Source organism: Catharus ustulatus, chromosome 6, assembly GCF_009819885.2.
Source record: "Catharus ustulatus isolate bCatUst1 chromosome 6, bCatUst1.pri.v2, whole genome shotgun sequence".
Taxonomy (NCBI): domain Eukaryota; kingdom Metazoa; phylum Chordata; class Aves; order Passeriformes; family Turdidae; genus Catharus; species Catharus ustulatus.
In genome coordinates this window covers 17,835,979-18,124,336 of record NC_046226.1, presented here as the reverse complement: position 1 = coordinate 18,124,336, position 288,358 = coordinate 17,835,979, and the positions used below count along the sequence as shown (strand labels likewise).

At 42.1% G+C, this 288,358-nt stretch overlaps 1 protein-coding gene and 1 non-coding gene across 8 annotated transcripts; both read right to left on the bottom strand.

Annotated features, from left to right (window-relative positions):
- Nucleotides 1–41,664: 41,664 nt before the first annotated feature.
- TRNAT-UGU lies at nucleotides 41,665–41,737 on the bottom strand. Its single transcript has one exon. It is a non-coding gene; the product is annotated as a tRNA-Thr (tRNA).
- Nucleotides 41,738–74,240: 32,503 nt separating this feature from the next.
- On the bottom strand, nucleotides 74,241–282,553 carry FOXN3 (forkhead box N3). 7 transcript variants are annotated; one of them, XM_033062310.1, is made up of 9 exons: nucleotides 282,491–282,553; nucleotides 245,212–245,336; nucleotides 207,860–208,416; nucleotides 179,611–179,747; nucleotides 149,274–149,338; nucleotides 102,604–102,669; nucleotides 91,621–91,729; nucleotides 84,164–84,187; nucleotides 74,241–81,609 (listed from the first exon to the last, which is right to left on the bottom strand). In XM_033062310.1, the coding sequence occupies exons 3-9, from the start codon at nucleotides 208,400–208,402 to the stop codon at nucleotides 81,060–81,062; spliced, it is 1,494 nt and encodes a 497-aa protein (XP_032918201.1). In that variant the 5' UTR covers nucleotides 208,403–208,416; nucleotides 245,212–245,336; nucleotides 282,491–282,553; the 3' UTR covers nucleotides 74,241–81,059. The 7 variants fall into 7 exon arrangements, with proteins under 7 accessions (XP_032918201.1, XP_032918203.1, XP_032918200.1 ...); XM_033062312.1 differs by lacking the exon at nucleotides 245,212–245,336 and having other exon boundaries at nucleotides 282,491–282,550; XM_033062309.2 differs by lacking the exons at nucleotides 245,212–245,336; nucleotides 282,491–282,553 and adding an exon at nucleotides 210,967–211,081.
- Nucleotides 282,554–288,358: the final 5,805 nt, after the last annotated feature.

The window sequence follows — 288,358 nt, the reverse complement described above, 5'->3', positions numbered from 1 at the left end:
GAGAGACCTCATGGATCATCACAAGTGAAGCACAAGGCAGTCAGAGCTGCCGTGAACAATCACATATCTTTCTTCTTCATTCCTAGTCTGTGGATCTCTAGGGAACATGAGATAGGAATCCTAGTGTATTCAGTTGCATTTTGTGCATGAAAATCCCAAAGGAGCCATCTGGTACAACAGAGTTAGGAGATAGAAACTCTTGCTCTTTGGGTGTGTCTTGCACATGCATTGCTTTTGAACTAGGACTGCAGAACAAGCACCTCTAACATGCTTGAAAAGTGAAATCATTAAAATATGGAATGATGTCCTATTTACACATTACCACTTCCTTCAGCATAGCAACCTGGAGTACAGTTTAATTCTGGAGAGGACAGAATACCTGGACTTCCACCTTTTGGGGATGTTGATCCTCTGCTCCACCACAGCCGCTTTGTTTACGCAGTATCTCATCGGCATTGAACAACTTCATTGTCCCACTGCAATGGGACTTCATAAATATTTTCAGCAACCATCCACATACCTTCAGTACCATTAATAAAACCAATATCTGAGAAAAAATTTACTTCTAGCTGCTTCTTGGCAGAAGGAGGAGCATGCTGGGTAGCATTCAGAGCATGAATGCAGTGTAGTCACGTTCCAAATGCAACCACATGCATCCCAACAAGCTCAAAGTGTAGTGCAGTTTTCATTCTTTTTGGCTTAGACACACTTTTTGCACACGCAGAAAAAGCCTCTCTCATGCCCAAACACAGATGAGAAAAAGAGCAAATTCTGCTTAGATGAAGTGCATTGACATGATGAACTCATTGCTGTCAGCCCTGTAACTCTGGGGACTGGGGGGGATTCCTCACTTGCACTTTTTTGTCTAGAATTTACTAGTCATTCTTAGCACTTTACACAGTTCAGAGACTCAGCAAATTTCACAAGATATCAGCTCCAGAGCAGCTAGAAGGAAATCCACCCACAAAACTCAGGCCAAACATCTCTCCTAGCTGACGAGATGCATTAAATTCTTCTGAAACCCCAGAGGCCAGAGTAGGAGGACATCAAAGCGGACAGTGCTGCTTCAGTACTGACACAACAGCACAAGCCCTGATGCAAAGCTCATCAAATCAACTCAAGCAAAATACATATCTCTTTACAGAAGGTGCAAGGTCTATCCCACATTCTGAAGATCAGTCCCTGTCTGCAGACACGTCAGAAATTGTGCCTATTTACTTAGGCAGAAGAATGACTGTGGAATCACTGGAACACAGCATTACTACTGATAAATATAAAAATAATTTTCGTCCCATATATGTCATTGCTAAAAAAATGTATCCCTGTTATTTCCTTTAATGCCATCTTGCAGATGGACACACATGATATTTCTTCTCTTGGACTGTGTTGCAAGGTCAGGGAAATCACCAAACACAAGGAGGTCAGGACACGACACTTTTCTTGATTTCCTGCTCAGAAGAAAGCTCTAGGGCATCTAAGAGCTCCTGCTCCTTCTAAGCTTTTGCTACTCTTGTCAGATAGTCTAAAAAAACTCTTTGTAACTTTGAATTATGATCATCAAGAAAAAAGAACTGCCTAAAGCTGCAGCTTTATGATGATGGGTATGGGTGCTGTACTGAAGTGCTTTCCACACGCTTCAAGAAATACACTTAAATCCACATTTTCTTTTGGGCCGGGTATAAAGGACATTCAATATTTATTGCTGGAACTTCCATCTACATCAGTGCCTTTTCCCACCACAGCATCGTGCTTCAAATGTGCTGCAAAGGGAAGAAGCTTTTGAGTAGCAGCCATGAGCTGCCCAACACATGCAAATTACTGTGCATGTTTCATAGAGCCAGAATGAGAAAGACACTTGCTCTGCAACTTCAAACTTCAGGAAAACGGTTTAAAATTTTCTGCTGATAAAGAAATCCTCTGTGAAGTATATGTGAAATCTGGTATGGTTTCTTCAGGTTAGCCCATCGTGCTCAGTGTCCATTTAGAGCACAAAAAACAGCAGTCCCCACTGCCAACCTCTTCACCTGGAGGGCTGAAAGATGACTGCAGCCAGCTACTAGTGCAGTTACAGTAAATTCACGAATACAAGCCGCACTGATTATAAGCCGCATCTCTGGGTCTTGGCAAACATTTCGGTTTTTGTCCATAGATAAGCCGCACCCGAATATAAGCCGCTTTGTCGTTCGCAGCGAGGACCTGCGTGCAATTAGTAACAGAACCGCGGGAGGGCGGGGTTTACTGGCTGAGCTAAGGCTGTGCAGGCTCGGCCCGCTAGGGGCCGCTGACAGGGCCAGGTGGCCCAGCCTGGTGCTGCCGCTCGGGGCCGGCCGCCGCTGCCCCTGGGCTCGGTCACCCCGGGTCGGCGCTGCCCCGCGGTGGGAGGCAGGGACGGAGCTTCCCCCGCTCCTACGGCAGCGGCGGCGGGCGGGGACGGAGCTTTCCCGCGCCCGTGGCGCCGGCGGCGGGCAGGGACGGCGTTTCCCCGCTCCTGCCGCGGCGGCGGCGGGCGGGGACAAAGCACCCCGTCAGCTCCCCGAGCCGCGGCAATGGCGGCGCGCGCTTCCCCCCCCTCCCCGGGCCACGGCAATGGCTGCGCGGGGCTCCCGTCGGCTCCCCGAGCCGCAGCAATGGCGGCGCCGGCTTCTCCCCCCCTCCCCGGGCCACGGCAATGGCGGCGCGGGCTTCCCCCCCCCTCCCCGGGCCGCAGCAATGGCGGCGCCGGCTTCCTCCCCCCTCCCCGGGCCGCGGCAATGGCGGCGCGGGCTTCCCCCCCCCTCCCCGGGCCGCAGTAGGGGCGGCCCGGGTCCCCCCTCTCCTCCCCGGGCCGCAGCAATGGCGGCGCCGGGCCCCCCCCCGTCTCTCCCCTGGGCTGTGGCAGAGGAGGAAAGAGAGCTCTCCCGCCTCTCTCCCCGCCCCCCGTGCTGCCTACAGGGAGCCAGGCTCCACCTGCGGCGCAACAAAGTAGCGATTTGTAACAATCGCAAAATGCCGACTTTGCAGCTGCTCGGCTCAGCACTCTGGCAGGCACTTCTGAGGTTGTATTAGCCGCTCCTGATTATTAGCCGCATTTCCGGTTTAGGAGCAAAATCTTAGTCAAATTGGTGCGGCTTGTATTCGTGAAATTACTGTAATTTCTTTCTTCTTCATTCTTTCATGGATAGTTTCCCTTAAAATAGCACAGGGAGGATTTTACAATTGATCATCCTCATGAGACAGTCTCTGAAATAGGAACAATATTTTTCTTAAAGTGATTGTATAACATTGTCATGACTTGAATATTTTTGACAGTGAAATAAGCTTACCTAATAAAGTGGGTGCTGTGTTGACTCTTCTTTTCTCCTTTCCTTGAAGGCAGGAGTGTGCACAGTACAGAGAAAAGGTATTTTCTCCTCTTCTTGGTTTTCAGAAACACAATGCTTAAAAGGACCTATCCACTCATGTTGTCTTGTTTGCCTCATCCTACAGATAACTATGACATACCAGCTTATTCAGTGTTGCAAGGATGGTAGGCAAAGCAAGATCAGAGAAATTAGTTCAGCCTCTTCAGTTTCCAGGATGAAGTCTGATACCTGGTAGATTTCATCCATTGCCATCAGAACTCACACATAGTAACACGCATGACAAACAGAGATTTATTGGGGCATTAGAGTTCCTGGGCAATGCCCATGGCCATCAAAATATGCCAAAAAGCACTAACCACCAAGCCTCTATGCTGTTTAGTTAGCTCTCTATCCTGGAACAAGGGTACTGAACATGAAAACCTCAGTTAATGCCAGTTTTTCCCTAGCTTATTTCCCTATCTATTTGACAAGTCATTTTGATGTCATCTAGTCAAGTAGCAGCCAGTAATAACTGACTTTGAAGAACTTAGACACATGGCCTAGCTTTCATAATCCTACCATAGCTTCTGATTTGCTGAAGGAAGCTTATGCAGGGGTGGTTTCATGCATACTTTTAAATATTCTAAACATTTTTACCGATGATTCATCCCATTTGCCTTGGAAAAGTTGTGGGGTTTTTTGCCAGAGGGCATGGTTTTAGGTTTGTTGCATTATTCATCCATAAAGTCAGTTCACAGTGCTTCCAGCCAGGTAAGTAAAGTGTAAGAACTAACTGGCATATGAACCATAATGCTTAAGCAGGATCATTTCAGCATGTGAAGGTTGAGACATGACATAAGCAGTACATAGTATGTCTGAGTGTTCCTTACTTACAAGGACTTGAATGACACTCTCAGCATATCCCATCTCTAAAGAAAAAAAAGAAAATTTTTTGTTTGTCTAGAATTAATTCCCTGACCTGTCATTCAGTAACTATTCTTATTTCCATGATACTTCAGCATGACAAACACACTAGAAAATGTGATTTTTGAGGTGTACAGCTCTGGTTGGATGATAAGCACTGAATAAGAACTTTCAAAAAATAAGAGAGAAAGAGACAAAGGTTTGGTCCAGGCACCTAAGAGGACGTGCATCTTCATGAAATATAAAATTAGTATTTGGATTTTCCAGCTGATCTGTTGCAATCAGAGTTTATATTTCCCCTAGAAATCCAGATGAGGAATTGAGTCAATTCAGACCACTCCAAAGAATGAAAATTATACAGGGTGATATTAAATTTTCTTTCTCTCCGTGGTACCTTAAAAAGTGTTGCTCCCTGAAGGAAACAAGGGAGAAGTATCAGTCCTGTTTGAGTGAGAGGTCAACAGTCCTGCTGTTGCTGGACAGTACCATGGCAGGAGAGTAAGTCCTACAGACTCAGGGTCAGGAAAAATACACAGGGTCAGGAACAACACAGACCTGTAACCTTCCTAATTTCTTGACTCACCCCTACAATTTCAGGTGTGGTTCAATAGGACTGCTTTCCTTGTCCTTAATATCTCAGAATAATTTCACAAGATGCCCCTACAAAGCTTCTTCGATTTTTCTTTTACCATACCTTCATCATGGCCCACCCCTCACAGTCTGTAGCATGAATAGCACTTCTCCACGTACATGCACTTACAATGTGCTCCAGCTCTAGAGCTCAAAGAACATATTGCTTGATCCTATACTCCTTCCTCTTGCTTTAGTAGAAAATGTGGATAATTAAGAAGAAAATATTAAAAAGAGCAGTAGTGAAAACAGGGGAATCTGTGTTTGACCTCTAGCCCAGCTGGTGAGACTGGAGTGCAGCCAATGTTATCCGGAAATCCTGAGGAAATCTGCTGGCAAACAACCAGGAATGGTCACCCTGAGAGGACACATTCAGGAGCACATCTAGACATGGTGACTCGGAAACATTGATATGTTCTACATGGTTCTTATTTCTTTCATTTTCTTGTCATCATAATGGCAAGGGAAAGGGGCATGGCTGCTCAGAGGGAAAGACTAGTTTAGCAGCACAAGGCAGAAAATCAGAGAAACACACAAGGGTTTGCTTTTGAAGACACCTCAAAAATTTTCTAGTTCCGACCCCCCTGCCATGGGCAGGGACATCTTCCACTAAACCAGGTTGCTCCAAGTCCCATTTAACCTGGCCTTGAACACTTGCAGTGTTGGGGCACCCACAACTTCTCTGGGCAACCTGTGGCAGTGCCACACCACTCTCACAGTAGAGAATTTCTTCCTAATATCTTGCCTTAATCTGCCATTTTTCAGTTTAAAGCCATTACCCCTTATCCCTACATGCCCTTGTAAAAAAACCCTCTCCATCTGTCTTCCAGGCCTCTTTAGGTACTGGATGATGCTATAAAGTGTGCCCACAACCTTCACTTCTCCAGGCTGAAAAATCCCAGCTGTCAGTCTGCCTCCAAAGGAGAGGTGCTCGAGACCCCTGATGATCTCTGTGATCCTCCTCTGGACTTACTCCAACAGGACCAAATGCTTCCCATGTTGGGAGTCCCAAAGTGGGATACAGTACTCTACTCAGGAGCTCCCCAGAGTGGAATACAGGGGGACAATAACTTACATTGACCTGCTGGCCATGCTGCTTTTGATGTAGCCCAGGATGTGGTTGGCTTTCTGCCAACCACAAGGATTAGAACAAGGATCAGAAGTGTTCTGACCCACACAACCGTTTTGCAAACTAACAGCCACAACTAAACCTGGAGTTTCCATGCCCTCACTTATAGCTCCTGAATCTCTAACACAGGACAACACTTTAATGCTAATAGGGTACGTCAGACTCCACTTTAAAATTGCTGGAAATGTCAAAATAGAAGACTAAGTGTGTCTTTCTCTTTGGACTTATGCAAATGAGCAAGTTTCATGGCCCTTTTGCTCCTCAGTTTCTCTCCTATCAGAGTAACTGGCAAAAGCAGCCTACCTTGAAGGTATTTTATGAAGATTCAACACTTCCTTTTCTTAAAGCAATTTGAAATCCTGTGCTCTCAGATACTAACAAGCCCTCATATACGATAATATACTTGATTTTAAATCAGAAGACAATTTATGCCTTTTCAGAACTCTCATAGCAACACGATTCATTAGAATAGCTAATAAATGACATGCATTTTTTACTGTTCAAAATTTCTGAAGTACTTTTTTTCCTTGTTTACATGAAGATATGTAGTGAAATAGTCAATAACTGTTACTGCATCCTCATTTTCAATTTATGATAGTGGTGTAGAAGACTGCCAGGAATAGAAATTCATAATCATTAAAAATTTTGAGACAAATAAGCCTTAAATACTTTTCTCAGATTTTCCCAGCTGCTACAATGGGCATTCTCCAGTGCTTTCCCAAGAGTGTGTCTTGCCTATCAGAGAGCACAGATTTTCCAACATCAGGAACTTTACAGTTCATTGGGGAGGAAACAAGAGGTGAACCTGAAGTGGCATCACTTTATACATTGCACAGGGTGTTGAAAATTATTAATCATGGTCAAATTGCCCTAAACTTGGAGAATGAGTCATAAGGTATTGCTACATCTCTCCTCCAAATTAATTTAAATATGGTGGGGGTGTTCAACATCAGAAGAAATCACACCTATAGCTTTTCAAAATCTAGAAACCCTTACAGATGGACAAACACCACAGTGCACCTCACAACTGAACTTCTGCCCTTGCAGGCTTAGCTTTCTGATGACTTATTTTGACCTCTAGCAATTTTTCACCACTGAAGTATAAAACCTAGGAAGAGCTGGCAGAACCTTCCCTATGCAGCAGCAGCACAAACACTGTCAATAATTCATTTATAAGGGCTCCCCTTCCTCTGCCCTTCTATTACCTCCCCTATGGAAACTGAGCTGATGAGTTCATTTGCCCTTTTTTGCACCTTTTTTTCCAGGTTTGAGGCACAGACCAGCAGGGAAGAGGGCTGACAAGCAGGCATGTGGTTCTGAGCTGCTATGCCTGAGGACTGGGAAACTTGGGAGAGCTGGAGGGGGACTGTGATTGTCTCCTTACTTGAAGCTGTTCTTAAAGAATATCATTCAGTGAAGTATACAATTTTTGAGAATTCCTCTGAGACCTGAATTTTGGTTATGGCTATAGGCAATGCATTTTCACTGTTCCTTGCCCTGTCCCAAGGATGCTGAAATATTAGCACATCACCGAAAAATTCTATTAGCAAACCATCCCTGAGAAGCACAGTAGAGAAAGAAAAGATGCTCTTGGTTTGTGTCTGTCACTACTGTGACCTTGGGATGTGGGGCTGTCAAGATGGTCCATCCCATGTTAGGTAAACTACAGTAGAGCTGTCTTCTGCAGCACAGAGAGGGCAATGCCAGCAAGGCAAGGTGGATGATAAATTATATGAAGAATCTACTCTACCTCTGCAAATGTCCCCATGTTTCCCCTTCCTGTGCTCCCAGGACATTGCTTGTCATTCAGAGCATTGGTCAAGAGAGTAATTTGTCTGATGAAGGGGATTTTTTTATAAGAAAAGTTAGACTGCAGTTTTTTTATAGCTGTTTTACAGACATGAAGGAGCCTGAGGCATAAAGTGTCTGTCATGCAACTAAGATAAAAAGAACAAATTAGAAATATGGGGGGGCGGGGGGAAGGAAAAAAAAAAAAAAGACAAGACTTCTGTGTCTTTGTGGACCCCTGAAGTCAGAAGTTCTTTACTTCTGTTTAACAGAAGAGACAAATGATGACTCATTATTTCTTTCTGCCATCTTAGAACAGAGAAGACATTTTGGTTTCCTTATATATATACCAGTAACTTCCTATACCTAGACAGCACCTGAAATTGAATTATACGAAAAGAATTATTGCTGAAATGGCAAGACAATTAACGAGTGCAGGTAAGATAGCAAAGACAGAAAAGGAGCTCGCCTAAGAAACCAGTGCTTTATTGTCAGCTCCTTCTTGTTGAGGAGCCTTAGGGCTCGCTGAGGCTTGAAAGACAGTCTGCTGAGATGAGCATGTGATAATATCTCCTCTGAGGAAAGCTCTCCCTGTTCAGAAGTACAGCAGGGTTATCCAGGAACAGCAGTTTCCTCTAGCCCCCAGCCTACACCCTCTGCATTGTTAATATGGCCAAGAGCAATACATGCACCACTTGACAAGACAGAGAGATTATTTAATTATTTATGCACAGTTACATCCTATAGACATCAGTACTGCATTTAGGTACAGCCTTCTTACATATCAGCACCTTGAAGATGTACTTATTGCCTTTGATTCATGATACAGACACTTAATAAGCAAAAACCCCAAATCCATCAAGCTAGCAAAAAAAAAAAAAAAAAAAAAGTCCTCATTGGCTCCTGTGCAGTTCAACAACACAGACACTCAATGGCAGTTGTTTGTAGTGATTTACTCCACCTCTCATCTAAAACCTTCATCACAAATGCTGTTCCATAGTGAGTATGAATGTTTCCTTCATTCTTGGTGTGTCTCACAGTGTGGTAATTCTCACAGAAGACAAAGAATTTCCAGTGAAACCAGATATTTTTCATCTAAAGCAGACAGAGAAACAGAAGCTGATGAGAAACTGCATAATTTCAGTGAAATAAACCCTCTGTCAAATCAGACAAATAAAGCAGAAGTTGCAAAGCCATTAGCAATACTGGATTTTGTGCAGATTTCTAGCTAACCCCAAAACATTTTGCTTACTGCAGTTGTAGCTCTTATTAGGAAAGGGTCATGTTTCATACTCCATAAATATTCTTGTTTCAATGGTCTTGGTTATTTATCACTATGAGAATTGATGAGCTTTAAATATAAATACTAGCAATTAGTCAATGAGCAGGTACTTCTAATTAAGGCTACTGAGTCAAAGGTCTTTTGGGGAAATTGCATAAACACCGAACATACATGGACATGATAGATAATTCTATAGAAAGCATACACTTTCTATGCAAATATCACACTTTTCTGCTACACCACATTTAAGCTCCATGTGGTGGAATCCATGACTCAAATTCTCCCTACTGTCTGAAGTCTCATTCCTCAGAACATTTCCCTATGTTGTTCCTTTTTAACTCTAACCATAGAGGAAGGGCAGAAATATTTCCACTTAAGCTTTTTATTATTGTTTTGGTAAGCCATAATTAGGCTGTCACTCATTCAGATCCATCTGGCAATCTGAATATCTGTGTTCATTATGGGAAGGAGTGATTATGACTTGTTCCAAATAACTGCTGTTTGAATTAACTGAGATGACAGATAAATGCAGATTTCCTCTGCTTCAGAGGCCTTAGGGGAGGTTCAGAGTGCAGAGGCTGTTTTTGGAGATACTTCCTCTACACTTAGCAGAGAAGGCACAGTCCTCTAATTGGTGCATTCCACAAATACTTGCTGCTAATTCAGTATCAACTGTATCTACACTAGTCTTGAAGTTCAGATCAGGAGGGAACTTTGGAAGGGAACTCTTAGTAATGCTCGCTTTACTGTGGTTTTGGTCACACCAGAAATTTATCTTGGCACATACAACATGGAATCTGGAAGATCAGTGGATGAATCACCAACACGAACTCAGCTCTCAAGACTGATCTAGAAACAAACTGCAATGCAATCCCCTGAAAGGTGTGTAGTGTGGACAGCTGATCCACAGCACCAGCGGTTTTGCTCTCAGCTTCCATTCTCATCACACTCCACTATTTGGTAAGAAAATCATTCTTTAAAATGCTAGGTTACTGTCATTTGAAAAAGCATTCTCAGAAAAAGCACTAGATAAATCTGTCAGCTCATGTGCTTACCCACACCTGATTCCTTCTGCAGTGAGTACAAAGATAATTTGTAGCTATGAAAGTCTAAGCTATCACCAAATATACTAGAGGGAGTTTATAATTTTTAAAACACTTTTCCCTTATATTCTCCCTAATAGAAGAGACAAAACATTAAACAGAACATAATATGAAGGTTATTTGAAAACAAAAGGTTCATATAGATTTCTTCACCAGGCATGCTGTTTGAGTAAATTATCAGTTCTCATTTTGAGTAAAGCCTGGCCAACATGATTTCCCAGCAACTATACTGTATTATGCCCTGATTCACAGGATGATAATTATTATGAAGAACCTGCAGTATTCAATGGGTTTTGTTGCTCACCATCACACACAACGCCAATAGCTGAATCAGTAACAGAGTGGAGAGATTTTGACAAAAGTTCTTGATTGCTTTACCCATAAATGTTATTTTTTAAAGTCACCAGCTAATGAAAAGAAAACCAAAACCCCAAAAATCTCCCAAACCCCATGCTTTAAAACCTTTGCTCAAATTATTCAGCAATTAGTGAGGGAAAGAAGAGAACTGATCACATTCAGGCTCAAATCACTCTCTGACCTGTTACTTTTCTTCCCATATCCTATAGAATCGTATGAGTATCTAGCAGGATTCACCTTCCTCTCTGCCATCACTACACTTTCATTCCAGATGGCTGCTCTGGCTCCAGTCTTGTAGCATATATTGCTTGACAGAGCTCCTGGCCTCCACAGCACAGACAATGTAGCGCTGGGAATGAAGCAAGGTGGGTGACTTCCTCCATTTTCCCAAGGGAAAAAAAAAAATCTTCATTTTAGTAGGTTTTATCAAAGGACTCATTTTATCAAAAGCGCTTTCTAACCTGAACAAGTTCAAAGACACCGTTTGAAGACACTGCTGTGTCACTATCAATTACCTGTGAAGCTCCACTAGGACAGGAGAAGTGCCTGAGGTGCCAAAAGTGGATAGGTTTGTTATGATCTCCCATTACCTCATTACAGTGAATTAATAAAACAATAAATTGAACCAAGCAGGCTGCTATGTCAGTAACTGGTCTTGATACACCCTTCTTTTAAACAGGAACATTTAATAACAGGGATTGCAGAATGGTGAGAAATGTTGCTCTCAATTCAGTATCACATGGCACTAAATTTTCCACACAGATATCTGGGCACAATTCTCTTGCTACCCAGAACCCAAACATGGCCCCATAAAACTCAAGAGGCAATTTACGGGAATACAAGGAAAGTATTTCAGGTTTACTGATTGCTTTCTCTCTCTTTGCTTTGTTGTTTCCCTCCCTTGCCTTCTTTCCCCACGAAGAGCTTTGATCCAGCTGCAGAAAGACAAGTGGTTACCTTGGGAAGTGTGTACATTTGGGAGGTTTTGTCCATGCAATGTCAAGCACTGCTGCAGGAGCTGCTGCGACACTGAGCTACTGCAACCTCTGATCACTGGGCTTGAAAAACTCAACCCCACACTCCAGTGGAGAGATAATTTGTGTCATTTAAACTACCTCATCCTTCACTGCTTACACTGCAGAGACTGAGATAAGAGTTTCCATGGTGCAGAGCAGCTCTGCGCATGGCTCAGGGAAATCAGAAACACCCCCTCTTTTCCCTGTTGGGTAAGTCCCACTCTGCAGCTCTACCTGCTGATCCATTAGAATGCTGCCTCAGATCTTCAGAGATTACTTTTAAGGTGCATATCGTTTTTCTTTTTGCAGAGCAGAAGGATGTGGGTTTAATACAGAACTTAGGATAAGTATATTGTAATTAGAACAGTGAATTATGCTGATGGGGAAAGTGACAATGATGGGGGGAAAATGGACAGACAATGTTTATATCAATGGAAAACTTTCCTGTCAGCCAACATGACATGCTCCCAAGACTGGAGGGGAACCAAAGGGAAATATGAGCTTCCCGATCAGCACAACCTCTCAACCTCTCTTTCCATAAGCTCTTAGCACCAATTTCTGGACTGTTTACCCAGGGACCAAACAGAAGAAGAGAAACAGACCCAAAATGCCAGTGAATCATTGCAACCCATTTTTGATACTACAGAAAAATGCAATTAAAAACCAAAACCCCATAGTTTGATCAAATGAGCATGAGCAAATATTTTTTGTTCACTGTAGCAAACAAATGGAATGATACTTCACAAAATCAACTACTGAAACACATCTGTTGCTTTGATTCTGCCCGAGAATACTTGGACAGCTCTCTGTGAAGACCTGAATGTTGCAGAACATTTCCATAGGTTTATGAAGAGATACCATGGAGATAAAAAGGAAATCCTCTAGTAAGAAACCTTGGAGGACAAGGCTGCTGTGCTCCTTTAGTATCAGTCTGTTTGAAAAAGGAACTTAAGGAACTGAACAGTGCATTAGGCTGACTGTGCCCAAGAGAGCCAGACTGTAGATGAACATGCTTTTTCCTAGACCTGTTCTGTGCACTGTTAGTGTACCAAGTGGTAAATCAGGGTCCTGCCTATGTTACATCCATGACACCATCACTGCTTGAGAACATGCTCCTCTAGGAGATTTTTTTTTCAGAATTTCCAGCAAAGAAGCAGCTTCAAGACATTAAAGTCCATCAGTGTACAAGGGAGAAATCATTGCACATGAGGACATTTTGCTGTGAATCATGCTCTTTGTGTGGGAGAGATAGAGATTAAAGAAAGGTTTGAGGCATTTTTCTCCACAGCATTGCACCTGGCAAATTTCCAGAGAGAAATAAACCATGAGATATAGGAGACAGACTGAAAGCTTCTCAAAGACAAAAATGAAAAGTTACATTCTGCTCCATTTAAAAAAATGACACCATATTTGAAGAAAGGCAGAATATACATCTAGTCAGAATGAAGTTAGGACCTGTCTAAAGGATAAATTTCTCTCGTAGATTTTATGGCTTTGTACTGCTATCACCACATTTCATCTTCAGCATAAACATAGAAAATACAACCTTTCATACCAGGCCTAAAAAAGATCCAAGGTTTTTGAGCAATTCTTTTCTAGTAATCTATATTACAGTATCTGCAGATTTTAAACACTGTCCACTAGACACAGTTTCACAAAATGTTCTTTTTTTCAGACAGATTAATACTTTAGCTGCCTCACAAAATCTTCTCTTTTAGGATTTCTAGTGGAAAGATTTCCTTTTTTATCACAATGATGTCACAGATTAGTGAGGGTGGCTACTTCCTCCCACCCCCATTATCCAAGATTTTGTTATATGTGTTTAGTTTCATTTTTCATCCTCCGCTTTCAAAATTAACTCAGCTGTGGATGAAGACATATCCTATTAGCTCTATCCCTTTGGGGAATGCCTAAAACAGCTGCAGCTGCCATTTCATTTCTCCTTAATACCCTTGTGTCCTAGAATACAAATAAAACAAATGTTGGTATCCTGTCCCCTGCACACCCCACATCATATTTTTTTAAACATACTGCACAGCTACACAAAATGTCCCTGATAAGACATTGTTAGTCACTTGCAATGAAGCTGTTAGAATAACAGTTTGTGCCTCCATAATTCATCCTGGAATAATGCAATTCCACACTGAATACTGATAAACGATCCAAGATCTCATAAGCCTTCTTAACTCTGAACAGTGAAATATGAAAATACTGCAGAAACCATGGCAGCTGACAGGTAAAGTCATTAGAAAAATGTATGCAAATCCAGCAGCAAATGACACTGCATAAAGTAAAGGAGTTTATAGCTAATGACTTGTACTGATGCAGAGTCCCATATTTTGAAAAGAAAATGTCTAACATTAACATAGATGACAAGTAAAACATAATATATTTAGATTTGGATATCTTTTGTCCTGCACTGGACTCAAATTTGGGAGATAGACTTAAAAACCTAATAAAAGCAGTCTTGCTTGTACTTACACTTTGACATGCCAGTTTATGTATTTAAAATTCAGCTAAGGATAAGAATGCAGCATACCACCAGCACTGAACTTCCATCTGCAAGATACCTTTACTGACTGAGACAAGGCTGGGTCTTGTTCCTGTGCAGTGAAGTAGCAATATAAAATTTGGAGTCTCTGGCTGATATTGTCTCAGATTTGCTACTTCTCTCCCCTCCCTAGCAACGGTACACTACACCAGAAAAGGAGCTGATGGTAACCAGTAAACTACCAGGGAATGTAAGGGCACACTCCATGAAGGAGTTTAGACACATGCCTGCAAGAACTGAGTTCAGTGAGCTACATTTCCTCTGCTGCAAATAGGGATACAGACTGGGAGTGAAGACTGGGGTTCACAACCAAGCACTCCTGAAGGGAAAGGATGATGAGGAAGAACAGCCAAGTCCAGCTGAGAGGACAGATCTTGAACCACATCCCCCCTAAGAATGCACAGAACCATCCATCCCTTAGCATGGCTGTGCAAGGGTTGCATTTCTATAGCACCTTCAGCCCAAGTGCAATGAATGTCGAGGAATTTATTTTTGTAATATTGAAATAAAGGAAATCTATCATTTGCAAACTACAGCTAAGGACACCCAGACAAGGAAAAGTGCTGTTCTAAAGTGTGTCCTAAAGTGAACATACTTAGCCTGTGGCAAAACCAGGAGCAGGGGCAGTTTCAAAGTTTCAGCAAATACATAGTTCCTACTGCAAAGCATGGAACAGTGACATAAAAAGGAGAGAAGCACAGGTCTATCAACTATCCTTCTACTAAAAGTGAGTCATATTTGTAATACATGGAACTTCCAGATCAAAAATCTAGCCTCTTTCAAGTGCTTTGAAACTATAGCACTGATTGTAATACTCTTTCTCCAATTTTATCTGTACTTTCCTTGAACCTTTTGATTTTAAGGGTATACAAGACAGCTTTAGTAGGAAACTACTATAAATCAACACTATGAATAATATAAAGTCCATTCAAAACTGCAAAGTTAGATTCCATGAAGGTTTCTTTCTTTCTTTCATTCAAGTGATTTATACCTTGCAAACTGGTGTAAGTGGCAGCATTAGCAGCAAACTCAAACATAGGTACCTCACCAAACCTGTACAGATTACCTGAGGACAGTTCATGTTTTCAGCCATTCCCTAGACTCCCTCTACATGCCCATGGCTAGTTTTGGCCAGATTTCTGTGGCTACATCCACAGCACAGGGAGGGTGATGCTGGTGATGATACAAGATCATCTAGCCATGGAGCCAAACTGTAAGAATCATATTCCACCCTCAAGAAAGCACCTCAAATCCCAGATTCAGGAACTGGGTAATTGTTTACTCAAAGTGAAACAGGTCAGTCAGAGGCTTACCTGAACAGAGAGGAGGAAAACCAGAAAACACAGGTTTGATTCTGCTGAAAAGGGCAGAACGGAATCTGAGTTTCCAGTATCTTGGCAGAAAATACTCACCACCACAGTTACTGGCTTCAAGGCTTCTGTCTCCCATATGGTGTTTCATCACCTTTTTCAGTCAAGTATATCCACAAAGTGTATTTTATTGAAGATTCAGTGGAACACCCCATGTGGAAATACATCTGCAATTTCAATGTGAAACAATTCCATTTCAAAATGTCATAGTCTTATTTGTTTGATCCATTTTCATGGATTTATTTGGTGATTGAGAAGTAAATAATCACTTGGTCATTCATAATGTAATAAACCTTCAAATAAACCGCAAAGCTTTCTTAAAAAGGAATTTTGGAAGAAGAATAAATAGGCAGATAAACCAGAACTGTTATGTCTTTATCTTATAGAATATACCAGACACCTGAAAATGTAGACCAGAGGAAGAAAATTATCCTTTTCAGCAACTGCTTTGAAGGATATTCTTTCTAATCTGCAAATGAAGGAGCTGTATTGTCCCTTGGGCTTGCACAATTCTTCTGGGTATCATAATAACAGATCAGTCTCAGAAACATAACCTTCAATTTTGCATTAAATGAGGATATGGCATCATTTCCACTCTTGGTTGTACTGATAGCATCCATCCATAATCAGTGAAGTGATTCCCAAAAAGAACAGAAGGCAGAGAGCTTGCAATGAGAAACATGCAGAAAACACAGATAAAAACAAGAAATGGATGGGCAATGTGTGTGGTGAAATATGCTTGGGTCTCAAGCAATGATGTATCATGTACTTGAGAAATGACATATGGCACTTGCCTACAACCCTGGCTGGCTAAACACTCAGTGCAATGTGGATTATACATAATTGCTTCACACCACTGAAAAGCCCCTTCTGCACATAATAAACATATTCATATTAGCTTCTTACTAATGAGACAGGAGACAGTGATGAGAAAAAATAATTTCAGAGAGGAGTACCATGGGTTGCAGTGCAACTAGTGCAACATTTCATGCAATATATTACATTGTTTGTCTACATAGCGTATCTTGAGATGTGTCCAAATAACAGCTTCTAGTTTCATGCTCTCCATATAAATAGGTATTATTAAATAAACAAAAATCCCTTCTATAGATTGTGCAGGACCAAATGATTGTTAAAATATTTCTTACTGGATACAAGGCAAGACCCCATAGTGCCTGTGCAGGCCCCAGAACAGGCTTCCTCAAATTTTCCTCAGTGTGAAAAGAAGAAAACAGCTCAGTATAGCTATCTTATCAATTTAAACCAGAGTCACTGCAGTAAAAAAAAAAAAAAAAGAAAAAAAGGAAAAAAGAAAAACCCTGTTGGTCCCTACTGCTTACTAATTTTTATTTCATTTTCCAAAGTAATCTATTCAGAGCTACTTATTCTGCAGAGGGCTGAAGCCATCTGCCAGCCTTGAGCTCCAGTCAGAGGACACCTATCCATATCTCCTCAGCTAATTATGGGTCAGGCACACTCGAACTCCATTTATGTTAAATGCTTCTATCCAGGGCATGCTCATCATGTGCTAAGTTTCAAAGATTTCCTTCAATGGCTTTGGGGGACATTGTGGAGCTCCAGCAGCAGAAGGATGCATGCTCTCAGCTCTGCTTGTTTACTGAAAAACATTTCCATCATCTCCTCCCAACACCACCACTTCCTCACCTATAATTATGCTATTCAGTTCTTACTATAAAGTGCTAGAATTATAGAAACAGCTCATTTGAAATGTGCAGACTGTTTGCTTGTAAAACATTTGGCTCTGCCCTTGCAGGAATAAAGCTGCTTTATGCTCTAAATAAGGAGTAGGTTGCAATGCCACATGGCTGCTCATTATCACTACATGAATCTAGCTGTAATAAAATGCACATGCCTCATGAGTTAACTCCTAAATGGATTGGGCTGAGATTCCCTGACACTTCCATTTCTACAGCTCAGCATGTGTTTGTGAGACATGCAACAAGGTGGCAGGAGGTGTAGGACAGATGTCTGCCACTTGTCAAAAGCGACCAGTGGCAGGAAGGTCACTGCATTTTCATCCAAACATCTTCAACTGCTTTCATTAACTGCATCCTCTGACATTCATTATATATTCACTTGCAGCCTTTTCTGCTTGTCTGCTGTTCCTGATATACATCTGGGTGTTGTCAGGGTCCATAAATCTGTCTGAGTACTGCCAACTGTTACCCATACGAATTCCAAAAACCAACATCACTAGATGTAGATGCATCAGAAAAATAATCTTATTTCCAGAAAAGTCTATCTAATTTCTGTTATGGATATCAAGGGGAACAAATTGCCTGGAGAACCCAGTAACAATTTTGTAAATATGCATGCATTTGATGCCACTCTTTTTTTAAAGGAAGTCTCGGTTCCTTACTGCCATCTTATTGTGACTTTAAAAAAACCCAAAGAGACGATTGGAAATTTTTTTACATCTTTGACATATAGGGTAGCTATGATTGAATTCTTACTGCTTAATAGGAAAACCATTAATTACTTTAATCACATTCGGCAGACAAAGAAACTGAGGTGCAAAACCGGCCAACTTTATCATGTGTATTTAACTTTTTTAATTCCTCAAGATTTGCTCATTACACTCTTAAGACCTTAGTCCTTTGTTAAATTTTACATTATTTTTTCTTTCAACACCTTCAGAAATATTTTGAGGTTTTTTAATTAGTTCTTGCACAGAAATAATCTCACAAATGCACCGTGCATCTGCATCTGATTAATCCATTTCCCAAATGTCCATGAGCAGCAGGCACTGAACAAGAGATGATAAATAAAACTTTCCATCGATGGACCAAATTTAGTTGATTAAAATACTTTACAAATAGGGACAAGTGAAATGTTCCTCTTTTTAGAGATGGAGAAACTAAGGCACAAAAAGATTAAAAAAATCAGACAAACAAACAGAAAAATGTGGATAAAAGCCCAGATTTCCTGATTTTCATCCCATTAGTCATTCAATACACTAAGTCAGAACAGCCAGACAGAATTCTGATCTGGTTCTTAAATCATAGGCAGAAGCATTTGAAATTTTCAGGCGTTTTTAATAAATTTGAATAAAAATGTAGCATAAGAAATCTACCTTTTCTAGTGATACACCTAATACTGCTCTCAGTTACAGATCACACTTGTGAATTTCTATCACTATTATGTCAAATGAACAAACAGTGAGAGGGCCATTTTAAGCAGTGTGAGGCTTTTAAATCATGATTTACCTCTTTATTCTTCATGGTCCCAAATTAATAATCTCAGTATTGAGAAATGTGGGCAAATGCTTAATCAGCTGCATGTATAACACTGCAGATGCAGTGTGCACATGTGTGCATACACAGACACAAAGCTGAGACCTATGCCAGTTTCCAGATGAAGAACTATCACTTTGACAAACTCACACTCATAGAGAAGTTGGACATGTCCTGGATGCTTTCAGGTGTCTGAGATCAATAAATACATTAACCAGGTCTTTACAATGCCATTTTGATTTTTTTTTTTCCCACTGAATGGTGAACAAAACAGATGGGTCAGGCAAGTGAGCGACTGCTGCTGGTTCTGTCTTTACTTGTCCCTGAAAGACCCAACTACCTGAATTTCTGTGCAGGACTGTGAGAAATGGGGATGGTTCCTTCTGTGTGGGAAGGACTTATTGGTCCCAGTTTGTATCAGACCAGCAGATGTTTGACTGCTTTTTTACAGTAATTCTGTGCACCTCTGCCATTTTCAGAAACAGAATATAATAGACAAGACAACACTGAGAGTTTTTAATCACGGACACTCCAAATGTCCATCTTTTAAGGGGATTAATGATATTCACAAAGCCTACTTGCTGTATCTTGCACATAGGCACTGCATATTCTAAAATCTTGGCTAAAGGGTAATAAACATAGGAAATCTAAGAAGCCTTTTTTCATGCTTGCCTGTTATTGCAAGTGCATATAAAATTTTATTTCTTTATGGCCAATTAATATGCAAGCAGCAGCTGAATGTGAGTCCTATTCATCCCTTCTAACACTACATTTGGTTTTATAGCTGTATGAAAAACTGCTGTATTTTTTAACTTCTGTTAACCTAACACAACTCTCTCACATTGAGAAAAATTCTAGGAAATAGATAGGTCTCAATCACTGATAAAATGGGATAAAATGTCACCAAAAAAGTTGCAAAAAAGACCAAGAGAATCAGTAACTCCAGCTGTTCCCTTGCTGTCAGCAGGAGCCTGACATGTCTCACTCCAGGATGCCCTTAGGGATTAAAAATTCAAACTTTTGTGGATGCCATAAACTAAGGAAAAACTTAAAGATCACTGAAGTAAAAAATACATGGAGAAATGGTCTGGGTTGGGGGTTTTAAAATAAGACATTGATATATTTTATACAGATATGCAAATTAAGATTGGAACCAGCCCCACAGGACAGTTTTTTCATCCTGCAGGGAGATCTCTCTGCATGTGACGAGTGACAGAGTATTTCCAAATGTGCTTTATGCTGACCTTTCTGGAAAAAAGAAATACCCAGGTGCATTTCAGATTTTTTTAAGAGAACCCAGTGTGAGCTGGAAGTGGGGCTGACAGCAGCCAGTGGGGTGCAGCCATAGCTGACATCTCCCTGGGGTGTGGGGTGTGCTGGGGCAGCAGGGCAGAGCCTGGCAGCCTGGGCTGATCCCACTGCCCCAGACAGAGGCAGGACTCCAGGGACACCAGGACACCTGGCTCAGCAGAGCAGGGCTGTGGCACCACTGGGACAGGGGCAGATGGCCCCAGGGGGCTGAGAGTGGGATGAATGAAACCCTGAATTGAGTAGACTGGGGCCTGTAAGACCTATTAATGCCCAGACAAAGAGCTCCTCATCCATGTTTGCCTGCTGCTAAATTCAGCAGTCCACATTTGGGAGTAGGAAATGCAGAGCAGTGCGTGCTTTACTGAGAGTTCAGACACTGGGACCCTGAATCTGGGTCAATCAGAGCTCCATCCAACCCTTTCCTGTATCAGGCAAACATCAGGCAGTTCAAGTTCAAATAAAACAAAATATCATTTGGTAACAACAAAAGCAACTGAGTTGGGATCTCAACAAGGTCACTGAAATAATCACAATAAGACTGGGGTGGATACTAGAGCAGCAGTTATCACATAATGTCTATTAAATACATTGGTGCCTTCCTCACAGCAAGGAGATTTCGACCCCCCCATGACCCTCATCCAAGGCCAAGACAAACCCACCATAGTGGATAGTTTAAAACTCTTTAACTTTAAAAATTAATGAACCACCTACTCTTTCACAACTGTAATTTTTTCCCACACACTGCTTATTCATAAACTATGTATCTAATCCTGGCTCTTCACTTCCTATTTACTCCAGTGAACAGATCCTCTGTTCTGCACAGGCAGTCCTGTCACCACGCTTTAAGTCTGGCCACATGTGCAAAAACCTTTGTTCAAAAATTATGTAAAGTTAGTGGGGTAGAAGGAAATGTTATCATTATCTTTTGCTCCAGAGGATGTGAGAATATAAATAAATCCAGACACTGCAAAAGCTTTGCTTCAAGCCAGGCAATTAAAGTATTTCAGATTCCCACAAGTCTATTTAAAGCAACTTAAATCTTCTTGATGGCCAGCAGTTCACTCCAGCTTAGCTGCTTGCTAAACTTCCTTAACACACTGCCCAAAGTGCACCAGAAAACGCTCCAGCTCCTGATGCACATTAATACAGATGAGACACTGGGTTATGGATATGTCTTCAGAAAATGTCCTAGACTACTTTTGTCTACTTTAAAAATACACAAGTTGCCTTGTGCTGTTTAGTGCTTTTCCACAGGCTCATATACTTCAGCCTTCACTCATATTGGTAAGACTTCCACACTCAGAGCAGCAGCAGGTCAGAAGTTGGTTTTGAACAGCTTGTGGAACTTTGGAACAATTTAATTCTCTCAGTCAATAAGTACTTCCCAGCATTTGCTGACAATATTGAAAATAACAGCTCTACCACAGCTGGATTGGCCAGGAGATGTGCAGGCTCTTTGGGAGATTATACAGGGCTTTCACTGTCTGAGTGCCTGAAGCTGCTCACAGCCACTGAGAAGCTCAGCTTACCCTCTGCCAAGGAAGAAGCCAAGAGCTAGTAAGGAAGGGAATAGAGGATAGAAAGGAAAAACATTGTTTGTCACATCTGTTTAGACATACCTTAAAAAAACAGTAGAGAAAATATTAGTATCTTGCACTTCACAGCACATTTCTCCCACCACTCCATCCCACCAGAATACAATACAGACTATGATCAGCCACAAGAAAAAAGAAAAATACGAGAGTCATTTATCTTTTGGGGCAAACCTAAGGAAAAGAAATATTATCTTAAATTCAAAAAACCCAGACACATTGCCTCAAGAAGCCTGGTCAATAATTTGTTTGAAGATCTCCTGCATGCAGTTTTAGTAGAGCCTGGAGAAGTAGGGGAATGCAGGAGGAGGAACAACAGTGTTAGAAACTGAAGAGGTACAAACTGATATCACCCTAGGAAAAGCCTAGAAATTCTAGAAATAAAATTTTGTCACAAGGTACTATTGTACTAAGCTCAAACTAAGAGAAAAGACTAATTCAGAGAAATATTATTTTGTCAATGTTTTTTGTAAATAATCATAACTGCATCAGACATGACAGACTCCAGTAAGTTACAAAAATAGTTATAATGTTTGAGAGCTTTACACTCCCAAAGGATTTCAGTGCACTCCATAAATTCACAAGTAACTTAATCTAACTAGTATGATGTTGCCACAGAGATGAAAAGCAACATCCCATTCAAGAGCTCACACTGCCACTCCACAGGGCATTACATGGTAGAGAAAACAACTTTGTGATCCATTGAATGTGGGAAGCGCAGACAAGCAGGATGGAATCACAGGAATTAGAAACGGGCTCATGCATCAAACTAATGCTCTGCTCTTAGGGAAGCAGAGGTAGTCTTCATCTGGTGCCTGTCACTACTGACCTCAATATTCTAGTGTCTTGTGGAGTATATTCTCCAGTATTCTGGTCAACTGGTACTACACTGATGAGAAAAAAGCTGCAACATTAGTAAAGTTTCAGCAGTGTCCTACATTTTTTTAACTGCATCTTAATCAAAAGCTAATCATACCTGACCTTGTTTGCCTAGTGATATCTAACAAGAATCCAGACCCAGCAAGCATGTTTCACCTAATTCATGCTGAAGAGGGTAGGAAAAGCAAGTAAACAATTGTAACTTTAGTACAGATAGTGTAGGCTTTTTCTACTGATTTCCAAAAGAAAAAAAAAATTTGATTCCATTTTCAAATATTAAAGTGTGAAAGAAAAAATAGTGGAGAGTAACATTTTCCCACAACAAATTAGACAAAGGTATTAGGTACTATTACTACCTTGAACATATCAAGATGTCAGGTACTAACTGTCCCTACTGGGGGAGATTTTTTAGCATTTCCTTTGTGGGGTGGAATGCTGGGCCTTTAACAGTGAAAATAATGATTAGACCTTTTCCCCCAGCTCTATGTTTTTGTTTAAGAGGAGTCAAGCTCTTCTTGTGGTGCCAAGCAACAGGACAAAAGGCAGCAGCAGAAACTGATGCACAAGATGTTCCACCTGAACCTGAGGAAGAACTTTGCTGTGAAAGTGACTGAGCACTGGAACAGGCTGCCCAGAGAGGCTGTGGAGTGCCCCCCACTGCAGATATTCCAGAACAGTCTGGATGCAATCCTGTGCCATGTACTCTGGGATGAGCCTGCTTGAGCAAGGAAGCTGGACCAGACCTTTCAACCCCACCCGTTCTGTGATATGTTGAAAACACGCAACAAAAAATACCAAAGTGTTTTAAAGCAAAACAAAAGCAAGCCCTTTCACTTGCTTCTCATAATTTCCTCGATATTTTAAATTAAAAACCAGGAAATGCACAGTATAGTAAAAAATTAATTTCTAACCTATAAACAAGATTTCTTCCTTGTTTTTGCATTTGTGTGAAAAATAATATTTTCAATATTTTCTACTTTCTTATTTCCTATATCTTTAAATGCTTTGTTAAAATTGTTTCAAACTTGTGTTGCAAAGAAAATCTAAAGAACTTTTTTTTTTAATTTATACTCTCATAATTTTTCTTCCTTCCTTTTAACTGGCAGTTCTTACCAGCTTTTATTACAAATAAAAAAGAGCTAAAAACTCAGAGAGAGGCTTTGTGGTGAAAAGTCTGACACTGCTTTCTAAAATGATCAAGGCTAATCATCTAACAGCTACAAACTGGAAAAAGAAAAACAAACCAGCCCTAGAGATTCTAAAGCAAGGGAAAGCCAACCAAGCCAGATAATCCTAAAAGATTTTGTTCTTTCAAGCAGCAAAATCCATTTGAAGTATTCTTATTTCTTTCCCTGTGAAACTTATTGATATCTAAGGAGTTTATATTCAAATCATGACAGATATTTTTGAGGTCAGTCACTATTTCTTGTTCCTTTCCCTTTGCACAGCAATGAATCAAGTTGAGAAGCAGCAATGGGCATCAGAGTCAAAATTCATTACATGGACATTTTCAAGTACAAGCAGAGTTTGAAATTTGTGAACAAGGAAATAGTGCATATAATACTGAGAACATCTCAGTCATACAGTTAAGTATCTATAGGTTTAACAGAACAGTTATGGTTTCATTATGTACCACTTGCACAGCCTGGGGGACCTTATTTTGAGGAGCTCTATCCATGACAAGTAATACAGATCTATGAAGAACTGATGGCTCCAGTCAGGAAGAGTCAGAATGCACAGTGTTCATGTTTCCTGCAGCTGATTTTCAATGGCCAGTGGAGACCCATACTCCAAGGTTTTTATTAGAAATATTATTATGTGGCATATTCTATACATTGTATTTAACCACGCCTAAACCCTTTGCCTTCACTTTGCTAATCTCCAGTTACAGTCCAGGGATACCAGAGTACCATCACAATTAGTTCAAAGTGCCCACTTGGAGAGTGGAGACTGCTTGGAGTCAGGGAAGAGCATTTTGGTACCAGCACAATGCAGCCTTTGGCAGAGGCACTTGAAAAATTTGACAGCATTGCACTAAACTGTATTCACAGCCATAGCTAATCTCTCCTAGAAAATTATCAAGCATAACTAAGAGCAAAGTCAATAATCTACAAAATCAGAAACTTAACAAGAGCAATGGAACCTTGTATTACTTAAATCAAGACTGTGATATACTCACAGAGCCAGATTACTCTGACCAGCTTCAGCATAAGCTCTAGATACTGACCTAGAACAAAACTCAGGCATAATGAATGCTTTCAGTAGTGTAGTATCTTCCAAGTTTATGCAATCATCCTTCTCATTTCATTCAATACCTTACTCTCTATGCTCACACTTTTCTCATGTTAATCCCCAATTTAGCTTTGCTTCCACAAAGTGTAACCCTGGAAATCAGACAGAAACTTTCTGCATGCAACCTGTGTATTTTTCTTACGCACTTACAGTGTAATACCTTTCATATCTAATTTTTTTTTTATACCTAGTATTTTAACACATGGTAGGGTTGGGGTGCAGTAGAATAAAAAAAAGACCAACCACTCCGAGGTACCTCAGAAAAGTAAGTACACTACAGTCAGAGAAATGCAAAAGGCTTCAAATTTCTTCCTGTACTTATCTTTTATTTGATCTTTCAATCTTTTCTGATTATCTGCAAGATTTTTTTTCAATTCAGATGCCAACAGTACTAAGAAACTCATCTGAATCACATCTGAACTAAACTATTAGGCAGTCTGATATTTTCAGCTGCTTTGAGCAGTGAGCTGACACAGCTGGTTTAAAGTTCAGAGTTAAGACACACCACATCATGAGCTGTGTCAGATGTCAGTCTGTCTCACATGCATCCAAAAGCTGAGTGCCTGAATAAAAACCAAATGCCCTCAGAAGTGACTGTATCTATCATAACACGAGTCACAGAATCACAGAATCATCTGGACTGGAAGAGACCTCCAAGACCATGGAGTCCAACATCAACCCAACATCACCATCACCACACCCAAGCCATGATCCCAACTGTCCAACTGTTAAGCTATCAACATCAAGTGGTAAGTGCAGGCAGCAAATTTTTGCCATTGGGAACGAACTCCTGGGTACCTGCTCCTGGGTACTCTATTGGGTACCTGCTCCTGAAGCTCCAGGAGCTGCTGAGCTCGCTCCTCCTCAGAGCTGTCTGATGAGCCATCGTTATCAGAGGAGTTGTCACTGCTGTGTCACTGGATGAAGGGTGGCCACCTTGATGGGAGATGGGACCACCACAGCAGAAGAGGCAGGAACCACAGGTTCCTCCAGCTCATCCAGCATCTTAGCAAAGCACATCTCAAACACATCCTGTCCTGAAATACCTGTTAGAATTACAGGAAGCTGTGTACCATCACCTCATCAAGCTGACTGAGAACAGCTCTTCTGTATTTTCAGAGATAAAAGCCACAGCATTAGTAGAATTGAGAATTAGTAGAATTGAACATCAGTAACATTAACACTTACTGCTCACATCTCAGTCATACAAGTATTTCCAGTTGTTAAGTTAGGTTCATTTTAGCTACATCATATATTCTCTGTGGAGAATACTGTGTGTTTTGGAAGTATTTATTTTTTATCAAACAACTGATTCTCTGTGAGAAAAATATCGTTTTCTTTCTGTCAGTCATACAGTGTTCTCCTGACAGTCTGAGCTGTCTGTATAAACCAATATACTTGGTCTGACTTTATCAACTCTCCATATGGCTATAAGCTTACTTAGGTTTGTTACTCTATACTTCTGATTACATCAGAAGAGCTCAGCATTTGGCTCACATACTGTGTACAGCCTGAAAGGAGAACTAAGCCATTGGAGCCTGCTCAGAGTGCACTGGTCTCCATTGCCAGAGCTTTCCAGAGTGCACTGCCCTGGGCCTTTAACACCATTCTGCCCTGCCAAGCTGCACAGCAAAAGTGCCCATATATATTTCATTTTCTTCTGTCGCTGCCTGGACTGGGGCAGCATCAGCAGAGTTGGTGGCATTCACCTCCCCCCAGTCACCAAAATGAGCCATAGGATCTGCTCTTCCAAGAAGACTGGATCCAGCTGGATCACATAATTCATTTAGAAGAGATGAGAGCTGCACCTCGGTGTCTGCTGTGAAATCTGAGAAAACTGATGGACTATTGGTGACAGCATAATGCTGCCCTAGCAGGAAAATGAAGACAGCCTGCCAAACTCCACTGATTTGCTAATGGTGCTTATCTGCTGTAACCATCCGGAGAATTGGAAGTGGCAGAGTGGCGAGAAGAAAATCCTCAGGGAAATCAGTCTTAGACAAACTTCTGGAATTAGCCAAAGGAGTAGGAGGGCTCTAATTTGTTAAATACTATAATTAGAGTTAAAAGTTCTCTTAAATGAGACAGCAAAACTTAGAGGTGATTTTTGCAGGTTTTGGTCATGGGATATCTTTAGAGCTGTCCATCTCAGGAACTATATCTACTGGCAAAATGGTTTGAATTTAGAAGAGCTTTTATAAAGATGCTCAAAATCTAATGAAACTTCCAATTAATCAGAATATTTATGAAGATGAGGGTAGAGATGTTCTGTGGGAGGATGACATTAACCTAACTGGGGAGTCAGCGCAGCTCTCAGGGCTGAGGACAGCTCCACACATACCCAAGGGAAAGCAAATAAGCAAACACTGCCATGCCAAAGTAAGATACTGGGTCCCTTGTGGGTCAGAGCCTGCAACTGCTTCATCACAAGCAGTTAAGTTCAGAAGTACAAAGAACCTCCAGAATAGCAATCTAACACAGATTATAACGTGTTAGTTATAGTCTATCCAAATTAAGAAATAAAGAATATCAGGAAAAAATTCCACAGATAATTAAAAGTAAAAATCATCTGATTTTACATCTACTGGTCCTAAACTCTACTCCTTCCAAAAAGGCATCTTCCACTATTTTGACAGCTGTCATTGTCTGATTTGTTCTTAGTTGGACTTTCTCAAGTAAAAAAAATTCACCACCTTAGCTAGAAACAAAATATCCAAGTTGTCCAGAAAGATGGTACACTGTTCACATATAAACCTGGCCTGGAAGATTATCAGAGATAACTAGGGCATACAGAAGAGGTTTTACAGTTATGCCATGTGGTACCACAGTCCTAATGATCTGCATTCCCCATGGAAATGCCTTAGGGCAGAATGGTTGTTCCTTGATATGGATCTCCCACACGCAATTTTATCCTGCAGAAGACAAGAAGGGCTTTCTCTGCCAGATATCTGCTGTCAGTAAGTTCTTCAATAGCATTGTTGTAATGGAGCATTATCTGATGTTCTGGTCATGTTAGATATATTCAGGCTGTTTTTATTTCCTCTTTCCCCTGTTCCTGCGGATGTTGTACATTTTTGAAGCACTGGTATTAAAATAGCAGCCGGCTGCAAAAAGTTTGATGAAATCTTATTTTAGTCCTGTATGCAGTCTGTCAAAATCCACATTCTTCTGAAACTGGATAGATTTGCTACAATTTCTGTGTTATAAAATAAAACTGGAAAAAAAGGCTCAGACAATGTTGAAGTACTCTTTTGCCATTTTTGGAATAGAATATAGCAGTGTTCTATATTGAAAGGATCACAGATTATTCCTCTGCAGAGGGGACATAAGATATATTGTAAATGCTCTGTATCAAGAACACCAATAGCTTACTAAGGATCTGAAAATTAAAAATTAACTGTTTAAAAATGGAAACACAAATGCTCACTGAACATAAAGTGATTTGCAGATAACATCAGAAAATCTGAGGCATAAAATGAGACGTAACCAGCAAAAGACATAAAAGAAAGCAAGAAAAGCTTTTATAAATACAGTCAGGATAAAAGACCAAGAACATTTCTGGTCTTAAGCAGGAATAGTGAAAAATTTATGAAGGAATGTAAAAGGACAAAGTGTTCAGTGTCTGAGCCTTCATAAAAAGAGTATCTGTGATCAGATTCTTAACATATTTCAGTGATGTGGAACACCAGCTAGAATTAGGAGAGAACAGATAGCAGATGTTTAGTTGCAACATGTGTGCATGATAATGGAGCCTGCTGAAATCCACCTTGGAAGATTAAGAAATAATTTAAACAATCTGAACTACTTTGAGAGTACACAGAGGACTGATCAAAATTACTATAGTGCCCTCCCACAGAAAAGGAAAAAGGAAAGATGGAAAATTGTAGGCTAGTCAGTCCTAGTTCAATACCTGAAATGATACCATAACAAAATGTGAAACAATCTGTGTATAAGCATCTAGAGACATAAACATGGTAAGAAACAGCCAGCTTTTATTTCTCAAAATAAAGTGTGTTAAACCAAGCTGAGTTCTTTCCAAGTGAATAACTTGGCTTTTCAGAGTAATTTGCCTTCTTGGGTGGAAGAAGGTAAGTAGAGAAAATGGATGTTCAGTTTATTGAAGTTGTGGCAGTCTCAGACAATCTCCTCCACAAACTCAGGGAATATGGCTTTTATTACATCACCATAAAACAAGCCCACCAGCTGTGGAAAATACCTGCTTCAAGAATAGTCAATATTATTCTCAATTCCAGTTTGAAATGCTGAAATCCTCCTTGTTCTCAGCACACCTGTAATGGGACGGGGTGATTTCCAGTGTGTCAGACCTTATCTGAGTTTATCACCGCACAAACCGAGGCAGCCCAAGGCAGAGGGATCATCTGGAAGGAAGCAGACATCTCTGCAGGGAGCAGCCACTCAGCCAGTTCTCTGCCTGTGCAGGTCACTGGTGCTGTCAGGCCAGAGTGAAGCAGCCAAGTCTGTCTCCCAGTGACCTGACTGTCAATGCAATTAGCAGTTTTATTCCATCCAAACTAAACTATTCCTAGGAAACAGTGATTGGTATTGTGCTCCATTGCTGTGGCATCTGCCCATGCCTGAGTTTCTCTTTCCTGGTACCCTTTGGCCTGAAGATCCTTTGACTCTGGGAGGTGGAAAAATGCTTCTTTCAGAGGGTACCTCAAAAAGGCATCTTCTTCAACAGATCAGTAGAAAGGATGGACACAAATACCTGTCTCCTGTCCTTGAGGTACAGCAAACAAATTCAGTCTGGTTGTACCAGCCCTGTGATGAATGTCTGGTAACAGTCCCAGATGGCAGAGGCACATGGGTAAGTTCACCCAGTTGGTCTTTACAGTTTAGAATTTGAAGTAGAATTTGCGATTTTACCAAAATATTCACCAGTTCACAGATTGTACAGTAATACATTTATACAAATCCACAGTGACTGAGTTGATACTTTCAGATCATTAACTACAAGTCCAAAATTTTGATATCTATGAAATTACTATAAAATGGATAACTTGGGAAGAATGAAGGGATTTTTAAATACACAACATGCATTATTTTGCACATATATATTTGTTTAAAAAGACACGTACATTTGTTTACACAGGATATCAGTAAGTTACTTATTGTATTCCTAGGTTAGTGATCTTTCTCAACTGACATACATGAACTGAGCAATTATCTAAGCAATTGAGGCATACATGCAGTCCCCTATAGTAACTTCAGCTGACAGGCTGCCATAGTTAATTGGATCACATTGGATTGGCTCACATGTGCCTAAGCCCTGTATTACATCTGGATATAGTTTGCTCTATTTTTATGTATTTTTCTTAGACTTTTGGAAGGCTTTTTATTACTATACAGTAATAGTTTTTTTAGTAATAAAAGCAGTTAAGACTGTTTCTTTTCTCCTCTTTAAAAACAAGAGATCAAATTGTAGCTTCTAGTCTTACCATGAAGTAAAACGACATCTTTAATAACAAATATTCTGTGACTAAAATGCTTCCTTTTCTATCAGCTTTCTTATGGGTCATTTTCTTTCAATAAGCAAGGTCAGGGACAGCTACCAGACTATGCAAGAGTCATCTCTCCCTCAGGAGGGTTTTAAATTATAACTTACCTTATCAGTTCTAACTTCAAGTAGAAACTGATCTACAGGTTCTGCCTGAGGCCTTTGTGGAGTCACAGAAATTAGGTTATTAGCAAGAGTCACCTAAGGGCTTGCCTACAGGGGACACTCCAAAAAGGGGCAAGATTTCATTCAAAAGCAAACAACATGAAGGAAGTATGCCTGTAATTAACAACCAGTTAAGACAAAAGTGTCATGGTAGATACTTTCCTCTAGTCCTGTGTGCAGTTTTGGGCACCACAATGTAAGAAGGATATAGAGGTACTGGAAGGCATCCGAAGGAGGGCAGTGAGGATGATGAAGGGCCTCGAGGGAAAGCCATGGGAAGAGCATTTGAGGTCACTTGGTCTGTTCAGCCTGGAGGAGACTGAGGGGAGATCCCATCGCAGTCTAGAACTTCCTCCGGGGGGGAAAATGAGGGGCAGGCACTGATCTGTTCTCTGTGGTGGTGACCAGAGAAGGACTCAAGTAAACAGCAGGGAACTGAGCTGGGGGAAGTTTATGTTGGATATCAGGAAAAAGTGTTTCACCCAGAGCAAGGTTGGGCACTGGAACAGGATCCCCAGAGTAGTGGTCACAGCCCCAAGCCTGACAGAGCCCAAGAAGAATTTGGAGAATGCTCTCAGGCACATGGTGTGACTCTTGGGGTGTTCTCTGCTGGGCCAGGAGTTAGACTTGATGGTCCTGATGGGTCTCTTCCAACTCAGCATATTCTGATTCTAAGATTCCAAGCTCCCATGCCAAAGAGTAAGTATTCTATCATCTTTGGCTTCTTAGACTCCTGCTCTCAGCTTGATAAGGGTGAAAAGCAGGGAAAGGAGGAATCTTCATGGGTCCAAACTACAGTCAACATTCACTACATTTGAGTCAATAGCAAGATATTGTACCAAACTTGCTTCTGCATCCCTCATCAAAGCAGTACCACCTACATTACCAAAACAACTTAACATAAAATATAATTGGCTCTGTGGGGCTCAGAGGGGAAGAAAGTAATGACAGAAGTCTAAAATTTCTATGCCAGGTTATTGTCCAGGTTATTCTTAGATAGAAAGGAACTGCACCAGAAAAGGCAGTAGCTCAGCAGAAGGATATTAGAAAGCAGTCAAGAGGTCAGGGGGAAAGGGAAAAATAAACTTCTGCTTTTGTCCACTTCTAGAAATTTAAAGAAATCTTCTCTGGAGTCTTCTCCCTCATTTGTTGATAGCAATGGCAGAAGTGCTAATGCAAAAACAGCTTGTGAGTGCTTGTGCCACAGGCTAAGTTGATAAAGGTGACAGGTAGCTTTTTTCCACTGTGCTATGTACTGACTGAATGTCAAGGCAACAGAGAGATGCAGCCCCTGAGGCACTACAGAGCTCACTGCTGATGACACCCCTGCTGAGACCTCATTAGGGAAGACATGCAGCTCAGAAGTGTATTAGTGTGAATGAGGTCTGGATGTAATAGATTCATCAGTCATTCCTCTCTAGCACTTTCTCTTTGTCCGCCCAACCTCCGTTGCCTCCTGTGACTGGCTAAAATTACAAAGAACTCTTTCATCAACTGTAGGGCAAGAGGACTCTGGTCTACTCTTTACAATACTGCAAGGTCCTGGCATCTGCCAATTTGTATAGAGTAAGCTACTCTAGAATTTAAGTTTGAAATGCAGGCTATGTATGCTAGGAGTTTAATTCTAGTAACCTCAAGGACAGTGTTTTGAATAGTTTTCAAACTAATTAGTTGACTGACTTTTTAAAGCTTAACTGATTTTATGACCACAGATAATAATCTGGAACAATCACTGTAATTAGATCCTTCTGTAATTTTTCAATAGGTAAGCCTTATCAAGGTAATTGATCTGATCTTTGCATTAGGTGGCACCTTGTATTGTTATTGGAAGCCTCAGGGGGAAAAAAAATTGTTTGGGCAAACACACCGCAAGGTTTTGTTTTCCCACTTTTCTTACTATCACTCTTTCCTATCACAAAATTCTTTGGTGCTAGCTCTGATATATCAGAAACTGCATGCTTCCTTCGGGACAAAATCTATTGGCTAGCATTAGAAAACATGATTTCACATTGTAGGATCAGGAAACAGAGGGAAATAAATGTTCTAAGGGATATTGGGGTGGGTTCTTTTGGGCACACCTAAGGAGTAGAGGAAGTTAAGATGCAATATTAAGTGAAGCAGGAACGATTGTGCATGAAAAGGTAATGAATTAATTAAGAAACATAAAATAATGTTGCTTTAAAAAAAAAACAAAAAACAACAGTTTCACTAGTTAAATTATTTTTACTTGAGATCTTTAGGAATCCAAACAATTTTAGAAATCATCTGCAGCTTTGACAAAATCACATCTTAGAAATTCAGGGCAAGTGATAACCAAAGATGAGCACTCTGTGTAAAACAGAAATTTGTCACTTTCCACTCTGATGTCACAAGCTAAAAAGCAGTAACTTTTAATTTACCCTTAAAGATCAATCTTGTGTAGAACTACGGTGGAATCACAGTGTAATTCCTGCTCTTAGTCTTGCACGTCACTGACATTTGGTGTCAGTGCAGTTCTATCCATACAACATTTACATGTGCACTAAGGGACTTGCAACCACTGAGAGCTAAATGCAGAAGTCCTTACTTAGCACCTAGTCAGCCTTTCCTCAGGATGATGTTGGTGAAGTTCTGAGGTATGTATGAGTAAAATGTTGACTGAGCATGCTGCCACAGAGCATGAAGTTAAATGAATTGTCATGGCCTTCATTTGAATGAAATTAACCAAGAGGCACAGCTGAACAAAATAGATCTCTAATCCTAGTTACTAAGTTCCACTGGACTTTAATTTTACTACACTCTAATTCAACTACCATTACATAACTGATGTTGGCATCATTTTGACTGAAGAAAATATTGCATCATTTTTATGAGACAAAACAATAGAGACAATAATCTTATTTTAGGATTTTATTTCTAATTTACATTCTGTAATTTGCCATGGTGGGCAAATGAAAGTTTGGGGATTACGGATAGCAAGAGACTATATCTGGTTTAGGAATGTTTATTAAAATACAGCCTTAGTGAATCGTTCAGCCGAGCACTGAGGATTAAGCACACTACTCAGCCTGAATCCACATCATCTGCAAATCTGATATTTATAGTGGTCTCTGTATTACCCAGACCTTTAGCAAACTATTTTTAGGGGCTAATTGTCCAGCTACATTACAACTTTACCTAGTTTCTTTTTCTTAGCCAAAAGGAAATTGAAACCCTGAAGAAGTACAAAAGCCAACCTGAATATTAAATGGCATTGGAAATGCTGGAATAGTGGAATATAAATGTCTTGAAGAAAAAAGAAAACTGAAAAATCATCACAGGAAAATATGTCTACTTTGGGGGGAGTGCATTTTAAAAAAATCATACTTGTCTGTGAGAGTGTGTTGAAAAAGCATATCTAACAGATTTTGTGGTGGGATAAAGCAACAAAGAGGTATAAATTAAAGACTGGCTTTTAAAAAGCAGATTAGAACAGTAAGAGATAAATGCAAATGAAGGGTCAAAGCAGCATGAAGCCAAGAGAGTAAGGATGTATGGAAAGCCCAGGGCAGGATGGAAGAATGAATAAAAGACATGCTGGATCAGAGGTTTTCAGCTGTTACATCAGCATCACTGAGGGCTGGATGAGATACAGGCTTCTGTCAGTAGTGGTTTAGGAGTATTAGGTTTGCCTGAACCAGTCTGACATTTCCTCAGATGTGTTTATCAACTCTCGCTGAGGGCAGCTGGCCCCTGGCACTTTGCAGCTCTGAGGGGAGGAGCAAGAATTGATTCTTCATGATTGATGCTACTGTGCTTGAATGCAGTCACTAATTCCTCTGCACAGCTGCACAGCAAGCTTCCCCCACCCCTGAAGCACAGCTGGAACACAGCCTGTCCATGCTCTGTGAGGCTCTGTACTGTAAAATCCTCAGTTCAGGAGGGACACCTGTAATGCTCAGCCCTCTGCTGCTTCACCAAGTGCCTGGAGGGGACTTGAACAGACAGGTGGTTATGCTAAGCAAGCTATGCAGAATGGGGCAGAGAGATGAAAATCACATTGAAAACTAGGCATTAAAAATCCCTGATTCTAATGTCAAGGGTTTATCTCCCCACTTTCTATCAGGTCCAGACTTGGCCCCGTGTTGAGGTTTCTTCTCTGCTGCTCAGAACTTGGAATGTGGGCTATTTGTGTTAGCACTGTAGTGATAATAATCTCACAGGCAACATTTTGAAAAGCTTCACAGGCTGAGAGAGTTGGGGTTATCCAGCCTGCAGAAAATAACGCTGTGGGGACACCTTATTGTACCTTTCAGTACCTAAATGTTCTTACAAGAAGGTTGGAGAGGGACTTTTTACAGGACAAGGGGTAATGGCTTTAAGCTAAGAGGGTTTTGTTTAGATTAAATATTAGGAAGAAATTCTTTCCTGTGACAATGACAAGAGGCTGGCAAAGATTACCCAGCGAAGCTGTGGATGCCTCACACCTGGAAGTGTTCAAGGTGAGGTTTGATGGGGCTGAGAGCAAGTTGGTCTAGTGAAAGGTGTCTTTGCCCATGCAAGGGGGCTGGAATTAGAGGATCTTTAAGGGCCACTCCAACCCGAGCCATTTTATGATTCTATGGTTCACTGAACTAATTGGCTGAGTGACATTTTTAAGCTAAACAAGCAACAGTGGTGTTCAGCATGTCCCAGCTACCAAACTGCCTCCAGTTATATCTCTGTTGCTGTGATTGCTCAGGACTCAAGCCTTCTATCAAACATTAACTCCTTTAGCATCAACAAGGTCCACATTTTCCACGGCTCAAATCTGGAACAAGTAAACCACTTCAGCAAGTGGGAAGCATGAGTCCACAAGGACCAGCTTGGGCTCAGAGGCTGCACATTGGACTCACTGAACTCAAACTTCCATAAAATAGCCATAAGTTACAGTTGGATCAAAGCTGACAGGGTTAGATTAGCTGGAAAAAAGCAGTCCGTGGTGCTGGACACTGACTCAGATGTCAAGCTCCCAAACTCCAGATTGCTGCATTTCCCAGATATTGGTACCTGACGTGAACAAGTTAAAGCTCACTTTAATGGTATTTCACCATTTCTGAGAATCACATGGATAGCAACAGAAAAGCCTGATTTTTTTAAAAAAAGCAGACACATTTATCCTCCAACTACACAGAGAAGGCAGCAAAGACACACTGCTCAGGCCAGCATTCAACAGAAATGTCTTCAAGGAGCAACCAGATGACTTTAAAACAGTCATGACAGCATTTTTCAGTTCTGTTCCTGCTGACCTGCCGGTAAGGAGCCTGCAGTTATTAAGCAGTTAATTATAACATCTGAAAAAGCTTTTTATTTCCCCCAATAAATCCAGACTAGCAGTTTAAAAAAAATCTAGTAGACTCAAACAGCCCTTTTTTTGCAAGGTGAAGTCTGCTGGCACACACACATCTGATCACCCTGGAGATCTGCTGCATGTGCATTGTGAGTGCCATTTGTAAAGTGTAAAACTGAATAAGGACTATTATTCATTGAAAGAAGACCAAAATATACCAGTATTTCTATCGGCTTCACAGAACAATGGATCTGCAGAGCCCAGGAAATGCATTAAATTTAAGGGAAAATACAAAAATAATAGGAAAACTCCCATATGTTCAAAACATGGAAGAAGCTGGGAAAGCTTTCTCAAATTCTTCTTAGCAGCCTGCTGGTTGAAGGGTTTGTTACTAAAGGTTCTCTGTACCATAAAGCAAAACTCTTTCTTAACTCACTAAAAATATTTAGTTTAACTGAGTAATGATTAAAAAGCAGTGAAGAAGCTACACTACAAATAACACCCAGAATGATAGCTGGATGCAAATACTATTGTTTATTTGCAAATCAAATACTTTAAAAAACCACCCTTAATCCTCTTGCCTTGAGGACTCTTCAGAATGATGTGGTCATATAATTGCATAGTTCAATTGTATTAGTTTTCAATTATGTGTTTTTTCAATCAAACAAAATATTAGCATATTGGTAGAGACGTGTCTCTGTACAGCTGTTACATGCAGTGCGAAAGAATCATGCTTGTGGTTTTTCTCTGTACTAATTTCTATTAGAAATAGCTTTTGGTATGGATTAAGGTGCTTTCTGTGGCAGGAATGAATAGATGTTTCATAACCTCTTGTCAGGAGGGAACGAACATATTGTGACTGTGCCTGTTTACATGTGCAGGCACCATGGTCATTAACAAATCTCACAAACACAGCAGGGGATTGCAAGCAACAGCATTCTTGTCCAAAATAGTTTGTAACTTGGTGACCAGCAGGAAGAAGTCCTGTGTTTATCTTCAGAAGGAAAAAATATGCTTTACTTATGAGAAGCCTGTGTACTGGGTCTGCCTGAGAGGTAATCAGATATACGCAGATTGGCAGTCAGACACACGGTAGTCAGACACAGGTAGTGTTCTGACAGCTTTGTTGGCAGCACAGCAGCCTCTGCTTTGAACAGAAGTTGACACAATTGGTATCAGCCTTATTTTACAGTAAAGATTCTCCATTTACAATCTCTGAACTAATATTAAGGTAAGCTGAAACTGGATGCATTTAGAGAAACAGTCCAAGAGAAGAAGGCAAGAGAGCTGAATTATCTGTTCTTTTTTCTTAATACTTTAGAGCTCTAAATTTTAGCTAAACTTCAACTTGCCCCTAAGAATAATCTTACTTGCATGCTAATTTTCTTGTCACCTGAAAGCCAGAAATATTGTAATAATCTGAAGAGTCCATTAAGTTTAGTGAGGTCAGGACTTTTTTTTGCCTATACATAACATACATAGATTCTAAATGAACAGTGCATCATCCTTTATAAACTCAATCCCTCTTGCTCTTTTTCAGACATTCTCAAGTCATAATAAATTACACAGACACACAAGATTCTACTGCTGTATGCATTTCTTTATATTCAGACCTATTGTATCATGCCTACATTCTCTACTGCCAGAACCTGGTGTTTCCATCATTACATTATAAACCGCATGGAAAAAGGCCATGTTTTATCTTAATACAACATCTCTCTAGTGAAGTGCACCATCAAGACAAACTCAAATACTAAAGTATAAGCAAGGTTAGTATCACATATTGTGCAGTTAGTTAAATATCTTGGGGAGTGGCAACAAGACATTTCTGTTTGCTTTTCTTCTGTTCTTCAATGGTTAGGAAAGACTTCCTGAAAATACAGAAAACACTATTTTTCTTTAAAACACAACAGTCACTTCCCTGGCAAAGAGTGAACGGTTTAATTCATCTGCATATTATCATTACCACAGAGGCCCACATAATTTTTAAGCATCCTTCTTCATGTGCTAACGCTGCAGTAAATAACGTCTGTACTAGAAGCCAGGTGGGTTCATTAGTTGTCTCTCCATCCATAGCTAACAGGCTCAGAAATGCAGTCTCTTGCCAAGAATACCAGTAAGCACAGATTTATTTAATGTTACTCCCCTGTGAAGATGGCCTTACATCATCATTCAAAGTCCTATTGCATTTAGCTCCCACTTAATCCGGGGATGCATTTGGCCTGAGTCTCATCTTGAACAGCACAATTTTAGCTACTTCCTTTTAAAAGGGAGAAATTCCTTGTCAGACAAGGAGGGAAAGGCTCAAGGAGAAAAACAGCTCAGTCTGGAGGTCAGGGTATACCATACTGGATCAATATTGTACTTGGTGTTTGTGGTGTGCAGGCTTCTTTCTATTGACCTTCAAACAACTCTTGCAAATTTGTTAATGCCACCCTATGAAAGGAGCTCCACACAAAGTAACAGGGCTGTTAAATCTGTAAAGATGGGAGGTCAGGCATCAAAGTGTGGAACATCATGGAAGAGCCTGACTAGGAGCAGGATAGCTTGTGTTGTTTTAGCAATTAGAAGAACACAAGTAAAAGAGCAATGTCTAACTAAACATTGTATCTTTAGAAGACAAACACATTTTTCCTTTTGGTGTTACTGTTAACACCTTGGGTTAGTGGAAATAAGCATTTTTTACAGTTAATCGATGACTTTCTTCATGTTTGTATTTGCATTAGGTCAGAAAAAACCCTGAACTTTCATTTTGGCTTTACCTCACTGGCACAAATCCAAATTCTGACATCAAACTAAAGCACTTGCAGAAAATACAGACACATTAGTGGGAATTTCTTCAGTTCTTTTCTGGAAAAACAAATAGAAATATTCTTTACTAAATTCAGATTTAGAAGGTGCTTGAAGTTGGTTATGAGAGAGGTTGTTTGGGGTCTTTAGAAATTCGTGTTGTTTTGGCAGCATCTGCACAATATTAAAGTATGTGGAATATTGAAAGTGTTTATATTTCATTGTACGTCATTTTGACAAAACCAGTTTCACAGCCATTGACTTTGTTTCCCTATTCTCATTGTCAAAAATGATATCACACTGCAGTAAAATATGCTTACATATATCCATTTTTTAATGTATCTGGAAAGAAAAGTAGTAGACTCATGAAGCAAACACTCTCTTCATGTCTAAGGCCTCCTGCAGTTGAACTGAGCAGATGGGTATAAATTTCCTGGAAAAAACAAAACAAGGAGAAATATGTGTGTTGAGTTCAGAATGCCTCGCAGCAATGGCAAGGTATCTGTCTTTCCAGACAGTGTGGTAATTCTCAGGGGCTCAGCTAGCAGTCCAAAATGGAAACACAATTAATACTATCCAGGTTCCTCACCACAGCTTGGAGAAACAAACTGTACAGACATCTTCTAATGACAGCACTGATGACTGCATCACTGGACCTAGCGAAGGTCACCTCATTTTTGAGCAAACCTTTGACATATTTCTCACTTTGAGTAGAACCAGCTTAATTTATAGCTAGGTATAGCTTCAGTAGCAATAAAGCTTCATTTGTAGCTAGAACTGAAGTGTAGTTGACACCACATGTACAGGATGAAGGAAATTTTGGGGTCATTCCTTGGTTGGGATCAGGTAATGGTATATAGGTGTCCCTTGGAGGATGGAAAAGGTAGGGAAGATCAGCTCGGAGGAAGGCCGGGGTGTATCTCCTGTGTTCCACTCATGCCCGTGGATGCCTGGGGGCAGGAGAGGTGGCACCGATGGCTCTTGCCATGGGCAGCACCGCCAGGTCCCAGGGGAAGGCTGGGGCGGAGAGCCGCGGGTCCGCTCTGCGGTGCGCACGGGGCAGCACAGCTACCGCCAGGACTCTGAAATCCGCTATAGGGCGTGTTTACATGTGAAGAAACATCTTTAGAAATGAAAGTTCGATCGCACCCGAGAAAACTTGCGGCGGCCGCGTCAGGCTGCGCCCAAGCCCCAGGGCTGCCCAGCACTGCGGGCCGCGGGCAGCGCTCCATCCGCAGCCGTGCCCGGGCCGGGCCAGGAGCGCTCCGCCCGCTCGGAGGAGCCGACTGCCCTCCTTCCTCCCTTCCTCCCTTCCTAGGAGCTGGCTCTCCCCCTGCAGGCCTCCGGCCGCATCGGCCGCGCTCCGCCGCTTATGTAACGCGGGGCCCGGCAGCGCCCGGGGCTCCGCGGGGCAGCGCTGCCACGGGGCTCAGCCTCACCTTGCAGCGCACACCGAGCATTCCGGAGAGCTCCCGCGGCAGCTCCAGCGAACGGGAACAGCTGGGCCCTGCCCGCCTGGTGCTTCGCGGGCGTGGGGAGCTCTGCAGCCGAGCACTGGTGCAGGCTCTTCCCTCCCTCGGCCGAGCCCTGCAGCTGTGCCGGCCCAGCGCTCGAGGAGCTCCTTCGTGTTCGTTCTGGAGGATCTGCGACACACGAAGCAGTCCGAGCAGCCTCCTGAGGTACCCGTGTGACTTCTGCCGGCCATCGGTACCGACCCGGGGATCTGCTAGGGCCCTGCTTGGTCCGGGGAGACCCAGCTCCCTCCTAAGGGATCAACGGTGTACCCAGCCTCGACCAGACCCCCGGAGAAACAGATCCTGGGTTGGGGCACCACCTCCATGGATCTGTCGCAAGGGCTGTGGGAAGACTGCTGAACCAAGGCATTGTGTAGGATGGTAGGTGGTAAAACTGAGATTAGATCAGGCACTGTTTTCCCAGATGGGGTGGGGAGGCAGCGTAGCAAACAAGGAGTCATTCCGTGGAAACTCTTATGTGTAAGTGTCCCAAAGCACTACAAATTCGAACGTATGCCTCGTGGCATAGCAGAACCTCGGTCAGAAGGGAGAAACAGCCTGTCAGCCCCTTGCTCCTCTCACCACGGCAATGGCAACGTATCCAGCCGCATGCATCCTATCCTCACGGCTTTGATCTCCGCTCGGCAGAGGAAGGAGGCTGGAGAGAAGCTGTGACATGAGCTGAGAGGGTGTAACACGGGCTGCAGTGCTGCGAGGCAGCCATGCTGCCTGGGCGCCCGTGGGCGCGCTGAGGCGCAGCCTGCGGCAGCTGCCGGGCTTCAGCGGCCGAGGAGCCCCGCACGGGCCGAGCGAGCCCCGCATGAGCTGAGTGAGCCCCGCACGGGCCGAGCGAGCCCCGCATGAGCTGAGTGAGCCCCGCAGGGGCCGGGCCCGCGCCTTGCCCCCACCCCACCGCAGTGCGTGTGTTAATTGCCCTCTCTGAGGGCGGTAACGATTGCTGTCGTGCTTGCGGTGCTGCAAACCCAACACTCTGTTGACGAGGTATCTGAAAAAAACCCAAACGCGTATCTTTGACGTGTCGTGCTCAAGGCGATTTGTGTGGAGCTTTCTAGCTCTTTCTGTAACCTAAAAGAGGAAAAAAAGGGGCCAAAGAATTATTGCACCTCCGCTGTCCGGCCTCCAGCACAGAAATAAACCCAACAGCCTGGCTTGCCTGACAAGCTGTGAAGATTCAGATAATCCTGTCCAGCTTATTCTCCACTCAGGGGCAATTTGTTCCTTTTAAACCTCTAACAACATTTTGCCAAAGCTGCCATCAGGGAAATTGTGACATGAGCTGTGCAAATGTTTACTCAGCCATTCCCACGCTGCTTCCCAAAGAGGTTATTGTTGCCCCCCCACTCCCCTGCCGGCACGAAACACAGCCATGAGTTAATTTGGCCACCGCTAGTAACGTTAACATGTAGGTTTTACAGAACGCGTTTGTTCCCCAAGCGTTTCCTTTAACAGGAAGGCCCGGAGTATGCACGCATGCTCTAGTTCGCCACCCCAAAAATACCCACAATCAGGCTCGTTACTCATGGGTACAGTCAAAAGCCGCGCCACTCTAAAAAAAATAAAACAAAACCCAGAGGCCCCAGCGAGGATCGAACTCGCGACCCCTGGTTTACAAGACCAGTGCTCTAACCACTGAGCTATGGAGCCGCCGCTCAAGGTTTGTCCCGGCTGTCTGTAACGACCGGTCCCGGCGCTCCCCGCCGCCCCCTGCCGGGCGCCCTGGGCCCCGCGCCGCCGGCCCCGCCCTCCGCTGCTCCCCAGGGCCCGCCCCGCACAGCGGCCTCGCCGCCGCCGGGGGGAGCCCGCGGCGCGCCGGGAGCCGCTCATGGCCCGCCGAGACACGGCCGGAACTGGCCGGGAGCCCGCCCTGTCTGTGCCTTCTGCCCGCCCGCTGCCCTGTCTGTGCCCTGTGCCCGTGCCCGCTGCCCTGTCTGTGCCCTGTGCCCGTGCCCGCTGCCCTGTCTGTGCCCTGTGCCCGCCCCCGCCCCCGCCCTGTCCCGCTTCAGGCCTGCCAGCACGGGGTGCCGCTCCCGGCGCTCCCAGGCGGCCGCCCCCGCTTGCCTGTGAGAGCCCGGGCCGCAGGAGGGTCCCTGCCCTGCTGCGATAGCAGGAAATAAAGCTGCTGGAATGAGCACGTCCAGCCGAGCCACCAAAGGCACCTGAGGAGAAATACGGGGTGCGAAAGTCTGACATACAGCTTGATCTGTACTGGCTAGGAGTGAAAAATTCTTGTAATAAAGGGTGTTTTTTTCCTGCAGAGGTTGGGTGTTCTTGGGAAGTTTGAGCAAGGCTGCTGCGGGGCCTCTGAGCATCACTGGTTGAGTGACCCCTTGCAGCGCTGAGCATGGACCCTAGAGACGATTTCTAGGTAGTTCTCTCACCTGGTGCCTGCAGACCAACTTGAACAGAGGTTAAGGAGCTCGGAAGCTTCAGCGGACGGCTAAAAGGTGGAAGGCAGCCATGCTCTTGGACCCGTCTAAGTGCACTGCTGGTGCGCAGTGCTGGTGCTGGGTGTCATCACTGCTAACATGCCCATCTATGAACTTGGAAAGATCAATGAAATCCCTACTAGAGACTATCATGCAAGCAAGTGCATCAATGCACAGAAGTCCAGAACATATTTAAACATTATTTTTAGATAGCCCCAAACACCCAAAAAACCCAAAACCAAACCAAAAATATCCTTTATGGAAACTTGTTACATGTTACCATACAGTTCTCTTAAACCTCTGTTGTGTTCTTCTGCTACCTCCTATCACTGCTAAGGCTGAACAGCCAGAAAATATTTCAGAAAGGTTTTTTAAGTCCTGAAGGGGATGGACCTTTCACCACCAGGGCAAGAGCTGCCAGACATTCCAGCTATAGTTCAAAGGGACTCTCTTTGAACAAGAACAATTGTACTGGGTTTAGCATTTAAAACCCTTGCATCCTTAAGACACACAGGCCTCAAGAACTAATGGGCATTCCATTCATTCAGTTAACCTGGGAAAACGAGACTGCACTGAGAAGAAAGCAATGCAGAACACAGCTCCTTTAGGAGCTGAGGCACAGAAAGACAGGACTGCACAAAACCTGCATGAGAGCTGTCAGCACAGCTGAGGCAGTTGACACTTACCTTCTCACTTCATCAGGCTCTGACCCCTGGAGTCAAGGATGTTCATCTTCCCTCAAACACCAAAAGAAATGCACCAGTTGTGATCCTTGAGGAGAGCAAAATTGGAAGTGACAGCACATACCAATGGGAGGAGTAGGGTGTTTTCTGTATTCTTCAGAGGGAGCGTTATCTAAAAACCCCATAATTATAATTAAAAATAAATTCTTATTCCTCTTGTAGTCATCTTAAATGACTGAATGTAAAGGTTTGAAATACTGGCTTTTTCTGTTTGTTATTGTTTTGTTCTAGGCTCATTTACATCAATGAAACAAGACTGACTGGTTTTCATTTGATCTTGGAAGACAGGGCACAAAACCCCTGTAGCAGTAATACTGTCTTTATTAAATAGTTATTTAGTCCAAAATGAGTGACAAGGTCAGAGGTATCAATTCAAGATAAGAGAGTGGACCCAGTTCTCAAAGTGGAGGCAATTGTGCTTTAAAATTTTCATGCACTTGGCACTTTGCTCCTATGTTCATATCACTTTAGAGAATGTACAGATCATCTCTAAAACTCTTCTGATTACTATGGAAATAAGAATCAACAAATAAACCAATAAATCATTTACATACCTACCAGTACTCTTCATTCCCTCTACACTGCTATATTTTATCTCTCACACCCCATCTTTCAAACACACTTTCAGAGTCAAACCAATACCTACTTGGCAGAATTTTTTAAAACACATATTCTTATATCACCTCAATATTACTAAGTAGCTCATCTTTTTATAACTGAAGGCGATTCTTTGCATATGAAGTCTAAAAATGCTGTCCAACTTAAAGCTACCAGAATCTGTTATTGCAGTAATCACTCCCTCACTAAGTCTGTACATCAGTGCCTGAAGTGGGAAGCCCTCCCTTTCTTCAGTGCATTAGTATTGACAAAGCTAGTCCTTCAAATACATTTTTAATAACCTTTTTATATGGTGCAATATCACTGAAAGTTCACTGCATTTATTTTTGTCAGTTCAGAGTGATGGGATTTTATATGAAAGGATTGAAAAGATTTTTCTGTTAGTGCTCTTCATTTTAAAGGCTGCAAAGCATTAATGCTATGAACGTTAATATTTTGGCCTGATACATAATCTGCCTCTGCACATATTGCAGCTGGGCTAATGGGAGAAACCAGAAAAGTAGCTTTGGGGATCAGGAGCACAGCCAAATTGCAGAGATCTCCTCTATGGTTGATGATTTCCATTTCTTTTTTGATTTTTTTAATGTCACTGTACCAGAACAGTGGTATAGGCTGCCTTTCCATGTTATTGGAGACATCAAAGGCAGGTACTGAGGACTTGTCTCTTTACTGCTTTCCACCATTTTCAGCACTGATTGTCCCACCTAATGAGTCCAACATGCTGCAAAAATTGCGTCCCTGTGCATGAGCGGCATACTAGCCCTTATTGTGTCGGGTGTGCCACTGTGCAGCTTTCCAGCTCTTGGAAGCTTTGAGCCTGGGTCTAGTCACACCTAACACAGCAGCCACGGTGGGGCACAGGCTGCTCCTGCTCCTGAGCTCACCAAGGCTTGGGCTGGGAACACAGCACGAGGCTGTGGGTGGAGGCAGCAGTGTGTGACAGTGCATTCCCCCAGTACATTGCACCCACAGAAAGTGAGGTACCAAAGCAGAAGGGTCCTGCTGGAGCCTGCTGCAGATGTCTGACCAATGAGTTTCCTGGCACAAATCCAAAGGGATGAGTTTGCAGGATCAGCATGTGAGGCTCCAGAGATCTGCCCCAATCCATTGCCTACATTCCCCACCAAAGCAAGGGAAGAACCAGCTCTTAAGTGGTAAGTTGGGTGGTTGCATCTTGTGTGCACTTACTGGGGCTGGCACTGACTGGGAATCTTTTGGCAGTTGGAACAGGTGAGCCAAAGAATAAAATTATTTGCCCTGCACACGGCTTACCAATTTGATCACTTGGTCAGGGGTGGGGTCCTTGGAAGAGGACATGCCTCTTCTGAAGTAAATCAACAGAAGACTTTAACATTATCCAGTGTCTTTCAAGAACATGAAATTCATTTTCCAGCTGTCACTCACAATTAATCATTTATTCATGCAAGGGGGTAAAATTTAATTCCCTTATTTCACACAGCTAAAAAGTTCACTCTGCAAATCTGTTTTTAGAGGAGAGAAGGAAATTCCTGAGAGCAGACCAAGACTGCTTCCTGCAAAAAGAGACTGCAACAGTCTCTGCTTCTCATTGCAATAAAAAAGTATCCTTTGCATTTCCAATGTTTAATTTTTCCTGTATTCACTTCCATTATTGGTTTATCTTTCCATCAAGGGGGGTAGGCCAGGAGGAAGGCTCAACAGAGAGCTCTATTGTGTGTATGAAATAATACTGTAGCAAATGAAAACACCAAAGCAAGCTTCTTTTTTTTTTTTAATAGACAAGCTGATAGGAAAGGACTTTCCTATGGGACAGAGCCAGGGGGAGTGGAATTCATTTGAGATTTTCCACACCATTTCATAGCTATCCAGTTAAGAACAGGCATCAAGCTACAGCAAGGGTCACCAGGTAATTTTCCTTGACACAAAGTGCATGCTTCTCATTCCATTAAACCACGTCAAGGTAATGCAGTGAATATTATACTGATTTGCCAAACTGCATTAACCACAGTGCTTTCTCTCCAAGACTTTAGGATGATACCTCTTGGAGGAATAGTTCCATGAGGGTTTTGGGAAATACGACCAAGTATTTGCATCTTTGCAAAAGTTGGAATCCTTCAGCCTTCTTGAAGTGGGAAATATGAACAATATTCATACACACCCTAATATTCCTATAAAATATCATAGTAGATATTCAAAAGGGACAATAACAGGTTATTAAATGAAATTCAGCATCTTACCAACAATAAGTAGGATTGGAGTTTCCTAAAAATGCTAAAAACATCAAAATCTTGAGTATGATCTCAGACAATCCTGGGTGTATAATCAGTGCAGGGATCTTGTCTATAATTTTACACAGTGCAATGTTGTAAGGAGTAGCAACAACTCACTCTGACATTCCTGTGTAAACAACATTGGGCATTATTGGAAGACCAGGAAAATATGACAATCTCTTTCAGAGCCCCAAGAACAAAGGCCCATTTCAGTTTATACGGAATTTCAATGTAGTCAGTATATTTCCTGGCAAGCTGTGTCATAGCTACAAATTCCTCAGTTATTTTCACTATTTGGAGCAGAGGAATTATCACATCTTCTATTCCTTTGTTTGATTTCAGCTGAATCCCTGGAAAGCTGTGTGTCACACTTCTCTACCTACATTTTATGTTGACATCCTCTTGTGAAAAATGACAGGTGTGATGGACAGATTTTGCTGGCTAGCACAAGACTTCTTTTTATATGTAATAAAAGTTCTTCTTCGTTCCTATGTGCACTGCTTTTATGTAGCTAATTAGAGCCCTGGGGCTATTCTAGTTGAAACCTAGGAGCTCTATATCCCAGTAACAGACTCTGTATTAATACCACCATATTGTCCTGCTAAAACCTCTCAGTTTTAGGTGGGAAAAGAATTCAAGTGTTCACTTGGGCCAGTCCTGCTTGCTTGCTGTCAATTGCAGCATCTATTGCATCACCAGCAGTATTAAAACTGCAGTATCTGCTGCACCAGCTCATTTCAGAATTGGTGCAGAAGTGATGATCACCAAGCTGTGGGAGTGATGACCATCATCTCCAGGTCAAGCTGCATCTGAACCTCAGCCTGACTCTCAACATTCTACATCCTGTGACCAGGAACCTCAGTCCTATATTTGTGAGCCACTGAAAAAATCAAGCAGGATCAAGCAGTAAAATCACAGCCCAACTTCAGTGAAATCTGCAGAAGGAAATATTTTTTTTCTTTTGGTTCTTAGAAATGACACACCTGCACATGCCAGTGTAACTTTCTTTTTGTTCATGTAATTTTTAAAACATGTTCTCATTATACCATTTTCCTGGTTTATATCACACTGGTACTACTGAACCTTGAAATGTAATTCTTTGGGAACCATTAGCAGTGATATGCTTGCTCTTTTTATATATTACATTATTATTGTTATTTATTTACACTAATGACACAAAGAATTCTTCACTAATATCACGATGACTCCATTCTCTGGAAGAAAAGAATACCTGACAGAAGTCATCATCATAGCTCCTGGCAGTATCTTGGTTGTGACTTATTAAGGACTATTCTGTCAAAAAGCCAAGTTTCTTTTCTTTGAAAGAAAGCCTAAAGAATTCATTTAAAATGACAGAATAAAGTGGCTTGGAGGAGCTAACAAGCATAGTACAGTAAATAAAATCAGTCTGTGTTTAATATAGTAAATACCCCTGGCTGAAATTCATATTTTAGAATACATTTATTATAAGAATCTACTTAGATAATGAAAGTAAATCTAAAAATCTAATATAATTTTCATCATTTATGCAGTTTGCTTGCTTTTTACATTTAATTCTTCTTAGATAATGAAAACAGACTCTTTTTTCTCCTTGACAGTATCATATTTCTGATTGTCAGACACTTGTCAAGGCTGCAGTGACTGGGTTTCAGACACCTCAGGAGAAATGGTGAAATTATGTTTACAGCAAAGGGGTGAGCAGGGGAATTCTGGAAAACACACGTGTATAGTTTGGTCAGATCAGAGCCTGCCCCCACAGTTAGTCAGCAAACAGCAAATACCAGCCCATGCTGCAGAGGACTGGGTCACACAGTGACTCTTCAAAAGTCAGTGCAAGTCCCACCAGAAAGTGCTCCCATAAACCATTCCCTTCCCATGCTCAGCAGCCAGGAGCCAGAACTTGGGTTTGGTTTGGTTCCAGGAGCACCTGGGCTTTGCTCAGGTTCCAGGCTCACACTAGACACAGGGAGCTGAACTGCCACTTCGGGTCCCAGCAAGAGAGGTTCAATTGGTTCGCCTCAGGGACTGGTTCTACCTTGTTTAATACCATAAGTGAAGTCACATCTGAAGTATGAGAAAGGAATCCCAGCTGTAAGGAGTTTTTTCAAAAGTGTTTTAAGACCTAGCTCCAAACAGCAGGATGTGGGCTACTGTCAGAATTGAGAGATCTGCATACCTGTTACAATTTGGGCAGTAGGTCTTGGAGAAAAGTTGTGCCTGCCTCTCATTTTCACCGTTTCTGTTAACTGGAGTAAATTTCAATCCAAAATAGTCTGTCTTTCAGTAAAACACAGCTGGAGACGTTATCTCACTAATGGGCTGATGCTGGATGCAACATCCCTGAGTCTCAGGAAGGTCTGGATTTGAATTCTCTGGTTTGGGTACAATCTCATTTTTGAACTCTAAATCCCTGATATCTTCCAATGAGATAAAAATCCAACTCAGTAGAACTCATTTTCAGGTTCTACAGTTACTGCAGTCAGGGACACGAGGGATTACACCTAAGATGATCTTTGAGTTTATGATTCTTTCCCTTGAAGTTGCTTAAGGTTGTAACAGGGGGGGTTTATTATGGTTTAATATTAAACATCCTCATTTAGCTAATGCTATTAGAAGAACCTGATTTCTTGCAAATTCTTATACACTAGGGGGTGCAAACATCCTTTTAATGAATCCAGAAATAAATGGTCTCATCAATACCAGCAAAGAAAGTGCCTGGTCCTGTACTGAAGCTTGCGTGGAAAATATCTAATGTTTCAAGTCACATTTGACTCATACAAATGAATAAATAAAAGCACTGCTTTCAGCAACAGCTTTTTAATGTTTTCTGGGTTTATATGTGGAACAGAGAAGATGCTAACGTAGGAGTTACATAACAGGAGAATTCAGATCCAGCCTGCTTTGCATGCCATTGCCGGCAGCTTTCTCGTGTCCTGTGGTGACTCAGACTCTGCCGTAAGCTTCGCGGAGGGACAGTCTCAACTTTTTACCCCACATTTTCATATCATTATGTGACAAGTTAGTTTTCTGACTCAGGCACTGGCTGCAGTCTGTCTTTCAAAGCACTTACCCTTCTGTTGTTACACCAAGATCTGTCTCTTGCAAGTCATGGTGTGAGGCACAGTGGGCTGAGCAAGGCAATGTTGTTTCACCTGCATGGAACAAAGTGCTGATTTTCTCAGCTTGTGCCCACAGAGCATTTAAGCTTTTACTTAACAGGAAACAGTGGTGGTTCTGATGAATGCGATGGGATTGCTGACAGGCATTAAGTGTTAATCCTATGTTTATGTACCAGTAAAAGCAATGGAGCAGTGTTGAGTACCAGTACAGGTTTCCAGCTTCAGCATCACTCACTCTTCAGTCCCTCTACTTATGCATTGTTACTTACTCATACATCTTTACTTTCACACAGGGAACACAGCATCTGAGGAGGTATCATCCACTTATAATGATGCATTCTTCTTTTAGGTCACAGAAATAATTCTGCAGCTACAAAGCAGTGCTTATGAATGCAGGAGCCTCTTGTGCAACATTTCTTCCTCTGCATTTATTAATTTGGCCATTCCTTATCTCAGTAAGGCATGATCAGAGGCCCCAAAGTCCCTTCTCCTAAATAATGTACAGAAATTACTAAAATCTGAACTCATAAATTAAGCTTGGAAAAAAAATCCCATGCACATCTGTTTTGCCTAGATTCTGTTTTTCCAAATGTATATGGGGTTTGCAGATGTCTTTGCATCTCAGACACAAGTACCATCTTGTGGTTGATGGAACTCTATCTAAATATCTCAAATTCTGCCTTACCACTTGATACCATTCACACTATCAGCTTTTATTTCTGCAGAGTGTTTCATATTACCTTATTTTTCCTGTGTTGCCTTCATCACTGCATCAAAACAAAACAAGAGGATTAAAGCAGGTCAATGCATTATGTTTTTTTTTTTTTTTCTAAGGGAGAGCAGACCATTCCAAACACCATTAAGACAGAATCCTGATTGAATCTGGTGCAGCCAGATTAAATGCATGTTAATAGAGAAGGACAATTATTGTTGACTTCCTAATGCAAACAAGAACTTCAGACACTGATTTCTATCAGCCCATTAGAGCTGGCTGAATTCTACACACTGTTTTAACAGTTGCTTAGCAATGGCAAATAAGCTGTTCTGTTTCTTATCACTAGCAGTATAGTTAGAACAATACCTATTATTGAACTGAATAGGTATGAAATTAGTTTATACTGTTCCTCTTTTTGAGATGGCACTTGGCAGCAAAGTGAATTGTTTAGGCTGCAGGCAGAAGCAGCAATTCCTTTCCTGGAGCTAAAATGGAGATAAAATGAAACTGAGGCTTTGCAATGGTTATTTATCTGAAAGCAACATCAAAAAAACTCTGCTTGTGTATATGTTTGTGTGTGCAGGAAGGAAGAGGTTTTCCTTCCAGTGAATTTCCAAGGTTGTGACAACACTAACGACTAGAGCCTATTGAAAAGGCAAATACAGTAATACCACGCTGCAGTATCACTTCCTCCCTCCTTCCTCCATGGGTATCTCTGATGAAGTTCCTCAGCTCTGATCTGGGGAAACATACTGAAGGTAAAGCTACCAAAGCCGAGATCCAGAAGGATACTTTAGGCACTTGCATTTACTGTTGCAACTCTTTTAAGTGTGCACCTTCCTCAGTGGAGTCCCTGCAGCCACAGAATTCAACATCTGTGGCAACATTCTCACCTTGCATGCAGGGTTTGTGGTCACCACAACAGGGAAGGCTTAGCAGAGCAGTATTTTGATTCTGGTGCTGCAAGGTCTTAGTTATGTCCTTCAAGTTAGGATTTATGCTCACAGCTCCTGCCTCCCACTGGAATACCCCAATAACATGGCTGTAGTCTACTTTGAGGTAGATGCTTTACACTACAAACTCTTAGATAAGGGATCTGCGTCCAAACAAAATTTTCCGATTTTAGGCCAGCTTGTCATCCTCCAAGTCTGATGCAATGAAGTATTAATTATTTTAAGTGCCTTGAGTAATTTCAACAAGAAAATTGAAGAATGCTTCTGTTTTGCAGTAGACTCGTTTTGCAGTAGACTCGTTTTGTAGCTGGTGCTTTGGAGCAGCAAAAAGTTTGGGTTTGAATATCTGTCTGAGGAAATAATTCAACTTTTGGATTCCCTGACAGAACCCCTAAGCTACTGCAGAGATAACATGCCACTGCTTACTCTTTCTCCAGCTGCATTTCATAGAAATCAACAGCAGCTGCTGTTGAACCCACATAGCTGGTTCTTAGGTCACTTACCAGGTTTAACCAGGACAGGCTTACAAAAGAATCTCTGTTTCTGAAACCTGAATGTAACACAGTGTAAACCCGTGTTTGTGATCTTCGGTACCCAGCTTCTGAAGCTTCTCAGTACTGAAGCACTTCTGTGCACCATCAAAGGTAGGAATTAGGCACCTTTGAGATGCTGTGCACAGAGTGGAGCAACACACTTTGGGCTCCTGGCACTCCACTGGCAGCACTGCAAGGAGACCAAGAGGCAAAGTGATTCTCAGATTGTTGGATGCAAATGTACACAGGATGACAGGACATGTACCAGTTGAATTTAAAGAGCAGCTGAATACAGGTTTTGAATCACACAATGGTTGAAGTTTGGAGCAGCCTCTTGACATAACCTAGTCCAACCCCTCTGCTCAAGCAAGGTCACCTGGAACCAGTTGCCCAGGACTGTGTCCAGCTGGGTTTCAAAGATCTCCATAAATGGAGTCTCATCACCTCTCTGGGCAATCTTTGCCACTGTTAACCACCCTCACAAAAAAAAAAAAAAAAAAAAAAAAAAAAAAAAAGTCTCCTGTTCTGTCACTGAGCACTAGTGAGAATAGTCTGGCTCTCTTGTCTTCATTCCTTTTCAGTAGTTGTTTATATGCACTGGTAAGATCACAGAATCACGGACTGAGTCAGGTTGAAGGGATCGCAGTGGGGTCATTTGGTCCAGCCTCCCTGCTCAAGCAGGGTTACCCTAGAGAACAACATTGCACAGAATTGTTTCCAAATGGATTCCCCCTGAGCCTCTCTCTTGACAGTTCTAGCTGTCCCAGCCTTCCTTCTTAGGGAAGGTGCTCCAGTCCCCGAGTCATCCCCATGGTCCTTGGCTGGGCTCACAGTAAGTCCATGTCTGTCGTACACAGCAGCCCAGAACTGGACACAATTCTGAACACATCATGCAGGCAAATCCAGTTACTCTCCAGACCTGAACCTTCACATTCATTTACTTTTCCAGTCCTCAGTCCCTCGGTACAGCTTTCAGCAAGTTTGCAAAGTGCAGCTTTTGCACACCTTTCCATCAGAAGTAGGTGTGAAGCTATCAGGTTCATTATGCCAACAAGCATTCACAATCTGATTCCTGCAATGCAAATTGATCTCATGTTCTGTGCAAGGAGCTTTGTTACCAACCTCACTGCCTTCTGAAAGGTGCCAAATGCTCCTGTGTGCTTCATGGGAAAAACCCCATATTAATTTATTGCTGGAGCTACTGGGTTCTTGTAATGCCTACAGTATTAATTAGTCATTTACACTGATTCAAATTAGCCCAGTTAATATTTTTACTAATAATTTGATTGCTATAACCAGACACAGCAAGAGCAGGTTAACCTGAGCTTGAAGCTGGACTCAGAGATGAAAGGTTTGATCATTCATTCTTACCTGAATTCCTGTCCTGCAGCTAAATAACTACTTTTGGATAACTAAATGAAAAAATTAAATTCTCAAGAAGAAATATGAAATGGAGTGGAACTGCAAAATTTCTTATTAAAGGTGTAAAGGACTCCTCATGGGAGAGCCTCAGCCAGGAAGATGGGCAGGCTGAAAAATGGCTTGGTTTGCCGAGTCACCGAGCAGCCGGGTAGCAGAGGGAGCAGTCCTGGGACAGAGTCACGTCCCCACTTCTCCTGGTGTTGAGGGGGACGTGAAAGCAGGGCTGCCTGTTGGCAGTGTGCAGAGGTGTCCCTGGGACCTGGAACAGCAGCGAGGCTGCCAGTCAGTGTGAAAGCTGAGCTGGCCAGCAATGAGCTGGAGGAGAGAGCACCTGCCAGTCAGACCTTCTTGAAACGAGGGCATCATAAGCATTTCCACCCCAGCCTGATGCACATACCCTCAGCTGGCCCCTGCACAGTTTCAGTGGTATTAACATTAAACCTCTATGGTGTAGGCTTGCACAACCTGGAGTTGAAAAAGTGCTGAGAGCGGAAATGATCAGGAGAACTGTCACCAAAGTATTTTTTTAAAATACTATAGGATTGTAGGCAAACAAGATTCTCCCAATCACATTTAAATCAGTAACAATTTTAAAAATTATTTGTTTGGATTTTTGTTTTTTTTGGTGGGGGAGGGTTCTGTTTTAAAATAATGCCACTGCAAGGAATCTCAATGTACCACAGAATTTGCCATGGTGCATTGCAGAAGCCAGGTGAGGCTAGCTCAAGTTCAGTCCTGGCTATAAATATAATTTGAAAAAACAAAAAAAGCCAGTTCAGTGCCAGCATCTGATATTAACGAGAAACTCTATCAGAACAAATCTCTGGAACAAGATAAAAAGACATCACATATTTGGGTTCAGGTGTGCACAAGGCTGTAAATTTTATTTCTCTGGTTCTAATATCATGACTGCAGCGTAAAGAGACACTTGGGTAGACACAGTCCTTGGCACACCATAGTTACAGGTTACACTTTGGAAATACTGAAATGACTGAACTGGTGTGTGAGCCCTGTAGCAAGCCATCATTTGTGATTGCCTTGAAACAGCTCTCAGAACAGCAAGGCAGAGTCTAGCTGGTGTGAAAGTGCTGCAGGGGGATCACAGTTTTCTCTCATGGGGAAGCCTGTGTGTGCCATAAAATGAGGTGTGGGCTTCCCAGTGGTGAAGAGTGATGGTATTTGTGATGGATGCAATAAAGAGATGATATCTCAGGATGTTTGAGCGTGACTGTGACTATAACTAAACACTGGGGCTTTGGACCCATCACAAAATCTTGCAGGTGAAAGCGCTGGGTCTCCCACCTAAGCCTACAAATGAATCTGTCCCTAAATGCCAACAGATGCTTCAACTCCACTTCTCACCTTCTGTTGTGAAAAATCTTCACCAGAGCTGTAATCTCAATAATCCTCACTCTTGAGGCTTGCAAACTAGATTATGGCTTTAAAGCACCAGCCTTCCTAGTATTTCTCTCAAATCCTACACCATCTCTGTTGTTGTCTCACATCCCTGAAGAGATTAACAGCGTTTCCAAGGTTTCAAATATGGATATTTCTTTCCAGAACTGTCTAGCATGAACAATGCTGTTTTCATTTAAATAGTTCTACCCACATCCCTCTGTTTTTAAAGCCATGACAATTGCTGTCATACCACAACTATCTAATGGCAGGAGCTGGAGCTCTGGGCCTAACAGCTGTCATCTGCTGACACCCAACTGAAAATTTCAATGAGGTCCCCTCACTTACAGCAGCCAAATTTCTGGCACACAGAAATTGTGTGTCTCAGATCCAGAGTAGAATCCTATTCATGTATACTCAGTATAGGACATGGATTTTAAAACCAAACCAAGCCAAAAAACCCCCCCCCCAAAAAACCCCCAAAAAACCACCCCAGCATGGAACCCCGCCCAAACTAAAGCAAATTTTGCACTCCATTTTCCTGAACTGGGTTTCACCCTGAGGATTTTTCTGCCTATTCTCACCCCTAAAGTTGTCTGCTAATATTTCACATTTTATAATAGCTTTTATTAATGTTTTTAAATATTACCTTCTTTTTCGTGAGCCTTAAACTAAAATTTCTGAAGGAGGAGGAGGGTTTGCATCACTCACCAGCACAGAGTGAATAGGAATCTCATATAACTTTCAACAGAGAATGAACTGCAAGGGTTTTCAATACTTTTGCCATGGTATAGCTCTAGCCTGCAATTTGGACCCATCTCCTGCATTATGCTACTGTTTGGTGCTGGAATTTGAGGTTAAAAAAAAAAAAAACCAGAAGAAAAAGCTGTCTATATGCAAACTACTGTCATTCCACTAACAGATATTTTTCTCCTTTAATGTGTTATGTATAGTTTGCTCAGGTGTTAATTAAAACAACAGCATGAGCTTACAGTTAAGTTTTATGGTTTTTTTTTAAAAAGATGAGATTGTCTCTTTGCATCTATTCTGCTATTACCATGCACTGTTAACAGGAGGGGTTTTTCTTTCCTCATTGCAAGAGAAGTATTACACACAACTATGAAGTTTAAGTTCTTATCAGAAAGCAAAACTAAGCATCAAAATTTCTTAACAACTAAGCCCCATATATACCATGATTACAAGCTATAATACTGTTTCCCAGACTCTGATATCTAAGCCTGGCCTTATCCAACCTCCCCATCAATCACTGCACACTACTCTTTGGTATCATGTCATCATATTTCCATAATCATTAATCATGTTACCCAATAAATCCTTGGGCAATTATTTAAGCTGCTCTCTTAGCAGCTGTCCACTTCACATATTGCCACCTTAGCTGCTCATTTACCAGCATGCCTTTGATCTGGGAACTGTTCAATCAGATCAATAACATGCAAGGAAAATGCAAATGGTTTGAAACAAGAGGAATTCTTTCATGTGGAATATTCACATTTGAAACAAGCCTTTCAACTCTGCAGCTGAAACTTTCCTTTATAGTGATAAAGTTCTTTATAACGATTTAACAAATTACAGCTAGGTAATGGCAAAGCATATTGCATTTAGCAGCAGAACAAGTGGTAGGTGTGAGGAGGAGCTGGGAGCTCCCAGTCACACATGCACTGGCAAGCTCTCCTGCTTCCCAGTAACCCAGGAGATGCCAGACTATTCCCCATGGGAGACAGATGAAGTGAGAGACAAAGGCCATTTGCACATTCAGGTCTGTGGGAAACTGCCTTGTTTATCCCTGTGCCTTTCCAGTGGTCTCAGACCTGCCTTCCCCATCCTTTTGTGGCTCTCTGCATACTCCTTCCCATCAAGCTCTCCTGCTCTCTTTCCCACCCTTTCCAGTTCTCCTGTGCATTATATGAGGGGGCTACTGACTTTGGGGGATCATTTTTGTTGGTCAGGCTTTGATGATAAGTTTTCTCATGTATGAGAAGACCTCTGGCTTCAGGCAGATGTACAGCTCCCATCTGTCTGTCAAGAAGATTCATGAGGAACAGGCAAGATTACTAAGTACAGTTTACTATCTGCAATGACTAAATGCCAAATGCAGATATAAATTGTAGTGCACTTGGAAAGCTGATTAATTAAAAAACCCTAACGCCACTGACAAATGCTCAAGTTTCAAATGTTTCTTTATCAGAATCATCTGACTGTTCCTAGACTGAGAGCAGATTATCATCAAGTAATTTTCAGTCTTCTATAGTGAAGCTTTCTTAAGCATTTTATTATTTTGAAACAAATCTTTTTCTGCAGCCCTGTTTTCAAATGGTACCCACTCTTAGTCACAATTTAGCATGGTGGTGTATAAATTTTCCCTCTAAAGAAGATAAAAAGGGAGAAAGAAAAAGTGATATACATCTTTAGGAATTGTTATATTCCATGCTTTGTTTATTGTAGTGAGGGCTGGTGAGAAATGATGCCACATGGCTCTGTAGTTCATCATTTTACAACAAACCTGCACTGATCCCATTTGTACTGCAATCCCACCTCCAGGCCCCCAGCGGGGCAGCCCGTGTGCTAAATGCTGTACACATCTATTGACTGACAGGCCATTCTTCAAAGACCTTATGAGCTAGAGACAAGACATTCCTTTTGATCAGAGAGGTCCCCTTTCTTCAAACAGATGAACAGCAGATTTTGTTTCCATGACACTTGTAGGCACAGATGGGCTGGGGGAGCAGAAGGAGGACAATTTCAATAATGCTGTAGGTAGAGGATAAATAAAGAAGTCTGCCTTCATGAGACACAGGAAGGATACAGTGGAGACCACTGGAAGATTCTGGAAATAGGCAGAAGCAGTTTTCCTATGATATATATGGAGAACACATTTTGGTGGCACAGCAGTAAGGCTTTGCTTGCTTTCATTCAGGATAACTTATTTGCCTCTTGCCTCTCTTTAATTCCCAGGTTCCTGCTGATAAATATGTGATATGTGTAGAGAGATGCAGGAGTGAATACACAATGTATGAGCAGGTGTTGGAGTAGAACTCATTCTTTTAAAATAAATTGTTACTAGGTTATGACAACAACTGTTATGAAAATATTTATCTGCATAACATCTGCATTGACCAGGTAACATAAGGATGTAATATTTATTCTTAATTTCAACACTTTATTAGGAAAGGTAGGTCGAATCTGATGCAATTTGGTGTTTTCCTCCTGACAAGGTGTATCATAACCTACTCTAGAAAGAATGGAAGAATTTGGAAGGCTGTCTAAATTATTTTGTTTAATTTTTACATCCAGTGAAAATCCAGGTCACCTGCCATTCACAGCAATGTGAACACTGTTATTCAGTTAAAAACGGGTAATACAACCTGCAAACAGAATGTTACGGAATGGTTAAGCAAGTGACAAAGAGGTGAGCTGAAAATTGAGTCATGTAACTGGACAGTCCATTGGGGGTTATGTTTCAGATTTTCTGTTGCTCACATCTTCAAGTACAGCTCTGTGCTGAGAAAACCATTCTTATTCCAAGCTTTTGCTCTTGAGAAACACACAAGAAATCTGTAGGCATAAGAAGATGCACAGTCTATAATAGCAGGTCATGTTATGAGCCAGCATAATAAATGGCATAGTTCCTTTGGCTTTGGCAGCTTCCAGGAAGCTTCTGTAACTTCGTGTGAGGAATGAGATTTTCTACTACCTAGACACTCTCCATTGCCTGTTTGTGAACAGTGCAGGGTACAGCCAAGTTATGAGATCTAATAACAAATTATAATGCAGAATTTTGGAGAAAGAAGCTGGCTGACCACAACTAGGAAGTAATTTAGGTATTTAAACGTGTCTGGTGCCACTTTAAAATCCTTTTGGATTTTGCAAGATAATGATCAATATGACTCAGGTGATCTAAACCCTTCTCGAAAGGAAAGAAGGAAAGGTCTCAGCTCATTTAACTACAGCAGCACTCAGTACCTGGTACTGGAAATCCAAACCCCACTGTTGACCTCTCATGCAGAAGAAAGAAGACGGTTCCTGAGTGCTCAGAAGCAGCAAAAGCAAACAGAAGTGGTGGAAATTATATGTAGAAGAAATATTTAACTTGAAAAAATGAAGATTGGGAGTGGAGGAAATAAGAGAGCTGGCTTGGGGGAGGAAGGAATAGCATGAGGCAGATGTTCCCTTTCTGGTATGTATAATGCTACCACTACAAAACCTGCTCGTGAGAGGGACACAGCCTGGCACTGACAGGGAGCTGCTTGTACTGCTGCTGCTGATAGCAGAGGTTAGCAAATCGAGGGTGGTGAGGGGCACACTGTAAGGAAATGAAGCAGCAGCAGGGAATGAGATATGGCTGGAGAATGAAAAATAAGAGGTTTTAGTCCATTCCATTCCGTTAAGATTGCAGTGGGAGCATGGGGTTTTCTGATGATATAAGCCAGTACTCAACAATCTGCTCTGATGGACACCAGCCCCCACACCAGAGGAAAAACCCCAGGCTGACCTTCCCACTGTTTGTTCCTACAATTCCTATTCTTTCTATCCATTCACTTCATTACTTTCCAGGCAGGTGACAGCAGAATGAAGGTGGATGACACTTCTTGAAATAATTTTTAAACTGAGATTTCCTCCTTTAATTTTTTTGGATTTGTTGTAAGGATTGGGATTTATTAATGGATTTAGACAGAGATGCTCCAATACCATACTACAAGACCTCAGTGATCAGTACAAATGGCTTAAAGATTCACTAAGAAGGAAGACAGCCAAACCAAACATGCTAATAAAAGCAAGCATCAAACATCACCTGAGACTTATGCCAGAATTCCAGCTGTATCAGCACTATGGTCTTCAAAGGCTACTGCAATATCCAAAATGCCTTAAAAATCTTTTGACTTTGTTATTCTTAAAATTAGCGAATCTCTTGTACTGCTGTCTATGAGTGAGAAATCGTAAGCCAGTTTGATCAGGGTGATCAGATACAATAATTAACAATTTTACCACAGTATGTCAGAGATTTAGAAATCAGAGTGAAATCCTGATCCTAGTGAAACCGATATTCTCAGGGACTTAAGACGTCAGCTCCTCACTCTCTAAATTTTGTATAATCTGGATAGATAATTTTTAATATGACTGCATAAATCATGTTACTGGATTGGTCTCATAGCAAAAAGTATTTATATTAATAGCTGTTTCAAGAGCATGCCACAAGTAAGTGCTCCAAAGGACACACACAATTGTTCTGCAAGAGAAAAGCTATTATAATGACCCATTTTCCATCAAGCAGTTGTAGAATATTTTAACCCCTTTCTGTTTGTTTATTTTGCATGTATTTTTTTCCCGAATTTATTCAAAACCAATCCCAGAACTTCAGTAATGTACAGTTAATTGCTGTGACTGAGTTTTTTAACCTGGTGAGAAGCTTTCAAAAAGCTGGTCTCTACCAGTGATCCCACTAGGATGAGCATCTCTGTTGATACTCTGCCCTCTGGGATGATTCAGGATTGCACTTGTATTCCAGATTTTTCTCACTGGCTTATCCTCTTTTAAATTCTTCTGAGGTGGCTCACCCAGATGCTCACTTCCTACTTGTTGTTCTCTGTTGCCTGTAATAAAATGAGTTTATTTCTTAAGAACTGTCTTTCACTATGGAATATTAATGTTTCTTCTTCTGGCACTGCTGGTTCTAAGCAATAAACAAAAGCTGCCACCCAAAACAAGAGTAAAGAGCAACAGGGAAGTAAAAGGGCACAGCTATGAGAAACTAGCCAGAATAAATCCTTCTGGAAATGTCCTAATAACAGTTACACATAGCTCCCACCAGGAAAAAAACTAAGGCAGGCAGCAATGCACTCTTAGAGCTTGAATGCAAGCAGACAGAAAAGCTGCAGTGTGAATGCAGACCAACTGACAAGACATAAAACTGCTTTAGAAATAAATTCCAGCAGCGAAGGTCTACCAGCAGGGAAAGATCATTTGTAAGGTTTAGTTAGAACAAGGCAAGAGTAAACACTGTGTGCATTCCCCTGGTTTTCTGAGACAGAAGAGGTTTTCCTCAGGCCACCAACTCCTGCTTTGGGAAACACAGGTGAAATATTTCAGAAACTCTATCTAAACACATGTAGTGAAGGATGTAGAAAGTAATACTATGATATATTGAGTCAAATGTGGGTCATAACAAGGAAGTTTAATCATCTTCCTCAATAACAGGGAAGTTTAATCATTTTCCTCAGCAATGATATATATATAAATAAGCAAATAAAAGGGATCTTGGAGAGATCACACATGTTAAGGACTGCAAGAACAAACTGGTTTCTTTAGTTTAACTAGCCAAGCAAATAGATGGGGCTCTACTTCTACGGTTTTCTTTATATTCTGCTACCAATTTTTATTAGAATTAGAAACCCTCTTCTTCAAAAGACATCTGTTTTGGAAAAGGGTGTCCCTTCTTCCCCACCACAGTTTCTGCATACCCAGGGACAAGGCCTCTCCACATTTACCTGCTATGAGCAGGTTTTGTTGCACAGGAGTTTGCCAGCTTTCTCTTTGGACAGTACCCTCCCACCTTCCTGCAGTTCTACATGGAAAGAGATGGGGTTGGGTTGCATCAGGATACCTTTTATCCCCGTGTAACCCAGACTGTCCTGCTTATAGACACTCTCTTCCATGAAATAAAAGTAATTTAATTGAGGGTTATTTAAGAGGATTAGGGAAACAGGGAAATTAAAAAAAATCAAGAAATAGTCTGGGGAAAGCATCTGACTTGGAGCAGTGCAGAGGTGGTGGCTGGCACAGGGACACTTAGGACATGTGCCACAGAGGATATCCATCTTCAGCCAGGATCCAGTGCAGTCTTCCATGGAGACTCAGTGTTAGAGAAAGAGGCCAAGGCTGCCTTTTCCATACACAGGCACTGGAGTCAGAGCAGAAAATGAACCATTCTGTGCCGTGTGGCAACTTTTTTCACTCTGCAGACCTGCGCTCTTGGTGTTCCTCCTACAGAAATCCACTCTGTGCCAGAAGAAAAGGGACCTGTTCAACCTCCTGGCTCTGTGGTGTTGTACAGGGGAGAAATCCTTTCCCTCCTAATTAATTTCTCAGATCCTAGTGAGGACTACATTCCAGCATCAAGACCAGCAGAAAAATCTAAAATCTCTCATGACACAAAGAGAGGAAAGACTTTCCCAAACACAAGGGCTTATCATGCCATTTACTCACTCACTCCAAACAACTTTTAAAAATCCCTTGTGCAAAATTAAGAACCAGACAAGTAGAAAGACTTTTGGATTTTTCTTTTCCCACTGTATAGTCAGAGAAATAAAAGAGGATATTCGTGAACAGCCACCATGAGCCTGCAGTCTGATAAACAACAATAACCTTTTTCTTGACACTAATTCCTTTATTATATTTTTAGAAAAATTTAAAAGCCACTTATTTTTGAAAAGTGTGATTTCAGGAAAAAGTATAATTTTCACATTTCCTCTGATGTGTTATATGCCCTGCTGTGTTATGACATTTCAAGTTTCATCAAGTCACATTAATTTACATTCTTACATGTTTTCTCAGTGGAACCTGCTCTTTGGGTCTATTTTCATTTATTACTTGATCACTTTAATGTATTTGTTTTACTGAATACTTGGGCCATATTAACTGATCTTTCCATACCCCATGCTTGCAATTCATTAGCAATCATTTCTCTTCTCTGCACGAAGAAAGAAAAAAAGGAATGAGAGAGAGAAAATGAGAGAAAGACAAAAGACTTGGAAAGAAAGCAAACAGCAGTTTAGTACACAGCCTGGGATGCAGCTTGCTCTGTTGCTTTGGTTATGAGGAAATTTTATCTGGTGTTACTGACATAAATGAGCCACACAATAAAATAGATCCTGTACAATAAATGTAGCTAATTGGTTGCAAGCTGCCCATTATTTAAACCTCCTCAACTTTGGTAAATGTGTTCAAAGCAGTAAATCTGTGTTAGAGGTTTGTTTTGGTACTAAGTGGATTGTTGGATGCTATCACGCAAAAAGCCAACCCATTGTCCAGTCTTGTGCAATGATCATGTGAGGGAGAGCTGGGCATCAAGTCCCATTTATGGGCTAATTCCTTGCAGCAATATTTTGGTGGCCTGTGCCTCGAGCTTGAGATAATGCCTAAATTCCCAAATTAGAGCCCTCTAGGTTCAGTTTGTTTAGAGTGGACAACAGAGCTGATGTACAATATTACCACTCTTTGCCTCTTGGAATAGATAATTTGAGATAATTCTGAAATGATGAGACATTAAATGAGGGAATCAGCCCATTTTTCCACCCTTTCCCTGTATTTATTAATGACTGAATGAACCATGGTGTTTATTCCCACTCTTGCTACCCTCTGCTTGCAAGTGGCACATGAATACAAAATGAGAAATCATATTCGGAAAACTTTGCAACTTCTGAGTAAATTCCCATTCCTTCCTTAACATTAGGATACTTGATGGCACCATGAACATCAGGAAAAACGTCCTGCTCAGGCAGCTGCTAATCCCCCACCCCAGAAACCAGCAGCAAGAGTTTTGATGGCTGTGCAAGGTGTGTCTTTCTAAGCCAGACACAGTGAGAGCTGAAAGCCTCAGGCATCAGGCAGAAGGGAGCACCCTGCACCTAAAGAAATCACATTACCTGCAGCTCTCCACCAGTGAGGAGTCACATGGAGATCCAATCTGACCATGATAATCCATCCCCTTTGCTGATAATACACTCCCTCGACCTACCCCGTATTGAGATCTTGCTGTAACTCCGACTTTGAGTTTGCAGCAACAGCATGACACAGGGAAGTGGAACATTCAGCAATTTAGCAGGTTGTATCTTATATTCCCCCATCTAGATCCCAGTGGATACACACCTACCCCTCCCACACCTACCCCTAGCAGTGGAGACATTGCGTAGAGCTGTTGACTAATCTAAAGCTACATAGTTCCATCTCCTGCTTAAAAACAGCTCTGCTAGTGGAAGAACAAGGGTGGCGGGAGGAATTGCCCCTATAGAGACATTTCTGGCTTTTTGGTTTCTTGTCATTAAGCTGTTTGTAGTAATCAGGCCAGGCACTACTTTAGTAACAGTTGGGTTTCATTTTAAACCTCTTCTCCACCCTTTGATAACTCTGGGGGAGCTACCATGAAGGTCAAACACAGCAAAACTCCAAGGGCAGAGGAGAGACTCCCAAATATGACCAAAGCCTCTGAGAGCCCAGCTCATCCATTGTGATGTCCTCATGTCCCTGGGTGAGTGGGAGCATGGTACTAAAGCCTCCTGTAGAGGGTTGAATGGAGCAGCCTCACGTGCCAAAGCATTGGGAAGAGGGGGCAAGGCAGACAGATCCCAGGCTATTTGTCATTGATGGTAAATGACTGGTGCCAGCAGCAGAGTGATCAGCACAGCCCGGGGAAAGCAGCACAGATATGACAGCGTGCCTGTTATCCAGTGCACACTGGTGACAGGATGGAATGTAATCTGTGTGTTTATGTTCAGAGATTAGAGACAACAACTGCTCCAACAGGACGTGCTGTCCTGCGATGGGAATAGAGAAGGATGCTTACGTAAAATGGCCTGGCAGCAGTGCACAGGAGGGACAGGCACACTCATTTCCTACTGGTGCAGCAAGGAAAGGGATTACTGCTGAGGGGGGAGGGAGGCATGAACAGGGGGAGAGAAATTAGGAGTCCAGATGTCTACTCTGTATATAGGATTTCTGGGGGTTTTGGAAATAAAATAGAAATAAACCGTACCATAGATGCAGATACATGGGCAAGGAATCCACACTTACTCAAGACTGAGGTTGTTTTATGTGACCTTAAGAAAAACTAATCAACTGGACTGAGTCTCCTCACTCTTCTTCAGCACCTGTGAACCTGAGAGAATGGATTTTGCAGAGCTAAAATCAGTCCCTCCTTTTCACTAGGATGCAGCTGTCTAAATGTCTTGGTCCCTCCTAAGAGGTCTGAGAATAGAGTGGGAGAACTGTAAGGGAGCAGGGGCTGGTGTGATCCACTCATTCCTGGCTTTGGCAGCTACATTTCATATTAACCCTGCTCAGAAAACAGTGGTCATGAAGTAATTCAACCCATTCTGGAACCTCGCTGCAAAACTGAGCAAGTTTAGATTGGTCACAATACAGTCAGTCAGAATTTAAATAAAGTATTGTAAATTGTATTTAGGCTTAATGAGGGCTGAGAGAAGGAATGCCAAAATGCCAGAGGCTGCCTTACCTTTCCCCTTGGAGGCATATGATTCCTGACACTAGCAGACGAAAAGAAATAAATAGTTTAGAAGCTCTGATGCCTTCCAAACACCAGGTGCAGCACTATCAGTGCAGCACCATCTTATCTAGACTACAATTGACCTTTTAGCTTCTTTTTTCCCCTGTCTTTTCTCATAGGAGACACCAGTCATTGCTGTCATGATAAAAATAGAAAAGTGCCATCTGTGTGTGCCTAAAGGTTTATGAAATGAGAGAATAAGAAACTAAACCAAGTGTCTCTCCTTGCTATCACTTCCCAGCTCCCCTCTTGAACAACTTTCTGTATCCTTTAAGACGCTGTCCAGCTGATGCTGAGCAGCAAAGTGAGAGCCTGTCACAAGGAAATATGCACAGGAAAATGTGCCAAATTTTTCTGTTTTACTTACTGCCAGTTGACAGCAGGACAGAAAGTCATCCCTAGCCAGCCAGGAAAGTTACTTTTTAAGTGATGTGCATACATGGTATGTAGAGACTGAGATCAATGGAGGACAGTAGAAATTTAAATTGACAGTACACTAATAATTGTTGACATTAACTAATCAGATAAAAATTTTAAAGTTCACACTGTGAACACTGATATTTTCTGTGTGAAGACAGTTTGAACTGATATTTTTTTCTATTAATAAGTGTTTGAAAGGGTGGTAAAAGAAATTATTACTGTAGTAATCAGAGCTCTCTGTGTGAAATCGCTTCATAGTCTTTGAGATTCACAAAGCTGGAGACAGTCTTTATTCAAAATAGTATGAGCCTTTACCTGACTACCTAATGAAAACATAAAAGTTATTATTGCTTTAAATAATCTTTTTATTTATTCACCATTATGCTGTTTTCATTATAATCTCGGGGAAACAGGCAGGGCCCAGGGTCCAGCCTCTGAAGAAATTTTGGGAGTTATCTAGAAAGGGCTGTCTGGCACCCTCCACTGATGAACAATAACTGCCCTGTGGCCCAGGCAGTGCTCTGCCAGGGTGAACCTACCCAGAGATTATGCCAGGCCATGGGCAACAGGAACACAGGATGCCAGCCCTGTTATTTCCAATAAAATGCCACTGGTTTATATGCCTGCCACCCAGAGGGACCCTGCATCAGCACTGGAGTAGGTGCAGTTACGTTTGTTCCAGCACATTTCACTTCTCACTAACGCCAGCCAAACCCAGGCTGATTTAATGGCATATTTAGACTGCAGCCCACACCAGATTAGACACTTCCCTGTGGTCTGCAGTCATCACTAGCCTGCATGGAGAAGCCCTGCTGGTTCTCACAAATATGAGAATGTTAATTCCTAAAGATGAGAATGTTCTTAGCATCACAGGGTCATTTAGGCTGGAAAAGACCCTTAGGATCATTGAGGCAGCTGTTAACATGACCAGGCCTTCAGCACATACCCCATTTATGGCTTTACCTTATGAGCAAGAGTTCAAGTTTAGGGAATATTATCAGAACCATGATTGCAACCTCTACCATTATAATCTATAGGGTTTCTGAGAGCATTAGAACATCCAGGATAAATTAATTCAGTGTAAGTAAAAGCTTTGAAGTTAGGAGCATCACCAGGGTTTTGAAGCTCAAGCCCTATTTAGTTTACTTGATTAAAGTAGGTCCAAAGCTTCACCAATCAATGTATTTTGCTTAGGAGTAGTGCTGATACACAAACATATTTAATGGGATCTGCAGTACCCCACCCAGAAAATGTTTCATTAAAGCAAAATGAGAAAACGTGCATGGGAGGAGAGGGGCAAAATCATTGCCATGTGTTTGTGAGTGCCTGTGAAGATTATTTGCAGCCATGGTACAGAATAACCTGCATAAAGGAAAGGGGAGCAGAGAATTGACAAGAAAATTACAGGCTTGGAAAAGAAGTAACTGAATCTTCTATTAGTTTAAAATTGCAAAAAATGACCAAATATCAGAATAGACATACCTGCAGCCATGCATTATTAAAGGGACAGCCCTGCTCTTTGGCCACTTTCAATTTGTCCTGCAGTCTCCAGTGGGACCAGGACCATTAGTCTGGTTACCTGGCAGGCATCATCTCTGGCAAGATTCCAGAGATGTGGCAATGCCACAGCATTGTATCTGTGGGCTAATATTGACAACATGACAATTATTTGTACTAAAATCAAGAAAACTTAACCCTGACCAGTAGGTTATAGTTGACAAAAGCCAAAAATACAATCAGCTCACGATTTTTTCTCACCTGAGAAAATGAACATGCAACAAATAAAACAGGTAAAGAGGAAGAGCACAGGTTCAGTTCTGCTCCTCTTGCTTCACCTCCCAAGTTAGTTACACACCTCCAGGGCTAAGGGTTGCCAAACACGGCTGCCAGACCAGCACCAGGGAGTGGGAACTGGCTGCTGCTTGTATCCCAATGGAAAACATAATCCATCTAGATTTCTAATAGGACTTGATTAGACATCTAGAGCAACTTTTCTGCAGTAGTAACTTTCATGAATTAGTTATATTTTTCAGCCTACTGACCAGATCAGACAAGCAAATCGTGTGCTACCTTCACAGCACAGCCTGGCCCCAACCCTGTGCCATGCAGCCAAGCTGCTCCCCAAGAGCCAGGGAGCTCTCCAGCCCCACAGTAACTGAGCAGGCTGAGCAAGGCAAACCTGCAGACAGTAGCCAGATTCTACCCAGAATTCAGATCTTATCAGGCAACGCTGTGCTTATAAGGCAGCTCCACAATCTTGCTGGGAAGTCAATCAGTAGATCAGAGCAAAGTTCAGTAAGGTAACCAGGGCTGGATACAGCACAGTAATTACTGGGCAGGTCCCCAGTGACAAGGCAGGTCTGTGGTCAAGCTGGCAAGCTGCTCAGGGGCCGGATCAACAGAATCCTTGGACAGGCACAGGCACAGCTCTGCCTGAGCTAGAGACTGATACTTCTGTAGCATCGCTCAGACACAGAATGACAGCCCAGGGCTAGGCTGAAATGGGGCTCCTGAGTCCACAGGCAGGTGTGCAGGTGCAGACCCCAGATGAGGCTGGTCAGGCACATTAAAGTGCCCTGACATTAATGTGATAGTGCAAGACAAACATTTGTATTTTTATTTCAGCAAAAACTTCAGTTTGGAACTGGTGTTTGTCCATGCCATGAAAATAAACATGTGCCAGAAAGCTACAAAGAGAATGAAATGAGTATGCCAGGAGACTTTTATGCTTGAAAAGGATTTTGCCCCGAAGTATCCGCTCCTGCACAGCTGGGATGTGCTGATGTCTCTCCTGGGTTGCTCCTTTGGCACCAACCACCTTGGGTACCCGCAGCCAGGAGTCCCACCAAGCAGTCTCTTGTCCTCCCCACAGCTTGAATGGCATTGGCTCTGACAGGCTGAAGGTTTTACTCATCAGTTTCACCATCTGTCCACACTCCTCTGACATGGAACTAACTTCCATATCCAGATTCTAGATTACAGAGTTCCAGTGCAAGAGAAAACACAAGCCTTTATTGCCAGAGGCGACTAAAACTCAGCCAGGTGAGCTGTGTATTTTTTAAATAAATGACTATTTTACAATAAATCCACATAGCATTTGCTTTTGTGACAACCAGAGAGTGAGACAAAAATTTGCAGATTCAAAGTTCAGATTGAAAGGTAGATGGGAAGTGGATGTCTTGGAGAATTTAGGGATTGGGAATGGGGTCTTTTTCATGAGTTCATACAGCAGCAGCAGACTGAGATGAAACCTAGCAATCTGATAAGATTCACTGGTAAGGAGATGAAAACCAAACACTCTGGCCCACATAAAAAAGTTGTCAGTGCAAGACCCTCTCAGCTTATTATCCTGTCCTTTGGCTCCCCTTTTGCACCCCTGCTGCAGCTCCACCTCTGTTAAACTCCCTGTGCAGGTATAAACTGAGCCTTTGCCCCAGAATTCTGGTGGTTGCTTGCAAGAAAAATTTCTGTCTTTGTGACAAAGCCTTTCCCTTTGGCAGCCTGAGTTGTGCTGAGGGTCCAGACTTTTTCTCCCTCCTAACCCTAACCTCAGCATTAGGAGTGGGCTAAGTCTTCTCTGGCAAACCCTGGCTCTGCCCCAGTGAGCAAAACTTCTGCAGGGCTAATCCTTCTGGCAACCCACCTTTCCTTTGGCAGCCACTGTCAAGCTTTTCACTTTGTCTCAAAACCTGTGTGTTAAAGTAACATATCTTCTGTCTAAAATGAAATATGTTTGTCTTTTTATTTTTATACACATCAGACAGTTGTCCTCATAGTGAGCTCTCATGTATTTTAGTGGCATTCACAGTCTGCATGAATAAACAACTGGAGGCATTTGAAGGGGTACAAGCTATGTCTGCCTTTGTCTGCCAAATAATCTTTTCTTCTGTCCCTGAATCCTGAACAAGAAATTATTATAATTCTACCTCGCAAACACAGCCAGGCACAAGTTATTACTTAGCTCTTTCAAGATGAATTGTTGAAAATAAAGAATTTTTAAAATCTCACAGCTTTTGAAAATAATTGATCATTTTTTTTGTGGTCCCTGGTACTTAGCCCTCACACAGGCCACCCAAAGAGGCTACAACACCCGGCTGGCTGCTCGTGGCTCCCCAGCCATGCCCAGCTGTGCATCCTCAGCAGTGACTTGTCCTGCAGACCCAGTCCCTGTGCAGTCCCTGCGGCCACTGTGAGCACCCCTGTCCGTGGAGATGAAATTACCAGCACGATGGAGGTGGCTGATTTGCTTCCAGTAAGATACATTGTCACAGACTATTAATTTTACTGAGCCTCATTGGAAGGGAGTGGTAAAGCAGCAGGGCAAGCAAACAGCTCCTGTCAGTGTGGGAGTACTAAATGCCCAAACCATCAGGCTTCTAGTTCACCACATCTCAGCAGCCTTCCATCTCACATTTGTTTACTCCTCAGTTTGCTAAAGCAAACACAATGCCTGTGTAAGGTGAGAGCTGTTTCAGAGATCAGGTTCTGATGGGTTAAGTCAGTGGAGTCTGTTTCTAATAGTTGTTTTTGAAACAGAGATAATAAAAATGAAAGGACCTTAGTACCCAGATTTTGTGTTTAGGGCAGCCAGTCTGCCAACACCTAGGATTGCCCAAAATGAAGCAAAGCAGGATTGAGAGGAAGAAGAAAGGAGGATGGAGACATGACTTCTCAGCTGGAGAGATACATCCTAATGGTACCTGGGAATTGATTGGTAATTCTCTCCAAGCCATTCAAGTCCTCCATCCATCCCACAGAGGTAATGACCTTTAGCCTGAGGTTCAGCAAAGCCCCCCAGGCAGTTTTTTAGTGTCATTTCAGCTTGGTACCTGGGTGCAGGAGTCACACAGGGCAGCTGGGTGGGCACATGGTGAGGAGCAGACACAGTGCTGGGACAGCAGGAGCTGTGGCACAGAACAGGCAACCACAATGCTCTGGAGTGGGCAGAATACTTTAAAAGGTGCTGAGAGAGAAGCCCCTCATAAAGGAAAAAGTGTGAACAAGGTCACACTGACTTCCTATATCAGATGCTGAGCACTTGCTTCTCACAGTGATTCTCCCCTGTCCTTCTCCTATGTACAACTCCTTTATGCCTCAGGTAGCACCAGGAGCCTTGCATTCTGTCATCTCTTTCTCAGCAGAGAGAAGGAGCTTTCCTTTCCTTGCATTAGCTTTTCTTTCCTTGACCTTTTTTTCCCTGTCCCCCACCCTGCTTGCAAAACCCAAAATGGCTGACTGAATGCTGTTTGCAGCCTTGTAGACAATATTCCCCAAATCCATTCATTTTGGCGTGGTGGATCACCCACCAGATCTCACTGCAGCATGGCTCCTCACTGCTGTGCCAGGAGCAGACAGCAGGCACTGCCCACAGGGGCAGGAGCTGTGGCTCTGATGGATGATCTGCTTCATACAGTGGTGTAACAGGCAAAGCCAGTTGTATTTGATTACACCCCAGGTAGCGTGGCTTTCGAAACTGAGATGGTGAATGAACCAGGTTGGAATAAGCAAGTGTATTAATTATTAATTAGTATGCCGATAGCTGAATAAAGCTATTTTTAAAATCACTGAAGAGCACTGCACTTTACTATGATTGCAGAGATTATGTAAGAAGATGATTAAAACCAGGTCCCTGCATCACAGACTGATCCGTGTTCTAGAAATGAAAAAACAAAGCTGCAAAGGAATGAGAGGAGACTGTACTATTTTAAAAGGTTCTCTGCCTGCCCTAATTAAGGGTGAAGGAGCCATAGCATCAATATTTTCAGTGTCATTCTAACTCATCCTACTTTTTCTATCATATTTTGCCAATAAGCCATTCATTTTTTAAGACTGGGTTTGTACATATGGAAATGTCAGCTCAGGAGGGATCTGCTGCATCATCCCACAACACGAAGCCATTTTACAGGGTGTCCCTTATGCACGGTTTTTGGCTCCTGTGGTGCACCTGGAGTGTCTTCCTCCTATTTGTTGATGTACTACCACTCATTAAAAAAAGCAGGAAAAGCAAAATGTGGGCATTACCTTTGTGTATTGTCTAACAGATTTGGAGCAGACAGATAAGGAGAGGTTGTGTCTCATCAGCAGGAAGATGCTGCATTTTAGGACCAAGCTACCAAAAATATGCTGCTGTTTGCAATGACAGTTATTTGGGAAAAGCCACTAGAAACTGATTGTCATTAAATACCTGGAGAGAACATTGCTTATGATGATAAGCAGAGATTTTAAAATTTTGTTTACAGTCTCCTGCACTGTAATGCTCAGATTGCTGTATACACACAATCATTATTTGATTCCTTACACCACAGTGAATAGCAGCTCTGCTGATCAAATATAAAGTGGCAACCAATCCTAATGCAAATAGAAATATAAACAAACCCTGCAGATTTATAGCCAATAAAAATTATGTCAAACAGTGTAAGATGAAAAGCAGAGGGTATGCTTGTTATTAAGTCTGACAGATGTTTGCTGTAGAGTGTTTCCATAAAGTTTCCCACCATTGTTAATCATCTGTACTTTATGAAGTTTAAAAACCCCTTTAATTATCTTACAGGGATTGAATGTGTCCACTCAAAGAATTGTACTGTGTTAAAGTTGAAGATTTATTCCTTTATAGTATTTCTTTAAGAAGCAGACATCACGGAATCAACTGTTACTTCATTTCCTGGCATAACACAGGATCTGGAGCACACAGAACAAAGCCTTTTGTCATTATTTACATTCTCTTATTTCTTTCTAGGCAAATTCTCCAGCAACCTGGTGTGCATTATGCCAACAGAAGGGTCTAAGCCACCTCTTCACAGGGGAGTCTGTAGTACCAGATGCTGTTGTGTGAAGACAGGAATTTAACATGGAGGCCATACCAACGTGGGCATTTTGTGCGTAACCATTTTGTGCAGACACCCATCAGGTACCTGCCCTTGCCAGCAAGGAGGGTGAGCTGGGGGCCCATGTTTTCCCTCGAGTGCCCTGAGCTCGGTTTCCCTTGTTTATTCGGGTCCCTGGGGCTGGCACCACTGGCCAGCAGCTGCTGAATTTCAGTGAGAACGCAGAGATGTCTGGGTGGGGTCATGTCTTAGAGCCAAAGTCACTCTGGAAAGCAGCCGGCCTGTGCTGCCCAGGCTGTTTGCACTTCTGTAGCCAAAATTTGCAGAGTAAAAGCTCATAGGTCTCATGGCCCACATCACACACTTACACAGCCCCTTCTATTTCTACGTGGTGAGGAGGGGCAGGAGCCCTGCCATCGCATTCTGCCGAGGGACTGCTAAAGGGAAGACCTGTAAAGGCTGGGAGGACAAGAGGCAGCTGGGTGCCCCTGCCAAGGGTGGGCACCTTAGCCATGAGGGTTGTTCTGCCCATGCAGCCCCTGTGTTCCTCAGGGCAGGGCAGGCCCTGAGCAGGCTGAACACCACGAGAGCTGAGGTGCTGAGGCACCGAGGTGCTGCAGTGGCCGGGGGAGATGAGCTTTCAGCACAGCGGTGGCAGTATCACCCATGTGACAGCTGCCCAGGAGTGCGTCACAGCTGGTTTTGGCCCACTGAGAGCTGAGGTCAACGAAAAGGGGAATCAAGCCACTGGGTGCCACTGCTGCAGACAGTCAGAGGGGTGGGGAGTGCTCCTCCTTGGATGGATTTTACAAAGGATTCCACGCCAGAGCAGGAATTCCTGGAGTGGCTGCAGGCAGTGCATGCTGGAGCAGGGACATCCCTGAAGAAAGAGCAGCAGGAAGACCTGCTACATAAATCACCTTGCCTCCCCATACTGCCCAAGGGCTTAACAGAGGCATTTTGACAAATCGAGCACAATCCATGGTGCAAATAAGCGTGTTGAGAGGAGGTAGAACAGGTGTTTATATAGTGTTTGATTGTTTAAATTGCAGTTGCACAAGAAGTTGGTAGCACAGCTGGCATTCAGCACATCTCTTACAGCATGAGCTAAATGGCTTAAGACCCTTCTGCAATGCCCTATGCCGAAACAAACCCATGACCAGGCTCTTAGCAAGCTTTCTGGATTGTACATAAAGGCTAAAACGTGTTCTGTGGAGACTGCAGCTCTCCTTGCTCCTCTATGCACATCACTATGGATCCATCCGCTGACTGCTAGCGTGATCCCTGCCTAACTGGCAGCAGGTAGGAGGGGGATCCATTAGAGGAAATGGTTCAGAGCACAGTTAAGAGGTTTTTGCCTTCTCATCAGTCAACTCTCATCTTGTCTCCTTGGCCAAGTTTTTTCTCTCCTTGTTCAATTGCAGCAGCAGTGGGCAGTGAGGATTGATTACAAACTCTTCCAGGCAATGCATGGACGTAGCGAATGCCTGCACAGATACCGAGCTTGGCCACTTTACCCTTTTTTGTCTCTATGTCAGAGATTTGTTTCTTCTGTTCCACTTTCTCCTGGGACGTTCACATCCATCTTGTCCCTCAGAAGCCCAGCACAGTAGGCTCTCATACCAACCACTCTGGATGGCATCAAGGGAGGGGACACTCAGGTCAGCTGAGTTCCAGCTTCAGCAGCCATACATTCTCATTACTTGGCCAAGAAACCACCCTCTCTGCTTCAGCAGTGTTTCAAACCAGCTATGAGAAAGTTTGATGGAAAACTGAGAGGCTTGCTTTCTTCTCAGTCCTTTGCAAAGTTCACCTATAGATATTTAGGGCTGTTAACAGAACCTTTTCAAAATCACAGGGCCCGAGGAATGCTGTGACTCACAAGATTGTACTATTCAGTTTAATTGAAGAAAGCTATTAAACTGTTACAATTTTTTAATACTCTTTAGTATTCATTTTCTGAAGAGAATCCTTCTGCACCGTTTTCTTCAACTCTAGACTTAGATGGGAAGACTGATGCATAGATTACAAAGGTATGTTTTTCAAGATGTTATATATATGCCATTAGACATTTATTACTTCATCTCTTCTGATTATAGTTGCTAACTAAGAAAAACCCCAAACCCCAAATCAAAACAAAAAACAATTCCCAATGAAATCAGCTTTGGTTTTGGGCTGCAAAACTGATGAAAAGGGAAGATCAGACCCTAACTTAATTAGTTTTAGTATGTTTGGCCATTTGCACATGACAACAAATTAACATGAGCTGGTATCTACAGCACTGAAGATACAGGTAACATCCCACAAGGGCAAGAACTATTCAATAATGAAGGAATCAATTAGTTAAAAAAAACCTTTAAACAAAACAACCACTATTGTTCCATCATAATATGTGGGCATATTCTGAAACCAATATTCACACAAATACAATAGTTCAATTGATGCAACTCAGTAATTTTTATTGCAACTGGAAGACAATACATCACAGAAACTTTATGGTAGGTTTTGGGAAAGTGTTATTTACAATAATAATTGATGAAATAGTTTGTCTTTGGCAATATGATTACACATCAAGAAAATGTAAAATGCAAGTATGCCTCTAAATCAACAATTTCATATTTCCTAAAGATCAGCTGATTGCACTTGCCTTCGGACTGCTCATTTAGGTAAACACAAATACAACTTAACATCACTGTTCATTCCCCGTCACAGTTCGTATTTTAATATTGATGAAATTGGCAGTTTCAGACGCCAAGTACAGGAAAAAAAATTGGCTTATCACTGTACTAAATTAACTTATTGGCCAGTTAAGGTCCTGTGACCCTTAAGCATTGATACTAAATCTCTTGGTCTTTTGATTGCTTTATCACTTTTTCTGTAAAACAAAATACTTCAGAAATTACAGATCAGAGTATAAAAAAAATGTACAAGTTCATAATGCTTTTCATACACACACACAAATCATTCCCCCCAACATTTTACATCATGGCAGTTTTAAGTAGTGAGTGTGAATGATGCAGGCATGGAACTGGTTATCAAATACAGGTATGACTTTCAATTGCTGTCCCACACACATACTCAGGAAATGTACAATGCTCTACTAACTTAAAAATGTACTCAAGTTCAATGTCATCCAAACAAAAAAAGAAGGTCTTGGGATTTCAGGCCAGAGTAAACAGATGAAAAAGATTCCCATTTCTAGATTGTCAGCTATTCCAGAGTCCAGCATGTAGTTTTAGTATTCAGTAAAATCCCTTCTAGCAATAAAGGCCAGCACAAGTTGTCATTTATCCCTTAAACCCTTGCATGATGAGCTCTTGTAACTGCTGGCCTGATCCAAAGCCTCATGAAATCCACTGAAAATAAAGAAGTGAAACAAAACGCCCTTCCACTGATTGTGAAAGGATGTTACATCAGGCTGATATTCCCCTCTTTGTAAAAGGAAATGTGATACAGTAGAAAAACCATTATATAGCTTCAGATAAATATACCTTCTTTTCAATGCTAAAACAAAATCCAAACTCCCCAAACCAGGAAAGGCTATTTATTAGAACAACTCAAAAGTGACCTTTAAATAATTTCAGGTTTTAAATGTATACCAGCAAAATACAGCACCATAGACACATTAGGTTGAGACTTTTTTTTTTTTGGTCAGTGAAGCTAGTACTTGTTTGCTGAACTGTGGAAGAATTATAAGGTCATGTACATGATCAAAGATAAAGCAACCCAGCTGACAAGTCTCTGCTTAATTCAAGAATAACCAGTACTAAAAATAAAAAAGCAAAAAATAAAAATCCCTAATAAACCACCATCAATTAATACTTTCTAAATAAAAGGGGATTAACAGATGAATTTACAAATGTATGCAGATTTATACAGAACACCGAATGTTGTGTGTAAATCCTTATAAACTTCATTTCAAAACAGAAACACACAAAATGTATAGTTTGACTTACACATCCCATTTCAAAGGAAAAGAGACATCATTACAACTTGGTAACTGTGCTAATTGCAATATAAATCAAACAGAAATTCAGAGTTTGGCAGGTAACTAAGAAGAGGGTTATCATTTAGGTTATATAGCAAAGTGTTGATGTATATTACATAGAGTAGTATAAATAATAAAAAAGTATTATTTAAATTAGATCACAGTGCTGCATTATGTGCATAACAGTGTTTGATATATTACTGGAGGGCTGTGAAGAACACTACTAAAACTTAACTGGTCAGACAGTCAACACTGATACTCTTTACAATCAGGAGGATGTATGGTTCAAATGCTCTTTTGGTGGCAAAGTTAAGAAAATGTTTCAAAATATTTCCTATAAAATATGCCAATGAGCTATTCAGGCAGTAGCGATGTGCCCAAATGAGCTGGGCTTGCATTCTCCAGGAAGTGAAGTAAACTGCATTGGAAATGCATTTTCTCAGTAGTCTGATCCTGGAGCACAGGAATAAGGTTTTCAAAAATGCCTAGGGTTGGATTAAAACAAAAATTGTAGTACCAATAATAATAATAATGGTAAAGGCTTCTAGGAGCACTTGGATGTCTATAGCTCCACTGACTGTAAAGGAGACCAGACACTTTCAAGTTCTTGAAAACCTCAGATTGTGTACTCTCAGACCCACAGTACAATTCCTGGGGTGTCCTGTGCAGGGCCAGGAGCTGGATGGGTCCCTTCCATCTCAGCATATTTTATGATTCTATAATCTATATTTTAGATGGATTGGGACGGAAGCCAAAATCTCAGTGAAAATGAATTACCACTACTAAGAAACCAGGACAAAGTGCTGTTTTGGCAATTTTATCCATGGTGTCATTTGGTGTACAATTTAGGATTTAATTCTCTGCTAAAGCATATTGACTTCACTCCAGTGAAGAATGCAGCCTCCAGCTTTTTTCTCTTATCTTTTCCACAGGTAGACAGTAATTCAGCTGAACACTGGGAGCCAATATGCATGCCCTTTGGGATTCCCTTCTCCCATTAAGGTAGGAGAGGAACCAGAAGATGAACCTCAACTTAATTGCTGGAGAGAAGAGAACAGCCTCAGGACAGTTCCCTAGTCCTACAGGGCACACCTCCTCGCTCCCACATTTGGCTTTTCAGCTGTAAAGCCCTGTGATCTTTGTAGAACTACTGCCAGTTTTGCCAGGAGAAGATCAAAAGCAGACTGCTTTCAGAAACAGCTATGGGGTGATACATTGAAGCTGTTCAAGAACTTTACTTGCATTTTTAAATGCAAGCAGAATCTGCACCAAAATGCAGTAGGACATCCAACTGCTTGCAGAATGCAAGCACGATCAGCAGATTTCACCTCCCTGGAGATGCTGGTGAAATCTGCTTATGGCATTAGCTCTGGCCTGCAAGAGCTTCTTGCTGCAAAAGGCATATTCCAAAGGAACTCGCCATGAAGTCCAGCAACCCTTACAATTCATGCCTACATGAAACTCGCCACTGAACACTTGCTGACCTCACCCCCACCTGTCTTGGAGAAATGCTAATTTGGCAATACTTACAGAGTGAGAAGAAGAGAAAGTTAGAGATTTGACAACTTCTCACCCCAAAATGGCTTAGAAGGAAAGCAAACAAGCAAAACCACACCACCTCCTATCTGGCAAGTGAGAGAGTTTGTAATACAGTGCAATTACCAGTCCGTTTTGACATCATTCAGTTGAAGTAAAGACAACTCGATTAAAAGCTGACATCGTATTTCTTGGAAAACAAATCAATTTCAGTTCTTACACAAAAAAAGGAGAACTTCTCTGATGGAGTAGAACCAGTTCTGACAAAGTTGCCATTGTCAGTCAGGCACAAATATGGTTTAAAAGGTGACTCCCAAATACTTTATACAATCCAAATTATGTACTTCTCATCAACAGTCAGAGTAAGCATCAATAAGGACAAGTTTTTAAACACCAGAAAAAATCCATTGATGGCAGCCCAAACTGCTGGTTCCTGACATAACTTTGTAAAAGCCTACCCAAGTATACCTTCCTAGCAGATCAGACTAGGAGAAACAAATTTTACATGAAAATAGATGCTTGCCAACATTTTAGGTTTACCAGCAAGTATATAGAGGACTTGTTGAAGTCTTAGATAGGTTTTTTATATATATATCTATATATATTTCAGTATAAAGATAACCTGCCTAATTAGATATTTATGCAAAATGACTGTTTTCTAAGATGAGTAATACTAGTGGTAATTATATATTTAGCCACCAAGAGTCCACATTAATGAATGGTACTTGTTCAGCAGATACTGATCTCATTTGCACTGACACACTGCAATCAGAGAAGTTGCTCTGGAATTAGTGTTGTGGACAAAATCTGGCCACTGGCACACAAAACACGTTGCTTTCCCTAGAGGACAGAGATGGCTGAGCCATGGTTTGTAATTTCTGCCACTAGATTTTTCAATGCTGTTTTTTGGTAAATACTAAGCCACTCCCAAGCTGATACAACTATGCATTACTGAGCAAAGGTGGTGGCAAAGTGATACTGTAGTATCTATTTCAAATGACTCCCGTAAGTCTTTAAAAGATGAAGACCAAGTTCTCTTGTGCAGGTTGTATGGTTCACAGCCTACATACTTTGGCTGTAGAGAGAGCATGTTCCTGGGAAGAAGCAGATTGTCCCAGTCTGATCAGACAAGGGAAATGTTATGGCTCATTCATCTCTGTGCTACCTGGCCAAGGGACTGGTCCTTCCTGTTTTCTCCAATGTTATCTAAAGGGCTGCAGGCAGCCAACAAAAGTTAGTATCTATGTACTCCTGACTTAACTAGTGCTGGAAATCAACCCTGCATGCAAACTGAGAGGAACAAGGCTATTGCTTGTACTATCCATGGCTCTCTCTTTTCTTATCTCCAAAGCTGGCAGCTGTGCTGAGCTCTGGCAGCTGTCAAGCAGCTCCTGGATCCCAGGACATGCTGAGCTGCCCTGTTCTTTACAAAATGCTTGCGGAGCACAGGACCAGATCCAGACCAGCCTGTCCTTCAGTCCTTCCACCTCCTAACTGAGCACACACCACAGGCATCTCCAAATACAACTTTTAGCTCACTGCACTAAGTAGGAAGTCAAACCCTTCTCTAACTCACTCTTCATAAACTAGATCCATCTTGGTGAAACTGCTGCCTGAAACAGCTGTTAGTGATAAATCTAAACCTATACTCTTTAAGAAACCAACCATTTTGTTCTCTTAAGTGGTTGGTTTCTGGGATTTTCTTTTTGCCTCTAGGATATTCTAGAATTTTTCATGCCAAATGCCAAGAATCCAGGTGAGAGAGACTGTTTTGTTTATTTCACAGCTTCTCTCTGCTGTAGTGGTTTTCAGTCTCATAGTCATCCTTACCAGGAGAGTAGCACTGTACCTGAATCATACTCTCTGTAACACTGGTTTCTATCTGGACACCTCCATAAGGCTCTTAACTAACTTCAAATTTTCATGGCAAATTAGCAAAGCTATTTTCTTGTCTACTTATTCCTGAATCAAATCAGAGAGTTTCCTCAATTAACCTCCCATTATTCTCTTGATTCTGTCATACACACTCACTACTAAATTTGCCCTCAGATTATTGCGTCATGTTACACATGTACAGACGAAGAAAAGACACACTTTTTTCTTTTTTTTTTTTTTTTCTTTTTTTAAACAGAAGTAGGGAGAGGGGGGCTGAATGTGCAGACAAGGCAGTATAATTCAACCATCCAAGCCCTACCAGAGCATGAAGATTTTATTTTTTAATATTGCAGAGTAAGTTCCCCAACAGTCAGTGTTTGTCCCTGAAGAAGGTTAAACCTTAAACACCTGCTTCAAAAAAACCCCAACAATAACAAAAAGAAACAAAACAAAAACAAAACAAAACAAAACAAAAATAAAACCCCCAAAAAACAAACTCTAAGCCTAAGGGCTTAAAAATTAGAGGCATAGCCTTTTTCTCTATTTTCTATATTTATATGAAAATAATTCATGCTTCATGCTAAATACATTATTTACCTTACAAGAACTTTGTCATCTTTGAATAAAAAAAATTGTTTGCTTTTTGTTTTCCCCCCTTCCCTAAAGAATCCATGCAATGTGGATCAAATTTCTTCTGCTGGCTATGCTGGTTGAATCTGGAAATTTGTTGTCATTTTTGCACAGATGAATCCTGACTGATGGTCACTGCACACTCATTTCTGAGGGCAGTGTAGGAGCTCTTTTGTTGAACTTCGGAATTTTACTGTTCACCAATATGCCTTCCTTCTATTTTTAAATACTACTAATGGCAGGTTTTGTAGCTTCATTTCCCCTGTTAGATCAAGGATGTGATCCACAGAAAAAGATTCTGACATACATTGTATCTACTGTAATTTCTTAGACTTGATTACTTTTCACTCAGGCAGTTTAGAAGACATAGTTTGTTTTTCCCTATTACTATTATTTTTTGCACGCAGTGCCAATCTTCAGGCTTATGGCTTTTTGAACATTCTTTCAATTTAATATAGAAGACAGAATTCAATGGTTAACAATGCTACTAATAGTCATCCCCTCCCATTTCACTGTTCCACTGAAACCCATTGCATACATAGTTTAAATTTTCTCAAATTGAAGCGTTATCAGTCTTCACCTTATGAGCCACATAGGATACGTAACACACTAGAAGTGCATTACTGCTTGCACAGTTGCCATCAGTGGCTGTCTAAAGACTTGTATGGCACAACATCTGCAAGTGCCACTAAATAGTTCTTGGTTGAGAAGTACGTGCCTCCTCTTTCCCACAAATTTCTTTATTCACATTCACTTCTAACCCAATTGTAAGGCCATTAAAAAAATTCTTAAGGGCCAGGCCTGAATGAATACTAAATTATGCCCAGTTCTTCTACTATAAGAGGGATTTCCACGTGCCCAATTTTACTCCCATCACATTAATGTTGGTATCACTGCGTATTCAACCACGTATTTTTGACAAGCTGGAGAAAGCAATGGTGATTTTGGCTTTTCTTTTTCGTTAATTTTTTGTCTTCAGGTAATGAAAAGCTTTTGTAAATTAGCTGAGTGTCAGTATGAGTTCTATGGCTTCAATCTCCTTTAAAAATAAAAATCTTAAGGGTCAAAAAAACAAACAAAAAAAATAACCCAAAGAAACAAAACAAAAAGAAATAGAAGAAAAACAAAAAAGGAAAAAATTGCTGATATTGCCACAAATCATTAGAATTCACCTGACGTGCTGAAACAAAACTTTGTAAGTTCAAACAAATCATTGATTTGTTCTAATTTTTTGTGGTTTCCTTTTGCTCTTTCTGCCCCTTTGCCGTCCGATTGGTGATGTTGTTCAAACAGGATCGAATTCCTGCTAAATGCAGGAGTGATCCTGCTGCTTCTTTCATTTCCTCATCGTCACTTTCAGGGGGCTTTTCTGTACGTCTCTTTTTAAGAGGCAGTGTGTCACTTGGTACTTTTTTCGCCTTCATTAAATGTTGCCTTTTCTTGTGCTGGGATGCATATCCACTGTCAGCTAAAGAATCCTTGGTCTCCTTCCGACTTTGCTTTTTGTCCTCCTCTTCAGTTTCACTATGGCTCTCATGGCTCTGGAAGCTAACTTCACTTCCTTCACTGCTGTCTTGGCTACCTTTAGTTGCAAATTCATACTGGTCGTCAGCAGAGGAAGAGGAAACAGAGTCACTAGCAGGTGATGTGCTCCTGTGGTTGGAAGATTTGGCACTGCTGTAGTTGTGATCCTCCTTTGGGTCACCGCTAACAACTGGAGAGCCGCAGGACTGTTCGCTTTCCGTCCGCATCCGGCAGTTTGTTATTCCATTCCTGTAAAAACAAATCCAAGCAGTCTTAGAAGCTACAGAGGTGTGACCCTGCTTCAAAGCAAAAGATGATAAAGCCAACTGAAAGATAAATTGAAATTACAATCTGAAACTATGACTATCAAAGTAATGTCCATGCAAACTGGTTTCAAAGCCTAATTGCTCGTGAATTGGACTTGACATACGAACAAGCCAAAAGATGCAAAATAGCACAAGAAGCAGGAACAAGTAGGGGATGGTTACAAATAAACTGTGTGTTAAACAGTATTGATTTAAATTTCAATGAATAGTTTACACTTCCAAAAATTAAAAAGAAAAACCCCCAACATTATTTTATCTCCTGGGTAAATAAACTCTGATAAGTTGCATAGTCTCTCTTTCATATAAAGGGATACTACTAAAAACATGGGAAGAGACACTTGCTTTCTGGGGCAGTTCCTTGCCTCCTTTGAAAGACACTTTCCAACTCTATTTCCAACTCGCATTCCAAGTGCAGGAGATGTTTCACCTGGCAGTAACACAACTTCTATTTATGATTCTTTCCAAGAGAAGGAGCAACCAAGTCCAGTCACAGTTCTGATCCTGATCGGTTAATAAATAACCTTAAAAGCAATACAATCTTAAGCCACTAGCTTCCAAGAAAATATTAGAATGTGCTCAAAAACAAGCAGTAGAAAAAATAAATCTGGATTTGCTCTAGAAGCTGTCATTTCCTCCTCTGGTTTTATGGCACCCTGTGCAGTAGGAACTACTGCAGCATGATATATTTAAAAATGAACAGGCTTTTTTTCTGGAGTGAAAAGTATTAGAGCATTGCCACTGACTTTAAAAAAGAGAACACAATGCTTACAATAGTATTAAAGAAGGCACTAATTCTCTGCAATGCTTAACTCCTGCTAAAAAGGAGGAGAGTAGGATGCTTGTCATTGAGTAAAGCCATCATCACTGCCACCTGCCAGTTGACCTCTCTGTCAGTGAAAAAAATCCAACAAAAAAGCAAGGCTGTTTAAATCTTCACACGATAAACTGATTTAAAGCCTACTTTTGCCATCTTTGTGCTACCATTGGAGGGTTTTTACACATTTGAACATATATGTTTCTTAAGAGGAATGGCACAGGCCAGAGTATTACTACTCTTCTACTTTAAAAAATGGTAAAGTAGGTTTCAGGCAACAGACCTCATGTATGGTTTCCTTACACAAGAAACAGCAGAGTATTACATATTTCTGAAAGGCAAGTTTGAAAGGTGGGAAAAATAAGAGTGGTATGCAATTCCACAGTTCCTGTTCATCTAAATGCCACTGTCTGCAAGAGCTCGCTGAGATAAGAAACCCCTTTGCATTTATGAATCAGTGACAGGACAGTGCTAGAAGGCAGCAAATTCATCGGTCATCCCAAATGTTATTTACAGTGCTTTCAAAGAAATGTATAGACTAGAAGGCACACTTATTAGCAAAGAAAGCCCCTTGCCAACCTCTTTTGCTCAGTAAAATTACTTTCACCTGTATTTCTGAGTAGATGTATGATCCATAAATTCCATATAGAACCCAGAAGGAATACACAAAGCTCCTTCAATTATTAACAACTAAGTGCAATGTCATTCATGATTGTGCAGCAAGCCAGCTGCATTTACTCTGTGATGGCTTGCAACTGCAGGGGTTGTCATTAGAGGATGCCAAATGCTTAGAAGAAGAAATCATCCATACTAAGCTAGTTATAAGGTGAATTTATAACCAAGTCCTTAAGATCAGCCATTACAAGGAAGCATGTGATGAATTTTAAGTGACAGATTTTTCATTTTTAGGGTAAATTTACATTTAAAGATGTTAAAAATTATCATAAATTAGCATAAAATTAAAGTTATTTGATTTTACTAGGCAGCTAAAAGTCAGAGCAATATGGCTCACTAAAAATCACACGCTACTAATTTTCCATTAAAAAATAACAATCATTTCTTGCTCCAAGGAAACAAATACAGGACAGAATAGGTGGGAACTCAAATGAGATTCCTACTGACTGCAAGTGAACAAGGCTTCTAACGGATGCGATTTAAACCAAGATGCCCATTTTTGTGCTATTTAGATCTACTCTTGTTAGTTTGTATCGAGAGGCTTTCAATAAAAGGAAGGCCACAGCTCCCTCGAGCAGTGCAACAACCTGCCAAAGAAATATCCCTGATCTGCCCTGCTCTTGAGTCTCTAGTGTTGCTTTACATAGAGGGGTTATAATTTAGATTCAAAAGCTCTGTGCAAGGGACTTACTCCAGATCCCAATTCCTCCAAATCAGCATAAAAATAGAATGAAATGCCCAGGGAGTACAGAGGAATGTCCCAGGGGAGGGTGTACTATGGGGCTAGAATCCCACGGTGAGTGTCTGCAAACAGAGATGCTGGTAAAGAAAAACAGTTCACAAAGAGGTGCAAAAAAGGAATTGCTTTAAAAAAAAAGGGGGGAGAAAAGGAAATACCAATACACTTCAGAAGAAAGGCTTCTATGGTGGAACTGGTCAGGAAATGGATAGGATTTGCATCTCAGAAAAATCTTTGGGTTTCACTTACATTTTGAAAGATTTCCAACCAGTTCTGCTTGAGGAAATACAAAAGGAAGAGAAAGCAGGTCAAAGAGAGAATTAGCAAAGGATATTTGCAGAAAAGTAAAAAGTTATAGTGCTTTAGGATATTCACAACATCAAAAGTCATGTACCCTGGAAGTAAATTAATCTGATCTGTATCTTAATACGCAATGGCTCAAACATTAGATGAATTACTTATAACTGATATTAGTAGATTAGTAAGAGCTGAATGAACTAACATCTAAACAATTCATATTCCACACATGCTTCTGAGACATCTAAACTCTACACTGCTCTTACACAATCATATATTCATTATGAAATGAATCTGCGATCTACTTAGTTCAATCTAGACCATCTGTGAACAGAACTCCCCTGGGTTTCAGGACACAGATTTTGGCTAGCTCAATTTATTTTTGCTCACAGCTCTGGTTGTAACTCTCACTTTGTTACTGAAACAATAATAGATTAACAAGCACTTGCTCTGATGTTGAGTATTTTTAAATTACAGAGGGGAAGAAAAGGTATTTAAGAATTCTGTGCTTACTATAACAATGAGGAGGAATTTATTTTCAGTAATACCTCACCTCCTTCCCTTTTTTTGTTCAGAACTTTATTTCAAAATTTCCAGAAACTGACATAATTTCATGTTTTAAAGCAGTGTCTTGCTCTTTCCGGAAAGTCAATGGGACAGTCTCTAGAGCTTTTCATCCCACTGACAGGGACTATCTTATTTGCTTGAGGGAACTGAGCCTAAAGCAATGTGCACAGATTCTTTTTAGAATATTTCCAATTAGTTGTAGCACAGTGACAGTCACTACTCAAGCAGTGCAGACTTAAGTTTGGACTTCTGAAAGTCTGACTTCACTCCCACTGTTAACAGATGTGAATTCTGCTACCAGTGTCATCAGAAGCCAGACGGGACTCCCAGCAGCTGGGTCTCAAGTCAGAGGAAATAATATCCTTTGCACAGTGTGAGTGCCTCTGCCTTTCAAAGAGGTCTTCCTCGGGAGGAGACAAAAGTCTGTCATTTTACCAAGTACAGGCATATCTTCCTTGAGTTTCTCTTCTAGCTTGAAAGAAAGATAGGTAATCACATTCTGTTTGCAAAATGGCAAAGGTTTTGCCAAAAAATACTTACTGCATTTCACACTTGAGACAGATATATTCCTTTGATGAACAAAGAAAACCTATGTGGAGTTTAAATATCACCTTAATCTACCTCTGATCCTTCTGGATGACAGGTACTGTGTACCCACAGATGACAGTTTTTGTATGTAACTCAAAACACACAGTTAGAAGATACAAAGAAAACAGTACAGGTAAGCTGGGTTTGTAGATTTTGACATGTCCCAGGTTTGCTTAAAAAAACCCACTTTTTTATTTCAAAGGGAAATTCGGTTTAGTCACAACTTTTGGCAACATCTAGTTGAACTGCTTCTTAAAACCACTACAGACCAGCAGACAGAAGGATGAGGAAGCATAAGAAAAGTAAGTGGTGCTCACTTGCTCTACGATGAGATTCTGTCAGGGGTTACTGAGTTAAAAGTCAAGAGTGAGTTGCTCGCAATAGTGACAGAAGCTCTTATAAAGGTACTTCAGAGAAAAGTTGTATGCAAAGGACCACAGTAAATACAATTCATGAACTGCCAGCAGTATCAGCAGCAGATCTGAAATCAAGACAAATGGAGCTCTGTGCATTTTGCAAAGAAAGAATAATCAAGTTAGTCAGCATTATTGTCCTTTATTTACTAAAGAATTCCTTTGGCTCCCAAGGGATAAATCATGCTGCCTGTTACAGCTGCAGACAGAAATGCAACAGGGATGATCTGGGGTTTGTTAAGCTGATCATGCCAGTGGTAAGCACTATGAAGATACAATTAAGAATTTACGGAAGGAAATACCTACCAATTCCTTTATCTAAGAAAAAAAAGTAATTCACACAGAATGTAAGTGAATGACAATAATTCTACTTATGCTTTGACATCTACTCTGCACATGCTTCTTATGTTTGTTTTATTTAATCACTGCTTGAATGGCTGCTTCAAGGGAGGAAAACGGAAGCAAAAATAAAGTCAGCATGAGAAATAAAGTTACAATAATAAAAGCTATGCCCAACGAATAATCTGGTAATTGCCCTATAAAGTGCAAATATTTCTAAATAATTATTTTCTATCTTCAGATAAGGTTAAACACAAAACTCATTCTTATCATGCCCCAGTGATCAGGAGCTGCATAAGGAACTGTGGCATTAACAGCAGAAGAACAGGTATTTTAAAATCTACTCATGATGAAGTAGGTAGGGTTTGTTAGTGTTGCATTTTCAGGTGTTTTTTTTGCTTTTTGTGATAGTTTTTTGTTGATTTCTTTTTATTCCTCACAATCAAGGAAGCTCTGCCAGTGCATGTGCACTTGCTTTCCCTATTAAGAAGAAAAATTTTATCTTGGAAACTTGAATAGAAGTATTTTTTTACTGAGGGAAATTCTTTGGGAAGCCTGTTTGCAATTTACAGGTAATTGTGATGTTCCTTGAGAATGTCTGTGTTTAACCCCAGCCAGCAACTATGCAGCTGCCTGCTCTTCCCTGCTCCAGGTGGGATTGTGAGGAGAACTGGAAAAAGGTAACCATGAGTTGAGATACGAACACTTTGAAATAAAGTAAATAATAACAAAACCAGTAACAACAATGATGATGAAGATGACGACAAGAGAGGTAACAAAAAGGGGAATAAAACACAAGAAAGACAAGGGATGTACAACACAACTTCTCCCAACTCAACCCATCCCTCAGGAGTGATCAGCTCCTCCCTGCCAACTCTCCAGATTATGCTCTGTGGTATGGAATATCCCTTTGGCCAGTTCAGGTCATCTGCCCTGCCCCTGCTCCCTCTCAGCCTCTTGTGCACCAGCTCACTGGCAGACCATGGGAAACTGGAAAGTCCTTGACTTGGGACAAGTTCTGCTCAGCAACTAAACCATCAGCATATTATCAACATTATTCTTACACGAAAGTCAACACACAGCTCTGTACTGGCTATTAGGAAAATTAACTCCATCCCAGACAAAACTGAGACAGAGAAAGTACAAATATTTGGTGAAGAAGAATTGGATGTAATTTCCCAGTAATTTTTATTTTTAACCTGCAGTAATTTAAAACCCAAGGTATTTCTAACAAACAGTACCAAAAGTAATCAAACCTATTACCTAGGCATATGCAGCATAAAAAGATTTTTTTTTTTTAAATTACCGAGGATATTTTGTAAAATATCTTCTGCAAAATAACCTGAACCAAATTACAAGGCCTATGCTAAACAGCTAGTAAGGTTCTCTGTGGGGTGAATTTCCATCAACCTCTCCTCAGTGGATCTGTCCACATTAGGCAGACGAGAGGCTTAGGCTTAGTATTTCTACTGCAGGGCAGCAGAACTTGGACATAGTCACAAACCACCCACACACTATGGATAACTGGAGAAAATCACAATCATGGTGAAACTGACGTTACATAATCTCAAATGTTAGATCTACTTCCAAGCTTGTGCTCTTCCCAATGGTTGATGTAACAGGTAATACCTGACTCCTGTGGAAGGTGATTATATGCGGTAAGATCTTTGTGCACCTTGTCAAGACACGTGAATGTCACGTGCATTGACCACTCTGACAAATGCTGTTCCTACCAAAGCAATGCAGAAGTCCTCCTAGGAAAACATTTAAAAGATATTTTCCAATGGATGATGATAGGAAGAGCAAGAGCTCACTTTCACAACCAGCTCCTTGCTGCACGTAAGGAACTACTGGCTTTGCTTACTTTCACTGAATACCTCTGTCAGTCAGTATTTTCTTTTCTACATATCCAGACTATCACTGCATTTGCTTTCAGATTCTCTCAGGGAACTATATAGGGATATGGTCTGCCAAAAATATCCCCAAAATACGATGGATCTTATGCTAGACATGCTACACACTGTGCAGCTTTGAAGCGTTATTTTTCCCTGCTGTTTTTGGGTGGGTCTTAGACTTGTCAGCCACTACATGGAAAATGGGGATGGTAAACAAGCTAAAAGTGGTGTGAATAAAGTAAATAAAAAGCTACTGTCAAAACACATCCAATTACGCTCTGCTGTGGAGATTTAACACCAGAGGATGATTTTCAAAGTAAAAATAGTGTGGGATGCCTTTCCATTTGTAGATTAGTCTGGAATGAAAGGTCTATTTGTGCAATTTAAGCCAAATGCACTACAAAATAATGATAATCTCATCAACTGCAATTCTTTATTCATGGAAAGTCATATTTGTTAAATAATTTTCAGGAGGGTTTCTTAACCCAAAGTACTTAATTCAATTGTACTTCATTTTATATATAAAATATAAAGTAATTACATGTAATTACAAGGGAAGAGCAACACATTGATACCTTGTGCATGAACAAAATAGGCCAATGCATTCAGTCACACTATTGAAGATTAACAGAACAGTAAACTTTTCTATTTATGGGAGTTAACACAATCAGAAATCAAGGATTTCAGCTTCTTAGTCCAATGCTGTAGTTTTGGCCTCCTTTCTGAATAACAGATTAGTCAAAACACCCCATCTAATTACAACTGTAAATTTAACCCAAGACCAAACATTTTGTTACTGTGTTTTGGCACTAATGGCACTGCACAATAGGACAACATACTGCAAGTTATTTGCACCAGCTTGGGGGACAACTAAACCAAAGACCATTAAGATATTGAGGAAATAGGACACAAAATGAAATAAACAGCTCAGACAGCAAGGAAATGCCAACAGAAGACCAGCATCTTACAGCACCTGTGATTTCTACATATGGTAACTAAAGAAAAACAGTTAAGAGGTTTAATTTATTATGCAACTATATGCTACCAAAAAAATGCCAATGGTCCCCTATGAGAATGAAAAAAGCTACCATTTCAGGTGGCTTTAGGCCTTTCATTTACAGCATCAAAGGACCACTTCTCACGAAAACAAACATTTGATTTAAAAAATCTTAGAAAGAAGCTATCTGGCTTCTCAATATGTAGGCAGAAGCACACAATTTCAGCAGAAAACTTAACAGGAGACTGCACCACCTCCCATGACTGCCCAGACCTCTCTCCTGGTAAAAACTAGTGGAGAAAATCAACCTCCCTGCACCTAAACAGATCCGAAAACATTCCCTGTCAGCCTGACTGGACCATCATCCTCTGTGCAGGAATGACAGCTCAATCTGAGCAATCCACCTACTCCTAAATTGCAAAATAAGGCTGCATGGATGCTGTGGTAAATTTCCCCTGCTGCACATTATAAGCAGAAGTTATTCTCATGAGACGCCATGAAAGCTCAACATGACAGGTCCTATTTAGTCTTGTGTATTTGAGGAGAGGGGTTGGTACCAAGAAACAGCGTTATTTTAACAGGAATTGATAACAGAAGTATCCACTTTTAAGAGGACCAGATTATGTTCTATGAGGCACTGTGAATCCAGATTGATCTTCTTCCTAAAGAAATTCTGAATCGTATTATCCCTGAGGGAAACAAGACAAAACTGCCTGCTGAACTTGCTCTGTTGAAGAGAGTCCCCTAACTTCTCAAAAGCTTTCAAAGCCTCCTGTCTGTGCTTCCCTCTGCCTTTCAAGAATTAAAAGAGGGGATATTGCAGGAGATTTTAAATATGAGCAGACATTATGCACATCAGGAATATATTCATAGCAAGCTATTTCTAATACTGCCTAAGGCTGGAGAAGAGAACAAAAAGAATCAGAAATGTCTGCATTGACTAATTATAAATGCTTTTCTGTGAGATAGAGTAAAAAGAACATAAGCAAGGGAGGGGTAAATCCCTAATTTCCCATCTCTTCATTAACAGGTAGCTGGTAAAGATCCTGTTCCCTACCCGCTGGGAAAAAAACATGAGAAATAGTCCTTTGAAAACACGTAAAATTTAACTATATACAACTTTACAGCACAGCAATTTGAGGATGCCTACACAGAACTAAGTTTTCAAGGGCCTGGAAGTAAAACAGTTCTATCTCTTCTGTGAGTCAATTCTGATTATGAAACAGTCAAAGCAGGAAATACAGATACAGCTCCAGAGAGAATATTGAGACCACTATGCACTCTCTTTAGCTTGAAAACCTCATAAAAATTACATATAATTAATGATCCGGTAGTCCCATGGCTGTGCAATCCCCACTGGAGCAGAATACAAGTCCTGGGTAAAGCTAGTGGCAAAGCTGGTGGAGAGAGCTGACCCCTGCTGCTAGCAAGGCCAAGCTGTGGTAAAGAGGGATGGACGGGAACTCTGCAGAATTCTGGAGGATGACCCTTGGGGCTGCATCCCTTCAGTGTAGCAAATGGGAATAACAGCTGAAGAACTTGCTCATCAAAAAACATGGATTTTATTTCAATTAGTATCTTCCTCTCTATGCATTTTAAGCATCAAGAGTACATGAATGTCATAGGCTCTCTCTGTCTTTCTCTCCATCTGCTGGATGGAAATACTTCACCCAAAGGGCAAGACACTGATTCTGAAAAAGGATAAAAAATAAAAAACCCCCATGTAAAAAGTAATGGAATAAGACCTACCAAGATACTTTAAGGGCATTGCAGCCCTTTCCTGAGAAAAGAGAGTGCAATTGGAACAGCGCAGTACAGTGAGGTCAGCACTAATTATGAAACCCCACCCAGAATACCCAACTGCCTGAGCTGAAATAGCTTTTGCAGATACTGAGAGTTCTGAAAGAGGAGGGCAATGGCAGTACACTTGACCAAATTAATCTCTGTCATGACTGACTGAAAATGGAGCTACACCCTAGGCAAACTGTTCTTCCACCAATAAAGTAGCACTCCTCTAAGCAAAACAAACCACTGAACCACAGTTCCTACTGCCATCACTAGATGTCTCTTACTGCCCTGCTTCCTGATAGTTGAGTATCTAAACCAACATTTTACCCTTGAATGTTTCAGTATAACCTTGAAATAAAACTGAAAGAAACTGCCTCACAAAGACCTAAGTTAATAACAAAATGATAGCTGTATGTTCAAATAGCTTTCAGGATTTGCTTTAATATTATTGATACTCTTCTCTCTGGTATTTAATCCAGGCAAAAGTCTTTAAGAAAAGGGAGAGAGGGGAGGAGTAGGAAAAAGCATTTGCACTTAGAAAAACAGGCCACTATAGGAGGTTTTCCCCACAAACTGTCTGCAATTTGCTCATGAAAATAAAACTGCTTTTCACAAACCACCGTGCAACATACAGATATGTCATGACTAGTTTGCAAAAGATGATACCCCAAGAATTTTAGGTGGCAGAATTTTATTTCATTTAGAACCCCAGAAGCATTGGCAAGCAGCAAAATACCTGTTTACCAGAGCTTACACATACTTTTACATTTTCTGCAAAATACTAACTTATTTCACACAGATCGCACAATGATCCACTCTTACCTTACTGCGACAGCCATGCTCCCTATAGGGTTGATTGGCAATGGCCTGGCTCCAGGAAATATTCCTCTACTCAGTACTCGAGCTCCATTTTGTATCACTCCCGAAGGAACTAAAAACAAAACAAAACATAGAATGTTTTTTCTTCTAAAGGAAAAGTTGGAAAACTACAGGAGCAACATGTGGAACTTAAGCTCTTCAATGTACTGAGAAACCATGAGAGAGGCTCGTGTAGTACACTGCTTACCTTGGACATCTCAGCCTCGAGTCTTCCGAGTGCCATTCTATTTCCAAAGCTATTTTCATGGCAAACAACGATAACATGGCTTGCCAAAGCCACTGCCTGACCTAGCTGCTGTAGATCATTCCTTGTACAAATGAATCACCTTTGTTTTGCTGTTCTGTGGCAAATGCATGTTCTTAGAGTGAACACCAGCTATAAGCACAGATTTAACTATTTTGTCTACAAAAAGAAACAATGACCCCTTACAGAACATAAGTGCATCATGGCAAGATCACAGCTGACAGCTTTTTATCATCCCAGTTTAGTTTCTGAGGAGCAATATCTTGGCCCCCTATCTCTGCAAAACAAAATATGAACTACAAATATGTATTTGTCAGGAAGAGAAAGAGAAGAGGCTAAAAAGGCATTATCTCCATAGCACTAATTAGGCCCTGTCTCTGGCCATCAATGACCCTGCCACGCAGCCTGGTAGCAGCCCTGTGCCCCTGCACATGGTCAGGTCACAGCCAGCCTCTCTCAGCCATCATAGGCTGATGCCACTGACACCAAACTTGTAGGTACTGACCACTACAAGACAGGACATTTCACTGGGCCAATCATCTTGGTTCTACATTAAAAACCGCAGCTCTGGCCAACAAGATTTTAATCTACAACTTGTTTTCTACCCAGGTATGTTTCTGTACACTGCTCAACTCAGGACAGACAGCTGAACAAGTAGCAGAGAAGCACTACCCAGGCACCACCAAAACAAGGGGAGGCTCAGGATTCTCCTCCTTCACTGTAAGACGCAGGAGTACCAAACACAATTCTTGGCCTAGGCCTTTACCAAGGACCTACTTGCATAGAATGGCATTTGTTTGCACTGCTATTATGTCCCTTCAGGCTGGAACAGTAACCTTGTTACAGCCTCCACCTGAACTCACTTCTTGAACATCCACAGTCAGCCAGTTCACACACATCCTATTTACTATAAGTCATCACTCATACCATAACTTCCCCCCACAGGGTATGTCCAGAAAGAGAATGATGATCATTATTCTTTTTATATATTTTAAAACATACATGTATTATATAAACACATATAAGATAAATGTAAACTGTATTACTTTACATACACCCACAGAATTTATTTTTGAACAAATTACACAGAGACTAGAAAAATTATTCAGAATCAACACATATACTTTACATGCCCAACTTTAAATACTCACACTCCAAAATACTATTCTGAGTCAGAGGAGTATAGGCTCAGAAGTATGTTAGTTCTAAGCTGTTGAGGTACACTTCAACTTCCTGCAAACATCAAGCCAGATCAACACCTCCCCTCCTGCTGTCCTGGTGCTCACCTTATTACACTCCAGACCACACATATTACTTCTGGGAAAACAATCTTCTTCCTCCTGCTTGTGACAGCACATCACTTCCCTGATCAAATCCTGTCACTGTGTTACACCCACTCTTGCTTTTGAGCACCTTTGAAGAACAGGTCAGTTATATTTAGGTGCTTAAGTACAGCCTCAAATGGCTAAAATTACAGAACCTAGTTTATAACAACTTAGGTCAGCTTTCAATGACCAGAATAATTTTAAAATTGCATGTTGCTATTTATACCTCACTACTCTCTAAATTTTTTCCTTCATTGCTAGTTTATGAGGAATCAATCAGACCTCTTTTACTCAGGGGACATTCTAAGGCTTTTGCTGCTCTGATGTTCTGGTTTGTAGATACTGTAGAGGAACATTATCATGTTAAAACTCAAAAAGCTGCATTTCTTATTGTATTTGTTTCAACAGTATGACTTTGAGATGGTTGAAACACCAGTGTCATGAAAGAAAAGCAGTCTGCTCAAGGATATGGCTAACCTAAAATGCAAAGGTAACAGGTAAATTCAAAGCAACAGATAAACTGAATACTGAAAGACCAATAAAAAGACGTAATTTCCATTGGGCATGGTTATTCCCACAAACTTTTAAGAGGGACAGATTTTATACTGTGTTACATGGTATGGCTTCTCTATGTTTACGAAGTCCCATCAAAAAAAAAGAACCAGGAGTTTTGACTGAGAAAGATCTGTGAATTTTCTCCTTACTATGATACAAACCATAGTTTTATACTGAAATGAAACATTTATGCATATATACAGAACATTACTTAGCTATGGATACTATCAAAATATACATTGTCAAATTTCAAAGCAAACATACTGAAAGTGCTACTGCAAAAAGAGAGCCACAGGCTCCTCGATGCCCAAACTCTTCTTGTCAGTTACCTAATTATCCCAGTCTGCTGGCAGAGTTAACTGATGCTTATTTTATTCCTTTTCTTCTCCAACTCTCTCCCTTATTGACAACTACCATTGCCTCTTTAGAACAACCTGTTTGTTTCCCCACCAATTCTCAAAATTAGCTTCTGTCTTTCCTTCTTTATCTCTTCAGAGTTTCCTTTTTTCCCTGAACTCCTACATATGTATCTATACCTATATCTATATCAATTACACTGCCAAGTCTCACAACTTAGGATTTCTATACACTGACACCCTTGCTGGAACCCATTCTTCCTTTGCAGGTTTGTCTGTCACAGAGTGCTACCCAGGAAGCTTTACATTTAAAACACTGCCACATAAACACACACACACTCACACACTCACACACACTCTCTCCTTCTTTTTCTCCACACATTTCCTTCAAGAAGTTACAAATGTTTGTAAACATAGAAAACACAAAAGTTTGCTGTCTTATAAAAATACCCCTAAGAGACAACTTGGTCTCTCTTGTCCTGCCTATGAAATTCACCTCAATCATGGCCAGTCTGTGCCTCATGCCACCATTCACTGAAAGTCTTCAATAAGACTATCAGGCCTTAACCATGATTCTGTGATTCTAACTTTTCTCTAAAATATATCACAGCTCTGTATAATGAATTCATCACTCAGAATTCAATAACTATTTCAGCTTGCAACAGCACTGTTATTACTACTGATTTTTGGGTTTTTTTCCTCAGTCTCTGAATTATATTTCAGCAAAAGCACTACATCACTCAGTCAGACAAACAGAAAGGCTGTATGCAAGGGATCACTGAAGAAGGACACTGGACTATTTAGTGTATCCTTTCAGGAAATATATGGAACCAAAAAGAAAAAAAACCCCAACATCTCAACTTGCTGGCAAATCAGCTTTTGTTGCACTCTAAACCTAAAATGAAAAGCAGGATTAAAATATCTCAGTAGTAAAAGTTTCTAGTTATCCACATGACCAATGTGCCACAGTAAGATTGATCTTCCTTGCTCATTCATCTCTACTTAGAGCCTTTAAAGCATCAAAACCGATCCTTGCAAAAAATAGTATCAATTACTTAATTTTAAAAGGATTACATACATAAACTGCTATTACACTGTCCCTGGTACCCACAGTCTTCCAGTCTTTGTGCAGACTGTATGATAGCTACTTATATTCAAGGAATTATTTCTACATCTTGGTGCTTTTGAAGGGTTGTGGATTATTTACTGGAAATTATGTGGTGTTTTTATTCCAAAGATATATTTACGCCATACAAGCTTTAATTATGTTTCAAACCCATCCTTTGAGGTGAGATACCTATATTTTAGATTGAAGACTCAAAGTGTGGAGGTAAGATAATTTGCTCCAAGCCGTATCATCAATCAGTGCCAATCTGGACTAACACCTTATAGTCCTGACCTCTCTCTTCTAATGCTTCTTTAACCAACAGTACAGGCAGGTTACAGGTTCCCAATTCCTAGGCAGAACTGTGAAATGTAATTTACACCTTTTCTGCTCAAGTGCCGAAAGCCGTTTATGTCTGAGAAACTCAGCTCAAGAAAACAATGCAAGAAAACCTGTGCATCTCTTTGATGAAGGTTTCCTTTTCCACAAAATGTTCCCACTGAAATACAAAGAGTCTGAAATGACAAAATCATTATTCACCTTTCAACTTTCACCACTGCTATGTTTTCAAGGGTCTACTCTGCTCTCAGGAAACTTAAACCCAGGAAGCACATTAATTGAAGTAAACTGTCTACCGAGAATCTGCCCCTAATCTGCTGCATGAATGCAGAAATTAGTTTGGATCTCATGCTGCTGTGGTGGAATTTCACAACCTGAGTAGACTCAGCCAGCTGAGTCTCCACTGGCTAACTCTGGAGAGCAAAGCAATGCATCCAATGTCAAAAATCAAGACTACACCTCTGAAATTCTCCAGAGGGGGGAAAAACTTCCTTTTGTAGTGAAATTTCATGCTATAGTTTAACAGACAATGAAGTGAATGACATTTAGGAGGACATATCATAATCTGAATCCATCAAGGCACTATGTTCACACAGTGTTAAAAGAATCCAACAGAAGCCCTTCAAAAATCTAGGGTTGTTCTGTAGCCTGTACTCAGGGTCTGTTGGTGGGAAGTAAGTACAGGGTTACATGATCACAGCCAGTGCAGGACTATTTTAATCCAGAGCACGCTTTTGTGTGTACATTAGCTGAGTAGACTATTCCAACTATGGACATCTTTCATCACATCTCTCAACAGACTGCACACCCCTGATCTCTTACTTGCAAGTGTGTGCAGGTGAATCAAGTCCCGTGCTGGTTCAGATAACCACCTCATCCAAGATCTTACAACAGTGCCAGAAAACCTGTCAGACTGGCTCCTTCCCTGAAGATTTGATTGTCAAACAAACAATTTAGCAATCTGGTAAAACTGAAGTGCAAAAGAAGGAGGAAGCAATGGACAGTGCCCAGACACACTGACACCCCAACAGCTCACTAGAAGAGGAAACTAACTTCTTGGTTAAACATTGGCATGGGAAAGATAAATGAAGTATAATCAAGGAGTGAGATTTGTTGTCAATCACAATGAATTGAGTAAAAAACATTTTCTTTGTGTGATCTCAGAAACAAACATACACTTAATTAAACTGTCAAGCTCAAGGTAGCCAATACTTAGCAAGGAAGAATGAATCGTATTTACTGATGAATGTTAAAGAAGTGGAATGTGTGAGAGTATCCTGTAGGGATAGACTGGTTCTTTGCTTCTTCTGTCATCATATGGCACATGCATCGATCTCAGGGCTCTCTCCCCTGACCCAGCTTTTGCAGCACAGAAGAAATCATTATAGACAAGAGGTACTGAGTTTCAGCTAGTATCTGTCAGCTTCAGCTCTTTTCTGCCAAGCTTTCCCTCAGCACAGTGTTTAGTACAATTCTTTATATCAGGCTACAAGAACTGAAAGTAGGAAATTGTTGATGATGTATAGTGGATGGGACATTAGAAATTGCCAAAAGCAAATGTTTTCTGCCAAATGTGTAACTTTATTCAGCTATCTTATCCCAGGCACACTTTTGATGACATCTACCCAACTTGTATCTTACTGCTCAAAGACAATTTAATAGCTCTTAAATTCAATACTCTTGTAGCCCTTACAAACTGCGAATCTAGGATGCAACCAACAAGCCATTTATTCTAAACAAAAATTAAGGTGGGGGAGACAAATGTATCCCGATAATTCTATCACACTCATATTTTTTCTAAAAATATTATGAGGAGTACAGAGAAAGAAGTAGAAAGTATTTAATAAAAGTAAGCCTTCTTTCCAAATTTATTTCATCCCTTTAATGTCTTAATATTAAACACCAGAGTAAAACAAACCAAAACAAAATCCCAACCAAAACTCAGCAACAGAAAGTTTAAACATTATGAAAATACATTTTCCTAGTTTTTTGCTTTGATACAAAATTGTCAGCAAAAATAGCTTCATGAAACATTTTACTCTCAATGACTTATCATTTTCTGACACTCAAAGTTAGGCTGGAAGCTGTCTCAGTTATAAGTGACTTGCCCATAAGCGGTACAAATAGAACATTACAGCTATCAAGTTTCATGTACAATAAAAATGTCCCAACAAGACAGCATGTTCTATTTTATCCTATTTGGAGAATTTCTGACTGTCATTAAAGCAATTTTTTTTGGTCTTGATTCCTGTATATGTATCTTGTTCATACACTATGTACATGCATTAGTTTAAAAAGCAAATTTCATTGGGATACAATTTTAGAAGTGTAGTGATAAAGTTTATCTCTTTAGAGAATTACTACTCCACCTAAATATCTTTGAAAACGAAGATTAGTAAAGACTTCCAAATCAGTGACACTGGTTTCAACCCTGGAAAACCTATTTTTTAAGAAGCACCCAGCAAAACTCCATGCTCATATCTTCCTAAACATCTCTACCAGAGTACTTCAGTCTCCTATCAGGAACCACCCACACAACCAGTGCTGCTAAGTTTTCTGAAGGCCACCCTTTTCTAGTCAACCCAACCAAGTGAGTAGTGATGAGCAGTACTAAAACCAGAAGATGGATGTCAGAGCTGGGAAGACTCTCAGTTTCCTGGTTTCTACCCAAAACCTTTCTGTGAGCACTGTTTAATAGCTGTTTGCAGAGCAAAACTTTAAGCTGAGCAATGTACTTGCATTTGTGTGCAATTCACAAATTAATTACACAGCAACAGGCAAAGGACTATGCATGAATGTGAAGCTATGTGTAATAGCACCAAGAAGCTTTTTGAATTAAATCATATTTCCAGGATAATCCCTCTGACCACAGCACTGCTCACTAGCAGTAGCAGCCATACACTAACACAGTTCCTTCTTTACTCGTACCTCCAGAAAAGCAAGTGGCTCAAAGTTCAGAATGACCTCACCAATTAAGAAGGTGTTGCTACTTACACGCTTTCAGTGACTTGAATCTCAGGAATTCAAATCCACTGCAAAAGCACTAAAACCTATCTCCATTTTAATCATGGCAAAACATCATGGTTTGTCAAGACTCAATGACATGCCCAGGATGCCACACTCTTACGAACAGGGAATACTATGCTGGAATGGCAGGTAGTAATACTCACTTTCAAGATATTGGTAAGAATTGAAGTTTGTACAAAAAAGCAAGTGAAGAAAACTAACTCATGGACTTCACTGATTTAGTACCCACGAATTCTAAACTGAGCTCTACCATTTGTTCACCATCGTGCTTCCTTCTGTCCTCTCTCTAAATTAGATTCACACGACGGAAACAGGTCCATAATTGCAACTTGCCCAAGATGGCCCAGACTACTCAGTGCCTTGCAGGTCAAGATACAGTTTTCAATGCAAGTTGAATATTTTGGAACTAATATTCATGAACTGACTACTAATAAGTATCCCAAGTATTTGTAACTTGTGATAGCTGCTTCTAAAGGAAACAGGTGTTTCAATTGCTGTTTCTTTTCAAACACAAACCTATAAAACCTGATGAAACACAAGGACTTCAATAAACTGACACAAAAAGTATTAAATCTATGTTCCTACATGCCCTCTCTTAGCAAATCACAGTATCTTGCATGCTTTAACTCCTGGTGACTTGTACATAGCTGGCTACTTTGAAATTTCTGCCTTTAGTTACAATCAATTAAGTATTTGTGAATATACTGACAAGTCTTAATAATTGAGAAAATTATTTATGATGTTAACACTCTTACTATAATTGCATATTCCTAACCTTCAGCAGAAATGTGAACAATCAGTTTTATGAGTCCATACAGTAAAACCTACACAAACACAAAATAATCCTAAATACAGTATTTTACTCTTTTACTATGCCTTTTTGTTTTTCTGAATGAAAACTAAAGGATGATGAAATTGGGGTAAACGGTAAGCAACATTTGTCAGACACCATTTCAAGATTTCATATAAAAACAAAAGCTGATTTCAGAATTTGTTTGTGATTGTTAGCACTGTTTCACAAATAGGTATGGAATTTTAAATGGTCATTTAAAACTGCAAAGCTAATTAATTAATCTCTCACAGGAAGCAGGAATAGTTTACCCTGGCTTTTCTAATACCACTGAGATGGGATTCCCTTCTGACAGACCATATTAACAGTATACATTTCAATAAGACTTGGACTAATTGCTGGAGCTAACTTCAATCTAAAGATGCTTTTAGTACCCATGCTGCCTAGATGAACATAGATTTTTACACCACTTAGAGAAGCAGCTTTTAATCCAAGATGTCTTCAAATTCAAAAGCCAATGCATGTAACCATCCATAGAAAATGAATGCATATTCGGTCACAGTCTGCCTTGCAGGTATCCACTTGTCACTACAATGGTTAAATGTCTGTAGGACAGGCAAAGCTCTTAATGGACCAGAGTTTTGAGCTCTCTGAGTTGTAAAGTCCTTATAAGGTGAAATGACCTCAGGTTCTGCCTCCAGCTGACTCTTTGCTGTGTCAGTAAGTGGCATGTTCAGAGTCAGACTCTCAGACCAAAAGAGGGTTTCATACAGGCATTAAAACCTGTGGCCAAACTATGGACTCTGTCCTTCACTCTCCAAATCTTGTCTTCAGAAGATAGGGCATTTTGCAGCCCTTGTGCACATACATGACACCACAGTCTGATAACAGGAACAGAACTCTCAGTGTTCAACAGAGTAAATGGTATCAGCACATTTACTGCCCTGGTAATTCCCAGTTTGATTTACAGACCACTGCAGCCACTGACAGAACAGAGATTGAACTGCTGCACAACATTGCAGTGAAACTTTTATAGCCAACCTGCGTTTTATTTAAAAACTAATTTTAAGTGTGATTGTTTTTCATGCAATTGTTTCTTTAAGTAGAGCAACAATTAATTTGCTTTAAGATGCCTAAGATTTTCCTAACATGGCACATAAGTGAGACCCAACTGCAACTGATAGGACAGGCTGCTTTACTTCTTTAAGGTATCCATTCACACATCTGCCAAAATACTTCTCCTTTGTAATTTAGAGAGCCTCTGAGGTTACAATAAAAACTTCTAGCCTTTTCTCCTGGCAATTCTATCAGTGTCTAGAAAGATCCAGGAACTTCTGAGCAGACTCTGCATTTGAGTTTAAGGACACAGAGGAAGGTCTTGTTACTTGTGGATATCAAGGAGGGAGCACTGTCAGTGTGGAGCCATCTTTTTGCTTCCATCTCCCTGTCACTTTTGACATCCTTACAACAAGAGATCATGGTGAAGGTGACACAGGATGGCAAGATATGCCAAACTCATAGGAGGCTAGAATTTCCTTCCTCAGAGTGACCTCTACAACATGAAACAGCAGTAAGCCAAAACTATCCAACTGTAATGTCTACGAAATGGCAGTGCACAAGTCTTCAAACCACTTGCACTGCAATGACGGCAAACACATCCACATGACAAAAAGTTGCAGCATATCTAATACATGTTTAGTACTATGGATCTCCTCCTGTTCTTTTCTGCAGTCCCCTCCCATTCTCCAGTGCCTCCAGAAGTTCATATTACTCTGTGTTTTCTCCATCCTTTTCCATGCACTACTAGTCATGGACTACTCATGTCCACTTCCCTCTCCCACATACCATTTTACCCCTGCACTTTGATTCTATACCAATTCCTTTCCCCTTCTTTTCCATCTCACAAATCTGGCTTCTTTAAATCTGTAGTCCTTTGGAAACCGTATTATTTTAATCTTCCCACTATGTCCAAGCATAACCTCCTCTTCCCAATAAATTCTGTACTTTTTCTTACCTACACACAGCAGGGATTACTTGCCCTTTAACCATACATAGTTCCTGAAAGCTGCTTAAGAGAGGAGGCAAGGACCACTCTTCTCTTTCTAGAATAGCTTCTTGGTACATCATGCTCTCCTGAGAGAAGCTTCTCAAGAAGCATTGCTCTGGCAGGGTCACAAAGCAGGCTGACAATAGCCTTCCTCAGCTGCATGGGAAATGCTTTGATGGTAATTGACTCTCTTCCCCAGGCAGAGTAACAAAGTGCAAATCAAGGCTTCCCCTGGAATTTGGAGTTGGTTGCCCAGGCTAGAACAATAGCAGTGATGCTAGACAGTCTTGGTAATGGTTTCCATTTTAACTTCTGCCTTCATTTTTTTAGAGTTGCCTGTCACTTGGCATTACTACCACACTTGCTGACCAGTGATGTGTTTGTTTTCTTGTATTCCCTGTTTTTCTGCAGCTGTATTCCACTATGGATTCCTATAACATCATCACTGCAAACTCTGGGGCAGGATGGTTCCTGCAGTATTTGCACTGCCCAGTACAGTGGGGGTCTGGGCCTCTTCAGTGCTCTGTTAATACACAGCATTAAAACCTTAGGTCTGGTCACAAAACAGGGAGGACAGTATTGGCAGGAAACGAGACCTCTCCTTGCTTCTTGTCGCCTGTGTACCACCTTGCATCAGTCAGAACAAAAAAAAAGCAAAATGGGCAGGATGTGTGCAAGGAAGGAGCTGAAACAGTGCCCAAGTGAATGGAAAGCATCCAGATGGCTGTGGTAACTTACACGATAGGAGTCAAATCAAAACAAACTGAAAACAGAACCATATGCCATGTACTCTTCACTCTCTTGCTCTCTTTCTCTCTCTCCCTGCCTTTCTCCTGGCTGTTGCCCCAGGTCTTTCTATGAGTATAGATAATAGTATGTTACTCATTAAAGTGTATGTCATGAATAACAATAACCTCTCTTTTACATTAGAGATCACGGATTAATATTATTCATGTAACAAAGAATGTAATATGAACCACAAAATTATACTCATGTAAGGTCAAGGAAGTTCAAGGGTCTACAAGGGAAGTTATATTTCTTTATTACATCCTTTTTATCTGGTATGCTGTATACTTATAAAAGAGAATATTAATTTTATACGTCTATGTTGCTATATGCTATAGAAATATCTACTCACAACCTGCTTGTATCTCAGGGGGAGTATTCAAAAGCATCATGGCAGTGGCAGCATCAATGTCAGGATCTGGAAAAATCAACCAATAAATACATTACTTACACTGGGCTAATCTTCTCACCCCCATTGCTAAACTACAGGTTTCATCACGTCTCCAAGTGAAAAGGTATGAGAGTTCACTACTCAGAGGGCTCGGTGACCTTGCATTAAATTTATCCCCAAACTTGCATGTGATCCCATTGTAACTATTAAACAGAGCGGTGATCTATGTCACCAAGCCACACTTGTGCTTGTGTGTGCATGATACCTTTGCTGTTAGCCTCACCAATTCCCTGCTTAATTCTGTAGAGAGTAGTTAGATTTCATTACAAAGGATCTGTGAAAGCAGGTGCAACATCACAATTTTGAAGTAACAGAGAGGGATGAGCCGACAGCTGAGGAGTGGGAAAGCACAAGGAATACCTGAGCAAGTACAGAAGGAGACACTTGGTCATTTCTATTTGTCAAGGAAGATTTCAAAGTTGAAAAAAGTGTTGGAAGATAAACTGCTGCAATTAAGAAACAAAAAAAAAGGAAACTAACATTTAATTGAAGCATCAACTTATTTGCATCCTTGACCATTGTCATTTTAATATAAGCAAAAATTATCAGCTGTCTGCTGTTGTTCTTAAATTGGTTTCAGAATCCATCATGAACAGTCAACTGACAGATGGCAAGTTACAGAGACAGAACAAAATATGATCCTTTTATAACTATATTCACTTGCTTCACATACAACAGCTCGGCTGCTATGGAAATGCAGGTATCTATGACAACAGTAAACAACCCCACAACGGCCACTGAATAAGCTGAAAAGAACATCTGCCCCAGCAAAGCGTCCCAGCTGCCCTGGGGCACAACTTGCTAATCGTGCAGTGATGCTGTGTGACAGAGAAAGCCGCCTATGCCATGTCCAAATAAATGAAGTGTGCAATTGAAGCAGACATAAAAAAGTACACCCTGGCTGACTGCTGCCTCTGTGCTGCTAAACTGAATGACTAATGAGTATGCATTTGTTGTTTGGGCTTTTTTCAGCTTGTCGGTATTTATACCAAATTACATACCAAAAAAATTAATTTACTACTGATAGCTTCACGGCACTTTATTTTGGTTATTATGACAAAAAATTACTTACCGCTGTTAAAAATATCTGTATTTTTGATCTTTATATATTTCAAATCTATTCCCAGTAATGTGATGTGGTATAAAGCCCTGTAATTTACTAACAATACAAGTGACGTAGACAGGATTTCAAAATCTGCTTAAGCCAAACAGGAATTCACTTGACTGCAGAATTAAAAAACGACTTTTTATTAGTCTAAGTATGTACTACTTTTCTGTGAATAGCTGCAAACACTCTTCTAAAAGCTACTACTCTATCATTTAATTGCTAAAACAGGAAACAGAGAAAAAGTATAGTGGGTGTCAAACTGAAGCTGAAGCAGCAGAAGCAGGCTTAGTATAAAAGGTGCCTGTGTCTTCTGGACAGGTCAACATTCTCCAAAGAAAAAGCAGTGTTACCAACTTATGTTCATCTTCAAGTCTGAAGATACCCCAAAAGCAGCATTCCTGCTGTAATTATGTATGCTGAAAATGCCATTTCCCAACAGTTTCATTCCCAAATATGTGCCATGTTGCAAGATTGGATCCACACACCACACAGCAAGGGCGTGCTTTCAAACTAAAGACAAATAATCCATCTGATGTTAAAAAGCAAGACAAAAGAGCAAAAAAGCCTGAGAAATAAAAACAAACCAGAATTCTTCCCTCTTTTTCATAAAATAAAATCAGGAGATTGTTAGAAGCTGAATTCAGTGTATCGTAATCCATATAGACAACTTCAGCATTGGTTTATTGGCTGTTCCTAAATTTCATTTTGTTTTAGTTCAGTGGATGACACTGTAGCATAATGCGAATTTTGCTGCTGAAAGAATAAAAGAACACTACTAGGAAAAGCACATTTCCTGATGCCTTTGGGTTTTGTTTGTGTAACAAACTCTGTGATTTAAGATAAAATTGATGCAACCAGTTTCTGTTGAAAGGTGTGTTCTTAGCCTTTGGACCACTAACAGTACCACAATGTTTCTGCAATGACGTCAGACATGAGCACAAGCTGCCCACGACACAGAACGGCATCTGCAGCAGCTGTCTCCCGAAGAATAGCCATGTCTCAAGCTCACCCATGCCTGCCATGGTGCCTAGCTCTCTTTCTGTTGGTATATTCTTGAAGAAACCAGACAGCTATTCCATAATGCCTTGGCAGAGGTAAGAGAGCTTAGAGGCATGCATGAATGGTGGTGTCAGTAGGATCCAGGAAAATGTGCTTTGGGTTTTCCTACTGCAAGGAAAAAAGAAAAAGGAGCGACTGGTGCACAAGTGAGACAAGGGCCGAGGGCCAGCTGTCTGAGCCCACACAAAGAGGCAGATTGAAAAGCCGGTACATTCTTTCTCAGCCAAATTTTCGTCAATTTGGAGGCATTCTCATGAGCAGTGTGTCAAGAAGAGCCAAGAAGTAGCCATGAGGAGCAGCACCGAAGGCATGGGACTGAAGGGCACCTTTGATGGGACTGGCACTTCTGGCTTTGCTGGGCACTGGTCCCCACCAGTGCCCCCACGCTGGTGGCCCTTTCCCCACTGCTGTCCTTCTGAAGCCTCTTCCATGTGGATGCTCTCATTTGTAGTTGTAAGGCCTGACCTTGTTTACTGCTGCATCTCCACCAGCTGGTAACTGGATCTTGTCCCTTCTACCTGGCCTGTGTTCGTGAAGCTGTGGACTTTAGAACTGAGATCTCTGCCCTACCCGAAGTCTGTGAGCAACACAAAGGTTGCTGAAGTTATTAACAGTGGGTGGTTAGTGAAACCTGATTGCAGGAACATCTTTCCCTAGGAAACCAGGTTAAAAATAACTACATACAGATTTTGGGATATAGAAAATTAAGTATTTAAATGAATGCATTCTGGTTGCTCTTTTTGCTAATTCAAGTAAATGGTGAAATGACTGCATACATGAACTGTTAATTCTTTGTCAGTGGAAAGCAGATGTCCAGCCTTTCCTGTGAAAGAGGGAAGGAATAATGAAGAAAAGGAAGGATTGCAGGTATTGTACAAAGGAGTACGTCAAAGTCTCAAACAGGCAACACTGGAGAGTGGTAAGAAAATAATGACAAAAATTGCCAGCAGGCACAGTTCTTCCTAACAAACACCCTGCAGTCTAGCTGTATGTTTGGTGCTTCATGCTACAGTCTGAAGTTTCAGTGCTTGGCCCCTCATGGGTCCATCACACGGTACCAGAAAGGACCTAGGAGAAACCTTAAGCATTCACAAGATCTTGTAAGGTATGAAAGGCATCAAGGGGCTGGAACTCTACTACAACTGTAGTACCTCCCCTTGCAGTGTGAGCCTGCTGGTGTCTTGGCCAGCATTGCTCTTAAATGCAAAACTTCTTTTCATTAAGATGATACCAACCGTGGTATGAACCTCACGACAATTCTGCTTGCTGCATTTTAGGTTCACGCCCCTTGTCAGCAGAGTCTTCTACAGTAAACACCAAATTTGTAAACAGCACCTAGCTCTTTCAGTGAAAAAATAACCTACAATTTATCACTCTGTGGAATTACACCTATGCATATTGTCAAGACATACTGTGAGCAGAATTTTGCTTTGCATGTTACCTATACAGATCAGAATCTGTCTTGCACAGACATGTGAAATGGCGAAATGGTAAGCATGAAATATTTAGCATGACATTACATACAAGCAATGCAGAGGACAGCCCTCAGGTAGCAGACTTTTTATTCTAGAATTCACAAAAAATAATTAAATAATAATCAGTCTGAGAAAGCCCGATGTGACAGCTGTTCTTTTCTACGTTGTGATCTCTGATCAGAGGTCATTTTATAGAGAAAGCGATTTATAATAATTCATATTATTTTGATATTATTTTAAACTTCAATCTGGTTTCATCAAACCCTTCAAATCCATCTCCTTCCAATTAAATAAAAATTAGGATAATATAGTGCCCTATTGGTTGTGCAAAAGGATATTTATCTTTACAGCCATACTATAAGGTTTTAAAGAAAATAGCAGCTAAAGCAGTTCAAAGCAACTATGGCCTGAATTTTCCAGCACAGATGCCTAGAGAGAGGCACTTAAGATGCATATTTAGGTATTAATAAAATGTTACAGCCAACTGACGTAAAAAACGTAGTTAGTAAATAAACTGCACCATCTGTACACTACAACCATAGCTATGTTATCACATCAGGAAGGAATTTATAAGATCTTCTTTTAATTTAAAGTTACTACATCTAAAATAGAACTATTTTTGCAAAGTATTTTACTTTACCATTGAGTATGCTAGTTTTTGGCCCATTCTACTTCTGCCTCAGCATCCTCCACTGCTTTCTCCCATTTATATAGTCCTAGTGTAGATAGAATGCCTAAAATCTAGAGCCACTGTACTCAAAAGGCAGAAGTACAGATTATCCCTTGTCTAGAGTCTTTTAATTCCCTCCATGCCTCACTTCCTACCATACCCCATTCCTAATCTGTTTTCGTTATTTGATTATTTGATATTTTCAATTTTCATCAGTAGTAAAATGGTTCAAAAGCAACATTGTCTTCCATCTTTTACCTTCAGGCTTATTAAATTGCAACAGAGCAAATAGTAGCTTGCCCCTGTTCAACCTGTCTGTTAACAGATGTGCATTTTCCCTTCCCACATCATGATGGTTAACCTTGGTATCAGTCAGGTCAAAACCACAGAGAATAATGAACAGAGTGGAGGCCTTTTTTCCCCATTTGCTTTTTTTTCTTTTCTATTTTTAATTTATTTTGCCTAATGATGGAATAAGAATATAGCTGTTAAAATAAAGTTGCAATGTGCAAGACAAAGAAATACCTGAAGAGAATTGTAAGTACTGTAACTCTGTCAAACTCCTTGGTGTGGGATGCCACTGAGTCCACTTCTGAAATATTTAAATAAGGTTGAGAAGTTCTCTTAAAATAAACAGAATACTTGTGGAAGCGTAAAGTAAACCAGTAGGATTCAGAACCAATATCTTGGGAAGAAACAAGAAATTATATTTATATCTCAACAAGAGTGCACAAAAGACCAAGCATGAGAATTCTGGAAGTTATACAATAGAGGCCAGCAGGAAGCAATTTCATTAGCAATGCCAAGTCACAGTGGAGCATCTCCCACTCCTTTAAATAGATTTAGTATGAGACACAAAAGAAGAAAGCACAGGTCTAAATGAACTAATAATTTTTCCTATTTAAGTTCATTTCCAGCACTGCCAAGTAAGCCATGGCACAAGTATCATAACAAAACTAATTTCAAAAAATACAGAATATTTCTACCAGAAACCATCTTCCTGCTCCTCTACTTTGTTACACTTGTATTGTCATGAAGCAACACATACGATTTCCATTCTCTAACAATTTTTCATCTGAAAAATTTTATCAGTTGAAAAACTGTAAACCAAGTACACAGTTACAACGTATTCTTGTTAAAAATACTAGTGTTAATAAAAAGAATGATACTAGAAAGAGTTACAGTAGGTCTTATACATGCACTAACTCTAAGAGGTTCATCTACCATTCAGAAAGCTGTGGGAAACCAAAGCATCCTAATTTTTCATCTCAAGAATAAAGATTAAGATCATTTAACTGTTAAAAGACAGACTCGCAATACTGATAGTCATTTTACCAGTGCAAAATAAAAATATTTTAAGAGACACCTGAATAAAGAGAGATGAGATACACATCTTACACATAAAGATAATGCATTATAACACATACTCTCCTTAAAAGCAGGGTGGAGATTTCTGCTTTGGTTTTGTTCCTTTAGTTTAAAACTGTTTTTTCATTTTGATGCACATTACTGGCAAGATCAACTTTCAGTGCAGAAGGATGTGAAAATAAAAATTACTACTCACTAAGGCAACAGTGAAGTTTTTGACTCCATCCAGCCTGTGCGGCTTGGAGTACTGAACAGAGAACAACAGCTAGAGAAAACACTGGCCAGTGAGCTAGTACAGAAGAGAGAAACAATTTGCTGTTGCATCATGTACTTACCTAGTTTTTGATCAGGAATTTCAACCATCTTCTTAACTGATTGCTGCAGCCTCAGTTTCTACAGTGGAAGGCGTGATTGTGAGGGCTGTAACTCCTTGCAGTCTTACAGGTTGAATTTTTTTTTTTTTGACTGAAGAATACACATACACATAAACACACATGCTCTTTGAACCCAGTTATGCAGATGTGTGTTATCTCTGGGACATCGAGGTCATCATTGCTCAAGCTTTCGTAATGTCTCTGATGCTAACAATAGGTTTCCCTTCCAGCAAAGTAGGAGGATGGCTGGCAGAAGAATTCCTCTATAAAATTGTGACCAGGAGGCAATCCCCTACAAAACTGACCATTTAAGACCAAATAAACCATACCCTACATTGTTCCATACTGGCGTTTTTCTAAGCACTCACTTCCTTCTCATGCTATTTCAAAATACATTTGTGCCCACCAGGCCTTGAGAACCAAGTCCAGCAAGCACAGGACGTGCCAGCGGAAAAGACCTGATACACCTCCTTAACCTGAGTGACTCGTGAGGAAATGTCTTCAGTACCCCTGCCTCTCTCAATCATCACAGTTTCTAGCACTTCTGAAGGAAAAGGTGGTTTCTGGGTACTTTCACCACAAAATGAGTCTCCAGGAGGGCTTCATCCAAATATCCTAACTGTTGGAACGACCACGGCACAATCCACACGAAGAACAAAGGGAAAGCCTGGGGAGGTGAACCCAAAAAATAAATTCCCCACTGGTTTCAGGATCCAGAAAGCAAAGGGGCAAATATCATATAAACATGAAAACAACAGTGAGAAGGGTATTTCAGAGATTTGAAAAAAAAAAATGCTGCTGCTAATGATGAGAAAAAGGTCAGGCATGTGACATTGCCAATGAAAGCACTGTATATAGCATAAGAGCCAAATGCAGTCTAAAACCAAAATAAGCAAAGAAAAGGTGAAAAAAAAATCCAGCAGCTAAAATAGCTGTGTGCTAATAACACAGGCAGACTACCATAATGGAAGAGGAACTCAAAGCACTAGTGCTATTACAGGAAAATCCACAAACAGAGTGAAACAGTAATTATTAGTGAAACAGGTGTCAAAAGGTCTGTGTTTTTCAAAGAAAATACAGATTTTATATGGTTATATTTTTATGGTTTATACTGTTATGCAATAAAGAAAGAACAAACTTTGGAAATAGAATAAAAAAGAAAATGTTTGGAAATGCTGTGGACAGATGGTCAAAGAAGATTTCTAAGAGAGACTCTGGGTCTGTTCTTGACTTCTTACACCAGATATAGATCTGGATACAGCTCTGCATCATTAAAGAAATGGGAATTACGTCAACAAGGGAGACTAACTTCACAGTACAGATTGGAGAACAAATGCTATTAACCATGGTAAGACCAGTTACTCCCGGATGTGACAGCTGACAACTTTCTTTATCCATGTTGCTGAATGAACAAGAATAGATTCTATTCTGCTCTTTATGTTAAATTATGAGGATGACTCTGGAATGGGGGATCATGAAGTGATTCAGTTTAGATTCAGTGGGAAGGATAACAGCAAGCTTAATTTTGTTTAAGATCTATAATTTTGGAAGAGCGAGTTCTGATGAACTAAATGTTTCCTGTAGAACCTCTGGAAAAACACTGGACTGAGGAACTCTATACCTCAGCCTGGGAAAAGTTTCTGCAAGTTATTTCACCAAGACCTAGACCAAACCTGTATCTGGAGAAAAGCAGGGAAGATGCACTTTTTGAAAATAAACCTACAAAATCTTAAAGAAACCAAGCTGAACAACCAAACCAACATGGAAATTGACTTAAAGACAGAAAGCAGCGAGCTTGACTTGCTCAGTTAAGCAAAACAAAGATAGACAGGAAGTAAGACTATCAATATGAAGTAACCATGGGATGCAGGGGTAAAAAGCAAGGTAGAAGAACTATTAAGTTTAAAGATAACTTCAGTAAAGCAAGAGTGGCTAAGACAAGACTGCCAATCAGAACACTTCTAGTAAACTCTTCTAACAGGAGCTGAAACAAAGCAAAAAGTCTGCATGTGAAGTTTTAGAAGTATTTACAGTGTGTTGCTGCTCACAATGTCACCCAGGGGAAGGGAGTCTTCGGAAGCTGCCTTCCAAACCGCTTCTCTAGGGCAGGTAAGCTCTCTGCAAAACTATGACAGAAAGGGAAAGAGCACAAAACACAGTCATGAAGAAACTATTGCACAAAGGCTTATTTACATAAACCTGCAGAAGCACCAGGATGATGTCTGACATTCCAGGACCAGACCTTGCAGCACTTTGTGTCAGGGGTGACTTGCAATAGGCTTAGGGGCTGTGCTATGGACATACAGAATCCCTGTCAGCTTCCAGCATGCTCTGTGCCCTGAGCTGCTCAACTCAGGCAGGATGCCTGAAGATCACTGGCTGTCTGCACTTGGAGGAGACAGCTGCTGAGCTGAAGCCTCATACCAATGCAGAATGGTGATGCGAGCCCACAGCTCTCATATGCTGCCAGCCTGAGCGCTGGCAGCAGCCTTAAGCATGTAAGGAAGACCGCTGGTGCAATGAACAGGAGTTGGCCAAGAGCTACTCCAGTAGCAGTGGAGCCATGGCACTTATGAAGAAAAGTCAGTGGACAAACTCTGTGAGACTTGCTTGCAAGTGGTGTCACCTCTCCTATGGCACTCTATGCCTATTCCATTCCTGTTCTAACTCACCTTCCCTCTTCTGCTTTCCTCTGCAAGACAGCAGAGCAGATGCAGGCAGGAATGTACAGAGAGGTGCCAGCAGGCGGAGCCTTGTACATGGGAGACTGAGAGAACCAAAGAGAAAGGACACTAGCCCACAGCTTAGGGAGGTCTATGCACAGAGACTTCTCTATGAACTTAGGAAAGGCTGGGAAAATTTGCTACAAGCCCTACAGTTCCCATTTTCATGTATGCTGGGTAGTCCTGGGTTTCAAGGTGTGGATGAAGGCAGGACAGCTAGAACTTTCATCAGAAGTATGTTAGAAAAAGCCAGGATAAGCATGACTAACTAGCAGGTACACAGACAGGAAGGTATGCAGTCTGCTGGGATTCTACTCCATGCCATACAGCCAACACAGGCATGTCCTCCATTTCTAGATTAGGTGTTTTTTCCCCAGGAGGACAGTGGATACATGAAGGTGTGTTAGTGCTAATTCTCAAGTAAAGTCAGACCTGAGAGAAGAGATTATTTTCTATTTGTAGGTATGTACAAGTAAAGCAGAGGTATTTCAGCTCATCAGCTGAAAGGCGTAAAGTGTATTTACTCCACAAAACAGAGTGAGTAAGCTAAGAAGCTCTCATTTCCTTCTCTTTGTGCTGAACAAGGACCAAATTGATCACATGTACAGGCCATGCCTAAAATAAGTTGAGGGACACTAAAAAAAATTAAAAAACAAATTAAATGAAATTTTATCCAGAAAATAGTGAGAGCTGTCTCTGTAATCCAGGAAAACACTTAGATGTATATATAAGCCAGAGAATGAGTAACATCCATGGAAGAGGATCAGGGCAGCAGCATCCTGCAGGGCTCAGCCCCAGGCTAGAACAGCTGGGCAGCTTAGCTATCGCTCAGGACAGTTTCATAAAGGACTAATGCTTTCATTAACGACAATCATAAGCATGTTCTGCACAGTTCTCATGGGCATACTACTAGGCTAGAGAAGTAAACACCTTTTAAATGGTGCTAGATCTCATTTCTTTGCAGCCCACCAAACACAGCTCCTGATACCAGGCAGCCGTGTCTCTGGTGGGAAGGAACAGTTGTTGATCCTGCCAAGTGGGTGGCAAAGCAAAAGTTGCCATGAAGAAACATGGAGCTTGATTTTATTAAGTATTTAGTCATCTTGTCAACTTTGTGCTTACAACCAAATAGAGAAAAGCCCCACATTCCCTTTTGTACTCCAAAATTCCAACGAACTCTAGAGAGAGCTGTTCTACTGATTTTAAGCAGCAGTTTCTGCAATCCTTGTCAGTGCAGCACAAAGGCACCTCTCTGGCCTTTCAGAGAGCTCTACCTCATACACATACAGCACACAGTTTTTACTACCTCTGCCAGTGCAAAATCAATTTGCTACCATGATCTGTGCATCAGATCTGAGTTTCTGTTGAGAGCAAAACACAGACTGTCTGGGCAAATGAATCTTAATAATGTTGGGTAATCAGATCGATTACAACAAAACAAACCAGAAAGAACACATTTGCCTTGCCCCTTTCCCTGTCTGTGCACTCATGTTTAGTGAGTGCCTGCCCTCTCCTGGGCGTGCCACATGGACCCACTACCCCACTACCCCTCTGTACAGAGGCCCTCCCAATGCACACATCTCCTCCCTGGCACAACCAGAAGGTGAACAGTTGCTAAGCTTCCCAGTGTGCCCACTGAAGATTTCCCTTCCTACTGCACACCTCCCTGCTCCTCTCCTTCCTGTCTCCAGCAGGGTGTAGGGAAATCTCAAAGGGTTGCAAACCTCCAGAAAAGCAAATGCAAAAAGAAAAAAAACCTTTGATTTATTTTTCAATTTGGTGCCATCATTTACAGCAAACAGCTGTCTTGCACATAATCAGGAACAGAACTGAAAACATTACAGAGATCCTCTTCCCCTCATAAATACCTGATGCCCTGATTTAGAGGCAATTATTCATAAATCTGGTACAACACTTCACCCAGTACAACAAACATGCTAATGGCATATACTACAGAATTGTAAGGCTTTTGTTATAAAAGCTACAAATATTTTTCCTTTGGGAATATATAAATGAAGATGTTTCTATTTTATGCAAAATTGTCAGTGAAATTCCAGCAGAGTTACAGATCTGATAGGTACGGACTCCTTAGAGTAAAGAAACAAGGGCTACATTGTACAACTATAATACAGTTATAGAAAAAAAATACAGCTATAGAAAACAGTACAAAGTCTTGAAATGGCTGGGGAGAAGTCATTAGTCCCTTGTTTCAAAGAAGACTAAGTGTGATAACTATGCCTGATTGAAAATCAATGTTGCTAGACCTGACACTAGTTGGAAAAGACCTGGAATTCATAAATCTGCGATCTCCTAGTGCTGTGTATGCTCTGAGCTACATCTTGCTTTACCAGAAATGAAGGTAAGCTACTCCCTTCCTTCTAGTTTCAAGGTAAAGTATCTGGGAACATGCTTGAGGTTGGTTTTCATGTCACTACTGAGTATTTTAACAGAAGTGTGAGGATGTATTTGCAACAAAGAGCTTATTTATAAAGTTCGTTTTAGAAGTGGGAAAACTTCATTTTCTACTCATGTCAGCTACCAACATGAAATATGATCTGGCCCTCAATCATGATAATGCAGCACAGCTTGCTTAGGTTTTTTACTGATGGGACTGTTAGAGATCGCTAGAAAGGATGCTGATGAGTATTAACTACGATGTCTGTCATTTTGCGTCTCTGGGTAATAATCCTACAGCTCTATCATTATGATAGCAGACTGCCTCTCAAGAATTTAAACATAGGAATTCTCTCTTTTTTCCAAAAACTTTTAGATTAAGTAGTTTGACAAGGGTATATGTGTACATCAAAGAAAGAGAGAATGCCTGTAAGTACAAGGTACTGGAAAAAAGCACAAAAGGCAGAAAAGTGAATTATACAAAAATCTGTGACAGCACTCTGGCTGAGCATGTCTACATGAACTCCTCCTTTTGTGGTTCTTAAAGGCAAGCCTAAATGGCAAATATTGAAGGACATTACAACTTTTCAGGGGCAAAACTGGAGGAAATCTCTCAAAAAGCTTTGACTATTTACACAACTATTTCCATTTTCCAGGATGGAAACTTAATAGATCTATTAATAAGAGCCTCTATAAAACAGCAGAAAATTTTCTTTTAAATCAGCTGGGGAGGTCCCGTCAGAGCGACAAATTTTGTTTTTTATTTTAAAGCCACATAAGTGTATGTATTCCAGTCAGAGCAGCAGAGAGAGTCTAGGTTCACTGTTACAGATGAATGAAGCAGATACTTCTTGCTGGTGTAGCAACATGACACCCAGTAGCTCTGAAAAAATGATAGGCCCCAAAGCAGAGGCAAAAGCAATGGTCTGACACAGAAAGAACATTTCTTAGTTCTATCTCAACTTTTCCACCACCTGCTAACAGAAATGTGGATTTGCTATAATACTCCAAAGCCCTGGTTGGAAAGAGCTGCAGGACTGCTTCCCACGAGGGCTGATGCCATCATCTCCACGACAAATGTAGAGGGAGCTCCTCCCTGACCCCACAGAGACATTTGGTGGTCTCCCAGCTTGCTCATTTGCATCTGTTCTCAAACCAACCCTTCCCTGTACTTTATGAACGTGGCTAGGGAAAGGCAGCCAATTACAACCACCTCTGTGTAATTTCACAAGCTGGCAAAACAGTGTTCCTTTAAGATACCCCAAGCACACCTACGGTTATTGCCAGAAGTGGGCTTGCCATTCTACCCCATAGAACGTGAACAAAACCATGTTTCTGGTCAAAACCTTTCATAACATTTAAATATCTTCCTCTCCAAATTTCTTTCTTTTTTCCTATATCTCGGGCAAAAATCAGTTCTTTCAGCAGGTTTTTCCCTTTTTGCACTGGGGTAAGATGTGGTGCCCATTGCTGTGGTACCAGAGCTCCTCACACCGGACAGACACATCAACACATCCTGTCCAAGACTTCCCAGAAGGCTGGGACATGGCTGGGGGCTGAGTTTCAGCAGGGTTGGAAACACAACCCTTCTGGGGCAGGCAGCCATAGCTGAACACTGAAATACAATGCCTTAATAAGTAGGTCAGCCTGTTCCTATAAAAGCAATGGGTTTAACGCCAACCGTGCCTGCCAGTGAGCGTAGGAAGAGACTGCAGTTTCCCCCATTTCTCACATTCAGCCCCTCTCAAGTCATGACACTCCCCTGCTGTTACCCTCCTGGCAGCAGGGCTGGGCTTGTGGGGTGCCCACAACTCCACCTCTGCAGGGCTGCTGTCAGGACTGCTGGAACATTGCACCAGAAAGCAAATTCCAAGAAAACAAACACTATCACTAGGCAATTGAAATGCAGTTGGTAGCAACAAACAAACCCTCTGCAATGAGGATCTGGGGCTCTGTTCTTGCCAACAGGTTCAACAGGTTTTGCATATTAAGTCATCCTGAGGTTTATTAGCGCCTAAAAGGGAAACACCACAAAGATCTTGTCACCTGAGGTTTCATCCTTTCCTGTAGCCCACCACCCTCCTCCCCTTTCTCTCCCTTTGGCAGCAAAGTATTTTCACCCTCCTTAAATTAGGGAAGAACACATTCCCCACCTGTCCAGCTGAAACTTTCAAGCTCCCAAACGCACTGTGTGGGAAGGGGAGGTGGTGGGAGCAGCACCCTGCCTGCAGGGCAGTGGGAACACTTCTCTGTTAGCAGGAGTTTTAGTTGCACAATGAAGCAGATCCCAGAGTGACGCAGTGCCAAAGCAGGACGCTGCCCCTCAGGAGCACACCTGGGCTGTCTGCACTCCACAGGCCACTGACAATCCTCTGTGATCCCGCCCCAAACACCTGGGGCTGAGCCTTACCTGCATGGCTTTCTCACCTTATCACAGCTAATGTGGAAAAGCTCTCCCAAACAGAAGAATCACTGCCTGCAAAGGACACCCCTTCATTTCAATCAAGGCTATGATACACTCTTGTGACTTTCTTTAAATATAGCAGCAGTCAACGGCATTTACTGAAGACAGCACAAAACACAAAAAAGTTCATTTAAATGTTTGTTCTCTTGGTGAAGCTGCTCACTGGGATGCTTCTGCAAACGGAACTTTATGAATCAGCCCAACATGGCACTGAGTGGATTACAAGACCACAACACAATGCCCAAATACCATCTGCTCCTCCCATGAGCTTGGTCTTGGAAAGTCTTTAGCTTTTGTAAACAACTGCTGGTCCATTTTATTTTGAGATGCTGCACAATGTAGCAGAACACACTTACAAGCTGACTATAATCAAAAGCTTTATAGTCTGCTAAACTTGTTTTAAATAATACAAAAATACCAAAAAAGACACACTGCACTTTTCATCTGTTTTCATGCAAACTCAGTTCTTTCTGCTTGTTGCATTTTCTGTTTATAGCAGTGTGGTTTTAAACCACAAAATAAATAGTATTACTTCTGTTCCCATTTAGCTCTAATCCAGGAACATACAGTATATTTAATTATTGTTTTGGTAGAGTCTACCTATGCAGACAGGCTGTACTTATAGGAATCAACTGCTATCTTTGGATTTAGGGCACTGAAGAGGTTAAAAAAACATGAGGATACTTATGTCAGCCCCTCCTTCCTCTCCCCTGCATGTCATCACACTGAAAGGGTTTAAAAGTAAAAAATTCCTTCCACATCATATAATCCTGGCATCTGCTGTGTAGCAAATCAAGCTCACTCATTTTGCTGCTACTTCCAAAAGTAACTATGGATTTGGGTCTAGAACTCCATTTTCCACTTCCTGAAGTTTCCTTAGGCACATTAGAAAATGCAGTAAACACAGCTAGTAAATACAAAGCAATCTTCTCTGTCTAAGTGCAATTCTGATTGCATTACTTAAGAAATATAATTTCCTGAGGCTTTTTACTACCTTACTTTATGATACATATGATATGGTATCAATCTACCAATTTCCTTCTGCTGCCCCTGTCTTCAGAAGTCCACAGCTCACCCATGGCATTTTGCAGTTCAAATATGAAGCCATTACCAAGATTAAAGGACAGAAGGAATCCAGTTTAGAGAGTGAGTAGGTCGCTGTGGTCATGTTTATTATTTAATAACAGTGGGAATAATTCATATCACAGCAACAATGCTCTACCACTCCATTTATCAATTTCAAAGTAAAGTACATCAGACCTCCAAGCAGTGATGGGAAGGCTCAATCCATCTGGACACTCTCTGTTAAACCCTGAATCCCTATTCAAGGATGTAAGATATATAGGAACAATTATTCTTCACCAGTATCTAGGTCTATCAAAGACCAACAGGACTAGATGTAAACCTGTGGCAGAAAAACCTTGAGAGTGGCACAGCCTCAAATTCACATCCTTTTTCCAAGCAGACACTGTGGTTTCAAGTAATGTGTTTCATCCTCTCTTCCAAATAGATGAAGCTTAATTCTACTTTGCACGGGATGTCTGGCTGGTGTACTCACTCCGCAAGTTTTTTAAGGTAAAGACTGCCTCTTTCTACATATGTCTTGTCTGACAATAACTGCTATAGTTGGCCAGAAGTCTACAATTTCTCAGATTTTTTAAACATGACTGAATAGAAAACCTTATGTCCCCACTAACACTGCCTTGGATATACCTTCTTTGCAACACAGGACAGTGCCTTGGTCATCAAACTAATGCAGTCATTAATTTTCTTCAAGATGCTTTCCTTCACACCCTTGCTAATTTGTTAATGTGATTTTCAATACTTATTGAAGGTGCAGTGAAACAGAAACAGAAAGGAAGAGATAACACTAGAACTGAATTTTTTATCACAAATATTCTTACACATCTCACAGCTGAGGCATTTTACTTTCAGCTTGCTTCTTCCTAAAAGTCTTTATCCTGCAGCCCAAAATACTGATGAACGTTTTAACTGAGTTTCCAAATGCTTACTAGTGGGCTGAGGTTTTTGTCTTTTTGTTCGGCTAATATTTTCACATCTATTTGCCTTGCTGCCACTACAACTAAACAGCCCATAAGTGATTTGGGTTCATTCAATAAATTCCAAACTGGGAGCCTGACTCTTTTGTTTACTTTAGGGCAAGAGAAGGAAGCTACCAGGAGTTTTATTAAGTGAAGTTGCCCCATATTATTATCTCAATTATGGTTGTGAAAAGATACAGAAATGCAAAGTACTCTTTACAGACAGCATTACTTCATGCTGACCCAACTTGTTTCAATTCACTTTGATTCTGCCTCTAGAAGTGATATAACTTTGATACCTACCATGTTTTTATACATTCAGATAGATGGTTTTCAACTCAGCAGGACAACCTAAGGTAAGTAAGTTCCATTTAGTTTTGAATATTTGCTTAAAAGGAGGGATGGAAGCTCACAAGAACAAACCCTGAGGCTATAACCAGCTCTCTGGATGCCCAATGTCATCTCCTTTGTATCATGTGATGAATTTCCAGTGCTGGCATCGTTTAATACTTTGAGGACTTTTCCACTGAGGTGAAAAAGCTACTTTAAATGGTCTAATAGGCCCCCACAAAATAATTTTTTAATAACTGTTTGCCAAGGATGTACTAATGCATAATCATTTTGCAGCATAACTGCAGCAAGCAATCTGGCTTATGGGAGTTCAGCTGCAGTATGAAATAGGTAGAGCTTTCAAGCTAATTTTGCTGCTCCACACCTTCATGGCAGCAATTTTAAGACTTCTTACCCAATGTGAAAAACCAAACAAAACTAACACAAAAAAATCCCAACAAAACCAGCAAAACAACCCCAACCCTACCAACCAACCAACCAACCAACCAACCAACCAACCAACCAACCAACCAACCAACCAAAATAACCCAAAATAACCCACTGGAATCAACATGTTCTTTAATAAAATAAATGCATTTTGAAACTTTTAAAATTCATTCAGCTTCTTTCCAGGCTGGCTCTGGCAACTAAGTAAGTGCAACACAAACGCACATCATGGCAAGAGGCCAGAGTAACATCACACATAGGAATTCCTTTTCTTTAGAAGTCCACCCAATTGCATGAGTAAGATTCATAATTCCTAAAATGGGTTTTAAAATCCAAACAATTCCTGAATCTTCACTCAAAGGGAACTCTCTTTTAAAAAATCCCACATGGAGCAGAATCCAAGAGCAAGGGACACAGAGATGCTTAACTCACTTGGCTCCTTCAGTAGAGATGAGGCATCTCCCCTTTCAGCAGTTGCCTAAGCACCCACGGCTGGCATTGGCAGAAAACTGAATTTAGTAACATCAGCATGGGATGCAAAATCCCACAGCCACTAACATGTAATTATCAGCAAGCTCCTAATGGTGACTTATGAATCCAGTCTTTATTTAATGTAGCCTCAAAAACAGTTGCTGCATGTATACAATTAAAAATTAATTAAAATTAAAAAAAACATTGTTGGAGTTATTGTTGTGGGGATGAGGATGGAGGAACAAAAGAAACAGAGAGGAGATATGAAGATGTATGAGAAAAGAACCAAAGAGATGCTGTCTCAGAGGCCCAAGAAATTCTTGGCAACTGGTCAGGCAAACACAAAAATGTATGAGATTCACAGATGTCAAGGGAGGATAGACATTTGCTCCTCTGTAAGCTGAAAGTAGAAAGCCAACCAAGAAGACATGAACAGACCTCCAAAGAGTTGACCCAACTCTAGTTTCTGGTGTTCATCACAGGCCTGCAGAAACACCTCTCCCCCTGCACTTCCCATACGAAGGTTGTTGCGTTACACAAACACTACAAATGATTAAAAATTACATGAAATTTTACAAAATTACATGGTATGCTTCTGCTTCTATTGACAGCCCAGAAGTGTTTAGCACACTGTTAAGCTATCAAGTTTTGTACTCTGTGCCAGTCACTCCCCAAGGTGTTTATGTGAAGCACTCAGGCAAACTGAACAGAACATCTGTATTCTATTTGCTAATGAGCAATCATCATTTCTACAATTCTCCAGCTAGGGATTTTGCTGTTTGGAATACTAATGCCATTTGAAAAAAACTTAAAGAAAAAAATATGTTCTGCTCATTAGTACTAGAGTTACTAAATTACTTCTGCACTACTTACAATGCAACCAGGCTTCCAGTTCCACTGCTTTCCCATAATTTTACAAAATTAGAACTTTCAGAAATAAAAACTTTGATGATATATACCCAATGTACTTTCTGAATTAGCGTCATTTGCTATTCATCTCTTGCTTTAATTACATTTTATCCACACAGAGGCAAAGATTTTAAATAAACTATTATAAAGGCTTTTCAAACAAACCCTACAGAAGATTTTCTGCATTGTTTGCTTTATATATTGTGGCAATCCCCTGAGCACATGAAATGAAGTAAATGTTATAAAAATACGGACCATGGTCTACAAACTTGATGGTATAACATTCCTATGTGCACAGAGAGAGTGAGAGAAAGCAACAGCTTTGAAACCCAGGGTATGTTTTGTCTGTAGACAGAAGGAGCTATCAGTTTCCCTTCTAACCAATGGATGTGTGAATCATGTGCGAACCAAGATTATCCTCTGATGGAAAGGCCACATCACAAAAACAGCAACATGCAAGGGAGTGCTCCCAGCTGTGCCCCTCACTGCAGTGCAGTACTTGGGCATTTCAGATGTGACTCCCCCTCACCATCCCATGCATCAGAAATGCTACTGAAGTCACTGAAGTTGAAGAACAGCGAATGAGTTCAGAAAGGAATATTGAAGTCAGTAAGCTCAATTAAAATGGCTTATGTAAGAATTGTCTTTATACTTGCTCATGGAGCGCTGAAATGTAACTTATAAAACAAAGAGAACAAAAATAAATACAGGATTTGATTGATCCAGCTAAGAACGTCCAGGGTGGTACTTGTGCTCTGACATGGGAACAGGTGAGGGGAAAGCATCCCTCCTAAGCAGAAGAAACACATGATTCCAGGAATGTATGTTTTTCCAAAAGAGAGCAGAGATGTATTTCAATATGCCACAATACCCTTTCAGGCTAAAAATAAACACACCCATGCTATAATCCCCAGTTGCATCAGGTAGGGTCAGTACATTTCAATCACCCACGAGAGACTCAGTGGCAGCTCAGTTCCCCAGCAGGGAAAGACATCTCTGCTGCTGTAGCCAATTCCCAGGGAAGACACAGTGATGGAGCAGTGGAGCGTTGCCTTGGCTGGGGAGGTTTGTTATTACCATGGCAACAGCAGTCCACTCCACAGAGGAGAGCAGCCCTCACCCCGGCAGGACAGGAAGCACGGTGCCACATTTTAAACTCACCTTCCTTAAAGACAAAACAAAATAACACAGAAGAGAGTGAGACACCCTTGCAGAGGTTGGATGAAATAATCTGTTCATCACAAACCTCTTCTCCACCCCGCGCATTCAGTTTCAGACTGTGCTTTAAATCACTCTGAGGGACGTGTTCTGTTTGACTGAAATACCCATCTGGCCTCATTTCGCTCAGCCAGACAGGAGGCAGCCCTGTTTTTAGCAGCATTTACCTCTCCTTTTAAGCAGTTGTCAACCAGCTTGGAATTGCACGTCCCTCTTCCTCACAGAACTTCCAGCTGGTGGCAAAGCCAGACCCAGCCTGTGTGGAGGAGCTAGCCACCAAAGCAGGCAGGCAGTCCCAAAGCTCCCCACATCAAGCCAAGTATGAGGCGAAACAAAACCAAAGCTATAGATAATACGCAGGAGCAATCAATGTTTCCTGTGCCACACTAAGGTAACTTGTACCTGCCCCCTTCTGCCCTCACAAGTGCAGGCTGTTCTACCCAAGGGGAGGAGAAATGCACTTCCAGAACTGCTTCAATTTGGTTAAAACATTCTACATCTGCTTAAGAAAATAACACAAACCTCTTTTACTACACAGATTACCACAAACCATAACTCACTCTTGCATCCCCAGAACTAATTACAGTAGTTTCACGAATACAAGCTGCACGGAGTATAAGCCGCACTTCCGGTGCCTCGACAATGTTGCTGTCTTTGTCAATAGATAAGCCGCACCCCGAATATTAGCCGCACTTTCGTTCGTAGCGAGAATCCGTGCGCAGCTTTCACAAATTGGCCAATTAGTAACAGGATCGCGGCATAGTGGGCTTTACTGGCTCGGGGCGGGGCCAGGAAGGCTCGGCCCGCTCATGGTTGCCGACGGGGTGGTGCTGCAGCCGCCGCCGGGCTCACTGGCCCCCCCTCTCCCATCAGCAACGCCTCGCTGCTGCGTTTGCTCGCCCTGCCGGTGGGCCAGCCGCCGCCGCCGCCACCGCCAGGCTCGCCGGCCGCCCCCTCCCGTCTGCACCGCCGCGTGTGCTCACCCTGGCCGGCACTGCAGGCCCCCGCACCGCCGGGCTCCCCCACGCTGCTGGCCCCGATTCTGCTGGGCTTCCCCCGCTGCCAGGCAGCCCCACCCGCCGGCCTTCCTGCTTCTGCCATGCTCCCCTGCACTGCTAGCCCCAGTTCTCCCGGGCTCCTCCGCCCTGCTGGCCCGGGCTCTGCCGCCCTCCCTGCCCTGCCCTGCTGGCTCAGGCTCTGCCGCCCGCCCCCCACACTGCTGGCCCCGCCTCTGCCAGGCTTTCCCACCTCAGCCGGGGCCGGCCGGGCTCCAGCTTGGCTTGGGGCTGCCGCGGGCTCTCACTTCCGTGTTGGCAGCTTTTAGAATATTGTTCATGTATTAGCCGCCCTCGAATATTAGCCGCACTTCCGGGTTTCCACCAAACTTTTGGTCAAATTGGTGCGGCTTGTATTCGTGAAATTACTGTATATACATGTCACCATAGTATCATACATCTCTTTCCACCAAGAGAACACACTGCAGCCTAACACATTACATACTGAACAGTACTGTCCATGTAATAGTTTAGGGAAAAAAATCCCACCTGGTCCTTCAAGTGATTTGTGTTCTTTTACGAACTTACCTAGAAGTAGCACTGAGCTATAGTCGTTATTATTTAATAACACATCCAGTGCATAAAAATAAACCACACACCTTATATAAATACTGATAAAAACCATTTTTACTGTGTTAGTTGTAGCCTACATCCACACCACCAGCAAATATAAAGGAACATGGTGTACTTGCAGAGAAACAGCCAGCAAGACTACTATGAAAGTAAAGCAGGAACCATGTTTAAAAGCAAACAAAGTTAAACCCGGACCCAGGTTAAACACAAAGTTACAGTTCACCTGAATGCACAGGATTTGTGACCTTGCAGCTCGAGCAAAGCTGCAAAACTATCTATAAACAGAGAGAAGCTTCTTTTAATGGGAAATACAAAAGCAACCACAAAAAACAACGTGCAAAACCTCAGACACTATTGAAGCAAACTGTTAAACTGACCGTATATAAATGCCTGAGAGAAACAAAATAGCAGGGAAACACCAGATTGAAAGACCGAAAAAGGAAACAGTTCACACAAATAGAGTGCCCTTCATTCGCACATCAGAATTCCCCTTCTTGCTGTAAATAACATGGGATACCCAGAGGCAAAATCAGTTATTTTCATCATGCAATGCTATGCAATTTTCCTAGAATATGCTAGCAAACAAATACATCATTTCTGTTTCAAGATATGTTAGAATCACCCATACTGATGTGTCTCCTCAACTTCAAGAACAAAACTGTCATTGGAAATGGAGTGGCTGATATGAACAAAAGCCCAAACAAATGTGAAAATGTACGGATGGGCCTGTACCTCCTCTTGAATCTCCAAACATCCTCTCCCCTCTCAGCACGACAGCATGATGTATTGGGCCATGTACCAGAGGCATACTTCAAATAGAACAGGCTGCAATACTGAACCAACATCAAGCAAACATATCTTCAAATTAAATTTTAAATGAACCACTTTTCTGAAAACTGCAAAATGAAAGAATGCCAATAAAATCCAATAGAATTCAATACAACACAAGTAAGTTGAATAAAATTTTCCATTTCTCTTTTATGCCAAAGAGACAGATCTAGAGGTTGTTCTCACAGTAAGTCAACCAAGGAAGAAGTTTCATGTTTTGAGCATAAAGAACATAGTAAATTCAAACTTTATGCGTGGGAATAAAGTCACTCACCCCCAAAATACTTGTGACCAGAAGAAGTACAGTGAGTTGAATCTTTCTTTTCAAACATTAATGAAGTAATGGCCACTCTTACAATGACTAAAATAGCTTAAGCAATTCAATTTGCAATTAGGAGAGAAAATTCATATGTGCTCATTCCAAAACGAGAGGTGTACAAAGCATCAAGCAGCAGGACTGCAGGAAACATCTGAAAACCAAACATGTGCACATAACATAAAATGAAGACATTTGTTTATTGACTGTTGCAAAATAGGCTGAGCATTTTATTTACTGTTATCTCATTTTCAGTATTACACAGATCATTTGAAAGAGGGCAACAGGGACACAAGTTACCAAGCATGAAGCATGTCCATGTGCATATGTTTATGCTAACAGCCATGGGGAACTTCAGCTCTTTACCTTCTGCTTTTTCCCTGAGTGGGGCTATGACAGCAGAAGAACTTTAGTGCATGCCAAGCACACAGCATAGTCTCTCCTCCCAACCTCTTTAGGCAGCTGCTGAACCAGGATAATTGCTCGTGGTCACGGCTGTTCTCTCTTTGGCAGCAGCACTGCCTGCTCTAGGCAGAGCTTGTGGGTTCTCTGGCTTCTTCCCTCCCCACTGCTCCGAAGTGAGGGTTCAGCTCTTCTACACAGTAAAACCTTGGCTACTGCTAAGAGAACTGACAGGAAACACTTCTGCCAGCACCACCCAGAGCCTTGCACTGCATGTTCTATAGTCAAACTTATTGCACTGGGAGATGAACTGGTAGGACAGACATCCACTGTTATGGACATAAAGGCTTGAAATAACAAGCTCCCAAAATGTCCAGCTCTCCTACACTGTTTGTAACCCTTTTAACATGGAGCATTCAACCAAGCTGCTGTGTTTAAATTCAAAATAGGGAAAGACCAATGAACCCATTTTAAACTGCCACGACTGTGATAAGACACACTGACAAAATCAGAAGGCCAAGTCAACATGAGTGCTCTGCAAGTGGTAGTCTCTTACCCCCTCCTATACAACAGTACACCGTGACTGCACAGACCCAAAGGCAGACAGACAGACACCCTCAGTCCTTTCAAGCCAGCCTATTTCCAAGCAGCTCTGCAGTAGATGAGAGTGTCCTTTAAGTTCACTGTGTTAGACAACACTGTTTCCAAAGAGCAGCTCACTGAAACCATTCTGACTCCACAATTAGCAACCATGTAACTGTGAAAAATCAGACTTATGTTCCAGATCTCCCATACTAAGTCCAGGGCAACAATCTTACAACTTACTGAAGTAGTCCATACAGCTGTGTCAAAATGATCGCCTGTGACTGCAGGCATTTGTACCAAGATATTTCTGAAAGCACTACAGTATTTCTTTGTGTGAAGTAGCTGAGAAATAATACACTCAACCCCCCTGCCACAAAATTCTTTTCCTTTGTGCATTGCCAAGCAAAATGGGCCCAAAAACATGCTCTTTTATTCTTTTATGATGGAAATCACATTAGGGAGAAGACCAGCAAAAAGGAAGTTTTGGCAAGGAATTTGTCTTTTATGTTATGTTCCATAAAACACTCGAAGATCCCTGACTGGTATTTATAAAACTGTGTTCATCATATATCCATCCAAGGTAGCTGCTGCAATGTAAACTTGATCTGCACTTCAGACTGGCAGTATAAAATAAAACATTTAAAAACATATTCATAAACAAAGACCTGAAAAAACCATCCAAACTTTATTCATTTACACCTGTACTCTAAACTAATTATAGCAAAGAAATTCCAACTTACAATGTACTTCTCAACAATATAAGCAAAGGATTGCAAACGTATATGGCGTCTTTGTTCCTAAATAAATTCCACCATAGCTAATGGCATAGGCAACCCTTGTAACTCTTTTTCTGACACTTTGAGTCCAATTTATTCCCTCTGTTTCTTGGTATATTGCCACAAGCAGCACTGATTTTCTGTCCTCCTTGGTGAATGTTGGAACTTCAAGTTCAGAAAGGCTTTAGGATTCAAACTTTTGCTCCATTTTCAGCAACAGTGACAATGGTCTGGAGAGTATCTTTTGTTGTAAGACAGCAAAGAGCCAACAAACCACAAAGACAAGGTGTGCAGCACTGTGTCAGAAGACATAGTCCTTCCCAGTAATAACTTTACATCACAGGTATGATCTGATCTATAGCTATGAGTTTTGCTTATTGCTTAAAGTTATCACTGTTCTCTCAAATGCTTTAAACAGTGACAGTTCTTCACCAAAATGCAGTCTTACCTGCACAGCCAAGAAGCTGTTCAGCAGTAACAACACTAAAATATTTTCCAGTTTTAATAAGGATAATAAAACATCAATACACTTGCCAATTCCAACTTCCCCAGTCATAGCTGGCATGTTGTTGATGGGCTGCCATGTGCACTGAGATTCTGCCCCATTGCCAGCCAGGGACACATCCATGCCATCTTTGGATGAAGCCAGGGGCAAGCAGAATGCAGCAGGGCAGGCACAGTTTCACACTCCCAAGGAACCAGATCACAGCCAGTTCTCAGCAACTACCAAGGCTCGGCTCAGTGCAACACAGAGAGAGTCACCACATGCCAGTTTGTATTTGATGACGCTTGTGAAGTAAGTTACTATACTTAGTAAATGCAGTTGTGCCAGCAAAATGCTTTTTGGTGGTACACAGTGTATCTGCAAAGAGAATTTAACTGTAAAACCACATTAATAAACACCAAGACAAATTCTTCCCAAGCCTAGTGCTCAGGAGGTACAGCTACAGTTCTGCATTTCTTGTTGAACAAAACATAGCACAACCCATAAAGAAAAATAAAAAAGCTCTGAATTATTTCCAAATAAGTACTTTAAAATATAGTAATTGCAGCTATGCTTTTAAAAGTGACTCATATTTCAAAACATTGGTGCTTCGCGTATTAAATCATTTCTATCGCACTTGCAAGAATTAGAGGCCTTAAAATCTGGAAGGTCTTTAAAGAACTCTGTTTTCAATACAGTACAGAAACTTATTTGGCAAACTGAGTTCTAATTTACTCTCCCTATCTTCAGTAAATCACTCTCTTTCCTGAACATCATAAAGGATTAAAGCCAGTCCAACATTTTGGAAGAGTTTTTAGGTTACAGACAAAATAAACATTTTTAAATACAGAAAGGATTTACTGAATTAACTGAAGTAGTGACTCATCACCCATTGCATCTCTCTAAATTTACTTCACAAATTCTATTATGCCAAGCTCCGTCAGTTCTGGAGGGAGTGAAATGATTGATTGAAAGATCCAACTAAATAAAAACCACGGGGGGCTGTTCTGCTCCTGTACATGTGTTGCCCCCTGTAACTTGACTGGCAGTCAGACACACCTGCACTAGCAACAGAATTGCATACAAAGAAAATATTTAAGTTGATTAGTAGTCAAAAGGCCCCTGAGATAACGTGACAGTACTGCTGCAACCTCTTCTGAGTTTCACCTTATTTATTTTCAGCTGTAAATGGTACAAGTTTCAGAGTGCTGCATACAGGTCCATGAGTCACTGGGGGGAAAAAGTTAGACCCATAAGAATCTCACTTCTTTAATGTTTTCCAAACCCCCAGTAAAACCTAAACATTTTATAACTGATTATGTTGTATTCAGTAAATGATGTATATGTAATTAAACACTCATCCTTTACTGTGGGCAAAGGAAAGCTACTGGGAAAAAAATCAAAGCCACCAGCTGAAGCCTTGTATACACTGCACTGTCCCAAGATATATCTTGTGCAAAAGTCCAGCTGAAATTCAGGCAATGCATGAGTTGCCTGCCTGTTGTATCTCTTGAACATGAAAACGTTACAGCAAGATCATTTCATTTTCAGTTGTTTGCCTCCTCCCCCATTTATCACTCAGAACACCTCTCTCTGTGTTAATTGCTTTTTAAGCACTGCTCACACTTAAAATTCAGACTCAACCTATACCATTTACTTCCCAATATAACTTCATGTTCAGAGTTAAACACATAATTATTGTATTAAAAAGTTGTACAAATATGATTAAACATTGGAAACTTCTCCCCTCCTGCAGTTCATACTACAACATACATGCCCTAGTTAGGCTTAAAGCCCCCAGTTAATGCCAGTATGATGAAACAAGCTTGTTTTTGACTGTTTAAACTACAACTGCTTGAACAGCATATGTCAGCACTGCAACAGCAAACTCTCGGTCCATATGGAAAAGTTTTCTTAAAATTTCTTTCACTGAAAACACACGCAGTCTTAAATCCTTTGGTGAAAGCTCCTGTAACTCCACAGACTCCCAGGGGCTGAACAGTTAGTTCATCATGAGACACAGAGGAACATATCTGCCGGTGTTTCCATCACCCATGGATTAGCCCACAGGTGATCACTGCACTGTGTGTACCAGACAGGTTGGTATGAGGACTCAGCCCGCAGGCAACAAAGAACTGGCTTCCGTACCAATATTCACACACTGTGTACGTGAAGCTTTCATTCTGCACTATTCAGATGATGCATCACTTCCTCAAGGCCCTTTACGTAAGAAAGAAAACAATTAAAACCTGTATTTAGACATGGCAACACCTGAACACTGTTCTCTGTATCAAACAGATGTAGTGCAAAACTTATTAGGTTTTCCTTAATTAATGTCTTTGTGTGAAATCAGGACTTCTCAAAAAACTAAGCAAACTAACACTGTCAAAGGGTTGGTGGGGGATGAAATAAAATGTTTCCCACCTAAAAAGAACAGGTCAAAATTTCCCCCAAAATGCTCTTACCAACATCCATCAACGTTTGCTGTGCACACTGTCTCATGTCACTGGCTCAAGTAAGAGCAACACATTTGTTTTTGTTCCATTAATGGCCACAGGAGAAAAAAACTGCAGGAATTATGATTAAACCTGGAGCATCATTATTTTGAAATTGTTTACTCTCTCAGGTTATACTTGCAAGAAAAAACTCAGGTCGTCATTGCAAAGTTTGGGGTTAATTATTCTAGGAAAAAACAGATTTTTTCAGGAAGAAATGAAGTTGCAAGATGTTCTGTTTTTAGTCCAACATGATAATACTGGCTTTCTTTTCTTTTTAATTGAACTTCCACATAGTGCTTCTGGTCATTGCTGATCTGATAGCAGGTAAGGTACTAACTCTTCCATCTCTACCAACACCTGTGCCTGCTGTCTTCTAGGACATTCACACCTTGGAAATCATAACTATAAAATGCCCATTCTTCTTCTGATTCACACAGAGGTTGCTGCAGAAATTGAGGCAATTCTGAAGTTCAAATATTTTGAGTGTGCGTCTACTTCTCACTTCAGAGCAAAAAGCTTAAAGTTGAAGTTGCTGGAGTACATGGAAGATTCAAATACACATCTGATAGCTGGTCCCAAACTTTAAGTAGCTGAAGCTTTTGGAGAACTTGCTAGGATTCCTTAGTGAGACACAGCAGAGGTTCTGAGCGAATTTAATCATAATTTTACCTAGAAATATATCTTTTTATAAGTTGGTACAATGACTGGTGCCTTCCTCTACATGATTTCATTGGAACTTGTAGAAGAGATAGGGGAAAAAAGGGAAAGCATGGCTAGGAAACCATGACCAAAACAGCCAGAGTGGTTCATGGCTCAAAAATTTGCTCCTGGTCTTTCTCCTGAGCAAATCAGTCAGTGCCTCATGGCGTGGGCATGTATCACCCCTCCAAAATGCAATCAAGCCATGCCAAAGCACTGTCAAAAACATACATACAGTATCAATGCAGCAGGCTTGCAACAGATGCTGCAATTAAAATGAAAAGACCTGCAAAGCTACTCTTCATTTCACCCTAGAAGTAAATTGTTTAAGTGTAATTAATGATCAGTTTATTAAATAGGCATCAGGCTTTTACGTCATAATTCTCCTAAAATCCTTGGCTGTTATATAATACTTAAGCATGAGTTTACATGGGATACTTTGATTCTGAAACATCAATGTTCATCTATCCATCGGGGCCCAGTAGGATAGCTTACCACTCCTTTAAAGTCAAAGTGATTTTACTTACTTTTCAAGATTAGCTCAGTACATTTGCACTTTTGTGTGTTAGGCCAGTTTTCAAGACTCACTTTCCTAAGTCCCTGGAATGCACTTCAATTATCACAGCAACAAAGCCACAGGAAAAGTATTTGTTTTATGCTTGTCTGTTTTCCATCTCTTTGTGAAAGTACAGTACTTTCTGGCATTCTTTTCACCAGCCACTTTTCACAGACCAACACTCCAACAAAGGCAGTCCATTTCATCACATTTACTGAGTCCTTATTATCAGGAGAGGCTACAGATTTAGCAGTTAAATGCTGAAGTTACTATTCTCTGTTAATAAAATGTGCTGTAATACAGTGTAATGCATAGTTAATCCTAGCTACTTTGCAGAACACAGTTAAAACAAGCATTTTCTCATGGTTACAGTCATGATTTGTAGTGTACTATCAGACATCTCGGCTTCAGTACCAGCAGAGAACAACCTCCACCCACCCCAGAGGCAGACTTGAAAATCCCAAATCCACAGTGGAACAAAGAATCACACGTTCTATAGCCCTCTCCAGTAACTCCAGAGAACATGTGCAAACAACAAAATACCACTCTGTCAGCTTTGAGAGATCCATTATGCTCTGCTACCCATCAATGCAGAGAATGATTAAGTCTTGACTCCTGGTGCTAAAGACTTCAAATAAAGAAGAGAACCATTAATTTCCAGTCATGACTGCATGTAGCAAAGCAAGTGAGGAAACCAACAGTATACTTGGCTACTGAAGTTTATTGTGAATCAGTTGGAAGTTAGATTTCTTTCTACTATGATGCCAAAAAAATCCACTATGCAGAGGCACCAACAGATATTTATTCATCTGACGTTAGCATGGCTTCACAAAGAAGCAAGAAATACTTAGTTTGGATGACAAATCATTCCACAAACATTATAAATCCTTTGAGTGGTAAATATTTCAGGTTTCAAGAGCCAATTAGAAAGGTCAGCATTTATCTTTTTGTCTGTTTCTAGCCTTAATAACTTTTGCTCTCTGCTGGTAGATTAATCATTGAAGTGAAAGATATAGAGGTTTATAAATAGGAAAAAAACCCTTCACATAATAAGAGAGGATTCAGACTAGACAAAAATTATCTCTACCTTTCTGGTTTTGATGTCTATAGCCTACCTTAATCCAAAATCTAATTATTTGGATTAGATTAGGACAGTGGATCACTGGATTTTCCTGAAATGCCCAAGCAAGCCGCATACAATTTCATATTTGGGGCACAGGGTTGCATTTCATTTCCAAATCCCTTTTAATTCCACACAGGCATTTGTAACTTCTTCCTCCCATGAGAGGAAATATTTGTCCCCTTGCAAAAGTTTAAAAACCAAAATAAAATCCCTGCCTCTAAACCTGGCATAAGACTGTTCTTTGGTTCTCATTGTCATTCACTTGCTGCACTAATGCCATTGCAATTACTAGAAAGTTGAGAAATTCTACTGCTTTTCAAGTGAGAAACATTTTATAGGGGCATTTGTTGCATTTGTTTGTTTTCTGAGGTGGTATGTGCCTGTGTTCCACAATAAAGCATAGTAACCAATGAAGTATCAGCAGCAGCTATCTCTTCCAGGGCAGGAGAGCATTCCAAGATGCAGAAAAAGGGATGTTATACAAAAGCAAAAATGAATACAAATCAGTCATGAATGTACAACAAGACAGCAAAGAAAACACAGCTGACAGATAACAAAAAACATGCCTGTCACGTAAATAATTTCTGATTGCTAAATGGGAACCTTGTTTCTACACCTACAATAAATAGACAGTAATATTTAAGGTTTAACTCATCCAAACTGGTTCATAAATCTGTTTGTTTAAGCAGTCTTCATGAGAAAAAATCATTAAGATATAAGTAAAGACATACATAAAATGTCTAAATTGCTACAGAAAATTTTCTTTTGAAACTGATAACTCCTTTCTGTATTCTTGAACCAGATTTCTCAATGTCACACTGATAATCTCTACTGATTCATTAACATGGCTTTGCTCTTTCTGACATAATGATACCCAAAATGTATTATGAACAAAATAAAAACAGTTCTCCCAAACTAGCAGCACACATAAGATCCCATTGCTTAAAGAGGGTGTATAATTTGGACTGTTTGCTTCAGTGCAGTTCATACAGGCTGCACTCAGCAGGCACGTACAACTCACAATTTATTTCCAAAACATCCCCTTAGGAAATGATCCTACAAAAGACTTCCTAAACGCTAGTTTGTACACTATGTGTTTTAATTACTGTACAGAATAGAAATTACCATTTAGATAAGATAATGCTCCCCAGCCACCCCACCTTTGCATTCTGAAACTCTGCCAGGTTTCTCAGCCCCTCATCCACTCATTATTTATTTCTAGCAATCCTCAGGCCTGGTTAGCATTAATTCAGCTGCAGTTGGAAAGTTTCTCCAAGGCAGTCTCTTCAATTGCAAAGTGCATGAACTACTTAATTTGAGTGCTCTGTGACTCAAGTACTTTAAATAGAGAAAATACTGCAGGAAATTACAGACCTCAATCTTGCTTATGTGACTGCTTCAACAGCTGTATGGACAGAAGGATCTGCACACGTAGGTGCAGCCCCAGCTGTCAGTACAGACACCCACGGGACCACACCTGAGATATTCACTGTGTCCTGACAGAAATTTCAGAGTTCACATGCCAAAGTTTGGGAACCCACAGCAGAAGGTGTCACTGGGCTAGCCCAGCTCTTACACAGCAGCCACGCCTGTAGTAAAGACTCACAGATTATTGGAGATGAAAAGATACACTCTCTTTAAGTCATGGAAATGCTAATGGGATTTATAACCACTTCTCACAGGTAACCCGTTACTCCCCAGTTCCTTTCTCTGCTCCTTGGTCATGATACGCATCTTCTCATTTGGACTAGTGCAGAAGGTCCCTCAAAACCTCTAACACCTGCCTGTTTCTGGCCTCCTATAAAGCAATCCTGCAGTAAATGTCCATTACCAGCAAAGAAAATCTATGGCAAGTTTCCTACCCAACTGGGAAACCATGCAACTTTTCATTCATTGGAGACTCCATGTCCAAAATGTACAAGCAGACAATTAACAACAATTTTGGGACACATTTCTAGAATATGATGGGAGTCTTTCTCAAGGTGAATTTTTAAAAAGTATGCAGGAATCAAGGAGGGCTCAGCAATCCTGTGGCTCCTGCCACACCTGATAAGCATAGGCTCACTGTGAAGTCGCTCAAACTCTACATTTAAGCCAGGAGTTGTAGGGCTCACCCAAACCCACCAGAAAGGATGCTCTGTGATTTAATGAGACATTAGACAATGCTTGAAAGTATTTTGAGAGTGAGTGGTGATGTATGTGGCTGAGTTATTATCAAATTCCAAGTAATTTATCATTCTTGAAAACAAGTAATAGTTTTTTAAAATTTAACAAAAATAATCTAAGGGCTCCTGTTTAGACATGTTAAATTTAGACACTGTGTATCACAGGGCCAAGGCCTCTCATTCTAATTTTCTGTCATGTGCCATACCAATTACAGAAAAGCCCTACCTGAATAAATTTAGGTATCATGTATTTCTATTGCAGTAACAAGGTTATGAAGTCCTAAAAAATGGAAATGGTTTTCCTTGATAACTGACCCAAAGCTTCAATTTTAGCAAATGAAATAAGAGTAATGACACTTGATGGGCAAAGGCAAAGGGAACAACACCCAACTAAACCACTAAGAATTCTTTTCTGTTAAATGAACACCTCAGTACAATTTGAGTAGACTTAATCTTTCAGAATGGGCACTCGAGGGTTCCATTTTTATTATTTTTGAGCCCCTCAGATAATGTAATGTATGAACTCATTCCATTTAATATAGAACTGCAGGATGCAGAAGTGCTATAGAATAGGGTCTAGAATTTCTTCCATATACAAATAACAAACCTAAATGAAGTCATGAAGGTGGCAGAACCAAAAAACCCCAGACCAACTTCACGCACCAAAAGGTGATGCACTTAAAAGCTAGAAAATGCTGCATTTCAGTAGATTGAAGTAGTCCTCCAAATCACCGTTTCCACAGTTAATGCACTGAATAAAGCAAGAGACTAATGGAAAAAAAAAACAAACCACAAGTTAAGCAATTATATAATAAGAGGATCTGTATCCTAAAGTACACATAACAGGAGAGCTGAATTAAAATTGCATAGAAAGATTTAAGCTTATTTTTTTCCAGCCTATATTTGACTGGTAGGAGACAAATCACTACCAATAGCCAATTAACGTAACTGACAGTCAGCTTTGTTGGTGAATGCATTATGGCAGAACAGCAGCCTGGCAGGGTTCAGCAAGTGTAGAAGAATTATGACTTGTGAAACCACCATCACAAAGAAGTGCAGTGAAAGCTGGGATGAATCTTTGTGTTGGTATAACAAGAACAGCATGTCAAAATCCTCACAAACTTCAGCATTTGCTCTGTATTCATGAGAATTAACTAAATCTTCAGTCATTTAAGAAACTTAGCACTTGATATAAAACTGTTCCCTGCCAGCCAGTTCAGGGAATCCAAGCACAGAAGAAAAAGTACATCTGAATTCTCAGAACGGTGTCTCAGATGCATTTCTAAAGACATCTTTAATACTAACCATGGCTTATTCCAACTAACCCTCAGCAGCTAGTTTCTCCTTTCACAGGTCTCCAGTTGCTTTTTAAATTGCCTCTTTTCAAAACAGTAGCTGTCACAGGAACTGTGGGATCATACTGACAGACAGTTTCCTTTTAGAGAGGCCACCTTGCTCTGCCCCTCAAAGGGGCCTCCTGGCACCAGCCAGCTGAGGATCACCACCTTCCCCAGGGGCTGACTTCCCTAAGCGGGCAGTCTCTCCTGGCCAAAGGCAACTGCCGCCTTCCAGCCAGCAAGGTCAGCAGGAAACTCTTGTTTATTATTTTGCATGCGGTCTGCATGCCTGAAGGTACTTATGATACATGCTTTTTTTTGCTTCTGAATGACCAAATGTCATGCCTGCAGGGAAGAACTACAGGTTTCAGCTTACAGGCTTCCTATGTAAAGTCAACACCATTTCCCTTCCTGATGTTTTGTTAATAAATACTGAAGAAAGAACCTGAACAAAGAATCCAGGCGAGCTGAGCTTGAATGAGATACCTGTACTATGACAATGCCTCAAGTCTGTAGGGTGCTGCACTGAGCACATCAGGCAGTCCCTAAAAGCAGTGTAGATGGCTGTTTTAACCAGCACACACATAAAAGTGGAGGCTCACAACGCCAACTATAGCAGCCACAGTGAGTGATTCAAGCCCTTCATATCCTTCAATAACAATAGCTCGACCTTCATCAAGTTACTTGTGAAGTAATAAATGTATAATAAATACATGTGAAAAGCATAGTGGAGGGGTTACACATTTACCAACATGGGTGCTCACATGAGCTCAGAGTTCAAAATGAAACCAGAGCTAGTTGTTTCAAACACGAGTGTTCCAAGGTGACAGACAGACAGCACTGCCGAAGCTCCACTCCCCTCTCAGGACCCTTGACCAGGGGCTACAATGCTTGGGTGTGGCCTGAACTACAAGTTATGGGCTGCTCAAAAGAGCAGTGTTAAGATTCTTTGTATATTGTCTTGTGTCTATAAAGCTGTCCCTCCTCCTGTCAGGTTTACAGAGTACACTCCCGTAGGATATTATGTAGAAAAGAATTTCAGCTTATGAAACAGGGTTACCAGCTGAATAAAATATCTAGAGGAACTGTAAACTGTTTTTATGTTACTGTGAAGATTTAAGTTACACTTTTCTCCATATTATTATTTTAACCTAATTTTCAGTGGAAAATATTATTATTCCACTCAAAGTACTGCCTACATCTATATTTGTTCAGATGAACTACAAAACAACCCACCAAAAAACCAACCCTCCAAAACCCCCAAAAAATAAAACTCTGAGAAAAAAATCAGAGATGCCTTTAGTAGACTAGTAGCTCACTAGCATAATCTTAAACTATTTTACTCAATCTGTAGATTGCTGAACAGCCTTCAGTGGTCTTGTGTACTACCAAGTCTCATTCTGGACCTCTATATTTTATTTTCTTTCTCTGGTAAATACAAAGATTTCTTGTTCCAGTTAATTACAGAGAAAGTAAAGTATCAGTGAAAAACTCAGGAATGTCTGTTTTATAATCTTTGCTGGCCATCCTCCTAAGAACGAGAATGAAAAGCTACCTGGAAGAGTTTAATGTGTTTCACTCTTCAAGAAAAACATCTCCATGTAGACAGAGGGGCATCTCTAAAGATAGAAGTCAAATCATGGAATGTTTACAAAATAAATCATGATGCCATGGACCTATATGCACTTGCAAGTCTGGCAAAAGAGTAACTGCTGATCCTAGGAACAAAATTTCAGAAGGATTCATTTCAGAATCTTCCAGTAAATTTGGATCCTGTCCTTCAGAAGTAATTGGAGCCCTGCTAGCCCCATCGTGACTGAATCAAAAAGCCAGGGAGTCGTGACCTTGCCGTACTGAGTGTTCACTCCATTCTGTCCCCATCCAGTTTTGTCCTGTCTCAGTTTTGTTTCCAAGCATTAAGCTGTTCAACAGGTGGTATGGGGAAATTAAAGAATTTGCTGGGTATTTTGAGAATCAATTTGAGTAGAAGTGCCCTTCTGGATGAAACTGTCTGCTGAGCACCCATGTCATACACAGGTTGCCTTGTCCAAAATACTAAGAACACGTGTCAGTGCTGTATTCTGCATCAGTCCTGTCAAAGCCCTTACTCAGACAACAATTCACATGTTTAAAGCCTCATCTTTTCACAAATAATACAGCAGTTTCATTTGCATAGGAAGAGCAGAAAGAGCTGTATTTGTGCAAGACAATGTAAATCATTTAGAGCAGTTAAGTTACAGACACAGTAAAAGGAACTATCTTGAAAAGCCAAAAAGCAAAACAAATTGCCAGAACACCAATCCAATAAAATAAATAAATAGATGAAATTCTTGAATTTCTTAATCAATAATGCATCTTGGCCAGCATTTGCTAATTTACGTTTTTAAGCCACTAACTCATTTCTACAAGGAGTTTGAAAATGCAGATCTAGCTTGTGGTTTTTCAGTGACCACGGCAAGTTATGATATTATTATTTTGAAAAACCCTAAACAAAATAACTCTCTCATCAGCAAAATTTGCAAGAGACAGATACAGAAGTATACCTTGAGCTCCCTATAGAGACTTAATGCAGCAAATAAGTTGTCTGCTACCTAAGACACAGACAGAAACCTATCTCTGGTAATAGAGCAAGCTGTTATGGACAGAATGTCAACACAAATTCATGGTCATGTAAGATTAAACAATTTTTTTAAAAATAAAAAACAATTTTATAATATACCTTGTTTATTAAACTCCAAACTGCCTCTAGCATTAGCGATGTCAACTCTAGTAATGAAAACTTGAACTGTTTGAAGGGGAGTGGGGAGGAAAAATCATGAGCGGAACAACTTCATTTCTGCTCCAGGGGACTGAAAGGAAGAACTGACAGAAACACAAAATAATAAAGAGAAAAAAATGTTTATAGAGCTCCCAAACCTTAAGTCTGAGATACCTGAACCACCATTACAGATGATGAGGCCTGTGCTGAAAGTCATCCCCCAAAGACATGTCAGTGCTCCTCAAGGTGTAATCCTCGCCTGTTGGGAAACTCAAAGGGATCTGATGTGAAATCTGATGTATTTCACTGAACCTGAAAGGAATCTTTGATAGGCACCTTTACACACATAGAAAAAGACGTACCTTTTATATTACCTCTGTGTGTGTGAATTGATTGTGGTATGAATGTTACTAACCCAAACCTACAGTTAAGTCATTGTTGTAATTGTAACGAACCCTACTGAATCACTTAGCTCATATTAAAGTACTTAATCAATGGTCAAATGTTGTCAAGCCCCTTTGCACCTTTATCTTTGCATCCGTATCCTTTGCACCCTTACCCCCTTCTGCATTCTGGCCTTCCATGTAAATCATTCTAAGTTCCTTCTAATTTGATCCTCCTTTGTTTGCTTTAACCTGTGAGGTAGGTAATGGAGTGAACCCTGGCATCCAGCTCTGTAAAGCTGCATTTCAAAAATTCATGTTAAACCCTACTTTGGCCAATACCTTTGACAATGTTTCTTTAAGCAGCCAAACCACTCATTTACAACAATCAGAATGGGGCAGATGCACCAAATTTTTAGCACAAAAAGAGAAAGTTTTCTAGGTAATTGTGTACTTCTTTGTACATGTTCAATACATTAGGTAACTACCTGCATTGATATTTAAATGCATTTAAATATACACACAGGCATAGAAGTATTTGTACACACACAGCTGATCAAGTGGGTCTAGCCTTAGCCATTTTTTCATCTCCAAGAAAAATAATGTATTGTTCTTGTTTCTCAGGATTAATATCAGAAACTGAGTGTTGAAACTCAACTTCTGGTTCCCAAAGCAGCATTTCCTGTTTTATTATAATGAAAAACAACATATGTATTCACACAAAATAAATAAACTGTGTTTAAAAGATGCAAAGCATGGATGTTGAAATATAAAAATGAAAGATATGCAGGAAGTGTTGTCAGAATCTTGATTCAAAATATGAGTGTATGTAAAAATCAGGACTGGAGTTTCATCAATGAAAAATTTTATTTCAATTTCATTTTATCCTTCCTGTGCACTAGAGAGCAGAATGGCAGGCTAGACACAGAAATAAATGCTGCCAGAGAGAAACAGAATTTATTATTTTTATTGTATACAATTCCAAGCAATATGACATTCTGACCTGAAAAAAAAGGAAACTAAAGAAATAACCTGCACATGAAGCCGAAGATCCTATAATCCTATTTCCAAGTTGATAGCGGTTGTCCTAAAACAATTTAAAGAAAAGTTGCATTTTCTATGCTAACTTGTGATCAGTATTAAATGAATTCAAGAGAGGATAAATTATTCTATAGTCTAAAAGTCTTACAGACTCTTACACTTGTAAGAAAATCAGTTTATCCCACTCTGTTGATTAGAGAGGACTGTTTGGTAGAAGTTCGTCTGTCAAAATCCAACTTCACTTTCTTTTACAAAGGATGCAAGGAAGGAGTGCTGTGTACAGTAGATTCATGCTCACAGTCTACTATCTTGGCAAGTGTACTCTAGTAGTTTGAAACCTGTAGTGTAAAGCACTACTTACCCCAAAAGATGCCCTGGCTTTGGTTTTTGGGTTCCTGAACACACTGTACTTCTCCTGAAAAAGAAAAAAAGTCCTGCCTCCTTTCCTCTTGCAGTCCCAATTCACTTTCTAGTCTGTTATCAGTTTCAGGAAAATCAAGTTATGAATTCATAGTCGTAAGAACAAACTGTGCCATTCCAGACTGCATACTCTCAAGTGTACAGCTCAAGAATTTCCAGCGGCAAGATTTATTCCAATATCCGAAACCAATGGATTTTTTCACACTTAGCTTAAATAAGGCAAAGCAGTGCAAGCCACTGACCATCCAATCAATTTAAGACAGCTTCTACTTCTCTCAACATTTCAAATAAAATTAAGCTCTCCTACTAATACTAATTTCTGTTAATTTGCCATTTTTTGGATGTTTAAGAAATACGTCATACAGAATCAAGAACTTACCAGCAGAACAGAGCTCTGCTCTGATCGACAGGAAGAAATTTCTAGCATGTTAGAGTGGAAAAACTATTGTGAATGTTAATCATGACCATCATTAACACAGACAGCATACAAGAAAACTTACAAGACACAAACATTTCTTAGACTTGATCACCATCGCTGTCTGTCCTATAATTTTCCTCTTTTTAGTAGTTAGGAAGGTTTGGCTTTCTCAGGGATCCAGAAACAGGTGACTGCCTATAGCACATGCAGGTCATAGTAAGAGAGCATCTTAAAAATTCTTAGACCTTCTGTTTTAATTTTCTTAATATAGGTCTGGTTCAAGAAATCTGAAATAGTCAAGGAACAGCCCAACTTGACAACAGCGTTCCCTTGCTCATAGCAATCTGCACATCACCAAACTGCTCATAGCAACACAACTGCAATAATATTCTTATTTTAGTAATCTCCATGTAAAGCACAGGCATATGCCTCTCTTGTAGCTGTGCTCTCAGACTCTAGAATTATGAAAGCCAAGATTGCTTCTAATATCAGCCACCTTCACATTTTAGGAATGCCAAACATTCACAGGCTCGCAGCATGGAGCATATGCTCCAGCTCATCAGCCCAGAGATTTTGATGGCAATAGTCACAATAATTTCACAGTTACAGAAAATAAATCTTTCCATACTCCACCATATTCCAAGATACTATACAAATTTCACCACTAATTTTTAACTGTGACTTTTTCAGAGAATGTCTCCTGTGAAATGGGATCTAACTGGTAGTATGCTATATTCCTGTCACAGGCCACAGAAATTTACTGCTCTAAGCCCAGCCTAGGCAGAAGTAGCCTAGACCTAAAACTTCACTTGGGGAAAAGGCTTGATACAAGTTGCTGCCAGATTTGTCTCCACATCTGCAGTGAACACAGCCAGTACACTTCCCTGCTATACGACAGCCCCTCAGGAGATGCTCTCACAGGTACCCAGTAATCTTGGATACAAACAATCACAACAGGCAAACAGCCCTCACTCTTTGAGCAGACTACAACTCCTGGTATGGAAAGGAAAACACTGGAGGATGTTTGGCAGTCCTAGTAAAGGAAGGAGTCACTGAACAGGAACTTGTCGTTTCTTTTCCTCTATCTAGTCTCCATCTTCCTTCACCCAACTGAAACCCAAGTGCACCACAGTCAGTTTTCCATTTGTAAGTCAATCCTGTACGTGTATTTGTGGGAGGAATATTGGAACATGTCTATAGACAAAAGCACCTGTGCTGATGCCTACAGAAGGGTGAGTCACAGAAAATACTTTTCCTCAAAAAGTTGAGATCAGCTACCTTCAATTTAAAGGAAATAGATTCTAGTGTTCAGATTGCAAAGTCATAGACACACCACCTGCAGGACCAACCTGAAAATAAACTATGAACAGATCTGAAGCCATTTAGCAGCATCCTTGGAAAAACTACCTGTAGGTTACCTCAGCACTGAACTCCTAGGCAAGGACCATTCAACTCCTTACCTCCTTCATGCTTTGGGGGTAACCTCCCATATATTTTCTTTCCTACACCACACCAGTTACTGAGGCAGCCAGGCCAGTACTGCAGGAACTTGTAGTGGTTACTTCTCTCTCTGGTGTGTTCCGCAAAGTGTTGTTTTACTGCCACCACTCACACAGCAGTTGACTGAAGGCAGAACAGGTGAGTAAGACCTGTGCCCAAGGTTAATAGTGTGGTAGGACTTGCCTTGCAGCACTCATCCACACTCTCCAGTTGTCAAGGGAAGTAAACAAAGTCAGTAAACTTCATCTTGAGTCACTCAGATGCAATAATTTCAAAAGTCACTACACAGGACTGTTACAAAAGAAGCAGAGTTATCTGTAAAGATAGTAAAGCCAGCCATGCAGATATGAAACTTAAGTTACTGAATTTAAACACATTAGGAATTCAACTTATCTTTGTGTACTCTGCAATGTGATCTACCATTACTGAGACCTGTCTGACAGAGTTCTGTTTTCCTCCTTCTCAACTTCAGAGACCAAAGGTAGCTCAAACCTTTTGGTCACACGGAATATAAATATCTAGAGGTCTCATTTCTATACTAATGGCTCCAACATCAGTGTTAGCAGGACCACACTTCAGGTACTTAATAAGTAACAGCTTTTGCTATATTTTACACACTCAACTAGAAAAATATTAAAAAAAAAAGATTACATACAAACTGCACAGCTATATACACACCCTACACAGAATGCAGAGCTAAAAATGTCACCCCAAACAAACAATTTCTGTATGAATCACTGCAAAATTCAGTTGCTCACTGGGATTTTTTTATTGACTTTACAGTGCTAAGGCCATTACAAAATCCTCTCACAAACAGGAGCCCTTACCAGCACCCTCAGGACCCCAGCAGCCCCACTAGGAGTTTACCCACTTTCCCAAACAAAGGAGAGCTCTGCTGTTCAAATTACTCCCTTAGGGACACACTGCACAACCCCTCTGACTTAATTTTACTTCTTCAATAATACAACTGCAAACACACTGAATGCTAATAATAAATAAATTATTCAAATATTCAGTCTCTACAGAAGCACCATGTTAATCATCTTCCTGAAAAGAAACTCCTGAAGAGATTGTCAGGTATCCTTCATGTGTGTGGGGGAAAAAGAAAACAAAAAGAAAAGAAAAAAAAAAAGAAGATAAAAAAAAAAGAGGAAAAAATAAAGTTGATTTAAATAATTATGCCATGTGAATGAAAAGTGATTTATTTTAACAAGGAGACATAGTACCTTTGGTGTTAATTCAGTATGTTGACCCAAACCAAGTCACCAGCAAACAGAGTATGACTGTCACCATTGCTTCAAGGACAGTGGAATGGCAGTTCAGAGAAGCAAAAGTTGAAGAGAAAACATGATGAAGTCAAAAGGTTTAATGCTCTGCTGATGAAAGTAACTACATTGGAACTAGATACTCAGCAGCCCCTACACAAAAACAGTCTCTACACAAAACAGTCATTTTCCAGGTGTATCTCTCAGAGCAAAGAATTCAACCGGGGGGAAAGAAAAACAAACAAAACTCAAAATTCACTTCCCTGCAAAAGCTAACGGACAGCTCTGTTGCTTTTTACAGCTATTTTCTGCCTGTTTAAAGTTCTTCCATTAGTGGAGCATCGGAATATAATGCAGAGCCAATATTCTGTAGACTGACAGTTCTGGGCAGTGAAAAGAACCATTATTATCCTCATTTCACAGAGCACAAAATCAAAAAATTATAACCCCAAAGCAAGAAAACATATTTAGATTCTTGGGAACAGGAGATGCACAAAATATGCATTAAGAAATCAAAGTTTAGTTCGATTTGGGCCTTAGAGTTTTGCCAAGACTGTGTTATAGATCACAGCACCTAAATCTACCAATCCTATGGATGGATTGTTTTGTATTGCTTTTGGCCTTTTTCTTATGGTCACCATGACATTTAAGTATTATATAATATTAAATTATCTGTAACACATATGCTGCCATGTCACGCTCTTTTTGTTTGCACCTCTAGGCAGTAGAAGAAATGAGAGCATTTCTCTCCAAGGTTAGTTTTCTTTTGAGGTGTGACACGCAATTCTGAAGGTTAAACACGTGAGACCTTCTGAAGTTTCTTGTCTTTCAGCTCTCCCCTATTCCTTGTTCTCCTCAGCCCTGTTAGCACCACAAGGTACAGACACCTTGTGTTCCAGGATGGGCTGTACCTCTCCTCTGCATGCCCAGGACTTGCATCTGTTCTTCTTGCCCAGTGGAAAGAGCAGATGAACTGAATTTCCACCAGGAGAAAGAAGCCCACTGTGCTTGCAAGGGCTCCTGGGTATTTGGTGGTGGTGTTGACAAAAACATTCCAAATTTTCCCGTTCTTAGACAGAAAATACATGCGGCTGCACGCACCCAGGCATCTTCTCTTAGTCATTTTGTTGTCAAGTTCCCTCTTGAAAGTAAAAATAACAACTCCTCAGTTTCTCCAGAGCAAAGGCTGAGTAGCTGGTGTGGCCAATACTTGTCCAAAGAAACCAGGCCCCTGCTGTTGGCATTATCCTAATGCCACTATTGACATAAAAACATAGGCTGGATGTCTTCATTTATAAGAGTGAAAGTTTCTAATTTTCAAGGGAAATAACAACAAACGCCTCCTTTTGCCTCCTCCCTCCTGGTTTATTTCCACCTCAGCAACTGCTTCTACTAATAGTTAGTGCTTGGAAAGATCAAGTCTCAAAATCTCCTCTCTTATTTCTTACAAATACTTAATTGGAAAGAGATTAAATGACTTGTTTGGACATTTCATGGATTCTCAAGCTTATTAGAGAAGAAAAAGGTCTCTGTACAATTGTATGCTCATGCTCAAAAGAAAGAGGTTCCTCATCTTTTTACGGAGGACATCTCGTTTCTGGTCTGTCCAAAGTTCACACAAAATAAACTTTGTTATTAGGAATGCAATTTTCTAGCTCAAATAACTCACCATTCTCAACTAAGAATAAAGTGATCCATGTGCTTTGGTATCTTCCTTAAAGTCTCACATCATGGCCAGGTGTCAGATGTCAGCACAACAAAATGTGAAAGCCCCCAACCTGGACTGAGAGCATTAAGGGTCAACAGAGTAGCAGTGCCCAGAGTTTCCATTTCTACTCTGCAGCAAACTGGGGAGTCTCCATCTCACACTGGTTTTGGTGACACCTGACCCTGTGAAGACAGTGTCTTCCAACTCTTTCCTATCAAAGCTTCTCACAGGTGGCGCCAGCTACAGCCATGGCAGCTGGACCAAGGCAGATTGCATGTGGCTCTTCAAGTATGAGAGAAGAAAGTGTCTCTGTCATACAGCGCCTCCCCAGAGGAGAAGAGGACAAGTCATTCCCAGGTGGTTCTGGAGCATGAGGATGCCTGTTCTCTGCAGCTGCTGGTAGAGAGAGAACTAACCCGACCATGAGATCTGGGGAGGGAAATCCCTCCTTTCTCAGGCTCCCTCAGCCAAAAGGGACCAGAGGCCACATGCAACTCCTCACTGCCTCCCTTCTGCATTCTCAAGGGGATGATTTCTCCAATCTTTCTTTCCATCCTCATTCCCTTCCAAGGAAAGCCATGCTGTGTGAATACAGTTCACTGGTTGCTGTAATCCAGTTTGCAGGTATGAATCCAGGTCGGCAGGATCTCTGAAGAAGGAGTTCATATCTTTGACGTAACATCCACAGGCAGCAGATTTAAATTGTGCCGCCAGAAGAGGAAGTGGAAGACCTTGTTCACACTAGACAGCAGACAACTTGGCAAGGATCACAGTTCTACTTACAGTAGGTCAGGCACAACTGCACCATCAGGCCTCAATGAGGAGGCCCATCTCCATTTTTTTTTCAACATCAATAGGGACTGGACAACGCAGATTCACTTTCCTTCCCCAAACAATGAAGACAAATCAAGACAGAACAAATTTGATATGAAAAGGCACTGAAATTTGTTGTATTTAATTTATTGAAGTGTGAGGGCAAATAAGATTAAAAAAGAGTAGTAACTTTGTTATTTTGGGTTTCCTTCCCTCAAAAGAGAAGTTACATCTTTAAGAAAACAAACCAAACCCCTCCACAGTCCAGTTACACCTTAGAGGTGGCACTCAGCCACTGGAATTTATATGATTGCTGCTAAAAGCTGATTTGGATATATATTTTCAGTTTATTCAAGAATGTCAGACATACTAACGGCAAAACAGTTTTATTATTACCACTGATCTGTGAGCAACTGCATGCTCAAGTCTGTAACACGAGCTTAACACCCAAGATCAGAGCAGAGGCAATGAATCTGTCCTTTCCAGAACACCATATATTAGTTTTAAGGGCTTGAAGTTAATGCCACTATGGCCCCACCAACCCTCCCCAGTATAAGTTCCTGAATAGTTTAGAATATGTCTAGATATTTTCCACCATAAGGACTTTTTCCTCACATATATTTTATTATATGAAAATGAGTGTGTCATGACAGATCAGGACAGAAAAAGCAGTGGGAACAAAGGTTCTCCCCACAGCAGGTTAAAAAAACAGTAAGCCATGATTTGAAACAAACACACAATATGTACAGTAACAAGCTACAAAAAAACAAAAACAAAAACCAAAAAACAAACAGAAAAAGAAAACCAGCAAGAACAAAAACCTGTTTTATATGGAAATCCTGAAGGCTAGAACGCAGCGATTTCCACGGATACACAGGTAAATTCTGAGAGAAGACATTAGAGTCCAGTAAGACTGAAGGTCCTACCTAAATTAAGCTCTGCATGGGATTCTCAAGAAGACCAAGCAGCACAAGGGTATAGGGAGCAACTGTCACCTAGCAGAAGGAGTTCAAGACTTCAAAAAGCACCTAGACAAGTGACTTACTCAATACAGAGTAACTGGTAAGAGAGTTAATGCTAAGAACAGTACCATGATCACCACAAAAAAACCCTAAGGCAGTCATCTCGTATCTAATGAAATCACAGGCAAAACGGCATGAATATATTTCAAAATTCTTCAAAAATACAAAGCCAGAAAGTAACAGAGAATTAATCCTGCTCACATCACAAGTATTAAAGACAGGGAATAGCTAAAATGAATTTTAGCCTCCCTTTCTCTTCCTTTGCTATTCTGAGGTACACAGACAACAGTTTCCTCAGTCACATTCTCAGAAGAAATACGTTGAACTCTTTTAAACGGTTAAGATTATTTTGCCAAATAGTTCTGATATAAAATGAATGGAAACCAGGAGCATCTACAAGTCTTCTTGGCTGAAGAAAGCGCTACTTACATTGTGGAATTTTTTCTCTTCATTCCTCAGACAAGAAAAAGAACATTTTTCTTAACAATTCAGAGGAAATGAGGTGTGACAAGTGTACGTGAATATCACATTTACTATAATTACAGAATTATTCTGTATTATTGTCTATAACACAGTGAACATTCTTTTCAAACTTAGTAGAACAATTATCAAGTAAAAATAGTTTTAAATCCCTTTGTTACCTCAACTTTTGCCAATCAAAAGGCAGTACTACAACTTAAAACCAATAATTGAGTCATTTTCATTCTCCTGTTTGCATTAAGCTGATTATAAGCACTGGAAAAAGACTTCATATGGCTGTGTAATGTAGGTACTGACAAACATCCACACCTCACCTCACACCTCTCTGCACTGCTACCATCTCTGTACACGGGTCACCTGGAAAAAGATGCTCAGAAGCAGCAAAGTGGTGGATGCACTGTTTCTGTGCACCCTGCTAAAGCCGACATATTAAAGAGCCTATTGTAGGGGAAAATCCAAATACAGAAAATTAAGCAAAAAGACAAAAAGGAGGGCTTCATTGATTTATCTTCTTGCTTTAAAATTATAACCAGGAAGTGTTAAAAGACTACTTTAATGAAGTTTTTCTTCAGACTCTCTCATGCTTCCAACTTCTGTTGTATCATGCATATTACAGTCTAAACTGGCTGCATTTTCCACTTGAAATGGCAACGCAGAATGCCATTTCAGTTAAAGGTCTGTTAGGTTTTGTCAGTTGCTTGAAAAGGCAGTCATCTCTTTTCTCTATTTCTTTAAGATGTTGAAAGTTTTGGTCTTCAGATTTTCCACCCCAATATGCAAGGCAGAAGAGGGCAGAAGAGAAAAGGGTAGAGAACAGTGTATTCTTCTTTATTGTGAGAAGGCTTTAAGCAACAACTGAGATAGGGAAGACTACAAAAAACAGCTGTTATGAAGTCCTGGTATTTTGTATCTTAAGAAAAGGTAAAACGTTTCTGCCATACAGACTTGACAGAGCAAGTTTACATTTTATCAACTCAGATTACAAAGACTACATATGTGCAGATACCCATTTAAAACCACAATCGTTGAAAAAAGTGAAACAAATAAAGCTATTTCACGACAGTACTCTTTCCTTACAAAAAAAAAAAAAAAATTAAAATCTAGTTCTTCTCATTATTAAGGACTATAAAGATAGTAGATCTACCTGATCAGACTAAAGCCAAAAGTAGCTCTATATCATCTCCTAGTGCAAAGAAATAACCTGAATGTTTTAATGTATTTAAAATTCACTTCAACAAATCTCAGCATAGATATTAAATAAGAGTTATGCAAATTCTTAGGTATGTGTAAGGAATTAATTTGAAAAAATATTCTCAGGTAAACCTCAGACGCTGGATTACTTTGGTGTGTAGAGGGTAGTTCTGCCTGACAATGAATTATTTTCTTGTGTGTCTCATCGTGAGTAAAGTTCCACTGTAGGTGACTTGGATAAATGTTCCTGAGAACATTATATAGCACCTTCTGTCAGAGGAAAGACCAGAGAAGTCTTGGCACCAGGAGAATGAAGAGAAAACTGAGACAATTCATGGATAAATTCTTGCAAAGACCATAAAACAATCCTCAATAGAGTAAGTTACTTTGCAACATAAAGAAACACTTGCAGTCTATGGACACAGCCTTCTGTATTACTAAAACACCTCCTTTAGGAGTGAGGTACTCAATGGCAGAAATATAAACACACACAGCAGTGAAAAACTATTTTAAGAAGTCTGGTATAGTAGACTTAAAATTTTCTGCTATCAAAACTGCAGTCATATAGCTTTTTTATATATTGCCCATACAATTGGAATGCAATATTTGATACTGTTCTATGAATACAAGCACTATCAAACATGGTAGCTTTCTTGAGACAAACACTCTGACACTGTTTTCCCCACTACATCATGGCTACCTACCTTCTGGGTACCTTTTTCTATCAACACAATTAAGGAGTAAAGAAAAAGATCTCTCTCAAAGACCAACCCTGTTTCATTCACAGACCTAAAAGCAGTGTGCTCCTGGAACATTTCCTTCTGGGCACTCTTTATCCACACAAATGGAAAAAACCAAAAAGCCACCCTTCACCATATATTACAGCAAGCAATTTAATGATCTGAGGAAAGAAAAAAAGCAGCAACTTTCACAGACTACACTCACTGTACGTGGTAAATCGTCATTTTCAAGGCACCTGATGCGCAATAAAGGAGAAAGGGTAAAGGAAACAAAAAAACATTTGGTTATTTTTTGCTGGGTGAGTATCAAAAAAGCTGTGCAATTTGCAGAAGTTATTTCTCAATTAGAACAGTTACTTCAAGATGTAGTATCTATCACCTACCTTGTAGAAGGGCTCCATTTCTCTTGAAAAAGGTGCTTCCTGGCCAAATGGGTGGACCTGATGTGCTAAAGGGAACAAGAAACAAGTGTAAAGAAATTCACATTTGCATTATAAGTTGCAATTACAAGTTACTATTTGCATGAATTCTGTTTTGTTCTTAAAGCTAATGTAACATCATGACACTTAATGCCTTTAAGCAAGGGTCTAAAATTTCATGTTAAAAATAGGTTAATTTGATTCAAGATTGACATTTTCTACATGAGGAAAAACCTCCTCAGCAGAGCACACACCCACACTCTTGGAGGAAGAGAGAAAAAAGCAATTTCGAATAAATAATAAAAAACCTCAGATCAACGTCAAAATTATTTACTGAATTCTCGGTACAGCAAAATAGAGCCCTTTTCCAAAGATACCTGCTAAAAGCTGAAATGTTTTATGGCTTTCACTCAGCTGTGATGACACGCTGCCCCAGGTAACGCGTCTGCTGGGACAGCCCTGGCCCCACAGCGCGGCTCCCGTGCCTCAGCGCCGAACCCGCTCAGCGCCCCAGCAAACACAGCTCAGCCCCTCAGCACGGACGGATCTCGGCCTGTGCCGTGTGCACGGCGACCGCGGCGGCTCCTGTGGGACCGGGCAGGGCAGGGGCCGTGGGCGGGTGCCTGGCAGGTGTCACTGCCTGTCCCGAACTCAGACAGGGCCAGGCCCCTCTTCAGCTTCGCCCCCTGTGCCCACGCAGAGCCTGCCCAAAGGCCATGGCCTCCAAGTTTAGTGAAGGCAACATTTCCAACACCGGAGGGGGAAGAGGAGGGAATACCAGTAGGATCATCTAGACCTTGCTTCCTTTGATGCCTTGGAGCAGCCCCACACCGCTGTGGAGCATCTGCTGCGACAGGCTGTGGTGCTGGAGAGCTGGAGCAGAGGGGAGGCTGTGAGGATCTTCCCTGCAGCAGCCGCCCTGGTGCCACCACCTGTGCCGGCCACAGGACTGGGGTGAGGGGACTCTGCTCCTGCCCTGGTCAAGTTGTTATTCTACACCTTTTGTCTCCTCTTGAGTTAACAATTGCTATGCAAAATGCAACAAAATGAAAACAGGTGCTGTCTATCACATCGACAGCATTAGCAAAGTTCTGTTAAAATGCCATATAGAAGAAAACAACTTCTTCCACAATTATTCTGCAGATAATCTCGTGCTGATACATAAAAAATTCACCGTGTTAAAATAAGGACTGTACATAAATCCAAACCAATTATGTGAGTAATAAAAATCTTCAATACTCCTGAACAAAAAAGGGAATTGAGAGAGAGAGACAGAACACAAAATGACCAAAAAGAAGTTAAGTAGGTCTACATTCTAAGTGCTGGAGAGCATGGGGCACACACTTGTCTGAACACACACTCACTTCATAGTGCTTAATGCAACCAATTGTTTGCATTTCTTATAGTAAGCTCCTGCTCTTCAGTGTAGCTCCTCAACTCATAGGAAGGTCAAGAGCTGTTGAGGGCATTCATACTCCTGCAGGATCCACTCCTGTAACAAAAGTTACAGTGCATCAGAGTCCCGCATAATCTCTGGAACAGGACCCATCAAGCTACAAATGGGAAGCCATAGCATGGTCTTGATACTGTAGAGATTTGCCAATCAGAAATCACAGTATGGCAACTATATGCCTTTCAAAGGCTCAAGAGAAAGAACAAGAGTGAAATTCTGAAATGACCCTGCAAAAGAAATTCACTCCCAGGCTGTCGTAAGTGGGTGGAATAGGGTTAAAAAAAGGAGTGGGAAAAGCATATATATTTGAATAGACAAAATGTCTCCACTAGAGAAACAAAGCCACAGTGATTTATCTCCTTTTCCAATTTGAAAAAAGACCCAGGGTTCTCATAAAAATCTCCATCTGATTCAGCACAAATGCACATGAACTGCAAAAATTAACTGTGCCTTCCCAGGGAAGGAAGCTAAAGAAGTAAAGCATGTAAATAATGTACTGCAGTGACCGTCAAGTCTTTCAAACAACAAACTTTCCTGTTTGTAGGGCTTTGCAGAAGTTCACCTATGTCTGATCTGCATTGGGTAAATTTTTTTCTGTTCCCAAACTTTTGTATGTGAAGTCTCAGAGGGTATTAATTATTAAAACATATTTGAAGTTGACAAATGACAGAGTTGAACTATCTCTCACTTTTAAGAGTTCAAAAGTTGCTTCCTCTCTGTTTCAGATTAAGAAACCATTTGAAGAAATTCAGTCTTCTAAATACCATCAATAAAAACCCAAAACATTTGGTCCATCTCAGGCATTTTTTGAAACAAATTGTTTCTTCAGTGTGGACTGTAAGCTACAAGAGAAGAATGGTTGGTTCTCCTACAGCACTAACAGCATATTCAGCATTTAGGCAAAATAAAAATGCTAAATCTGGGTCTATGGGTTTTTTTTGTAATCAATACCTGATATAAAATTAATATTTATGCCATTAGCATTATTGATGGAAGAGTTTTTCCCCAAATTTACCAACTAGTCCCACTGACTAAAGTAATATCTCTTGGAAGAAAAACAGTAAGAAGCTTGAATGCTTATCCCACTATGAAGAAACTTGGGGCCTAATACATTTTGCTTTGCATGTTTGAACTGGCCTACCTCTGAGAAGCAGATAAGCACAGTGCATTTGTGGGGGTGGATGGAAGAAGGACCTTGATCAACCATAGTAAGCTGAGATGTCAAGCAAATATCTTGAAAGAACAATTCATACAGTTTATGAATTAGACAACACGTGAAGTATCAACAGTTACCTGCCAAAGACCATTGGTTTGATTTTCACAAAATACTACTGTTTGACGCATACACTCAGCCAACAGGCTATCCAGGCCGCAACAGTTATTTGCAGCAAAAACATAAAATAGGATCCAGAGGTACAAGTTCAGAGGTGTTCATCCAGTGCATGATCCACCTCTCTCCAAAGCACAGTCATTGGCACTGTGGCATCTGCACACCACTACAGAGAGCAAATGAAGTATTCACAGCCTGCTGAACCTGTATGTGAGAGAACTGATGGAGGACGGTGTTTAACTCCTGAGGAATAGGGAGCCACCTCAGATCAAAGCCCACCTTTCCCATGGATGTGCTAGCAATTTTTAATAGCAAGTGGGACTTGATTTCCACTCAAGGTAAGCAATAAACTGTTCTTTCTCTGAAGACACAACCAAGAAACTTTGTTGTGCCACTGGGCCCCAGGCATGGGAAGCTTCTTGACTGTAGGGATTTTTCTGAGGAAAGGCTTTTCCATAGGAAAATGTTGCTTTGCTAAAATCTAAAACATTCTACAGGAATGTGTTGATTTGAATACTGTTTCTGCTGGAAACCAGGCCAATATGAAGACTGTCCAGCCAGTGAGGGTTTATGGCACCTGGCCACCCCAACCAGGAGCTCCCAGGGCATACAGAAGCAATAATGTGTGTGAGCCCCATAATTAATTACAGTAATTTCACGAATACAAGCCGCACCAATTTGACCAAAATTTTGGTGGAAACCCGGAAGTGCGGCTAATATTCCGGGGCGGCTAATCTATTAACAAAATTCTAAAAGCTGCCAACACGGAAGTGAGAGCCCGCAGCAGCCCCAAGCCAAGCTGGAGCCCGGCCAGCCCCGGCAGAGGTGGGAAAGCCTGGCAGAGGCGGGGCCAGCAGTGTGGGGGGCGGGCGGCAGAGCCTGAGCCAGCAGGGCGGGGGAGCCCGGGAGAACTGGGGCTAGCAGTGCAGGGGAGCATGGCAGAAGCAGGAAGGCCGGCGGGTGGGGCTGCCTGGCAGCGGGGGAAGCCCAGCATAATCGGGGCCAGCAGCGTGGGGGAGCCCGGCGGTGCGGGGGCCTGCAGTGCCAGCCAGGGCGAGGAAACGCGGCGGCGGTGCAGACGGGAGGGGGCGGCCGGCGAGCGTGGTGGTGGCGGCGGCGGCGGCAGCCCTGCCGGCAGGGCTAGCGAAAGCGCCGCCGCTCGCGAAAGCGCCGCCGCGAGCCGCGAACCGCGAGCCGCGAGCCGCGAACCGCGAGCCGCGAACCGCGAACCGCGAGCCGCGAACCGCGAACCGCGAGCCGCGAACCGCGAGCCGCGAAAGCGCCGCCGCGAGCCGCGAACCGTGAGCCGCGAACCGCGAGCCGCGAACCGCGAGCCGCGAGCCGCGAACCGCGAGCCGCGAGCCGCGAGCCGCGAACCGCGAGCCGCGAACCGCGAGCCGCGAGCCGCGAGCCGCGAGCCGCGAAAGCGCCGCCGCGAGCCGCGAACCGCGAGCCGCGAACCGCGAGCCGCGAGCCGCGAGCCGCGAGCCGCGAACCGCGAGCCGCGAAAGCGCCGCCGCGAGCCGCGAAAGCGCCGCGGCGCGGGCGCGGCGCGGGGCGGGCGCGGCGCTCGCGAGGCGCGGCGCGGGGCGAGCGAAAGCGGCAGCGGGGCGGACGGCGAGCCCGGCGGCGGCAGCCCTGCCAGCCGGGCGAGCGAACGCGGCAGCGGGGCGGTGCTGACGGGAGAGGGGGGCCAGCAAGCCCGGCGGCGGCGGCAGCACCACCCGGCCAGCCCCGCCGAGCCGTGGCGCTGAGCTGGGCCACCCGGCGCTGTCGGCAACCATGAGCGGGCCGAGCCTGCCTGGCCCCGCCCCGAGCCAGTAAAGCCCGCTATGCCGCGATCCTGTTACTAATTGGCCAATTTGTGAAAGCTGCGCACGGATTCTCGCGACGAACGAAAGTGCGGCTAATATTCGGGGTGCGGCTTATCTATTGACAAAGACAGCAACATTGTCGAGGCACCGGGGGTGCGGCTTATAATCCGTGCGGCTTGTATTCGTGAAACTACTGTATTTCTATCAAAACATATGGCAGACATTTATAAAAATCTTCAAAAGGTGCATAAGCTTCAAGAAATTTTAAAAAAGGAAACATAAATCCTTTGTCTTCTGGAATTCCCATTAGAGCAAGGAGACTGCAGTCTTAAAGCCAAGCACTAAAAAAAGCCAGAGTAAGAATTCTCTTGCACAGTTGCAGTATTTCACAACTATGCCAAAAGCTCTCACAGGCCTCTTTGTCAGAGAGGCTTGATTAATAGATTTTTAAAACCCAAACAACTAAAAATTCAAACCAAATTCAATTGTGTAGGACTACACACCACAATTAAGGGATTATGAAAACACAGAAGCCATGCAATAAATACAGGCCAATGACTGTTACTGAATGTTACCAAATGGTAACTGAATGTTACCAAATATGTCCACAGAGTGATGGTAAAGCAGGAAGACACAGGGGAAAGCAAACATAGAAGCCAACACCAGCCTCTGAACACACATTTCAAAGGTCTTTGAAGCTAACACTTACTAGCCCAATGAAGGAGAGCTCAATGGAGAGGAAGGGAAACTGCTCCACACACACACCTCAGCCCAGCATGGCCAAGAGGAGGTGGAATTAGCTGCTGGGGCATGGTTGATGCCAAATACATCCTGTGTTTCAGGAAAGCCAGGACTACAAGGCAGGACAGCTCGGTAAAGGACAGAAATATGAACAGCATAAACTGTAAGCTAACAAGCTGTTGCATGCAAAATACCCAACACAGTCTGCAGTAAGCAAACAGTTGCTAGACTACAGACAGGAAGCAAGGAAACAGAGGATGCCCTCTCCAGCCCTCACCAGTGGCAAAAATGATGGGAAAAGTAAAGATGATTGACTAAGTGCCTCTGCATCCAGCTCGACCCAATACACTGCAACTACCTGCCTTTGCCTGAGGGCAATACCAGCTCTGAGGACAGCTACATAATTGAAAATTTGTGGAAACAGAAGCTGCGACTGTCAGGTGAAGGGAAAAGAAGGCATTGCTGTACCCATGCTGTAAGTATTCCATTACCAACCATCCACAGTGCAAAATGTTTCTCTGCCAAGTCTACCAACACCTCTGACAGAGTCAACTGAAGGAAATATCAAGAACACCAAAACTAGAAGCAATAAATAATTTTGTCGAAGAGGAAGAAATGAAGCATCTTGCAGGCATAGAAACTCACCTCCAAAAGTTTCTGAGAAACAACTAAATCAAAGTTAGTCTTACACTCAAGTTGCTGATAACAATACCTGTAGATGCCTTCTCTGGATGGAGCTCATTAAACCCTGCAACTAGAGGCAGCAGGGAATGGTGCTCCTGACAAGCACATCCAGCTCCCGATGCCAGCAGGGTGCAGACTGCTACTATAAGGTATATAAATGGTTGTCCAACTGAGATGGAAGACTTTGGTTTTCACCATTACTTGAGAAGTATATTTAGGATGCTGCTATAACTGAGGAAAAAAGGTTAAGTATGTTTTTGTGGGAATACAGCATTCCTTGATGCTGGAAGATGAATAGTACTTCCTTACAGCAATCACCCTGTGTAAGGCATGGGAAATGTTTCCAGCTACAGTCGTGAACAGCCTTCTTGGCTCCTGGGCTGAACAAATGTGGTTTGCAGGCTGGCTCTTGAATGGCACAGGATCAGGTCACTTGGTCCAAACCACACTGCCATAAGCTTCTAGAGTGAACACAAGACAGACAGCATTTTGGTCACTCTTCTAACACTTGTCAGCCCTTCACTGCTTGCACTGAAGACCTCATATCCTTCTACTATTGTATCAACTTCAATTTTAATCCATTACTTCATGGGGGCAAACAACACCACTGCACTGCAAAGAGCGGCTAATTCTCTTTATCTGGGTATATAACCACAGTTGTTTTAATAAACAGATCACTGTCATTATACCTTTTGAGCAATACAGAAGTATTCATATATTACTGGACCTGTAATACTTGTGTTCTGCTAATGAGGAAAAGAAAAAGTCTAATTCTTGACAGCAGCTTGCTGGCAATTAATAGCACAACTAGCCATCACCCAGCAACAAAACAAGCAAACTTCCTTTCCAAGCAAAGCAAAAAGCCCTCTACTAACCTGAGCCAATGACAATACATTAAAAAAAAAACTTGAAGGCTGGTGATAAGGTATTTCCTGACTTCAATGAAAACTGATTAATACTTTAGAGATTTTAAATATACAAACCCATTACTCCATCTTCTTGAATTTTCCATAACTGACAAAACATTACTATTAAAGAGATTTATGAATTCACAATACAGATTTTTAATTTACAACTGCTAATTTAATATTCTGGCAATGCTTCTCTTTTCTCTGCAATTCCCTCTTTTACTGTTTCTTGGTATCTCCCACTTATTGCAAATGTGAGATCGAGACCTTAAGCTTCTAGGTGGAGTCTTTCCTGGTTTCTCTAGGGTGTCTAGCACATTTTCAAGTGAACAATAAAATTTTGACCCCTTGAGAACTCTAAATGAGTTTTTTATATGACACAACTGCCAGAGGGATTACATCTAAATTTCATTGATGATTAAAGAGAAGTTGCTTATGAAATCCACACATGAACAAAATGTCTGAAAATAGAATTTAATGCTTTTTGAAGAATGAAGAGAATTAGTTGGCAAAATCTTTACATTCTCCAAATAGCCAAAGCCACTCTCCTGCCACGGTCTTCACTTAAGTAATTAAGCAAGAACATGTACGGAAGAGGATGGGGGACAGGGGCAGGTGAATTTAAAAAAAAAGTTAAAATAAAATTTCTCATATTTCCAGAATCAGGGATAAAACTGGTCATTCCCAGTTTCAAGAAAAACATGGTCATGGTGTCCTTTGTAGCCCATCAATGACTCTGCTGTGGTGCTCAAAAGGCCCCACTCATTGTTGGTGTGATATACAAAGCCTTCTCCCCTGTGTGAGACTCTCTAGCCTTCAGGCAGAATGTTGGTCTTTGCTGAGATCTGAATATTATATATTTACAGACAACACAGGATTTGTTTAAATAAATAAAAAGATCATTAATTATGAGAGAACGGTTGTTTCAAGACAGATGGCTACTTGAGGTACACCAGCCACACAGTGCAAAATGAAAATTTTTCATTAACCTGTGTTTAAATACTTTAAGATGCATTTTAAGTATTTTAAGATGTGAACACAAGATAATTCTACGCTGAATACTGAAACAGGAGAAAGTCCAGATATATTTGAAAATTCATGGTGAGGAAACTGTCCCATGTTACTTTTAATTTAAAAAGATTTGTCTCCATTGGGAATTGGGAGAGGTTGCCTATCAACCTCCAGTTCTCATTCTGCCTCTAACACTGAAATCACACAGTGACTTCAGGCAAGTAATTTCATCCATTCTGAGTTTTATTTTTCTTCTTTTGTACTAAAAATGGGCTTACTGACACAGACTATATATCTCTGGAAGGAATAAAGAATTGTTAAGTAACAACACAATAGGTGAGGGAATAGTCCTTTGAAGTGAATGTAGTTAAGGAGGGACCAACACAGCTCACTTCTAGAGCACAGTTATTTGTGCCCACTTCCCTTATTTTGAAGTAAGGAAAAATACAAGGTTACTTCACTTGCTGAAGTGCTGTGTTTCTCCTTATTTCACAACTGCTATTAAATAGTTCCTAGACTATCACTGGACAAATAACTGGCAGTTGTCAGGCAGGGGGAACTTTGGAGTTACCTAAACTTGTTCCTGACTCCTGAAGCCTGTCTGTGCCAGCTCAAGCAGGAACCACAAGTCAGTGCCCTGAAGCCCAGATGAACAGAATATTCCTTTTACAGACAGCCACTGGCCTCTGAGACTACAAAGGACTGTGACCTCTTTTGGGCTTCAGCAGCATCAAATGCTGACCTGGCCAAAAGGGAGAAGTTTGATTCTAGGGAACATCCACACTGACCACCTGAACAACTGAACTGCAGTGAAACTGCAGAGCTATCAACCAGGCACAACACAGGAATATTCTTCTAAAAGAAGGATTCTCCCAAATCAAAAGTGATTAATTTTTTTAAAAGCCCAAGTCACACAGCTTACTTCTGTTATTCTAGTCCTGAATTCTCCATTTATTATCTTACAGAATTTCAAACAGCTTTGCTGCTGGACCTGCCTGGATTTCAGAAATATTTCCTACATGAGGCTCCCACTCACATTTCTAACCACAGCTTAACCATGGCCTGTCAGTAACTGAGCTTGAGATGACGATAGGCACACCTCCGCTGGAACGGCTCGTCGCCCATTCCCGAAAACACACCACTTGTCTGTTTTAAAGACACCAATGTACCTTGAACATGCACAAAGTTGGAAACATGCATATGCAAAATGGTAAATCTGATCTCAAATGAAACAGAAAGAGATGGGGAAAAGGGAGGTGAGGTCTTTAAGTTGTGTCTCTGTGTGTGCGCATGTGCGCGCTCTGCCAACTGCTTCGTGTTGCTTGCTGAAATTCTTGTTTATCTGCAATGGTGTGATTTCCTATTTCACTAATTTAAGAACTAAGGGAACTTAAAACTAAGTATGACATGCAGGCTGCTGCATGTATGAACTCCCCCTCCACCACTTACTCAAAGCCAAGGCGTTTACCAGCTGAAATTTTCCATACTCTGTCTTTCTCATTAATCTTGAATGAATGTGGTTCAGATGATTCAGAACTAATCTGGCTTCTGGAATTACAGCAGCAGAGGACAAACGAATGTTTAACCTCTCCCCTGGAACATTTAACCTCTCCCAGATGCCAAGGGTACTTTTCCCCGAAAAGCTTAATGTGCTTATAGGATCTGCAACACTGCTGCAGAGGAGGTTGCTGAGATTTGTACTCACTGGGCCATACACAAAAGTGTTTGAGGCACATGTCAGAAAGTTATGCAAAAGCAGAAAATACAATTATGATGATTGATGACGACCAACAGTATCAAAACAGAAGTATTGACATATTTGAAAAGCCCCAATTACGTATTTCATTATCTCAATTCTACTTCTTCCTGCATCTACTACTTAAGTCCAGCATTCATAGTAATACCCTTATCCCTCAGAAGACCTGAGCCTGAGGACCATACTGCACAGCATGCAAGGTGCCCAAAAGATAAATGACAGATAGTTTGTGGATGCTACCCCTGACACAAAAGTTTAATGTATAAATAACGTGTTATCCTTAGGGACACATTTTTAGAAATAAACTGCTAAGGCATAAAAAATTCAGTATCACAATGTGCCAGTTTTCACTCATTCATATTCCCAAGATTATTCCTTTTGAAGAACTGAGAGCTGTATTTTAGGGATGGGGAGAGACATCTCAATACACACACTAAAAACCCTACAGCATCCAACAACATGCTGTTTCACCTTGGGGTCTGGGTCTAGAGACTCAACAAAAGAGAACATAGCATTTTTTGCATTCAGAAGCATTGTAGAGATACCACCTATATCAATTCTCCCACCCACAGAGCTACAGAGAAATAATTTCCATTCAGAGAAAGGAAAACATACACACAAGAGGTAACAGGGTACCTCCAGAAACACCCAGTAAACAGTGGCAGAGCAGGACTGGACCCCAGACACTTCTCTGAGCTCTGGGCCCCTGCTCACAGCCCACAACCCACACTGCTGTTGCCAGGGCTCCTCACCACTGACTGGTATTAGCTGCACCTGCACTAGCTCAGCTTTTCTCCTGAAGGTATCCCAAATGTTTCAGGTTGGTTGCAGATGAAACTAAAAGCTGAATTCTAACATGCCTTCCCCTTTACAATAAATTTAAAGCAAATGGCACAAGTTTTACCAAATTATATCCTATCAGCTCATTCCAATTAGGAGAAGATAAAAATTTTCCACTTATTCTTGAGAACTCTAACTCAACAAGGCCTCAAATTCAAGGGGAAGACCAGATAAGACCTCATGGATATTTACACTGCTGAAGTCCCTTCCCTCTCTACAGCCTCTGCCAAAATGAAGAACCCCACTGAACTGTTGGCTGGGAAGTGTGTGTGATCTGGACTTCCCTGGTCTCTTAAACAAGAGAGCTCCTAGCTAATTATACAGGAGCAATACCATAGCACCCAACTTCTAGTATCTTCAACTTAAAATTTTCAAAGTAGAACCATGAAATCAAGAATTTCATACATTCTGCACACCTAACTGTACACAAATGCTCAGAGGACTTAATTTTTTCTTTTCATTTAACAGAAAAATAAACCCCCCACCGGTAATGGGAAATAGAATTCAGTGTGCATCTTTATCCCTAATCCTTACTTCTATGAACAGCTATTCAGCCTGTTGAGAATACTAACATTGTACTCAATAATATTCTAATAATTCTCTCATATTACAATATTATCTACATGAATGAAGGAACTCAGTGAGGAAAAGAAAAGGTGACCTTCACAGAATTTATAGTGAGAAGTTTCTCTTCTACCTCTAGGCCAGTGATTTCACATATGACTGATGTAGCTGCATTGTTAAAAAGGAGACAATTTTTCCCAAAACTGTCTTAAAACATTGTCATTTCAACAAATCTCAGCTTCCCCAGCAGAATCCATTATGCGGTCTGTTTTCCTCTGCTGCTTCTCCTCAGCTGTTTGGACAGAATTTGGATGGACTCAGTAAGCTGTAGGAATAAAGGATATATGAAGAAGCTGAAGTTTTACAATTGCTTTTGCAATGAGATACTTGTTTCTACATCTCTGTTTTATTCACTGCGACTCCATGTGGTGAAGGTTGAAAAAAATAATTATCAATGTGAAAAAAGTCACAAAAAGTCACAAATATCAGAGGGGTTCTTTTCTGCATAGTGTATCTTTATAGCAGTTTATTAGCAACCTTGTGCCAAAACACAAAACCATAGAGGGAGAGCAGAGTCTAGGCCTTCTACTCTTTTTTGTTTAAGCCCAAGAAAGATGCAGAATAAACCCAAGTATGGCAATTCCGCAATCCTCAGTGCCCCTCCCTGAACAGCTCTGGTTTCACAGTCAGTGGAGGAGACCACAAGTTCTCAAAAAGCCAAGAGGTTCTGGGAGGTCTATCTGCTGGTGGGAACTCCAAAACCAGAGGTATTTCACTAATGAAGAGCACAATCTTTGGAGGCACCAAAAGGAGCTGCCAAGGATGGCATGGTTACCTATAGATGCTCTGTAATTCTCTTTTCAGTTGGACTGGTATCTGCCATGCAGTTGCAAAATGCCCTTATTAACATTAACTAACAAAACATGTTCAAGAATGTATATGCACTCTCTGTGTAATTAATTCCTGTAATAAAGCTGTTCCTTGGATCACCTCAAGTATAGAAAATCAGTGAGCTAGATTACAGGAAACAATTACTTATGGTACACCGGTGTTTAGAAAGAGACAGTGACACCCTAACATCACCAGATAGCATCTGAGCCCTCTAAAACTCCAAATCACAGGAAGTGACAAACTATGGTTTTCAAACATCAGATGATGCAAGCTTGTTCATTCTAGTGAAACTATACTAATCAGTCATAAAATGAATGGGACACAATCTTCTAAACATTCAAGAGGCAATAATTTATAAAGTATCAGTTTACTACAAACAATCAAGAAGAAATATTTTCTTCATGTGTCAATTGTAAATTCTGACAAATCAGAGAAGGAAAATATGGAACTAATTACTTTGCCAAACCAGTTAATTCTCATGCTGGTGGTTTCATTGATAGTTGTCTTTTTTACAATGCTGTGTGCAGAACACCACTGAATTTTCCAGCCAACACACAATCGGCTAATAGTAAATACGCATTAACTGGAAAGCAGCAAGCTCAGGCATTTGCAGGACTGAACCATCCAGATAGCTGCCTCTGCTAGATGTGGCCAATACACCTGCAGTTCTCAGTTCAACTGGAACATGCTCAAGCAATAAATCTTTTTCAGAAATCCCTGCACCTAAATTTCAGATCAGAGAGAAACATTACTCAAAGAAAAGTAGTCTTGAATACCTTCAGCAGAAATTGCTGTCATCTCATTCCATTCTTAACCCTTTTGAAACCATTTGTCTGTCCTACTCCTAAGAGGACTCGCCATTGTTGTGATTACCAATCCCTGTTTATAAACCTCCTCCTCCTCCACATTAGCTCCTCTGCTCAATCTGTTTTAGGGTTTTATTATTGTCTTTATTCTATTTCAGAAATTTTATGGCTCATTTAGCGTTTACAGTCCTTAGCATTGCAGCATAGGATAACTTCACAACTAAAGTCTTATTAAAGCTATTTACACAATTCCTATGGACAGACAAGGGCATAAGCAGTGTGGAAATTCAGCTGAATTTGTCTCTCAGTTTCTCCCTCTCTTCTTGGAGGGACTCTAGACTAGGCTGTAAACGCTAGAAAGCAGCAAGTGAGATTCACTAGATTATGTGAGAGAAGTACAATGGAACAGAAACAAAATAGACAAAATGTAGCATTTAACAAGGGCTCTGGATGGGAACTAAGACACTTGCTTATAAACAAGTCCAAAGATGACAACTCAGCTCAAAGAAAGATATGTAGAATTCACTATTTTAATGGCTTTGTCTAGAGATAAAGGGAAGGTTATTTTTCTTTTGAAGGAAAGGTTATTCTCTGTGTGTTCCCCATACAACCTAATCTTGCCCATTATCCAGGCTACAGATGCCTGAGTGGCAAGATGATGCATGCTAACCTCTCAGTGCCACACTGGAAAACAGCTTTAAGCATTGAACTTAGAGGTCTTTTCAAACCTTAATGGTTCTATTACTTGCCTATAGAAGTAGTTTTAACAAAGGCTTACGTGAAATGCAGAAGGAAAATTGAGAGCATAGCAGAACTCATTACATCTTCATGACAAGAAACTTCCCAGAAGTTGTAGGTACAGTGAACAGAAAGCAAAGGTTTCAAGCCTGCCTGCATAGGTGTTTTTGCACTAAGAAGTTCCACTGAAAAAGTAAAGAAAGAAAAAAGCAGGTAATACAACAGCTGTGTGATCCCTACACAACTACTGACTCTAAGTCATCCAAAGAGAAGCAGCTTCTTGAGAATGGCGAAAGAAATGTCACTATTTCACACAGTCTTGCATGAATAGACTGCATCAAAACATTTCCTTTTAGGTTCACAACGTCTGTAATTCTTTTCGGTAATTCCCTCTTTTGCAATTCTCTTTCTGAAGGAGAGGAAGAGGGAAGACCTCTCTTTCTGCTGTCTCCAAGCAAACTCCAGCCTTGAGTCCCAGCCCATTATGGTGTTACATGAGTGTGTATTGTGGTCTCTTCAACAGGGCAGCAAGGCTTAGTGCCTGCTTCCCTCTCCAAGGAAGAGAACGATGTTCAGTGCTATGGCACTGACCGGAGATGGTGCTTTTAATTGAAGTAGGAATTGCCTGATCTGCATCTTTGAGTAGGCAACAAACAAAAACTGGCACTGAAATTCATCTGTAGGATGGGTTGTGAAAGGGTGACTCCAGTGCTCCAGTGCCAGTTTCATAGTAACCATCAGGGAAAAAAGTTTCCCCAAAGGAAAAAGAGGGAGTTCAATCTGCCTCCTTTTCTTGGCTTCCCTTTTAAAGAATACAAATAAGCTTCCTGAAAAACAACAGGCCTTTTGATGAGGTAATAGCTTTCCTCCATGTTTTTGTTTGTTTGTTGAAAACACTTGGATTTCACAGGAAGCAGTAACAAACACAACCGGGGATCAACTTCGTTAAAGAACCTTAAAAATCAACAGGACACACATCTCTTGCTTCAGCCACTAAACTGGATTGTCTCACTGGCTCGAGCAAAACTGCTGAATTATTTCCCTAACAAAAGAAAGGCGCTTTTAGGTTCTATAATCTCATTTCAAATCCTTTTACCCACTCCCTTCTCTTTTTGGCCTTGAAATTGCAATCCTCTTTCAGGACTAATCTCGGGACTAATTGGTGCCAGCACTCCAGTTTCTCTCGCCATTTTGTCCCCTCCCTACCACATTGTTCAGGTGCCGAAAAGGACAGCAGGCCAGGGTTCAGTGCCCCTGTAATGAGTCTGTTCCTACAGAGTAACTGTTAATAATTAGCAGGAAGCATTTTGTCTTTAAATTGCACAGCATGAGTAGCACGATTTCACAGAGCCAGAGAATTGCTTCAGTGTTGCTCATGAAGCTCCCCAAGTTTGTGGGTGATGTGCAGGCTGGAGAACAGCGGGCAGGGCTGCCAAGCCCAGGCCAAGCCTCCCAGATGGGCACACAGGGTGGCACAGGCAGTGCCAGCCTCTGCACAGCTCCTGTGGCAGGAAGGAGGGAAACGAGGAGCACCCCGCACACATCACCTACAGCAGCCGCCACAGAATGCATCAACGTAATGGGACTGAGCTGGTGTGGTGAAAGGACAGTCTGTGTTTAAGAAATATTCCAGAATACAATTCCCTGAAGAATAACAAGCAAAGAGGAGATTTAAGAAAGCCTGCTACTTTTCAGCTCATGACTGTATTTGCAGGTACTGCCAAAAAGGAACAATTACTTCTCTTACCAAGGGAATAGCAGTGTTGACCGTTTTCCATTTTCTGACATTTTCTCAGACTTGGAAGCAAAATTAGTTTTTCTGTATTTGGAAACTTCAATCTAGGCAGTGCATTAAAACAAAACCATAAGAAAGCTGTTTCCAATGGATGCTCATTTCCAGCAAACCTAAGGCTAACCTTGAGTTTTGATTCAGGCAAAATAAGGAGTTTTCTTTGGTTTTTACATCACCAAGTGTACACATTAAGTTTTGATCTTTTGATATTGTACAGTGCCTTCTACTGTCCTGAAGCTGAAGGGCAACACAAGAAATTCCATCTGAGATACACACTGCTTCCTTCCATCATGCCCCCCACAGTGCTCTGGAATTTAACCACAACTGGGACTAAATCCACACTCCTGTTCACTACCGTCTTTAGCATCAAAAAAGGAAAATAACACAACTTGCTTCACTCTCCTGAAAGAGCAACACTTCTTGTGGAGCATCAGTGAGAGACAAGCTGTTAGATGTTGAGACTCCTGCAGAAGTCAACACACAAGACACTCATGTCTCACTAGATTGAGGGAATCTACCCTTACTGCAAAGAGACAACACCAAAGATACATGTGTAGAAAGGAATGCACAGCCAACATCTCACTACCACTGGAGAAAAAAGCGGTTTGTCACTGCATGAACCTTCTGGAATGGCGTGGATATCTAGCTGTAACACAGTAAGAATATATGATTTATCTCCTGTCACAGAAACTGACAGCAAATATGAACATAGTTAAAATTACTGATTATTTTTCTTCGTTTGCACCATAGCTTGAGGTCAAGTGATGTCTCAGTGGCTCAGTTAAGATGGGTAATAAGTTAAGGGTAATAAGCAAATTCTGCACATGCTACCGTCCTCGGAATGCTAGATTCTCCCAGCACATTAAAGCCATCCACAATGCAACAACTTGCTCACGAATTCATATTATACATCAGCTGGAATAAAGGCATTCAAATTTTCCATTTCTTGAAAATGCAGCTTGCAAATGCACTTGAGATCCATCATTTATTTCTGTTTGCCTCTGTGTCACCAATTTCAGACTAAGGGCTCTCCTCAGGTCATCCAATTCAGCTTACTGCCAGCAGAAAACTCCTTCTTACAGTCAATTTTCTAGAATTTTATTGAGTCTGCTTTTCAGCACTCTACCAGACGGATTTCAGACCATTTCCTTTAAGGGACTAATTCAGTCTAGTAAGTTCATTACTTGCACCTGGTCAATGACCAAGGAAAGATAAGCCAGGGTCTGTGTACTTGTCTCCTTCTCATATGCTATTAAAATGGGAAGTTTTCCATCCCAGTGTCAAAATCTGTTCACAGCAGCAATACAACAGCAGCAGAGAGACATCCCCATGAAAATGAAGCAATTGTATCTACACAGAGGTATTATTAATTTGTTTACAGCATCAAAGCAACCTTCCTTTTCTACACTGCAGTTTGAAATCTGGTAATCAGAAGATAGCAAGTGAAGACCAGTTTCTATTGCCAGACCCCTCTCCTCAGGTCAGAGTCCCTGGGTAGTGTTTGTCTGCTTCAATGCAGTCCAAATGCCTGTGCCAGCCCACGCTGCTGCACTGCTACTGCATTAGAGCACCAGGCTGAAAGATGCAGCAGAATGCCCAGCTGTGCCTTGCAAATGACCCTTTTTCACCAAGCTTGTGAACACCAAGGAATCATGAAGTTGAAGTAAAGCATTTTTTTATCCCTGCTTTACCTGGCACTGGAAGACTTTTCTAAAGCATTTAAGTGACTAGAGAAAACAGGTTTGCCAGTCAGGAAACCTTTAAGGCAGGTTATAACGGGGTCAATACTAAGCACAATGATGCCTCCATGCTCTTCTGGAGAGAATCTGCTTTGGGAGCCAAGCATACCATAAATTTACTAGCACATCACTGCGCCATCTCAGTAAGATTATGGCTCCATGATGGGTTTTCACTGGTAGGAATGCTTAAACAAAGCCCTCATCCTTGACAAGCCCCAATATCTTAAAAAAACCCCACAACAAATCACCAGGATCACACTGACAGCAAAGCTACCCAAGCATCTTCACCAGCAAAACTAAGAGGATAATTTGCTATTCTACAAGGGCATCATCTTAAAATACATTTGCAAAGAAAAAACAAAGAAAACACACTGAAGATCCCCCAACAAACCTCCAAATCAAAGCCCAAAAGCAACTCTCTACTGAACAACCAGGTAATACTGCTCCAAAGGTCTTCAAAGCTCAACACAAAACAAACTCCTACAGCTCTTGTTCCATGTAATTACAAAATACAGAGCTCATCAATACAAACTGCCCCATTTTCAAAGCAGAGTTTTGACTGTGATATCCCCAGGGTGACAGAAAATGACTAGTTCTAACACTTCCAGGGGAAATTTCCAGTTTCTTTTTCCCCCCAAATCTGACCAAGTCTACTTTTACATACGAAGGCAAAACCAGCAAAATGTACTTAACAATAAAAATATCTACATTGCTTTAACAATATTACTGACTGTGGTTCTTAAACTATCATGGAATAAATATGTTTGTATAAAGCCTTCCTTTTACATTATATTATACTTGCAAGTTGCAAAATAAAAGCTGTCTACTCCAGGAGCTTTGTTTATTATTAATTCCCTTAAGTTTAGAAAATTATTTCATTTTAATTAATTGGTTTATTTATTTTTTTAATCTCATGAGAAAAATGGTCTTCTTCATCTTTCATATGCAAAACAGCTAAAGAGAGAACAATTTTTATATAGAGAAGGAACTCCAATTAATAGAGATCCTAAATACTTGGGGAGCTGCTATGAATTTTGCCATTGATCAGACAGCTGCCTGAAAAAAAAAGGGCCTTTTCAGGAAAGTTACATAATTAAAAGTAACCCAATTCCTTTTTGTTTGTATTTTTTCCTCCATCTGCTTATCCAGATTAAACATAAAAATTAATGAAACCCAAATTATGTCAAATTTGCTAAATTTGCATTTCTCTTTCATATACTTTTACTGGAACCTGAATCCTGTACTGCCATCAGTTATGAATTCCCAATGCTCCATGGACATGTGAAAGCACTGTTACATTTTTAATAACACAAGCTTCAGTATCTGCATTGCTATGCAATTCATTTTTCCAAATTCCATATACTGTCTTAAAAACACCACCCTTACCACCATCACACTAGACTAAACCACAGAATTATACACACTTCCAAACACTGAAGTCAAAAGAGAGCCTGTTCTGAGCATCTTAGCTTTTCAAACTAACCTTAGGAAGTTCTCCAAGTCTGTAACCACTGTTTGAACAGAATTTCTTTTGGAGGGATATATAATGGAATTGTGATAAAAATAGTTACAGAAAAAAAAAAAAGCAGTGAGAGGCGTAGAGCTCTGCAATATTTATATCACCCAGGCAGACAACACAGAGAACCCATCAGTGAGGTTAAAAACTGCAGCACAGAGAACAACTGACAACAGCAGTCAGGTATAAGGGGCCATAAGGAACAAATGCAAAACCCACCACCTGCATAAAAATGGACACTGACTACTACCTTTAAAAGGGGGCAGAATAATGACTTAAAGTTATTCTACATTTACAAATAAAGTCCATGTAGTCCTTATTCTAATACCAAAAATATGTCATACAAGCTAATGAAAGGAAAGTTGAACAAGTGCACACATGCTACAGCAAGCCAAGAAATATATTTACAATTGTATTAACAAGACCCACTGCCTGTTCTATCTTGGATGTTTTAAGAGTAGAGAAATAAAAAATTACCATACATAACTGCACCGTTCATATGAGCTGACAAGAGTGAGTACTGGCAATTAACAGGAGGGGATTGCCAACAAAGCAGAAATGAGTCAGGATGAAAAGAAAGGAAAGCTATTTTAAAAGCTCAGATCCATACTCATATCTGAGCTGGCCAACCTCTTCAGTCATTTGCCTTTCACAAAGGAATAAAAGATCTTAACACATGGAAGTGGAAACCATGCTCCCTTGTAAACACATACACAGGTGTATGTGACAATCCAAACAACTTCACCCCATAGAGAGAGCTGGGCTGCAACCCTACCCACGTTCCTCTTCTGGTATCCCCAAGTTATTAATCAACAAAATGAATTTCCCTAACGTGCTTGCCTGTCAAACCACTTGCACAAACCCAGACCAGTTTCAGACTAGTTGTCTCAAGCATTTTTCCTATCACTGTTCTCTGAGCATTTGCTCTTTTGTAATGAAAATAGGTCACCTGCCCTAAAACAGTACATTTTGTTTCTAAGTGCAAGAGGGAACAGCTTCCCTGGCAGCCAGGCTGTCTTCTGACATGAAAAGTACACTGCAGTATATACACGTCTGTGCACTGAAACCCCCAGAGATGTGCACATTTATTACTACAACCATATGCATTCATATCAATCTTATCAAAAGTACAACAACACAAAAACTATCAAACTGGATGAAACCTACAGCCTGTTTAGTCCAGGGTTTCTATGACCTAATGTCAAAGATAAATTTTTCACAGAAAGTGGAAGAGCAACATAACATAACAGTAAATTTGTGCTTGCTTCTTCTACAGCCCTTGTGATTTAGAACTACTGGAGAGATTGATTTAAACCTAAAAATCCCACAAGGACTAGAATCTTCTTCCAGACACACTTGTATTAGCTGTGGATGTAGTAATTAAACAAAATTCCACCTTTTGTGGGATTATCACTTAATCATTAGCTTCAACATTCTCCTGTGGTAACCACTAGGTTCCACTAAGTATTATACAACCTGGCTAAGCCTCCCATCCCTGTCTCTTAAACCAGTAGCAAAAAAAAAACCAAACAAAACCCACCCCAAAATCAAACAAACAGAAATCCCAAAACAAACAAACAAAAAACCCAAGCAAACCAAAGGGGAAAACACTGCATTTTACAAACAGGTTCACAATTCAGAAACGGCACAAATGCCACCAATGAATACTACACGTATTCAGACTGGTCTCAGGGACACTGGGAATGGAAAGAAAGCCTACAAGAGTTTCTTGAAATCTAACTAAAACATGGGGCCTGAATATCCACTTGTTTTTTGCAGTATCAAAACTGCCTGACAGAATTGTGGTGTTTCCAAAATAAAGTCAAAACATCGGTGAAAAAACACACTACAGATAATCAAATACAACCTGAAAAACATACTGCAAAAGAACAAGAAGTGCAAGTGCTGAGCATTTCTGGTTTTTTATGGGAAAGGGGAACAACAATTTTATCCAGCCACTGTAGCACTGGACACACTGGACAGGCAAAGAGAGATACCTCTCGCCCTCTGTTCTTTTACTCCAGGACAAACAGGTGGTGAAGAAAACAGTTTGTGTTCCCAGCCACAGAGAACCTTGAGGAGAATGGAAATTTCTCTACTAAGGACCCTTCAACACCTCCAAAACCCAGAATTTATTTTTTATATAAGTACTTTATTCTGATGAAACAAGCAGCTTGATTTTTCCAAGTCAAAATTCAAAACCCAAGTGTAAAGAAGTTTTTGGATTAAGACTCTATGGTTTTTGTTCCAAAAATTCAGAAAAAGACATTTTAATACCATTGAAGCCCTTTCTGTTTTTATTCATCTGAACCCTACAGGTTCCTGTGAAAGGAAACAACTCCAGCAAAACCTGCAAGTTTTATTCCTACAAAAGCCAGTTCCATCAAAATAGGAGGAATATCACTTTTACTTAGGATCATACAGAGGACAGATTCATACACACTGAAAACTGGATTCAACAGGAATCCAAGTGTCAGGGTGACAGAGTTATAAAAGCCAGGAAAAACATGGTCAGTGATCACAACATGCATGAGACAACTCCAGCCTTTTCTGACATCAGAAGTTAAGTCATAATTTATGATGACAAAAATCATGACTCAAGCATTCAAATACTAGCAAAAGAAATTACGCCAAAATTTAATTTCACTAAACAAACTACTAAACCTGCCTTCTTCAGAAAGGATATCAAATGATACTACCCTACCACCATACAGTACCCTGTATACACACATAGGCATACAAATACAACACACATCCCAGAAAAAGTGAATTGGCCAATAAAGGTTCAAAAGGACTAACCCACTAAAACTTGTATCAAGCTTTTTATCTGAAAACACATAGATACTGAAGAAATAGGACATCTGTGCTTAAAAAAAAAATTTCACAGAAAGACTGATTGATACTTTGAGAAATACTAGGTCTAATACACTGGCAGGGATTATGGATACACCTAATACAAGTATGAAATGAAACTGCACTTTCTTTTAACTGTATGTCCAAGGTAACTGGAATTACTACTGCAGCAAGCCTGGCTTAGTGCATGGGTGACCCTTATAAACGGGAGATAAAGGAATCGGGACAAGGACCTGTGAGGTCCAAATATAAGTCTACTTTTCCCTGGAGTTAAAGGACTTCCCAGTTGGCCCAGAGCCCAGGCTGATGGTCCACCATGTAGCTCAGTTTTGCACCTCTGCTGGCTAACACAAGGCCTGATGGGCCACCTCGATCACCTGGATGCCACCTTGTTAGCATTCTCCACAGTCATACTGGGAGTAGCAACAAAATGTGTCCCCCATGCTCTGCTTCCTGCTAACATCATGTAGAGAAGAGGAAATGGTTCTCACTGGCCATGCTCACCTCCCAGGACATTTCTCTATGGACAACCAGGATTTTTGGTATGTCTGTCACCTTCTGCTATGGTCTGGGGAGATGATGGGTCACCTGCAATCAGTTCCTACAGCTCTTGGACTCAAGTGGACTATCCCAAGCGTGCCAAGTCCTTTGAACCTGTGCAAAACTGGAATTATCAAAGAAAGATTACATATGGAACAAATTGGTTACACAAATATTGGGAGTTTTGCATAAACTTCAACAGCTGCCTCACATTTTAAACATGTTCTCTGTTCCCTAGAATATATTAAAATGCTAGGTGAAATGATGAAAGGTCCACAGAGGCTTTTGTTTAAGACAGAACCGTAATTCTTGGAAATAGTCAATGCCCCTTAAGTTTGAGTTTAAATAAATATTAAATAAACAATAAAGAATTAAATTGCAGAATGCCTTAAAATCTTAATCATTACAAGTAAAGCCATCCCTTACCTACTGTTTGAAAGAGTCAAGTTATCTTAATTTTTTTTTCCTAATAGTTTATCTCTATTAGCATAACATTAGAAACTGTTCTATGAATGTCAGTTACAACAGAACTACAAATAATGTAACCTTCCCTGTCAATTTTTCTTTATACAAGAACCAAAGGAAAGTCCGATAACTAATAGAGAAGTGAAGAAAATCTAAAAGAAGAAACAAGAGCATGATTAAAATGAAATTTAAAAATTTAAATTGAGTTATGGAAATACAAAAAACCCCCTTTTCTTAATCCAGCAGCAGCAAGATGTGACACACCAGTACTATTTGTGGCTTCCCAAGCTTCCAAAGTCTGTTTTCAAATTCAGAAGTCAGATGATTTCCATGGCTGTAATATTATATTATTAACAAACTTGATGTCATGTCAACCACTGTTCATTGCACAAAACACTCCTTCCCGAGTCTGAACTTTCAACTACTAAAACTTCAGTGAACTGTTACTAACACTGTACAGGCTGCCCCATCCCCACAACTGCTGTCACAGTGACACAATGGCTGTTCATGGGATGAAGGGTGACAGATCCACTCACACTGCCCAGGGACCCAAGGTGAGGTGTCCCTCACACCCCCTGCTTTTTGCTACACCATGCAGCTCATGCACTATGCAACCCTGCCCTACCTGCACCGGCACACACTCCAGGGACAGCAAGGAAGAGGGATGAGGAGCTGCAGAAAAATTCTCAGAAGCATCCATGTGCTTCAAGTTTCTGAAGTCAGCAACTCACTGCTCTGTCAATGAGGTCACTCTAAAATTTTTCATACGGAAACACCCAGGCCAATAGGCAGTTTTTCATAGTAACAAAAATTTCAAAATACTTCCCTACACTTTCTTTTTCCCATGAACTTAGTGGAAATATCTACGGTACCATTCCAAGTTATCTTTGGAATAATGCTATATTTATCTACATAAGGCACAGAGGAGGGGAAAAAGAGCCTAAGAAGCCAAGTAACTGGAAAGACTGTTCAACAAATGGAACTATGAAAAATAACAACAAATCAAGGAGCTGTAGTTGGCCTGGCATCTAGAGAAAGATGACAGACTAAGGACCCTGCTTTACCAGAAGTCTACACACATGCAAACAAAACAAAGACTCAACCAAGCCTTCATATATTTGGCAAATGGAAAACACGTTTCTTCGACACATTTCTTCAATGACATTTCTTCTTCTTGGGGATATGAATGAGAAAGAATTTAAAACATTTCAGCTGAGAAGGCTCAGAAGCATGTCAATAATTTTGAGAGGAATGAAGATGTGATTAGAGGGTTATTTGTATTTCTACCAGCCGTTCCTGCATGGAACTATTACATTAGAGAGATCAGATTCAGACTTGCTGCTCTTCTTTTTCTGTCCAGGATCTGTGGCTGCCTTTCCAAATTTATCTTTCTTCCCTACACATACTTCATACTGTAAGGTGCAAAAAAGAAAAAAGAAAGAAAAAAAAACCCTTTTAAAAGGTAAGAAGAGTTGATCTGTTTTGCTTCCTGAAACCATGTCCAGTGGGATCACAGAACATAACTCTAATGGTTAGAGAATTGATAAGAATATTTTACAAACCAAGTCCTGCACTGGCAAATCCTCAAATATTTGTGCACTTAGCAGTGGATTCACTCAAGCAAAAGGTCTCTGCTACTCATACCAGACACCAAACTAGACCAAAATTATCAAACTTGCCAGAAAGTACAGACGCTCTTCAAATTAAGGCTTGTGATGGTGGCAGAGGGTACACTTTAAAAGAATTTGTATTCTCTGTGATCTCACAAAACTATGAAAACAACAAAACAAAAATTTCCTGAACACTCCACCTTAACACCACAACAAGAGAAGAAAACTCATTCTGACTCTGCACAGGAAGTAAAATAGTTAGATCATTCTTGATAAAGTGGTCATAACATACACTGAAATTAGTATCAGACTATCTATGATCAGCTTCATTTCCTATCAAAAGCAGAAACAGTAACACAATTAAATCCATGTTTCCAGACTGCAAAGGACAACCAAATAATGTCTTTTCTACATTCCTTCTTGCAGTGAGACACCCTGCAAAGTCTTTTAATGAATGGGAAAAGTGTTTCATCAGCTTCCCCAAACGGCCACAGATAATTTCTGATCTCAACTTATAAACTGTACAAATAGGAAGGGTGCTTATAATTTGAGTGTAATATGATAAGCTACAACTTTGATGCAGGTTTAGCTTCAATAAACAACTGTGAAAGGTGGAAGCTGTGATAGCAAAATCAAAACCTGCAAATATTTGAAGGAGTTGTTCCAGCGGTTCTCAGCAGCTGATCTATAACAGCCACCCTCTCTTGGGAACAGTCCATTTCACATCTCTGAAACAGTTTCCAAGCTCCCCATCCTAAGGGGGCTGTAGGCAAACTGCATCCTGACAGCATGTGGCAGTGGGGGCACTGCTGGAGACGCTGCTGGGGTGTGGGTCCAGCAAGTCCCCAACAGGCGCTGCCAGAGGGCTCCCACTGCACCTGGGAGGCTCCTACTGGTGAGATCAAAGCAGAAAGCCAGGACTGGGTGGTAACACTGCGTGCTTTCAGTCTTAAAATAGACAAATGCAAATGTAAGGATGCCCAGGCCTCTCTCCTGCCATTTACCACAGCGCTCAGTGATGTCCATCACTTTCTCACAGTGATTTATGAAACCTGGATTTTCAGGAACAAAGCTTTAGCCACCATGTTTCACATATCCTTCTCTGTGTCTCCATGAATAAATTTCGAAAGTTAGACAAGAGTTCATAACCACAAAGTCCTTTCTTCTAATCTCAGCCTTGGGATAAAGAATATTTTTATCAGTAAGAGGTATCAAAAGACAAGACAGTGAAGAAGTGATGAATGTTTAAGGAGCTCATGGCTTTTTTTGGGAATCCAACAGTAGCAAAAGGAAATGCCATAAAGAGACACTCAATTCAATAAAACAGAAACCACTCCAAATTTTTCAAATCCCAAGCTAGCAATGTTTCATACACATGTGGTACTCATGGACCTGCAGGCTCTCTGTGATCCACTGGCCTACCTCTGTAACCTACACTTCAACAAGGGAAGCAGAGTGGAAAACCAGATGACAAAGCCACACATGCTCAAATTAAATACTGTCCTGGGAAGCGACTCCACACAAGCAGCAGAGGTGGTTTTCTGCTGACTCCGTGCAGGGTCTGTTTCTCCTCCATCACCAAGGCTGCAGCACTGTCTGGGATCCTGGTAGCACAGCAGGGTCACTCTGCAGTATCCGCTCTACAACCCCGAGCCGCTGCCATGTACACAGAATGCCCTACAACCACCAAAACTGTGCTGCAGGGTAGTTTTTGTTACAAGGTTTCCTGTTGGCTCCAGCCCTGCGAGGCTCAAATCCTCTCTATAGAGGGCCCTGGCTAAAATGCAGCGATGGATGTCAGAAGATGGCTTTTTCTGACACAAATGCTATGATGTGCACAGGTAGACTCCATGTCCAAAGCCAAGCACAACTCTAGTTCAGATCTGGCCGGGGTCTCAATCCTTCCTGAAGCAGAACCAAGCTCACCCAAGGAGAAGGAGCAAACCAACAAGGAACCCAACAAAACCTTTATGAACAAGCAGTCTGGGGTAGCTCAAGAAATGCCTCTTTAGTTTCTATCTTGGGCATGTTAGCAATTTCATCAGTTACAGGACAGACTTGTCAATGTTTGACACTGCTCTAACAAACTACAATTAGGAAAACACACTGAAAAAATGAAAAGCCATGAAATAATTGTCCACAAGTCTATAAAGCCAATATTCCTGGGTAGTCACCCACATTTTCAAACAGTTTTATTACTCTGTGAAAATAACAATTTCTGTTATTTTAGATTACATTTCCAGATAGTTTTCAGCATTTTAGAAGAGACATACAACTGAGAAATATCCCCATGTAATATACACAGAAAAAAAAATCCATTTCAAGACCTCCTCCCAGCACTACCAGAAGAGAAAATCCCACCTACACTTCAATTAGAGTCAGAAAACTGGAAACAAAACACACAGATGAAGTATCAGGACACTGACTTGTACATTTACTAAACCAAGTGTGTGTCTATAAATATATTTCGTAGTTGCTATTACCAAAATAATTGTAAAATTTAAGAAGAAACACCTTAGTCTAACATAACTATTTTTCCACACCAAGGAGAGCTTTTCCTTTGTAATGATGTGTATCAGTGTTAGTTCACTCTTGAAATTAATCATAAATGACATGCTTCACGACATATACTTCAATTAGAAGAACCAGATCAAAACCCAAGGGGTTTTGTTTGTTCTTTTTGAGTATTGTTTATTAAGAAGACACATCCAAGCCAATTAAAATTAAATAACTCACTTTGTGATATTGTACTCTTCTTATAGCTTACAGATAACCTTTGCCCTGAACTGAAGCAGCACTTCAGACAACTGCAGTCTGAAGTTCCTTCTTATGTATGAACACAGCAAGGTTGCCTTTTCCCCCAAAATGTCTTCTATACATGGAACTCACTGTAGTCCAAATAACGTGGCTTGAGTCGTTTTTATCTCAAATGATACTGGTATAACACTGACTCAGCCATCCAAATGTGTGGGTTCACATCATGAAACTCCTTCAGAAAAGGTCCACCCCTGTCACATATATGCAGGATGCTCTACTGAAGCATCTGAAACCAAATTATGTGATGTAATTAACTCTGTTCAGGAAAAGGAGAATTTGTGTATTCAGTGATCATCTGGCTTGGGATATTTTTACAATGCATTCCTCCACTCTGTGCTCAATTCAACCCTAAGCTGCTTATACAGATACTAAACACAACACATGATTCATTTGTGCATCTTTATTATTTTAAAATATCTGATAAAGACAAGGAATAGGTCAATTTGCCCCTGTGGAATTTCACCAACAGACCCTTATAAACCTTGTTCCTAGAGACAGGAATAATATTGGCAAATTACCTGGTTCCAGATATATTTAATTAATATCAAGTGACATAGCTTCTTCTAGTTGTGGACTTCCATTGCGTAAGATGAACAGACAGCAAAACCTCTGCCACCCAAGGATTTCTTCTAGATGTACTATCTCCACCATAAGAAAAATTCCCCCTGGAATTTGTTACTATGACGATGACTATGGTGGAGTGGATTTACATTTTCTAACCTTACTGAAGTCTTTGTACACATGAGAAAGCAATCACTTACACATGGGATTACTGTTTTTTTTTTTTTTCCAAATGCACAGGGAATGTTCAACTCGTTGAGAATATATTGGAAATATATTCAGAAAATTACCATGTAACTGCCAATCCAGAATTAATTCAAAAGTCGCTGATAGCCTAGACCAGCTTCATGTTGATGTTTCACCAGTCATTAGTAGCAGAATAAATAAATATTTTAGAATGCTATGGGGATATTAAGTTTTATTTAACAGTGGAAATGCTGAAAGACAGCCAACTAAGAGTAACAGTGAGACCACAATTTCTTCATATAAAACCTGGCCTCTGCTGTATTTGCAAGGCATTTGCTCCTTCAACCACACAAGCTCTTTATTTCATGATGCAGTCATTACAAAGAAGACTCCAAAGCACTTAGCAGCACAAGAAGTGTAGCAGTTCAGACATCCCATAGGTTCCAAGGAGAAAAAGTTTCTCTTTCAGTTTTGGGACTCACTTGCTGGTGTTTCACTAGACCTCTCCTTCACCCTTGCTCAACTACACAGGGCAGTAGTGAAGGCAGGTAGTGATTGAAACCTGTTTCTTAAATCCCATACTGTCTCCTCTTTTCTCTCTCTCATGAAAACAGGCTGTGAGGTTCTGTACACACACCCCATTGGAAAAGGGCAGCACTACCTATTCCAAGGTCTGTGACTCTGTAGGCAACCTTTGCCACACACAGCAAGCACAGAGCACCAGTGCACACATGGTTGTGCAGGATGAGCACAGGGAGCAGTGGGCACACAGCTGTGCAGGATGAGCACAGGGAGCAGTGGGCACACGGCTGTGCAGGATGAGCACAGAGAGCAGTGGGCACACGGCTGTGCAGGATGAGCACAGGGAGCAGTGGGCACATGGCTGTGCAGGATGAGCACAGAGAAGCAGTGGGCACATGGCTGTGCAGGATGAGCACAGGGAGCAGTGGGCACACGGTTGTGCAGGATGAGCACAGGGAGCAGTGGGCACACGGCTGTGCAGGATGAGCACAGGGAGCAGTGGGCACATGGCTGTGCAGGATGAGGACAGCAGTGGACACACAGCTGTGCAAGACACAGGACAACTACCATAATGTGCGCTCTCTGACACCCAGACAGGGTGTCTCTAAATATTCATCCCTGCAAGGACTGCCCACAGCAGTGCTGCTGCATTACTTTCTTCAGCCTAGCCTAGAAAAGCTGCCCATGTCGTTGGTCCTGCTGGCAACACCTGCCACCAAATTGCACAGCAGTTCTGGCAAACCCAGCCCACTGAGTCAACGGTTGCTTCAGCCATGAAAAACGGGAGATCCTCTGGCTTTAAACTGCATGTGTATGCTGGATTTTTTTGTTTGTGGGGATTAGAAGGGATCAAAATCCCTCCATTTCTACATCAGATGTGCATTACACTTCTACTCAATACGAGAATTTATCAATAAATCTGTATGAGCATAATTAAAATACTCTTTAAATAGGCAGCAGTAACAATAAAGCAAGGGGCAGGAAATATGCTTTGTTCAAACGCACAAATTACAATTTTAATCCATTGTCTGTCCTTCTGCAGAGCACAGCAGTGAGGGGTACTTCCACAGGTACAGGGACAGTGTTATCCCAGCAAACCACGGACCACCAGGACAGCCGGGCTGCACCGTCTAGGGATCCTGCAGCCTCATCACCGCCTGGATTCCACAGCAAAATCCAGGGGGCCAGGGGAATCCCCGGCCAGCGGGGCGACCCCCCGACACAACAGCGGGCCCAGGCTCCCCTCTCCAGCGCCGTGCCGGGCCCGCTGTTACCGCGGCAACGGCGCGGCCGAGCCCCGCGGCCCCGTGACGCGGCAGCGCCGGCCCGGCCCGGCCCGCGCGTTGCCGGGGAGACGCCCCGTCGCCACGGCGACCATCACGCTGCCCTCCCTGGCCGCCAGCCTCAGCGCTAACGCGGAAAAATAATAAAAACCTCCGCCGCCACGAGAGCCCTCAGCGTCCCGGCGCTGCTGCGGGCCCTGCTGCGGCTGGCTCATCAGGCCTTCCCCATCCAGCACGGGCCACGAACCGCATTCCTTATTAGCACCGAGGAGAAAGCAGCCCTGCCAAACCTCAGCTCCTGCTTTGTGGATGGCAGCCATGGGTTATGCCTCTTTGCTAACACTGGTCGTAAGTGAAGGCCAGATCAAAAAATGCAAAACGACCAGAAAAACCCCACCCCATGTGTGTTTCATTGAAGCAAGGAGAAAATCCAGGTTAATCCTAAGGGCCACCACAGGCGACCAAGGGCTGGTCAAGCCACCCGGCCATGGCTCACCTGGTGGATATATTGGGGCTGCAAAGGCAACATCGGCCCTGAGCTCTCCCACGAAAAGAACGAGCCCATCTCCCCTGAGTGAGTGAGGGAATCGTGCCTTCACCAAATGGGACCAGTGGGCACTTCAGAGCTCTCCACCTGCTTATCTGCATTCTAATTCCAGGTGTTCCTCTGCCAGGAGGGTATTGCAGGAAGCCTGCAGGCTCTGCTGGGGGAACTCGCTGATGCCAGCAGGGGCACGAGCACGGAACAAGGCCAGGCCACTGCCGGCACTCCCGGGCTTTCCGCACTAGCGCATTCCAGATTACCTGTAGTGTCTTACCCAAGAATCATACGCAACACCGCAGGAAAACATTCAGAGTTGTAAAACGCATCTAGTTCTTACCTTTGATATGCCTGAGGAGATGTGGGAGGTGTATTGAACACATGCGAATATGGGTGATAGGGTGTCTTTTTCAAAGCCTGAAGAAGATTTTGTCTATATTCTGGGTCTATACACCATAAGGACCCCTTTCCAATACTCTGCAAAGAGAAAAGAATTAAAAAAAAAATCAAATGTTTGATCTAATGGCACAGCCTTATTCATTTAGCAGTTTTTGTCAGGAAAAGCATTGGGGTTTGGGGTTTTTGTCTGACAGAAGCGAACATAACTTGTTTGCCAGAGATTATTGCTCCATTAATAATGTATTATGACTGTATGATTTAAATCACAATTTTGAGGGGGAAAAAAAGTAAGAATGAATGTTTGGTTGCTCTTTCCGTCCTCTATCTTGTTACTAGTGAATATAATTTAATAATATCTGGCAATTTTCCAATCAACCCATACTGGAAAAATAAGAAGCTACAGTTAACTGTTAAACAGAAACTTTGAAGAAAACTATCTTGGTTTTGGAAGTGGCTTTCTTTTCCTTTGCTGTTATACAAACAGAAACAAGGCTAAAAAGCAGAGGGTTAAACACCCTAGCAACTGTTTTAAAAATAAAAGGACTTAATCCTCCAACCCACATGACATCAATGCCATTATACTACAAGAGGAAATTAATCATCTTTTCTCCCCAGAGGGGAAAAAAATACCCAAAAAACCCAAAACAAACCAATGAACCAAAAACAAAAAAAAAACCCCAGTATGATCAGAGTATAACCATTTAAGGGAGTTGTGAAATTGTGATCAGCTAAAACAACAGTTAATGTAATTACCCTTTCTGGACACAAGGAACAACACAAGCAGTCAATCTGTAAAGCAAAGATTACACTAAAATTCAGTATTTATTCTGCAGTTACAAGCAGTGCAATTTCATTTCTTGTCTCAATCCCATCAGAGGTCAGGCTGAGGATATTGTGAATTGTTTCGTGTGAGATCTCAAACAAATATGAAGACTTAGCCTCAGCTTCACTATGAAAGCATACGGAATGATAGTTCAGGAACAGTCTTGCTCTGCTTGAACATACATAAAAACAAACACCAATCTTAAGTGTTGACTGAACTCCCCTGGCAGGCTTTCAAAGCATTATGCTAAGAATTTTTGGTAAATGTTGATGTTTTCTGGAAGAGGTGGGGGAGGCTGCGTTACTGCCTCTAGCTGCTTTTCAACCCAGGACCATCCCTTTTCTCTGCTTCAACTTCTGTCAGTGAAACAAAGCTCTCAATTAACGTGTTACATGCAGACACAAACACACACAATCACATCAGAAGAGGGGTATTATTTTCTTAAACCATATAGAAGACCAAAACCAGACACTTGTTTCCTTTTGAAAACTTGTATCTTTGCCCCACCACCTCCTAAGTGCTTCTCTGCCCCATGCACAGTTTTAGGACACACAGTGCAACACGCCAAGTGCTCATACAGAGCAAACCTGCACTAAATTCTCCTCCCCAAAAATAAATGAAAAAGAAAAGTCTTCCCTGATGTCACTGGATGGCTGCATGTGCGCCTAGAAAGTTTCCAGCACCATGTGAGACTTGGCTTGAAAGAAAAGGAGAGCAGCCAGTACAACCCACAGGAGCTGTGAGAGTTTTCTGTCAGAAAGCAGCACAGCTGCATGCTGCTCTGGTGGAACAGGAGCATGGGGCCAGTCAAGACTCTTCAGGATGGCATCCAGGGTTCAAGCCTATCCATCCTTTTACTGCCCAAAATGCCCTACCAGGAGGCCACAGAAGAGAGGGACAGACATCTTCCAGCTCTTGAAGCGAAGCAAGGCCCTGACACGGCCAAAAAGCCCAAGACTCAAGGAGCTAGAGAGACAGCAAGCAGGACTCTTCAGCTCTCATGTCAGTAAAGCACTACAGCAAACGACTGAGAGAGATCCAGTGCTGCTGTCAGCTGGGGAAGCTGTGCACACACTTCTCAAACCAGTCTGCAACAAGGAGGTTGTTACAATTAGCCCTCTTAAATATGGGACAACGAGCCAGACACATGATAAGCCCAGTAAGTGATTTTTAGGCAAAGGACAGAGTCAAAAATAGAATCCAAACATCCCAAATTCCATTTCCATGCTCTATCCAAGATCCAGACTAAGAACATAAAATTTCCTTTTAAGCAAGCGATGAGCAAAACTAGGAGCATTTTTCAGGAGAAAACCTTTGCTGGATTCCTTACTTCTTAGAGCATGGGATAAGCTTATAAAAAAAGCTACACTTAAATGCCATCTACCTTATTTGTACTTACTGGAACACAACACATTGTTTTCAAACTTCTCTCTTTTTTCACTTACTTCCAAGACAGACTTTTCATCTACTTGGAACAGATTACTCCCCAAAACCTACCAGTCAGTTTCAACTGAGGGCATTACAATATGAAGTCACTACTGAAGAGTGACTTCAAAACCTTTAATCACTGTTAAGATAAATTTGTGTGGCTTGCCCATATTCTTGCAAAAGCCAAAAATAATCTCACTGAAAAACAGAAACTCTCACAAAAAATATTGAGAAGTACACTCCTTATTAAAAAAAAACACTGGAAAGGCAGATTTGCTATATTTTCACTGCAGGTGAGCTGACTTATCATCTACCAGCAAAAACAAATGTAATTTAAGGCAAAGCTCGCCAACTTTGCAAGGTTCTCTTTTAAGACAATTATTCTTGTTTTTCCACAATCATGTAAGAGAGCATGAATAAAAAGGAAAATTGAAGCGACATCTGGTTAAGAAGCATTCATGACTGCCGGGAGTGTGAAGAGCTTCGTTAACTGTCTGTTCAGATGTGTCATTAGTCTTCCCATACACTGAGCAGTCACAGCAAAAGAAATCATTGGAGCTCAGACCAGTCGGTTAGTGATTAATTTCCATCTTAAGACACCTGGCATGCTGCTTCACTACCTCTTCCAAGCCAAAAGTCAATAGTGACTCCAATCAAAAACCAGCAAGGAAGGGTCAAAAAACCCCCTCTGGATTACATTTGTCTCCCAGGCAACAAGTGACTGAGGAGTGGATAACAGCCCCCTGATCCCCTCAGCTTTTGGAGTGCTTTCAGACCCTCTGAAATGCCACCTCCTCCCAGGGCCAGGCACAACCACTTCCTTCCTGCCAAACACCGGTTACAGCTTCTGCACTGATTCCTGGTTAAAGTGGTTAAAAAATGAGGAATGTCACTACAAGTCCTCTTCATATGGTCCAAGAGTAAACTATAGCTGAGGATTAAACTATTCCAAAGGTGCTAATGGGCAGAGAGAGAAACACAGAAAACTTACAGAAAGTATAGAATCTATAGTATGTATACTATACTATACTGTATACATAGTATAAAGGATATAGAAAGAAAACATGAAAGTTTATGACTGAATTTTAAAAAAATTCCTGGTTATCTATTATACGGAGAAATTGCTACTCCTTTTTACATCATTTAATATATATGTATATTGTGCACAACATTGTGTACTAACTCCCAATTTATTAATAAATTTGCTCTTTCTCAGATGTCAAATATCCAATTTTGATTCCCTCCCAGTCACTGAAGTCAGTGCATTGCCATGAAAATGTACATGATACACTCAATGTTCAATGGTTTTTTCTTCCAATGGACTGCATATAGAAGTTTTTTAATACTACTTTACACAACCTATTAGTATTATGTTTGGTCATTTTTTAGTAGAATTGAAAAGAAGATTGAAATTCTAAAATAATTAAAATGCTGCCTGTCAGCTCTTTGAGTTGTTATAGTTGGGAATGAACAGCATTATCCACTAGTAAAACTCCTCATTATATAAAGATTTTTCCTGCATATAACTCACAACTAACTTCCTGGCTTCATATATCAGCTACTGTCTGCCCAAAGCTCATCTAAAAGAACTGTGTGTTGAGCTCTTTGCAAGACCAGTGTTTGGTAAAAAATACACAACCTATTGTATTGGGTTTGCATGGCCAGATTTTGGTACAAAAATTCCAGACAGTGTTTATTTGAAGAATTTTGTTCCCTGGTTATTTTAGCACAGACCTGAAAGGTGTTAGGAACACAACCCTTTTCACGGAGTTGTTCTTTTCACTGCATAAAATCAAATCTGGCCAAAACAAAGCTTTGGGAAGAGAGTGGACACAGAAACCACAAGGATCATGGAGATGTTGGCATTTCCAAATTTTCACTTCTGAAGCTCTGGTAACATGTCCACTTTGAATCTGCACCAAGGAGGAGCAGCTCCAGGCACCTGTATCTCTCACAGCAGCATCTCCACCAAGATGGTCCCCAAGGGAATAGAACCCTAAGGGAAATCTGCCAGAAGGGAGATTTTCTTCCTCCAAAATGCCTTGTAGGTGCCTGGGTCTTCTTCATTAAGCCCATTTCAGTAATTTTCCTCAAAGAAAACTGTTTTTCTCACACAATTTGATGTAATTGACACTCATTAAGCTGGCTCACATGAAGTGTGTGACAAGTATCCAGAGAGCTGTGGCTCATAGCAGCGGATGGAAGTGAAGAGCCAGGGAGAGGAATGGGAGCTCTCCCCTTTTGCAGCAGGAGCCTTGGTGACATCCTCATGCACCTCATGAAACAGCACACTGAAAAAGGAAAACCAGGACTCTGGCTGGACACAAAGCAGCTTCTAAGACAAATGGCAAGACCAGAATAACATAGAGCAGGGGTACGCGGGAGAGCTGGGATGAGCTGGGCAGCAGAGCTGGCAGACAGCTCTGGGGGGAAAGGCCAGGCTGTGCATGGGAAACCAGAGACACGGAGAGGCTGGGCACCAACACAGGTGCCTGGAGGCAGGGAGGAGAAAAACCAAAACAAGACACTCATGAGTGACTCCACAGCTCCACTCAGGCACCTAAGCTATGCCAGCAGGCCGAGAATTTTAAAACAACTCTGAGTTAAGGACCTTGCCACTCCCAAACAACAGCTGCCCACTGAGTAGATCCGTACTTTACTTCTCCACTATCAAATCAGGAGGGGATGAGTGGCCACGGTTAGGCATTCTTGAACCAAAATGATCAGCATTATGAATCAGGCAGCTACACAGGCTGAAGGTGTGCAGATGTACACCATCTGAGAAGTATGCCACATTGGCTCCAAAAACCATAAAAGCAAAGAGAAAAAGCAGAAATTTCCTCTTAGTCAAAAAAGGGCATTTCCACCTAACATCTGCAGCCTCAAGATATCAAACACTGAAATCACATCAATGTGACACCTGTCCCTGCTTAACTTAGTGTAGGTTGCTGCAGTTGTTATTGTTAACACAGGACTTGTGAATATCATTACGGACACCTTCTTCAGTGATTAGGAACCTTTTGTTGTCAGTAATTCACCATCAAGAGGTTTTCTCTTGTGGATGAAACCTACTGCTGTTGCAACAGGTGAGCGCTTTTTGCAACTAATAGTGGAGAGATTATTGGGTATTAAAGGTTCTTACTTTAAAGAAATATTTATTCTGAGCTCATTGTGTCTAGTTATGCTGTAACAGCAGGCTTGAAGCAAATCACATAGATTTGCCACCAAGCTTATCCATGGGGATGCCCAACAGCTTCTAAAGGTCCAAGTGTTCAATACCAGCACAGAAGGGTTTCTAACAGAAGCAAAAAGAAGTATATGATAGAAGTACGCATGTCACCACAGACTTTAAAACAACTGTTTGTGTAACTACATCCAGGACCAGGATCTGTAAAAGATAATTGTTTTACACCAGAAGCACATTTCGCAACTTCTGTGACTGCACCACAAAGCCATCAGCCACCTTGCTGATACTGTTGTCACTGCCGACTGCTCACACCTGTGCAGGATGCCTCTGGGGGTGGTGAGAGCACACCCAAGGCTGTCAGGCAGCAAGGACCTGCAAAAGCACCCAAGAGAACAAGGCATGATGGAAGAATCTATCCACAAAAAGAGCAGGATCCTTCACTCACCACCTGACACTGCAGTCACCCAGAAGACAGAGTATTTCTGGAAACTGTGACTAAAACAAGCTTCTGGTTGGTTCCCAGGAACAGCAAACTATCATCAGGAATTTCTCCTAAACACAAATTCCCCTTTTCTAACCCTATGAAGAAAATATATTTAACAAGAAAAGTGAGAAAATGGAGAAGTAGAAAGAAGGCAAGTAAAATACTTTCTGAGCTGCACCTTATGACACCCTGTCTTCAGCTCTAAAGTGTACCAAGAGGAGCACAATCATCACTCTAAAATCCACCTCAGGAGAGAACGACTTGCTTAAATAACTTTCTTGTACTGAGCAAAGAAACCTGCCAAGTGACTTCAAAGCCATCCTACAATACAACACAGATTACACATACTTCACTAAATATACCTCTACACTTTTTGCAGTGTTGTGCTGGCACTACGAGAAAGAACTGGTTCACAATTGCAAAATTCACCAAGACTAGAAAATGCAAGCCTGTTGTGAGCACTGATGCTGTGTTGAATCAGCACTACGAAAGCAAGGGGCAGAAATGCTTTTCAAAATCCAAGGAGAGAGAACCTGTGCAAACAATAACACTGCTCAAAGGCCAGCTCTACGCTGTTGCAGACAGTGGTGACAAGAACACACCTTACTTCTTTAGCTCAACTACCCATCCTTCACGTTAGTATCATGCTCCTCCAAATGAAGGATATCACTCCTAAAATAGAACCAACTCAGAACTGTACTTCCTTCATTTACATGAGGCAGAATGAGTATGCTACTATCAAAAGTTGGAAAATATATTACATAGCAAATTTTAAACTATTTGCATGGCAAGCACTCAGGAAGATTTAAGGTTTGATGCCAAAGATGGTCTGCTGGTCTGTTTAAAACTATTGCTTATCTTTACTCATTGATATTTCAAGTTATCAAGAAAGTCATAATGTTGCTTGCTCTGCTCTCCTACACAGATTCGTCAGTTTTAAGTAGTTTTATATGGATGGTCACAGATAATACTAAAATTTTATTCTCTAGAACACCTTGCTTATACACCTTGCATATGAGGCTGGTGGGTTCTCTAGTTACTCCTTTTTTTAAACAATTGAACTTATTTGCAGAAACACACAAACAAAGCATTGAATAATGTGAGGTCAGCTAGGTTTTTTCTAGGATTTTTCTGGTTTGTGTTTTTGGTTTGGTTGTTTTTTCTTTTGTTTGTTTGTTGGTTTTTTTGTTTCTGTTTTTTCGTTTTTTGGGTGTTTTTTTTAATTAAGAAGTACAGCAGCTAAGGAATTCTTGAAGAAAGAAAAACAAAGCCACTGCCAGTGATTCGTATTATTACAAAACACATTCCTTAGATTCACAGCAATCTTACATAAAAATTACAAACAACTATTCATGCAGTTTAAGGGCAGATTTTCTTCATTCTCTTAACATTTCTAGAACAGACCAGTGAAATTCTCTATGTCCAGCTTTACAGAATTGCACTATAGACCTTAACTGCATTTTAATGACAGTGACAACTACTTACTAAGCTTTTAATTTTCATAAAAATCCCCCAACCCACGAACTGAAGAGAGCTAGAAATTTCCCCTGCTCTTCCAAGCAAAGTCTGGCAACATTAGGCAACAGCTTGACACCAAGCTGAAGTAAACCTGAAGTAGCATCTGCATGCAGCATAACAAAACCCTCACAAACAGTTCTGCATGTTTTCAACCTTTTCTCAGTAATGCAGCAGTCACAGCTCAGCTCAAGCACAAAGGTGAAGAAGCATGACAAGAAGAGACCAGCTAAAACAATTCCATGACCATAAACATATGCTCATCTAATGCATGAAATTGAAGTTTTGATGTGAAAGCTTGCTGGAGTACAGTGTTCAACCCAAGTAAAACAGTTGTATCAAAAAATCATCAGTACTTCCCACGAAAACAAAAGGTTGGGGCTTTTAAAATCTTATTTTGCTCCAAGTAAAAACATCCATTACTTCAAATCATGCAAGTCCAAGTCTTTGTTTTAACACTCATCTCTTGGTATTTTAGCTCACATGCTCAGTGAACTATCCCAGACAACCCAGGCATCAACCTTCTATTCCCCTGATTTGACTTCATGAAAGTGGCCTGGTGCTTCCCCAAGTGACGCAGCCACAGGAACCACCTCCACATCTCTGCTGTCACAAAATGGGCACTGTCTTTCTGACTGGAGAGGCTGGGTGGGCATATTACTTCCCAGAGAATGGAAGTACAGTTAGAGAGGAAAAGGACTATTTTGTCTCAAAATGAAATAAAACAAAAAGGAAGCCAAGCATACAAATAAACAATGACACAGGAATAAACAGGCCAGATCAGCACTGAGAAGCAACAGCTGAGAAAAGAGAAGGCCATGGTATTCCACAGTAAAAAAAACTCAACCTATTCCAGAAGCAAGATGTAGCACAACATCCTGCAACACAAAAAAGTGCTACCAAAATGCATACCACCCAGTGGTCTTCCAATATTAACGGGGTTCAAGTCTCACCAGCACAAGACATATCAGAAGTTTTCTTTGTACCTCTGGGCTTGTATGTGCTATCAGAGTGAAAAGCAGTGCCTTTTGAGGCTGCCCTTCCCCCCCAAACCTGCTGAGAGAGCCCCATTAGTAGTGTCACAGGCACAGATTCTATGGCCTTGTAGAGCAAACAAACAGGGGGCACAGGACTGACTGCTTTCGGGATTTACACAAACGAAGATATTCATGGGCTTTTAAGCAATTTTTTACCTCAGCACTTCCCCTCATGTGTAAAGAGAAGTTAGCAATGTCTTCTAGTGCATGACCTAGACACCCAGCAAGTCTGAGCTGCAGCCAAGACTGCCAACCCAAAGCATGTCTCCTGAGTCCAGGTTCCTGATTCTGCAAGGGGCACTTCAACACCAAATCTGGAACTATCCCCTACCATTATTTCAGTCACAGTGACTCACTGCCCATGGGCACAGCTGGTCCACTGCTCCTCCAGCACACCAGCATGTGTCCATTAGCACAGGTAAGCTCACACAAAGCTCACACTGCTAACAGCCAGCAGTGGATCTCCTACACCACATTAGCTTCCCACTGTTCTCATCATAAAACAATTCCTCCAACAGGCTCAGGAGGTGTTGCATTACATCACCCCACCCCGAGAATCGTATTTAGCTTGTTAGATATCTCCTTGTTGAGTTTATATACGAACCACCCTATAAAGCTATTAGGCTGCCACATGGAAACCCTGCAAACAGCTGAAGAAAGCAGTGTCATTAACTGTCCTTAAACAATGCCTGCCTCCTATATAAAGTTGATGTTGTTTCACACCAGTACCTAGCAACCCCAGACACTGCCCAAAGCCCCCCTGGCCTAGGCAAAGTCTGGGTGCTGAGACATTGCGAGCAAAGAATGAAGTGCAAGATCAGACACAGGGAGACTGGGCTGGGAAAGCAGGAGAGCCCAGAAGACAAGCCTGCCATCACAGGCATATTTGAGGGAGATTAGACAGCAAGTAATATTAATAAAGCCGTTTCAGCCTATAGAATTTCTGTATATACTTGGAAAGTGTAATTATCCCTACATTATTGAAAAGACAATTGAGAAGACGCAGAAACAAAAGAACAGAAAAAGAAGTCCTTAAGGTCACCTATAAAATCCATGGCAGAAAGGAAAAAACCCCCCCAGACTTCAGATCAATAGTCCATTTAGTGGGGTGCACTAATTTCGGAGCAGAGATGCACTCATTTAAATACCCAACTGGTTATCCATGCCCTTCATATTATCTACAAATGGAAAAGACATAAATTGCCTCTTCTTACAAATGCAGTTACATCATATATGGGAATGTAAGGATAATTTTAAAACACAACCCTTCACAGAACAGATATTAAAAAAAATATTCAACACTTATTATCTGTGCTAAAGGTTTACGGGTCACTGTTTGCCTACCGTTGTATTAATGACAAAATAAGCCAGTGAGCGAATTTCCAGGGGAAGGGGTTAACAGCTAGCAGAAATGTGTGAGAGGGAACAGTTGTACTAAATCCATTAACCGTGACAAATAAAAATAGAAATAAGGAAGACCTGACAAAAGCTAATGGATTTGCACCATTTCCCTCATAACTGTTTATTTAATGTAAGGTTTTCCTTGCTTAGTGTTTAATATTGGGTTGCACAATATATTGAGGAGAAAAAACAGGCGTTTTGATAAATGGTTTGAGAGGTTCCCTGGATGTGGGGTTTCCAAGTGCTCCTGGGCTACTTGCAGGATATTTGCTCCATCCCAAGCCCCACTCAGCAGCCTCAACAAACCCTGTCACCTCCAGCAGGCACAGGCTGAAGAATAACCATCCTCCTGCAACAGAGACCTCAGTGCTACCCACATCCATCAACACACACATTACTTCTGCTACTTACATTTACATTCTACTCTGCTTGTGTCCCATTTCTATGCTAGGTTCAGATATACTTATTTTTCATTATCTTCCTCTTCCCTCCTCCTCTTTCTCATGGCTGAGTGAAACCTCAGAAAGCAAAACAAAACACCTCCCCATGCTGCAAACATCCCCCAAAATGAAGCAACTCATGACTGCAGTGAAGTTTTCATCTTGTTCACACAGCCCAAATCAGCATAAACTCATCAGGGCAGGGCCTGGCTTCAAGAGTCTCAACAGCCCAAATGTCATAACCCGAAACCTCACAGACTCAAAAATCTGGGAGTTCACGCAACTTGGTATTTTTGCAAGCAGCATACACAAATCCTCCTTCCACCCAAACACCAGGTACTACTACAAGCCTCTGGAGAAATGCCTCCTAAATTAAACATTAAGATCAATGGCTCTGCAATGAAGACAAACCAGGGAAAGACCAGTTTACATCTAGGAGCAAACTAGCCTCCAGTGTGGAGGTCAAAACCCAGCAGCTACAGTATGCACACTCCCTCTTAAATGCTGGGCACTCTGGTGGGACTAGAACTGTAGTGCCTGTGGGAGAGAGCTTTCCTCATCTGGTAGGATTTGGCACCTCATTTTTACTGTAATGCAAACTGAGCAAGAAATTTCACCTGACAGGTGCACTATTGAAACCTACACATGGCCAGAGAACAGCAAGCCCTCATTGGGATCATCTGCAGAGTCACCTATGGTCAAAACCTCTTCCTGTGTCTTCTGGAATGTTGGCCATAAAAGCCTTCTTGGGAGAGTCAAAAACACACCTCGGTTGCACCAGAGCCTTCCAACATAGGGAGGTTCCAATCTCAAGATGGCAGTGAAATTATATATGCAAGCAGAGACAGGGAGCAGGCTGCTAAGCCACCAGCCTGTCTCCATTGAGTGTCATGTCACAGGTCACTATAAGCAGCCTCTCCCAGTCCTAACTGTACCTTTGGTCTCTTCTGGCAGCAGTGTGTGAGTGCACAAAGCTTCTTCCCACACCAGCTCCAGCCCATGGATGGCTGGAGACAGCCAGAGCCAAGGCACTACCACAAGCACAAACAGGAGACACTGTGGCATGTGAGTTAAACACAGCATTTCCATCCTGGCAGCAAGCACAGTCCCCTCACCCTCCCTGAAAGTGCAGGGCATCAGTCCCCACTGTGCCACCACTGGGGAGCCTGCACCCAGCCCCAGCAGATGAGAAGTCTACCACAAAGTCAGGGAGGGAGAAACAGGCGAGAAGTGTCCTTCTCAGCAAAAACATGCAGTGGGAGGGGGTGAAAGAAAGCCACATTGTCAGGTCTCATCCACATCATCTTCAAGGTGAAGTAAACTAAAACAAACAACGCGGGAACTTTTCCTTGTGGGAGCCATTTATTCAGACATATTTTTCTCCCAGACTTTAAGTCTGCTGCAGAAGCAAAGGCCTGTAAAAAAAGCAAGAAGATAAACTTGCTTAGTCTTCAAAGTTTAATCCACAGTAAGCTTCATTAAAACTGTAAGAAGACTCCCTTTAATATTTATCTCTACACAGCCATCTCAAAAATAGATTTGACAACTATATGATTTTTTTTGTCTTGGGTTTTTTAGGTGACTGCATATTTGCAAGCATGGCTACACAGGTTGCAACTGCTAAAATACTAAAAGTGGCAGAGACAACAAAGCTTGTCATGAAAAACTTCTGCAGCATGAGCCACTGAATCAAGTGTATTTTAGAGTGCGTAATCAGCTTCCCTGAGCACCTCCACCAGTAAAACAGATTTGAAATTGTGCAGAAAGTTTATTATTAAACACTGTAAAGTGAGTACATTAGAGAAATAATATCTGAACTCACTGGTGTGCAAAAAAGGAATATTTAAATCTACAATTTTCCCAAGGAAGCTAGCAAGTCCCTAATCAAAACCTACATCTTGGCAAGAATAGAATTCACAGGTTTATTCATGTTATTTCCTGGGCAGACTAGTTCTACATTAGCAGAGCATTAATCAAAGTCTAAATACTTAACCAAATCCTGACTCAATATAAATTATTCCTCTGTTTAGAAGTCCACCTCATTTTTCCAGATGCCATTCCAATCCCACAATGATTTTGTTATAATAGTAAAGAAAAAATGAGTCTCCTCAAACTCACAGGAGAGTATCAAAAGGATGAGAGGCAGCAGCAGAGAGCCAGCCTGCAAATTCACTGGAACAGACCCAGCAGAAATAGCAATGTCCCTCTTCAGGGCGCTCTAAGCTGATAGCAAACAGGATGTGAGCATCAGTCACTGTGTGCAATAGGAGGTTATTCAGGATAGCAAGTTCAGGCACAGACTGGGTCTTTTACCCAGTAAGGAAAGAGTGGGAGGAAGGAGGGGGTAAAAAACAGTTTTCAACCTACACACCACAGCCCTGCCTATTTGGGTTTTCCCTGGTTTCTTTTTAACTGAATTATCTCACAAGCAGTCATGTTTCATTTTCAGTACTATGTTCACAGGACGCCCCCATGAAATAGGAAGCCTGTGTGTTTGTAGTGTACTGAAAGAAGAAATGACAGGCTCCTCAAGAAAATGAGACACTGAACAACCTCAGCAGCACTAAAAGCCCTGAAAAGAGGACTGGGGCACTTAATGAAAGACACACTGTCTACAGAAAGAAGGACTGATGCTCAACTTGAACAAAACAAGGAAAGAAACAGAGTTTAGAGTAGGGGAGGGGAAAAGAAATTGGATGGAGTCTAGAAACTTCTGGAAAAAAGGTGGGTCAACTTCTACATGGGGTTAAATCACCATCTTCACCCTCCCACTCTTCAGTGTTTACTAGGAAGCTATTACTCATTCTGATCATTCTGAGCACACAAAAAGGCTGCTGATCAATATTGCACAAGAGTGAAAAGTGATCAGTGATTAAACATCAGTGTACGAATTTATCTGACTTAACATGCCTGGAGTGGAAGGAACCAGGGAGAAACAATTTCTGAGCAGACTCCAGTGATGAAAATTGACAACTTGCCCAACATCAGATGATGATGTGAGGAGTTCAGAAGTAACAAAGAAGAGAAGACATATAATATTCTCAAACGGTTAAAAAGCTGTTTTCCTCCAAATTATTCGTGATCAAATATGCCTTTGAACAGATCTACCATCTAAAGGAAAAGAAAATCTCATTTAGGGATGCCAAAGCAAGGCTATTTTGATGACACAGGTGTCATGCAACCAGCCCTGCTGTGACCTGAGTCACTGCGCCACGTCTCCTGTGATCTTTTTCTTGATCAGTTTCACACAGGAAGCCTTCATATCTGACATGCTGAAAATAGCATACGGTTTACAAATGAAAATCCTGCTTCAAAAAAGGCTGCAACTTTTTTTCTTCAAAATGCAAATACACTTTCAGTACAGTGCAACAGTAAGTAAAAGCACTAGTCCCTGCATTCTCCAGACAGAGGCTTATGATCAGTTACATTTAGAGATGATGCACCTAGGGGAAAAAAGAGAACTAAGGTGTGTTTGTTGGGGGGGAACCACAAAAACAGCAATTAGAATTGAATAGCTCAAGGTGAAAAGCAAGCGAAAATAACATACAAACACCCCTGCAGAGAAAAATGCATAGCTAGAAAATGAAGTCCAGTCAGTTGAAGGCCCTATCCAGAGGTTGAACAAAAAGGAATGGACGCCATATATTGACTCCATTCATCCTACCACTACTGAAAAACTTAAACAACAGTCATCTTACCTTTCAGAGCTGCATAATGCACCAAACCCTGCTGAAAACCAGCAGCTAGCCTTTGAGGACGCTGGAGGTATAAAAACTCACCACTGCTTGCCCCCACAAGAGGAAACCAGTTACACCAGCTCCAAAACCCCAGCCCATAAAAAGGGACCGCTGCTCCAAAGGGTCCTTCTCTCTTCATAGTTGCACCCAATGACCACAAATGCTGAGATCTGCACTGTATGGCAAAAGACTTCTGTGTTAGTCTTGCAAAAGACTTTCTCAAGCAATATTAAACACACCACTAACAGCAGAGTTTGAAAGAAACTTGACTTGCTTTATTGCAATCTCCAGAATCTGGCTTTAATGCTGCTGATTCATAGTATTTTTAGCATGTTGGTATTTTAGATGTTTCTATTAGAAAGTCATGAGATGATGCAAAATCAAGGTGGGGTGGGACAAACCAAAGAACCCTTCCAGCTGTCTTTGCTTCTATAAAAGAGCTTGTAAAAGTTCTTAAAGGCTCTAAAATAAGGCACATAGTTCCTCCTTTAATTGTTTTAAATGACAACGTGATTTTTAAGCCCATTTCATAACTTTTAAGATACAAATCTCTATATAAATAGCCTCCCACACCACTCTTATCATATTCATTCACATTATTACACAAACACACCCTTAGATGCTAACATTACTTGGTCTAAATTAAAAGCCATGCAACACAAACAGAAAATTTATTTGAGCAATTGCAAAATTCCCTTCCTTTCCAAACAAAAGCATGTCTTGGTACATAGTACAAGAAGTCCAAAGCTACACATGGTATGGACTGAAAAGCTGTTTAAACAACTCTAGAACTGTTATTAATTTTTCACCTGATTCCAAACAAGAGGATTCAACAGATAGTCAAAACACAAGAAAGGGCAAGTTCACCGATGAAGCAAATTCTTCCCCTTTTAAATGCATGTCCAAATTAAAGATTCAAAGTGCCAATCCAACAAGTTTGCAAACCTTGTTTTATAAATAGCAAGGGGAATAAATACAAGATGATGTGGCACACAAGTGGATAACTCTACCATAATTAAGACACAGACTCTTGTCCCATCAGCCCAAGCCAGCCAAATGCACACTACTGGAGGGTGAATGCAACTTTAGTACTGGTGAAAGAGCAGGAGGTAATTAGCAAAAGTGGTTAGATTATAAGCATATTTACTTTGAAACTGAAATAATTCAAGTATTTTAGCTGGCAGGAGGAAGACATTTTCCAAGTCACAGAAGAAAAGGATGAAAAAGCAAAACTTTTCCTACAATTTCATTGCTACAAATTAAAATCAAGGCTTTCTAAATGAAAACTTTTCTTTTTCTTCAACCAAAAATGACTGAAAACCTTGTTTCTTAATGGAAAGGGTCATAATTACATTTCTGTTTTCCCAAATTCAAAATTACTCAGCTCTAAAACCTAACAGCAAATGACACATGAAAGCAGACTTGCTAAGCCAAGAACAAGGAACTTTATTCCCCTGAACAAATGCAGCACTCCCCAAGAGGCAGTGAAATATTAGAGGCATTTTACCAAAACCTGAAACAACAAAAAAGTGGAGGTGTTTTACTAATTTTTAAATGCTGATTTGTTTTGGAAAAAACAAATGAGATGGTTCAGGTTTAGTTAAGACTCTTAATTTAGACTCATCTGTTTAGACTAACTCAGAACCAGTTGTGGCAACGCATCTTTTCCAAGGAAATTTTGCAGAGATTAGCTCAGGTGGTCAGAACATGGTACTACTACTACTAATGACAGGGTTGCAGGTTTGATCCCTGTCTGGGTCATTCACTTGAGAGCTGGGCTTGAAGGTACTTGTGCATCCCTTCCAACACAGAATATTCTGTGATTCTGGGATTTAAGATGTACCACTATGTACATCTTATGTACCACAGCATCTTGTTTTCCTGGCACAGAGACACAAGCAGACAGAAAGCTCTATCTAACAACCCAATTTTTGCTCCCATTTTACCTTGAAAGTGTTTGGATGATCTAAAAAACAGTGTGACTCTCTAACACTTTTTATATATAAAAAGTATTTCTATATACAAACATATATACAGATAGGTTAAAAAAAAATTAAGCAGAAAAAGGGGGTACATAATGAACAACAAAACTACATTTGCCTCAAGAGCTGGCAGCTAGCATCAAACTGCATCTTCTGTTCAATTTGTCTCTATGATAGCTTCTTTACTCTTTCTCTGTCATGCAGTCAGAAGTCTAAAAAGTATTGCAGATCAATATAGAATTGTAAACCAATCCTACACTCCTTCACAAAAGCAAGGTCTGTATACTTAACCCTGAGCATTGAAGGGGAAAACTTTCATCTGTATAGAAGGGTAAGAGAGAAAACACAAATAAATTAGTGTAATGAGCAATTACATAAAAATAAATGCATTACATTAATTGCCAAAACAGGAAAAAACATTCTGGACAAGTTCATCCTACTGCTTCAAAGCAAACCATGCAATGGTACAACTGCCAGCATTTGCCTAATTCTCAGCCATCTCAGCCACATCCTGACTCCCCAACTTCCCATCTCTCCTAACTGAAGACTGAAAACCTGCACTTTCCATGCACACCATGCATTCCCTTACTTCAGTTATGCAGGAAAGCCACAAAACTACTTACATCATTGTATCAGAAAAAAGATTTTTCACCCAGAGGATGGTTGGGCACTAGAACAGGCTCCCCAGGGAAGTGGTCACAGCACCAGCCTGAAGAGTTCAAGAAGTGTCTGGACAATACTCTCAGGCACACAATGTGATGCTTGGGGTGCCCTGTGCAGGGCCAGGAGCTGGACTCAATGATCCCTTCTAACTCAGGATGTTCCATGATTCTGTGATTCTATTAATGTGTAGCCCTTTAGTCCTCAAGTACTTAAGGAAGGGTGGAATTATGTAAGAATCGTATCATTATTTCCAGTTAAATTTATTTATAAATATTATGTCTGAAGGGAATTCCTGCAGAACTGAATACCTTTTGACCCACGGTATTTTCCCAACGCCTAAGTATAACTGTAGCTTCATATACACCAGCAGCAGGCAGCTCTTAAATCTGTCAAAAATCTCTCCAAAAGCCTTCAAAGTGCTCCCAGGAGCAGTGATGATCTCTGGAAGTGCAGTGATTCTGGGTTTCTCTGGGGCTTGAGAAGGCTGCACACAACCAGGCACTGCAAAGCAGTGGTACCGAGGAGAATCCTTCAAATACAACTTTTCCTGCAAGGATTTTAGTCCTAAAGATGAAGATCTTGTCCTTGTAAGGTCTATGTAGTTTTTCTCAACTATTTAAAGAGATCTAAAGTTCTGCAAAAGTTCTACATTAATTGCATTCTGAACCACTAAACCTTAATGGTGATGTTTAACATCCCTTCTGCTAATGTAAAACCAAAACATTTAATGAACGATTTCCCTATTTTTACTGAAGCATACAGAACCTACGAGATGTGTTCCCACTCTCCCCACTAAAGGGTGTGGAAAAGAGATACAGATATGTAAATGAAACCTTGAGATAACTTAAGTCAGCAACTAACCCTAGTCTTGCATTAACCCCCCACAGCTCCTGCAAGTTGCACTGTAGACACTTTTTTCAGACTGTAAACTCAGAAATACATTCATAATAGTTACTTCATCTCAGTGAGTACCTTTCCAGAAGTAGGCAGCTGTGGGATCTCATAAACATAGCTCTGGAGTACAGGCTAATTTCCTGCTCAAAGCTTGAATGAGTGTGAATTCACCATACAACTAGATTCTCTTATGCAAAATTCCATCAATAAGTTTCTGCTCCATGTACTGCCACAGACAATTCTCCATGCCATTGAGACTTGCCTGTTCATTCCTCTGCTTACCAACAGCCGTCTTTCAGCAAGTTACACTGGTGCTTCAAAATCCTGAGAGCTCTCAGCTAGTGGTAAATTGCTACTCTTCACTGTTGCAATGAAATATAGCAATTCAGCATGCTGCAGATAGTGTTTCGGTATCTTAAGTCACTGGCTAAGGGCAGCAATTTGGTATCTTTTCCACTGCAACAAGGAAAATCCCCCTCACATTTAAGATCCTTAGAGTCCCCCACAAAATCTTACACTTGTTCCCAAGATAATTTTTTCATAAGAGCCCAAATTAAATGTGAACAACTGAAATGTGAACAGAAATAAATTAACAAAATTAATTAAAACATACCATCGCCAAAATTATTATTATGGATAACTAAGCAGTATGGAGAGGGATCATTTATGGCCACAACAGCTACTTTTCACAGCTCTCAGTCTCAATTCTGTTGTTGATACTCAAGATAAATCAAAAGCAGTTTTTCTGAATTCAGGAGTCTAAACTGGTGGGAGAACAGAAAAAAAAATAACGTTTCAGGCTAAGAAGGGCCAACAATGACACACAAAAAATTCAGGAGGAAAAGAAGTTGTATGCCAAAGTAGGAAGGTCACTCCCTTTCTTTCCCTCCCCTGTTGCTTGCCTTACGTGACCTTGATCACTGATGAGTTTGACACCACTTACAGCTACAAGAAATTCAGGACTCTTTAAAAGCCAGTTTTGTTGCCAGCATGTAGATAAACTTCGTCAGCATCAAGACTCTTATAAATGTGCTTACTCTCCAGAAAGGATAACCACTGTTTTATTGCCATTGCAATAAATGGCCAAACATAGCAGTGATGACAAGCATGAATGGGTGCTCTATCCCAACTACCAAAGAACTCAGTAGCTCCAGCCACCTGATCACTGAGATCCAAAGGCTGCAGGCTAAGAGGAATCATGGATATGATGGCATGGTAGAGTCAAAGTATTCTATACTCTCTTGTGTAATTAAAGGTAAGAATTACTGTGAGCTTCAGTCCTGGATACTGATTTTGGGCTAAGTGAAAATATCTCAGGAAGCCCTTGCTAAAAGCAGTGCCCTTGAGGAAGGTGTTTCTTGCCCCCATCTAAGAGGCCACTTAGTCCCAGGGCAGCCAGACTGCTGAAATCATCCATAGGGCCACTCTCCAACAGCAACACGCCTGGTCCTCCAGAATATCTGCCTTTGCCCACACCATTAAAGAAAGCATATGGCATTACTTCTGCGCCTGAATTCTTCCAAGCCAGAGAAAAGACACACAGGAATAAAGTCCAAAAAAACTAAGCTACAAGACTGAAAAAAATCATCCAAGCACATATTTGGGATCCACTTTACCTTTAAGGATGTCAGAGGTCACGTGTAAGGACAGGGACTCATAATTGCACCTGCACCAACCACACATGTTTATCTGCTGCTTGTCAATGAAACACTGCCAGATAATCAATTTTGGCAACTCTTCTCCTCCCCAGCCCACCCATAATAATTTCTCATCTCTGGAGCTTAGAGGGTACCCTGCTTCAAGCCAGCTCTGAGACACTGGAGCCAGTGAGGAATGGTTGGGGAAGGGACTTCAACTGGGAATTAGATTGAATGACAGATGTTAGGAAGCTAAATAGCTTTTTCCTGAGACCAAAATTTAACTACTGAATCATAACAAGACAGTTGTTGCTTATGAAGAAAGGAAAGTCTCATTGTTTCTAAACTACTTTAAAACCGACGAAGTATCACAAAACCAACAGGATTCTTACATATCTCATAAAAATGAACTTTCCTCAGTATCCTCCTTTACCTAGAAGATCTTTACCAGACTTGTACTGATTAAAAATACCAGACTACATATCAAAAAATAAAAGCAAATTACTTAGCAATAAAAAGCTTTGGGCCATGTCTTTCCCTAGATGCTCGCTATGCAAAACTTAACCAGAGGTAGGCATATGGGGCTTTTCTTAAATCTGTGTTCACAAGAGTAACTGAATCAAATCATAGAAGGGTCAGGTTTGGAAGAGACCTCAAAGATCATCTAGTTCTAACTCAGCCACCACGTGCAGGGATGCCATTCACCAAACCAGGCTGCTTTAAGCCACATTCAGCCTGGCCTTGAACACTTCCAGGAATCTGGTACCCACAGCTTCCCCGGGCAACCTGTGCCAAGTCCCTCACCACCCTCACAGTAAAGAATTTCTTCCAAACATCTCCTATAAATCTCTCCTCTTAATTTAAAACTGTTTCCCCTTGTCCGTCACTCTCTGCCTGGGTAAGAAGTCCCTCTCCCTTTTTTTTCTAAGTCCCCTTTAAGTAATGGAAGGATGCAATGAGGTCTTCCTGTAGCCTCTTCTCCAGGCTAAACAATCCCAGCTCTCTCAGCCTCTCCTCCAGAGACACGCTTCTGCTCTCTGATCATCTTCAGCCCTCCTTCAGACCCCCTTCAACAGGTCCATGCCCTTCCTATGTTGGGGATCCCAGAGCTGGATGCCGCATTGCAGGTGAGGTCCCACAAAAGCAGGGCAGAGGGGCAGAATCCCCTCCCTCAGCCTGCTGCCCACACTGCTTTGGATGCAGCCCAGCAGAGAGCTGGCTTTCTGGGCTGCCAGCACTCATTGCTGGTGCATGTCCAGCTTTTTAGCCAAGAGAACCTCCAAGTCCTTCTCCACAGGGCTGCTCTCAATGACTTCATCTCCCAGCCTGTGCTCATAACTGGGATTGCCCCGACCCAGATGGAGCACCTTGCACTTGGACTTTTTGAGTTTCAAGACATACGGCTTTGTTATAGCCACATGCAGTGCTTGCACCATGACCTCATCTAGCAAGTCTGCCCAGTCTTGCAATGCCAGTAGTCAACTGCTTTCATATGCTAACCTACTACTGCTCAACATACAAATGACAACCAGCTAAATTAAAAACAGCCACACACAGTCCCTTCTTCATAAGGATTTTGGCTACGTTATTCTATACCATTCACTTGTATTAACTAGATTTATGATGAAGATACAGCAATAAGCTGAAAATAACACAGAAGGAACAGGTATGAGCAACTCGCAGACTGCTGCCAGATCCCGCTGGGCCAGTTGTGTGAATGACTCTACCAGAAATACAGTCATGCTGCAGGACTGAACTAAGGTTCAGTGGGGACATGGTAACTGCCTGAATCCAGAGCAAAGAAAGGTAGCTTCTCCAGCAACTTAAACACTGCTTCAGGCTGCCTGAAAAGTATTCTCAACTGCTCAATTATTTTCAACTGCTCAGTTATGACCAAGATTTTAAAATATTTTTTCTCAAGATGTTCACCCAGGAAAAGAAGCCACACAGCACAATTTGCTGGGCTCTTTCAGACAACATAAAACACTTCACTTCCCTTTTAAGAAAGGAAGGGGGAATTCTAAGGGACACATATTTAGTAACTAAAATGGATTCTTTGATGTTTTGCTGAAGAACTGAAATGCAAGACAGAAGCGCATACACTCAGCCACACCAGCAAGCCCAGTTCATCTCTGATGTTCAGCTACGGCTGGAGTTAACACAGCCACCACTGTGGGCCTGGTGCTCAGGGGCATGCTTTGCCACATTCACTCATGGACATGTAGAAGTACTCCTGTGTGCTCACATCCTTCAGGAGTGAGGACTCTGTGCTCAGACCAGAGTGAAGCTCCAAGATCTGTGCTTCCTTTGCTGGCAGTAACACAGGCACTTCATTATCTCTCTGACAATTGGAAAAAAACAAAACACAGGAGATGATGAGGAGCTAATGACAACAGCATGGGAAAAGCCTGACAATTGATTTTATAGACATCCTTTCCTCTTCCATAACAGCTTTTCATAGGATGCACAGCACAGGTCCACAGAGCCACATCTACTGCCAAAATTAAGAAGCCTGAGCAACAGAAACAAATCTTGAAAAAACGCACATGTACACATCCTGGTGCAGTTTTTGTTGGACCATTTCACCCACGTCTTACAGACCCCATCCAGCACCAAGCATGTATCTGACTGAACATACAAGCAGCCCCCAGTGGTTTAAGCACAGCCTGTGCTCTCAAAGGTGAGAGCATCCTTCACCCCTTCTCTTTCCCATCTTCTCCTGATGTCAACCAGGTCAGCTCTGAGCTGGCTGGAAGCTGCAGGCACAGCTTCATGCCAGATTAAACAGAGCTGAGCCCACGGCCTGTGCTGACACTGGTCTTCCTCTGACCACAGCAACCACGAGCTGAAAATGAATCCAGCTGTATTAGCCCAACAACAACAACCCAAACAAAAATCACACATAGAGTTTTCGGCCCAATCACTAGACAGTGCCACATGTGCCAGTCTGATCTGAAGAGGGGCTTGCAATACAGCCCCAGACCAATTTGACCTCTCTGGAAAGGGAACAGGCAGCCAGATTTGGCAGGGTTCATGCATGAGAATAGCAGCCCAAACTCTGATCACTTCAAATCTGTAAAACACCAAGAAGAGTCACTAACACAGACCACTTGAACAGCAAACAGCACAGTCCTGTTCCTAAGGGGAAACCAAAACAAACACATCCGGCAGAAGAAAGCATCCCACTGCATTTAAACTTCTGTTCATGTTTTACCTTAACCTTTACCCTGGGGCAGGGACTACATCCATTACCCCACCAATCAGTCAAGCATCATGCAGCTGCCAGCCCTTCTTCTGTAAGGAATGGCTTGTCTCAGCAATCCCAATTGGCAATGCCCAGCCTCCCCATCATCTCTATTCCCCTTGCCATGTTGGCACAACTGTTACCTAGACTGAATTGTATCCTGAATTGGGGACTTAAGCTGAAAAGCAACACAAGAATTAAAAGAAGAGTGAAAGATAAATCCAGACAGATCGGTTGTTTGTCACAGAAACATGAAAGTTCATGTGCCAGAAAGCTGATGGAGCAAACAGCTGGAAGCAAGGGAGTGCAAACACAGCTGAGAAATGGACTCATCAACCTCACCACAGGCCAAGCCCAATGGGTAAAGAGCAGCTCGCTCTTGATTTCCTACATTCTTTCAGTGCTGCTTCAGATGCTTTGCATCATCTTTGCTGTGGGTGAGGAGCACAGAGCCTGTTCCTCCAGTTTATTTAACCTAAGTGGCCAATCTCCTCTGCTAGGTCAATGGCCTGTCACTGTGCAACCAACACCTCAGTTATGTAGCAGGGCACCTGCCTGCAGGCTATCTTAACTGAGAGCAAGATAACACAAATACCTTAGATACAAGGTTCAGTGGATTCCCTGGATATTGCCATCTCTCCCGTCATTACTTGAAATAAACTGCTTGTGCTTTGTACAGCTTTAAAACAGTCAATTCAGGCAGATTCCAAGGAGTTAGCTCTGATGTAAAGTCAAGCAGCTGGAAGCCAGTGAAATGAAGAGTGTTATTTCCACGCACAGCTTTAGGAAATCTATTATTTAAATATCCTGTATAATTCTCGGGTTTGCAATTCAAAAATAAAACTGAAAGGGTTCAAGAAAAGTTCTCCATAAATTGTCTAATATCTTGCAACTCCACTTATAGTATGGTTCTAGAGACTTACGATTTCTCTAGAAAGAGATGATGCTTGTTTCTCTGCATACTGATTTGAGGAAAAAGCTTCTGATATTAGAGAGCTTTTTCATATGTCAGACAAATATAAGAAAATGCATTTCAAGTTAAACTAGACAAATTCCAGTTTAAAACCACAAAATACCATTTTAATAATTAAATTAACAGTTGCACCAGCTCACTTAGGACATTAATTTTCTAATGGAGTCCATAGCACATGAAACCTTTAACATGAATCTGAGGGGCTGTTTAGTTGGGTTTGATTTTCGGTATTTTTTCACTTTAGTTTCCCCAGATGTTACAAATGAAGTGAAATTCTGACGCTTCATTATTTCGATCAGTCTAGGTGATAACCTTAAAAACAGAGGAGATTATTTCTATCCCCAGTGTGAAACTGAACTTTCACAGGAAACCTCAGCGACATTAGAAGAGAGAGGACAGGATCCTATCTCCTTCACCTTTGTGCATATGCAGATTGGATCGGGAGTTTCTAACAAAGAACAAGCAGGGTCCTTTTTCTCTCACTCCAGCTAGCACTGATCTTTCCACAGGATTTTAACTGCCAAAAGCCCAGATATTATCACATCAGAGGAAAGACATTTTCAGGAGGCACTCTTGAAAAGTCTCACTTGTGCTTATGAGAGACAGTCCATCAGAAGAGGACAAGCTGGATATCAGCTCTTGCAAAGCTCAAGCACTGCTCAGAGTCCTCAGATCTCAGAGCCTGCTCCAGACGGAGGAGGAGCCTGGCTGGATCTCCATGACCCAGTTATGGACCATGTACTTCTAAGAATAACTTCCACATCAAGCAAGGAGAATTTTCTTCTCCCATCCCCATAAACATATCCTTTACCCTCATTACATTTTTATTAAGACATCCCTCAGCATAAGTGCCAAATAAACCTTTCAGATACTTGAATTTCTTCATGCACACAGCCAGAAGCATGTGTGTGTTTCCCTATCTCAGACAATGCAAAGCAGACACAAAGAGGAGCCCTCTTGATAGAATGGATGCCCAAAGAAGCAGAGACCAGGGAAAAACCAGCAGAACAGCAGAGAGGAGCACGGGGACAAAAGCTCCAATCTTTGTAACAGTGAGCTGTTCACTGAGACAAAAATACTGCAGCGAAGCCAGTGAGGTCAAACATTATTTCCCCCCCATCTGATAACGATGACTGAGGAAGTTTGAATTCATAAAAGGCACAGACACATCACACACCCTGTAAAGACAATCCCACCAACCTTTGCTCAAAGCAGGAATCCCTATATGAATAAATTAGATTTTCAAGGGAGGCAGAAATAGGGCTTGTAACAAAATTTTTCAGCCACCCCTTAGCTTGAGCAGCACTAGTGGGCATAGCTATAATCACAGCAAACCTACATAATGGGTCTGAACTAGCTTAGCCCTTTCCCTGCAAGCAGAGAAGCTGCCACATCAGTAACTCCGTTGCTAGGGCAACTGCTTACTTTCCATATCAACTGCAAACTCGTTGCTATGGAGACACATATACAAGAAAAATTCCTCTCTATAGCCAAGGACCAGATGGTAGGGAAGTCATGGACTAACGGGCTGTACTAAGTGGGACACAGACTACAGGACATTTAGATCTGTATGCTCACAATAGGATTAATCTGAACAAGTGAATTCACAGGTCTGGCAGTATAAACAAAGCCAGGGAACTCCACATCTACTCCCCATCATGTGATAACTTCACTCTGGCCAACTATTATTAAACTGCTGAGCTCAATGCAAAGAGGTTTGTACAATCAAGGGCTCAGCATTTTCCCTTCTTCAGCCCAGCTCTCTGTCTCGATCCAGATCAGCCTCATCGCAGCTACATGAGCAGCCAAGTTTTTGATATGCCAGGTAAGCCTGATGGCAGCTGATGTGGAATAGCAGCAATGTAAAAACAAATCCTCTTTTCCTGGCATTCCACACCAGACCTAAAAGCACCAGGACAGGGCAAGTCAAAAAACAAAGTGATGAAGCCTGTCCTTTTAAATTTTTTTCCCCCCTCTCCATTACAATGATCTCACATCAGGAAATTCAAGCATTCATATGCAGGCAGAAAAAGCTGCAGACTATTAGATGCATATTTAGCCCTATGAATATAAACCAGTGGAACTCAAGACTGAGAAAACTACTATGCAGAGGGAGTTCAAAAAAGAATTAAGTGTTCAGCAGAACTTTTTTTAGAAAAATGATTACTGAAAGGCTACATAAACAAACACTGGAAAGCACAACTATGAGAGGAAAAGCTTCTAGGTTTTCACAATGTGTCAACGCACATCAATCGGGAAATGCCTGCAATTCCCAGCACCGATTAACTCTTCCCCTCCATACTGTACAAGTTTTAGAGCCCATCTTGTTAGCATTTCATAACATGCCATTTGCTAAATGCTTTTTTCTTTTTTCCATGCAAAACCAGTAAAAGAACCAGACCCCAACCCTACAATTTGCAAAAACAGTCTGCAAAGGAGAAGTAACATAAAATGATTTCTTACAGATGAAAACCTCCCCATTCCCCTGCCCCAAGCCCCATACCAAAACCAGAGAACCCTTTAGATGGACACCTTCCTTCAGAACAGCAAAGACATTTGTTGCAAGGTACAAATCAAACCGAAGTGTGCACACACACTAAAGTATTTTCAAAGCCATCAGTTGACATTTACTGCTTTCCAAGTCCACAATTAGCTGTCAAGCACCTGATTCAGCAACTCTGACCCAGGGCCAATTCTGCACTCAGGACTGTCTGCCACATCCCTTGGCCAGGACGCACAAAACACCCAGCATGGGACTTGAATGACCTGCTGTGGTGCATTTTACGTTTGAGATTCCCATCTCATTCACCTTAAACCTGCAGTTATTAGTATCTTCAGGAACTGGAAGAAATTCTTTCTCAAAATCTGGGATTTTCCTGGAATTATTAAAACTTCACCTTGTGATTCATACAGGCAAGGCCTCCCACCACACCTTGTTGTATAGCTATGTAACCATGGTCATAACAAAGAATTTGAGATGTGGGTGACCAGTCATGCATGGTGCTGTGCCACCTCCCCCCGGAGCAGCAGTGCAGTGTGGTACTGTTCACGTGAGCTCAGTGGATGGCCGGATATTTGACAGATAGACATGAAGACATTCCTCCCTCATAGGAAGGAAGCTGAAATCTAAATAGTCAACTTGTAAACAGAGGAAGAGGAACAGAACAAAACACAAATGGTAGAGTTGAAAACATGCCTTGCCAGTTGGTGGTTTTTTAAATGCATTGTGTGAAGATTTCTCACAGTCTGGGACAGAGTCATAAAGGTCTGTTACACCGTTTGTTATTATAGTCCCACTTCCAAACCAGAATTTAAGACTGGTTTACACAAAACAGGACCCAGGTCAGGAGCACGTTTTTTCCATCTCACACACGAGCTTCCACAGCAATTAATTTATAAAAATACAAACATACAGTGTGTGATCAGCAATACAGGGACCGTGAATTCTAGGTAATAATACTTTTTAAAAAGAGAAAAGAAAGACAGACGTGTCAATCCTTTAAAAATGAAAGCTCCATAGAAAAGAAAGTTAACTCATCTAAAGTGAAAAGTTGCTAGTTTAGGATAGCATATGACTCTTCCTCTAGAGTTACTTGATCTGCTATTCCAGAGCTTTTAAAGTTAAATTGCACACAAAATAGGGAGAACAGCACCACCAAGAGAAGTCTAGTTTCAGGGTAACAAGTTACAAGACAATCACAGCATTTAAGTCACTGAAATACAAAAGCTGAGTGCATCTATTGTTTTTGCCAGGGGAAAGTGTTCACTTTCTGATCTTCAGCCAATTTTAGAGACAGACCACAAGTGATGTGATTCTACCTGGTATTTATTTCCCTAATCTGTGAGAAAGCCTCTGAAATTAATCTGCAAGCCGGTATTTTTATCAGTATACTACCACTTTGCCAAAGATTCATCCAGACCACTGCTTCTTGAGAAGGTCTCCTTTGGAAATTGATTCCTGCTCCTAGCAGACTGACAGAGTAGAAGGCTATACAAGGGACTGCTCCCACTGCTCCGCTCACTTTCCCATTCCCTCATACACAGCCTCTTCCTGCAGACGCTGCTGGGGAATCAGCAATGAAACCAGGAGACAACAACCGAGATCCAAAAGCAAAGATGTGCTCCCAGGGCTTCTGCTCTGCACCAGCTGCAGAAGTTACATGAGCCCAAAAAACACCAGAAATTTTGGTGAATGGTAATGTTCACCTTTGATGCCAGACCTGTGTCCTGTCTTTGAAGAGTTTCTCAAAAACTTGCTTGAAATGGAAAAAAGTTTCATCACAATTATCCTCCTTGTGTAAAAGAAAGAAAAGGTTTTTTTTATTACAACACAGACCAGGGCAATAGCGATGGACTCTTACATAAGGCATACCCTTTCACTATACATTTGTATAAGCCAAGAACAGCAAGCAGCCTATTTATAACATGATTACATTCATCTAGTATAGCTGGAAACCATTACCCAGCATGATAACTAAAAACAATATTTAACCACTATGCATGAAGACACCAGCTGGGGGGAAAAACACACACAAACACACCGAACACTTTCTTACAGATGTCTAGACAATGAATTTAATAAAATCTGAATGAGTAATGCTAAAGAAATGCTGGCTCTCTGAACTTAATCAACTGCGTTACCAGGCACAGGGTGCACATTCCGTATCTCACTGTTAAGGACATATTCTGGGATTAGGAGGTGAGTATTTTCAGAGCCAGACAGGTTCCCATAGTTCCACACTCACCTGACTTCGGTCTTTGTCCACTTTCTTAAAACACTTATTCAAGGATAGATTATGTCTCACAGAATTTTTCCATCCAGTGGGTGCATTTGCAAAATATGGAAAGTGTTCCAAGATCCAGTTGTATATATCCTTTACAGGCAGTCTTTTGGTTGGCGAATCCTCAATGGCCATAAATATGAGGCAGCTAAAGGAATAAGGAGGTTTGCAGTTGGGGTTCTGCTTGGCATCGTAGGGCATGTCAGAGTGGGCAGGAGACGGCGGTGTGTCATCACCGATGTCCTGAACAGGGCTTACGCTCCTTAACACCGAGTCCCCAAAGCTTTTCAGCAAGTTCTTGCTCTCATGTAACCAGTTCAAATTAGTTAGTTCTTCATCTTCCATGGCCCCTTTATCTAATCTGATGGCAGGCAAAGAGAAATCTAGGTCTTCGTCATCATGAAGTGCCTTTGATAAATCACTATCTTGATAACGCTGGCTCAATCCACTGGGAACACTAATTCCTGAGCCCTCTGGCTTCTTACTGGGAGGCATGACTGGACCCATTTAGACAGCAGCTCCTGGGAGAGTGAATCCAAAGAAAAGGGAGAAAGAGAAAAGTTAAAAAAAAAAGGTCCTGTGTAACATTTTGACAACTTTTCCCTAACTGGTCACTTGGCCTTTTGCCATCTGTATTAAACATGACAGTTTCACATAACACTCACCCACAACTGTAGAGTAAAATTATCTAAAATTAACACAAGGGAAAAAATTTCAGTTGTTAAAATAAAATTATAATCCAGATACACCTCAGTTCTGCATGCACATGAAGCCCCACACAGGAAATTCCAAACCATGTCTCTTTAAAGAGCAAGCGGTGTTTTCAAACTATTGAATGCTCCAATTGTATCACTTTAATAAGGATGTGAACTAAAAAAAAAAGAGTGACTTATGGCCAGTTGCTTCAGATTAATTTCAGCTGTTTCACATTTGAGGACAATACAACAGCACCATGATTAAAATCACTCTGGATAAAGGCTTAGGCAGACAAACATCCATACTGACTTGGTTGTACCAAAACTCAGAAATGAGAGCAGAACTTCAAAACTAGCAAGGTCAGGATAAAGTAGGAGGGAAAACAACACCCGGTAGTTTTGGGCCCAGGGCCAAGAAATGGGAAAGCCAAGTGCCAGAGCAATAGAGTACTTTAAAAATGTATGTAAACAGAGAAGATTTTAACATAAGCTGGACTTATTTCAAACAGCAGAAAACAAGAGTCAGAAAGACCATTGTGATGCTCAACAATGGCCTGTGAGAGGTGGGATGAGCTGCAGAGGGTACTGTACCAGCAGGCCTTGGGGGACACCTATGAGCACTAAAATTTGCGACGACCTCAGCAGTTCAGAGGCCAAGTGAAGTTGGGGTCCTGCCCAATTTGAGAGAAGCACATGTGCCCAACAATTCTACTTCAGAAGCAGAAGACAGGCTCCCTTATCTTCTACATACTGTCAAACTGCCAGGAATTAGGTCTGGAGATATGAACAGAAGTGGAACAAAAACTGGACGGAGTTAATAACAGAATTTAAATGGACGAAACTTTCTGCACAAACACTGAACAAGAACAAAATGATTCCCTGTACCTAAAAGATAACCCCAACAGCTGCCTGAAGTCATGCAGTCACACGGTCAATACTGTAAATGAAAGGCTAAAAAAGCTACAGGTAACAACAGAATGAACTATCAATCTGCAGGGAAAAACAGAGCAGCTCAGCCATTATGGGAAAGAGAAATAATGGGGTTTAATTTAGCTGTCATAAATGGGCAAAAATGAGAACTTCTAAGGTCTTTGGGTCTTTCTAGAAAGAAGTCACACCGAAGCAGACATTTACTAAAAATGAAACACACAGAACTTTTCTGCACAAAAGCCCATCAATACACTCAACATGTTCAGTGAAAATGTGCAGTTTTACATGAGTCAGTATCTGGAAAAGGAAAAAATACCGAGGCAGATATAAACACCAGGAGGCCAAACTTGCGTCGGCCCCACTTCCTAGTTTTCAAAACTGCATCCAGCGCAACCAGAAGGTAAACAAGGGAATGGCCAGCGTCCAGGGGCAGTGGCATTGCCTACCTAAGCCACACACTCAACTTTGACACCAAATGGAAGTTCTGTCCCATGAGTTTCTAAACAGGAAAATTATATGATGGCTGACAGTAAAGTAATTTAATTGCACTGTTGCTATGACAACATGCTGCTCTCTTTCTGTTTAATTTCCTTATTTGCCAGTATCCTCCCAAAGGGCCGTATCACTTCATGATTTTTTTTCCCCGTCTCTCCGCGCCCCAGGCAGCGGGGGTGACCGGGCGGCCGCGGCCCCGCGCAGCCCCCTCGGGCCGGCACGGAGCGCCGGCAGGGAAGTCCGGCGGCGCTCGGCCGAAGAGCGGCTCCCAGCGGGGCCGCCGCGGGCGGGAGGAGTGTCCGGGGCAGCCCCCGCGGCGGCGGGGCCCGGCTGGGGCCACACCGGGGGTACCGGGGGGCCTGCCAACGAGGCCGGTGGCGGTGCAGCGGCGCCCCGGCGGCAGACAAAGGAGCGCCGGTGACGGGCGAGCCCGCGGCCGGACGAACGCGTTTAACCCGCGGGAGCTCCGGCAGACGCGCCCCGCACGCGCTCCCGCCGCGGCCGGAGGGGGGCGCACCGGGGCGGGCCCCCCGCCCGCGCTCCCACCGCACCCGCCGCGCGGGGGGGCGGGCGCCCATTGGCCGCGGCCGCAGCCAATCAATGGCGTTGCCAGGCGACCGGGGCTGCTCGGGCCGGGCGGCGCGCGCCGCGCACCCCGCCAATGCCGGCCAGGTGTCACCGGCCCGCGCGGCCCCGCGCGCCCCGCCGGACGTGCGCGCGCGTGCCCCGAGGTCCTCGCCCGGGCGCTGCCGGGACCCCTGGCGGGACGAGCTCGAGCCGGGCGCGGTCCCGCGGCGCGGGCACGGCCGGGTCACGGCGGCGCGCACGCCGGGCCGCGCACCAACTCCCGACCAAGTTGTGGCGCGGGGCCGGGCCGAGCCGGGCGGGACTGCACCGCGCCGCTCCGCGCAACCCCCGCCAACAACAACACCACCAACACCACCAACTTACCTGGCGGGGGCGGCGGTTTCACCGCGGTCCCTTCATGGCAGTGGCACAAAGTTTCATCTGACGGAGCCAGGCATGGCGCGCCCCCGCCTCAGCCCGAGCCCCGGGGGTGCCGCGGGGGTCCCGGCGCACAGGGCTCCGCCGCCTGCATGGGGCCCGCCTGCCCCGCGCCCGCCCCGCGCTCCCGACGGGCAGCGGTCCGCCTCGGTGCGAGCCCGAGAGCGAGAAATTGTTTCCACTGCAAACAAAAAAGGCGACACATGACCACGGAGGGAGGGGAGAGAGGGAAAACGTGGGCTGGGCCAGCCGCGATGGGAGAAGCCGCGGAAGGGAGGGCCGCCGGCAGTGGGGGAGGGCGGTGGTTCCTGCCGGCCGTCGGCGGGGACCCGGCCGTGCCCTCCCGCAGGGCGCCCGGGTCGTGCCGGGCCGGCGGCGCCGGCCGGGGGCGGGCGGGTGTCCGAGGTCGGGCGGGAGGCGCTCGCAAGTCCCGATACGCGGAGCACCGGCAGCCGCGGCTCTCCCACTTGTGCGAGTCTCCTTTCCCCGCGCCCGGCCAGGCCGGCCCCGGCTGAACCGCGGTGTACACCGAAGGCACCGGCGAGCCCCAGGAGCCCACGGCTCAGCACAGCGGAGCCCTGCTTCTACCTCTCCTGCAGGAGGAGCGGGGGAGGCATCTTTCAACACCCTCCCAGTGGGCAGGTAATTCCTGCCGAAAAGGGGCGAACCTGCCGGCCCGGCGGCGCACAGGAGTCCGCCGGCCGGAGCCAGGCACCTGCCCCGCGGTGTGAGCGGGAGCCGGGCCTGCGGGGGTGCGGGCAGCGACAGGCGCGGGATCCCGCACGGCGGCTCCGCTGCGGGCTCCGGGCACCGTCACCCTACGGCCACTGCTGCGGTGTGCGGTGCACAGCGAGAACCGTGTTGCAGAAATCTGCAGTAACTGCCGACGGGGAGGAGGGATATTTCCTGAAGGAAGTCTGCTTTAGAAGAAGGCTTGCCTCAATGAGGAAAAATAGTGCATTTCTTCTCTGCTATGATATCCTGACATAACTAGTATTAACTTGAGTAAAAAACCCTTGCCATCAGTTGAATGAATTGAAGAGAACTAACTTGATTTAAAAATGAAGTTGTCCAGTCTAGACAGCACTAGCTGAATGTACAGCCTCCTGTATGTTACATGCCAGATCTCAAATAGCTTCAGTGATTTGCAGCACAAAATTGAAGTATGGCTGTCTATCCACAAAACAAGTACATAGAACTTTCATGAGCTGGTCCACAAAAATCAAACATCTTCCGCTCTGGGTAAACAATGCTTGCAGATTTAGCACACTCTAAAATAAATCCTTCTTTCACTATAGAAATGCCTGCTGCAGAAATGTATAGACAATATCACTTAAGTCAGAAATACAGGTATTCTTCCCAGTGCAGTCCTCCCTGGACACAGAAATTGTCATTAAGCCAGGAAGGAAAACATTTTAGCTGTTTTATTTAGAAAAGTTAGAACAGCTGCCTCAAGACCTTTAGGGAATTCTGCATTACTTCCCAATGGATGGGTTACCTCCTTTAATCTCTTCGAAAATTCACGAAATTCACAGTTTTAGATAAGACTGGCAAGCACCTCATTCTCAAAGTGCAGGGATAAGAAGCATTTCATTGATTCTCTGGAACTAGAAATTCCTGTCATAACTAGCTAAGACTTCTTTTGCCGATAGCTTTCCCTCCCCTACCCAGTGAACTGCTATTTCACATTCTTGCATATTTTCAAGAAGACACACCAGCAGCTGAATTGCAGAATGGGAAGAATACCTATCAGGCAGCAGAGTATCATCATTACCCACCGGCAATCCTGCCCTGTGACTCCACCAGCCCTAACACTCCCACAGTCAGCAAGACCATTAGTTTACACAGCTCTTATCTCACGGCCGTTTGGTTTCAAATCCAAACTAAATTATCAAGTCATAACTCCACCCACCTGAATTTACTCCAAATGCTTCAAACATTTTTCTGAGTGAATCAACATGCCTCTTTATTGGCAAGCAAGGAGATTTATAGCTTTTATTATCACTTGTAAAAGTCAAGTGTCTTGAAAGACTACCAAGGAGAATTCAGCTAATGAGAAGTATTTCTGAAGTGAGAAGGGGGAAGCCTCACGAGATGCAGGGTAGTATGCAAAGAAAATTATACCCTGAATACATTATGTATGCATCCTATTCAGCTCAGTTCTGTTCAGAATTAGTGACCAAATTCCCCATGAATATTGGTGGAATATGATCAGTATCAGAGTTTCCTGGTTTTTCCATGGCAGGTAAGAATTTCCCCAGAGTGCACACGAGAGATTGCATTGCAGGGCCCTGTGTAGACGGAAAAGCCAGCGTGATCAAGCCCAGGGTGCTGGAGGCTAGGAGAGCAGGGGGACAGACTGGGTCGGAGGGCCGGCAGATGCTCCCCACTGAGGTGCCCCTTGGGAGGCAGCAGTGTGGAGCAGCCTCTTGCTGCCTCCCACTTACCCCTGAGCTCAACAGCAACTGGAGCTGCTGACTTGCAGAGCACTAAAATACCAGCAACAAAGTAAACACTACTGTCTTGCCTCTCAGGAAGACCGCTCCTCAACTTCTGACTCTTTGCTGGAATACCTGATACAACTAATAAAAGAAAGGAGCACACAGTCTCATGCAGCTCCATTGAAAGAGCATTAACTGCTGGCTTAGAGACTACAGCAGCAGAACAACTAATGTACGGCCATCAAGTAACTAAATACTCACGGTAATCTTAGGCAAGCCCCCAAATTTATTAGGGTGTTGATTTCCCCATTTCTGAGACAGTAATAATACTAATTCTTTTAGCATAAGATTTGCAACACTGACAAATGAAACTGTTTGTACATCAAGACCAAAGTACTTGCTGTACTGAAGGCTGATTAGAAGTTCCAACAGTGCAGAGCTGCACTTTAGCCTTGTGGGCTAATATACAACAGTCTAATCTTTCCACTCAGATTTCAGAATACCAACTGCAGATGTTGCAGTATCTTATTTAATGAGGATTTCCAGCCATCTCCCTATACTCCTTTATCTCTTATCCTCCTCTAGATTTGAATCCCTGAAAATTTCCCACAAGCCATCAAGCACAGCAAGGGTCATGGGCTCATCCTCCCCCCTCAATCTCCGTCTCTACTGGGAACATCTTTCTTTGCTAGTATTATGACCATGTGTCGTGGTTTAACCCTAGATAGCAACTAAATACCACACAGTCGCTTGCTCCCCCTGCCACACACACACAGTGAGGAAAGGAACCAGAATAAAAAAAGCCAAAAAAACCCCCTTAACTCATGGGTTGAGATGGAAATAGTTTCATAACTCAAACAAAATAAATGATGATGATGATGATGATGATGATGATGATGATAGTAATAATACGAGACAGAGAGAAGAAGAGCACACAAGAGAAACAAATAATGCACAATACATTTGCTCATCACCTGCTGACTGATGCCCTGTTCATCCCTAAGAAGTAATTTGCCCCTCCTGACCAATTCCCCCACAGCTTATATACTAGGCATGATGTTCTATGGTATGGAAAATTCCTTTGGCCAATTCAGGTCCCATGTCCTGAGTATGCTCCCTCCTGCTTCTCTCTGTCAGAGCACAGGAAGCTGAAAAGTCCTTGACTTAGGGCAAGCACTGCACAGCAACAACTAAAACATCAGTGTGATAACAACTTAATTCTCATACCGAATCCAAAAATACAGCACCACTGTTTCAGTCAAAAGCAGGACACCGTGTCACACGACCTTGCTAAATACTTCTACTTTCTGCCTTCTGGTCTCACCTGTCACACTTCAACAGTCCTGCACTATTTATCCTCACCTTTAAGCCCCTCTTCCTAACTTGGTCTCCAATTACCATGTCTTCACTGACTGGTGTCCTTGTCAATGTTTATTCTCTCTACATCAGAGTCAGATTTCTTCCCTGAAGTCTGCTGCAAGTTTGCCAGCAAAGCTTGCTCATTAGGATTTAGAATTAGACATGCAGCTGTACAAAAAAATTCTTAAGGGTCCTGATGTGCTCTTCAAAGAGTGATGTGGACAGGGCTCTTGACTCTTGTGATCAGATCCTCACTGTGGGACACAGCTCAGGCCCTGACACCTGTACACTGACCATCTTGTTTTGTATCAATTCTTCCTCCCTGCAGAATGACTGGTGTGTCCCCATCTGTCTTGATATTTCTAATCTTCAGTTTTCTCTGAGGCAATGGATTTAATCTTGTACAGAACACAAGCATATTGGACACCTTCAAGAACTTATAAAAACTAAATAATGAATACAGTATGTGTTTATTCATTTCCTCTTTCACAACTCCTGTTCTCAGCATTCTTCTCCTGCAGTATCAACACTTCTTTATTTTTAACCACAGCAGACCAGCCTGGTTTTGTTTTTTGCACTATGCCTGGGTTTGCTTTTTGCACTATGCCTGCTTTTGGAGCAGAGAAACAGCTGTGTCTGAATTCCTGGAACAGTACCAGAACAGCCAGAGTCTCTGCCCTGTACAGAGGTAACACACCTAAATGGACTGACAAACAGTGCCCTGCTGCCCTGAAAGAGAGCAACTCTGGTTTCACAGCTGCTCTGAGCACACTTGTACCCTGCCTGCCTGTCCCATGGCTTTTGCAAACATGCCCTCCCCCTTCTTTACTCACAGCCAGCACTAAGCTATAAGCTGCACATGCAGTGAAGGCCCACCTTACTCCAGCTTACCAATAGATCTATCTTTTGCTCATTCACTCAAGACCATGGAATCAGATTTACAAAGCATTTCCCCAGCCTTGCATTTAATTAGTCTTCAAGTTCTCATTTTCCCCATCAGGCAAAACTCAACAGAAACAGAACTGAATCTGTGAGAAAAGGAGCACCAATACAAAACTTTGTCAGAAGTGTGACCAAACAAAACTATCTACAGCATTTATGTTTCACAGACTAAAATAAAATTAATTTCTTCCAATAAAACCCACAGTTTTTATTAAATAGCTCCTTTATAAATTAATGTAGACACATTTACGATGTAGTAATGCTTGCAGTTTCTAGGAAAATGAGTATACTTGGTGCTAAAATTATATTGCTACCAGCAATTGTGTTTCTGTGCATGCGTGTGGTGGGAGGACAGCATCATGTATGCTCATTTGTCCTACATATATTTGTTAAAATGGGTCCATGTAAGAGATGCTTACACAGTGTAATTACCCATCATACAAGGGCCCCAAGCACAAAACTAGCTTATACTGGGAAAGGGAAGCTTCTGCTACTGCAGCTTATTTCAGTAGCCTCGTCAGTGGAAAGCAAAATGTCCCTGGAATAAACAGGTCTTTACTAGAGTCTTCTGCTATACAGATCTGAACTCACCTAACTCAGTTGGTATATTAACTGTATACAAGCCAGTATTTCTAGTACACTTGCAGTGTCTAAAGAGGCTGAAAAATGAAAGAACTGTGTTCTGCGGTTTGGTGCTCTCAAACTCTGCTATCTACTGTAAAGGCGTAACGTCACAAGATGTGGCCTGGCGTTATCTCAACATCAGTATTCAACACTTGGCAGCTGAAGTCAAACTTACAAGTAATCAGCAGAAGCAGAAATCAACTGTATTTTTGCTCTCAAAAGCAGTGGAAGAAGAGCAGCAGCCAACACTGCAGACAAGTAAAGATTAGAAGTTTTGGGGGAAGCTTCAATGGAAAACCATTTTCTTTTTACAAAGTGCCCAAATTGCAATGCCAAGTGGAATTCCTAAAACTAAGAAAAAATTGTTTCAAGTCAACATCCAAATTCTGCCTCAGCTTTCTGGAATACAAACTGTTTACTTCATCAATTATTTTATGAATTTGTCCTTTATTTGTGTATCTATGCATGCAAAATTAAGTTTGCAACAGGACCTCACAGGCAGTGAAGTTTGTGTTCACATCTCATCAAGTTCTCGGCAACTGACATTAAACACAGTTTACCCTTACAACTGCTGTGAGCCAGAAGGCAATTTTTCTCCTCTGACCATTTGCTTGTGCCAGGTGCATTTCCTAGCCACAACTATACTTGTGTGAGTCCCAGCTTGATTTCCAGGTTTTTGTAGCACAGGATATTCCAGGGTCCTTTACTCACTACTTGGCTCTCCTCTTCCTGTACGTTTCTTGAACGCTGGTCCCGGAGGAAATCCTGTGAAATACAGATTCCCAGATTGCAACAACACAGAGACAACTATGAGAGTCTGCATGAGGTGGTGCAGGGATGAAACACAAGCATGGCTGTGCTGACCTACAGCTGTGTCTGCAAAGAGATGCTGAGAGGGTGCAGATTGTGGGAAACACACAAAGTGCCATAAAATGAATAAGCAGACTTCTATCCTTGGTGGCTTTTTTAGTGCTACAGACCAACCCACCAAAAGTGCCAGGGAGCAAAGAATGGAAAGCAATGCAAAACTGCAGTGGAAGGACTAAAAAGAGTCAGTACCATCTGCAGAAAGGTTCTGTCTTGTCCTGTGCTCCCCTCCACAGCCACAAGTGAGGTGTCCTCCAAGGCTGAACCAGAGAGCAGCCATCATGCAGAGCAAGTAAGCAAGATTTCAGAAGGAAGGAGGAAAGCTGGCATAGCAAAAAAGTGCAGCTCAACTACCCACATCCCAGCAACAACTTCTGTGGCCAGAGAACCACCCCCCTGGCTGCTACATTCATGTCCTGTGAGGTGGGTTTCCCTGCAAGCAGCTTTTGCCTTCTCTGTGGTGACAAGAATACATTATTATAATGGATTGACTTATTCACTGGGACATTAATTTCTGCCAGGCCTTTTGGCACCGTCCCAGTCTTTCTGGCAACAGGTAACTTCAGTGAGCAGCTGCAGTGATCTGGGAAGTTTGGTGCATCTGGCACCTCACAGACATTTTGCAGGCAAATTTCACATTCCACAGGTTTCTCACAGGGATGCCACAAGGATGGGGTGGGCCTCAGCTGCTGAAGCATTATGAAATAATCTTGCAAATGTTTTCCTCTTTAAATCTGCAGTCTTGTAAACACTGATAGTTAAGCCCTTTTCTTAGGTTCAGCTAGTTCCAGCACAGTTTAGCACTGCCATAAGCATTTCAAGGACAAAAAAATGTTATGGCTATCTTGTGGTTTAATCCCAGCCAGCAACCAAGTACTCATGTGCTTACTCATTCCTCCCATGGAATGGGAAGGAGAATCACAAAAAGGTAAAACTGTGAGTTGAGATCAGAACAGCTTAATAAATGAAATAAAGTACAATACAACTTTAACAGTAGTAGTGAAAAGGAAGATATGAGAGAGGGAGAGAGAGAGAAATAAATCCCAAGATGGCCACAGAAAGGACAGACAATACAATTGTTCACCACCTGCTGAGAGATGCCCAGCCTGTACCCCTGCAGTGACCAGCCCTTAGCAGCCAACTCCCCCAATTTATTTACTGGGCATGATGCTCTGTGATATGGAATAGCCCTTTGGCCAGTTGCAGACAGCTGTCCTGGCTGTGCTCTCTCCTGGCTTCTTGTGCACCTGCTTGCTGGCAGAGCATGGGAAACTGAAAAGCCCTTGACTTAGACTAAGCACTGCACAGCAACAACAAAACCAGCAGTGTGTTACCAATGCATTCTCATAATAAATCCAAACCACAGCATTGTATCAGTTACCAGGACTCCATCATAGTCAAAGTCAAGACAGGCTTTAACAAAATTTTTAAGAACATTTGAGGAGAAAAGTCACTTTTATTGCTTGTATGCAAGTAGAGGGTTTTACTTATCACCTGCCACAGGGTATTCAATATTCTTTTTCACAACAAAAAACACCCCCAACATGAAAACAACACAGTATCAAACCAAATACTCCATGTAAGAAAAAAGAAATAAGCTATCCCTGGACAAAGCCCTGCAGGTTACTGGAGCACTGCTGGGAGGCAGAGTTGGGATTTCTGCAGCACAGGCCAGTCAGGGCTGTGCCAGCACAAACCCGGCAGCTGCCAGCCCAGCCCTCCTTTTGTCATGCCTGTGAACAGAAGACCCATGTAATGACAACCACAAAACTCACTTAAGCTCTGAAAAGGTGACTAATGAGCTCATTCATACTGCCTATAAATTATTCACTACAACACTGAACCCACTCAAGACAAATGGCAAAGTAAACTTTAAATACAGGGAGCAGGAGCCTCCTGTGTTGTCAACTTCTGCCTGTAAAACTTCTTGCAATTCAACAGACACTTCACTTGCTTCTGCCCCCTTGTTAAAATCACTCAAAGGTTTAGACCTTCTTTTTTACTACCTCTAGCAGAGTTAAGGCAGCTACAGCTCCTACATATTTATTTTGCCACTGCCAAGTCTTTTTCTTTAGTAGTTCCAGGTAATCACAAAGCACTATACATAACTTTAAATTACATTCTTCAGAAATTAAAGTCTAACCTCAAAATGAAGGCCAGGTCTAAAGAAGTAAGAACACAATAGCACATGCATGTTTAATGAGAAGCAGCCTGTCTCCAGAGCCTGCACTTACCGATACTACTGTGAACATCTATAATTTGTGCCAAAAATAAAAACTGAGGTCTTAAAAAAACACATTTCATTTCTTAGGTACTGGTCCAAAAAAGCTCCTGATATGTTTAGAAATAGACTATTTGTAAGAATGCTTTTGTTATCCTGTTTAGTGTGAAATAAGAGGCACAAATGGTGGAGTTCGCTGCTGTGGTGGCTGGAACAGGCATTTACTCTCTTTGAACAGTACTTTTCTTCCTAAGATAAATTACTCACACCATTTATAAGTTAACTTTAGTAACTTGTTGCAGGTTGAACTAGCAAGTCAGAGTGAACTGCAGACTGACATTAAAAACACTGTCTTATATGACATGTCTGATCTTCAGTGGGAAAACATTACTTGCACCTCTGGTTACACAATCAACTCCAAAGGTCGGGAACAACTAGATAAAAGGGAAAGATGGGAATTACATAGCTAAAGTCCAGTAGGATATATAGTAAGGTAAAGTATGGGAAACATAAGGCAACATCAGGGTGATATTTAACACAAGAAAAGAAAAATGGCTAGCAAAAGTTTGCAAATGAAATAATCATTCCAGATTTCACTAATCACTCTTTTTCTTCCAAACTCTCAATGTAACTAAGCAGACTAAGAAATTCTGCACTACTTGAAGACAAAGACTTTACCACCTACCAACAGCTACGTGATTAGTCTTCATTTATTTAAATCCATGACTCTGAAATTACCAGAGATGCACAGAAACCATGTTGCCCCATTAGTACTGCTCTTTAAAATGGTGATTAGAAAAAAGCAAACACAAGACAGCAATGGAGCAGCCTACATTACATAACATGCATGCTGACTTTTTGAAAGCTGCTGTTTTAACCCCAGCCAGCAGCTAAGTCCCACACAGCCACTTGCTCACTGCCCCTCAGCCCCAGTTGGAATGAGAAGGAAAATGGGAAAACGGTAAAGCTCAAGAGTTAAGAACAATTTAATGACTGAAATAAAGGTAATAATAATAACAGTAATCATAATATTAATAACAAAAGCGGTAATAATAATAATAGTTGAACAAGTGATGCACAATACACTTGCTCACCACCTGCTGACTGATGCCTGTACCCCTGCAGTGATCAGCCCCTGGCAGCCATCTCCCCCCACACTGAGCATGATGTTCCATGGCATGGAATATCCCTTTGGCCACTTTGGGTCACCTGTCCTGGCTGTGCTCCCTTCCAGTTTATTTCTGGACCTGCTCACTGTCAGAGTACAAAAAACAGAGAAGTCCTTGACTTAGGGTAAGCACAGCATTACAACACCTAAAACATCAGTGTGTCATCAATATTACTCTCACATTAAATCCAAAACACAGACCTCTACCAGCTACTAGGAAGAAATTAACTGTATCCCAGATGAAGCCAGGACAAAAGCTCTCCATCTAGTGAGATTCCTACCCATCCTGTACCTGAAGGGCGTTGGCAAAGGGCTGCATTGAAACCACAGACCCCACCAACCTGCCTGGCAAGGGGCGTTCACCTCCCAGTTCAGCGGTGGGAAACAGTGGCACTTCCTGCAGCCGGCTCCCCACACCCTGCTCCTCATTTCCCTAATGAGCCCCAGCAGTGATGTCAGTTTTGCCCAAGGCATGATTTGGTATAAATAATAACAAACTACAGTTGGCTACATAATCAGAGGAATGCCAGATCTGGGGGAGTATCAGCAAACAAACTGGCGGGACGGCTTTCAACTGCGTGCAACGAAGTCAAAACTTGGCTACAAGTGTCAGTGAACCTCTTGACTGGTCAATGCCACTACACTACTGCTGGGAGTGCCCTGGATGGCTTTGACCTAAGAGGTCACCTGGGAGGGCTCCTGAGATACCGGTCTCTGCAAATTCCTGCAAGACTGCCATGCCATGGGCACGGCACACAGCCAGCACCGGGTGACGCTGACACCGCTTTGGGGCCAGCTGATGCTGCTGAGGCAAAGGCAGCTGGATTATGCTGGGTACCAGGGCAAACACAGTTCAATCCAAAGCCACTCTGTGGCTGTTACCTCTACTGGAAAACTAGTCCTGCTACTCCCTCCTTTCTCTTGGCTCTCCAAACAACATAATCTCTTAGCTCGCAAGATCCCAGTGTACGCCAATTAGTGGGGAACGCTGGGCTACCCTGTGCTTTGGTCATATCAGTACAACAAAATGTAAGTATTGCTTACCTGCAAGTAGAAAATTCAGATGTTCGCAAAGCAAAAAAGTCATAGATTCAACAAATAGGAAAAATGGTGGCCCCTTCAAATTGCATAATATTCACCTTCAAATGAAAGAAATTGCCTCTCTGCTCATCCATTACCATGCACAGGTCCCAGTCAAAAAAAGGCCAAGATTTACATACTCCAGTGATTACAGGGTAGTCACTTTGCTGAGTTAGAAAATCTGTAAGTGCTGACCAGATGAGGCCAGAGAATACATGTATCACCCTTACTTTTATGTATTTCTGCCCACTGTCACAACCTCTACAAAAATGGAGAAGGCAAAACAGATGGGATGAAACAAGCACTGCCATCAGTAACTTCCTACCTGTTCTTCTGCTACAGCTCTGGTCTTGCACATTTCTTCTACACAGCCAGGGTTGAATCAGAATTCCCATACACACACATCAGATTTAGGAAGCCAGAGACAGACTGCACTCATGTGTGGGTGTATGGGTCTGCAGCTGGGCCCTTGGTGAAACGTATATTTGTGTGTGTGAATGCACACCATGGCAAGTGTGTGCTCAACTCTGTTCAAGACTAGGGTTTTACTCATCAAATACTCAAAAAGGGTCTTACTGAAGTTAATGGGCTCCCCTTGAGCTGTTTCTTCTCTCATAGGTTGATAGGTTGGGCAGATGGAATAAGATCTTAAAATTGGCCAGGTGGAAATTTATGCCTATGCGTGCCTTACTGAGCGGGAAGTGTGATGCTGGCGCCTGCAGAGTCCTTAGGGAGCTGGGCTGAAGCTGTCCTCAGGTACCCCACTGCTCTGTGGCTCTGTGCACTACTTGATTGCATCCTTGGATTTATGCCAGTGCTAATCAGCATCCAAAACTCTACCTTTATTTCTTCCTTACCTCCCTGTCACATAACTCCATTTAATGTTTACTGTAAGAGCTGAAGAAGCCAGTCAGAGAAAAGCTCCTCTTGCCCATGTCCTCGTTCCTAAGTCCATGTCCTAAGGAAGAACAGAGCAAATGCACAGTGATACTCTGCAGCACTCTCCTGTACTTCCAGAAACCTGCTGCTTAAAAGCTGAAGCTGAAGACGCAATCAAATGTTGTGGTATATTGTAAACCCAAAGATATTTTTTTCCTATCAACTTTCCAAAAGGTTCCTGTAAGCTTCAGCATCAATAACAGCCTGTAGCAAGAAGTTCCATACTTTAACTACTGACTGTGTGAAAAAAATTCTTCCTTTGCTTTAAATGTGTCACCTCATAGCTTTGCTTGAAAACCCTATTTCTTGTGTATTATGGTAATTATCGTAAATCTAGGACATATGACTCATGTCTATGCAGACTTCTCTTGATTTTATAGTACCTTCCTACTGCTCCAACAGTGCTACTAATAACCTGCATTTCACCCTCTGAAATAACTACAGGTATATATAAACATCAGAAAATAATATATAAACATACCTATCAATGACCATCTAATCATACGGTCATAATTATCAGTATTGCATCTACCCAGATAAAAGAAAAGGGAGTTACTTTTCCATAAAATGGTCCTAACAACATATCCTCCCTTGCAGTCTCAGCCTGTAGCTTTTTCCCTTACAGACTCACTTGAAGTACCTGGAGCTTCTCCAAGCACTTAATATGTCTATACAAAATGTGGAAGCAGATCATTCCAGCTGATATCTTTATCCATGAAGAGAACAGCAGCTGGAAGATGCTGCCTCATACAAACAGTAACTGCAACAGATCAGGCCCTATGCAGGTTCAGTCCTTGAAAAAAGCTGCAGCTACCAAACTTCTCCAGGCTGCTCCACTTGAAGTCCTTGCCTCCAGCTTCCACCCTGCATCTGCCTAAGATAGCAGGAGCATGGCCAAGGTGGAAAGGATCTGGGAGATGAGGAAGGACTATAGGGAAGCAACAGAAAGTGTTTGCAAAGGGTGATGTGGATCTAGGTCAGGTCTGGGGTGGTCATGTGGGAAACAATAGCCTTGCATCATCTTCTGCTCAAGTTTCAGCTCTGGCCCCACATGAAAAGGGCAACAATCCTCCCTCCAACAACCCACAGTCATCATTATATGTGATTCTTGTGCTTGGATCAATGGAATAGTAAGCTATAAGTAAGTGTGAATGCACGAACTTAATTTCTGCTGCAAGCATCCTCAATTCTTCACCTGTGCTTCCAGGTCCTGGAGCAGTTCCTAGCTGTGGTGCACAGTGTGGGGCAGGGGACCTGCCCATTTGAGGCAAACACTAGCAGTGTGTCAAGGCTCAGCTGGCAGGATGTTTGTGAAAGCAGCCCAGTTCAGTCAACAATCTCCCCCTAGAGTCCAAGTACATCACCTCAAAAATATGTCTCAGCTCTTCTGGCATAGAGCCTGGGAACCCAGATTTGTTTTTGATCCAGGTCCTCTAGCTGGCAGTGTAACAAATTGCTGTCCTGCCACCAGGATGAATAAAGTCATTTTTCACTCATTATGTTATTCAAAAATAGACCAGGAGCTTTATTTAAAACAAGAAAGTAATATACTGGAAATTAACAGAGAAAAAAGATCTTTTGCTTTATAAACCACAATGATAAAAGACTGAGTTAGAACAACCCGTTAATATCACAGGGAGTTAGACCATTAAAGAAGATACTCGGGTTACAAATTCTACTGCTTCTGGTCTTGCAGCTAAGTCTAATGTTACATCCATGTCAGGGAGACTGTTTTTTCCTGCAGATCACTAATATTTTTCCCTGCAGTCTACAGAATGGCTTCAGGCAAAACTGTAAAGGTCCATATCAGCTGCTGAACTGGATAACCTATGGTTGTTTTCCCCCAGAAATGTGCTGTGGTGAGTGACACCTCTGCTGGTCTGACTGCACCTCCCTTTGGTGTGAGGCATCACTCTCCTTCCCAGGGTACAATCCTGCAGCTGCTCCTACTGGAACACACAGCCCTGAGATGAGAAGTAGAACCCTGAGAATGAACCCTATTTACCTAACAAACTGTGAGGACTCTGCTGGACTTCTGTCAGCACCTTTAATTCCAAGGTGTTGGTTAACAGCAAGCTAAAGAAGGGCAGACAGAAGTACCTTGTGTCACCTGATGTAAAGTGATTACAGCTGATTCATAGATCAAACAACACTGCTCTCCCCTTGGTCCCCTGGACTCTCCTTTGTCCCAGCAAGGAAAAGACGGACTGGCCACACAAGCCACTCATGCTGACTTGCTGGCCTTTGCCTGCTGGATGTCTCCATCCTTGCCTGTCACCTACCTGAACTGGGCTGATTTACCATCAGCTTTTATTACTGACTGGGTTATTTTTCCTATCGACCTAAATCAATACACTCATACAGTAAACATCCCAAAATTCAAGTCAATATAGAGAATTCATAAGGTATTACAGATTTATAGATATTTATAGCTTTGATTAGAGATCCTCAGATGGATGGTGCAATGGAGGCACAGCTAATAGATTAGAATTTCAAGTACTGATGGTAACTTGTAAGAAAAGCACTAGAAAGATTTAAAAGCCCAAGTGTCACTGACTTTTAAACGACTTTCAGCGAAGTTAGTATTGCTTCAGCCTTCTGGTACTTTCAAAAGTGCCATCTTATAGCCCTGCCTGAAGGTTTGCTTCTCTCCTTGCTGACACATTGCTTGTGAGAAGGGAGGACAGTTACAGCACAATATTCATCTTACAAGATGCTTGTCTTGCCTAGGGACACTGTCCTGCACAGAAATGAAGATGGTCCTGGGTGAATCTGGTCCCTGGCCATTATATAAACCAGAATGGCCAAACCACCTATGGATGCTCTTAGTCCTGTACCCATCCTGCTCTGCTGCCAGCAGGAGATGGCAACACAGGCAACAAAACTGGTGTCTCCCTCTCCTCTGATAGCTCTGCGTTTTATTTCTAATCAGATGAACAAGATCGTGACACACCCTGTTATAGACTTTTTTCCTGTGAATTATTTCAGGACTGTGCATTGCAAGCACTGGGTTAGGTGATTAGGTCCTACCTCTATGAGGTACTGATCCCCAAAGGGAAATGCCCAGCTCTGTGCAGACAGAGAGCACACTCAGTGCAACAGAGGCCTGAAACCAGAGGGATGAAACCACTGTCAAGTCATGTCTCTGAAGAATCCACTGCCCATATGCTTAGACTGTCTCTTGCTTCACTCTTGGGAGTATATTTGAGAAACCATCTCGACTTGGAAGCACATTGTAACAAAAGGGAACCACAACATCCTCTTGTGTGGTAATCTCTAAGAATATATCTGCTACCCCCTGCACAGTACAGTGTAGGGACAGCCAAACCATGACATGTCCTGTAAACAACGTCCCAAAGATAAACTCACTGACCAGGAGGCTGAACTTCTCCAAGAGAACTCCTCTGGAGTTCAGTGGGATACCTTTTGCAGAGCACTATGCAGGCATTCCACTGGAGACATCGGATTGTTTTGGTTTGGTTCATTAAAGAATCTTTTTTAACAAGCAAAAGTCACATTCAAAATATTTAAACTTCCTTTATTCTATTTTTTTATTTAAATGAATGAAAATGTACCAATAAATGAAAACTTGTATTTTTGTCCTGGACTTCTACTCTACAAAACAGGGACTCTGCCCAGAAACATCTGTAAGACTGTTATACAGTATTGTTCTATTTAAGTAGGTCACCTGACAGGGGAAAATATCTATGCAAAATTTCAGTGAAGCCAACAGATTCCTGATTATGACTGGCACCTGGCAATAGCTATAGATTTCCACTCATTTATCCCTCCCATAGAAGTCATACATCTCATGCTAACTCAGATGCATAAGGAAAAAATCTTGCATACCTTAATACAAAATGTAGCAACCTCCTTCAATGCTTTTAGATAATCCTCTAGAAAAACAAAACGGCACATATCTCTAACAGAGTTCTGAAAGTGGATCAAAAATCCTATATAAAGAGACTTCTGTTTTTAGCTCCAATTAATTTGACTTCAGTATAGATATGCATGAGCCAAAAATAAACCCTAGACTGTTTGACTCCATTTTCTGTTCTAGCCACACTACACCACACTTTGACAATGATAGGTACTTTACATAAACGCTGGTTTCTCTCAGTACTACATATTTTCAGTTGCTTTTTCAAATCCACTCCACTTCAAGTGGCTGCCACATAAACATATTCTTTGAATCACAGAGTCCAATTTGACACTTTGCAGAACTGCCACCTTACAACCCTTGTGACCCATCTAATTCTTGGGATCGAAAGATATGGGTTTTATCAGAATACATCTATCAGTGTTTATTACCCTACTGACTGCTGCCAGCGAAGTGCAGTACCAGGCACAGACACAGCATCCAGAGACACCTGCTTCAAAGCACAGAAATAGGAATGGCACTTCAGCAAGAGGTAAGGTCAGAGAAAACACCAGTAAGAGAAACATCCCTGTACGGCTGCCCCCAGTTCCAAGGAGGCCAGGTCTCAGCATGAAGTGTGTCAATTTAAGGACTTTGAAATAAAATCCAAAACTTTACTTGGACATCAGTCTGAGGGCCCAGAAGGGGCAGGTCTTTCCAAATTGGCATCAAATCCAGCACTCTGTATTCCTGGAAAGATTTTATTTACATTATTGCAATTCTGGGTAAGGATTGCAAGATGTAACTCTGAGATCAGACCTCTAATCCTGCCTCTCTGTTTACTGCATTGATTGTACTCTTTTAGACTCTGATCTCGCACTCCTGCTTAGTGCAGGCTCCCCTCTATTGGGGATGGGGAATTAAAATGGGATTCAACTGAAAAGCTGAGGCAGAGCAGGGAATGATGAAAACACATCATCTGCCATGAGCAGCCATCACCATGGCTAAATTTAGAATGTAGGCTCCTCAGGCAGAGAGATGATCCGCCATCCCTGTGGGGCACCAGTCACACAGTGCTACATAAATATTAAAATAATAATTGATGATTAATTAATAATGGCTTCCTTTTCCTCATGACCATCTCTCAGCTGCCATAAGAAATAATCATTTCCTTTTTTCTAGATGCAGACACAAACAATCATTCAAAAATGTATCTCCTCAGAGAAAATTCACTTTCCCATTCCTTTTCAGTAGAATAATATTTTCTGCAGCCTCGGACATGAGATTCTGAACCATTCACAGGCATTCTGTTTAAGAAAGAAATACTAAATAGAAATGCCTCAGAAGCCACAATAATCAAAATAAACATCAAGAAGGTAAGGCTGAGGTACAGAAAAAAAGGGCAAATCAATTTGTTCCCTCTTGCTCTATTATTACTCTCTAAAGACAAGTCTTTTCATAAAACACAGTATAGATGCTGTAGGGAAATATCTTAAGGATACCTACATTCCTTCGGTGACCATAGATACAGACATCTGACTGATCTTATAGCTGCCTTTTATCAGTGTATTGTTCTTGCTTCTGATATGCACCTAGTGCTTTTGATATTCACTTTACTTTCTGTAGTTAAAACCCTTCAGAAATTCAGCAAGCAACCCACTCTTGCTCATCACCTTGCTCTGTCCATCTCATCCATGGCAGCCTTACTGCACCTTCACCTTCCAGCAGCAAGCCCTCTTACTGGTTACCGATACATCGTGCTGTCCAGCAGATCTTGTAGCTACTGGCCCCTCTTGTAAACTCCTAGTTAAATAAATTGAAATAAATAAATAAATAAAACAAAAATACTTTGTTCTCCACCTGTCATGTTCTATTAGCATTTAGTCCTCAAGCTCCAAAGTTGGTGTCTGCAGCCTGAGTTAATTCCTCTCCAACTTAGTCTGCTTTCTAAATGTCAGATTCTACCAAAGCCCTTCCTTACCAATGACACTACTGTTATTCTTCCTCCACATCCTTTTTCCTGTTGGTTTGTGTTCAGGCTTCTTCCCCAAATAACCAACCTTACCTTCCCCAGCTGCTCAGCACTGCAGGTGTCAACCACCTAGAAAACCCTGACCAAGCCTCAAAATCCCAATTAGTTTTCAAGATAATTATTAAGATAATTACGCTTTTTAGATAAAATTGTTTCCTTGCGGAAGAAAATCTACATCATCCAGAACATCAACATTTGTCTACGAAATTTCTTCATGGTATTTTTACTGATAATGAATGCCATCTCTTAATAATCCCCCAGGCCCTCTTTAGAGACAATTATTATAAAAACAGATCTTCCTAATGATGATGGAGTTACTAAGTCCAGAAGTTTCAAATCACTAATCAGGACAGCTGTGAGACTCTGTGCAGCAGTTATCTTAGAAATCAGTTCTGAGATGAAGTTGGATGGTTTCCTGAAAGGGAGGGATGCTACAAGGCCACAGCTGAGGGAACCCTGCGGGGCTCAGTGTGTGCAGCAGGCACTGCGTGTGCGTGTCACGGAGGCACAGCAGGACTAACAGCACCTGAGAGGAGCACAGGAGGAACTAAAACAAGCAGAGCCCCTGGTGCAGGAAGCGGTACAGGGAACACCTCGGGGAGTCTTGGGGCAGCCCAGCCCCAGGCAGGCTGTGGGGGGCTGGTGTGGGCAGTACCCACTGCAAAGTTCTCAGCATGAACATACTAATATGACAGACCCTGGGATTCACCTGGTTGTCCTGCACATCCTGAACAGTACTGTGGATGTAAGAAACCACCTCTGTAAAGATTTCATCCCAGGAAGTAGTTTCTCCACACTTTTAAAGCCCATAGCAGAAGGATAGGCTTTGTCTCCAGGAACAGGAATCATCTCATGCACTGGATTATGTTCACCACTATGCTAATTTAAAAAACTTTCTAGACAAACAAATGAGTGTCCAGTCCTTCAGCCCAGATCCTGCAGCTCCCAAGCCCTTCATTCAGGCAGAAGACTCCTGCCTCCTTAACCAAGGACAGCATCAACAAATGAGTGCAATTAAAACATAGATAATGCATCTGAACATGTGCATTCCTCATTTATTTAACGAGCACAGTTTAGCTTTAATTATTTATGATAACACTTTAGAAGAATCTAGTAAACATAGTGTTGTAGACTCTACAAAAGTAAGAAAGCCCTCACAGCAGGAGACTACTTCATGGTATCCTGCTTGGAAACCTCTGCTGGGACATGGACTCAAACCTCAACTAGCAGAGGAATTACAAGGTGCAAGAAATAGAGCAAATGAGGATACTGAGATTGTATTTGACTAAAAATTTTCCATCAACACAAATGGTCTTATTCAGAGTTGTCTGTGTTGAAATCCTCTCACTTTCACATGCATGTGCAGCATGGGTAGGTCCAAGTGGCTCAAGGAATCTTCAGACCTACTTACTCCTCCTCCCTGTCCCACCAGCAAAATCAGAATATGTTGCATATCAGTGCATTTACTGTACAAGCAGCTAAGGGGAAGGGGAAGCATTGGTCCATTTGAGCCAGGCAATGTGGGATCAGACCCTGCCCCTCAAAAGCCCACAGCCCCTGTTAGGGCTGCAGACATCAGCAGACTGACTGTGTCAGTTTAGTGCCACCAGTGTCTTAAGCTCAGCTGGGCAGAAGCTTTGATGGGAGGGACAGGAGGAGGAAAGGGGCCACAAAAGGAAGGGCAGGAGAGGTCTGGACGTGAGAAAAGAGAAGAAGCTCTGAGAAGAGGGGTAGGAGCACACAGCCAGCCACCCCAGGAGTGCCTGTTGAGCATCACCTCCGGGACAAGGCAGTGTGACATCTCGGGCACCCCCTCCCACAGCTCTCCCTTCCACAGCAGCAGCACCAGTGTTTGCTCTGGCTGCCCTGATCCCACTGCAGGCAAAGGAACCTCCTGCAGCACATCTCTGATACCCCCTCTCTGGAGCTCTGCCATCCTTGCTAATTCACCTGTGTGAGGAGGAGCCAGAGCTTTTCCATCTCCCTCCTTGTTAGCAAAGCCTCTGTCCCTGTGGCCAGTGCTCACTGTTGTTGCTCTCAGAGACCACTGGAAATCTCAGTGGAGGGCAATGCAGTAGGAGGGCCCCTTCTCAGTTGCACTGCTACCTGTCAGCTGCCATGGATCATGCTGCTCTCTCTCAGCCTGGGTTAGTGCACCCAAAGATGCAAAACAACAGCTTGAAACTGCAAGTACTCCAAAGTCACAGTGCTAGTCCCTGCCTTCCTGAGACGATTGCAGTGTGTGAAGAACCTGTGGTGTCTACTGAAATCCAAGTGTACCAGCTAACAAAAATCTGAGCACTGCCAGGAAATTTCAGGACCTTTGATCTTGCATGAAGAAGTACATTCAGCTGGTTTACATGGATCATTGGTGATAGTGTCTCTGCAGGCTCTGATATCCAACTCAAACCCATTCTGCTGCACAGGTGTACAGAAAGACAATGCAGCCCTTTCCAGACAGCCATGCACAAATATTCAAGTCTCAGGCCAACCTGGGATTGTTATTCACTAGGGAAACCTGAGACTAACTTTAGCACTTATCTGGAATCAATTCTTTTGCCCTTACTCTATAAAAGTCAGGCCTCTTCCATAATGAAAAAGGTGCTATGCACAATAGCTTTGCCTTTTCTATATTTCAACTTAAGGTATCGCTGGCTGTATTTAATAGTTTCACTCCTGCAGAGCAACCTTCTGAAAAGGTCAAAACAAAACACTGGGAGCCAAATTCATCGCTGGTACTACTCCATTGACTTCAACAGCATTACACCTGGGATAGATCCAGCCCTAACTGCTTCCATTACAGTAAGTGGAAAAGAAGTGTGCTTGCTGTCTTAACTTTACTTTTCAATTGATCTGTTCTCTTCTACTCTGTGTGTTTCATTGCAATCAATAGGAATATATCTACTAGAGAAAGTTACGGCACAAAACATCTGAATAGCTTTTAAAAAACTTGTCTTCTTGGTTTATAATGAACATCAGGGAGATGAGAAGGCAGCAGGCATTCAGCCTGCACTCAAGTGCTTTATCTTTCAGAAGAGGATACATGTAAGCATCTACTGTAAATATTTTTGTGCATATGCTACATCATATCCAACAGAGCTCTTCTCTAAAGGTCTCCTCTTGACAGCAGGCATGAGCTGCCAGTCCTGAACAACAATGTCAAACAGAGCTCAGATATTACAGGGATGGGCACTATGTTTATAAGCACTTAGACTGGGGGGAAGAAACTTAATTTCTCTGGAACTATGTTCACATTCATCATGTTTTGCCCTGCACCACACCAGCCATGCTGATAGACTCCTTCTAGGAGTAAGATTACAGGAATCTTGTTTGTATTTCAAGTGATTGTTATCCTTTCCAACCTTTCAAAGCTTCTTCCTTCAATTCTTCTTTACATGCCATGATGGCACTTTAACACTGTACCAGAACCCATTGCTCTGGCTGAAACACCACCCAAAGCACCACTAGCTGAGCCATTTTTAATAAGTGATCCTGGAAAAATACCACAAATCAATCTTCAAGATCAGCTTTGGTCAGCTTTGAGGATGTTATGAAATGAGATGATATTATCATACTAGACAGCTCTTAGCATTAAATTGTAGTCATGTGGCTGTTTTGACTTACCATTTAGCATTTCACTTAAATATGTGGCACAGGAATTAACAGAAATATCTATTAATGCCTGCCATTATTCCAGATTTTAATTTTTATGTCATGCATCATTGTACTGGAAGCTTCTGAAAGAAACTATGGACTGTGCCTGGCAGTATGGAGGACCTCCCAAACCAGGATGTGGGATGGGTTTGACCAAGACATGGAACAAGCAAAAAACTAAACTGCAGATTCATCACTCCAGCACACATGTACTATACAACATTTTTAGATGTGGGATTTGGATTTTGAGACATTTTACCAACAGAGAGACTAATCTGGGCTGGAATGTCACTGTGCTCAACTACAGCCACAGCATCTACTCCGCTTAAGGAAGCTTAAGGCGGTCCCTGAAGCACCAGGCACCAGAGAATATCCATGTGCTACCTCTTCCACAAGATAAAGACCCTCTATCCCAAACTGGCTACTTATGCACTCTCTCACTGACTCCTAGTTTGAAGGCTTTGCTGTGAAATTCAGTGCCAGCTCTATCACACAGACCCTTCACCATTTATCTCGTGTAGCTCACTGAGTACCAGTGACCAGGTCTCACGTGCTAATGGCTGTCATTTAAAGGTTGCTTTTAACATAGAATCAGTCAAGGAAAAAGCAATTATTTTAAGGAATACTATTGTATTGATTTAGTTTGCATCACTGGGATGTCTTAGCATAATGGATAAGGCATTCATGACCAGCCCTGTGAAAACAATCCTAAGATATAAATAATGAGACAAGAAGGATTTGTGAAAGGGGCTTTTTCTGCTCTTTGTATTTGCTTGCTCTTGTTTTAAACTGTGTATCACTCACTTTAATGTACATATTCTGAATAGCTATGCAACTGAGAGTAATTCAATTTTCCCACCACAATCAACAAAATGTTCTTCCCTTGATCACTCCACTTCGTACATTACTTTGTGGCCACTTCAGTGTCAAATTCAGCCTTCCCTGCAATACCCAAATGCTTCTAACACAATTTACAGCCTACTTAGAGACTACCTTCTTGGAAATAATGTTAATCAGGATAATTTCTCCTCTTACTTTAAGGAGCTCTTGATTGGGTGCTTTCAATCAGCTGTTAGCCAGAGTTACCTCAGAATTTCTCAAGTTCTTATGGGAAAATGGGACAACACCATTCAGTAGTCAGAGAGCATGTTTAATGGATCACGCTAATCTCAGGGAGGGCCTATGAAACTCTAATTTGTCAGGTTTCATTACATTCAATAATGACTCTAATTTTCTTGAAGTGTTCTGCTCACTAATAAATTATGTACCGTAGTTTTGCACCCTATTTTCTCTAACTCTGTATTTGGAAAAATTGAAGGCATCTTGTTCTCTGTGGCCACTGCCCAGAAGGGGCCTAAAAAAGAGGGGTTAAGAGTTCACTGTCAGACGTATTTATCTCAGAAGCAGGTATAATTCTTTGCAAACAGCTAAGTGTCAGTGCAAAACCAAGCTGATTCAGGGTAATAAAAGCACTTCTGCAAAGCTTTTAGGTGACACTATATCCCTCACAAGCTTTCTCCACCCCTGCGTCCATTTTATCATCCGATACCATCATTACCTTGACCAATCTGCACATTATTTCCTTTCCAAATGGATCGATTTTAAACCAGCTCATCTGCTAATGCTCGGCACAGGTTTGGGTGATTCTCCTATTGTTTCAATTATTTCTTTGAGGAAAATTCAATCCTGTTAAGCAAACAGTGCTTTCATCTCAGCTGAAGATATAAGAGCTGTGGTCGCCACTGACAGATCAAGAGCTTCTTATGAAACCCTCCTTTCAGCTGTAGCACCCTCAAGTGACAGAGATGTCCCAGTTTAGCTCATTACAAGTAATAGACAGTGTTAGCTATAACCTGGCACATTAAATAGTTGAGCTATTAAAATTAACCACATATTTTCTGGAGGAAGATGTGCCATCTCAGCAAATGATCTGGTGATCTCCCTGATTTTCATCTGCTGCAGCAAAGGAATGGCTTCCCAAAGAGCCAAACAAAGGCACACATGCCTTCACCCCAATTTCCAGAGGCTAATTCTGGTTTGGAGGGAAACACAGCATTGATCAAGATTCAAAACTGAACCTGTCAGGTTTTCTTACATGTCTCTGGAGATTTGGCTTAACAGTCCATAAGTAATGCAGAGTGTGCAGATGAGAAAGCCTCAGGGAGAAGAGAATGATCACAAAGGAACAAATAGAGCAAAATAGATGATCTTCCATTTGCTGCTTGTGGGGCAAGCCCACTGTACTTGCATACCTCTTCTCTCCAGGACAACAGTGCCTATGTGCTTTCTGAACAGAGACTGAAGTGGCTCTGTCCACAGTCATTCAAAGTACTCTTTATAAGGCACTATAGACTGAATGGGGGCAAAGTAATTTGATTATAAATGTCTGAAGTCACATATTTAAACTCTACAATCATCTTCCAGGATAATTTTATGTAAAATTTTGTCAGTTATACTAAGGAATAATGTTTATCAAGATCTACCTTTCACAGAGTCCAATGTAGCACTGCTTAAAATAAACACCAGCTTGGTCAGAGATTGTAATTTGCAGACATCTTATGCCAGCACTTACATGATTTTCCCTGTCTTGCTCAGATATGCATGAAAAGCCCAAAAGAACAGCCTTACTGCAAGCACGCTATTGTGAGCATGAGACCAAAGAGAGTCACTTTCTGTTCATTACTGCCTTAGTGCACGAGCCTGGTGCTGGAGAGACCATTCTGTTGCCACCAGTGAAGACTTGGGCAGAAGACATAGCTTTTCTACACATGGCACTTAGAACTTGTCCAGAACAAACCAGGAGGAACTTAACTGCGAAAAATGTCACCAGAACCCTAGCCAGATGACAAGCATCATTTTACTTGAATCCCACTAGTCCCCAAGGGAGTAGCTGCTGGGGACTAGGAAATTAATCCTGTTCAAAGCAAGGGATTGAAATGTCTCTTAAACTTGTAAATGGCTGAAGCTGAATGCAGACTTTGTGACTCTACCCATGACCACGTATCTAGAGATGCCCTGGTATACCAAAGCAAACACAGCAAATAACCCTACTCTTTCTACACGGCATTATCATTCCTGATTTGAAAAAAAGCTTTTCAAGTGAAACATGCTTTGCAATATCTGAATGCAGAAACAGCTTTCTGTTCTGCAGTGTTATGCTCAAAATGTTTCAAATGGCCCTTGGTTTCTGTGCCTGGGGCTGACACACACTCACTTACACCAGCAGCTCCTAGGCTCGAGCCCTCATTGAGGGAAAAAGCCAATCTGCTGTTCACTGCTTTAACATCAACACAGCAAGAATCAGAGCATTTCTGAAATATCCCCCATGACTGTGTTTGTGACTTGGGCACTTGGGAAATTCACGCCACCTTGAATGATGATGTTTTATTGGGAGAATATCAGAAGTAGCAAGATGTCTTATATTGACATATTGGTTCCACTTTGCTAGACATACGGGATCAAAGTCATCCCTGGCGGAACTCCATAACCTTCAACAGATGGGATAAATTTGGCCCCATATGCCCGTAGCAGCTGGGGACTACAATTGTTTTCCTATTTTCAGCCATATTTTGAGGATACAGAGTCTGATTTTCTGTGTGCAAAGCAACTTGAGATTTTGGCATATGTGCAATGCGAGGCAAACAATTTGTACTATCATACGTGGCCCTGGTATGATTGTTAGGGTCATCTGCAGCACATACCTAAATTTTAAATTAAACACATACTAAAAATAGCCTAGGAAGAATCAAGCTAGAGATTATTTTATCAGACACTCAGCAATCTGTTCAACTGGCTGTCCTGCTCACTAGACACAGCATCAGAGTCCCTCCTGAATGTAAAATTATGTTTTCTTCACGTAGTTTCCCCTATCAACTATTGTATTCATATAGAGAGAAGCAGCTCGTAAATACCATTTCACATTCCAAACTATTTACTATAGGCAACTACATCATTGCTTTGTTCAAATAAATGTACATAAATCATTATTAGACTGTTGAATCTTAGCAACCTTATTTTGCTCCCAGAGCACAAATTAAATGCATGCATAAACCAGAATATTTTAGAGGGAGTTATTCCTGAATTGTTTATGAGACAGTAGACATTTCCACTTAATTTTTCATTCATAATGTAATTTCTTTAATTTTCTCTGTATAGTTAAAAACTGCACATCTAATTTGCTGGGGTTTCCCTGGAAGTGTGCAATAGAATAGATGGCTGTGCTGCAATCTGTTCATCCATCAGCCAGTGCTTCCTTTGACTCACTCCACATTCTGCTCAAAACACTCAGTGGGAAAGGCCAGGAACAACAGTAAGTCCCACTTGCTGCTTGACATGATCGTATTAGGAGTAAACTGTTGTTGTTAACCAAAATTTGCAAATGAAGTCTCTGGAAAATAAATCTATTTCTAGTAAACATTTCTGTGTTTGGATTAATTGAACAGAGCTCTCAGAGTCCTCGCTAGCTCAGATTTACAGCTCGGCACCCACCCATGCATCTTGTAACGAAAGGCACCGTTCTCGTTAGCCTTACTCAACTACAAACACACACATCCTAATTGTGTTTGACTCAGGGACCGCAAGGAGTGGTTGGAGAAGAAAACCAGTGGTCACAAGTCACCCAGGAACTGCCCCTCAAGCCCAGCACTTCACCTTGCTCAGCCTGAAGGTGCAGCAGCACGTGCAGCACGTGGCTGGCTGTGCCCTGTGCCAGGCTCAGGTCTACTCGCCAGTGCCACAGGTGGGAGCTGAGTAACAACCAGCACCCAGCAGCTCTACAAGAATCCTGCCCTGCTCATCTCCTCCCTGTGTCCCAGAGTCAGCCTGCAGGAGCAGCCCCCAGCACAGTTCCCTGCATGAGCACTGGTTTTGAGAAGGCCCATGCAGGTTGACCTGGAGACATCAGGTCTCCACACCAGGCTGCAAACCCCTCTTCTTTCTTTCTTCTGTGTGACCCTTTGTTCCTCCAAAAGGCAGAACGTGTCTCCTGTCACATTTACTCCAGTTGCATGTCCTGTTGTAGGCACTCTGGTATGCCTCAGCTGCCAGCCCATCAGCTACACATCAGTTTAAACAGACATGGAAAATGCAGCAGCAGAGACACAGCTGAGAAGTCTGTATCAGTATTCAATACCACGTGCCCTTGTAGTGTTTCACTCTTGATCTCAGAGATAAGATAGAGTTGTGCAATCTGGAATTACATCTGGTTCAAGCCAGGAGTGTGGGAGAGGTTTAGGTCAGAGAATGCTCTCTTCCAGGGCCTCACAACTTTGTGTTAGCATAGATAAATAACTCTGCTATTTGGGATAAAGGGTGGAGGGTAACTGCAGATAGTGGAAAAACCTCTTGGTCCTTGCTTTTCTCCTTCCTAAGCATTCCTGTACTCAGAAACCAGCAGAATTTCATGCAGAGCAGAAGAACCAAATCAACTCTCTTTGCTTTTACTTAATCTAAGTATACAGCATCCTTATGGGTCTGGCCAGATCAGTTCTCAAACTGGCATATCACAGAAAATGGCATCAAATACAGAGGCTTTCCATCCCACAGCCATGGAAATTCGTGTGAATAGCAAGTAACTGAGTACTGGGAACCCAGTGATGCTTCAGTAACATAGCCATAGAAGATGGCAATAATTTATCATCTCTGCTGTAGTCTAATCCCAGATGCACCATTTGCTAATTTATTTCCATATGTACCTGGCAGACAGATTAATCAGCCATCTCTCTCTGAAACCTAGATTGCACTTTATCCCTTTAGTAAGCAAGAGAAAACAAATGTACACAGCAAAATAAGAGTCCCTTACAGAGGAGCTTTGTCAACCTTTATAGCTTGTGGTTTCCTTTTTCAGCTTAACAATGGCTTTTCAAAAATCTAACACCCAAATCTACTCCCACATCAGTGCACTTCTCCATCTACTGAAGTCTCTTTGCTAACGCTGGTGAAAATGAAGGCAGAGAGGGCACATCCCTTAGATTTCTAGACTCAGCTGGAGACAGTAATATGGTCCAAGGAGAGGGCAGCAGCCCTGCACCAAAGCCAGGACCATCCCCACAGACAGCAGTGACTCCTCTGAGCAAAGGAGGCTGTTTCTCTGCCACGGTTTGCAGAGTAGCAAAATCAAGATAATAATATTTTACAAAACATTTTAAGCTCTACTGAACTAATTACTATTATCAGCAGTAATGTGCTTCTGATACACTTAGCCCTTCTTCTGGAAAACTCCACAAAGGGGCCGCGCTTGCTGCAGCCGAGCAGCTGTTAGCACTTCAGCGATGTTATTGGTAATAAATACAGCATCAATTCTGCGCCTGGTGCCCTTTAAGGATCTGTTTGCAATCCACTCTTTATTTTGATTATAAGACATTATCTGCATTAAACATAATTAGTCATATTATACCATTTGCCAATCTAAGCGCAGTCACTTGACAAGGCAGCATGGAGTTGAATGAAAGCGCAGTCTGAAGCCCAAGGAGATGAAGGGAGTAGGAACTGGCGCAGACCCAGGCAGGACACAGACTCAGGAATCCCCTGGCCACAGGCTTTTTGTCAGAAGGCTGTCACTTGCACAGCCATGATGTGACTCTTCCTTGTGTCAGAGCCTGAACAGGCACGTGCAAAATGTCATTATCAAACCATGGAAGAGTAATAAAAATGATTGCTGAAAATGAAATTATTTATGAGCTTCAGTACCCTCATAACAGTTATAATAATCAAAATACATAAATATTTGGATATGCTAGTGACAGATGGCATATACTGGAATAATCATACAGAATATGTCAGCTTTCAGAATCAGCTTATTCCAGAGTTGGCATGTTTCAGGGCTTTCTGCTACTAAAATAAGCACCTGGTACTTGATCCTCCAAAAATGTATTTTCACAAACACACGCGTGTCTTTTGATAGAAAAGCTATTGAGCCTGTCACCATCCACACACAGTACCAGAGTAACAGTGTGCTGCCACCAGCATCCTCTGCTTTGCCTGCCTGTCGGTTCAGGGGCAGTGGAGGCCTGTCTCGTTAGAGCTAGGGCTGTCAGGACAGAGTGACAGTGCCTGGCCAAAGTGTGTCTGTGCTCTGAGTTTGATCCACACACTGCCAGTCAGACAAACTGTTTCATCTGCTACCCCAGGAAGAACAACCTGACTTCTGCCTATGCTCCTGTGTCAGCAAGTTTGAAAAAATCTGGGCTTTTGGAGAGCTCTGGTTGGAAATTCATGTTCATTAATAATGATTAAAACAATTACTGTGGACAAATATGTTTATTTGTGTTGGGCATCAATGTGTCCTGGACTAAGAAACCCATAGGGTAACAGCCACAGTGAAGGGAAAGAGAAGAGCCAAAGCCATGTCCATGTGCTGCTCCTCCTGCCCCACAGCCAGGACAGTGTGGAACAGGCTGGCACACACAGGGGAATGGGGACACTGTGCCTGCACCCCACAGGGTTATTAACCAATGGCAGCCTCCTTCCTCCCTGGAGGAGACCCTTCCTCACATGGGTGTCTAAGCCATCACTGGCCCAGGACTCCCGCAGCCACATCCTGTCCTCAGTGACTCTGAAACACTTTGGCCATGGCCCTCCCAGGTAGCAATTCCACTCCATGAATAATAGTATTTCCAGAAAGCTGTTTACAGCACCACATAATAGGTCGTTTTAGCAGACAGTAAACAGACAAATTTTAAAGATTAATAGGCATTCATTTATTATGTTACACTCTCTCCAGTTTTCCCAGACAATCAAATTGGTAAATTAGAGCCATAATTTTCCACCAATTAATACCAGATGTGACACATTCTGACATTAAAAGAGTAAATATAAGAGAACTGTCAAATACTTCATATTCCTAATCTAATACTGTCTGAATAGAAAACCTAAAATCCTCATGCCTCAGACTTATTCTGAAACACAGACACAAAGGATGCTGATGTTTCCAAATACCGCACGTTCACAGGCTGCGCATTGTCCCCTTGACAGCTGATAGCACCTTTCCCAAATGCATGTTGACTAAAAATCCCAACCCCAACACAGTATTTATACCTGTAATCCAGCACAGGACATGCTGTCACAACATCAGAGGAGGTACCATAAAAAGCAAGAGAAAATGCCAAAGACAAATGGGAATTATTGCACATTTTCAGTGCAGTACAGACAAGGGTAGTTGGGAAAGCTTTTAGAGGAGAAAATGAAATACAAACATCTTGTTTGAGTGCTTCTCTTTTCCAACAGTTTCTACACTGGGACATTCCAGCATTAGTTCCAGGCCAGTCTGCAGAATGCCAAGTCCCAGAGTTACACAGGCTCTGTGTTAATACAGCTGATCAGAGCTACCAGGTCAAGGGGGCCTGCTTGGCACACATGGACTGGGGGACAAACCTGCTCCCTGTGGCCCTCTTGGTTCCCTCAGGCAGGCTGAGCCCTACTCCTCAGGACCCAGAAGTGCTGCCAGCACTATTCTGGTATCCAGAGAGGAGAGACATGAAGCTCTGGGTGCAATTAAAACTCATCTCCTTCAAACTCTGATCAGCTACAGTTTTGGGGAGATGGGAACACACCATAGAATAGCTCTCCTTTGCTTCAATTATCTCCATACTCCCTTCTTCCACATAGTCCCAGGCAGCAAAGATTTTTGATAGGCTGAAGGTGACTTTGCAAAGAAGGAAATATCCCCTTCACACACCAGGGATGCCCCTCCCAGGCCCTCAAGCACATCTACCTACAAATTTTCCCCATTCACACCATAGAGATGAACTGGGATCACACAATCTATCATCAGTGTCACAGAGCCCCACTCTGTCAGTTGTCTGCCACACATTCCAGTTCTCTCTTCCCAAATGCAGCAGGCAACAATTTCTGCAGACTTCAGGTTTCACTACACCTTAAAATAAAAGGGATTGAAAACAGGAGGATGTCTAGAAACAAGAGGTCTTTTCCATTGGTGGTTGCTTTGCAACCTGAGGCAGCAGGCAAAGATCCCCCATAGCTGCATCCCATTGGCAAAGCCACTGAAGTAAAAAGCAGCCGGGTGAAAATCACTCTCCCTCTTGTACCTCACCTGCAAGGAGCAGGCTTCCCACGCACAACCATATGTCCTGCTTTACCAGCACAGCCAGGTAGCTGACAGGTTTCCTAGTGGCCAGAATATAACCAGCCAAATCTGTTACTCAAATCAAAAGTTTTTTTCCTTGATTAGAAGGCATAGGCTTTGATGCATTTTGACCCAGATGAACTGGCTTCATCTGGCTCCAGAAACAAAGAACAAAGCTGGACTGGAAAGGGGCTCAGTAAAAATTGCAGTGACGTTACCAGGAATCTGCAGAAGAGTCCCAAAAGGGTTTCGGATCCAAAGCAGACAGTCAGCTGGTAGAGGGAAGGACCAGCCCAACTGGCCCTACAACATTCATGACGGGATGAAATACAATGCAAGGCTCCAGAGTGATTACACAGCCTGCCTCAGCCTCTGTAGACACTTTCCTGGAAAGATATAAGAATAGGACTTGAAGCAGAAATGGACCCCAGGCAGGAATATCCCGCTTCCAGTCTTTTCCCATAAATAGACAGTGGGGGGCAGAGGGGAATGGACTTTAAATGGTTTTGCAAGAGGAACCCAGATGAAAGCAAATCAGCTACAACTGAGAAAATCCAATCTACTTAACTGTCCTGCACAGAACTAATTTTGCCTGGTGCAGCTGTGACCTTCACAAACATCAGGTCAGTAGCAGCCTTGCTATCTCCAAATGAAGGTAGAAGATAGTCGTCCCTGAGCAGGCCTCCCCAATGTCAGAGAGAAAAGAGCTCTTTTATAAAGCACAGTCTCTGGATCAAGAGGAATGTTACAGAAAGATTACACTGCAAATCTAATCCCCTATCCCTAATGCTCAACAATCTGATACATGAACCTGCCTTTCATCAAAGAGCTGGTGATTGCAGTATTGGGTAATCTGAGCAATGGGTAGGGAATGGGGCTGCCAGCTGTGTCAGCCAGCTCAGGCACAGGAGGATGGCCACCCAGTTCCTGGTAAGGAGTCCTTACAGACATAATCATCCAGGTACACATTGCACCACATCTGGTCAATGAGTTTTAAAAAGGGTCTTAACATTTCCCATAATGCTGGTACAAACTATCTTCCAGTCATCTTGACTCCAGTTATTTGCAGAATGCCCATCAAATCTGCCAATCAAAAGTCAAACTGACTTTTGACAACCTCATTCACTCCTCCTAGCTAGGGTGGCAGAGCACAGGCCAGAAAGAGTCATATTTGTTAACCCTTTCTACCCAAAAGGCAGGCACACACAAAAGGTAGCTGAGCAGGTCCCACCTGCACAAGGCACAGGTCCTGGTCAAGGGAGCCAAGTGACTTGTACCAGAATATACTGGCCAGTCAGTGTTGCCCAACTGAGGATATGTTATTAACACGTGCTACTGGTGTCACCCCTCACTTTCCAATAGGGACCATGTACAGCTAGGTGGTGAGGCTATAAGGTTTGCACTTCTAAGCTCAAGAGCCAGAAGAAAAAGGATCTTTCTTTCATAATCTTAAATCTGGAATAAGCTCAAAACAAGGCAATACAGACATGTTGCTTCGAAATCAGAATCAGGCACCAGAAGTTCCTTTAAAGTACTCAGAGCACACAGCCTAAAAACATGTTTAATGGCCATGTCTTCCCTGTAGGAGTGATCTCAGAGTGCACAGAAACTACCTGTGTCACAGACCAATGGTTTTCAACCAGTGAAAATACTGTTCTATACTGTGAACCCCATTTAAGTATCTACAAATAGTAATGGGAGAAGTAAACCTCTTGTCAGGAGGTGTAAGTTTGCTATATGAGGAACCCTCATCACCAGTAAAACTTTTTAAGTGGTCCCCAGTGGAAAGAGGTGTAAAACCACTGCTGGAGATGCCTCTGTAATTGGCTATGAGACAGAGATTGACATATACCTCTGCAGCTGAAAAATTCTTTGGGATGTTGATAAAATAATTTGGCCAAAGGGAGAAACATGCCAAAAAAGTTTCATCTTATTTTATTAATTCAGTTCCTGTCACTTTAATAGAAATAAAAAGAGTAGATCACACACTCCATGCCTGCACAGCACATGTAAGCACAGCGCTCATCACCAGCAGTGCTAGGATAGCCGTGACCTTTTTTGTTATCACAATTCATTCTTATCACACCATTTGTTGCCACATACACTCTTTTTGCAGGAGCCTGTACTCCTGCTCTCTGAACATGAACCCCAGACTGTCATCCTGAGAGAGCAGGGCACCTCCAAGTCATGGATCTCCTGGTTTTGCCAAGAGATGCCTGCTAATGGGTGGCTAAGGTGAAAGCTGAACAGATTAAAACTAGACTAATTCACCAATGGAACAAACTACTACAGGAAGCAGCGATCTTCGTCACCTCTGACATGTCAGGATCCAAATGCAGACAGCATTTAATAACAGACCAGTTAGTGGGTGTACTTCTCATCTGTATTATATAGGGTGTGATGCTCCCTAGCATTATGAGAGCTTCTCCACTTCAGATCTGGGACTCTGTGATTCCTTGTCCACATACCCAGCAGATTGACTGCAGTGCTTGCTTTATGAAATATATGAGAGATGTGAACCATTTTGGACTTCTTCCAAATCAGTAAACTTTTTTTTTTTCCTCTAGCAATCTCCAGTCTGGAATTCCTCTGCTTCTGTCGGAGGAGTTCTTGGTGACTCACATGTGGATTGGGAGCTTTCTCAGCCCACAGCTGAAGGCAAGGGTGTTAAATATTTAATAAAGAGACAGCTTTTCTCCCAAATGTTTTGGATAAATAGCTGCTAAAAGAAACCAAAATACAAAAGGGCTTTAGCTGCTGGAATAAAAAGATATTTTTCCTTTTCCAACAACCACCAAGCTGCCCTCACCTGGGTTCTCTCCCAGGTGCTCATATACCTGTCCCCAGCTCCCACCACTGGCCCATGCCCGCACTCAGGAGGGAACCACACTTCAGCCAGCCTCCTGCAGCCTTACCCATCCTGCAGCTAGGCTCAGCTTCAGTCACACAAACTATGAGGAGGAGGAATAGTAAAAGCAGAAGTTTTAGCTGTAGTCTAAAAGCTGCTCTGGCCTTAGGAGCGTGGTGCTCCTGGCTGGGCCCAGCTGGTGCTAACAGTTGTTAAGCAGCAGATGTGATAACAGGGTGTCCAAGCAGTTCTACCCTGGAACTGTTGCGACACAGAAAGGCACAAGAGACATGCATCCTCACATGTCTGACTGTTTTTTAATAACAGGATAGAGTGAACGTTCAAGAATTTCTACTTTTTAATGCCCAATTAAATATCAGTATTAAGGAAGCAACTAGACCTTCCTAGGTCCACAGTTTCCAACACATAATTATCTGCTAACTTTATTCCACATGACTATTATGTGACTACATTTTTTATTTTCTTTCCATAATTACTACCTAGTTAAAATACTCCAAGTTGGAATGCAAAAAAATGAAAGAAAGGATCAAATTCTTGGACAGTGAATTATAAACTCTGGTATCTGCCTATACACATAGCAGGATGAAATCCTTATTTAAGCATCAAACAGGATTTATTTAGGCATTCTGTTATCTCTGTTGAAGTATCAAAACAGCACATATCATTGTGCTGCTAAACCCTATCAGAGTTCCTGCCACATAGGGGTGATAAGAGGTATAGACACTGGGTCAGGATTTGGCCACTGCTGAGCTGAAAGAGAAATGTACTTTGTGGTTGTCCTCTAGTTAAATCCTCTGCTTTCAACTTGAGGGTACACACAGCCATCTTCAGTGTTATGTGTAGCAGCTGATGATCTCCCTGGACCTTTTCCTAAAAGTCCTGAAGGTGGTTTGCACCAAGCATCCACAGCACCAACTTTACCTCACCGATTCCTTTGCCAGGAATGTGAAAACTGATGAATTTCAACTCGTGCAGCCATGAGCAAGGACCTGTCAGTAAGGAACCCTGGGCTAGGGCTGGACTGTCACCTGAAACGTGCTGCTATAAAGGTTACCTCCGGCATATATCATCCGCAGGGTGAGAGGCAGGACTCGTCTGCTTTGGTGAACCTTCTTCCACACCAGTGGCACTGCACGGATGCAATCAGCGTGTCCTGCATTGTTCCAAAGCTGTCAACATCTGTTAGGAATAGTAAATTTTACTTTATCTTGTTTGAGTGGAATGGGTTTCCATAAAAAATTATGTAAATAATGCTAAGAACAATAAAGGAAATTAGTTTAAACAGCATGGCAGCAATTAGCCACAGTTCTTGCAGGGACTGGACAAGCACCACAGCACCACACTGCTACCAGCTGCAGCCCCAGCTCTGCCATACATGGAAGGGGGGCGAATTGGAGAAGAAAGCTGCTGGCTGTACTAGGTAAACTGCAGGATAGTACCCATAAATACAACAACCCTTCCTACAGGGAGTCACATTTTAAAACTGAAACTACATGCCAACTCAAGCCAAAAAAAACAAAAACAAAAAAAAAAACCACCACCAAAAAAAAAAACAAAGGGCAAAATATGAAGAAACCAACTTGAAAGCTTGTCACTGATACAAACCAAACAGAGGAATAATGACTAACTCAGAAACATCAAGTAGAGGTCAATGTCTGCCTTGCACTGTACCTCACATAAATACACAGTCCTTTATACCCACTTCGAGGGCCACTTCAAACAAACCAAGCTTTTTGAGATATTTCACTAGACTACAATCACAAATTCTGATTTTGCTTATGCATTGCTTCTGCTGCCAACAGTCTCCCCGTCCTGTTCAAGCACAGCATGTAACTGCAAGCAGAATGGCAGCAGCCTTTCTCGCCCCATGGTGGGCACCAGCACTGAGTGGGTCAGCAAAGATGGTCAGCATCTCCTGAAAAGAGAGTTGGGCCTTTGCCCATCAGTAACCAGCAGACAGTAGCTAAATACCCACAGCTGTAATAATGTGAACAGTTAACATGCCACATACGTGTGGAACTCCTTGGATTTGAGGATCTGTATGTATGAATGGTTCACCTGTCTATAACCTCTCCAAAGACTAAAATAACAGAATTTCCCCCTCCCTTCCCCCCGCCCCCTGCCAAATCTCTAGTTTTTGCCCACTTGACTCAGAGAACCAGACTTTGCTTGCACTATCTTCAAATATTAATAGTGAACTGCCAAGGCACATTTCTTACTGTGATGCACTTGTATAGCTCTGGGTAATTCCCAGTGGCATTAATGAGAATGGCTTATATAAATCTCTTTGCCTCATCCCATAATCACGATCACGGCTTTAAAGAGGGCGATATGCAATTTCTGTGTCTCCCCACTACAGGACAGGGCAGTTCCCATTTTCAGGTTCTCTGTACATCACAGGTTAGTCCAGCTATAGCAGTCAAACACTAAGTTGGACATCACCCCACACCTGTACTTCTCATGGAGCTAAACTGCAATCACTTTCCTAAGGAAAGTATTTTCCTTGCCTGGATGTAAAACATTGTCTGAGCCATTTTGAACAGGTGGTTCTGCTTTGGGAATTTAAATTCCTGCTGGAAGGAAGAGCACAAAAATGCTTATTTTTGTTTACAGTAGAATCTCATTATAGCAGTTACCATTATTATAATTTCATGGCCCCTCTTCCCTGCTAGGAGAGCTTAGAGGGCTTTTTTGGTGAAGGAAAATCTTCCAACTCACAGGGACTACCTTAACGCAAAGTGTTCATCTGAGGGCAGTTCAAAGAGAGAAGACAATATTTGGTACCAACAGGTGAATTCCCAGGTCCTGGAGCCTTGTGGGAGTAGCTGGCTCCTTCCCCACCCAGAGAACTTCCTCAAGCCATCCTAGGAATCCTGTTTGAGGGCAAATTTTCCCCAGCACCATTGGGATCCTGCACCTCTGCACTGCCAAGCAGATATGCCTGTCTAATTCCGAAACAACTCTATTCTTGCACCGCAACAATGCCAGCTCATCCAAGTCCAATTAAACCCCCCAAGAATGATTCACAGCAAACTGAACCATATTTACTTTCAGTTCATTATCACACTCACAAGTGGTAATTTTGGAAATTTTATATTCTGAGTTCAGCAGCAGGTTACAGGTTGCACACCTCTTGCCACTGTACATGCCTGAGAGATCTCTTTCTTTTTTCTTCATCCCCCTCCTTGTTCTGCCTCCTTAGAGGGGAATTAAGGCAGCAGAGAACTGTAAAAGCTCTGACGGTGTCCATACCACAAAATCCTAAGTAACACACCAACCAGAGGAAAGGCCATCTCTAACCTGCTGGACCAGTCCCAGGATAAATGTTTGCTCTAGGCAAGGACAAGACGAGTAGATTCTTTAGTATTTTTTGTTTAATATCCTTTTAACGTGAGCCTGGACTGGTGCACAAATGAGCACAACTGCTCAAATGAGTCATACTTCTTTTTTAGGGCCTTGTTCTGGCAAAACTCCCACTGAGCTCAGCAGGGGTTTGGCAGAGTGGGAAATGAGGAGCAGCCCAGGACCCAGATTTGTGGGATGGGTACATGAATACAGGGCAGGATTTGATTAAATACATCCAAGTTCCAAAATCTGTGAATATTTGTAATCTTCACAAGTGGCAAAACAATACCATTTAAACCAAAATGTTCAGAGACAAGACAAAACTAGTGCTGAGATGCCAGATTGCATCGTTATCAGTTCTTAAAGCTCAGGGTACCTTAAGTGCATTTAAAGGATCATAACTATTACAGCCCAATTACCACTGGAAGCCCAGAGCAGGTGCACTCATCTAAACCAAAGCTTCAGAGAAAGCAATTCAAACTGAAATTGCTACAAGATTTTCAAAGTGTGAAAGGGACTTGTTGAGAGTAATTAAAGGCTCCAGGATGCAAAATAAAAAGGACATATCCTATCCAGACACACGGGAAAGAAAGCACCATCTCCAAATACTACTGGCAGGAGTGAGCTCCCCAGCAGCCAAGTGGATACTCACAGAGGGCCAGGGCAGCCAGGCCATGGGGTAAGCAGGGGAATCTGTCTGCATGGACCTTGCTTGATACCATGGAGTTATCACAAAACAATTATTGTGACAATTACTGGCTAATGTGCATGCCATCTCCAGGTAAACATGCTCTCCACCATAGGATGGCATGGCCAAGGGAAGACCTCAGCAAGAAAAGGAGGGTGGTGGCTGGTAGGGAGATCACAGCCACAGAATTAGGGTAAGACACTTACGTGTTATCAGCTGAAAGCACCAGGAGGTTTTGGAGAATGAAGAAACCAGCAGCAGAACAAAACATACAGCAATGCTGAGTCACACGCCAAACTGGAGTCAAACAGAACCCAAACAACACCCCCAAGCACAGACAGCAAAGAGAATATAACAAAGGAAGGCAATAGAAAGGAACAGGGTTCCCAGGATGTGCTGCAGGTTCAGGTGGGACCCAAACAACCCTGAACCCACCCTGGGAGCTGCTCCTGGTGGCAGATAAAGATGAGAAATGCAGGTTTGCTAATTAGGCACACTTCTAATCTTTCTTCTGTTAAAGTACTGTTGTGGGATGGTCTAGGGCTCTGGCTGCCTCTGAAGGGAAAAAAAGCCATGCATGTTAGAAGTCTAGCAGTTCCAAGGCTATTCCAAGGAGACTGTGCTTGAATTCCAGGGTACAGCCTGGGGCAGGGACGGGCTCCAAGGAGCAGAGGAGCAGCAAGATGCTGCATCAGGACTCTGGGACATTGCACTCCAAATGTTCTCTGCTTTGGGTCACATCACAGAACTAAAGCTTTGGTTCCCTCCCCTGCCCCAGGAGCCACAGCTAGGAAAACAAGCCAAGGAAAACACAGGCAAAACCAGCATTTCCCCCCTTTTCAAAAGCCTGTGACATGGTAGCTTGGAATTTTCACAGCCCATGATGGTGCCTCGGCACTCTAGCTTAATCCCAAAAGTCGGAAAGAAACTTAAACATTGAAATAAATAAATAGGAATGCTACCCTGCAGAGGGTATTAAAGCATTAATTTCAACAGACAGATGGCACAGATGGAGAAGGGCTATATACAGAAGAGTAGAACCAGGAACCCAATGTGAATTCTTGACCCTGGTATTCCTATACAGTGAAGTATCTCCCCCTCCCATTAAAAATGAAGAAAATAATAATAATAAAAAAATTTAAAACCCCAAACAAACACAAAAAACCTAAGAAAACAAAACAAAAAACCCAAAAACAAACCCCACAACCCACCAAAAAACCAGAAAAACTCAAACAAAAACCCCAAACCCAAAACCCACCATGCACCTTCCATTTGTAGCAGCAACAAGGCCAGAAAAGTGGTACCAGTGCTGAGCAGGAGCCCAAGGTTTGCCACAAGCTGATAAAGGAGATCTCTCAAGGTACATTGTTCCCTACTGTTCAAATCTGTTCAAAAGCCCCCACTATGTTTTGCCAGCCCTGCACCCTGGCAGTGCCACACTCCACAGTGGAATGCCAGGACTAAGGGTGCTAAGCAGGAAGGGACAGCACACTCAGCATCATCTATTTCCCCCAGGGATCAGCTGAGTTCATGTGCCAATAACTGGACAATACACAGCAGCAAGGAAAAATTATGGGCATATGCCTAGATCTCCGACTGCCATAAATTTGTACTTCTATTGCAGTAATATGTCATAAAAGTGATCTGCCTGCAGCTATTCCATATTGTGGCACAATCCCACTAGATCTCAAAATGCAAAGGAGACAGCACAGGACACAAGCAGCAGGTGTGTATCCTGCCTCCAGCACTCACGCCCAATGCCAGCCCCAATCCTGCACCCCAAAACCAGGTCAGGGGGATGGTGTACATGGAGATGCACTGCCCAAGCGAGCCCCTCTGCCATACTGCAGGTCCTGCTACTCCCATGGCACTGCTTTTCCCTGGTCTCCCATGTCTCCTCCTCACCCTGCAGCCCCCTGGCCTAAGAAGACAGGGCAGCGCTCATGGCAGCCTGGGAGCAGTGGGGAGTCAAAAACTAGCTTTGCCAACACTGCTGAAATAACTGGATTTATCTCTGGGCATATGGCGGTATCTTCAGGGAGAGAGGAAGCCACTGCTGGCCTCCTTGCCAAATTCCTAGTATTTCTGGAGTATTTACATGTTGTGCATCTCAGGTTTCTCTTCTCCCTCTGGCTGCTTGCTGTGGCAGGATGACGCAGCCTGGCTGGCGGGGGCCAAAGATATCCAGCCCACAGCCCTGCCATGCTAACTACAGACAGCCAGTTTTAGCTAGCTCAGCCTACAACAGTTTTCTCCGAGATTTAAGCAGAATAGCCAGCAAAAAATGAGCCTCTTTTAATGCATCCATAAAACACCACAGGCTCCCCCTTGAGACCACAACAGTGTCCAAGGAGAATTTAGGAGAGAAAGAGCCCACCACAGAGATGGGTTTCTCATCTCTGTTCAGACATGGCTCTGAAGAACTGTGAAGAACACAAGCATGAAGGCATAGGTATTTTCAACACAGGAAACATGTTTTTCAAGAGGTGCCAGTTTCACTTTTTAAGTGAGCAGGGAAAATCTAGCAGCCAAATGACTCAATGGATTGTCCCCACTTCCACTAAAAAATTGTACCACCTTTGCTCTCAGAAAGAGAGCAGAAACAAAAAATCACAAAACTGAGTGGACAAACTCACTGCCTGCCTGCACCCAGAGGCTGGGGAGCCTTCTTACAGATCCTAACTTCATTTTGGGCTGCACCAGAAGAAGGACTTGCCCAGCCACCCCAGGCAGTGGCTCATGCCCCAGCTGGAAGAGGCTGCACACAGCCAGACCCAGCCTAAAGGAGCTGCAGCTGACATCAACCAGGAGGAAGGCTCAGCTTCAGCAACACAAACCTTGGCTTCCTTTGAGGTGATGCTCACACACAGAGATTGGTAAAATTACTGTAAAATTACTCTTCCCTCCCAACCTGCAGCCCTGTGTTGAAACACAAACATTGAAAATAACACTGTGAAATGCTCAAAACCTCACACAAGGCATAAGCAGCCCTTGGCATCATCAGATGAAGAACCATGACCCCAGGCTGCTCCACTGGAAGACAACAAGAACCCAGCAAGCACACAGTGCCTGGAGGCACCTCCTCAACCCGAAGCTCCCTGTGCGAGCCGCTGCCAGCCATAGACTCCATCTGCCCAGCCAGTCATCCCCAGGACCCTGACCTGCTCCAGAGCCACAGTTTCAGACATGAAGACATCACAGCTTAGTACCTTCCAGACAAAATGAACACTGCCATGTTGATGTAACCATTGGCAAGCACAACTACGTTTACTTTGAACTGAAAAAAATCACTTGCATTCCCAAACTGAAGCCGAGAGCGATTTTGACAATATATCCAGAAAAGGGATAGTCTCATGTCTCCCAAATATTTCCAGAAGATATTATGGAGGGGTTGGATCTTTATTAATGTGTGACAACAGCATAAAAATGTATCACTTTGATAAAAAAAAAAATGTATATCTTCTCAATAGTACATTTTTGAAAATAAGCCAGCTGGCATACAAATAGGTGATGTATTGAACAGGTTACAAACAAATACATGTTCTAACAAAAATGTTTGCAACTTTTTCCACTGAGCATTTAAAATATATTGACAGCAATAATTACAATGTTCTTTGAATACTCAACAAAGAGATGGCAGCATTTCAAAAAATCCACTTTTCAAAGACTGCATATAATTCTGTGTGCCAGTAAGATATGTTGGAGCAACAACTACATATTTTTTCATATACATGCACTTACAATAAGTATGTGTTAATTCATATGCATAAATACATATACTTTACACATGTATTTTATATACACATAAAATATACATATATAGAAACAAGTCTTATTTAAAGTTAAGAAGGAGAATTCTATAATGTCAGAAATAAAACAAACTGCAGATTAAATTTAAGTCATTAATCTGCCTGATGTAATGGGGAAAACTTCTGCTCCAGGCCTTTCTTTTGCATTAAAAGCTGCATATGGCCTGTGCTATCAGTTTGGTTTAAATTTTCACTAATTGTTTTCACAAGTAGTATTTCACTCTTGCTATCACAACCTGAAGATGAAGCTGGTTGACAAAGGTGATGAGAAGTTAGTGAAGAACTGTTCCAAGCTCCTTTCAGCAGGGTGGCAGAGGAGACTTCAAAGCTCCATGAAGCCTCAACATTCACAGGGCAGCTGGTATAGCTCAGTTGATAGACTAACCTTCTTTATGTATTTCCTTTCATTTCAGTTACAGCCCAAAAGAAAGTGTCTTTTCCAACACAAAATCTTCTAAATCACCAGAGGGAATTCCAGCAAAATAACTTTTTTTTTCCCCAGACATTTTTTCCTCATGTACACTTCACAGTAATCCTCAGTTTCCCAAAGAGAATCAAATCTTAGGAGTCTTCATGAACTATTTGTAGATGCCCTCATGTACTGATCCCTCTTTCCATCACAGACTCACTCTGGCCCAGGTCTCCCTGTTCCCTCTCTCCTCTGTAGGCTGACTGAGGAAACAGAGGGAGACTGGGCAGCCTCAGCCTCCAGCCAGTCTCAGCATCGAGTAATCCTCATCCATGCAGATCTAACACGCTCCCATCAGGACACAGCTACCTTGCATCCACCCCCAGCAGGGATGGTGGAGATTTCAGACATGCACTGACTAGAAAAGAGGGGTGGCTTCCAGGAAACACACAGATGAAACGCAAAACTTCCCCCCACCTCTGCAACATCCTACCGCCAATAGAAATAACCTAGAAACTGCTAAATTCTAGCATGGGTACTATAGACTTCACTGGACATGGGGAAATGAATTAAGCAGTCCTTCTTTCTCTTCCTTGCAGCTCTCTACGGATGTTCATGAGAATCTGCAAATGATTCAGACAGCAGCATTCACCAACAAGATCAGCTCTGCCAATTATTCCTACACTCCTCTATTAAATTTAAGAAACCCCTGAGAGGCTGAGCCTGTCGCAGACTGGGAGATGAAATTAATTCTCCAAGTATGAAAAGTTTTTAGGAGTGCTGGCTTGAATCCTCACTGGAGACAGACTGTGGGCTCCACCAGCAAGAGCAGAATCCTAGCAGACCTGTGTATTTTCCACATTGGAGCATGGCATAATTAGCAGCATTAATGGACAGACTGTTCATTTAATTCAGTTTTTTGTTTCACAAATAAAGTCTGTCTGTTTTTTATTTGGTTTTATAAATTAACCTCTTTCTTTTCTCATTAAGTAAACAATGAATGAAGGATGACTCTGTGGGAAAGATGCAAGTGCAAAGGGCAGCGGTTTTATACAGCTGCAGCTATTTCCTTTCATGCTTCCAAATAACTCTGCTCTAGAAGGCAGAAAATCATTGAGGTCTAATCATTTATTTAGTAAGATACACTGTTTTCTTCTAGCTTAGGAAAACTTGTGGCTGGAAAGCTATGCTGAAAGCTGGTCTGTTTATGAATGGCCCCAGTCCTTCACACAGCGATGGAGAAGCTGTTTGCGTGCACTGGACATCAACAGCAGCGCAGCTCAGGGAAGGACAGACCACGGCCTGGTGCACTTTGCTACCTGGACCTGAAGGTCCTGTCAGTCCCATCACAGGGTTTTCCATCTTCACTGTACCTCTGGTACCAGGCAGTCACGCAGCTGAGGATCCCAGAGGGCTGGCTGAGCCATAGCTAACTCTGAGGTGGACCTTTCCAGCAGACACTTCACTGCTGGATTGTTTGCCTCAAGGGCACCTTCTTCTGGTCTGACTGCCCCCACACACACTTTCCCTGTATAGGTGCTAAAACAGTCATATGCTGGGATCTTGCTGAGAAAAGTTAAGCTTTACAGCAATAAAACCAGTTTTTTCCCTTCATTTCTCCCCTTTTAAAGCATAACAACAGGCTGACAGAAATGGCCATTTGCCTCTGCTCAGTGCTGGTGAGCGCAGAGACAGTGAAGAACTGGAGCAAGACCTGTGAAGGGGTGCAATGGTCAGGGGGCTGCAGGACATGACAGTGATGGAGAGGCTGAGGGAGCAGGGCTTCTTCAGTCAAAATAAAACAAGGATCCAAGGAAAGCTGTCTACAACCAGCCAGGTACAGGAGGGTGTAAGAGGCTGAGTGGATTTCCTTTGGAGGACTACAGGAACAGGGCAAGAGACAACAGATACAAGCTGAGAAAGTTCCAGTTGGATTATGAACAAAAAAAATATCCACAAAAACTACAATGAGAGTAGTGAAGTGTTTGAGCAGATGAGCCAGAGAGGCTGTGAAATCTCCATCTGGGAGCAGCTGGCTTTTGCTGGCCCTTAGCAGGCCATTGGACCAGGCAATCACCAGCAGTCCTTTCCAGTGTAAATTATTATGCTGTGATGCTGTGGCCAGGTTTTGGAACAAGGAAGGTTTCAACACTGCAAGTCAAAGCTAAAAGCAGTAGGCAAAGTTTGTCTTTTCAAAATCTCTCTTTTCAAAATGCAACAAATCTGAAGATGTTCTCAGAATCTTATTCCTGTGAACTTACACTTGGCCACTGCTGAAGGCTCTTGGCACAGGTATGGCCCTCATAATGGGGTACCTTATTCCCCTGTTGCCAATGGGCTCACTGCACGACACCCGAGTACAGAAATTTTCATCTCACCAGCAGGAAAAGCCTTGGCACATCACAGATTGCACCCATGTGCACCTGTGGTGAGTAAGTAACGTGAGCGCAAGGAGTTTGTGCAGTCAAGAACCTCTAAAGCATTATAGCCATGATATGGGGATGTGACACCTCTGTGTTCTCATCTGAGTGCTGGATGCCCTCTGATGCTGCAGCCTGCTTTAAGCCTGGAGGTGCCAACAGAGAACTGCAACCCAGTCTCATTAATATGGACTCTGCTCTACATTCAGGCTAAACTCTACCACCAAGTCCGACTCCTGTGATACAAATGCAAGGCACCTTCAAAAACCTACAACGGACAAAGGTTAATGAGAATATTGGAGACCTCAGAGATACACAACCAAAGACAGAAATTTAACCAGTGTCCAATCCATGTTTCTCTTAGGCCTTCTACAGCACTGAGGATGAAGAGTCATTTCCTGTCAGCAGCCTCTTCAGTGAGGTTCCTCTAACATGAGCTCTGTCAATGGACCACCACCACCATCAGATGGAGGCCCGTGGGATCCTGAAGGCAAGCTGCCTCTTCCCTAGAAAAGCTCAATTTCTCCAGAGGCCAGACACAGAAAGGTTTCTCATAAACCTTCTGCTTTCCAGGTTGGGCAACAGCTCTGTGTTACATTCCTCTCTGGGTGCAGAAAAACTTGCTTATTTAATTAGATTTAAAGAATTTTGGAATTTTGTTTCAGTAGGGACAATTAACCAAGAACACTGTATCCTACTGTCCTCGTTCTCACTTCATCAATCTTTGTGTCACCCAGAAATTTTATCAGAAATAATTTTATATTTACTTCCATATCACTGCCAAAAATGATGAATAGCATGAGGGTTCTGACTGATCCCTGCAGAGTTACATTAAAAAATGTTCACATTCAGTAAAGATTCCCTATTGACAACTACTTTTTGAGCTCTGTCAGTTACCTTGTCCTTAATACATTTAAGATATGCTTCAGTAAAAGTATATAGTACTAATATTTTAATAATAATGTCATGTGGAATAAAATCAAACGCCTTACAGAAGTTAAAGTATATTATATCTACACAGTTATCTTATCCCCCAAACTTATCAGATAAATCAGGTTTGTTTGACAAGACATATTCTCCAAAAAGAATGTTGAATGGCATTAATTATATTCCCTACCTTTAATTCTCTAAATCCTCTCTCAGTTCTATTCTTTTGCCTGGGATTGATGTCAGGCTAAGCTGCTGGCAGTTACCTGGGATCTTCCTCTTGCACACGTTTGCTCATTGTGAATTTCCAAGAGGCTTAAGAAGTTAACAGAAACAGACCAGAGAGCATCTGTATCAACTTCTTTTAGAATTTTTGACCATGAGTTATGTACAGTCACTCATCAGAAAATGTTTAAGCACTACCTCACTTTGTTGTATTGCACAGACTGAACTGCGGGTGCTGTGACACAACATGTAGCTCTCCCTGGACTTCACCACACACAGCAGGGTCACACCATGGACAGAGACAGACCAGGAAAGAATGACCAAAGACTGAGAGGAGTTTGGTGGAAAATGGGCAGTGCTCCAAGGAGTCTGCTCACACTGAGTAAGTCCCTTCATTTTAAGGAATGTTCTGCCTTGCTCCCAACCCATCCCTATCAGCTGCAGCCAGGCTTTCATTTCACACCAACACTAAACTACCCCACAGAAATCCTTCTGAATCCTTTCTGAGAAAGAAAATATTGCCATCAACTTTGGATAGGAATCTCTATCCTGTTCTAACAGATGGTGACCTTGCTGCAAATTTTTGTGTTTTATCATCTCTCATTTAGCAACAGCCATGCAATGCACCAGGCACGAAGCCTTCAGTGCTGTGGGAGACTGCCACAAAACACCCTGGTGCACGTCTTCAGCAATGTAAGACACAGATGTCCTACAAGCTTTGTACCATCCAACTGTATCACATCCAGACCTGCGTCTTCAAGCCACCAAGTCCACACACAACAGGTACAAGCTGTCTACAACATCTCCATTAGTGCCCAGTTGAGGACTGTGATCAGCAGTTTGACTCTTTAAGCACACTACAGCTTTCTATTGAGTTGTGAAAGCAGTTCAGGAAATAGCACTTCCCTGAGAGCTGGACTGAGTCTGGCCAGGAATCAAGGCACTCTCATCTAATAAGACATAAAATAATACACAGAATTCACCTACCACAACAGATCCTAGTATTGCATCTTCAAAAAGGACCTTACAGATCAATTCATTTTGCTGAAAAGCCCTCCCCTGCTAAAGTGTAATTCATCTGACATAAGGATGTGGTGTTCCAGACAGCTGGGACACACACCAGAGAGACAGCTTTATAAACTCCATCCAAGGCAGTACAGAGCCAGCGTGTTTGCTCCAGTCAGTGTTGTTAAAATGGGAGAAAATTACATATTTAAATAAAATCATTCTAGCAGGAGGTACAGCAGTAGATCAGTGAGAAGCATTCACCACGCTTATTCCACTTCACCCATTAACTATTTTTAATTTTTAAGCAAGTTATTAGAGATAATATAATATTATAAATATTGTATTACTCATTCAAAAAGATTAAATGGTCTCAAAAAAGAGAAGATATTCTTGTTGCTGCTTTAGTGACTCTTTGTGATTGGCTACCTTGCTTCTCTACCCTTCCACACTTCTCTAGGACCATGGATTGTACTGGGTGCTCTCTATTCCTTCCCATCCTAAAGGACAATAGATATACCCAGCATCGAGCGGAATTAAGCTCTGAACATACCCTAGCTAAGTAAAATAACACTGTGAGCCTGTTTTGGTGTTACACCTGTGGTCTGTATCACATAATCCAAGATGCTGCAAAGTGCTGACCTCTGCCTATCACTGCACCACTTACCTGGATCCAGGGGAGAGGCAGAGCAGCATTCCTAGAGGCAATTATCTCATCAGAGGCATTCCTTTGGTTGAGCCAGTTTGTACCCTGCCTGTTCATTTCTTTCTGGACACTGTGAAGGGTGCTGCCTGCCTGCCCCCACAGCCACCAGCCAGGTGAGTCCCACTGCACAGGACAGACAGCCGGGCTGGAACACTTCCAACATCTGTAATAAAGGTTCTAAGCCAACAGCTTACCTGCACTGACTACAAGGTTTCTTATAATATAAATCCATTTAAGACTGGAAACAGTCCCTTTTGTTTTGTGTTTATAGAACATGGAGTAAAGGCAGGATCACAGGTTCACCAGGAGTCATCACAGTACAGATTAATGATGTACTCGTTAGGACCAGCATTGATAAGGGTGAGCGCACTTCCCTGCCCAGACCCCAGCTACCATTCTTCTCAGCATGCAGCTTACAGCACATTCCCACTCGACTCCTCAGTGAAGGCAGAAAAAGAAAGTTGATCTAACCATGAGAAGGTGACCTGTTCTGAAATGGGAACCCATAAGCAGCAAACCATTATCTCTGTCAAAAGGAGTGGGTCCAACAACTACTGAATTTACCTGAAGACACGACAAGACACAAATCTCATAAACAGGAATGAGTATGACAGGAATTGTGCTCAGACTGGGACATGGACCACTTGTTTCCCAATCACACTTTTCAACTGCGAGAAATATTTCCCTCCAACAACCCAGAATTACTCAATTAAAATCTTAATATGTAGCATTTTGCTGTTATCCAGGCTCCTGTGTGGCAAACATGATGTTAGTTTTTCATACTCTCTATTCACTTCCCAACAAATAAGTACACCAGCATTGAGAAAACATTGATTCTTTTGAACTTCAGCCATCCAATGCTCCACATCCAGGTACCTTCCTCTGCCACCCTGTACATAGCCATTTTAGAAACAGCACAGACAAAACTAATAGCTGTCACTGAACAAAGCTCCACCATCCAGATGATGGAAGTTATCAATCTAGAGTTGAAGGACTTTAACAAAATGAATAAGAAAGAATCCTTGCAAGGTGGAAGAACAAAGAGACAGAACAGCAGCTTTTCAATCAAGAGTCACACACTATATGCTTTAGGAAATAACAAGTTCAACAGCCAGTTGATAAATAGCTTGCCACCAGAAAGTGCATTTGGAATGACACATAACTGCCACACATATAAGCCCAGAGTAAGCAAGAGCCGTGTTGCCCTCCCACATGCAGCTCAGTGCTGCTGTGGGTTCTCCCTGCCTGCCTGTACAAACACCATCTCTCAGGGCAGTCCCTGCTCCCCTAAGGTCACAGGCACACGGACCGAATCACCCCAGGACACAGGTGCAAGAAACAGCTTCACAGCAGCTGCATGCCCACAAACAGCTGCTCCAGAGGGGCAACAGAGGAAGCAACACAGAGCAATATTTCTTGGGCTGGGGCAGATTTTTCTTAGTTTAACGTTTTTGCTTTAGGAGAATTGGTGCTTTCCCTGATACCCTTTTATGTTTCTATACGCTAATTTGCAGTGGTCAAAGAACCTGATACAACAGCACCCACACCAGCACAGCCCTCTTTGTCTTCCTCAGGCTCCCAGGTTCTGCTTTCTCAACATCACTCACACACGTCCAGATCCAGCAGAGCACACAGTCAAGTTTCAACCTGTCGAGAAGTTCATTAGTTTCAATAGGCCTATAAAAAGATTTAAAGTCAAGTACATTCGTAACTGCTTGCCTGAATCAAACCCTAAGTAAAAGGCTTGTCAACATAAATAAAGGCACCAGAGGCAGACCATGAAAGATATCTGCGATTACACAGGTAGGATTTTGTGTGAGGTTTTCGGCAGGATTTAGTCCAACCATTGTAAATGTGCAGGGATTTTAAATTCATCCTTGAGAACAAGATGGATACATCTTCTAAAGGAACCCAAATAGTGAAAAAATGCATCCTATAATAATTAAATAGTCCATAAAATTAAGGAGACATCATCATATTTGGCATTAAAATGTTAGCTTGCACAACACTCAACAGAAAAATCCCTTTGATTCCTCCAAAGGCTTCTTAGGCTGCAACCCAACAGTGCCTGGGCCACTGTGCATGTGGCCATGTGTCCTAAGGCTGGTCAACCACAGGACAGGGAACCACAGCGAATGTGGAGGTCAGACCTGGCCATGCCAGCTGAGCCCAATTCAGGAACAAAAGCAACTACCAAAGAGAGAGAAGTCAGTGACACATACAGCATTTGCTGAGCTCCTACAGCCCATAGTTTTTATTTGTTACTACAAATAAGAACCTTTCTGGAAAGGAGGGAGAGATTCTGTTGGCAATATGGCTTTAAGACCCTGATGGAGGGGAAGAGCAATACCATCAATGTGAACGAGCTCACAGCACCTGCTCCCAAACCAACGCGATGCAGTCAACCGAATTAACGCTTTTAACGAAGATGGCACGAAATGCATTTTCTCCATCCACAGCACGAGAGCCAAGCACTGAGAGGCGACATTCCCGCAGCAGCTGAGCCCGTGCCCATGCCCTGCGAGCGCAGGGATGCAGTTCCGTGCATGCACTGCAGCTCAGCTCCGGGGTGCGGGTGGCAGGACATCCATCTTCCTGCGGGAAGGTTGCTGGGCAACCCGCAAGCTTTCGGCTGGCGCTGACGTCCGCACACACACGCACCTCCTCCATCTCCTGCAACTAACTTGATTTTGATGGATTAACATAAGATGAAAATCTACTGAGCTCCTCTCTCTTTCTTCCCCCGACACACAGGGTTCATTAAGATACAAAGGAAAATACAATAAAGCATCGACTTATAATGCATGCAGAAGACCATGCAAAGGACAACACAGGCACTAATGACACCAACGTTCTGAAGTGATCGCTTATTTTATGGTAGAGAAAAATACATTTATTTAGTAAAAATCTCAATAAAATAATAATAATAAAGCATAACACACACCCAAACTGAGATTCTCTTGCATTCTTTTCTCTTTTACATCCTTCAGAAACACTGTTTATTTCTTCACTGCTCCTTGTCATATGATAAAACCTTCACCTGCTGGAGACACCACTGGGACACAGAAGTTCTCTCTAATCCCATCCAGCCAGGCATTTATACCACTCTTATTAGCTTGGTATCCCAGTACCCTACTGAGCTGCATTATCATTAATTGTTTCTCAAGTGTTAGCCACAGGCTCAGCTTTACACAGTACAAAGCAAAGATGTGATCCCTGCCCTGAGGAGTTTTACATGCTAAACAGATGGTTAATGACAGCAGTGTAATGACAGCCTTTGGACTGGTAGGGGATAACATTTATGGAACAGGGAATAAATTAGTTGGGATTCATGACAAATTGCACTTGCTTTTCCTGGAGAAAATTTGGGGGAGACTGTTTTCCATGATAACCTGGAAATGTGTACTGGGCTTGAGATCCAAAAAATCATAATCTCAGTATTTTTTACAAATGAGAAGCTCTGTTCTAACAGAAATTTTTAAATGAAAAACTGATCAACCTTCTTTCACCAAATACACACAGGGTGTTTCGTCAGAAAGAGGAGAATTTTTACTAAGCAAAAAATATCAATGCTAAAAAGACAAAACATAAAATGTTTTAGTAACCCTTGAGCATTCTTTTAAAAAATATGAAAAAGCAAAATGTAAAACAACTGACAGGCTGAATGGGAATCCGAGGTTAAGGTGTCAGGCCATGCCACTGTGTGAATGCCATGCTGAGGATACAGTGACATACAAGGCTTTGGACAGGTAGAAATAAAGAGCTGGCCACAACATGGTAGCTTTAATGACAACAAACTCAGACCTGCAAGGCCAGTGAAGGAAGCTGATGAAGATACCCTTCCATATAACATATGGATCATTTATTTCTCCAAGACCAGCATCAGTTGCAGTGCAAGCCCCCCCAGTCAGCAGCAGGGACAGCACTGCTGTGACTGTGCTGGGGGACATGAACACCCACCACCCAGGCTGGGACCACCAATGGGACAGGGATGGAGGCTGCTGGGTGGCATCTCCCACTGCCTGCCTGACAGCAGGGTGTTGAGCTCAACTAACTAATTCCAATTAACTGGGGCATTTCATGTGCTCCTAACATCTGGCTAGACAGGGCTCAAAACAGCATTTCTTCACTCCTCGCCAGCCCATGTTATTGGTTTCAATACACATATGAGAAGATGGATAGCTCAGAGACCACAAACCCACAGAGCCCAACTTCTGGAGTGCCCCATGCTCAGTGATGCATGTGGGTGGGACAAGCAAGGTCAGCAACAGCTTGAAATCTTCTGATGTGATGGAATTCAGCCTTTTGTGTTTTACTGCTACTGACATTGGTGTTAGTATCTCCAGTGCTAGAAAGCTGTTCATAATTTGGGCAGCACACTGCATGAAGTACAGGCTATTTCTGTATGATTTCTACAAGCCTATTCTCGATTTTACAGTATAAGCACATAAAAGTATATTTTCTACTCTGTTTTGCAGTGTAACAAATGGCTTTTTTTTTTTTTCTCTCAGCCTTATTGTGACCTTCTGGTATTGGGTAGGCTGTACCAAAGAGGCTTCCCCACACACCAGTCCTTTCCTGCATTCTAGAAATGCATTTCCAGTTTTTTACTTGACAATAACTCACTCTCAATTCCCCTGTGAACTTCACAGATCTTTAGATAAGACACTAAAGTAGGAGCTGTGACTACAGAAAAGGCTTCTCGTGGATGGTGGAAGATGCAGCTACCTTTCAGTTTCATTTCCCATTTACAGTCCTCCAAGTACTATTTGAGAAGGCTATTAAACGACAAGGTTCTTCTTCCTTTCCAACTCATGTATTTAAGATCTTGCAGCTCATTGAAAGTCACAAAAACTCAAACACTTGTGCCTTTTCTAAACAGGTTCATATTACTTCTATGACAGCAGCTAAAAGTTAGCATGCAGATAAAATACCTCCTAAAACAATATCACACAAAAAAAAATTCCTCAGCAATTACATGAAGACCAGAAAAGGTATAACCACCAATCATTTAAATAAGGAGACAATAGAATATTCACCCAACAGGATAAACACCTTTAAGAGTCCCAGTAACTTCAATGCAAATTTAACTTAGAACAGCTCTGAGACAACCGAAAAAAGAATTTGTGAACAGAGTAATTGATAAGACTCTTGGGTCGTTATTTCTGTATGCTCACATAATGGCAATTAAAGCTAAGCACCTTTGAATGGCCTCTAAACAAGCACATTGAAATCTAGGAGAACCTTTGAGTGGGGATTATGCATTAACCTAATGTTCATAATCATGCTCAGAAAGTTTTCAAAGAGAAACTTGAAACAGAAATGTTAATAATCCCAGGCAAATAAAAACCTTAAGCTATTGCAAAAGGTAACTTTTGAATCAAGTATATAATAGGTAATAAAACTTCAAAGGATTCATCACTCGCTGCAATTAAAATGTCCAACACAGATTTTTAAATAGCCTTCTCATGTCTAAGGAAACTTTTTTCCTCCAAGTAAATAACTGCACTCAGGTGAGTATCAGATTTTTTTTTTTAGGAATAAACATAGGCTTTTATCTGTGGTGCACTGAAAAGAGCACAACATCATAGACCAAATCAGCAATCAAAGCCATTTCCACTTTGCCTAATTTCATACTTTAAGGGTTCAAAGTACCAATCTGCCTCTTAAAAAGCTTCAAGCATGAACAATGAACATAAAACAATGAACAACTTATGTGAGAGAGTAACAAACAGACTCTAGGAAAAAATACTGCCCCCTCCCCAGTTTCCACACAACTAGCTGGAAATCTTCCATATTTTGGTAGAAGAGAGGATGTCTGTCTACAGCATGATGACGGATAGGAGCACAGGAGCACACTATAACAAGTTCTCCCTTTGAGATGACCAAAAGAGGGGAAAAAAAAAAAAAGGTACATCCTCCTGTAGCTGTGGTTTTACAATGAATTGCCAAACAAAAAGCAAGCAGGCAACTCCCTGTCAGATTTGACAGAACACCTGAAGTCTCAGTCTTGTCACCACAACTGCTAATTACATAGTCCTCAGTGCTGCAATCAAAATGCATTGACTCTAATGGAACCAGACAGGCAAAACCACCTTGTTTGACTGCAGTCTCCAAGCTGGAGAAGCACAGGATACATCCATGGGATGGGTCAGGGCAGGTCCTGGGGAGCAAGTTGGTAACAGGTAGGCCCACAAAAACTCTGTAACAGATGTTGCTTTCACAATACACAAAGTAATCATAGCAGAGCAGATAAAGGAGTGGAAATATTGTAACGAAATCAAGCTACATAAAACAGAAACTTCATGGTATTTATGGCAGGAAGTCACCTACATCAGCCTAAAGGACTTATTTAAGAACGGTCCTACTAACAGCTGAACTAGCTTGAAGTCTCACACCCAAACAACACAGTTTAGGTATTACTTATTGCCACTAAACAGTTTCAAAAACCTGCTCTTCTGTAGCACAAATTTGAAGAGCTGAAGGGAAAAAAAACCTCCCAAACTCCACATCCCAAAATCACTTCTGCTTATTTGATGCCTTTAAATTTTATAGGGAAAAAACCCAAGCTTATTTCCAAATCACTTTGCACTTAGTAAACTTTAAGTATCCTTTATCTTCAGATAAGGTCAACTTTATCCCTTGTAACCTGATCAAAAATAAGACAGAATCAAACTGATGCTCTTGTTTTTTAAAGACTGAAATCTGAGCATGATCATTTCCTTTCTTTCATTAGCAAAAGAACGCATGCCTGGGACATAGGATGAAAATATAAAAATGCTCAGATTTGGGGACAAAACAAGAAACAAAACTAGGGCAACAGGAGCAATGAAGAGAAAAATTAGAGAACTGCATTCCTGTGGCCTGACAGAGTCTTTTACAGATTATCAGAGAGCTGATAAGGCCAACCTACCTCAGATGATCTCACCATATTCAAAAGTCATTGACATCCTTCATTAGGACTAGGATTTCATCCCAGTTTCTGATAATTACCATCTTCTCTACAGATGGCCTGAACAGAGGTTAAATTGTTACCCTACCTCCTCAAATGCTACCTCAGCTAGAAAAAAAATCCATAGACAAAAAAAACCTGAAAGCAAAACTTCCATGGCCAGGCACAGCAGTCCCAACAATTTCCAAATATGCTCCTTTCCAATTCTTCTGAGTAGAGCGATGGTGAGTGATCACAGCCACTTACCTGGACACACATGGACTTCCAGTGGGTTTGTGCTCCAGCATTACTCATGGACTTCTGGAAATCCCTGCTTTGACCCAGACCTGAAGCAGCACTAGCTGCAAACCAGAGCATGTTACATGCCCCACCAGCACAAACCTGCCTCCAGCTGCAAGCAGCTTCCTGAGGGAAGGATAAGTCTCACAGTGACAACTCTTCACGAACACCCAGCACATCCGAATTTTGCTCCAGGTGTGTCACAGCCTGTTCCACCTGAAGCATTATGATCCCCATCTGCTGCATAAGGGCAACTGTTTTGTGAAACCCAAAAAATCCTACAGATGTCAGGATAAAAAGCAACTTACTGATTTTTTCCTTTATTATTGAGAATCATATCAATATTCTCACAAAAACAAAAAACCCCAAAGCCCACATGCTACAGCTTTGTTAAAAGGCCATGCTTAAAACCTGAGGACTCTAAGTTTGAAGAGGCATGGCAAACACATCAGGTGTAAATGCAGACCACACTTTATGTCAGCATATACACTATGTCAACAGAACACACCAGCTGAGGAACTGATATAAGCATATGTTTAAATCTCTGAAGAGAGAGACCTAGACCAAAACAGAAATGTAGGAGAAGCTGTTCCCTCTCCAGAATGGCACTGTGTAGGAAGAAAATGCTTTTTGCTATGTTAAAACATCTCCACATTCTTCCTTCTTGTTTTTCGTATACTTTCAAAACAAGACTTTTATCCAGAAGGGAGCAGAACTTAATACATTAAAACACAAACAGTTTCCACCTCAGTAGCAGCCACAGATCAGTATGTGTGTGGTGGCATTGAGCTTGTGAAATTTGTTCAGACGAACTCCTGACCACGCGCACCAGCAGCTTGCCAGAGAAAGGCTATTGAAGCCTTTTATAGCCATTCAAGCAACAAAAGCACACCCCTCTACACACAATCATCACAGCCTGGCTTATCAAAGCACTTCACAAGTCTTACTGCTCAGCATCCTTATTTTTTAGCAATTATTGTTCTGACTGGTAACCCTTGGGTAGCATCCAAGAATAAGGGGAATATCTGCTGCGGGATGCCTGGAGTGCTCCTCCTCTGCTAAGTGAAGCAATAAAATCAGAGTGTGAACGTGTACAGAAATGACACAACCCACCTGCCTTCCAGCTGTGCCTGAAGAGGTCACAGGGTGAAAAAGCAGCCCATCTGGGAGCTGCCTCTTGGGTGTCTCAGACTAAGTGATGCACCATGTAGAACTAAAAGCTTGCAGCCCCGATCCACAGGTACCTGTGCATCAGCTGGCTTTCCCTGAGCCAGTCATGCAAGCACAGGAAAAGGAGTTGGTTCTCAAGGCACATTTAGTAGAAGAACCAATGCTGAGCTTTAGCTTTGGTGCAGTGACTGGTGAAATTCAAGGGTGTCTGTATACAGGGTTGCAAAAGCTGATAACTAGATACCAACTCAGCACTAACCAGGAAATAAAAAATCTTATCACAGTCCATGCCAACAACTAAACCACCGTTTGGCCCCAGATTAATGAATATAATACTTGACAAGAGCAATTGGAGATTAATGGCCTGTAACTGCTTGGCTACCTTGCACTCTATAGGGTCAAGTACATTAATGTCAGTAGAGAAACAGTTTGTCTCAACCCAGTGCTAGTACTACAAAGACCCATGAACTTGGAGATACGAGGGCCAAGCTCTCAGAGCCACTTTCTGTCACTAAGGTCTATTGGTGGCCGATTCTCATGAGAAAAAGTCCTCATGCAGGGGCAGTTTAATTCCCTCACAGCACATTGTGGACAGATACCCTGAGTGAGGCAGGAACTTAAAGGCAGTGGATGTGAGAGCAGGTCACTCTGCTCCCACCAGGGCTGGGATGGAGGCAGCCCAAGACCCAGACAACCCCAGGCAGTCCCCTGACCCCATCTGCTCTTTGCTTGGCACATTTTCATACAGGAGAGAAATACAGCCAAAATCTTCTGTTGTTCTTGGTCACTACATTTAACTGTAAAAAAATCACTGCTCTAACATTTGCCAATTTATGCCCTTTGCTTTCCAAATCCAAGGTATTTCCAGGAGGCCCAGGACCTCCTGAGCAGAGGCCAGGCTCACTGGAGCACCTGTGCTCACCTCCAAATAAATGATGTGCTCAGACCATATAGCTGAAACACTGCAACTAAAAGCAGTAGTTCTCAAATCTGGACACACACGTGCCCATACCGAGACCCCAGCCCTGCCTTAATTACAGTTAGATTATTTAGCTCCTTTATCTAGGAGGAAAAATAAACCACAGATAATCTGGAGATTAAACTAGAACCACTCTTCCTGAGAAATTGCTTTCTGGGATGCATAGTGAAGGAAAAAAAAAAAGTGTGCAACTTATACAGCTCCCAAGGGAAAAATGAATATGCCAGTTGACCTTAGAAGAGTCCAATAGAAGTACTGAGTAAAATTTTAAGCACAAGATGCTGAGCCTTCTTCAAACTCCTTCAGAGGAACTTTGCCCTGCCTCCCAGAGCTGGCAGAAATTTTGTTTGTGAGACCATTGCTCACATGCATATTCTGGGTGCAGGCAAGAGTACAATAACACAGGAAAAAGTTGCATTGTCCTGTGCTAAATCTTTGAACAATAGAATGGTTTGAAACAACCTGTGAATCTTCTCTCTTACCCCTTGTTCCTCAGTTTCTCAAATGTAAGTATGCAAAGAAAGGCCAGAAGGCAGGCAGAGGGAAGGATGACTCTGTGGTGTCTCACAGGGCTGGCACCTTAATACACACACACACCAGATAATGAGTTGCTCTGATACAATGGGAGTGGGAACCACAAGAGCCAGAACATCCTTCACACTCAGCATATGCTTGGGAAGCACATGTTTGGCCACAGAGGTCATACAGCTTTCAGAGATGCTCCTGGCATCTGGAGAGGGGATGTTCAGCATCCCACAGGCTCCTCTCGAGCTCCAGGGCTCCCCACAGGGCCAGCAGCCACAACTCTGCTACAATGACCAAAGCTCCCCAGCAGCTCTGATTACTCCCTTCCTTGCTATCTCTACCCACACTCCTTAAAGGGGACCTGAAAGGAGTGCCAGCCATGTGCTGTAGGTATCAGCTCCAAAGTGCATCAAAGCAAGGAACAGGAGGTAGAAAGTGACAGCCTATAATTGCACTTTTCGACAAGTTTTACATCGCAGTCTCCTCAGCCAACAGTGCTTTAAGTAAAAGTGTTTTTTTGACAAAAAAGCCTTCAGCTCACCTCTGAGAGGAGTGGACCTTTGGCCATGAGGTGGTGGTGAAATAAGGGGGGTTTCTGTACCCAGTATCACTCTTTCTCTCCCCTGAATCTTCACCTGATTTCACATACCACCTCATGGCAGCAAGTCTGTGTGTCTGCAGGATGAACACTGCAGCCAGCCTCACAGTGCTTCAACATTACCAATGCTATGGCAAAGTCCACCATGGCTGTTGGACTCTCAAGTGTGAAATGAACTCTGTTTAGCCAGAGAAGAGGAAAAAGACCCAAAACAAAACCCTGAGCATATTAGTCACTGTTAACTGCTCTTTGCAGAAACATAACATTGAAGCGATTTCGCATATTTCCTGGTAGGGAGATTTTGTGGTGGCTCATAGCAAAGATCAGCAAGAAATCCTTTGAAATATACACATATACACATTAAAACTTGAGTATTTTACCCTTCTCCTCAAAAGCAATTGCTGCTGTCAAGTACACCCTTCTCTTACAGCCACACGTTCTGTTTAAGAATACCTAATCAGAAAAACATTCAGAGGTATTTAATCAGGTTTTTCTTTTCTCTTTAATGACCTAATGTTTTGGTTTGCAACTGCTGCCAACTCACGCTGGGTAGAAATTTAGTACTGTCAGCATTTAATTATTATTTTAACACAGATTTCTCTACCTTCCTACAGTGAAGAAATAGCTAGAAAAAAATGCCACTATGAGCAGTTTTTTAAGCCATTAACTTGTTATTTAGCCACACTGGAAATTACCATTCAAGGACACCCAGATGCTCGCTCTGCCATCCCCTGCTAGGGCAGATGCTTCCCAGTCTGCAGCTCCACAGCCAACCAGACAGACAGTATCCAAGGGACAGCCTGGAGGGACTGCAAATACCCTACCCCAGAAGCTCCCCCATCCGGGATACAGCTCACCAAAAGATTTACCAAAGAGCTGGAACACAGAACACCTAGTTGGTGTGTATCTTGGGCCATAAATAACAAATCACACTGTTTCTTTTTGTCAGCTTAAAACCCATTTTCCTAATTTTTTCTCTCCCTGTCTGAAACGAATAAATTTAATTCTGTAGCCTGCAACAGGCTACAGGGGAAATACATGTGTTGGTCTGCTGTAGACTGCAAGACAGGTTTGTTTCATTCACACAGGGAAAGAAGACCAAAAACTGGTTCTATGAATTTCAAAAGAAATCAAGAGCTGAGTTCACAGTTAGCTCCCAGAATCACATAAGTGTTGCACTGCACGGTGTTTTGCAGACTGGACAGGTGCATGAAAAGTTCCCTTCCCATTCCCAGCCAGTCTGGTGAATGCCTGCTCCCTGCTCTCCTCCTGAAAAGCAGGATTTAGGCTTCAATCCTCACAAAAAACATAGGAGAAATGAGTCTGCAGCAAAGCAGGGCTCGTGACAGCAAGTGGTAAATGATGCAAAGAAGGAAGGGCTGTGAGGACACACATGTGTAACTCCATTTTCCAAAGCAGATGGAATAGTCAGCCACACACTTATTAAAACAAGCATTAGTCTGTGATAGCAATCTAAGATAACACTAAGAGGTTTGTCACCCAAGGTAAAAAAAAAAATAGAGGCCAAAACCTAATGGTATTGCTGGACCTGTGTCTATAGAAACCACATTTAACCTTAGCAGAGGATCCAGCTACACAGGTTCCTCCTTATTGAGAAACACAAGCATCCTGTTTGGTGTATGCTGACCTCTGCACACAGTCACACTCCTATTCAAAAGAGAAACATGTATATGGAAAAAGACAAGAACAGAGGCTAGCAACAGGGAGGCAACAAATTCCTGCAATGGGGAGGTAAAAAATTCCATTTCTCTAATGGCAAAGCAGGGCTCTCTTACACAGCTGGCAGGAATGAAGCACTGCTCTTCTCTACCTGAAAAGACAAAGTTGTGGATATGGGATTTTAAATCCAGATGGTCACCATCAATGTAACTTAACTGTGATGAATAAAGAGGCAGCTATTTCATCTGCTTAACATTAAGTCTTCCCAGAGTGCATTTTATAAGTCACATGCAGAGAGCAAAGGGCATATGCTTAAGAAGCCACATACAAACCGAGTTTTGCAGGGTAAAAGAAAGGGAAATAGCCTTGGTCACTGAGAGTATTTGAATGTCACTCTGTTAGGTTGTGCATTGCATTTGACAGAGCTAGCAAAGGAAATGAGAAATGATAACTGATAGTGCCCTGATTAGATCAGCCACCTTGGGAAAGGTGCTGAAGCAGAGATATTTCACTAAAATAAGGAGAATCCTGGGAATAGATTTCTGGCAAGTGATCGCAAAGGAGATATGGCCAGAATTAGAAATGGATTTTGCAGGCAGATAAAATGTAATAGATAGAAAGCAGCTCAAAATGATATATTGTGAGGGCCTACAGAGCAACTATAAAGTTTGTTTGCAGATATTTAACATATAGAGATCCTAGAAAGACTTACCTTCAAAATAGACTCGCTGTGTTATTAACTTTAATGTGCAGAAATAAAACAATGTTGTATTAAAGCTCTCTAGCAAAAAAGGAAGCTGCCTTCTCCCTGCCTATACACTTCTGATTTCAATGGAGTTGCATTATTTTATACCACAAGATACAAGAACAGAATCTTCTCGTGCTTCTGACTGACAAAGATACATGAAAATGTACATTTCATTATCTTGAAGGAAATCGCTTTATTAAAAATTTATAACTAAAGGTAGTGGTAATTAATATATTGTAATAAACTCCTTATATGCATTTCTATAGCTTAACCATGATTCCTTCTTTTGAAGCTCATAGACAAAACAGTTCTTCAGACGGATATCTGGGCATTTTTTGTGCAATTTTGCACAAACAAGTAACAGATTGTACATTGTTCAGAACAAAATAAAGATATCACAGTTACAACAACAAAAATCTATGTTGCAGCAAACCTGTGTATTAGGAGATCTCATCCACTGGCTCCAAAGAGCCATATGTGCATCACTCACACTGCCAAAATGGGAGCAGTCACATAAATCACCTTTGGTATCAACAGAAGATGCACTTGTCAGAGCAAAAGTGTCTGAGGAACAGCCAAATACTAACATTTACCTACCACTGGGATACAAGTTAGTGATAACCATTATCACCATCACTACATCAGTGACAGCAATGGAGCATCAAATTCTGCATCCATAAAACCACTGCCACTGCATCCCTAGGGAGCTCCCCCTGAATACACAAAGGTGGAGTTGAAATATAAACTATTTACATGATTAAATGCCAAGTTATTTGCTTAGGCAAAATCTTCACTGAAATCAGTTAGCACTAGCACAATCAATAGATATTGGCATGAAAAGGGACAAGCTTCAATTTTTGTCGGCATTCATGCCCATACTGGCACCAGATCGGATGATTTTCCAAAGTGTCATGCTGCTTACTTCAAAACTTGTAGAAGACAAGGCACTTCCTCACCTACAGATGTCCTACCTAGGCTAAACCTCTTGCCCCTCACATTTGGAAACAATCAATCCATATTGGATTCTGCACCTGGGATGAGGCATCCCTAGATGTATGGACTGGGGAATGAGAGGCTGGAAAGCAGTGCTGTGAAAAGGGACCTGGGGGTCCCGGTTGATGGCAAGTTGAGCATGAGCCTGCAGTGTCCTGGCAGCCAGGAGGGCCAACCCCATCCTGGGGAGCACCAGACACAGCCCCACCAGCCAGGCAAGGGAGGGGATGGTCCCCCTCTGCTCTGAGCTGGGCTGGCCTCACCTCGAGTCCTGTGTGCAGCTTTGGGCACCACAATATAAAAAACCCATCAAGCTGTTAGACAGCATTCAAAGGAGGACCATGAAAATGGTGAAGGGCCTTGAGGGGAAGCTGTACAAGGAATAGCTGAGGTCATTCAGTCTGCTCAGCCTGGAGGAGAAGAAACCAAGAGGAGACCAAGGAGAGACCTCACTGCAGTTACAACTTCCTGTGAGGGGAAGAGAAGGGGCAGACACTGATCTCTGCTCTCTTGTGACAGTGACAGGACTGAGGGAATGGCCTCAAGTTGTGTCAGGGGAGGTTTAGGTTGGATATAAAAAACAGGTTCTTCACCCAGAGGTGGCTGAAAACTGGAACAGGCTCCCCAGGGAAGTGGTCACAACCCTAAGCCTGACAGAGTTCAAGAAGTGCTTGGACAACAAGCTCAAGCACATGGTGTGACTCTTGGAGCTAATTCTGTGCAGAGCTGGACTCCAGTGATCCTTGTGGGTCACTTCTGACTCAGATTGTCCTACAATTCCCAGCACTAGCACTCAAGAGACCCCATCAAAGCAGAGCTCTGTTTTTGATATAAACCCATCTCTTTCCAATAGCACAAGAGCTGAATTCTGCTGCCTTCATCATCGTTGTTTTGAATGAGAGAAAGGTGGGAGGGAAGTTTCTGTCAACATTAATCAATATTTAGGTGGTTTCCTGCCCATTCATTCATGTGCTAAAAGTGTTTTTGACAGTAAGAAATGCACTGAATGTAAGCAGGCCAGTAGCAGCTGCTTGAGAAATGCCAATAATACTGTGCATACCTTCCAAATTTCCCCAATGTCCCAAAGTTATTAGCGGGTGACAGGAGCTTAAATAAAGCATGTGAAACATGAAAGCAGGACAAATAATTATATTGGTATAGAAACTTCTATACTGGAGCAATTTTTGCTCCAAATACCTTATATCAACTGTAAGTTTTTGGGGTCAGAAAGAAAATTGTTTTTCCATGCTACATCTCTGAGAGAGTAGGGTGCTTGGAATCCTTGCTGCTCTGTGGTCCCAGCTTGTATCCCCACAGAACTAGCAGCAGCTAACAGTAGCAAGCAAGATTGAACACAAACTCAGAATAAAAATTACAACAAAAAATTCCGCTCCAGATTTCAAAGCATTTCCTGAACTGTACACATCACACCATGATCAGGCATCCTCGTTTGAGCAGAGAGCAAAAAAAGCAAGATGGGAGGAAGCCGGATCAAATAAACCAAGCGCAGACCATACCAGGAGTGGGCAGAGTCCACTGGCTTGGGACACAACCCTCAGAGGGAGAAAGGGCAAGTGGGCAAGACTAATATTATTCTGAACATCAGCATAGCACAGGCTGTTTCATGCAGCTCTTTGAGGAAAGATAACACCACTTTTCTGGTAAAAAAAAAAAGCCTTTGCCACTAACATTGTAAAATTATATTCTTAAAAAGGGGCTCAGGGGCTACACACTTGTCCTGGCCCTCTCATCTGCTTCATTCCTTCAACGGAACAGACACAAACCACCAGACAACCTGATCCTACAGCCACAGTCTCTAATCAGCCTGGGTGACAGCTGAGGGTCTCCTTGTCAGCCCTGTAGGAAGCGGAGCAAGGCTGCTGCAGAAGCACACACCAGCCCTGGACTGCACTGGAACACGAGCAGGCCCCCAGATTCCCAGCCTCAGACAGGCACTGCAACAGGGGAGCTACTGGAAAACCCAAGAGTGACACGTGATGTGAAAGGCTTCACATCTGTTATTGTGCCTCCAAGCCCTCCACATCTTTCCTTGCTTTCCCCAGGAGTCATCTCTCAACCATTTTGGCTTCAAGATGCTCAGCCTTTTTTCTCAAACTGCTGCAATAGCAGTTTTCCATACAACTAGGAAACAAAGAAATCATTCCACTTGGAATGCCAAGATGCTTTCTGTTTCTAAAGACACTGACTTTTCCACCCAGGCTGGCTGCTTCTGAGGTGTGGTCTGGGAGATCACCAGAGTCAACAACCGAGTGACAGAGGATACCCTCACCTGTCAGAAATGGCACCCTGGCTTAGCAAAAACAAAGGATTTTTAAAACACACTTCACTTTTAACAATTTGTGCTAGATTGTTCAGGGCTTTTTTTGTGTGTGTTTTTGTACAATTCAGTCAATCTCATTTCCAGTCAGGCTGGTTCCAGTTGTTGCATTGGGTCCCAGGACTGTGAATTGTTTAGAGTTGCTCCAGTAATGAGATGGGCTCGTGAACAAGGGTGACCATCTTAATACATATGCCTAATTTCTACATTTTTCCTTTTTTCCTATATTTTAATCTCATTTTCCCCACATTTTACCTCATTTCTTCCAGTCTGTGTTTTCTTCGTCCCCACACAAAGCTACTACATCCCAAGTGAGACCTCCTGTTCAGCCACAACATAAACTGAAGCTGCAATGTTTCTCTCAGACCTTCTTCATCACAACCCAGTCCTGCTCTTGCCTGACACGGCAGATCAGCAGGAACCCATCTGCTGCCTCCTCTGCTTCCCTGTACCCACAGGTGGTTCAGCACTGCACCACTCCCTCACCTGGGGTCTAATATCTGGGGTGCAGCAACTGCACCTACAATGCTGGTGTATTTAACCAGCACCTCTCTGAATTTCCTGAGCAGCATGACTGCAGCCTGCCCCAGGATCCCAGCTGCAGCAGGCACAGTGCCCAGCTGGGGATCCCCAGGGTAAGCTGGGCTGACAGGGCCAGGTCACCCCAGAAGAGCCTGGCGCAGAGCTCGGCACGGCGCAGCTGCAGCAGCACCACAGCGCAGCGCCCATTAGTGACGCGGCTGTGACCACCCCCAGGACATTAAGGTCTGCTGCACCACTACATGAGACTACTTTGCAGCAACAGAAGTGAGGAAGGGAAAAATTAGACATGCCAGTGAATATGTAGCTGATTTGCGGTTCAGCTTTTCAAAGTTTACTAACTAGTAAAGATTATTCATTGCTCATGTCTGTAAAGAAGTCAGTGTCATTCTCATTCTATTCTTAACCCTAAGTAATATTTCATTGTTCTGCTATTCCTCCTTTCAAACTGAAAGACATTTGCCCAGTCTTGGCTTTGTGAGATGCTGTTTTCTGGCCCTCTTCACCCTTGTCTAGCGATCGTTCTGTACCTCCATGTCCTCTCCCCCTGCTCCTGCTGTAGCTTTAGTCTTGCTCTGTTCAGTATACTCTCCACACCCTGGGCATGATCTTATTCACTCTGACACCAATTCCTACTGTGCCAATGTGAAACGCACTTTCTGTCACTGACTCTCCTCTCCAGCCAAGCCCACCTCTCAGCCTGCCTTGCTGACATCTCTTGCTGGGCATCTCATCATCAAATCAAACCCAATATAGCTGTAATAGACCTTGTGATCTCCCTTTGCTTGCCCAGCCTCTCTGTCCTTTCTGAACAAACTTCCACCTTCCCTGTTGCCCAGGCCTATAACCTCTTCCAGTTCTACCATTCCTCACAGCCTCACTCTTCTTGTAATACCACCTGACACACCATCAGGTGGTGTAAGTCAGTGTAATTCTACTAACTCAAATGGCATTATACCAATTTACAAGAGATGAGTTTCTGTCCTGGTGCCTCTAAAAGCAAATATATTCTATTTGACAACTAAAAACCCTCAGCCAGCTCCCTCAACATCTCTTGTATTTATTACTTTGATCTCTTGCCCTCTGGACTCCCAACAGCCACATTCTTTTCAAAACATGACTCCTCTTGAAATTCTTACATGTCCCTTAGCTCTCCACTGCTCCCAATCCAGAACATTCCCTTCCACTCACCAGCCTTGTGTATCTACTCACTGTCTACTCCTAAGCCAGTGCTTGGCTTCTTAAGCCTTCTGAATATACCTGAGATAATCTGGTGTGCTAACAATATTTAATTAACAGCAACAAATCATTCACTAATTCACAGATTTATTTTATGATAAAATAGAGGAAAAAAAGAATTTTTAAAAAGAAAGGAGAGCCACCATGAAAGCTGAACACCAATTTCAAATTCAGGCACAATTAAAAAGCACATGTTTAACACAAAGTGGGCACATCTGCAAATGTATGCACTGAATCACCAAGACTATATGAAGTGTTACATGTTATTTGTGACCCCCAACACCAAGCACTAAGCTATCCCAGGTTAACTCAAAGTTTCATAACCATTTTAACACCAGCATAAATCTCTGCTTAAGCCAAACATGCCACAGTATAAAATGATCCAATGGATACCACGATAACACCCTGCGTCTTCACACTCCCTAGACCACACAGTGAAGTTTTATAATGGCTGGAGACTTGGCACTTAGTGGATCTGACCTAACCACTGCAGCTATCTTTGTATAAATGTTTCCAGTTTATAAAAAAACCAAAAAAATCAAAATAATAAAAAAAAAACAACCCATACATTTTGTTCAGATTAAAAAAAAAAAAAAATAGGCATCTGCATTTAGGGTTTTCCACACCTAGAGGGCTGCAAGAACGTGGAGGCAAGATCAGGTCTTTAATGAGAGTACTTCACCATATGCACCATGCCAAAATGATAAAATGTTAATGAAGTGAAAGTATATTAGTGAATTATTAAAATTTCACTTCTCTCTGCAAAGCACAGAGTAAGAAAAACACAGTGAAGATAATGATAAAAATAGGATCAAAACATTTGGATCCCTTCAGCACCTCCAACATAAAAGCTTTACAAAATCTGGTGTTAAAATTAACATATTAATTGAGTAGCTTCTACAAATGATCTACAGTAAAACCAAGTTCAAAACAAGATGGAGTTGGGGGTAAAATGAGACACAATTCAGTTAAATCTAGATGGGTCAGGCCTACAGCTTCCTCCCATTTCTAACAACCTCTCATAACCCCTCTAATGCCTCTCCACAGCAAGCTCAGCCAACAATTAAATTGTCCACAGGAAGATCTCACTGAGGGAAGCAACAGGGAGAGGGGCTCTCCACGGATGGGTTGGGCTCGGGAGTTCACATCTGTGTGCTATGCCAGGAGTTTTGTCCAGGGAAAGTTTGGCCTCACTATGAAGCCCAAGAGATAAACCAGAAAGCAGCTCTGCAGCAGGGTCCTGCAGAGGTGCCAGGAGGTGGAGAGGGGAGCCTTGGTCCAGAGGCACGGCCACAGGAGACACGAGGACACTGCTTTCAGTGGGGCAGGCAAGGGTCTGGCAGAGAACCACACTAAGAACAAGGGCTTTGCCAGATAGCATGGAAGCAATTTCCAACGAAGCTGCCATTCTGTAAAATGCTTTCCAGGGTCTATCTTGGGACTGCCTTGTACATTAAGTCCCCTCTGATAGGAAGTCTGGAGTGCTCTCCTTGCAACAAAAGTGAACGTGCCCAGACATGGTGAGCAGGTTCTATCAGCAAGCTGGTGGCAGGTAGGTGGTTTGCCATCAGGATCCCACTAGGGAATCTCATACTTTGTCTGAACAAACAGTTCAGTGCAGGGTCCCACCACAACTCAGAATGTGGGAGGTGGGCAAAGGAAGAAACTGGTGTAGGCCAAATGCATCCCACTCCTGGAATAATACCTGTCTTTATTTGGATTTAATCTATTTTCAGTCAAATGTAAAACATTCAGTTTTGGAAATTTCATTGTATCAGCTAACATTGATGAAAATTCTTGCTAATGTTGCAAAAAAAATCCCGATGTCAAACATACAGGCAGATCTTTCCAGTCAGTAGCACCTACCAAGCCTGATCAGAGGTCACAGCCTTGCCATCTGTCTGTCCTGCTGTCAGTGTGGACAAGAGAAAACCATCTCCAGCAGAGACTCCTAGACTACAGACAAGAGAAATAAAAGAGCAACAAAATACTGTGCAACATAATAAGTAGAAGCTTTGCCTCCAGTAGACTTAGCCTGTCCGATTTTTGCAGACATTATGGAATAGATACATTTTATGGAAGGTTTTGTAAGATGTGTCCTTTATGTACCTCCCTAGGAGTGGTGGGGAGAAAGCGGCAAGCAAGTGGCCACAAGAGCCTGGGCTAACGTGAGGGTGGTCCTACACAGCCCACCTGAAGGTTGTGTATCCAGCTGTGGTGAGTTTCAGCCATTCCCCAGTCACCTCCAGAGCAAGGCTATCCCAATGCTGTGCATCCATCCTCAAGGGAAACAAACAGGACACAGGGAGCCTCACTCCCTCATGCTCTACACTGACATCCAAAGTAGAAACTTTTGCCTACACAACCAACTTCTGCTCAGAACAGTTGTTAAGTCCCAAGGATGCTAAAGGCACCTAAAGTGTTACAAGTGAGTTTAGGGAGTTTTGAGTTGTTCTCATGCTTGGCAGCTCAACTTGAGGCATTTTTAATGAAGGAGAATTTCCAAAACTCTAGGAGAGAATCACTTCTCAAAAACTGCCCTGCCTTGCAGAGCTTCAGGCTGGTTTCCCAGAATCAGCTGATCACTTCTGAAAATACACAGCTTACACTTAACTGAAACACTGCTCTGTTGGAGTATTTTTTTTTCATTATTTTGTTACAATTTTACTTTGGCTTGGTCCTGAGAGAAGGTAACAAGGCAAATGCACTTTCATTACAAACATGTCAAAATTATGGCCAAAGTCACACTGTATTGTGTTACATCTGAAGTCATGGACAGACAAATTCCAGCATCAACCACAATAGTCCAGTTTAGGCTGCCAGACAGCCCTGATAGCTTCTCTTGCCAGGAGCAGCTCCTAACACTGAGACATCTCCTACAACCAAAAACCACTTGAACCTAATCAGCACGCCAGGCAGCTTCTCACAAGTTTAAATAACTTTTCCATGTTTCCCCCTCAAAACTTTCTGCAAAGCTTAACACCACAAAAACCCTGTTGTGAGCTGACATCAGAGAAACGTTTATTTCCCTGAGCCTCCCTGCTTATGAGAACACAGAGACCTAAACTGCAGCCCTCACCTTTGCTCTGGACCTTCATCCAAAGTCGTGTCTAATCTTACAAGCCTCCAACCTGGCATCCCAGCCATGCTGGGCAGAGACCAGAAAACAACTGGCGTTTTCTGAAACCATCACTTATATCCTCACTCCCAGGCCCACATCCCAAACACATACACACCACATTGGTGCATTAGTATGAGTACACTTGGGAAACGCAAACATATTTTCAAAGTTTTAATCCATTAGCAATTTCTAATTAAGGGGCAATTAATTTGACTCCAGCTCTGCTCCTAATTTGCCTTGCAACTCTGTGCAGTCCATGTGAAATGCTAAGTTTCCTATGCTCCCACAACTTCTGTGGATATTAGAACATTAATTTCTGTAAAGTGATTTATGATTCATGATGAAAGGCAGTTCAGAACTGTAAGAACTGCTCCTATTAGTAAAATAACTGGTGCATTTTTTGATCTTTCATTTTAATGGGGGAAGAAAAAGAAAAGCCTAGTTGAGTATCAGCAATGAGGCTCAAAAGGTAAAAATTGCAAATTGGACACATCTGAAAATGTAGCCCAGAGAGGCTGGTGGGATGGTTTTTTACAACAGAAAAAAAATGACAGGACAGCACAAGCATTCAACTTCTTGCATTTGCGTTAGGAATGCCTGACGTTATAAAACTTCCACAAACTAAAATCATTAGAGATAAATAAAGTAGCACAGACATGCAGGGTGATGAAGGGTCAACCTAGAAGAGGGTGATGAAGGGTCAACCTAGAAGACACCTAATCCAACTCATTTCCTTCAACGTGTAAAAACAAGTAACCGACACGTTTCCTGCCCGTGAACCTTCCTGCCGATAAGGGTGCTCCCAACAACAGGAAATTCGCCTCTAGAAGCAAAAGCACACTTTCGCTACCAAGCCAAACCTTCTCCATCTGAACTGCACAGCAATTAAAAGCAGCATCTGTCTAATCAGAAGTGAGCTGGATTAAACCACTGCCTGACTCCCTAAGCCTCTGCCCAACACAGGGAGGGGGGGTGCCACCTCCTGCACCCTGGTGCCAGCCCAGCTGCCAACAGGGACTCCTCCATCAGAAGCAGGCACTGCTCCCTCTGGCTCTACCATCCCTTCAGCCTACTCTGCCTGCAACCAAGTTTTAAAGTCAGGCCTTGGGTTTTTTGGACAGCAAGATCCAAGGGTATGCGTAAAGAGGTTACTGATATCTTCACCTCAGTCCCCTGCACAATTTACCTTCCTGACCTGCAAGACCTGATCACCAGTTTCTGGTTCTCTCAGAAGAAATAATAATACAAAAAAAATGTAGTAAGCAACCAAACCAGTCATTTAAGGTTTCAAAGTGATGATTTATACAGTGGGTGAAGCACTAAAGTGCTATTTCTCAGCTTGGTCACTACAAAATGAAGATTAAAGAAAGCAACAAAAGGAAATGTTTTGGAGAAAATGCAGTGAATACTCAAAGGCATCTCTCTATCACAAACATCTGAAATCAACGGGTGCTGCCCAAGAAAATAAGCAAAAACATTAACACCTTTCTTGTGAGTTTGCTGTGAAATAGCTCTTTCCTGCTTCAAAAGCAAAATAGCTCTCTCCTTTCACACGCAATAAACTTTCAATAGTCCAGCAAAGTAAAACTTCAATTTACGACAATAATAGTCTGATTTTCTCAAGCTGCATTCAGCAGCAATGAAGTATATTTTCATTCTCATATCTCTGCTTTTCTCCTCGTAGCATGTTATAACAGAACTGTTTTCTTTTTTTCTTAAAAGCACTGCAAAGGGCTTCCCAGAGTCATTCGCCACCTTTTTTTTTTTTAATAGGTGAGGCAGATCTGTGAGACAGCCTTAATAAGCAAGTCCAAATCATTACATTTTAATATAACTTCACAATACAAAGGAACAGAGGGAGATCAATCCCAACTTTATTTCCCAGGTTCACAGACGCCCATGGAAAGAAACATGGCCTGATTATTCAATTATAAAAAAAGTCATCCCTTACTACTTTTGCCTTTTAAGCCCCAGGATCCTTCTGCTTTGAGCCTTTTCTCAGGCTCCCCAGCAGCAGGCCAGGCTGGGGCAGGACACCAGTGGGTATGGGGCAGGTAGCTGCATCTCCTCAACTCCTCCTTGGATGGGAAGTGTGGGACAAGGTCCAGGGAGAAGAGAGGGAGGTGGCGGTGCATGGTTTTATTGTAAAATGACCTTGATTTGACAGGCATGTTCTCAGGTTTCAACAGATGCTGTGGGAAAGGCAACAGCAGCCAAGGCGGTCTGCAGGCATTTCTGATGATATGCAGACTTTTTTCTTCTGCTTTTTTTTTTTTTTTTTTTTAAATACATGAGGAGGGGGGGGGGAGTCTTCTCAGTTTCCATGACAACAGTGTCTCCACTTGTCTGTTATTAGATACCATCCGCTTCCTGTGTCTAAATTTTTAAACCAATCAGAAAAGTGTTTATAGATTTTGTAGCTCCTGGGACAGTCCCTCTCCTCCAAGAGAGCTACTTTAATGACACGTAACGCTCCGGCAGCCAGGGCTGCGAGGCCTTATATTCTCGGCTGCAAAGTGATCACAGTTTATGCTGTTTACCGGCCGATTCATGGGCTGTGCCACAGAAATTTGGGGGCTTGCTGCCCCATTTACTGTGCCCTTAATAGACGTCACCATGTCAGATTGTTCTAAAAACCACACAAACTCATTTTCATTGTTTGCTGGTTTTTGTTTCTGGTTCATCCCATGAAACAGCAGGATCTGTCCCTGCGTGACACGCGATTGCCTCGGCGAGGCCGTTTATCCCGCCGGGTACCGGCCCGCCCTGACGGAAATGGATCCACGGTACAGCATCGCCCGCTGCAATTAAAGTTTCGGCAAACTGGGCTCTAAGAGCAGCCGCACTGAACCGTGCGAGCAGATTTACACAGGCATATTTTTCATGATGTAAATAATACCTGGCCGCATCACAGTCGGCAAGTCAATAAGGAAATCCTTCTCCAGGGCGCAGGGACACCCGCATACATTGTGAAGGAAATAACACACGCTAAGTCCAGTTAAGTGAAGAGCCGGCACTGAAGACAGACAAGCAACGGGGAGCTGTTGTGAGAAGGGGAAAATCCCTCTCCCGGCGGCTGTGACAGACCAACACCACCGGAGGAGGATGCCCTTCAGGCGGGTGTGCAGGCACACACGGAGCCCGGGAAGTACCGAGCGGCTTCTTCCCGGGCGGGGATCCAGGCGCCGGCGGCACGCAGGAACAAAAGGGAGCGGTGGGGGGGCTGCCCGCCGCCGGCTGCGCCGCTGCCCCGCCAGCGCCCGCCGAGCCGGGGCCGGAGCGCACGGGCCGCGCTGTCGGGGGCACAGCCCGCCCGGGATGAGACCCGCCGGCCGCCCCGCACGCGGCTCCGGCTCGCCCCAGGGCGCCCTTCCCTTCTCTTCCCTTCCCTTCCCCACCGCCTGTCGCCGGCGGGGCTGCTCGGCGGCGGGACGGCGGCAGCAGCGCGGGGCAGCCCCCACTAACGCCCCGGAGTGGCGCCGCTGCCCGCCCGCGGCACCCGCCGGCCCAGAGGCCCCAAAAGTTTGGCCGCGGCTCCCTGGCCCGGGAGGGACGGGGCGCGGCGACAGCGGCCAGCCCGGGCGGGCGGGCACCCGCGCACGCTCCCGATGACACCGCGAAACGCCCCCGCCGTTACCTCTGTCCGCGTCCTGCGCTCCCGCGCCGCCGCGGGGTGGTGGGCGCTCCCCGCGGCCGCCCCGCTCCGCGCCCCGCGGCGGGAGGCAGCCGGAGGCAGCCGCAGCCCGCGCCGCCGCTGCCGCCCCCACCCCGCCCCCGGCGGCGGCGCCGCGCCCCGCCGGGCCCTAGCGCCGCCCGCCCGCCCCGCCCCGCCGAGCCGGCCCCCGGAGCTGGCGGCTGCTGCCCGCGCCGGGCTTCCCCGAAGGAAACTTCGGGAGCGGGAAGCTGGCGGGGGCGGGCTGGGAGGTGCTGCTCTCTCGGGGGTGTTTTCCTGCCGGTGTGCGGGGATGCAGCAGGCTCGAGCGGAGGAGGCAGTTTCCACGCGTTCTGTCCCTTCTCCTTCAGGGGAGCCCCCTGGGCCCGCTGTCCCGCCCGGCGCGGCACTGCCCCCGGTGAGTGCCCGCACGCCTGGGCTGCCTGCGCTGGCAGCCTCGGTGCCACTGGGGACGGCCTTCGTGCCACCGGAGCCGGTCTTCTGCACCTTGAAAAGCGAGACATGCAGAACTACAACTGTTATTTTTTACCGTGTCTACCCGCCAGGAGCCTCAGCGAGGCCTGACACCTCCTCGCATCGTATTTACGGCTGAAAACAGAGAAACCTCTCTGTGCCAGAAGAGCCTGCAATGCCAAGGGTGCACCTGTCTCCTCGTGCCCACTCCTCTGCCCCTCTGCAGCCCTCCCCTCCAGCCTCCTGCTGCTTGTCCTGCCTTGCTGCTGTGGAAGCAGGTGGGGGGAGCTTTGGGCTGAGCAGAGACCCCCTCGGCAAGCGCAAAGGCTGGCAGGATCTCAGAGGGAGCTGGTGCCATCAGCACTGCCACACGCCTGGAGACTGTCAAGCCTGTAATGGGCATTTAATTATTAATTTTAAGTTAGCTTTCTCTAACCAACCCTGTAGAATGGCAACTCGAGGTATATGTGATTGCTCTAATGATTACAGGAAAAGCCTAGCTTATCCTTTTAGATTTACTTTATCGTAACATGTAAATGGCTGGTTCAGGATGGGATGAGATTTTTTCTTTTCCCATAAGACATACATTCTTTCCTGGACACAAAGCTTGCTTGGACATAGGACAGAATGACAGCTGTATCCTCTCAACTCTTTTTTCCTGCCTACTCAAACTTCACTACTCTACAGGACTGCCAACCCTAGATCAACATGCTTTGCTGTGGGCATGACACAAGGAGACCCAGATTTGCACCAGCATATTGCACAACAATGTACAAAAAGTGTCAACTTTGAATTTTGATGACAAGCTTTGAAAAAAGAAAAGGAATGGGGTTTTCTATCTATATGAAATATAGCTTTACCAGGAAATAGAAGTTCTTGTGCCTTTTTTTCTTTCTGTCTCCAAATTGATTTTGAAAAGCCAGGTTGGAATAGCCATGTAGTCTTTACATGTGTAAAACTTGCTGGCATAAACTTCTCCCTGCCCCCATCTTGGTCCTGCTTAGATCTCTGAGCATAGCTCGTCTGTGCAGATGGCAAAACCTACTGTTGATTCCCTGATGCTCGCCTCTTCAATGGATGGATGGGCTCAGTTTATTCCAAAGTGAATATAAAACCTTGGGGTTTCCTGAGCAAAGTTACAGTTTTCATTTTGTAGGTGGTTTTGGTGACACAGAGACAGAGACAATCCCCTCCCACAGGATTCCTGTGTAAGACACACAGGTTACTAGTTCAGTTCAGTTGAAAGTTTTCTACTGACTGCTCTGCAAAAGCTCTGCAAAATTTTCAAAGACTGTGTCAGGATAGATCAGCTTGGTTTGCTGAATCCCCTTACAGCAAAGCACTGACAAAAATCAGGTGTGGAATGAACCCAACCCCAGGTTCCTCTTCCAGGCTTGTTTCCTGGTTCAGATGGATAACCATTGGAGTGATGGCCACTGGAGAAGCTCTCGAAGTAGAAATGCCTGATTTAGTTTTAGTGGCAACACTCCAAGAATAGCTGAACATTTGGACTCAACTGTTGATGCAGCTGGAGCTGGGGACCCTCGGCACCATGTTAATAACAAGATTTCTATTTATTTTATTTAAACATGTAGATATCTGTTTGCATTGTCATCAATCACATAAGGAAATCTCACAGGTGCCAACAGAGACTCCATGAGGGGTAAAATCTTGGCCCCACTGAAGCAATGCCCAAGTCTCATAATGAACCTGCATACTAGAGGTGCTGATAGTCCTCTCAGGGCTACTTCCTATCAACAATACAAACAAGGCATCTTTTCCTTGCTTACCCATTAACTCTAAGGCAGGTATTTTTCCTAATGAAATCAGTTTTAAAATTTCTTTGTTCTTTGATCAGATCGTCCGAATTACTCTGTGCATGCATCTATGCTAACCACAGCCGTTTGAAACCTCAGCCTAAGTTCCTTCAAAATTTAGCCACAAGTATGTGCATTTCCCTTCTTCTGTTGTTTGCTTTCAGTGATGCAAGCTTCATTATTCTTTCATTTCTTCCTCCTTCCTCCCACTCATGTATTTGAGGCTTTCTTACATGCTTTGTAGCTCTACTTCCCACCTCCTCCTCATTTAGATCCTTCCAAAAGAAAAGAGTGTTTTAGAAGACCCACATTTGCAAGGGAAAAATATTAATAGTGGAAAATTTCTCAGAGATGCATTTTTCCTATGCCTGCAAGTGCATCTTGTCTCTCTGTATCAATCCAAGCAATGTTAACTCTCCCATGTAGAGGCTGCTTTGTTATCTCTATCTGCCGGATTAAATTAATGGAGATGAAATTCTTACCTCTCTCCAAACTGGGGAGAATTTATGATTTATGCTGTTGAAGTTTTCTGATGTCCACATCAGTCCATTTAATCTAATTTTCCTTGGAGTTTTTCATTAAGCCTTGCTCTCCTGGAGAGTCTGCAAATCCAAGCTCTCAGTTATTTCTGTCTCTTGGTCCAAGTTTGCAGCCCTCAGAGCAGCCCCAGGGCACAGGTGACTCTTCTCCTACCTCAGGAAAAGAGTCTCTGCTGCCTCCTCTCTGCTGCCAGCTCAATGTGGTGCTTGCTCCAGGGTCAAACAATGAGAGGCCCTTTGCCACAGGGATCCCTCTTGGGAAAGGCTTCAGTCTCACAGGGAGGCAGCTCAAAAGGAGGTTGACTGCATCTACTGAGTAGCTCTGTCTATAAAATCCCTTGTGCCTCTTCAAGATCTTGCTGTAGCAAGATGTGATTATTTATCAAGGAGTGGAGCTAGGTGTTGCATGAGATGTGAACAGTGCTCCTGTGTGCCCTTCCCCACAGCTCCATTGTGTTGATACCCATTTCCTTTTTTTGCTTCCAAAATTTTTTAATCAAGACTGGGCTGTGTGGGGAGCTCCCAAGACAGGTGGTGTGGCTAATGGGGCCACATAAAATTGAGCATAACTGTGGTAGGAGATTGGTCGCCATACAACTGCACACTTGTCACTTCCAAAATGTCATTTTATAACTGTGCTGTTTACTCTGTTTGTTTCTTGAACTTGTTTGGTCTCTTCATTTGAACACAAAGATTGAAATGCCAGTGCTTTAAGCTAGATCAGTTTTTCAAGGGCAGGACTCAGTGACTTTTTTCCACTTACCTATTTACCATTCATATCTGGCATTGCAAAACCAGAAGGCAAATAAATAAAAAAATTCACCTAACTTTTCAGGCAAATCTAATATACCCAGTGCCTCAGGTTTTCTGTGTGTCTGATGTGAAGTATGATTTCCATAGGATCAATACCTGTGCAGTTCCAGGCAAGCTTGCTGTTGTGTCTCAGATGCACAGGGCACAGCCCAGACTCTGCACTGGAACACAGTTGCCACTGCTGTACACCCATCACTCTGCCACATAAGGCTGAGCCCCATCACAGTAAAAAAATACAGGGAAATTACAATAATGCCATTCCCTCTTCCATGCTGCTGAATCAAGTCCCACGTGCCTTCCCCTTGAACAGCCAGTGAGACCTTTTATGGTCACAGAGGGGTACTTAATTATGCATATATATGTGTTTTTGTACTACTTTAGTAACAGTGTAAGAGGTGAGCAATAGATTTAATTTTATGATCCAAAAAGAAAAAAATGAGGTTCTCTAGTGGACAATGAAACTGGAGTTTTCCACTCTTCCTTATTTTATTTTTGTTAATACCACCTTTAAACTTTGAATTATCCTCAAGTATTAAGGCTCATTAGCTTTGTTTCAGCTTGTACTTTGTGTTAATGGGACAGCTTTTTTGTAACAAATATTAATTTCTTGAATGATAAGGCTTAAATGTTTAATAAAAACCGTTAGTAGAACTATATGTAAGGACTTATAAGAAAGGTGATGGTCTTCTTATGGTTACTGCTATATCTCTGGTTGCCAGTGATCTTTCTGGCTTGCCTTCTCTTTATAGCAGGCCTTGAACTTTTACCTTTCCATGCATGGGATAATCTGATTCCCACATACTGCACTAAACACAACTCTAGCCTACATACCCCATGCATCTTCCAAGCTCACACACATACATGAGAAGAGGGATCTTCAGCCTTCCTGCATGACTGAAACATTTTTTGAAAAGAAGAGCCATTTAACCAATGAAATAAAGCATGTTGGTTAAAAAATATTTCACATGCTCTTTTTCTTGTAGTCTTGCCAACATCTATTAAATTAAATATCTACAGATCTGAGCACTTTCATCCCCTTTTGGAATCTTGCTCACAAAAATGTCTGTTTAAATGGTCCTCTGTAAATTCTCTGGGGTCTTTCACGTCTTGCTTTGCAGGCCTCCACATTTCTCCCAGGGAAATATCTCCAGTGAGCCTAAAAGGGGCCCAGCCAAAACATCACAGTAAGGAGCACTTGCTTTGTTTCCCAAGTGTTTCCTCAAAAATGTATGCCTGGATCCAGCTTCTCTCTCCTGGGTACACATCTTGACAATCCAGCTATTGAAGTAGTTCAATGTATGCACACAATAAACATGTCAACACATCACATTCATAAATTATTACAGGCAATGCCAAATCTGCCACAAAGATTTTTTCAACTTGAAGCAGTAGAAGAGGATCTTCAGTGGCAGAAATGCTGAAAAACTGACTGTGAAAAATAAGGTTATCTGTTAATCTCATGTAACCAGGATACAAGACAGCATATGCTTTATGGTTAGTGGGAAAAAATAAAAAAACCCAAAAACAACTGACAAGTATTGAGAAGCGGGATTTAGAATAATATAAAACCATCAGAAAACATTTATGAAGTTGTTCTGCTACTTCCAAAGTTAGTCTCAGCTGTCTCTCTGAAGGAATCATTAGGAAGCATGGTAGTGTTCAATGTTTTATAAAATTAATTTTTCTTTTCAATTCTTTGATCAGTCATCCTGGAATTTACTCAGCAGTTACAGGTTGTTACTTTGGTTGCAACCACAAAAATTCAGTCAGTTTTTCTGGCTGTTCTAGATCTAGCCTGAGACACAGAGATGCTCACTGTACCTCCTCATTCACATCAGCATCTGCTTCCCAGGCTTTTTCCCTTCTCTGTGGTTCTCCCACTTCTCATCCTTCTCAGTGTGCCACCCTCCGTGCTGCCCTCCCACCATGCTGCTGAGCACAGACAGTTGCACTTTCCTATGTCTGACTTAGGCAGGGGTAAGGATTTTGCTCCCTGGTGTAGCTCTGCTCTGCCTCTGAAGTGATGCTGCTGAACTCCTTCAGCAAAAGGGAACCCTGCTCAGCACAGACCACTGCCTCAGGTGGTTCAAGTAAATGTTTAGCACAGAGATGGATTAAAAATACAGAGCATCCCAGTTTGCTATGGCAAACTGAGGAACAGTCAGAAAGTGCTATGATGTTGCTTCAAGTGGCTTCTACAACTGTCCTGA

Coding starts and splice junctions, on each gene's coding strand:
- FOXN3 (XM_033062310.1), bottom strand. CDS start 208,402: ATGGGTCCAGTCATGCCTCCCAGTAAGAAGCCAGAGGGCTCAGGAATT. Junction 149,339..179,610: donor TCTCCTCAGGCATATCAAAG/GTAAGAACTAGA, acceptor TGTTCCCTTTAG/CACATCAGGTCCACCCATTT. Junction 91,730..102,603: donor CCCTGAGATACAAGCAGGTT/GTGAGTAGATAT, acceptor TTTTGTTTTTAG/TTCCTTCGGGAGTGATACAA.